This window comes from Rhipicephalus microplus, chromosome 7 (assembly GCF_043290135.1).
Source record: "Rhipicephalus microplus isolate Deutch F79 chromosome 7, USDA_Rmic, whole genome shotgun sequence".
Taxonomy (NCBI): Eukaryota; Metazoa; Arthropoda; class Arachnida; order Ixodida; family Ixodidae; genus Rhipicephalus; species Rhipicephalus microplus.
The window spans coordinates 155077355-155360746 of NC_134706.1; the positions used below are offsets into that span (position 1 = coordinate 155077355).

Genomic DNA, 283392 nt, shown 5'->3' on the forward strand with positions numbered 1-283392 from the left:
CTCGTGCCTTGACTTTAGCCACTAATCAAATAACCTCCTTCTAGTTAAGTCTACTTGCTTAAAGTCTATTTGCCCTCCCGGTCCCTAAACCCCAGTGCTTTGAAAAACTCTGCGCTATCATCCTGAACTATAGGGTGAAGCCCTTTACAGAACATTATCTATTGTTCGGCAGTTTCTTCTTCCTCTCCACGCGCACTGCATACTGTGTCTACCCCTTCGTATTTGGCCCGATATGTCTTGGTTCACAGTACTCCCGTCCTTGCCTCAAACAGTAGAGAACTACCCCGAGTATTATCATAGATCCTTTTCTTGGCAATTTCCTGCTTTAAAGTTCGATAGATCTCTAGTGCGGACTTCTTAATCATGCCCATTTTCCACATGTCAGTCTCTGTTTCCTTTACTTTCTTCTTCACCGATAGTTCTTTTTGGTTTGGCCACCTGCTGTTTACGAAGTATTTACCAGTCCAATTCGTGGTTCGCTTCCTCCATTTTGTATCGACATTCTTCATGTACAAGTAGATGAAAACCTTCCTAGCCCAACGCTCCTCCTTCATTTCTCTCAATCGCTTCTCAAATTTTATCTTGCTGCTAGCTTCCTTGTTCTCAAATGATGTCCATCCCATATCGCCTTGTACTCCCTGATTCGGTGTATTCCCGTGAGCTCCTAAAGCAAGCCTACCTATTCCACGTTGCTTAATTTCTAATTTTGCTTGAACTTTTGATCTCATGCATAAGACTGCATTGCCGAACGTCAGCCGAGGAACCATGACTCCTTTCCATATTCCTCTCACAACATCATACCTATTGTAATTCCACAGTGCCCTATTTTTCATCACTGCTGCATTCTTGTTACCTTTAGTCGTCACGTATATTTCGTGTTCCCTCAGGTACTCGGTCCTATTGCTTATCCATACGCTTAGATATTTGTATTTATATGTTATCTCTAGCGTGACCTTCTGTATTCTAAGCACACCACCTTCGTTGTCATTAAAAATCATGACTGCTGATTTTCCCTTATTGAATCTAAAATCTAACTTATCTCCCTCATTACCGCAGATGTCCATCAATCTCTGCAAGTCTTTCTTGTTGTTGGTTTAATCTATGCCCCAGTGACGTGCGCGAATGACCAAATTGTAATTAATGATTGTCTTGATGATTTTCAAACATGGTGCGATAAATGGGAGATGAAAATAAATTATTCTAAGACAACATATACGCATATAACTACCAAGAAACACGTTTTACCATTTACGTACAGCATTGGACCTAAATATTGGATGAATGCCCCAATACCACCCCCTTTCTGCTGCCTTCTGTTCTATTACAATATTTCCACGCGTAGTCCGGATTGTTCGCAGGTTGTTCCATGTCCCTGAGATGTGTTTCTACAAAACCGTATACCATCGGCCTCTCTTCCCTTAGCTGTTTTTCTATCTCTTCCCACTTCAGCCTGTTCCTACCACCCCGCATGTTAATATAATACCCTATGTCTGAATGGGCTCGGCGCTCGTGGCTACGTCTATTTATGCCCCGGACTCTACCTATCTTACACATTGGTGCCACTTTGGAATCGTATCTGTCCATAACACCTGTCGAAGAGTCTCTCTGGTTGTTTTCCTCGTTACTAGCTATCCTGCACCCTGAAGGGCTCGCTTGCCCCCCAAAAAAGCTACTGCGCGTCCTGCAAGTCTCCAACCCACCTCATGACCTAGCCGCCCATCGAAGTGAATTCTGTCTCGTTGAAAACCACCCCACCTATGCACCTCTCTGTTTTTTTCACCACCTCAAAGCCTTTCTCTCGACTCATCCGCCATATCTCTTGGTTTGCGTTGACAACCGCTCTTTGCAGGTTGCTATCACGCACCGGTACCTCCTTTTATCGTGCATATCACTACTAGTACCTTAGGAGAAGTGGCGCGCATGTCATCGACGCCTTTCGCCAGTGTGGCTGCTAGTCCTGCTGTATCTTCATTTAAGACATCGTTTAAACCACCTGAAATTATCACGAGGTTTCGTCTATCAGCTGTAGTTTTGAGTTTTGCGCTCGCTTGCCTCATGACTGCTTCAAGCTTGCGTCCTGGGAACGCCCCTACTGCAACCCTCTTGTCACCTCTTACCCTCTCTTTCATGGCTTCTGTGCATCGATTTAAATTCGAGTCCCCGGCGATTATCACATGCTGTGACTTTTCAGCTGGAGCGTCCTGCACCTGGGGGCTACTTGCACCTGTGACGCCGGCTGCTTTGTCCCCTCCCAGCCCCACCACTACCTCGCTGAAGCTGGGCCTTGCGACAGTTGAACCGGCTAAACCTGTTTTTTCCAAACTTGCTTGCTCTTCCTTCTCCACCGTTCTGGTTGCCGGTTCTCATCTGTTCTCTCCGTAGGCCGCTTCTTTGTTCAGCTTCGCTAGTGCTTCCTCGGTGGACTTCAGTCTTTCTCCCATTGCCCTCGTTTTCTCTTGCTCTGTCGCCAACGCAGTCTCGAGCTCATCGATTCTCACCAGCAGTTCACTTTGGGCAATCATTATTTTCTCCATTTTTCCTCGACTTCACATTGCCTACACTTCGCGTCAGCCTCTTCTGCATCCGCTTCTACGCTTGGGTCCATTTTCAAACCCACTCCACATCCTGAACACTTTACAGTCTTTTTAACCATGTCTTTCTGACACCAATTGTCCCTATACTCGATAATTACTAAACTGGAGCCGTGCACTACGAAAAAAAACGAAAGTCTAAGCTCTTTTACAAAACTTTTTGCGTCCTAAATGTACGCGCACCTCCCCCACGGGGTGGCAAAAGAAAACAACAAATAAAATTCAAACACACACACCCGCACTAACTAATAAATACCTGGTGACTGGCACCCGAAAAAGCCGTACCATAAAATAAGTGCTACGAAGATTTCAACCGCTGCCTTATAATTATAAAGACAAGCTCAAAACATGCAAAAACACTTATCTGCGCAGTCGATTCGGAGCGCTCGAAAAACACGTCCATCTACCGTGACAGCCTGATCAGGAATCTGGATGGATGGATGGATGGATGGATGTGGCTGTACCCTTTAGATCGGGCGGCGGCTAACGCCACCTAGCCGTAATACTTAGTGAACTAACCATTACATTTATCTTTTTTTCCTTTAAATAATGAAGTTGAGGATTCGTACTTCGCAGTGAAGGGTTTAATTTTCACTCGTGCCTTGACTTTAGCCACCAATCAGATAACCTCCTTCTAGTTAAGTCTACCCGCTTAAAGTCTATTTTGCCCTCGCTGTCCCTAAATCCCAGTGCTTTGAAAAACTCTGCGCCATCATCCTGAACTATAGGGTGAAGCCCTTTACAGAACATTATCAAGTGTTTGGCAGTTTCTTCTTCCTCTCCACACGCACTGCATACTGTGTCGACCCCTTCGTATTTGGCCCGATATGTCTTGGTTCGCAGTACTCCCGTCCTGGCCTCAAACAGTAGAGAACTACCCCGAGTATTATCATAGATCCTTTCCTTGGCAATTTCCTGCTTAAAAGTTCGATAGATCTCTAGTGCGGACTTCTTAATCATGCCCATTCTCCACATGTCAGTCTCCGTTTCCTTCACTTTTTTCTTAACCGATAGTTCTTTTTGGTTTGGCCACCTGCTGTTTTCTAAGTATTTACCAGTCAACTTCCTGGTTCGCTTCCTCCATTTTGTATCGACATTCTTCATGTACAAGTAGCTGAAAACCTTCCTAGCCCAACGCTCTTCCCCCATTTCTCTCAATCGCTTCTCAAATTTTATCTTGCTGCTAGCTTCCCTGCCCTCAAATGATGTCCATCCCATATCACCTTGTACTCCCTGATTTGGTGTATTCCCGTGAGCTCCTAAAGCAAGCCTACCTATTCCACGTTGCTTAATTTCTAATCTTGCTTGAACTTCTGATCTCATGCACAAGACCGCATTGCTGAACGTCAGCCCAGGAACCATGACCCCTTTCCATATTCCTCTCACAACATCATACCTATTGTAATTCCACAGTGCCCTATTTTTCATGACTGCTGCATTCCTGTTACCTTTAGTCGTCACGTATATTTCGTGTTCCCTCAGATACTCGGCCCCATTGCTTATCCATACGCCCAGATATTTGTATTTATCTGTTATCTCTAGCGTGACCTCCTGTATTCTAAGCTCACTACCTTCGTTGTCATTGAAAATCATGAATGCTGATTTTTCCCTACTGAATCTAAAATCTAACCTATCTCCCTCATTACCGCAGATGTCCATCAATCTCTGCAAATCTTCCTTGTTGTTGGCCATTAGCACTATATCATCTGCGTACATTAATGCTGGTAGTGCCTGATAAATAAGTTTTCCTTGTTTGACTAAAGAGAGGTTGAAGCCCAGTCCACTTCCCTCTAATTTTGCCTCTAATCCTTGTAGGTACATCATGAATAATAAGGGTGACAGGGGGCACCCCTGCCTAAGCCCCCGTTTTACCTCTGCCCGCTTGGATACCTGTTTTTCCCACTTTATAACTACCTTGTTACCTTTATAGACACCCTTTAAAAGATTAGTGACTACATGTTCCACGCCTAGTGTGTCCAGTATTCCCCACAATTCCTCTTGAACCACGCTATCGTACGCTCCCTTGATATCCAAAAATGCTAGCCACAGGGGCCTGTGTTCTTTTTCTGCTATTTCGATGCACTGCGTCAGTGAGAACAGATTGTCTTCCAACCTCCTGTGTTTCCGAAACCCATTCTGCAGTTCCCCCAGCACCACCTCATCCTCTATCCACGCCTGCAGTCTTTCCTTTATAATCTGCATCGCCAGCCTCTAGATCACTGATGTCACTGTTATAGGACGGTAGTTGTTTATGTCAGCTTTGTCCCCCTTTCCTTTATAGATCATGCTCATCCTGCTAAGTTTCCATGCATCGGGAACTTCACCATCGATTATTATTGTACTCACTGCCTCTCTCAAAGCCTGCTTAGACTTCGGACCTAATGTTTTTATCAGCCTAATTGGAATGCCATCTGGGCCTGTTGATGTACTACTAGGAACCCTTTTCTCAGCCCTTTCCCACTCTTGTTGTGAAAATGGAGCCATTGCACCACTTCATTCGTCTTTGTCTATTGTGGTGCATAAAGTACTTCTTTGTTGAAATTTTTCTGTCACCCTTGTTCTTATATATTCAATAGCTTCGTCCCCTTCTAGCCTAGCACCTTGGGCTGTAGTTATAAAGTTCTGCTCTAGGCTCGTCTCATTTCTTAGGGAGTTTAGATGGTTCCAAAATTTCGCAGCTGCCTTTCTATCTTTTTTATGTACTTCTGCCAGCCACTGAGCTCCCTTCCTTCCAATCTTTTCATTGATCAGAAGGGATGCATCCCTTCTACAGCTTAGAAAGGTTGCCCATTTTCTTTCCACATCATCTGTCGGTTCACCCCGCTGCTTAGCATGTCTGTGTTCCCTAGAGGCTTCCTGACGTTTTGCTATGGCTCTCTTAACTTCCTCATCCCACCAACTTTTGGGTTTGTGTCCTTTTTTCCAAGGTGACTTGTCACGCGTCTTAGCAAGCTCTATCTCAAAGAGTCTAATTAGATTCGTGTATGTCCACACTGTCTTATTATCCTCCGTGATTACTTTCTCAATTTGTTTAGTGGCTATTTCAATTTGCCTTTCTGGATAAAAATTTTCCTGTAGTTGCTCATCTTGTCTCCTTCCCACTTTCACTGCTCTTCCAAAACTTAGCTTGATACGTTTGTGATCGCTCCCCAGACTTTTGTAGCCACCTTCATCTATGTGCATTTCCCTGAGCTTATCATACATCCTATGTGACATCAGTGCATAATCTATCGTCGACTGAAGCCTCCCTACCTCCCACTCTGAGCAGAGTGGTGCAGCGACATCTGTCGGTACGTACACACTACACAGCCGAAAGACGGTTTTAGTGGTCACGTTTGCATTCTACGCGCTACGCCACGACGTGCCTCTTAGAGACTGCTCCCACCTGCTCCGTTAGCGCCCTCTGCAGGACAGCTTGCGGCGGATAGCTATTCCGCAGCGTTATTCGTTCCAGGAATACACAACGCGAGCGAAACAGATTTGGATAAAAGAGATACGTTGGTCTATTGTATATGTCTTTGGGAATAATTTTGCAAAAGTTAGTTTTTAATTTCGCTTTTATGTAGGCCAGAGTAGACCAACCTCCTTCGTTTTGTAGTTTCGGTAAGCAACGTTACAATTTTACTTTTTGCGATGGTGAGACCATATGCTCTGGAGAGCGTAAAAAACATCAGGAAGTGAAAAACTGAGCGCCCCTAATTACCCGTATGTAGAAGTTCTGGAATAATACATGCGCGCTACAGTAGCGTTTCGATTCTTTTATTGAACTATGCCAATCATGGAATGTTTTTCAGCATGTACCTTCTGTTTCCATTGGTTATTCTTTTGATTCCGGTGTTCTTGTGTTTCTTGTTCGTATCCGCCAACGCCACTAAACTTTTTTTTTCCGAAGCAAGTGCCTTGTCACTATTTTTAAGTCAGGTGGCGGTAACATTGTGAGGCAGAGGGTTGATCGGTTTGAAATCGAGAGGAGAAGGGGTGGGGAGGTATACGCATATAAAGGACAATTTCCAACAAATATAGCCATTGTACAAAAGTGGCTAAGTTTTTGGCTAAAATTTCAAGAAACAATAGCTCACGGTAAAGATGTGGGACAAGCTCTACTGGCGTGACAAGGAAGTCACAAGGGCACGAATTTGATGTGGTGCTGGGGACCACCTAATCCTGCCCCATGATTGCGTACGGCCAGCGAATGCTTGGAGATCAAAGCCACTACCAGTGTAATGCAAATGACTTTTGTTTTTTACAGCGGCCGTAAGCTTGCATATAGGGACACCGAGTTTTTCGCTTCTTGCTGTATTATGAACTAGGAACCGTGTGACATTCCACGCGGGAGCACACAGAACAAGTGGCACAGAAAAGTGGCGACTTTCAACGAACTTTTATTAATTATGAAAGTAAATATTATACTAAATATTTAGCAAAAAGTGTAATTCATGACATTTTATGGCATCCTCTCACGTCATCTTTTCAAACAAAAATAATTTGTCTGTGACCGAAACATACAGATGCCTTACTAGTGCACGAAGAACCATCTTCCGCTATATGAGTGGTTGAAATATTTTGTGAGTGCAGTCCTTCTGATGTTTGCTGATGATTGTAGCTCCTTCGAACACAGGGTGCATCCACAAAGATTTCAGAGAATAGCAAAAAAAAAATATCTTCAGAACGGCATACAAAATTATTGTCGCAATGTAGGCCAGAGCTTCCTGTCTGGCCTGTATTTTCTGCATGAAAGTGAGATTCGATGAAAGACATTGCCAGAACATTCTACGTATTGTTTACTATGGTTGAAGGTACACTTTCGCTTCGTTTTCTTCACGAGACAGGTGGAACGTGACAATAATAAAGTTATGAGGCACCGAAAAAAAAAACAACTTGAACACCACAATGCTGTCCTGTTTTTTCGAGACGGTGTGATATCCTACGAGTGTATGGAATGACCGAAACCCTGTTTTGCCGACAAGCTTCAGCTTACGCCTGACTGTTCTTGCTGCACTTTTGCTTTTTCCTCTGCAATGTTCCCGATACTGGCGTGCGCAGGTCTAGCAGGTAACTTGCTGCTTCAACCCCCGTATCTGAGCGTTGAAGCTTTCAGTGACAGCATGTCTTTTAAAATTATGTGCTTGTATTTGAACAAAGCTTCCCTTAATTAACATTGGGTGTGACGACGTATATGGCTTTTTCGGTCACCGCAAAATGTTCACATGTAGCGTGATGAATTTGGCTGGCTTTCATTTTGTGTATGGTGTGAGATCATAAATTATTAGCGCAACGTTGCACAACTTTGCACCGAGGCAGAGTCACTGCAAAGTCGTTGCGCACGTTACTGTTTCTATTGTAAATGATCTTTACAAGACGCTTGGGCGGTCATTGGGCACGTGCCCTTTCATAAAGATAACTTTCAATGTACGACACACATCAATCCTCGTGCCCCACCGAGGTGGTCTAGTGACTGAGGTACTCTTGTATACTGACTCGAGGGTCGCGTGATCGAATCCCAGCTGTGGCGGCTGCATTTCTAATGAAGACGTAAATGCTGTAGGCGCTTGTGCTCAGATTTGGGTGCACGTCAAAGAACCCCAGGTGGTCGAACTTTCCGGAATCCTCCACTACGGCCTCTCTCATAATCATATGGTGGTTTTGGGACATTAGACCCCACATATCAATCAATCAATCAATCAATCAACACATCAAGCCTCAACTTTGAGAGCACTGCTGTAAAATTTCTGTAGCTCATGTGTGTCACAGAAGTTTACAATTCTCACTACAGTTCAGGTTCTTTCTAGAACAATGCAAGGAATGCTGGGGGGTGACTGGTCGCGTGCCGCGATTTATGAGGCTGATAATGTTTTGTCTACGACAAATGCCAAAGCTCGACCTTAAGCTGTTAAAAGAATACGTGTCACTGCTCTACATAGGAAGGCTACTTTCGTCGTCGACATGGCACCTGTAATTAAAAGCAGAAACTGTTTGATTCGCTTGTGTGCCGGTGACTGTATACATTACAGATGGCGAAGTGTGAGAGGCGTGTTCGGGTATGTTATGAATGTTATGAATGTTCGGGTATGTTATACACTATATTTTCCGAAGCGTCAGGGCGTCACATTTGCGGACACAGCCGCCGAAACAAGCTTCCCGGAAAGAATAACTGCAGACGTCGGTGATGACAGCGACGTCAACGAACACGAATACAATGTTTCATGCGTGATTTTGACATAATTATCAAGCTCTAATTTGTACGTTCATCTTTATATTCTCTCAGGTAAGCAACCTCGCGATCTGATTGATGCCGCCAATGGTGTCTGTTTATTTTGCGCAGAGCGAAGTAAATTTATCACTAGTTTTGTTTTTGTTTTGTTTTTCGAAAAGGACAGCCGTGTTTTGATACCTTCATGCGGAAGGTCTGATTTAAGGGATGCCAGCCTAAAGCATGCTGATGCTTCGTGTTATCATGGCACTGAAGTTTTCTCCGAAAATTCAAACAAACTGTCAACTAGAGTTAATTCACAGGCTACGTCATTTTTACACTCAATTCACAAAGTATAAAAAAAATATTGATATCTGTGGTTCAATGTCCCACACCACATGAATATGAGAGACGCTGTAGTGGAAGGTTCTGGAAGTTCCGACTTCCCGGGGTTTTTTAACGTGAATCTAAATCTAAAAACACCAGCCTACAGCATTTCCGCCTTCATCGAAAATGCAGCTGCCACAGCCAGCATTTGCTCCCGCGAACTGCGGGTCAGCAGCTGAGAACCTTAGCCACTAGACCACCTTGGTGGGGCTAGAAGAAAATAAAGCTGAACGACAGGGTTGTCTATTGAAAAGCAGAATGAATGCCTTTACGTTAGCCATGGTACATACATTTTTTTTTATAAATTGCCAATCTCTAATGAAACGATCGTCAGTACGGATTAGATAAGAAGCCCGAGAGGAGCCGACTAGACCTCGATGACTGGATTTGACTAGAACTCTCACTGTGACAAGGTTGTTCGTGAGGTATGCACACTTCTCTCTGCACGATTACGAATTTTCATCGTACTCCTGAATTTCCGCTTTAGAAAACGCTTGCGACTGCCTTTTCTAAATAAAGACTTTTCTCAACTGAATTACGAATACGCATTGAAGAAGTGCATGAGGTTGTCTCAACAAGTGCGTGGAAGCTTATTTCAGGATCATTCACAAAAAACAAACCACCTACAAATGCATTAAATTACGACAAAAAACAATTACACTACAATTTTTTCGAACGCTTCACCTGTGATGACTGATCCGTCCGTAAAACCACCGCTACATTCACGTTTTCTACAATGCCAGCCAAACGTTTACAATGCCACATTGTTGCACTCACTACAACACAACTTAAGGATACTCAGGGAAATGAAATGGCAAAGAAGCAAAACAAGAGAAAGACAGAGACAAGAGAAAGGGAGGGAGGTTAACAAGGTTGTGCCATGTTTGCTAGCCTATGCTTGGGCGAAGGGAGAGGGGAGCAAAAGGAAAACAAATAGAGGAAGAGAAAGCAAGAAGGAGAGAGAGAACAATTTAAAACATGGACAGTACTAGCAATAAACATAGGTGGGTTCCCGTTCAGGGGGGCGGGGCGAAAGTTCGTCGCAGCGCTTCCTTTTCTATTATGTCGATGTATGAGACTAACGTTGCGCCCCCTTATATTACCAGGGGGGTGCACCATCCTCCTGCCTCCTTCGTGCACACGCCTGAACAGATTCAAGAAGCACCTAAGTGAAAAAACTCGCATTCCCCATGTAGCCTCCCAAACAAACAAATACAGGAGATTCGGCTTCGTGTGCCTGCAAAAAAGACGGCGAACAAAAAGCAACAGCTGAATTTCTCACCTCAAAAAGAGTCGAATGAGCTTCCTCATAATAGGCTTTTAAGCTCCTGATTTGACAGCTAGCTTGATGTACACTGTTAGAATGGCAAACACTGAAACGAAAAGCAAAGAAAAAATCTTTTTAGTGCACCTAATAGAACGCCACAGGATATACACACACTCTTGTTTCCTTTACCGAGGCTCGAAGGGGCAGTGATTCTCTGCCTCTTCATTATTGACTCAGAGCGCCATGCACGCCGACAATATGGCTAGAGTGGCGGGGTGCTCAGAACCAGAGGGCGCCCCCACCATGAGCGAGCCCCGTCTGGTACTCGCGCTCCCTACACAGCTGTTTGGTTAATCACGTCTGCACACACAAATGCGCTGGCTGGCGATGCGTTTTTCCCCCCTGTACTGGAGTCAAGCTGCGCAAAAAAGAATGATTTTTGTGAGTGCATTCAATGTCACAGCAAACATCCCGCTGTGAACAAGAAGTGCGAGTGAAATCGAACACACTAGTGGCTAATTGACTTCTCAGTATCGAAGCCGCGTACCTCGCTCTTGACGCGCTAAAACCCCATGGGCGTTTTCATAGACGATAGTGTTTCTTGGGGACCTTCAACGAAAAAACTTTGCTCTGTCTGTCTGTCTGTCTGTCTGTCTGTCTGTCTGTCTGTCTGTCTGTCTGTCTGTCTATCTGTCTGTCTGTCTGTCTACTCCTAACGGTACCGGGTACTGTGAACAGCACCAGCCGATACCCCAAACGGCCGACCCCATCCGCAGCGCCCACCAATGTTGCTCAAGGTTGAGAGTTCATACTTGTGCAATAGTCAAATAAAAATCAATTATTGCGCATATCTCAGGCACCATAACAACACTTATATATTCTGTATGTGCGTCTTCTACTGGAAAAGGCCTACATAGGTAATTGTAAAGACCATAGCGTTTATCACGCTTCGCTGACCATGACGCACTTGCACGAAAAGGTGATTGTTTCCAACGCTTTGCTAAGACGACATGGTGGTGGCACCTACGCGTCACCTTGCGTTCTACACTTTAACGCCTCTGAGACGGGCATGCACGCACATCTCCGAGCCACTCGCTTCGTTTTCCAAGTAAGCTGCCAGATATATCTCATGTCTCATGTGTGACGTTACTTGATGCGCTCGTTCGCCTTCGCTGCACGCTCGAAGCACTCTAACGCAGCGCCTTCAGAATACCATTCACCAATTTCTTGCGCAGAACATCAAATAAATGTTTTGTTCATTCTCTCCGGACGCAAAACTACCGTCTTTCGGCGACATGTGCAGATTATATACAGATACGAGACTAACTTTTCTTATACCGTCTTTTTCATGGCTGCGCTCGGGTTAGCATAGAAGTGTAATCAGCACAAGTTTTGATGGCAGTGATTGAGTGTCCCTTCGGGTTGCTATTGTTAGACACTCTGACTTGTATAAATAACATTATTCGCTCTTTATCGAGTTGTGTGCGTATTGCGAGCTCTTCTGACTTTAGTACCACAAAACCCTGAGGCAACGAGATTCTAGATGGCTTCTTTGAGGGCATAATTTACATTTATGCGAGGTTCGTTCATATTTAGTGCTTTTTAGGCATGACACACTGTTCAGTTTAAATTCACCAAAGCCAGGCATAATTTCGCTTAGCACTATGTTCTGCATATGATATGAATGATTGCGAAGTATTGAAAAGCATAGGAGTAAGCAGGATGTACGGCAACAGATTATTGTTGTGTAAAGCATGTGTACGCTCATATAGGTGCCAAATGGGTTGTTCGCTCCAACTCGTTGGCTTTTTTTGTTTAGTTAAAACCAAAGGATGAAAAAAAAACGCCAGGCCTGCATGGAACGCGCAACATGCAAGGTGACAGCGAAAGCTGCAAAAGCACCCTCTCAGAACCTTCTTTAAACACTCTTTGGGTAACTACTACAAACACACTTGCAGAGTTCCCAATACACCATTATCCGTCATATATTTGTGCAGCAGAGAGGCATTGTGCCACTACTGCGCACAAGGGAGGAAAAAAAAGGAAGAGCCTGGAAACTGTGGAACGCACCAACGCTGGAATTTTCTTGCTTGCTTGATATTTTCATATGTGGCTCTCGCCCACTAAGGTGGATTGGTAAAGAAACCGGTGGTTAATGCGAGTCAATACCTTTAGGTTATCCAGACAAGAGGAATAGTATTACTTTGTTTTGACTTTGTAGGATCACTTTGGCACAATGTTAAAAAAAGGAAAGAGAAATAATAGAATTTGTTGAATGTCTGAGGTGTAATAATTATATCGAAATCTTCTGAACGCTATATCATTAAAGTGTAATAGCTAAATAATAAATGTTAGATTGGATAGTGGTGCAGTATGCCACCCTTCATAATTCTTCTTAAAAGTGTGGTACCCGCTACACATTTGCAATGAATTTTGTGAAGTAGGCTGACGAGAAGGAAGAATTATGCCTGAAGGTTCTTTAACTGGTTGTTGCACAGATGCATCGCAATATGACGAAAAGTGAGGGGTTGGTATTTTCAGCCTGATTTTAGACTAGATTTATTGCCTTAGACTACCCGATTTTATACCCGTTCTTGTGGCTGAATATCTGGCAATAGTGCTCGCCTTACGCAAGTTAGATACAGCAGTTACATCAGCTGCCACAATAACAGGTTCCCTATCTCTCTGTGCGGCACTTTCTGTTGGTGCTGACAATCATGTAACAAAAGTGTTTTGTGCACTAGTGCCTGCGCATTTGAGAAAAGTTCGATAATTTTGGGTGCCTGGACATAAAGACTGATTTCTAAATGAAACAGCCGACTCCTTAGCTAAGTCGTCAATCAGGAACTGATTCTACCACACTGTCCATCATCCGCTTATGTGACTGCTGCTCCATTTCGCAGACGTACGCTTATAGAAGTCTTGAGAGGTATAGTACTAACAAACTCTTCAGAATATCGCCATTTATTATATCTCTGGTGAAGAGACTTTTGCCGCACTCGTAAACAAGACGTAGCTATCACGAGGCTTCGTTGCCGGGTAACAAATCTAAATTTCTATAAACACAGGTCTGCTCAGGCACCTTCGCCACTGTGCGCATTCTGTGACGAACTGGAAAGGATAGATCATTTCTTTTTAACCTGCAGGCGGTTTAACACAATACGAGAAACTCTTTTAGAAATACCTTTACGTGGTATTGCTATGGACTTATCTGTGCCTGTCATTTTCTCTTTTGGAGCTTCCGTTTCTGGGTTCTCTAATGTGACAGTATGCGCGGCCGTCCAGGACTATATTGATGAAACTAATAGGTTGACAAATTAACCTGTTTCATTATCCTAACATGTCAAGAAAAATATATATGTATTAAAATCAGATTATTGCTCTATACTGAGAATAAATTCGTTTTTTAAATAATTGTATGCATTGCATTAAGCACCACACTTTCCTAGGCTATTGGTAATCTTTCTATTATACCGAAATTATTCCAAATCTGAACAGTATTTTTAAAACCACTCGATTCTTGGCCAATCCCCCATAGTGGGTATGCGCCACGATAAATAGGTGAAAAACAACAACAACAATTGGACGGAACGCTCCTTACGCAATTCGCGTTGTGTGACACCCGCTAGTTCATTTGCTGTTCTAGAGCACTTTATCACTCATATTACAGCGATTACTTTCCCGGCATGAAGCCGGTCTAAAGCCAGTTTGCAACGGACTTTCAAGCACTGACGTCGCTCAGTGGTGGAATACTGGGCTGGCACGCTGGGGGCCTGGGTTGGAATGTTTGCTAGATACAGGTTACGAACACCGACGATGTCGGCGGAGAACTACGGCGCACGCGATCGTTGTTGTGATCCCATAAGAGCTTTCACTGTAAAATAAGCACGGCAAGCTCTAAGAAAAACTGATGCCTCTTCACTATAACTGCTTAAGCAGCAATGTTTTATATCATTTTCTTGAAGCTGGAAAGCTGTAATTTTAGCCATGTGATTTTTTTAAATTCAAATTAAAAGCACATATCAGTATTAAAAAAGAAATGGGTTCATGAAAATTAAACCGGCAAAATAAAATAAAAACATCTAATACAAGTACGCTATACTTGCAAAAAAAAAAGAGCAATCCAGTGAGCTGGTGGAAGTTCACAAAACATCCCTGTCAAATAATTGAATGATGCGTAATGGCGACGGCCTCTGCTGCACTTCTATCTTACCAAACGATCACAACACAATCATGGCGCGCATATGCTAGATCACCTTTTTTTCCACTTGGGGCTGTTTTTGTCGACAGCGTCTGGCATTACTACTTAGCACTTGGGTGGCGAAGTGCGGAGGTCAGCTGCTTACTTTGAATGAGATGTTGGCGTGGGCATTCACTCTCCACAAGAAAGAAAGTAAAAAATCCATTTTATAATACCGACAACAACAATGCACTTCGGTGTTTCGTAAAGTGCGTACATGAGAAGTTATGAAACAGAGGTTCTCAAAAAAGTCAGGGTACCTATTTCTGTTATGTGGCCAGCGCCAAAGAAGAACGTCTGGACATGTGCCTGAGAATAAGTTCTAGATGTGTACAGTGCCATAAGCTGTTTGCCTGGAGTATAAGTTCACGTACAACTAAAACACTGAAGTGCAATTCACGATGACGTGTATTTAAAAAACAAGCTAGACCACTGCTAGAATACAAAATAAAAAGCAAACAAATATCAGAAGCACTGCATGCAATATGCGACTGACGACAAACGAAACGAAAGCCATCAATTTGCCCCAAGCAGTAGAAAGTAAAGACTAAAAACAAATGCTATACCAACAATTTAATTATCAAACTTGAGAAAATGTACTCTTTAAAGGGTCATTCACCACCCCGCGTTTAAAGACGACGGGGTGATTTTCTCCTCTTTTTTCATGCACATGATGCATTCTGCTTGCCCCTTAGTTCTTGTATGCACGTGAACAATATCAGCACTAAGAGGTAGAGCTTATAAGGATTTCGCGCTTCTCGACTGCGCGCTCTTATCGCTGCTTCCGCAGTTGTGAACACACAAAATGAAGTTTCATCGGCTGATTGGACATGATTCCAATGCGAGACAAAAAAGAACGTATGGGTGGCTGCAAGGCAAAGCAGTGCAGAAGACAAATCACATGTGATATTTCGCGTATATCAACGAATCGAGAGCATGTACGCTGTGGACGTCACAGGAACTACTGTCTATACGTCACAGTAGTGCGCCATAAAAGACGAAAAATATCAGGGCAGAATATTGCGCCCTTTTTCTTTGTATATTGGGAGCCTGGTGAGTGGCCCTTTAAAATAGAACGAAAATATGTTATAGTGTGGAATGTTAATGCACGGACCTTTTCAATTTGAATACTGAAAAATCAGATCCAACTCAGTGTTTTCTATAGAAAGGAAGGTATTTCTCGTTCAAATAGCATTACTGTCTCTCATACCAAATAGATTGAACGGAAGAAAAGCGAAAACGATGCTTTTAAGTCTTTGATAAGTTGATTAGGCGCTGTATACACAAGACAATTCAGAGGTTCTGCCCGATAATTTATTTGCATATCAGGTAAAAACTAGTAACTCTGCACGTTAGCACCTATTAGGTATTGAGGAGAACACGTAAAACGTTTAAATTACGCTGTAGAATGTTGACGTGTCTTCTGCGGATGGCAACTGGTGGTATAATTGCTGAAACATCTATAATATAGATCGGTTCCTGAGTATATCATTGAGAAGTTTATGCTCTCGCTTCAGAAGTAGTACGTGAGCTTGGACGCTTTCTTTTGTATTGACTTTCTCGCCTCACTTGGGTGGGAACAGCTGGATTTTGTGTATATGGGAGATAATCGTTGGCAGAGCAGATGGCTGCCAGTCCTCGTCTACGAACCTGGTACGAGTAACCGAGGTCCCACGCTCACGTTTATGGTTTGAACGAAAACTTGTGCTGATCGCTGCCTGGGCGTGAGAGAGAATTAAAATGAGTTGAAATGGCGCTCTTGAATATGGACGGGCGTTCTACGTGCGGGAATGAACTTGCTCTGCGCAAGTAGCCCAATTTACAGGCGTGATACCGACCACGGGAATGAATAATTTATAAATTTCACCGGAGCCTTTTAGTATAATAATAATAATATAGTAATAATATCAATAATAATAATAATAATGTATTAGCATATTAACAGTTACTATAATAATAGGCTTCGGTAAATTACGTGCAAAACTACGATAAGATTAGGAGCACGGCAGTGGCGGATAACTTTAGCTTTGAATTATTTACACTGTTTGGATTTTTTCAACGTACAGCCAATTCGAAGATCACTGTTGTTCTTGATTATCGCTTTCAAAAAAAAAAAAGGCGCTTTCTTGGCCAATTCTCGTTGTGGGTTTGAGCCAAGAGTCCAGAAAAACAAACAAACAAACTTCAGATTCTTTTTCAAAAAGATTTGAGCACACGTAGTGGCGTGATGAAGGATAGTGTCATCAAGGAAACGCAGTTTTAATGTTGGCTCTGATACTGCTCGTGAATGTAGGGAAAAAAAAACGCCAGACGTACGCGAAGGCGCAGCACAGTCTTAGCGAAATCTAGGAGAGCGGCGTTTCAGCGCCTATCAAAACATTGGCCAACTGCTGCAAGTATAATTGTTTGATGCCCTCTACGGCATTATTATTAAGAGCTTTAGGGTAGTAGGCCGGAATTCCCTATGCTATTTTTCGCCATTCTTCTGAGAAGCGTTGTATCCGCTAAACTATTGCGACTAACTTTGTGCCATTAGTTCAAGCAGTGCTTGATGGCGATGAGCAATGATGCCTGAACTGGGTATGCGCCACAGTTAATTGCTGAAAAAAAAAACAAGCTTTTGTGAAAGGTAGGAGCATTGGACAACCATTCGTTACGCCATTCGCATTGTGCAAAGACTACCTGTTCTTTCGATGTTTTAAAGTGCTTTATAAGTCGTAGTTACGCGATTGATTTCACAACAGCAAGCCTGCCTAAGGCAAGTTTGCCAACGTGTCCCAAGCACTGGCATTGCTCAGCGGTAGAATACTGGATTGGAAACCAGCGGACGCCAGCTCGAGCCTGACCGTATCATTGGTATTACTCTTTTTTTTCCTGATTTCACGCGATGTGGTTACGAACACCGGTGGCGGCGGCGGCGGTGGATAATTACGGCGCTGCGCGAGACTCGAGTTGGGATCTCATAACAGCTTTCGCTGTAAAACAACAGAGTAAATAAGTATTGCTGTGTTCTACATCGTGATGAGTCATAATAAGCCGTAATAAACTTCCACAGTAGTGAAAGAAAGGTGGCCAGTAGTATGGGAACGAAAATGGGATGGAAGTAATTAGAAAGAATTTGTGCCTGTAATACGTTACCCACTCAGCAGTGCACAATAGGCGTCTATCCGGATGTCAATCTTGACTCTAAACCACGTTTTTTTATTATTTTTGTTTTATTGTTTTTATTTCCATAGCTGGGTCATAGAATAAAAACTATCGTAACATCAGCCACTATTTACGTTTTAAACCGAATAGCTGTGCCTCAGAATGAATGCTTGTGCTGGAATAAATTCGAGGGTGTTTTCGCGTTTTCCACGTCACGGCTCATTTCATCTCCTATCTTGTGCTTACAACTAAAATAAAACGAGAATTTGAACCGGTAAATTAGTTTCTGGACCCATGTGGGCGCACTGGTTCATTTTTGGAGAGAAATATTAAACTCGGAACTGAAATAGGTAATTATGCGGTGCGTATTAGTGTGGCTCTTGTTTTACCACCAAGTAATTGGCAGCTTATAGCTGAAAAGGTCGACTTGAATGCATTGTTTGCGTTCCTTCAACTCAATCTTCAGTTCTTCAAAAATGTGGCAGCTGACAAACAATAGGTAAAAGTAGAAGCAATAAAGTTTTACATCATACAGCACAAACTGATCAAGCTATTTTCTAAACGGCGAGTATCAAGAAATGAAAAACTTCATAAATATATTACCGTGCCTTAGTCCTTGGCCCCTCATACCTTGGCAACATCATGCCCAATAGTGCGGCTAGAGAGTGAGGTAACATACTGTAGGTAATGGCGTTTGTGAAAGTGAGCCTAGTCATTGTGCAAATTCGTTCGCAGTCAAAGTGTAGAATACGCTCTCTTATAATATTATAGGTACTACTTTACTCAGTATGCTACAGTCTAGCGTTGTTTAGGATCCCAGGAAGTATTCAGCGTACGGTGCCTATGATACCAGCATCAGTGCACAACAACGTCAATGCTGTTTGATACAACTCCCGGCCGTTCTCTAACATGACAGCAAACAGGACGTGGCATCAAGAGATAGGCTTCAGATGTCACATTGAAATCGACATGAATGAAAATTTGATGTTATGTAAACAACTCAATTCACATAAATATTCCAATCCACTTCATAACACTTGACTCAAACAAAAGGAATACCGAACTAACACCGCACTTGCCTCAAACACAAGGCTGCCCGACGACTACTTCGCATGACATCGATTCCAACCATGCATGAGATACCATGTAACTTCTCATACCATGTAAATAATGTGAGTTGGCTAAATATTTCAATGCCGCGACGTCCAAGTTCAAAACATATGCTCTGAAAGAAAAAAGAAACGCCAGTCTTTTGCAACGGAAGGCGCAGCACAGTCATAGCGAATGCTAGAAGCGTGGCCTTTCAGAGCTTTTCTAATCACTCATTGGGTAACTACTGCAAGCACATTTGCTTGATATCCACTTGGGCATTATTAATTATTTTTTTGTGTGTAGTAGGCTGGAATCTACTAAGATATTTTTGTCATTCTTCTGAGAAGCATCGTATCCTCTAAATACTTGCAAGGAAATTTGCATCAATTGTTCATGCAGTGGCTGACCATGATAAGGAATTATGGCTGAATGGGTATGCGTCACAGTTGATAGGGAAACAAGAACAAGCTGTTCTAATAGATTGGAGCGTTTGACAACCCACTCGTTACGCTATTCGCATTGTGCGACGACTGGTTGTTCTTTCGCTGTTTTAAAAGGCTTAACAGGTCGTTATAACGCGTTTGCTTGCCTGACGTCAAGCCTGCCTAAGGCAAGTTGGCCAACAAGTCCCAAGCACGGGTGTGGCTCAGTGGAAGAATACTGGGCTTGCTCCCAGTTTACCTGGGTTCAAGCCACACTGTGTCATTGGTGATAGTTTTTTTTTAAATTTAGCGTGATTTGGTTACGGACACCAGCGGCGGCAGCGGACAACTGCGTGTGACCCAAGTTGGGAACTCATAACAGCTTTCGCTGTAAATGAATAAAGAACAACTGTTACTTTTCTTGGTTGAGTCCTTACTTTGAATTAGAATCTCTCTTTCAAGATGTGTTACAGCGGTCCTTGGAGGTTCGTGCGTATGGCAAATCCCGAAGCCGTGTGTGATTAAAGCTTTTGCGAAACGCTTTTAGCCGCTCATTTCACTCTTCCATGACCGTTACGACGCGAGGCACAAGGGATGGGATGTGAAATAAATACTGGGGCAAACTGAAGCTTAATGTGTGCGTAATCTCATTAAGAAGCTTGAAAATGTAACCACTAATCGTCAAAGCCTTCAGTACAGCGTCGGGTTGAACTGGGTTGAACCAACTACTAAACGCTAAGGTCGAACGCTTCGGCTTTCACTGGCTAACCATTTGTACGGATTGCTTGAGCAGTGATTTTTAAAATCACTTGGTAGTTCACTTCGGCCCACATTCAACCAAAAGGTGTGGTAGAATCAGACAACACAAAAAAACTGCAATGCGAGCAAAATAATCAAAATAAATAACATGACGTTAATTAACAATCATTACTGCTGTCTTTGAGAGATGCACGTAGTCGCAGTATGAGAGTTGACCGGTTCAATACTGTAACGACGGCCGCTTCCGGAGCCAGGTTAGTATCTAATACCGGGTCTGGAAACTGAAATAAACAACACACAAACGCGCAGTTCACCTTCTACAACTTGCGTGTTATGTACATGTGCGTTTCTGCTTTCATTCACAGTGACTGCATCTACTTCCATGTTCCCGCTTTTAGCAAGCTGCCAACGATGACCTAGTGCGCGAGTGTGCGTGCCATAACAAATCGCACACTTGCACTCGGTTACGGGGACACGTTTACGAAACTGCTAAGCACTGCTAAGTAGTATTCAGACAAACGCTGACATACACACCCCTGAGCTACATTGGTCCACACGAACTATCCTGCTCTTTCGCTGAGATCAAACGTACACTAATCACACCGCCAACCACCACTCTTTGAACTCGACTAACGATCACTGATCGCACCTTAAGGAAAAAAAAACAAAAGAACCATGATATACTCTGTGAAAAGACAGTTGTGGAGCTTTTCTAAAGCTGAAAGAGAGAGAGGGAGGAGCTTGTGAATGGACACGTGCAAACGAAGTGTACGCAGGCGTTTCCGAAAGCGCGGTCTGATGATTGCTTTTCAATGTGTTCCTCTTTGAGGGCAGTACTTATATACTTCTCTGCTTCTCTGCTGCCATGGTGGCGTGAGGAACACCACCTTGTGGGTGATGAAGACGTCACGCGGGCTTAATTGAAACGAGAGCGCGAAACTTGGTGTGCGTGCCTGCGCAAAGGGAGGGCCCGTAAAGCACGAGGTCCTGTCACGTAAACATCCATCACGTGACTCGTGAAGGCACACGAACACGCCTCCATTGGTCACGTGAAAGAAAAAATCGCGGGAATCGCTTTCCTCACCTGCATTCAACCACCAGATGGGGTTGTTTTATTGTTTGTTTGGTCATATGCAGCCAAGCAGGCACGCTAACGTCTGTAGAGTCCCGACCCTGTTCGTATAGAAGAAACAGACATGAGGAAACAATACAACGCCACACGTAGCGGTTACGGTGCTCGGCTGGCAAACCGAAGGTCGTGGGTTCGATCCTGAGCGCGGCGGTCGCATTTTGATGGAGGCAATATAGTAGCTCTCTGTACTGTAGGAAGTCAGACCACCTTGAAGAATACTAGATGAACCTTTTGTTGGGCCGTTCCTGGGAGACGCTGACGGGTTCCGGAAAAAATATAGAAAACACCCTGACAATGCCCTCTAAAACAAAGTTTCAAGGAAGGCCTTACCAGACTTTTCCAGGGTGAATCTGAATGCTTACGTATTGCCTTGGCCACTCCTAATATTGACACACCGTGGATCTCTTTTTTTTTTGTTATCCACCTTCTGAATACAAAAAGGATTCACTCACATTCAATGTGTTTCACAGTCTTACTGCAGCGGCGTGATCACAAGCTTCCAAGGTTGCGGAAGAACTATCGTTTGTTATCATAAGTGCAGCGGCGTGATAACAAGCTTCCAAGGTTGCGGAAGAACTATCGTTTGTTATCATAAGTGCCACGCGTAATAGTAAAATCTACTTCTTCAATAAAGCTTGTTCATGCAAGTCCCGATCCAGAACATCTGTATTTCTTACTTATAGTTCCCTCTAAATTATGTTCACTCGACATTAAGATATATGTTTATGTGCGTTTGTGTCGTAGTCGATAGCAAAGCTCCAAGATAGCAAAGCTCCAAAACGTGCTTTGTGGCGACATAAGCATGTCGCACCACATGTTGTGACGTCACAGTGACATTATAAAAATGTCACGACTGCTCAAAAATTTTTGTTAGTGTGACATCGTATGGTGACTGAAAGAAGCGTAAGTTTAAGAGCTCGTTGTCTCTGTTAGACACAGTATTGTATCTGTCAATAATATTCTTTCACAACTTCATGTCATGAAGTAATGATGTTTTTTTCATCACTCGCGTTGGCACGTACGGCCCTCGATGCCGACGTCCCTGACAGGAGACGTTCACCAATCATCACGTTTTATAAGGAATGTCAGGTATTTGTGTTGAAAAGGCTATGCTTGATATAAGATACTAATTATTTGCGTGATTTCTTAAAAATGGTGCTTATCATTCACAATTATTCACAATGATTCTATGGACAAAATATGATATTTAGTTCACGAAAATGACTCTTCAATGGATGCGCAAAACAATTAATCTTGGTACGTAGGGATATGAGTAATAAAAAAAGGGTTACAATACAGCTACCTTTAGCTTGCCGGCGAAGCTTTACGAAACACACAGCGAGAGAATGCAAGCAGTCCATGTTCTTTTTCTGTGTCCTGGTTGTATTCTTGCATAGTGTGTTGCATAACAAAATGATTAGTGTGAATTCTGTTCGCACCTTCACTGTACATGTTAAAATGCCTGACGCGGCTGCAAGGAACTACTACAACTATGGTGTGGCTCTCATATCCGAATTTCGCTTGATGGAAAAAATATCAAACAATCTCTAAAAATTATGGAAACATTCATAACATATTAATAATAACTGTTGTATTACGTCCGAAAACTTTTATATGATTATGAGAGACGCCGAAGTGGAGGGCTCCGGAAATTTGGCCATCTGGTGTTCTTTACCCTTCGCTGACATCGCACAGAACACGGACCTCTACCACTTCACCTCCTTTGAAAATTCGACCACCACAGACCAGGATCGAACCCGCAATCATTGCGTCAGCAGCCGAGCGCCCTAAGCACCACTGCACCACGTCGGGCAAAACATTCATAACATTAACATGACACTTAGTGTACATACAGTGTTCTGTGTTTTAATGTCCCGGAAGAATAATAATAATTCTTGCGAGGATAAGAATGCAATGGCAAAAAACTGATTGTTGCTTTATTAATTGTGGAATAAAAGATTTTTTCATATTTTGCAATCGTCTCCCTGGAGTATATGGAGGAATATCAGAGGTCTTTGTAGGTAAACTGAATTACGACAAAGCCAAAAACTGTCGCTAACATTTTGTCCACACCGGCAGTTTTCCTCCCCGGTGCTGTACCCGTGCACCCATGAGATATCAGTGGGCCGCTCCATACGAAGGCGATGCCCTTGCTGGTGCCTGCAACGAGCCACGCGCGAGGATTTCATAAAGGGCACGTGATGCTCCCAAGCTCTTTTCACGCCCTTCCATGTGCAATCACCCGACAGCGCGCACCCCTCTACTTCGATGTTGCTTACACTTCTCGCAGCTTCCCTCCATACCACCGACCACCCTCCATTCAAAGTTAACGGGCGTTACATTGGGGCAGCGGGGCAGGGGAGAGGTATTAGTGGAGCCGCGCCGCGTCAGAGAGGGACTGGTGCAGTCGACAGGCTGGAGGTTGAATACGCCACATGTAAGATAAAGAGGGATTGGCAGGATCAGGATGGCAACAGGGAAAGAATACAAAAGCAAAATAGAATGTGAAGGATGATAACGCATACGTTACAAATAGAGTGAGGTGCGAAAAAAGAAGTGTGCTAGGGGGGAGCGCAAGAGCTTAGAGGGCCGCAGGACAAGAAAAGCGCTCCGTGATATGATGCAGAGTGCATGCGCTTTCGATGGCAGTTGAGAGAAGAAGTTTCAGGAGACTGTGACAGAACCAGTGCAGGGTGGGAGGGAAGACTGGGACGATGTTTTAAGAAAGCAGGAACATCGCGTTGACGCTGCGGCAGAGAAGAAGCACGAAGTGTAAGCTTTGACTGCTAAACTGTGTGTATTGCTTTGTTTTTTTTGTTTGTGTGGAGACGGAGGTTTCGCGGGACATAGGAAATCAGTTTAAGCTGCACACGCGCTCTTCCCACTAGCAAGTGATGGCTTAAGCCTGAAGGGCCACAGACGACAGCATTAGAGCTGGTATTGGGGCGATTTTGCAGACGGACTCTAAGTACGATAGTTTTGTGAAGTGTTACTTCCTTTGCAAACAGAGCTCGTGGAGTAGGGGCATGCATGTTCGATGTGAAGTTGGCGGTGCGAGACAACGCGTCCTTTTTGACAGTAAGGGGTAGAACGGAGGGGTGGTATTCCATTGGTTTCCGGTGGCTGGGGGAATCTATAAGTACAGAAAGGACGTCGAGAACCACACTGGGGATATAAACGTGGACAGATTCCCGTTCCTAATTAGTATATAGTAAATCCGGTTTCCTCGATGATGATTTGATTAGGATTAGTGGTAGTAGAGTCAAGCCCCATCGTTCCTACTGGGCGTCGAGCTAAGTATATATCGGTTTTGAGATTGGGATATCGTGGTACTGGTTCCGGGAGGTCTCCGGGTGTTGTTTCCAGTACATATGTTTTGTTTAGATTGAAACCTGCATAGGAGGCAGTAAACATTTCTGTTTCACATTTGTGCATCATAAAGGGCTGCTAAGGAAATGAGAAGGGCGACTAAGATAATGTTTATAATTCTCACGCTGACACAAACTTTAATCGCCTCGTATTCGTTGTTGTAGCCTAAGCTAAAGATTTGCTCTGCCCACAGCCTCCAAAGCTACCGCCAAAGCTTCCTCCAAAATTCTTATTCTTTAGAGAGTTGTTTTGAAGAAGCAACGACTCAGACAGGCCATGGGAGAATAGTTTGCAGTTTCCTATGTAATTTTTTTGAGCTTCTTTGGAAAAACGCGTTTCAAAGTGTGAGGAAAGTTCAAGTTAATAATTTTCTAACGTTCTGATTTGATGATTTATTTGTGGTGTTGAACGTCCCAAAACCTCTATTTGATTATGAGGGACGCCGTAGTGGAGGGCTCCGGAAATTTTGATCACCTGGGGTTCTTTAACGTGCACCAATATCTGAGTACACGGGGCTACAACACTTCCGCCTCCATCGGAAATGCAGCCGCCACAACCGCGATGTGATCCCGCAACCTGCGGGTCAGCAGCCGAGTACCTTAGCCACCAGAGCACCGTGGCGGGGCAATTTTATAACGTTCTAGAGAGGTGAGAAGCTTTCAAGTAAAATGTTTAGGAGGCCCTACGCAACCCGGCAACAAGGTGAAAGCGAAGCTTTGTGTCGGCATGCCCGACGTACTGATTTCCTTTTTTTTGCGATACAAATAGTTTTTGAATTCGAGGCGCGATTTCGCCATGGTTGTCACCGTCATAATCATTCTTAGTTAATCGCAGCTGTTTGCTGCTGGATTCTCGGGCCTAATAAAAGGTCATCCAAACCAAGACCTCATATGTGTTGAACGGTGGTCTTCGATCCCTCGTCGTCATTTCGACCTCTCTATCTCCTGGTAATACGTTCAGGTCGGCGCTTGGGCCAGGTGTCTCGCAATATGTCACAGCAGGATGAGGTCTATGATGCAGCCGTTCCCACTCCGCCACTGCGTGCCGCGCCTTCTCATGTTATTAACAGCCACCGGCGTGAGCCCCATCCCTTCGCTGGTATGTGCAGGGAAGATGTTGAGGACTGGCTGGATGATTTCGAACATGTCGGTTCTGCTAATCAGTGGGATAACACCTACAAACTTGCTCACGCCTTCTTTTATCTTACGGGTGTCGCGAAGACGTGGTTTTTCAGCATTTTGATCGACATCCCCGACTGGGCTGCCTTCAAAGACCAGCTTCGCCAAGTATTTGGTAAACTGGCTGCTCGTTCGACTCTCGCAAAGAAACCTTTCGAGGCCTGGAAACAACATATCGGTGAGTCACATACATCCTACATCGAGGATTGCATTGCACTTTGCCGCCGGGCCGATTCATCATTGTAGAGTCGGACAGGGTACGCCGCTTTCATAAGGGGAGTGCACCTGTCGCATTCAATGTTCTTGCCATCGAAAATCCGCCTACTGTTACTGTCGTTGTTACGACATGTCAGCGCGATGAACTTGAGTCTGTTCGCCTCGAACCGGACAATGACCTAACATGTTCTGAAGCGGTCCCAGACCTACCTGGCATGATAAGATCACTCATACACGAGAAATCGCAATCGATATCATACTCACTACATTCTGTGAGTCCTAGCAAGCCTTCTGCAGCGGCCTTGTGCGATGTCATCAGAGAGGAGCTGACGTCCGTTATTCACATGGCGCACCTGCATCCTGCAGCCTCTCGCCCTCTACCAACATTCGCGCAAGTTGCTGCCGCGCCTTCAGACCCTATCAACTCGACGTTGCCACCGGCATACGCGTCGGTTGCTTCAACGAACCCCACGAACTTTCCACCACCACTGCCTGAGCCCTCGTCGGTCCATCTGACGGCGCTCTCTGCTGGAGAACCTACCACTAGCTACAACCCTTCTTGGTGATCTACTCGCCCTACGAGATACTACTTTGGCTATCGTGGTCACATCTCCCAGTTTTGCCGTACGCGTCAGCAGGATGAGCTTCGAAGGTACATGAGCGAACGTGATTTCTCTGGAGAATTTTCCACCAAGGATACCAGTATTTTCCATCTCCCCGTCGAAACGATTCGTTGATGGTACGAGATGAGCGAGCGCGGCTGTCCCGGCGGTGACTTTCACCGAGGCAGCCATAGTTAATGTACTTCGTAGGCACAAAACTCCTGCGAGGCATCGCTCTCTTTCATGCGGTTCTTTGGTCGGCGTTAATCGGAAACCGATAGCCGCGCGCTTAAGGTCCATGAGCATAGTTAGAGTTGCACCCCGGTGAAAAGCAGCATCCGGACATATTGTGTATATAGTTTACCCAATCATGCTCACAGAGCACTATAGAAAGAAAAAAAAAACAGCGTCAGCGGTAACAAAATGCCATTAGCCTACAACCAAAACTGCCAGCAGAGCGAGCGAGCATGTAAGATCAATGTGGCCATGCGCAGTGTCATGCCCTGCCAACTTCGCTCAGCTGTGTACGAAAATGGTTAAAGCGGTGAATAAATCATGTTAGTGAGCACATCATTTCAAAAATAAAATGATGCAAAGCTCTTCTTGTTATATAGTAGGTAATGATTTCTTTCAGTTTGCCTTGTGAAATATTGTTTCGAAGCAAAATATATTGCCTGTTTATTTGATGAGCAAAAGCCGCAATCCATTCCTACCCCACCAAGTTGAGCGTTGCTTTCTCACAGATTTCACAGCAGTGACATCAAACTCTCAACAAGGAGGTTTGCCGAGGCCCTGAAAAAAGTCTAGGTGGTGTTGGTATTACCCATAATATCGGCTCAAGTGCCGTGCGCTGCAGCTCCCACGGATACCAGCGCAAGAGTTTCCTTTTGTGTTCTTAGAGGAAATTTTATAGCAACGACATAAGTGCATTGGAGTTTCGCAAGGGTAGCATGCACTGTGTGACCTTCTTAGAGGAAATTTTATAGCAACGACATAAGTGCATTGGAGTTTCGCAAGGGTAGCATGCACTGTGTGACCTTGTGACCGAAAATAGTCGCAGTGTGCTATTGCCTAATGCTGCGCAAGCCCGATCGTTTGTGGGATGCTTTATGGTATTGTTGATGCATTTATTGTCAAAGTTAAAACAGTAATGAATTTAAATTTTCTTCGTTCCGACAGCTCTGACTAAGCTAACTTGCACGTTGTTGTAACTTGTTACTTTTTATTTTTCCGAATACATGCGACAGTAATGTTACGAAAGGGGCAATTCATTGATGTTCAGATTGCATCACCATAGCATCCTTCGCTTGCGAAAGATTTTGCTGTTTGGGTGGCAGTGATAAGTTATAACTTACACAGAAAATAAAGATGGCTACAACACTGCGCAATGAAGTAGAGTTATAACAACCAGGATATCACAAGTAGAATAAAAAATGTTATGAAGTTATGAAGCCAATAAATCGAAGAAATTAGAAAGATTACAAATTATTTTGCAACCATCATTCTCAGAATACAATACTCATTTTTCTACTCCTTCTTCGCCTAACATGGTTTCGTACTGCCTCCATGATTCCTCCCAGGCGAAAAAGATTCGCCGTCAACCGCCATGGTGGTGTAGTAACTAAGGCACTCGGATGCCGACCCTCAGATTGCCGGATCGTATCCTGGCTGCGGCGGCCGCACTTTCGATGGAGGCGAAAATGCTAGAAGGCCATGCGCTTTGATCTAGACGCACGGGAAACAACTCTTGGTGGTCGAAATTTCCGAAGCCCTCCACTACGGCCATTCTCATAATCATGTGGTAGTATTGAGACGTTAAACCTGAACAATTATGACGTTAATATAAGATTCGACATCATTTAACGACTTCGTATTAATATAACCCCAAGTTATGTGACGTCGTTGGCACGTCACAGTGACCTGATCACGTGATGCAGCAGCAGTGATGCTACTGATCACGTCAGTAGCATCACTGCTACTGACTTGGATGCTGTGGAATGCTAACAACGGATATGAATTTTCGCGTTTGATGCATCTAAATTTCGACATAAATCACGCCAACATGCTGAAGTGAGCCCGTTCAGTGTGGGCTTCAGTGAGGCTGCACTCACTTTTCTTCATAGGGGTACTCACTATTGCTGATGCTGCTTCGTCCAGTCACATTTTCGTTCTCACTCTTACCTAATGCCTTTTGAATATACGCAGAATTAGCACAAGCAAACACATTTAATAATTCCCAATTTAGATTCTTGCCCCCGAAATCACTAATTTTAAAGCTAATATGCAAAGTTCTTGATCAAATAGTAAAATAAAAAAAACTGGGCAAGCAGAAACACAGAACATTCCTTGTCTGTTACTTTACCATGTGCTTTGGTTTTTAAATGTGAGTAGCATTTGTTTCATTACTTCCGACATTGAGCGTTTTTATCTATCTATCTATCTATCTATCTATCTATCTATCTATCTATCTATCTATCTGTCTGTCTGTCTGTCTGTCTGTCTGTCTGTCCGTCTGTCTGTCTGTCCAGCCACCTACCTCTTGGTTATCTTGTGATCCCTTTTTTTTAACTTTGGGTAAACCAAGCTAATTATGAGAGGGTAAGAAGATTTTATGGTTTCATATCTCGTCTCGATAAAATATTGAGGAAATCCCATCTCGTGCGGTGTCAAACTCTCTTCTCCAGACATATTGTTGTGACCTTCATCCGAGGGCGCAATGCTGGTCATGAGAAGCAGAGTCGAGTGGCGTTCCCACGTCCGGAAGCCCCAAAGCTCTTCTCTCAAAAGCAGCCACTAGTGGCGGGAAGCAACAAAAAGATTACAATGTGGCAACTTCCGTAAGTTCGTGAGTCAACATCCTTACGGCATTTACTTCTGATGGTTTGTTCGGCGAGACGGCGAGGCAAGCCGATCGCTGATGTCGTGTCTAAGTGATTAAAGTCTCAACTTCTTCGCTGCCCTTCTAGGGAAAGACAACAGCAGCAACCCAACCGCCAACTTTTTCCGGGAAGGAACCCATTTTATCTCTACACAGTGAAACTCGCACCGGATGAGCATGGCTTCAGGAGATGCGACCCCTATTCGGTGACCGTGTGTTAATGACTGATGCCCCGGAAGGCAGTGTCTGGTGAGTGATTGGTGTTTCAATTGAGGAGGAGGAGCCCGACAGGGCTTAAAACGACGCTGCAAAGTGCTGGACGTTGCTCTGAATCATGGTTTTGCGGTTAATCCACCATGCTCGTGGTATGCCGAACTCTTGGCTTCTATGCTAGAAATAGATGTAAATAGTGCCAGTAAACCTGTTTCCTTTTCGTTTCCCTATCTTGTCAGCATCGTTTCCTCTACCCGAAGTTGCGCCACGCTACCACAGAAATCCGGCTGACGTAACTCTGACTTCTCGGTAACCCCCATCCGTGGGGACGTGTCGGGTAGACCCCGGTTCGCAACAATATCCGTTTACCATGGGGCATTGGTGGGGGGGTATGTGCCACAGGCGTTTAAAAGTTTATATATACCGAGAAGGAGAAGGAAAGGTAAAGGCAGTGAGAACAGAAATTGGTAATTTAAATATGAGGGCATTAAGCAACCTACATCGGCAGTGTTGACCCGACCGATGCAAATAACACTTGTTAAGATGCCAGCAATCTTCAAACCCAAGCATTTTGCAAGGAAGTCAAATATTCTACCAAACAGCCACACGAGGTCTTGAAACTTCAGAACAAAAAGACCACAGGCGTAATGTTGGTGAAACGTCCCTTGTGCTTGCATTGCAGCACATATTATTTCATGAATGATGCACATGGATTACAATGATACAGGTGTCACCCTATAGGGTTAACGTCAGTTGAAGTTAATATCCGTTCAATAAAGTTTGTCTAACACTATTCAGGGCTACACTTTTCGCAAGCACGGGCCCTATATTTCAGCTCATCGCTTCTGGTGTTAGCAATACCCATCAATGCGCAATTGTAAGCAACTGGTTTTATAAATCATGCGCAACTGTTCGATATTCATGTCTGCGCGCATAATCTCTTCACTTTTGTGTAGCGTCGTTTGGTAACGTTCCACTCGACAAAACAATTACTTCACAGTCACCTTCTCTCCAGCTGCTTTGCATGACATTGATTCCACTAGTACGTGGGATCTGTCGCATTTTCTCGGTCTCTCTTTTTTCGTACGACACACAGTTAAGATGTTGAACAAGTGCCAGATCGCATGTCAGTCGGTATTAATTCTTATCTATTTTCCACGTAAAAGCACGTTGTTCTTCCCGGACATCATAAAGTAACTGTTGCTGGTCAACTTATCTCGAGCGGCAATGATTCGCTTACATGTGCGTAGAGAGGTATACATATAATGCCTATTGAATGAACACATCGCTGTCGATAGCTAGTCCAGCCTCGAAGAGATTTATACCTCGGGAACTATCGTATGTGTACGCCTAACGGAGAACAATTTCCAAGGAATGCGCTCAGTGTCCCTGCACCGCACACCATGTTTTTATGACATTCTTTAGGGCAGTTAGCCATGCCATTGGCTGATGTACCCCCATGCATTGAACCGCGCCATCCCAATATTCCCGTTCGAAGATAGATTTCTTGACAGGACCTATAGCTACCAATATATGTGGGAAGCACACGAGCACGATTGTAGAATAAATCTCGAGTTACAGGGACGCACATCATAGTAGTTCACGTGCTCAGGGACGTGGCGTGTTTAATGGGCTACTATACCATGGTACCTGTACTTCGAACAGAGCAAATTAAGCTATGCCTCGTTTTGAAGACTTCAAGGCGTCAAACTAAAAATAGTGCACAGTGAGCAAGTTCATTTTCCTCAATACCCCGTTTGTGTTAAAAAGTTTTTGTAATATATTCACTCCAACAAACGCGCCAATCAACCCGTCCACCAGTTTATTGTGTTTAGTAACGCACAGTATCCACCTGTGCTATGTAATCTGGGGTGCTATCTTAGGTCCTGTTTAGCAACCTTATATCTGTATGGCGATGCTTTCAAACCGTGTACCTGTATCTGTATTATTGGCACATCGCATACTGTGTTGTGTATTTTAAAGTTCAAGATGCACATTTGGCATAGGGCATGGAGGCCCTAAAACACTTGCGGGTGGTTCCTGTTAAGAATAGTGGTACACCCTTAAAATAAAAAAAAATTTTAACAGGCGTTGTGTTGAGCTAAACTTCCAACACAACCTATTTTTTACATTGCAAGCCGCCATCTTCCTCATCCTAGTGTTTTTGGACACTCCAACCATGAATCTTTTAATTATTTAATAATACTGTCAACCCTCCAAGAGGGTCATAACAGAGAGGACAATACAATTACATACATAAAAAATGTACAAGGTACATAAAGTTGCGTAACACTCGGCACTTCACAATGAAAACTGGTATTTCATTAATAACAATTCAGAATTCAAAATAACAATTCAAAATTCACTGACATATTCCAAAATAATGGACATGAGGTCGCTTACATCAAACTCAACAATCTCGTAAGTGTGCCTCTACAGCATTTTCGAAGTCGGTGACATTGTTTAAAACAACAATTGCGTTTGGTAGTTTGTTCCACATTTCTACGACATCCGGGAAGAAAGAATATCGAAACATGTCAGTATTTGTTTGGTATGGTTTTATGACGCAATCGTGGTTAGTTCGGGGATTTATTTTGCCTGGGGGGTGTAAATATTTGAACTTATCAATCTTAAGTTGATCGTGAATTATTTGGAAGAATACCTTCAGCCTATATTTTTTTCTCCGCAGTTCAAGAGTATCTAAGTTGCATCTCTGTAACATCAGCGTGACCGATTCCTTTCTTCGGTATGTTGAACAAATAAAACGCGCCGCCAGTCTTTGTATTCTTTCCAGCTTCTTCTTAAGGGTCGCTTGATGGGGACTCCAAACAACGGCTGAGTATTCTAGTATCGTCCTAATGAAGGTGGTGTATGCAATATGTTTTACGTCACGCGATGCATGTTCCAGTTTTTTCCTCAATATGTACAACTTTTGATAGGCTATCGTGCAAACGTTATCTATATGTTCAGTCCATGACAATTTTCGTGTAATTGTTACCCCGAGATACTTGAACTGTTGCGCATGTACCAACAAGTGTCCACCAATGCTGTACGGAAAGGAATGGATAGTTTTCCTTTTACTGATGTGTGTATATGTAGATTTAGAATAATTTATTGACATTTTCCATTTCCTACACCAATTATCTAACTTTTTCAAACAATTCTGAACTTTCAATTGGTCATCTAACTTGGTAATTGTGGCGTAGATTAGGCAGTCGTCTGCAAAAAGTTTAACTTGGACACCCTCTTCTGCCGCCACACTACTGATGTCATTGATATAGAGGAGAAACAATAGTGGTCCCAATACTGAGCCCTGGGGCACCCCTGAAAGTACAGCTAAAGGATCCGATACATGGCCATCCAGTTTTACTACCTGCGTACGGTTTGTTAAATATGCTTCAATCCATTTTATTACGAGCTCATTTATTCCTGCATTACGTAATTTGAAGATTAATTGGACATGGGGTACTTTATCGAACGCCTTCGCAAAATCCACGCAAACCACATCAACCTGTTGTCTTATATCTACAGCTTAAACACTAAGTACTATAAGAGATATCTAGGGATAATAGCAACAGTGTGTATGAAGTACAACTAATATTTTGGTTTCATAGTTGTTCGTTATATGATACCAGTAATTTTTGTGAGCGTGCCTTCTAAAGCGTTCTCAAGCTTCCAAAATACATTTGAACGAGCTGTCTGATGTTAAACACGGGCGGCTCTATTAATAGAGGCTCCTATTTCACACTTCCTATTTCTCTTGGGCAATGATGCATCCTTACTGAATTATGGGTTGCTGAGAAGGACAATGGCTGAAGCTTTTTCTGTTGTTTTTGTTCTTCTGCACTGTTGATGTATAAAAATCTGCCACTTTGGGGGACCAATGTAATGAGATTCGAGGGAGGCACGCGCTTTCGTTCTTCTTTTTAATCATGCAGGCTTTTCGAGATAGCTACAGGCACCTACGCATTTTGAGGCGTTTATCCTTCCCAACATTTTTCTTTGAAGTTTTCGATTCCTATCGGTATATACATGATCACATTTTATATATACCCACCTCTGGCTGTCTATCACATGCGCTTGTCTAGTCCGGTCTCCGCTAAAAAGTCTGTCAGGAAGATTATTGCCTTTTTCTGGAGATCCATCTCAGGCCATGATCCCAGTAGTTTCTTTATTGTGAGGGGCTGTCTGTACAAACTTGCTAATTTGTTCTTTAATTTTTCTCTTTCATTCGCGTATTTAACGCACTTCCAAAGAATATGGCGAACATTTTCTTCTGCATGATCACAATGGCATTCCGGTGAGTTGGATCTACGTATCTTGGGCAGGAAGCTGTATGTAAGTGCTACTTCCAATCGAAGTCGGTTGATTAATGTCTCTAGGTGTCGTGGGAGGTCGGTCGCTATGGAAAATTTTCTGTGTGAATCAACTTCATAAAGTACCGTTTCCTTTGATTTAAGGCTCTCAAACCACTTCTCCATCAAACAATGGTTAGCTTCTTGCGTTATAAAATGTCGAATATTCGCCCCAGACATAAGGATTGCGCAATACCGTCCTTCCTTCAATGCTTTCTTCTTGAGGCTATGAGCCTCTTCATTTCCCTTTATGCCAATGTGGCTGGGTATCCAATGGAATACGATGTTGTGACCCTGCCATGAGGCATATTCCACAGTTTCTGCAATACATTGTGCTATTTCACCATTTTTGTAAGGTGATCTCACAATCCTGATTAGCTGAAGAACAGGTTTGCTATCAGTGCATATCACCCACTTTCATGGCTCAGGATTCTCGCAGATAAGCTTAACTGCTTCAAAGATAGCCCGCAATTCTGCTGTCGTAGATGAAGATTTGCACGATAATTTGTTCTTTCAGACATTATTACTGTCATTGTAACCTCTATCTAAGGGGAAAATAAAAAATACAGAAATGGAATTGACGTAACGGCCATGTAACATATATAATAGGTTACTTGCCACTGTAAAGTGTAGTAAACGTTACCGTAAAAAAAGTGTAATTACAGTACATTCAAGACGGTGCGTGGCTGACAGAGACGTTGTGCACATGCGAAATTGAGAAGTTCGCCATTTACCACCGCTGTGACAGCACCTGAGCAGGTGACTTTTGGAACCACATGAAGAGACAATCACAAATGTATGCAGTTTCCGGGCTCTTAGGCCATGCCTTAGGCGACGTGAGACCTTTCATGAAACTGGAGCCGCCATTACACCGTCGCCAGGTAATGGGGTGCTTCTCAATGTTTAGTACATGATGTGCGTGCCAAACCTTCTTGTTGATAGTGTAGCATTATTCTACGGTGGGAACGCTTGTTTATGTTTGATAATTTCATGTGTGTGCGCGTATAATTGTAACTTTGTACGGGTGTGTTACACGCATGCTTCATTGTGTATATCACGTGACACCGCTTGAGAAAGAAGAGATTAGATGCCTAGACGCACAGAGGCTGTTGGGCATTACAGCACCCCTCCTTATTCACAGGCATCAACTTCTTGCCACCTCGTTTCAAGCATGCATTTGAGAAGGGCGCGCACGTATACGGTAGGTGTCGCTGAAGCATACGCACCATTAATGCGCTCGGGTAAAGATGGAGGGGCTGATGCGCCAGGCACATTTGTAAATGCGAGAGAAAACACGGGCACATCCTACAATAAAACAGTACCCGCTGCTTAGGAGCATCTAGTTTGTCAGCGGCTCTTTAGCAACCTTATTTTGCTGCTTTGCCATTGTGCTGTCACAGCGAGCCTCATTAAAATCATTAACTGTGGCTGTTAAGAACGCACAAGACGTCGACTTGCCTCGTTTTTAACTTTGTGCATTCATGTTCGCTTTGTTGAAAATAAGGTATATGAGGTCTTCCTTGATCTTAGGCTAGTAAGTGTGCGTAGGGAACAGGGAAACCGAACCAGTTCCTGTGGCTTCTATATTGTTGTTTGTAGGTAGCGACACAACGCCGCCCAGCAGGTGGCGTTGCGTCGACGTTTATTCTATGGGGTTAGCGTCTCAACGCAGCCCGCACTATGAGAGACGTAATAGTAGAGGTATTCGAATTATTTCGACATACACGCGTGCCTATTTATTGTAGCATAATATGACACATTACAAGGGCCGCTATCATTTCACCTCGACAGAAATGCGACTGCCGTGGCTGTGAACGGGCCAGTGTCTTTTGGGTCAGCAACCGAGCACTAATACTACTGGGACACCACAGTGGTGGTAGGCTTTGTATCTTGCTATAGCTGATGGGGTCAGCGATGGAAACAGATCGAAAGTTCATTGCGTTCTCATTTCAGCATCATCACGACAACTATTACCTGACGCCTCGATTTCCTTGCAGAACCACTGTTTCGTTACGAAGGTGGACGTTGAAGAGACGCTATAGAATATTTTTTACGGCTTCGGATGTTTAACGGGCACGTTATCCGTATGCAGCGCGACCGCATTTAGATTGACCACCAGTAGGTAGCATTTGCTCCGTAAATATTTCGATAATAATTTTGCGGCAGTATTGAACATACTCGCAGCATGCTTATTATGTGAGCATCATTACGCGAAGAAATTCTCACTAGCAATGTGCTTGAGAACAGTCAGCAAACCCAGAAACTAACCCCTTAACTGCTTTGAACGAGCAGAGCTCGTCCAGCCCAAATTGTCAGCAAACTGCTTTGGACGAGCAGAACTCCTCCTGTAGCGGAATAGGTACTCCCCTATAGCGTTCAGGTGAAGAAGCACGCATTTACGGGTTAAATCACGTGACATGCACTAGATAAAAGCATTTTCTCGAGGATTGGGTTTTCTCCTATGGCGGGAGCACGGTATTTGTATGAAATGACGGCGTAAAATAGCGGTGACCAATTCATAGCTGACCCGTGAACACCAAAAAGAGGCTATTTGTTTTCGTCATCTTGTTTGAGTGATGATGTTTCAAATAATATTATATATCTTGTGTCTGGAAATGAAGAAAGCGATGACGGGGAATGAGTAGCTACTCCGGTGATGAAGACAGCTCGGACGTGAATATGCGACCACCCGCCACTGAAGCCGCCTTGCGATATTCTACCTTTTTTGAAATTTTTCGCACAGCGCCATAGCTTCCCGAGTAAAATGTCTCAAGGGTGTTTAGCCTACAGAATTGAAGAAAAATGTGGTGTCTGTAACTGCCTTGTTAAGAAGGTTTTATTATTATTAGCAGCAGGCAGCTCGCTTTCTTTGCAATATTCAAAAATATTCTTTATTTTGTTGATTTGACTAAGTATGTGGTCAGAAGATTTTTTCAACATCGACTAGCAACTTTTTGAAGAACCAGACTTGCAATCTGCAATAAAAATAGGCACTTTTTAACCGGAACTTCTCGAAAAAATTACCAGTAAAGGTGTAAAAATTTTGCTTTTTGAACTTGCAATCGCCAATTTTGATCACCTTCTATCGCCTTCCAATATATTGTCAGTCAGAGAAAGTTCAAGGTTGTCACATACTAACGGCATGGACTGATTACAAAATGTGTGATTACTGATAAATTTGGAACATGCACTTGGACTCGTTCATCATGCAACAGCGTCTATGCGCACCTGGCTGTTTTGAAATTCATCGATAATCGTACCAGCGTGTTCCATATACACGGTGTCCCACGTACCTTGAGCCAAGAATTTGAAAATGAAAGACACTTCAGTGGTTAATTAAACCAAACGCGTACTACTCGCACTAGCCTGTAGGTACTCAGGCGATTTTTCATTTCACCCCTAAAATAAATATTATTCTTAATTACCTACTATTTAATTATGAGATTGAAGCCCATTATATGAACACAGAGATGTAGAGTACTTTCAGATACCACCGACTGAATTGTTTCCTGTACGATACATCTCGCGCTTTATTTTTTCCACGTTGTAAATTTTTTCCACGTTTTTCCACGTTGTATTTTTTCCACGACGTAAATAACTTCAGGCCTATATCTCTTACTTGCACTTGCAGCAAACTTCTTGAACATATTATCTTAAAACATATCAATATATATCTTGAAAACGAACGCATCCTGTCGCCTTCTCAACACGGTTTCCGTAGGGGACTTTCTACAGTCACGCAACTAACAGAACTAACCCATGATTTATCCTTAAGTTTGGACAACCAAAAACAGGTCGACCTTATCCTATTGGACTTTGCAAAAGCCTTTGATAAGGTTTCGCATAAAAAACTAGTACAAAAGCTAGAATGTACCTTAGGCAATGGCTCCGTTACGAAATAGATAAAAAACTATCTTACCGGTCGCACACAATTTGTTGATTTCAATGGACAAGTATCCACAACAGTCCCCGTCAAATCCGGTGTTCCCCAGGGTTGTGTTCTTGCTCCGACCTTATTCCTAATTTTTATCAATGACCTACCCTGTCAAATTCCCGTCCACGTCAGACTTTTCGCGGATGATTGTATAATTTATCATGAAATAAACTCTGCAGAAGATCATCTTGCCTTAAACAAAGCCCTCGAAATAGTATCAAACTGGTGTTCAGATTGGCAAATGATACTTAATGTTAAAAAATCAGCTATAATGACAGTAACAAGAAAAAGGGAATGGTCAGAGTTCTCATATACCATCAATAGTATCCCACTTCCTAGAACAAGTCATCATAAGTACCTTGGCCTCACCTTTACTAGCGATCTGAGATGGGATGCCCACGTTTCTAACGTTACAGCTACCGCACTGAAACGACTTTTTTTTCTGAGACGATGCCTTCGACTAGCACCTTCTGAAATTAAACTGTTAGCCTACAACACGTACGTGAGATCTGTTCTTGAATATGCGAACATTGTTTGGTTCCCGTACACAAAAAAACATATTGCGAAGCTAGAAGGCGTGCAAAGAAAAGCTGTTCGATTTATCTTTAACAAGTTTAGGCAAACAGACTCACCAACTGAAATGCTCGAAGAAGCGGGCATGCTAACGCTGCAAAAACGAGCAAGACTAGCACGCCTACGATTCATGTACCAGCTACGCCATAAGCAAACCAACATCGATGCCTCCAGGTACATTACACTTCAACAATCACGACCCACCCGTAAGAAGCACCCCGAAATGCTACAAGAATACGCATTCCGTACGGAATGTTTCAAACACTCATTCTTCCCAGCATCAATAAGGGAATGGAACAGCTTAGCAGCTATGATTACTAGCAGCAATTCTTTAAATATTTTTTCACGTCTTGTTGAAGAACATTTGCGCTTGGAACCCTAATATTGCGCTATTGTGGTCATCTTTGCAAAGTCCATTGTTTTAGACTGTGTTATTTTGACTCTTCCACACTGTAATCATTTGGATATAGTACAATTACTGTTAGAACTTTGTTGTTAGAATTTGGTTAGAATTTGTTTGAATTTGATTGTTAGAAATTGTGAGAACTTGGTAGCATCAATGTAACGCGTATCCTAAACGATGTATAACTTACGGATGTTTTTATTGTGTGCTTTTATTGTGTGTTTTCCCGATGTCCTTTCTGCGAAAATCCCGACAAGGGATTGGCAGTATTTTTAAATAAATAAATAAATAAATAAATAAATAAATAAAGGCTATGAAATTGTAAAAGCCGTGTGACGGATCGCGAGCGCAGCTGTTATAGTGCTGCTATAGGCTTTCTTCACCACACAGAAAAAAATAATAGCGCTAGACGTATCGAGTGTCGTATTGAAGGGCTGTGGTAATGTCGACCACCTAGGGTTCTTTACCAGGCACATAAATCAAAGTACACGGGTCTCAAGCACTGCAACGTCTACACAAATGCAGCTGCTTGCATTTTATCCCAACACCGTCGGGTCAGACGTCGAGTGCCACAACCAACAGACCACCGAGGCAAGGATCCTCTGTCCTAGGTAGAGTTTGATTAGTTGGATTCCTATTTTGTGCCCGTTAAGTGCTCACATATGAAGTGCGCAAATAAAGATCCTCCGAAGCGCGGCGTTGCGCGTTTATTCTTGTTAAGCATGCTTGTGCGTTTTCTTGCTGTAAAGTCAGTGTAAGCGAAGCACCTGTTTTGTCTTTGTGTTGTCTCGTGTGTATATTTCGCAAGGTAAAAATGTTTTCCTTTTCTTACGTGTCGCTTTCCCTACAAGACCACTGATTCATTACGAAGTTCGCTGCCTCAACTTCACGAACACAAATGGAGCGACATCTTACTCTTTCTTGGGGGTTCTTCTGACTGCTGGGGTTGGAGAAGTACGCCAACAGCCGCTGCCTATTTATCCCGCAGCCATCCTTCACAGCTTGAATTAAAGTTGATGATGCAGGTGACACTGGAAAGTTGACAAGCCACTGTACGACTGGATGCCAAGAACATATGCCTTCCAATCCTCGTGAGGATCACGTTTGGTTACGTCAATAAGGAACCATCATCAATTAACATTCTCTGGTTATCACACAGAAATGCTCTACCTTAAGATGCATTTGACCTCTATAGGGGTGGTCGCTTGCTGTGTTTGATGTTTATTCTCATTAAAGGTCTGTGAGCATAATTGCGTAAAAATTACCACTCTACTTGTATGACCCCACTTGTCCCTGCATTTACGGGCAAAGGCATGTACGTTCATGTTCCAGCAACATCGGCCGCTACCCTTCTACACTTAGCATAAATCAATCAGGAAGCAAACAAATAAAAATAAAGGAAGAAGGAAAGAAAGAAGGAAGGAAAGAAACGAAGAAAGCAAAAAAAGAAACCTCCAGAGAAATAATTTTCTCCTGGCATTGTCTCTCAATAACACGACAGTCGTCTAGCTTGGTAATTGGCGCAAGAGCCAAATGCCTTAGCTTTTTCGCATCGTCTAGTTATTAAATCATCTTTCGTTATGGCTAAGCGAACAATGATTACCCCACTGAAATGGCAGGTAATAGAGAGTAAATTGATTTCATCGTCAGAAAGACGCAAATCGGAGTTTCGTGTAAGATAAGCGGGTTTCACGCTGCAGTCAGGAAGATGCATCGAATGAGTTGCTTGCAAATTAGTATGGACTCCACGTAAAAGAAAGTGATGCTCTCACAGAAGCAAAAAAAAAAGTAATTGCACCAACGTACAACTCACATATTCTATTTTAGGGAGGCACGCCCTGTGTAACAAAAAACTGTGAACGTTCATTTTTAAGATATTAAAAACAATTTACAGAATATAGTTTGCTCTAATTACGCTGTTTACATTTACATTTGTTTACTAAAAATAACTTCTAAAAAGAACTATACTAAAAATAACTATCTTTTCACGATCTGTTTATTTAAAGAACCGAAATTTGTTTTTGTGAGCATATATATTTAAAGCATAACGTTGCGTCTACTACCCCTCTAAAAAGCTCTGGCATGCAATGATTACTTAGGTTTTTTGTTTTAAACATGGACATGCTTGGCGCCTTTCCTTGTTATTGCTGGAAGATCAGATTGCTGTTCAGCATTGCTGGTAGTATTTCATATCTAATTGCGTCATCCACTGCTACGCTGCGAGCAAATACACAATTTCATCACTGCATTTAACGGGTGTGCCCATTTACAGCGATAGTGTTTTGGGACTATCGTTTGCACGATATAGGTGTATTAAGGTGCATGTAAACTGGTAGCGCAACCGCCGTAGAAGCCCATGAATTCAGTAGTTGATGGCTCGTTGCCACCATCACCATGTACGTATGTAGGGGACACGTAAGAGCTAGCAAAAAATAAAACAAAAGAATGACGTAGAGTTGGAAGTGGTAGCAACGATGTGCATTTGACCTACATTAAATAAAGTTCTTCCTAATTACTGACCTTTTACGCGCCGTTATAAAAAAGCAATTTTATGTCACCTTGCAGTTCTCTATTGCGTGTGCGAGAGAAAAGAAAGACCGACAAGAAAGATTAAGGGAGCATTAAGTTGTTTTATTAGCCGAGTGGCGTACTTGCAATATACGCCAAAAACTTCGCAATTGAAACTGGACACAACTATTTGCAAGCACAATAGCATAAATGCATTGAAAACTCACTTTGCCCAGTCACGGAAAATGACTGCAGCGAGGCAGCAGCTTTGAGAATATCGCTTTGGCAACCATAGAGTACAGCGTATTGTTGTTTAGCGCGTGGCATGCGTCAAGAAAGGCGAGGACACGCCCGCCGTGCACCAGCGAAGGCGGTCGGGCGTTATAAGGGCGGCTTTATACACATTCTTTAGGCTAGTTCAGCTCTGAATTGTCATGCCAGTAAACAGCACAGAAGCAAGTAAAAGAACGCATGAAACCACGACGCAAAATTGAGCGATGCCTCGTTGACCCGGCAATGTGCAGAACTAAACACAAGCTCCAGTAGCTGACTGCCTAGATACTTCCCCCCCCCCCCCCCCATTTTCTGTACTCGATCGAAAATGAGAAAATTAGCTATTTAGCTAAGCGTAAGAAAAACTGTAAAGTAAACTTATCGTTCATTTTGACATATGTAAGGTTACGAGTATTTGAAAAAGAAAGTATTGAGTTTTTAGCTTTTGTTTCAACTTTTACGACGCATATAATTTGACCATGGGTGTTTGCTCGAGCACATATTGCAGGTCTGAGTGGGCAAAACAAAAAAAGAAAAACACGGACGAAGTGAGGTTATGATAGTCGGTACATGGACGTTAAAGTAGCCGGCACAAGCTTCAACTGTAATACTAGCCGCTCAACCAGGATGGACATCAACCCGCCACGTGCCTTTAAAACTAAAAGAAGTGGAAAAAAAACACCACATCAAAAGACTGCAGTGCAAACGACAAAGCACAAACAGTTTACGATAGTGATTTGAAGAGAAACAATTATCGGCAGTGGCGTGCGAAGAGACTTCTAACTTATCAATACGCACTGTCTAACATGACCACCAAGTGTGTTTACACAAAGTGATCAAAAAATTGCAGCGCCTTAGGAAGCAAAGTGGGGTGTATGCATTTCTTTAGTTTTTTGTATTATTCAATTATCGCACGTGTGCACTAGTTGCGGAAATTTTAATGAGGCAGTAATAATAAAACATTATTCAATGCTTCAGTTTTACCACAGAGCTACGCAACGCCTTTGCTTTACTAATATTCTGTAGAGAAAAAAGTTTTATCATTCCACTACTTTTCAGATTATAATCTTCTTAAGCACTGACAAGAAGACAAGAAGTCCTATCACCGCTGAACTAACAAAAACGTTGCTAGAATCTACAGTGTACTATTTACGTTGGCTTTATTCTTCACATGGTCCACTTGTTTGCATATACAAAAGCAATACACCATAAACTACTTATACAGAATAAAATTGCTTGATTGATAGGTGGGGTTTAACGTCCCTAAACTACAATAAGGTCATGACAGACACTGTACTGGAGGGCTCCAAAGATTTCGACCACCTGGTGTTCTTCAACGTGCTCATGTCTCAACACGCGAACCTACAGCTTTTTCGCCTCCATCGAAATGGCAGCCGCCGCAGCCGGCATTCTATTCCGTGACCTGCTGGTCAGTATACCTGAGTACCTCAGCCACTAGACTACCGCGTTGGGGCTATACACAATAAAAAAACACTTCACGTTTCAAAAGTTTATATATTGTAGACAACCAGGTCTGTGCGTAAATTTAACATACTGAACATTGCTGTGGGAAAATTTTGCAACAATATACCTGCGAAAGGTAGCTGAATAATTGAGTCGTACGTCGCTGTCATGTCATCGCTTTGTCTCCTCACAGATATCGACAAAGAAAAATTTTAATGTATCACCAAATATTATCCTAATAAGATTCTAAACCACAATGAGAACCACGTAACGCGGAGCAATGCAAATGTTCACTGCAATGAAGGAGGTGCTACCTAAAGGGTGAAATCACGGTGACTGTTGACTAAACAGCACGTGTATATGCACGTATTTCTAATTATTTAATTTACGTGACGTGATTTTGTCATCCAGCTTAGGCACGGCCAGGTTAACTTGTATAATTTCATTAAGGAAAATGACCGGACCAGTCGGATGTAATATGCGCTAAGCTTTGCCTTTCTTCTGACTGGCTCAAAAGTGCTTACTGTAATTCAATGAGATATCACGTTTCTTGAAAGCGCCATCAATTGCAGAAAAAGGCGTTAATGTTCACCTAGCAGACGCTGTCGAACAGTTGACGTCTGCCTGCTCACCCTTGTTATGACGTTTCGTTCAAAGCACGTCGGCTTTAGCTTGCTGAAAACAGCAAAGTGAAAACAGGTACACCGAGAAAGAAAAGAAATGTACATACAAAGAACGAAAAAGCAATGAAAAACTTTGTTGTGATGTAACACACATGTCTGCGTATCAAGGGTACAGAGGTGCACATCCAGTGCCGTAGCAACAAATGACAACCGAAAGAATTGTTCTCTCTCGTCGGTAAGCGGGCATAGTTGCAGAGAGGCACCGCCCGATGGTGGTGCCACATAGGAGACTGCTGCTTGCGACGCTCAGCGGTGCGAGACCGCAAGTCATTTCACACTGTCGGTGTGTCGAAGTAACAGAGGACAATGACTACACAGGCTTAAGTTTATAACGAACATTACTGTATAACGAACATTACTGGCAGGTGGTACCATGAGAATCATAGAATGCGTGTCATTCACAACGCCATTTACATGTAACACTAATGGTGCACTTGTGCCAAGATCGCTGTTATCATATACACATGCTGTGAAGCGATCACAAACTTCTTAGTCAAAACCCACGCAGTCACAGACACATCAGTGTGTACGTGTACTGCATCATCCCATCGCGTTTCAAGTATGCCAAGTTGGGTAGCTGAAGACCCAATTACACGTGATTTCTTAGAAATGCCAAGTATTTGAAGGAATAATCTATTAAAAACCTTGGGTTGGAGGATACTATAATCATTGTTGCATATGGTGGAAAGAATATTAGATATAGTGGATGTAATAGTGAAAACGCTGGAACTGTAGTGGTCATAAATTTAATGGCTGATGATTGCGAGAGTGGAAAAAATGGTTGCAGATGGCAGTAGCGGTGGCGAGGCAATAGTGCGGACAGTGTAAAATGCCAGCTGATGGGGTGGATGTCAAACGCTTTGAGTGGATGGCTTGGTGAACCAGCTGGATGGCGGTGGCGTGATGGAAGCTTGGTGGATAATGGTGACTGATGGAAAATGCGCCGAGAAAAGTGTTCATCGTCGACAGAAGCCAACGCTGGCCATGACGCTTTCTAACACGTTTTTTTTTCATTCGTCCTGTGTCAATGCCTCAATTTTTGTGGAGCACAGAACCCGACCATAAATTTTTACATCTCGTGCACGTACGTACTTACATCAGTTTGACAGGCTCGGTGTGCTGCTTTGCGTTGATGTACACAAAACTATAGGTGTCGCAGTGAGCAGTGAAAGTAAGTGTGATATTTCTCCGCGCAGTTGTCGAGAAATAAATGAGCTCTGATACGCAATTGCCCCATCCAACGGTAAACCAGAATACAGCCACCACTTGACCTCGCCACGTTAGAAATACAACTCTGGTAATTAATGCACACTCAATTACCTGAGTCACATTTTAAGTCAACAGTCACAGTGTGTGCGACGCTAACATGTGCAAAAAATTACCCTTGACAGTCGTCGAGACGAGCCCCAGCAAGTGCTACTTTCACCATTCTACTCTACCTTCATGATTTTCAACAAAGGTTACGCCTGCCGACCGAGCTCGTCTAAGTAGCTAAGCTGCTTCTTGGTTAGAGAATATACGATTCCGACGAGTCCTAATGAAAATACAGTATGGCAGTTGCATCAGTTAAGCTACATGAAGCGTTTTTTATTGTGAACACTTTCTGCGCAAGAAGCGACAAACATCGATGCGACGTGGTTCCAGCACTTCCAGCAAACGCACGCCTCCGCTTACCGACAGCCGTCAGTCGCACTCGCTGGCCCTCCCTGAGTTTTATGTGAGAGTACAGACAAGTGAATTCATGTGCTCACTAAACCAACGAGATGGAGTAATTTTTCTGGTGCACTGCATTCGTTTGACCTAGCCGTTATGTAGTTGTTGCTAACCATTGCTCTACACATGAGAGTGTTGGCAAGACTGCGCTGAACGTTCCACGATGATCATTAAACTACTCAATCAATTGTGCGCGCGTACTAATGTAATCAACCTAGAAGTGCCATTAAGCCTTTGTCGATGTCGCCTTTCGGAACGAGCGAAAAACGGATAATAAGCTTGGCAGTAACCGCTGTTAATCTGTACCTGCTTTTCAGTCCACTTGATTTTTTTTGTTGTGGTGAATTGTAACTAAAAATTGTGCTGTTGTCGTTATTGCAGTGGCAATTGTTGCCGACAGGAGTTGTTTCTGTCTAATAAATGTGCACATTTTACTAGAAGGTGCAAATCCAGTTTGTATAGAATATGCGACATAAAAAACTGAAGCTGAACGGTCAGTTAGTAAGTAGACTACTCATTCACAGGACGAAAATAAACAGGTCAGCATGGCACAGCGGTTAGTTTGTTCGGTTAGAGATCCGAAATGTGTGCGTTTGATTCCTGGTTGTCGCACTTTTAGATGCTGAGCAGCAATTTGACTAGCCTGTGTAATGCTATAACTCCATACACCCTTGCCCATGCTCGCGTCTCGTGCTTACCCGGGAACACACCTGAAAAACTGTCCCTCCACTACCACTCTCTCACCTCGCAAGACCTACGCAGGCAGCAACGCCTAGTAAAAAACCGACTGCTCGCGCTGCAGAACCATTCACTGCCCACCACGTATATGTAGGCACTAGATCGTGCTTTCGGAATTCAGTCAAGGCTGTCTTTACTTGTCTTTCGCTAGGTGAGCGCCAGCGTCAATGTCGCCACCAGAGGACGCGTTACCGCCCGCTGCTTCGCATCTACAAAGGGTTCCCTTTAGCAGGAGATGGTCCAAATTTTGGATGTGGAGCAGCTATTTGACTAGTCTGTGAAATACTGTCCCTCCAAATGAATGCACCGCGCACCACAGGTGTTGGCGTGGGGCCAAGTAGGTCCCGTCGCTGCTGCAATTTGACGTCACGCTACTCCGCAGTGCGTACGGACGTCACTCTCTTCTTCGCTTGCTGCGCTCTCGCCGCGGCGCCCGCAGCTGTCATGCCACCTCATTCATTCACTCGCAACACGTGCCGCGACCACCACTAGCTACATTGCCGACTCGTTGGTTCACGCGCAATAGACCTGACGTGCGATCAACGTATGTGTGGAAACATTTCTGTACGTGTCACCTACAAGACATACGCCAGCCATCGCAGCAAACAAATATTCCAGCACTCACCGCAGCACCCACGTTACCGTCGTTCAACCCGTGGTGCCACCCATGCGCAACGCTGCTGCTTCGCATCCCATCAACATTTTCTTCGGAGAGATGGTACAAGTTTTTTTAAATGCGAAGCATTTCTTAGCGAAGTTTAGTGAGTTTAATTCTTTCTATCTATCTATCTATCTATCTATCTATCTATCTATCTACCTATCTATCTATATATCTATCTATATATCTATATATCTATCTATATATGTATCTATCTATTTATATATCTACCTGTATATCTATATATATATATATATATCTATTTATATATCTATATATCTATCTATCTATCTAGACACCTATTACATTTAGCTCTCATGGCAGTTCGGACAATGGGATCTCTACGAAAATTGGCGTGGCATAGCAATACTGCATGAGAAGCATAGGTGACTAGTCAAAACATAAAAATTATGACTTGAATGTCATGATTGCCATGATTAACATGTCATGGTCTTGGTGCTCCTGCGGTAGTTTCGTTCGCATGACATAATGCAAAACTGGTATGGTATGACATGACTGCATGTCCAACATAAGTGAGAGGCCATCATGAGGGAATCATGACATGCACGTTATGTAAGAACATGACTACATGCCATGCTCATGATGTGCTGGAGGCCGTTTTGCTAGCTTCAAGTACACCCAAGTTGGTATACATGACGTGAATCAATGGCAAAGGTACATGACTGGTGCAAACATGATAATCTTGACATGCGTGTCATGTAAGAACCTGACTACATGCCACGGTCAGATGCACTCGCGGTTGTATTGCCAGTTTCACATAAACCAAATTTGGTATTATGTGACGTGGATGGACGTCCAGCACAACTCATAGGCGCAAACATGATACTCTATAAAGGGAAGTCAAGTACGGCATAATTTACATCTACCTCTTGACGTTCTTCCGATTTTAATGTGACAATTCAACCTTCCTCATTCGTACTTCGCACATAATCAATTCCTACTGTAAATGGGATCGGAAAATTTTTAACTTTTATATTTACAGACGCTTTTTGCATTGCCTTCTGTTCACTCACTTCTTTAATTATTTTGTGGCAGCTCGTCACGGTGGTTCTGGTGCTAAATAGCCATTTTGCGCTTCAGCATCACCGGTACTCCCACACCTCCAGCATTCATTGTACGCCGACAATACCATGTGCCACAAATATTCGAGCACCACAATCCACACTAATGGTGAATGGTGGAACCCACCAATATTATGGTGAACATATTTTCAATAGGGCACCAGTGGTTTCGCAGTGCCCACTGCGACACTTCTGGAATGGTTGTTGGTGAGAATGCTAAAGGAATATGTGTGTTGTGACCTGATTGCTTTAAGACCTGAGAAGACACGGTTTGGTCGGCTTGTCAGAAGTAAGACAAGGCGTGGGGCCATGTCGATAGTCAAAACTATACTCGTAGAGCCACGTGAGGCATTGAAAAATCCATAAAGCAGATTCGTGACTACTATATAACAACTCATGTTGCACTTCAGGAGAGGTCGGGGCATGTTCTGTGCGCCTATGCTTAATCATTTTCTACAGCGCTACGAAACAAACTAGTCAATCTTGTGGACGTGTTAATGTTGGAGCTGGGCTGTAATGGCGCCCCTCTGAAAAAAACTCTTCGGTAGTTATACGAGGCATTGTTTGTGGGGTACCTACGCTACAGCTCACCTGTGCCTGCAGGTCTGTGTAAGTTGAACCGCCTCTTGAGATGGTTCAACTTGCGCGCAACTAAATTGTAACTGCGGATCCCAAGTGGCTCGAAAGTAGGGTGCATTTCAGCTGTAATTGCTCGAATCTTGAGAGAGGCGCTCGCAGTGCCCACCACAATAAACCAGCATCGATCACGTACACGCAGCGCGTTGGTTCCACTTCACATTTCCCGGTGCCCTTTTTCGTTATCCACTTATTTAAGATTGACTGTTGCTTGTTATACTCTGTGTTTTCTTCACTCTTTGTGTTTTTGTAACACGTAAGCTATTCATAAAAGATTCATTTTGGTTCTTCTGCCGATTTCTTCCTTTTCTACATTCATCGATGTTTTTCTCCTCTTGAATCGCAAAATGCCAGTCACGCATGCTTTGCGCGTATAATTTTACACAATTTTGACGAAACGCCACCGTGTTCCATGTTACCGTTATTTAGGCACTGGCAGTGGCTTGCGGAGACCCCTTAGAAAGAATGCTGTAGGTCTTTTTCTCTTATTTTTGTGTCCTAAGAGCCCTCTTGTTGCTGAAATGCAACAAACTTGTCTTTTACTACCAGCTCTTAAGAGTCCATGATGCAGCCCATTGCCAGATGACACAGAAAATTGTAAGTGTTTGTATGTATATTGTCCTGGCCAAGAAAGACGTGGTGGCTTCGGGCAAGCGGAGAGTTTGGGCGAGGTAGAGAAAGACGACTACAGAATAGAACTGCTTGCCCCAGAAAAGGTGAAACAATTGGCACATAGGTACTTAAATGACCAGTTAGCCGATTATCTATCTCACCTAGAGATAAGCAATATCATTGCGACTGATGCATCCTTGTCAAAAGAAAAGGCTGGAGTTGGTATCTTCTATCCTTCTATGGACTGGTCCGTTTCGATTTGACTTCCAGAATATACCCCTGTATTCATTGCAGAAAAATTGGCTATTGTTTTTGCCCTACACAAATTGCCCTCAAGCCAATCATCAGCAGTTACCATTACAGGTTTTTTATCAGAAAGTAATGCACTTTCTGTGGCAGCAAATGCAGAGCTGATGAATACGTTTCGGCATTTATTACCGAAAAACGTAAAAAACTGCATTTGCTAAGGGTACCAGGCCACCGCGGAATATATATGAACGAAATGGCGGACTCTTTAGCAGCAGTATCCCTGAGTGGGCCCATCATCAGTCATATCTGGCATCCCAGTTTTGCCAGATACGGCTTACGTGACAGCGCTAAGGTTCCAAAATGCTTGTTTGCGATGGGGAATAGGTAATTTGGATAAATTCAGAGATTTCAAGCATTTAATGTATTGCCGGCTTAAACGGTGGTGTTTATCTCGCCATTTAGATGTCCCTTATACCAGTTTGGGCTGTGTAGTTCCACAACTAAATTATTACCTTAACAAAGCTTGACTCAAGGCGTCACCGTTGTGCATTTTTTTCAACAAAGTTGAAACAATTGAACATTTCTTTTTATTCTGTCGTCGTTACTCTTAGCAGAGAAAAAGGTTTTTTGTAGCCCCATTACAAAAGCTTGGAATACAAATAAATGTACCAGTACCTTTATCACTTGGCGGCACTGAATTTGGTTACTGCAACAAGGATATATGCTCCACTGTGTTTGACTACATCAATGCAACTAAAAGATTACCGTGCTAGTGAACCCTAACCTTTTCAGATCTTTAGTTTATAATTCGTAGCGATGTCTGTCAGGAACAAGAGATCATTTGACCGCTTGCTCAGCAAACATCTTTGTTTAGTGGAAGTATTATCTCTAAACTAATTTTCCAGATTAGCTTTATTTCATTTTAGTTTCCTTTAAGCATCCTGCCGCCCGGTTCTAGGCCCATACCCCTCTGTGGGTGAGCGCCATTCGTCTGAGGTCATCAGCATCAGCATCGGGTGTTGTGTGTGTGTCGCTCATTGCAATGGCGCAGTTCGACTACTGCATGTTGCGGTCACTGAAGGCACCTGTCCCTGTCCTTGCGGGTCGTCAGCAGTGCGGGCTTCTCCATCCAAGAAAGCCGCCCACGCTTCCTTTAGCGATGCAGTCACCAACCCGACTGCTGCTTCCCTTTGGACCAGCAGTTGACGGCGCCCACGCCTCCCCTGCGAAGCCAGGGCACTACCTAATGAACAGCATGCTACCTTTCACGGTAGGAATTGCACCGGCTTCTGTTCTTTGATAATGCCGTCCACGCTTTCTATGGCCTGCGTTCAGTACGCGATGCTCGGGTCACACAAACGAACCAAAAAGGAACAACGTCCAGGCGTCCTTGCTCATGGATCTGGACAAAGTGAGTGCGTGAATCACTGCATATTCAGTGTCCGTGTTGTCTGCCTCTTCGGGCTTCACACCCGACAGCGCCGTGGACCTGCGGCAAATCATCACGTGACTCTGCTTTACGGTCAAGGCCATGACAGCGACAAGGTCTGCGCTGTTCCCTGGCATTCTGCCGGCCCTGAGCGCAAGCAATGTCATGTTGGATTCAGTCGCCTCACAATACCTTAAAGCCTGCTTATCTGCGCGACGCAAAGAGCTGAGGTGCGCCTTTCTGCGCCTCATAGACCAGCTCGGCTGGTTCACCTGTGTGCTTTCGGCAGTCTCACGTACCGCTTCGCCAGCACCGGCCATCGGTGAACTGCGGGAATTCGACGGCTTTAGCAACGACGCCGACAGCTGGGTGGCAACCGTCAGCACGCTAGCAGTGTTTGAGGCCTGGATGGAGCCTCAGAAATGGTGCGTGGCCATAAAGAGAGAGAGAAATAGCATTTATTTATACATCTGGCGTGTAGGAAGTCCTCGGCGTCGCAGGGCGCGGATGTTCCCTATCTTAAGATTACGGCTAATAGAGTCCGTTAATCTCAGAGCCTAGACCTCGAGGATGTTGTGCTCCGACTAGGCGACAGTTGCCCAGGTGCCTCCGCGCCCGTTAGACGGGTCGCCGGCTCCTTTTCTCTGTTGCTTCGCCAAAGCCTCCTCAAGCTGCTCTGTGGCCCTTCGTTGCGTCTTCAGTTCTTCGACCGCCTTCAGGCACTGGTATGAAGGCGTGAAGCAGCTGTGCTGGGCGGACTGGAAGTGAAAGCTCATAGCTGCTTTTAGTAGTGTACCTGACCACACCTACACCTCCACCCCGTCTAATAAGACCACAACCGAGGGTGGAACTTAAGATAGGTTCCATATCCAGGCTACAGCTCACTGCTGTTCTCTTCTTCAGGCCTCAGAGTCGGTGCAGAGTTTTGACATATATCTACCATACACAGAACTCCCGCCTCCGCTGGTTCTTGACGCACCATCATACCAGGAATACGACCTGGTCATGGATAGAAGACAGATGTATTTTGCCTCGTCGGAGCAACATACTGGACCTACTACGGAACACTGTGTCATACAAGAACACTGAGCTGGTAGGCGTGATAAAGGTAAAAGACTTGCCCCTACAGCTGAAGTCTGACTCCAATCCCATGGTAGCTGAGAAAGATGGCTTTTTCGTGCGCATCCATCTGTCGGCGTATACCGGTTCAAACCCCACATATATGTCTAAGACAAAAGATACACTTCGTCCCAAAGGTCGCAAACCAAAGCTGAGGCTCGCCCTGTCGCCGTGGTTCACCTATCGACCAGAATTCTTCACCACGTATTCCATGCCATCAGTGCTCCGAGGAAGATGATGCTCAAACGCATAAGTGGAACACGTCGTTGCATCATAACATTCCTCTTGTCACTCATCAGACCATCTCGCTGCTGTCGGAGGCCTTTAGTGTGCCTGCCTGTCTTGTCACCTTATAAGAACAGCTGATTTCGAGCAGTCTTCAATGAATGCAGAGATGAAGTTTCAGCCTAAGCTCCAGTGTGGCCAAGACTGGCCATAGCTATTGAATGAGTGTCGCCCACCAGAGGCACTTCAGGAAGGCCTCCATGACCGACCACTCTTATGCAGCCAACATCGCCCGCCTGATACATCGTTGGCACGTTTTCAGAAGACCTCGCAATGGGAAAAGACCAACCACAATGACAGAGTCAATTCCGACCTCCAGAAAACATAAATGCCACTTGGGTCCGCCAAGCAGTGCTTCAGGCAAAGACGCAGCGTGGCCGGGAGCGACCACCGCGATTCAGCCAGTGCCGGCAACCAGAAGCATTAACGGCTGCTGCGCAGCGCACGCCTCAGAGTCATGGCCGAGGGTCATTAGCAAGAAAGAGGTTGAGTCTTGGGGCGCGTGGAGTGCTTAGGCGAGGTAGAGAAAGATAATGACAGAATAGATTAGCCTGCTGTATGTATGTATGTATGTATGTATGTATGTATGTATGTATGTATGTATGTGCGTGTGTATGTATGTATGTGCGTGTGTATGTATGTATGTATGTATGTATGTATGTATGTATGTATGTATGTATGTATGTATGTATGTATGTATGTATGTATGTATGTATGTAACAACTTGGCAAAGAGGCTGTTCAGTTGCCTTACCTAGGTAAGGCTATAAATCGATAGGATGAGATGTTTTTTTTTATTCTGGCCCTTTAAAGTTTTTTAACTCATGGGCAAAGATTGACCAGATGATTTATTTATTGTGAATTGATTGACTGATTGGTTTTAATTTGTCACCTTGTATTCGCTGTACAATGGGCCAGAGGATAACTAAAGAATCATTGCATCTCCACGGAATGAAAGATAATGAGTGGAGGGAAGCGTCCAAGCATCCGTCCCTGCGTGCATCCGTTTTTCCGTGCGTTCGCCCATTCTTTTCTCTGTCCGTTCATTCGTCAGTCCGTCCGTTCGTCCGTTCGTCTGTCTGTCTATATGGTGACGAGCACAAGGCACCGCGGCCCTTCACGCCCACCACTCCACTTCGTCTATGCCCCACCAACGATCCGACACGTAGGCGATCATCTAGGATACTGAGTGAGGCACTCGTTCCCCACGCTCCGAGGCACAGCCCACGCATCATACAATCGGAGAGTTATGGTACAGCAACATCCAGAATATCCTCAGTGAACGACAGTTTTTATATACATATATGAGTCAGCGCTATCTATTATACTGTTCAAAGGATACTGCTAGTGACGCCTGACGTGGGACAAGGTCAGACTAAGAGGGGCTTCGCTATTAAAAAGAGGAATCGTGACACATGGTATTTGTAAAAATAACGTTCAAGGACACCTTCAGCTTTAGCAAATCCTTTTCTTGGGTTATTTCTTGAAATGGTATTCAACAATGGTGCACTTCAAGTATGGTCATGTAATACTCATGGTCAAGTAGTATTAGAAATTATCCTATTCAAGGTACTACGTACTACCTACTAAGCGACCGCAGATGCCCGATAAGCCACTATTCAGCCATGCCTACAAAATCTTGCTTACAGGCATACTGATTATACATACGCCTTCTCTCATACTTCTCCCGCTGCTGTACATGCAATATTTGTTGTGTCAGATGCTCGAACCACAGTGTACACACAAAGAACGCATGATAATTGCACGGTTGGAGGCACTCATTTCAAAAGCAGGCTTAAGGCGAAATTTGTTTCCCAAACAAAAAAATCTTGGATGAGGGTGGTCACTCTGGCTATTAGTATTTTTCCCGCTCCTGCGGTATTCTCGTTGTCCAAGAGGAGGCAGCTGGCTGTGGGGTATCCCTGTGATTGGAGGTAAATAATGACTGAGGATTAGTGACACAGGCAACACGCAGTACGACCTATTATAAAGGCATGTATTTTCGTGTTATACGCTGAATTATACAGTAATCTCTGTAGTCAATTAGGAACAAGGTACAGAGATTATGGTTCCCCCTAAGTATTTAAATCAATATGTTTCAATTTGACGATGTTTCGTTGGCTAGTTTGCTCTCTTGCGTTTTGAATAGTGGATCTTACGTATCTTGTACCTTGCAGTGACGCCAAAACGACGCAGAAATATGAACTGAGCAAAAAAGCGAGATTCGTCTGTACAGAGAGTTATGCTTCGACCATGGCGTTTATTGACGTGACAGATCAGCGGGAACTCTTCGACTATACTGCTGTGATTCTAGCACGTTGCACATGAAGTTCTGGCAACCCGCATCCTCCACCTTGCCGTTGCCATTCTCGTTCTTAATCTTTCGTAGCCTCACGCTTTCGTTCATACTCCTCACTTTCTCTATCACGCTGGTTGTCTGCTGTTGGAGTGCATTGCCTCGTTGGCGCAATGCTTTACGGAAACTCTTAAGCTTTTCGGTGTCAATTTCGAACTATTGCAAAAGAACATAGTGACTCTATGAAAAGATGTTGCAAGAACTTAGTCCTGTCAAGGACGCCAGAGGTCCAGACGGTGATGTTTGCACCATCCAATAATTCCCGTGCGATGAAGAAAGAAGACGTGGAGAGTGAGACTGGTAAACATAGTTCACAAAGATAAAAACCTTCAAACACAATACAGGCATAGCAGAAAGCTCTCATACGAGACTCTAAGCAAGAACTTCCGTAGACAGGAAACGTCCTAAATTTATGAACTTACGATTGTGCATGTCTGCCTTATGACTTCGTAGACGTCCGTAGCAGAGGTCTCAATTCAACAACTTGATGGAGTCTATGGTGAGCAGCATGCTGGGTGGAGGCGGCGAAACGTTTACTGCAGACAGAAACTCATGCAGCCGAAGACCGGCGAGGTACTGCATGTGAGCAGGGCCTGGTCCCCCTGGTCACTCGATAAAGCTGGAGCGTGACCCGCAAAGAGGCTGCCCAGGTGTTGTCGCTGGTAGCACTCTAGAACGTGCTGTCTCAGAGGCCGAGAAGCTAGTTTTATGGTTGGCAGATGAGTTGGTTGGTCCTTACGAACCTCGCACACCCCACTGTGGGGGATTGGTCATTAAAACTCGGCTGGAAGTACGGCCATCAGATAACACCCGTAATCAGGTGACATGTTACGTCACGCATCTCTTTATATAGCACTAACCCAACTGCAATAATGTTGTTGTTCACCCGACTGACGGCCTCACTACATGGTGGCAGCGGAACCCACCTGACGCATCAATGGCGTCAGCGTTATTACCACCCCCGAAGCCCATGGAGGCGTCACAGAACCCTTGGATTCCCTCGAAAACTTGAAAAAAATGAGTTTCTGTGGTATTCCACTGCTACGAAGTTGAACACACAGCCGAAGAATGTTCAAACAGCCACTTTGTTAGTTACCATAGGTGAAGAAGATCGAAAGGTCTACAGTACCTTCAAAATCGAGGAAGCGGAAGACAGAAATGATGTGGAAGTCTTGATTGAGAAATTTGAAGAGCACTACAGGCCCGCGACCAACTTGACATTTCAAGAATTTCTTTTCGGTTCAAGAAACCAAAAAACAGGTGAACCATTTAACGAGTGGCTAACAGAACTGCGTGTGTTAGCGAAGAACTGTGAATTCGGTCGTCTCGAAGAACGCATGTTGCGCAGCCGAATCATTCTGGGCACAACGGATAATAGCCTCCGGCAAAAATTGATAGCGGAAAACCCGACGTACGAAAAGACCGTCGACATGTGTCGTGCGCAGGAACAAAGCAAAGAGCACTTCAGCAAAATAAGCGGAGCCACAGGATCAGGTGAAGACACTCTAGTAAATGCAGTCGCAATAGGAAAAAAGTGTTGCAAACAAATGTGGGGGTCAAATGCAGCGCAGTGACATGTGTCCTGCGAGAGGGAAAACATGCGGAAAGTGCGGAAGGTTAAACCATTTCGCTAGAGTATGCAAGTCATCCAAGTACCCGCAAAACGTCAGCCAACAAATACGAGATCTGCGAGCAGAAGACAACGGTTTTTTTCTACAAACGTTGACTGTCGGCGCGATCGCCAGTGATGACTGGAGCACTACTGTGTCAATCGAGGGCTATCCCATCACATGCAAGCTAGATACCGGTGCAAACTGTTGTGTAATTTCAAGATGCGATGTTTCAAAATTGTCATATAAACCTCAGCAAGCTTGCAACGTTAAGCTCACAGCATTTTTTTGGGCACACAACAGCCGCGCACGCCCAAGTTCAGTTGATGCTTTCAGCAAATTACAGAACCAAAGAACAAACATTTTTCATTGTCAATCAAGACATCCCTGCCACTCTGAGTGGTGCAGCAGCTGAAAGTCTTGGCTTCATCTACCGTATGCGAGACCTACAGCATGAACTGTACCCACCAGTACAATTGTTCGCAGACGTCTTTGAAGGACTCGGGCCGCTGAAAGACATCGAGTATGACATGAAGCTCAAGCCAGACGCAGTGGGAGTCATCGTTCCAGTGAGAAGAGTTCCCGTAGCTCTTCAGTACAAAGTCAAGGCTGAGCTACAGCGCAAGGAAGCCCAGGGCGTCATCGCAAAGGTAACCGAGCCAACCGAGTCGTCTAGCCATATGGTAACAGTTGTGAAGAAGGACAACGTTAGAGTTTGCCTGGATCCTACAGCGCTTAACAAAGTGCTGCTGCGGGAGCATTATCCAATGCCAACCTTAGAAGATGCAGCCTCGCAACTATCCGGTGCCAAGTACTTCTCAACGCTTGATGCGGCGTCAGGGTTATGGCAAATTAAGCTAACCGAATCAAGCTCAAAATTCTGTACCATGAGCATGCCGTATGGGCGTTATCGGTTTCTTCGAATGCCCTTCGGCTTCGTGTCTGCCCCAGAAATATTTCAAGCAGCTATGCATTGCATGCTGGAAGGCTTGCCGTGCGTAGCCGTGATAATGGATGACGTATTGCTTTGGGGCGGCACAAAATAGGAGCACGACAACAACCTGTCACTTTTGTTCTTACGCTGTAGTGAAATAACCTCAAGCTTAACTTAAAGAAATGCACTTTTTTTTGCAGCCTGAAATTCCGCTACGTCGGGCATATTCTTAGCACTAAAGGCCTCCGCCACGACCCAGGTCGAGTGAAAGACATACTGGAAATGGAAAAGCCAAGGAATTGAAAGCAACTTCAAGACTTTTTAGGCAGGATGAATTATGTACAGCGCTTCATTCCTAACATGTCCGACGTGACAGCCCCGCTAAGAACATTGCTGCACAAAAACATTGCATGGGTTTGGAAAGACTCTCAGCAGCGAAGTTATGAAATGTTGCGTGATAGCTTGGCAAATGTACCAGTACTTACTTTCTGCAACGCAAATAAGCCAGTAACCCTCTCGGTTGACCCCAGTCAAAAGGGAGTTAGTGCTGTACTTTTTCAATGCGGCCGTCCTGTCGCATTCTCGTCGCGTTCACTAGCAGAGGCGCAGCAACGCTACGCTCAAACTTAAAAGGAAACATTGGCAATTGTACATGGTTGCGTCAAGTTTCCCCATTTCGTCTTCAGCCAAGAAACTGTGAACGTTGAGACCGATCAAAGCCCTTTGGTGCCAATATTCAGCATCCGCTTTATCAATGTCCGCTTTGCTTACAGCACATGCGTTTGACTTTGCAACGATATCCTATTACATTGATATACAAGCCAGGGAAAGAGCTCTTTCTATCTGAGGCCTTATCTAGGTTTCCCAGCGAACAGCTCATGCAAGATGAAACAGAGCAACTTCAAGTGAATGTGCTTGAGTACATTTCAGCTTCGCAGCAGCACCTGAGGGATCTTCGTGCTGCAGCGAATGAAGATCCGGCCCTGTTCAAACTTCGAGGTTACGCCGAAACAAGCTGGCCTGAAAAGAGCGAGGTGCCCGAAAGTGTTCGTCAGTACTGGTCCTACAAGGAGGAGCTACACACACAGGATGGTCTTGTTTTTCGCAGCAACGAGGTAATTATACCAACCTCACAGAAACAAGAAATTAAGTTGGTGCTTCACGCTGCGCACCTGGGAGTTGAAAAGATGAAGGCGCGGGCAAGAGACATAATGAATTTGCGAAATATGTCGCGGGAAATAGAGCAGTTTTGCAAAAACTGCAAGGTTTGTCAAAAATATTAACCGCGGAATGCCAGAATGCCTCTTCACAGCCACGACATCCGAAAGCTGCCGTGGGAATGTTTCGGCATGGAGCTATTTTTCCTTGAAGGCCGTGAATTTGCCATATTAGTGGACTTGTATTCTTTCTTTTTTGAAATCAGTGAACTCCAGCAGAGCTCTGCTAGCGCTCTGACAGTATGGTGCACAGAGCCCCGCCACGGTGGTCTAGTGGCTAAGCTACTCGGCTGCTGACCCGCAGGTCACCGGATCAAATCCCGGCTGCGGTGGCTGCATTTCCGATGGAGGCGGAAATGTTGTAGGCCCGTGTGCTCAGATTTGGGTGCACGTTAAAAAACCCTAGGTGGTCGAAATTTCGTGAGCCCTCCACTACGGCGTCTCTCATAATCATATGGTGGTTTTGGGACATTAAACCCCACATATCAATCAATCAGTATGGTGCACAGAATTATTCGCCACACATGGCTTACTGTTGCAGCTCTGCAGTAATAATGGCCCGCAATTCAACAGCCACCTATTCAAAGAGTTCTTGTGACAGCTAGCCGTTACCCATAATACGACAAGCCCTTATCACCCTCGCGCCAATTGTATGACGAAAAGAGCCGTACAGGAAGCTAAAAAGCTCCTAAAAATGTGCCCGCAACCGCGTTGATTTTCATATGGCGTTGCTAGAATGGCGCAATACCCCCAGAGATGATGTGCTAAAGTCCCCTGTGCAGAGACTCATGGGACGGCAAACCAGGACCCTCCTGCCTATGTCTATCAGTCACCTGGAACCAGATGCAGTACCTAGCAAAGCTGTTCACAACAGGCTCCGTGAGATCCGTCAACGCCAGAAGGTCTATTACAACCGCGGAACGATCGTTCTGCCGGCCCTGTCTCCAGGCCAGCCAGTGTCCGCATTCGACACCCTCCAGTGAACATGGTTGCCGGTGGTTTTTCTGAGACCAGCCAGCACGCCCCGGTCAGCGATCCTTAAAACAGAAGAGGGTCAAGAATTCAGGCGCACAAGAGAGCACCTGCGGGACAGGTCAACCCACAGCGAAGAGGGCCCCAGAGAAGACAAATCCCCTCGAGAGCTTCGCCGAAGCACAAGAGCTCGACGCCAGCCCGGTCGGTACCCACTGCCGGAAAGGCATAATTAATTCGCGCTACAATAAAAGGAAGATGCAACCAGGCTGGACGTGCAGCCATTAAATAACACCCGTAATCGCGTGACAGGTTACATCACGTATCTGTTTATATAGCACTAACCCAACTGCAATAAAGTTGTTGTTCACCCGACTGGCGGCCTCGCTGCAGTCATGAAAGGGACGGTGCCATACTTTAGAGACAAATTGTTAGCAAGCCGGGTACGTGAACAAATGGGTGGCTAAAAATGAACACATTGTAAAAGAGAGAATAAAGATATAACAAATAAAAGAGAGGAAAAAATGCAAAACCCAACAAGCTAGTAAGCATTCAAATGAAGTGAATTTGTCCTTAAGCCTAACATTCTATTCGTTTGGTTTCTTATAGGGAATCGCATACACCTTCGTAAACGTTCCCATGGCTAAAGCCCATTTCAGTAGCTCCGAAGAAGAACCACCGGAAAGAATAACTTTAAACGCATTCAACACAATTGTTTATTTACCAAACTTTTTGTTGGATTTGTTAGCAATCTGCATGCCAAAAGGAAATAATACTGACCATCACTCTCGTTACATTGGAGTCATAAGGGCGACTGTACCTGACCGAAATTGTACAGATGGTAGAAAGGAAGAAGATTATGTGCCGCAGTGGGTCACGCCTTCAGCGAGTGGAGCCGAGCGCGAGCGGTTGCCCTGAGCGCTGTCATTCCTGTGTCGGTTACTGCCGCCCGCTTTCCGTATCAATCGACCTGCTGTGCAAGTACTACTTATGCCAATAAACCCCGTTTCAGAGGAGTGGAGGTGTGGGGTAACTTAACCTGGAACTCCGCAACAGGAAACTACCTGCCATCGCCGAAGTGGTTGAAGAAAGCACCCAGCAATGTACGACCCAGCCTACAATGGTCACCGTGCCCACTGCGCTACGCGTGCGCGATCCACCTTTTTTCGACGGTACCGATGAGCAAGACGTAGAAGATTGGCTGTTGACATTTGAAAAGGTTGGCGCAAGCAACAATTGAGACGACCCTTTGACGCTGCAATATGTACCCTTCTACCTAAAAGGAATAGCGAGTCTTTTGTTTAACAACCACCACTCGCAATTCGCCACTTGGTGTGTTTTTAAGCTACGCATTACCGATGTGTTCGGTTGCCCCGAGGTACGCAAGCTTCGTGCCAAACAGCGCCTAGGGGACGCGCACAGCTTCAGGGGCAGTTTTGCAACAATTTTGCTAACAATTTTGCTAACAATTTTGCCAACAGTTTTGCTAACAATTTGTCTCTAAAGTATGGCACCGTCCCTTTCATGACTGCAGCGAGGCCGCCAGTCGGGGAAGGCTTCACAAGCTACATAGAGGATGTGCTCGACTTGTGCAAGTGCCTTGACCCTGCAATGATAGAAGCTGGCAAGATCAAACATAACTTGAAGAAGATAGACGACGACGCCTTCCGGATACTGCTGGCCAAAGGCCCGCGTACCGTATTCGAACTCGCCACTCTTTGCAAAAGCTTCGAGGAGTTGCGCAAACAACGGGTCATGACACGGTGGCCAGGGGCTACCGACGAAACTCTCATGGGATTGACCCTCGGTGGAGACCGCAACACAATAATGTCAGAAATCAAACGATATGTGCACGAGGACATGGCCCGACAACTTTCGTGCCTGTCGTATCTACCAGCAACAGAACCCTATTCTGATCGTCTCGCGCCAGCCATCAGGCAGGTAGTATAGGCACAGGTCTGTGATGCAGTGCCGTCCGTCTTTCAGACAACACCTGTCACTGCACCCTTGACTTACGCTGCTGTTGCCGCTACTCCGCCACGACCTCCACTTGGGCCGACCCCCCCAGCCTGTACGAGTACCAATGACGCCATTTTCAGCAACCCAGCAGCGCTATAACGGAAACCCTTGGTGCACAGTTGACAATCGCCCTATCTGTGGCGCATGCGGATATCCAGGTCACGTGGCGTGCTTCTGTCACCGGCGCTTCGCAATGGGCCTGGATGCAGCTTCGAGGTACTCTGGCTACTCTTTCCTGGCCCCGTACAATGCGCAACGAGAACTGCCCCCTCAATGCGACCGACAATCAGTGGAACACGACCCGTCACCAACCGAGCTAGACCACCACCCTGCTGCCGACTACCAACCATTCGGTCCCAGTCGCTCATCCTCTCCACACCGCTACCATTCCCCGTCCCTCTGCGTCGCCGACGGAACCCCGTAGAGACGGAAAACTGACTGCCGCCGCTCCGAAGGCATGAGCTGGGAAACCGTCCCGATGTAGAAGTCCTCGCCCGTCCCCCACAAACGTTCTGGAGTTGTTTGTTTAAGGTCTACAAATTCTTGCGCTTGTTGACACTGGTGCCGCCGTATCTGTAATGAGTCAAAAAAATGTCCCCGCGTCTGCATGTAATCTGCAAATGTCGTCGAAAAACGGTAGTAGTGCGTGTGGAGAGACTGAACAAAACATTTATTTGGTGTTCTGTGCAAGAAAATTGGTTAATGTTATTGTGGAGGCGCTGCGCTAGAGTGCCTCGAGCGTGTAGTGGAGGCGAACGAGCGCATCAAGTCACGTCATACGTGAGACATGAGCGCCATCTGGCAGTTTTCTTGGAAAACAAAGTGTGTGGCTTTGATACGAGTGTGCGTGCCCGTCTCAGAGGTAATAAGGTGTACAACGCAAGGCAAAGGGTAGGAGCCACCACCGTCTCGTCTTAGCAAAGCGTTGGAAACACTCGCCTTTTAATGCAAGCATTGCATGGTCAGCGCAGCGTGATACGTGCTATGGTTCTTAAAATTACTTATGCATGTTTTTTCTAGCGAAAGACGCACGTGTAGAATATATACGTGTTGTTGTTGTGCCCCAGACATACGCAATAATTGCTTTTAATTGACAATTGTACAAGTATGAACGCTGAGTCTCGAGTAGCATTGGTGGGCGCTGGGAATGGGGTTAGCTATTTCAAGTACCCATTGCAATTAAGAGAGGACAGACAGACAGACAGACAGACAGACAGACAGACAGACAGACAGCGAAATTTTTGCGTCGAAGGTCACCAAACAAGACTATCGTCTTTAAAACTCTGCCGTTCGATAAGAAAAGTAACGACGACGCCTTCTGACGTTTTGCTGAATACCGTGAGCGTGCAACCAATTTGACCAGTCGGAGCATGTACGGCGAGAATAATCATTCAAGACGTCCTGTACCACATCGAGGTTCTCGTTTTGACCACTTGTTTCCTGACGTGATACTTGGATGGGATTTTTTGTCGCGCCACCACGCCGTAATTGACTGCGCTCGCACTCAGGTGAAACTTTTCGTGTTTTCTGATGGGCCATCTACCGACAATGAGCGCACTCACCTTGGTAAGCTTCTTGGTGCTTCTGACATTTATGTTCCTCCTCTTAGTGCCGTCGTTGTCCGTCAATGGCACTGAATTGCCCGGCTCTACCATCGTGTTCTCCCCATCTGACGTTGTCAGTCGCCGCCACGACACGTCTCTGCCATACGCCGTTCCGTCATCTCCCCAAGATACTTCCGAAATTGTCGTTTGCAATCCCAGCTCATGCCCTCTCACCTTAAGAGCTCACGAAATCCTGGGCTATGTTCTTCCTGTTGATGACAACGTTATTGTGCCTATTGTCCCACGACTCTGGCCAGCAACTCCAACTGGACGCTGTTACTCCTCTTTTTACGTGGGATGACTACTTCTCGGATATCTTCAATCACTCCATCGACAGCAAGCTTTCTTCGGATCGACGGGACCGGCTAATAACCGTTCTGCATGAATTCCGGAATTCCGGGATTCAAACTAACACCATCTCTCACACAATCTACACTAAAATGCACCTTCCTTTGTGTCAACGTCTCTACCGCGTATCACCCAAGGAAAGAAGTGTAATTGCAGAGCAGGTGGACAATATGCTTCAGCGCAGTGGCATCGAGCCATCGTCTGGCCCCTGGTCTTCACCTTTTGTGCTAGTGAAGAAAACAAATGGTTCGATTGAATTTTGTATCGACGACCGGCGACTGAACAAAATTACTCGAAAAGATGTATACCCTCTTCTCCGCATCGACGATGCTTTCGATTGCCTACAAGGTGCTCAATTCTTTGGTCACTGGACTTACGTTCAGGTTACTGGCAGGTTCCGATGGCACAGTGTGACTCTCCCAAAACAGCATTCGTTACACCCGATGGCCTATCCGAATCCACGGTTATGCCACTAAGTCTGTGCAATACACCTACAACGTTTGAACGAATGGTGAAAAGTATTTTACGTGGCCTTAAATGGCATATATGCTTATGTTACCTTCATGATGTGATTGTATTCTCTTCTGGTTTCTCAATAAACACCGCCAATAAACCCCGTTTCAAGGTGAAAGTTCAGTGAAGAAACTCAGCATCGTAGTCTGGTAATTATCACTTCCGCCCATCTGCGCGCTAAGTTCTGGCTTTTTTTCTCTTTTCTCTTTTTCGCCGTCACCCTACACGCTTCTTTTTGCCCAAAATGCGCTGTTTTCGGTGCTCCTGTGCTTCTCTTCTTTTGTCTTTCACCAATGGGAGTATATATTTTATGAAACATACGTCTTTATGAGGTAAAGCTTTTCGTGTCCTGTCCGAGTAGCACATTTTCCTAATACGATAAAATATATTGGGCAATAAAAATGCTTCCGAATTCGCAAACCATTCTCTGAGGATGAAAAACACTAATCACTCTAACTTTAAGTAAGGAATCAGAGGAGGAAATCTTAGCGCTGCCTTTTCTGCGTTAAACTGACATATATTGAGTGATATGGTAGGAAACATCATTAGGAAACGGTTTAAATTATAGCGAAGCAACAAGAGATGAACCCCCAAGGAAATTCGCAGGTGATACTTTTTCATCAAAAATTGTTTGGACGGATTCATGATAAAAGAACGTAGGTTGGAGGCACCGACGCAAGAAAAACGATCCAGGCGCCCAAAACGGGTAACTGAATTCCCTCTTGTCTCCGCACTCTTAACTCTATTTATGATCAACCTAAACGCCTTCGCTCTCACATTGTCCAACGGCGAACTCATAAACCCACTGGCACCACTGGTAATCAAGCCCACCTCCAGAATTTTCCTTCCGAACCTGCTCTTTTTTGGGCTTGTGACCAGTGATTCTTCGACAAACACATTCCCTTTATTTCCATCGCTGCTTAGGGCCTTCAACGACGTCGAATGCTCTCTGAGGCTGTTGTTGACAAGTCGGCCCTTTTGGTAAATGTATGGGAGAAATCTCGTAGACTATTTCAATGGCACAGAGGCAAAAGCCTTTTTGTGATTTTTTGGCGTATCACCTTTACTATCTACGATTGCTAGCAAGGGCACACAACGGCGAATGTTTAGGAATCATACCAACATGCTGACGAAGCCGTCGGTGCTTTGACTTGATGCTCCTCAGATTGTGGTAAATGTTGTGAATGAATGGGATCACATCGTGCTTTGTAAAGCTATCTGTCATGGCAATATATTCGATAAAACATCAAGCTTCTGAACAAGAAAAAAACGCCACAGTGCCAAGAAAATCGGGAAAGAATGCCGAAGCTATAAGTCGTCAAAGCCGATAATATAAATGTGTAACATGGTGAGTGCATCGATTACGCATGACTAAGGCTTCAATTGAACAGCGAGTAAACATTTTCCTGTCTTGCTCGTTTTTTTTTTGAAGCAGTTCTGATTTCCTCTTTGCAAAAAGTGTGTTGGCTAAAAAAGAAAACTTGAACTTCGACATTGCTTCAAACTTCTTGTATTGATGCAATGGTGGCGAACGATAGTTTTAAAGGGAAAACGTTTTTGAGATAACAACAAGGGTGCCGCAGTTGTCCGCTGCGCGCTCGCATAAAAACACTGTAATCGTCGTCTCTCTTTAGCACATTCACCATATAAAACGATGTAATCTTTTTTATGCGCCTGGAAAGGAGTGCTTCAACAAAATGGTTCACAATAAGTTCTATCTATTGTGACAAACTGGCTATTCGTGGATTCTGTTTGTGTGATTTATCTTTTTTCCCTTTCTGCCTCTTCAAGACCTTTTATTTGTGACTGCCTGTCGGGCCATTTGCCATTAGATGACACGTCACAATATAATTCTGACTGCTTGTTGAATTTTCTTTCATTTCGTGGACAGCTCACCATTTGAATTGGTTTTCATTGAGATCCTGCAGGAGTCAGTTCAGGAATTTCCCAAGATAGCATCCTTGGCCCTCAATTCTTCCGAATTTTCATCTATGATCTGCCGACTAACATTTCATCTTGCATACGCCTTTTCGGAAATGACGGCGTCAGTTATCAATCTATAACTTCTTCCACAGATCATGTCACACTTCAGAATGGCCTAGAGCTCGTTAGCAGTTGATGTTCTAAGTGGTTATTGAGCTTGAATACAACAAAATGTAAAATATTGTCTGTTTCAAGAAAACACTCGATTTCAACGGATTCATAAAAAATTACCCACTGTGAAGTCTCTCAAACCACTTAATACAAATATTTAGCGTTTATTATTGACTCCATGCTTTCATGGCCCTCCCACTTACTTTCCATTTACTCTAAGTCATCCAAAACATTAGGTTACTTGCGTCGAAATCTTCATAACTCCGTATTGAGCATCTGCAAAGTAGCTTAACATCTGTACGTCCACAGTGAGAATATGCCTCACCAGTTTGGTCTCCCATAAACTCTATTTAACACAGATGATCGAAGTAATTCAAAACAGAGCAGCCGGCTTCATCACTCATAACTACCAACGTCATATACGTATTTCTTAAATAAAACAAGATATTGTTTTACAGTCATTAGAAATTCTCTGTAAGAGAGCCCTTCTTACGATGTTTCACCAGTACATTTAATGTATGAAGGCATCTTCTTTCCATATGCACACACCAGATTGCAGGTCAGCGCGTACGCAAAATAAGCACAGTTTTATGCGTCTGTTTGGCAGAACACACACATTTAACATATCCGCTTTGCCACAGGCAATTTCACTGTGGATTGAGCTTCCTGATGTGATAGTTCCAGTATATATCAGCTAAGCGTTCCGAGAGCAACTGCTCTCATTACGCCTAGCCTCATTTGATCGCCACCTACATTTCCATTTGTTTAAAACTTTCTGCGTAATCAATGCCTTAGTTATCAGTGCCGTTGTTAAGCTGTATCCAATTTGTATGGTTCAAGTGTATAGGTTCTCCTTGTTCTTTTTTTTGTTTTACTGCATATTCCCTCCAACTCTATTGCATATGCCCCCTTTGCCATACCTTACAGGCTCTAACAAGAGCCTGTAAGGTATGGTAAATAAATAAGGAAACATGAAATAAGTAATTCACGAATTTGGTCACCAGAATTTCACATCGTGCACTAGTTTGAAAGTACACAGTGAAACAAAAAGCTTCAAACATCCACACACTATATATAGCCCAATGCATCCTCCTTTGTGCCAATATTCAGTAGTGATTAGGCACATAGGCCGCAACAGGACGCGTAAAATTTAGTGAAAACAAAAAGACTAGTTGTGGGAACTACACATCTGCGTCTTGACCACCAACTGTCTCTATTGCTGTATATGTCCTTTTGATTATCAAGTGACTTCTCGAAGTAAGAGTGAAGTGTTTGGTATTGTACAAAAAAAATAGCAACACAAGGCAAACTATCTCTTTGCTTTATGTAGTGCTTACCAAAAACCTCGGTCGCTCTCTACATTCGTATGTTGTTTCAACGATCGTGTTTATCGATCGCTTGCTACGGTCGCAACAAACGTCTCGTTCAAGAGGACATGAGCGTGCACGGAGCGCATTCTGCTCTTGGAAACCACCAGGAAGTGTCACGCCCACAACTGAATTGAGCTTAAAACGTGCCACTCGGGAGCCTGCAACAGCGTTTCGACTTAGCCGTAAGGCGGCATGTTTCATTAATTTTGGAGGAATCCACGTATGTAACAGAAGCTCTTCATACATCATTCTTTTCCCGGTTGAAATCGAATTAAGAAACCTCAGCGCATAGAGCGCACTCGTACAACGAACCAGATTGCCGAGATTAGCTTGCTTTTGCCCGTCCTGAGTGAGTTGTCGACGCGCATCGCAGAGAACTGTAGCGCGATAATTATCTCCAGTCACGTGATTTGAAACTGCGCATGGGCCTTACTGGTGGCATTTGCGGCAGACGTAGCTCATCGCTTAGTATAAATCGAGTGCATTTCGCTTCTGTTACTTGTTATTCGTTTCTTTACTTTGGAGTTTTGCAGTCTCTGGCTATTTACGGACGAGGAAGCTCGATATTTGTTCCCGAAAAATCGATGTTACTGGCGATGAATATCAAACCATAGAGCAAAACTTATCACGAGGGGCATTGAGTCTCAGAAAGAAATGAGAAATGACGAGATCATCAGAACGAGAACACTGAAGTGGAAAAGTCCTTTTACAACAGCTACATCTTCAAAGAATCGCTGAAAAAGATTGCTGATTGCACGGCTAGTTTTTAGAAGGGATCAATTGAACTATCACGGTGAAACAAAACATTCTGCGTAATGCGATAGTGCAATTAGTAATAAGAGTAGATTTTTAACCATTTCTGTCTATCTATCTATCTATCTATCTATCATCTATCTATCCATATATCTATCTATCTATCTACGTCACTAAGTCTGGCAACCTACGTTCGACCCTTCGTGGTCATCTCTATAGCTTTGTATAGACCATGGGTGCTATTCTGGACATTGTCGAATTCCGCCATGTTGTCAGATTCCGCCATTGATCGATGCTAATTGGCTATGTTAGGGGCTACGACCTCTCTGATTGGCTTAAAATACCGCCATTACGGAATTTGACAATTCGGCGGAATTAAACCGTGTCCAGAATAGCACCCCATGGCTAACAGAAGATGATATAAGAGTGCGACGAATGCTATATACAGGTCCTACGTTCAAGCCCTCGTTAAAAGGCTCGAGCCTTTGTTGGAGTTTCAGCCCTCGTCACGGTATTTATTCCATTATTAACATCGCTTCTCTGTCGCATACAATATGAAACCCTTTGTACGAGTCACGTGTAGAACATATCCGCATAAAACTTGGCCCGTGGTATGCAGGTATGCGCCAGAGGTGGTTTAACCTTCATATTAGTTAACCCCGGTACAGGGAGATTAAACTGTATACCCTGAAGCGAACTAGAGACGCTGAAGCGGACCGGAGAAAATTGCTGCCGATTGGTAGTAGGGGCTCCGAAGAACACGCGAGCAAAATACTATAGCACAGCAGGTGGCCTGGAGTTTCAAATAAATTGCTGTAGTCAGTTAAAGCTCGCCTTCTTTTCTCTCGACAAATGACGCTACTTGCTCAAAAGCCACTGCTTCATAGGTTATGTATCAGCCATTCATGTATCAGCATGTCGTTCGTGGTAGTTAGTAAAACTGCCGTAAAAGGCAGCGAAATGTCCGCGCGGCAACGCGTGTTCTCACTTGAAAGCCCATTTCTGATGGAGGCGGAAATGTTGTAGGCCCTTGTGCTCAGGTTTGAGAGCACGTTAAAGAACCCCAGGTGGTCAAAACTTCCGGAGCCTCCACTACGGCGTCTCTCATAATCATATAGTGGTTTTGGGACGCTAAACCCCACATATCAATCAAATCACTTAAAAGCCGCACATTCGAATACAAAAAAAGAAGGAAAAAAGTGCTACAGGTCACGAGGTGCTCAAGACGTATTTTATTTTTTATGCCATCTCTCCCTGCTTAGCTTCCAGCGCTTTCGTGGGGGAAAGAAGAGCGATAATGTAAGTGCAGAGCGCGACAAACCTTTGTAAGTCCGCTCGTTGAACAGACTTTGAACATTTTCGAGGCGGTGAATTCCTGTCATTAGGCTTCTTTAGTGATGCCATTCTATGGCTACTAAGAAAAGTGTTGCAGGACCTCTTTAACGGGTACATTTTAAGGGCATGTGTGTCAGTACTTCCGGCGCTGGCATTGGCAACATTGACCAAGAGCGAAAAATCCCATTGTGCACAAAGGATACATATCAAAGTATGAGCCGGAATCATACCTTCTGCGCGACAGTAAAGTATTTGTCATCGTTGAGCAAAATGTAAAAAATAGCGACTACACAAGGAATAGTGAAGCGCCGCTCCAGTATGTCGACTACCATAACTACTGAGTTCACATAAACACGTCGATTGAACACGTAACCCTTGGTTTCAAGCAAGAAATATCGAACAGGCTGCTACTCGCGGACTCTTTCGCATGAAGTTGATTCCCACGATGTGCAGGAGCCGCACAATTTTCGCTTTTGCTATTTAAAAAAGAACATAAGACACATGCTGTCTGCAATACAGAGGCTTGAGCCAATGCGCCATCCTTTACCAGGATATGCCCGTGGAGCTTACCTTCGCACAACAGAACCCATCTAAACAGTAGCTGCTTTTGAGCCGTTGACTCCAGTTATATTCGCTGTTTAAGGAGGCATCACTATGTAAAATGTTAGCAAATTGGGTTTTAAATAAACGCTGCATTTGAAAGAAAATAAAAACAAAGCGTGCCTAAAAGCGACAATAATGCTTGAATAATGGCGTGGTTGATCGGCTGAGTATCTTGTGTACTAAAATATTCATTTACTTATCCATATGTTCAATCTCTTGGTATCATATCGAAATGAAAGCGCTAGCTGATGAGCGGCCATAGCTCAGAACTTCAGTTGAACATCAACATCAGCTTTGTGAGTGAACACCCGACATCGGCAATGTCACTCCCATTTTTTGGGCGCGTCGGTAAACGGAACTTAACGACATATTGAGTGCTAAGAGACAAGGACTTGAGAAAGAGCGCATCATGTTGTCCTCTCTCGCGCTCGTGTATCTTAGCGCTCAATATGTCTTCAAGGCAATGTCATTACGAGGGACACGCTACTGGCCTCGGGAACATAGCGTGGTGACACCTATGTTATGACGTCTCTCTTAGGATGCCGGGTTATGTCTTCTAGAGCACCGCTTTTTCTGCGCTTTTGCCACCACGCGTTTATCTTGTGGACGACGTGCGTATTTTTACTTGGCATGAAGCTCATCACTGAAAGAAATGGTGTGACCTGTTAATCCGGGCAAGCAAACGGAAAATCGGTGCTTCATATGGTATCCTCATGTCTAATTGGCACTTTAAAATCCTGCATGACCAAAAGCCGGTACAGCTGACGCCCCTATGGCGTCAGCTGTGGTGTACCAAATTCCAAGCTTTTAATATATCAGGGGGTACTTTATCCGTAATATAGATGACACCTTGTATAAAACAGACGAATGTACTAGCAGTTAAGAGGAAAACAGGCCACTGAACAGTTACACTCACCATATAAATGTGGTGCGCGTACACTGTTGTCAACGAACACGTGGGAATGGCGAGCGGAGGCAATAACCACGCATGCGCAGAAGCGCTGGCGTCATCTTTAAAGGGTTTACTGACGATCCACTGCTCCTGTTTAGTTGTGTTCCGATATTATTGACAATGATCGCCAGATTGTGATTTTCTTTTTACAACACTAATAAGTTTAGTTTTCGCTTTGGTTTACACATACCGGCACCAAATCGATGTTTGTTTTCTGTGTCGTTCATGCTAGTAAAAATGTGACGAAATGCGTGTTTCATAAGCAGCAATTTCCCATTCACTCTCTATAGTTGTTATCGGATCTTAGTGACGATCATGGGCGTATCGATTGCTTTTTTTTTGCTACTCATACTTCTACGTTTCGTCTCGGCTTACAATTGTCGGCAACGTATCGACGTTATTTTTCCCCGTAAGAGATATTCAAAGCGCGGGCGCTTTTATTTGAAGCCAAACTATTTGTTTACAACAGGGCTGGGTTTCAATTTTGCCTGTGCTAGCTGGCCACACTAGCCCCGCGAGAGTCGGGACAGTCAATAAACTGAAGTGCGGAGGCAGGAGAGGTGAGAGGAGGGTGAAGGAGGGGAGGGCAACTTGAACTAGATGCTAGCTAATGCTGTCATAATAAAGTCTTTTCAATTATCTCATCTATGAAGGGGATTTGGTGTCAGGCTGCATGAAACATATCGCTACCGATTTCCAAAATTACTAAAATTTGTGCGTTGATTCTGAAATGCAAGCAGTTTTCGTTCTACGGCTATTTTTCATCGCATGGTGTGCCTAGCAGAATATATGCATGGGACTATTTATGCCTGAGCTGCTTCTAAACATACCTAATATAAATAAAAGATGAAGAAATCATCAGACTAAGACCGTAAAGTGTGGGCAACGGGCGACGTGTTCAAGAACCTTGATATGCAGTGAGACTGTCCTTCTCCAGCATCAATAATATAACCAAGAAAAGCCGTCTTTAGGCTGCCGAAAGCACACGTGAGAGCACGTCAGCTGTTACGGAACGTCTTAGCTTCAGCGCTATTCATTAAATTCTCGTCACAAAATGGCTCGCTGCTTAGCTGCGAGGTAGAGTTGACCTTTTTTTCACATTTTAGGCTTTATCAGCCAACTGCCTCACGTTTTTTTTTTGCACTTTCACTGTGGTAATAAATAAACCTTACAGCAGGATCTGTCGCATAAGCGTCTGACACTGTGGTATTGAATAGTACACCAAGCTGAACCTGCTTGCGTGCAACTAGGCAGTCGTTTTAGGCCGATGATATCACGAAATGTTGGAGAGTAGGCGAGTTAGTTCGTCGTACATGAACTCGCATAGCGCATTATGTGATAGGAAAACAAATTGGCCCGCATCTGCAAGTTAATCTGCAGATGTCGTCGGAAGACGATAGTCTTGCGTCTGGAGAGATTGAAGAAAGTGTCTATTTGATGTTCTGCGCAAGAAAATCGGTGAATGGTATTCTGGAGGCGCTGCATTAGAGTGCCTCGAGCGTGCAGTGGAGGCGAACAAGTGAACGAAGTCAAGTCACACGGGAGACACGAGCGCTATCTGGCAGTTATCTTGGAAAACGAAACACGTGGCTCTGAGACAGGCATGCGCGCCCGTCTCAGAGGTGATAAGGTGTATAACGTAAGGCGACGGGTAGATGCCACAACCATGTCGTCTTTGGAAACACCTCTCTTTTCGTGCAAGCGTTGCATGGTCAGCACCACGTGATGAACACTACGGTCCTTAGAACAACTTATGTATGCCTTTTCTAAGACGCACATACACAGATACGTGTTGTTATGGTGCCTAAGATATGCGCAGTAATTGTTTTTTAAATTGACAATCGCAGAAATGTGAACGCTGAATTTGAGCAACATTGGTGGGCGCTGCGGACGGGGTCCGCTCTTTGTAATATCCGCTAGTGCCGTTTAAAATGCCCGGTACTGTTAAGCGTGGACAAACAGGCAAATGGACAGACAGATAGACAGAGACACAGGCCAAAGTTTTCTCGTCGAAGGTCGCCAAGTAAGATTGTTGTCTTTTAAAATGGCGGCACAGACCGACACAAGAGGAGTGCCATTGTGGACAGAGCCAATGCCACATTGATAATTTCAGCCTCCGCACTTTTCCTGCCGCTGGCTCTGACGTCACTCCGTTTAGATCAGGGTGTTTCCCTACAGAGACGTGCCAAGGTCATTCTAAATAGGTCGCGAAAGTCGGAACGAAGAGTGGTTTGAAACCTAATGCGACAGATAACAACCACTTGACGATTGAAGCGCAACTAGGAGAGGGGAGGACAAAGAGCGAAAACAAAAAGTTTTTTAAATGTTCATTTTCAATAGTTTTAATTTTGTCTGTTACAAAAAAAGTAGTAGTTCCCTTCAATAAAGCTTCGGTATTTAGTATGTGGTTGAGCACCCATTTCTTTTAAGACGATAGTCTTTCTTGGGGGACCTTTGACGCAAAAATTTGGTCTGCCTGTCTGTACTATTGTCTGTTTTTCCACTCTTAAAGGCACCGGGTACTTGAAACAGCCAACCCAATCCGCAGCGCCCACCAGCGTTGCTTATGATTTAGCGTTCATACTTGTGCAATTGTTCAATAATAAGCAAATATGGAGCAAGTCTGCAGCACCATAACAACACGTATGCATTTTGTATGTACATATCTTACTAGAAAATGCATACATAGGTATCTTTAAGGACCTTAGATCTTAGCACGCTGCACTGACCATGCAACGCTCGCACGAAAAGGTGAGCGTTTCCAACGCTTTGCTAAGACGCGATGGTGGTGGCACCTACCTGTCGCCTTGCGTTCCTCACCTTATCACCTCTGAGACGGGCACGCACACCAACCTCGGAGCCCCGCACTTCGTATTGCAAGAATACTGCCAGGTGGTGCTCATGCCTCACGTGTGACGTGACTTGATGCGCCCATTCGCCTCCGCTGCACGCTCAAGGCAACCTAACGCAGCGCCTCCAAAATACCATTCACTGATTTTCTTGCGCAGAACATCAAATAATTGTTCACTCTCTCCACACGCAAGACTATCGTCTTTCGACGACATTTGCAGATTACATGCAGATACGAGGCCATTTTTTTTCGTTTGATTTCAAAAACAGCGGGCACATGCAGGCAATCTTGTAGAATAGGCCAACGGATATGGGGGTGTATCCAGGCAATGTGCTATCAGAGCTTGTGTTTTGTTCGGTGTGTTTTTGGGTTTGGTGCATTACCAGGTCCACGAGGCATATCTCACTTTTCTGTGGTGGTGTCGTGCGTAGCTTAAGAGGTTTGCTTATTGTTACTGTGCTTTTCATTGTTCAACTAGCTCACAGAATGTGTACATAGCCGCTCCTGTGACTGCCGACTGCTTTCGCTGGCGTACAGCCAGCATGCTCTCGCCTTTGCTGACTGTGAACGCGACAGGGTAAGGCGCTGTACTCTACGACTGCCAAAGCTATATTTTCAAAGCTGTGTCTCAATTTCAGTGGTTTTCAAGGTTTGGACAATGCGAGTTTTCGAGCTACTATGCTATTGTGCTCGTGAACAGTTTACTCACAATTACCTCTGCGAAGTTTCTTGTGCATATTGCAAGTTCGTCATTTGGCTAATGAAACAACTTTGCTTCCCCAATCTTTGTTATTTTTCTTTGTTTTCTCTTGCAATGCAATTGCTGAGACACAATTAGGGCGCGATAAAATCGCGTTATAATAAATTCGCGTAGCAAGTCAGCAATGAACACAATTTCAATTTCGAGCCATGTAGAGCAAATGCGCAACGTCGCTACCATTTCCAGTTATGATGTCATATTTTATTTTTTTTATTTTTTCGCGGTTAGTTGTCCCCTCCTCACGTAGATGGCGATGGTGGAAGTGAGCCGCCGAATACTGGGTGCATAGGTTTCTATGAAAGTTACGCTACGAGTTTACATAGACCTTGGACATGCCTACGCTTCCTCTAGTCGCTCAACAGACAGATTGCATTGCTGAGCCTCACGAAAGTATTTGTGGTGTGCTGGTGTGCTTGTTGGCAACACGAGAAGACCGTGTTTTTTTTTTGTGTGTCCGTGAACATCAGCATAGATTTTGATTCTCTTTGTGCACTGGATGTTCGCATTCTAAGACATTTTAATGGCAACATCTCCACGATAGTCTGTTCTGGCTTTAGAATAAAGGTGTCCTGTGTGCTTCTGACATGTTAGCGTATACCCTGGAATTAAAATTATAAAAGCTAGCGGCAGTAAGTTATCAGAACGGGCGTTTTCCTTTCATGGTCGGTAGCGAGTTTTCTATTGGGGATTAGTGAAGCGGACTTCTTGTAGTACCTGTGTTTAATTGGTTGCAACAAATGGAAGGAATGCTTTTGGATTTCTTACTGCATACGTTTCGTACATAGTGTTTAGTTGCTGGTGTTCCTACCACTTTATTGCGGTTTTATAATTTTGCGCCAGTCTCGACAACACCTTAGCCTAAAATGTTTTCTTGAAATTTAGATGCGTGTAGACACTTACAGCAAAGCGCTTTCCTGAATGGCTTTTAGCTCTGCGGGCTCTACTTCAAGCTATAATATTTAAGAACCACTACTCAATATACCGATTCAAGAGGTGGCAGTTCAGTGGAAGCGCCACAGGGGGGCTTTATTCTAGAACCAGTGGTAACGTTTTTACCAGGCCCTAACTTATATAAGTGACCACGCACCACTGTTGGAAGAGCCAGATGAAAAGAGGAGGCTCCACTTCTCGTGTCGGTCACAAGAGATTTTCGTGAAACAAAATACTTTGTTTTGTTTTGCAATATTCGTCATCCTGATCTTGTGCTGAATAATATGCCTGTCGCAACAGCACACCTTCTCCTACATAACTTCATGTCTATGAGGACAGATGTTCGAAAGAGTACACATAAAACCGCTGAAACTTAACGAATAAGTAGGAACAGTTACATGTGTTCTAGATAGCGTGTGCGTGCGCGTGCGTGCGTGAATAGATAAAAATAAATAGAATAACCTTTTTGATTTCGTCATTTTCTTGTTCTTCTTCTCCTCTTCTCATGGCTCATACCCATCAGGGTATTGGAAAAGTGTTAGGTTAATTTTATTCTTCGCAATGTTTCTGCGCAATACTTTTCGTATAGGCTAGGAATAGGTATTACAACAAACCTAATTGCAGAATATTAGTATTGTAATGTTTAAAATGATGTAGAATTTAGCTCGACATATTTTGAAACTGACTAATAATTTCCTCTCACATGTTGTGAACAGTCCTGTGAGTTTAGCCAGAGTAGAGGCGCCAAAAAAAAGAACAACTTATTCGCCACTATGTTGCTCAATCAAACTTTGCTCTTACACCCCGCCGTAGTGATCTAGGTACTCGGCTGCTGACCCGCATGTGGCCGGGCCGACTCCTGGCTGCGGTGGCTGCATTTTCGATAGAGGCGAAAATGCTGTAGGCCCGTGTGCTCAGATTTGGGTGCACATTACAGAACCCCAGGTGGTCGAACTTTGCGAGTACTCCAATACGGCGTCTCATATTCTTATGATGGTTTTGGGACCTTAAACTCCACATATAAATAAAAAAAACTTTGCTCCTATAGATCGATCACACATTTGATAGCGTACAGTCTTTGACTTTTTCAAGGTAGAGATGGCCTATAGATGAACCTCGAAACGCTCTAAAGCATAGTACATTATATACACCAGCACCTCTTTTGACGCGAAATCTACAATAAAGCTGTTAAGCATGTATATCTCGCCACGAAAGCTTTATCTTTTAACGGGAGATGATGGAGGCATTACATTTACAGCCTGTCGTACGCGCGCTCACTCGGACAAAACGATTGACGTCACGATGGCAGTGAGCAGAATTCTTCTAGGTGGCACTGTTGGTCGACTCAGCCATTTCTTACTTCCTGTAATACCCTATGCCGCTTGAAGTACATTGATGTCTCCAGCTGGCAAAATGTAGCTTCACGCGTTGATAATTAAACGTTGCATACCACGATTTCACCCGAACGTCGATTTAGAAAACTACGAAGCAAAGCGAGCAGGCGCATACTATATATGGCGTGCATACAATCGCAGCGCTGGCTTTTCCAGTGGAGGTCCTCGCGGTCAATATTCAAACTCTCAGGAACCGTTCATGGGCATATTTTTCTGATTGCGCCAAGAACCGAAGTGAGGAGGAGGCAAAACACAAGCAAATGTTTTGGTGAATTTCTGATAGTGCTAACCAAATCCGGTCAAGGATATGAAGTACCCGTCCACAATTTATTCTGGAGCAAAGCTAAAACAGACAGACAAACTGCTTTATTTTGGTTCTGAGAGGCGAGGTAGTAGACCAATTAGTTAAACCCTACCCAGCCGTCAGCTAGTCCCATGTCGGAACAGAGAGGCTATGCCTCTCCACACGCTCATTGGCCCCCTAAACAGTCGGAAGCTGGACGCCTTGTATGGGCTCTGTAATTGTCATTGTCCAGTCTGCTTCACGGTTAAGATCGTGTAACGCAGGGACCTGCCAGGGAATGTGACTCATAGAGCAATATTCACTAACCACAATCATAAAAAAATGGATTACCTTCTGGATGAAGCATGCTGAGAAAGCTCCATGACAGGTAAGTACCTGTCTGGAGCATGCGGAGTGAGCTTGCTTGTTGGTTGGTTGGTCGTTCCTCAGAGTCCTGGCGAAACCCACCACGGGGGATCGGCCATGAAACGGACGGTGCCTCATTTGTGAGGTGGAGTTGTTTTGCCACCCTGATTATTTAGATAACGATGTTTACACAAAGAACCAATAGGGAAACGATAGATCAGAAATAAAACATAATAAATAGTAAAGAGAACGAACAGGCTAATATAATTTGAAATAAAGTGAATTTATGCCTCAGCTTATCATTCTAATCGTTTTGTTGCCTACGCATACGGCCTCGCAAGCATTCCTGTGGCTAAATCCCTTTTCAATTGCTCCAAAGGAGAGGACCAATGGAAGGGATAAATTTAGAGCCAACCTACGGAGAGGTTCTTCTAACAGTCTCCTCCGTTGGTTTGTGTATAACCTGCATGTTAAGAGGAAATGGTGAAGGTATTGACTCTCGTTGCAGTGGAGGCATAGGGGAGACTGTGCCAGACCAGACCTGTGTAGATAAAAGTTCTGGGGGGGGGGGGGGGGACTCGGCATCTTGGTCTCGTAATTTATATGTCTGCCGTTCTAGAGGAGCACCATCGATTTTCCAAAGGGTACTTAAGATGGGAAAAATCCGATGTCGCCAATCGAAAATTTTCGAACTGATCTGACATGACAAATTTTTCAAAGCGTGCGACGGCGATAAATGCCAGTGTCGGTAATATAGAAATTATGGGATAATTATGTGAGGCCACTGTGAGTGCATCTGCGTATTCATTGAGGGTTAAACCTTTATGCCCTGGTATCCACACTAAGCGAATGAGTCGTACATGTCTTGGGGCAAGGTTGTAAAATACTTTTAAAGCATTCGACATATTAGGCGCAGCTAATGAACTACACACAGACAAGTAGTCTGAAAGAATAATAGCATCTGTTATTGCTTGAGGTAATTTTCGTAACGCTAAGAGAATCGCCAGTAATTCCGCTTGATAAATAGTTGTAAAATCGGGTATACGAATCGAAAAAGACAAATCCAACACTGAAGATGCAATTCCGACTGCTGCCTTCTCTTGGCGAACTGAAGCATCCGTTGCTATTACAATCTTTATGTCTTATCTTGCCAGGTGGTCTTTCAAAATGGCATCTAGATATCTACTGGGAAGAGTTTTGTAATTATTAGGGAAAATATATTCGAATTCTATCTTCATTGTTTGAATAGGTGTCTTTAGTACCCGTACTTCACGAAGGTTAACTTGTAATGTTTCCAAGAGCTTCTGTACGACGATGACTTGTGGACATTTTAATCTAGACTACTGATGGTTAAAAATGACGTCGGCTCATTAATGAAAACATATTGTGACCTCCTATGTGGGGATGCGTATATTTTTAGGAAGGTACGGACTGCTAGTATTTGGAACCTAGCACGAAAAGAAGGCAGGCGCGCTTCCTTATATAAAATAATAATTGCGACATATTTTGGGAGCCCAAGACATAACCGTAGCGCTTCGCGTTCTAGTAGTACCAGTGGTCTAATATTGTAGGCGGGTGCTCCAGAAAACAAGACACAGCCAAACTCTAATATTGGGCGAATATACATACTCTATATCATTACTAGCACATCACGACGTAAACCAGAACGTTTATTGCTGAGTGTACGTAGCATTCCAAGCGCCTGTGCTCCTTTAGCTGCCATATTTTTTATGTGTGGACTCCAATTTAGGTTTTCAGCATAAGTCACTCCTACGTATTTAATCGATGTCACCTGCGGGATGAAGTCCCGTCTGTAAAGAACGGAAATCTGCACTGGAACACTTATAGAAAAAACTACGACTGCACTTTTCCTGATGTTTATTGATAGATTTTTGTCGTCTAACCATGTGTCCAGAGCGTTCATATAAAACGTTAGCATCTGATATAATGTATGTATATCTGTTGCTGTGGCAAAAAATGCTATGTCGTCAGCATACACATACACCTGTACACCCTGTTGTACTGGAATTGTGCGCAATAAAATATTAAATAATATTGGTGAAAGAACCGATCCTTGAGAGAGACCTCTAGTTTGTTTATAATTTGAAGACGACATGCCAGATTGAGAGCTATAGAATTCTCTATCTTTTAGAAAGGAGTAAACCCATGCCACGAAGTAATTTGGTAACCCGATATGCGTTAGCGAATTTATTAGTTTAATGTGTTCCACACTGTCGTAAGCCTTTGCAATATCTAAAGTTACTAAGGCGGAAACCTGTTTCTTAGAATGAGCTAGTTGTATACTGCTTTCCAGATCAACATGGGCACACCAAATGAAGCAGCTACGCCTGAATACAATTTGGCATGGGCTTAAAATTGCATTTTCGTCCAACCAGTTGTCTATTTTATTGTGTAGAAGTCTTTCAATTAGTTTTACCCGATTAGATGTCAGTGAAGTAGGCATAATGTTATCCAAGGTAAACCCAGCTCCATGTTTCTTTAATAAAGGAATTATTTTCGCGATTCTCCACTCAGGCGGAATCCACGAATGTCTAATGGAGTGGTTAACTATTGCAAGTAAATCTTGAGGTGATGCTTTATGGATTATTTTTATTACCGATGCAGGTATTCCATCGGAACCTGGAGCAGAATTGGGTAATATTTCACTACTTGAGCTATTTCCTACGCTGTAACCTCTTCAAAGTCATCGCTGTTAACAGGGCACGGCGAGTGGTAAAAGTTCGTAGCCGTGAAGGGGCTTTTCAGTCCTTGAGCAATATTTTCCAGAAAAGTAGGCAACTCACGTGGCGTTGAAACTATCAATTCGAGGTTTGTTGATGGTGGAATTACTTTTTTCAGTTGAAAAGTGATTTCCTGTGGCCAGGTTTTGAAAGAAACTCGGAACGTTGGCTATCATAATTATCCTTCGGAGCGGCAACTGTTCGCTTAAAAATTGCAGCCGCGTATTTGTATTCGCTCTAGTTTCTAGGGCACTGATTATAGAGCAGTTTTCTCCACGCTGCTTTTCTTAGCCTGTAATGACGTGAACAATCACAGTTCCACGAATGATTGAAAGGGCGTTGTTTGGAGACCTGAACTGTGAATTTTGCTTTATTTAAAGATTGTTTTATAACATCCTTAAAGTTGATAACATTTCGCTCTTTATTTACCTCGGTTCGTTTTGGCAAAGCCACACATAGTGTCTGTTCAAATGTTTTAAAATTGATGTGAGAAGTGGGCTGTCTGATGACTGAAGTCACGGGACATACAAGTTCAAACAATATAGGAAAATGATTGCTATTTGCACCCGAGTTTACAGTAGACCAAGTAGAAATACAGAGGCTAGGACTACAGAAAGTGAGATCAATCGCGGAATGAGACTGGTTGCATACAAGCGTGAGGGTTCGCTGGTTAATGCATGTTAAATTATTTTTAGCAACAATATCCCACAAGCGCTTTCGACTTACATCTATTCTGAATCCCCACTAAGTGTGATGAGAATTGAAGTCTCCTACGATTTTTATGTCTTTTCTGCAAGATGAAATTACGGTATCTAAAACACTAGAATTTTGAACACCTGACGGAAAATAAGCGTTTACTAACGAAAAGGGAATGTGTCCTGGAAGAGCGATATCTAATGTTAAAATTTCACTTTATAAATTCATTATTTGACCTGTAACTTTCGCCCGATGTGCAATTTTTGAAGAGATAAACACTGCTAAACCACCTCCTCGAGAGGGGCGGTCTAAGCGAAATGTTCGGTAGTTTTTAAGGCGAAAGGTTTGTTCTTTAGAAAGCCAAGTTTCTTGCAACCTTAGAACATCTGGGGAATGCTGATTACAAAGGCAAAATAAATCAGTAGTTGCGGAAAAAATTGACCGGCAATTCCATTGCAAGATTCTTAATCCACCTATGTTGAGGATATGCCGGAAGCATTCACTGCCTTTCGCAATAGCTTATGTTTCAAAAACTCCTCTTTTGATGCTATTTCTTTGTGATATTTTTTTTTTACTTTTCCCTTTAGGATTCACTGGAGATGTATTTTTTCGTGGCGACGCCCGCCGTTTCATTTTCTTTGTGTCAAATTGTATTTGTGAGTCTTGCTAACCTGAATCAGAGCTCCAATGCAGATGTTCAATTGTAATTATTTTACGGCCGCAGTTCAATGGACCAGCTCTTGATGAATATAACTCTTCAACAGATGTTGTTATCGGTTGACTAGGTTTAGAAGGCCCTGTTTCTACAGATCCTGCATTCACCTCTTTAGCTGAAGAAAGCATAGAAGCTGCAGGTGGATGATTAACATTCATGAGGACTTGAGCGATTTGTGCATTTACTATTTGGGCAAATGACTCTGTCAGCGTCACAAAAAGGTTCTCCAATAGCTTCGTCATTGTTTGCTCAACGGTCGAGGCTATCACGTCTGAGAGTGACGAGTCCATGACATGGTTATTACGGATCGCAGCTACTGCGTACCCTGGAGAGCGCTCTGCGATAGCGATTCGAGCTTCGCGTCTTGAACAACGTTTTTGCTCAATTATTTCCATGAATCTCCTGAGCTTCCGCAGGGCATGTGCCATCATCAGACGGGTGAGGGCCACCGCAGAGACAGCAAGACCTTTCCTGAGTTGTGCATTCTTTAGAGTTGTGTTGTCCTGCACACATTTGACACCGCTCTACTGATCGGCAACCCTTTATGCTATGCACAAAACGCCAGCATCTATGGCACTGCAGTGGACGCAGAGTTAGCATTTCGACCCGATATATCAGTGGCCACGCTTTGATCTCTGTTGGTCTAGTAGTTCCAGCATAGGTAACTATCACCGACTCTGTCGGGATCTTATTTTTGTCAGCGCTACGTGAACAGCGAAAAACTGCCACCGCGCCTGCAGCAGAAAACATCTCTAGAATTTCGGACGGAGACAGGCTCAAGTCTACCCCACGAACCAAACCTTTCACACAGGCCAAGTGAGGAGGAACAAAAGGGCTCACCGGGAGAGAGGCAAACGATGTGCATTTTAGCAGATCTGATACGCAGGCCTGATCCGGGGAAGAGCACAGAATGCCTCCACGACCAAACTGTCGCACCTCGGTGATGAGTTGAAATCTGTGGAGCTCATAATCAGAAAAGGAAAAAGTCTGTCTCTCTCCTCAGTAAGGAGATGCCATCTCGTGAAATGTAAAATGGAGGATCGCTGTGGACAAACTCTCCCACACTCATGCGAGAGACCAGCATATGAATCTCCAAACGCATGAGTGTGTCCACTTTATCCCCCTCTGTCTTAGTCTTATGGAGCGCTGAAATTACGAAAACGGTATGGCTCAAGAGGAAAGTGTGGTGAGCCGCAAGGAGGATATCATCGCCTATGCCGCCCTTCTTGTTGAACACCCACATAGTAAATCTTAGAATGTTCTCCGCTTTTATCGTGAGATGAGCTATAATGCTTGCGTATAGCCCTTATAATATATTAAGGCCCCAGAAAATAGTATATACAAATGCGCTTTTTTTATACTAGAGGCGTTCAAATTGCAACTCGTATCGAGACGTAACAATTATGAGAATGTTTCATCAGTTTTTTGTAGCTGGAGAGCTAGCTACCTGAGCCAGCCTCAGCTTTCCGATGATGGGAGATGACGCACTGTGTTAGGTGTAATACAATTTTACCATACGTAATGAAGTACAGAAGCATTCAATTAAAAAAACTTCCAAGCATTTCCCCGAGGGTGAACGTGGTTAGATGCGAATGCACAGGGTGATGCTATGAGGGGGGTAAAGTCAAAATCCATTGGCATTCGCCAGTGAGTTAACGTAAACTCCCCCGTGAAATCACACTGCGATTCCCAGGAACCATTAGACCCTCTCGGAAAATCGTTGTGAGTTTAGGCGTATATGTGAGAGTAAATTCGCACTATAATGATGTTTATGTCCGCGGCCCGCTTCGCCCACTAGCGCTCGCCCACTTGCTATATCGCAATAATAGTCTGATCCAATAGGGACCACAATTTATTTGTCTTCTACCCCTTGTAAAGAGAGAGCGTATCCGAATGCATCTTGTTCATTTCTCTTATAACGTTTCCTTCTAGTACAGGAATGCATTCAGTGCAAATCTTGTCCACCACTAGCGCCTCTATTTAAATCAAAAACTTCTGGTTTGCAGGAAGAATCGATACACGTACTTGTTTCGTGGTTTTCCGTGTGTTATCGCCCCCAAACACACCGACGGTCAGCGTTTCCTCTTCTATTAGTTTGCACACAAGTCTTCCATGAGGTTTGGTTGTAATGAAGCTGCGCTGACATCCGCCATCAAAAGGGACTCGGAGGCGACCAGAGGATTTAGTGCGCAATACGGTGGCTGTCAGATTCTGCAGCATTACGACTGACCTTGCCTGCTTGGACACTAGATTGACCGATGCAGATATCACCTTCTTGTCGTTTTCGATGTCGTCGGATGTGCAAACTGATGTTGCGTGCCTTCTTGCGCACTTCACACATTTCAACCAGCTTCTGCAATCTTTTGCCATGTGCAATGCTTTAGGCAACGAGAGCATCGTCTCGCTTTCATGAGCATCTCCTTTTTTCTTTGAGAAGTCGATATCCTTCGTATCACAGATTTCGACAAAATGCTTTTCAGAGTGGCAGAGAATACTTTCTGTTGAGCTTTGTAGAGCAGCTGTCGTGGAAATGTCACGTGGATGACTGGGTTTTAGTCCTCCTTTATCTGGGGCGCGACGGGTTTTCGTTACGCCTTGTTCAGCAACAGCTTCAGGACAAGCGAGTTGAACGTCGATGAATTCCAGAAGCATTCGAAGATTGTTATCTTCTGGAACCGTTACGTGGTTTTAATTTCCTTGCGTATTCGAAGAGGATGAAGCCGCTGAGGATACCTTTTGCATCTCGTCGAAACGCAATACCATGTCCGTTGGTAGAACTCTTAGCAGGATATACCGAAGCATGGAACAATAAGTTGTCGAGATCATGCGAAGCGCCTTCAGGTTTCAAATATGAACATGTACCTTGTCGTAAGGTTGCCTCAGCTGACGTTCTTCAGCAGACGTAAAGTTGCCTCAGCCGCATGCTTTAGCTCCAGCAAACCTTGCAAATGGTGCTGCACAATTATCTGTTCATCTTCAAAATGATTCTTTATAATTTCATTAGTGTCTTTATAGCACTCTTCGGTAGCTTGTAATCCCGATATGGCCGATGCGGCCGCTCCGGTAACCCAACTTCTCAAGTAGTTGAACTTGTCAGCTGTACTTAACTCGCTGTTGTGGTGGACTGCTGATGTAAACTGCGTCCGAAATCTCGGCCATAGTCGGCAGTTGCCATCAAATTTTACGAGTGCTAATTGGGGAAGCTTCCTGTTGCTGGATGAAGATAATAGTGGGTGGGTGTTCATAAGGCGTGGAGCTGGAGGCGCCAGACATTCATTCAGCTTGAATCGTAAATTCGCTGTGAGAGTAACAACCTTGTCACGGTATTCTCCGGCGTCTAACGTCTCGCTGTCCAACAGGTCTCTTCAAAAATTGCCTCATCCACTTTCTCTATCCGACCATAAAATGAGCTTATTTGGTCGAGGAATACACTTAATGCTGCTGCCGTGACGGCTTGATTTCCTCGCAAGTCGTCTTCTACCTCAGACAAAGGACATCCAGTTGGGACCGCAGGCTGTGGCGACGTCTAAGATATCGTTCTGTTCTGCCACCCGCAGTCGATGAATCTCGTCAAGGTCACAGGCGCCATCTTCTGAGGTGTTGCGGCTTCTATAATGTCTATGATGTTGGCGTCATGAAAGATCCGGGTTTTCGGTACCTTTTGCTGGATCTCTGAGCCTTACTGCTGCGGCGCGTCTCACATCGAGCAAAAGCACGCCTTGCAAAATAAAAGGTTCTAGTAAAACTGAAAAAAAAAGAGTAGGTGAGCCCGCGCTGCCACGAGGCCAAGCGTCAGCTCGTGAGGAGTCTCAATAATGATGATGGCTGCTCTTCTGCTGAGAGGAATGAATAAAAGGAAGTCACAACACCTAGCACGGTCCAAAATAACGGCTTAGCATTTTTTCAAATACGCCTTGTCGCCGGACAGATATCCACAGATTCCACACCCACTCTCGATCGCCAGGGTGGAAGGCGACGTTTCGACGGCGGAGGTTGTAACGCCGCACGTCTGCATCTTGTTGGTGACTGGTGTTTATGCTGGCTAGCTGAGGAGCTTCTTCGGCGTACTGAGTGTATTGCTCAGCGTCCGGAGCAAGTTCATTGCTTTGGTCGCACGGAAGCATAGCATTGAGTTGGTTCGCATGTTGCGTCCGTAAACAAGGTGGGAAGGCGGAAATCGCGTTGTCTTTTGCGTTGCTCTATTGCACGCAAACGCGATGTTTGAAAGAATTTCGTCCTAGATTTTGTGTTGTACGTCCACGTACAATGACACCATGTCTGCTATGGTCTTGTCAAGCCTCTTTGTCAGTTCATTGGATTTGGGGGAATAAATCCCCATTTTTTGATGACTTCTGCAGCTCAACATAAAATGTCCTCCATCATTTCTGCTGTAAACAACGTTACTCTGTCCGTAACCACGCATGACAGAGCACCATGCTGTAGGACGATTTGGTGCATGAATCACGAGTTCAGAGGCAGTGGCGTGGGGTAACGCTTTTGTTTCAGCATAACGAGTATGATAATATGTCACAACTATAATTCATTTGTTCCCGGAGGACGACAAAAGAAACGGCCCGCGTGGTCAAACGGTGTGCACCGTGCTGTGATCAGCTGGAGCAGACCCACGGGTCTCACAGGCGGAGTCTTGCCGCGCTGGCACTCGCGGCAGCCTTTCACATTGCGATGTACACTAGTTGATAGTCACGGCCTGTAATACTGTTGACGTACTCTGGCGAGAGTTCGCGAATAGCCCAAATGTCCTAACATGGGATCGTCGTGGCACGTAAAGAGGATCTCGTCAAGCATGTCGGTAGGAAGAACGAGTAGGAAGGACCACGAGCGTTTTTTCTTGTAAAGAATGTCTCTTCTCAGACAAAAGGAGGACAGCTCATGAGCAATGTGTTGAAGGACCTGAGCGTTCCGGCCTTCTAGGGAACCAATAACTGCGCGTAATTCTTCATCTGTCCGCTGTCTTGACATGAATTCAGAATCACTCACTGCTCCAAGAAAGCCATCTTCATCCTAGGAGCCCATGACAGCGTGTCCCACAGGCACTCGAGAAAGTGCGTCAACATCCTCGTGCTTGCGCCTTGACCTGTACACAATCGTAACGTCGAACTCCTGCAAGCGCAAACTCCAGCGAGCGAGACAGCCAGATGGATCTCTAACATTGACCAGCCAGCAAAGCGAGTGGTGGTCAGTCACAATTTTGAAGGGACGACCGTAGAGGTAAGGCCGAACTGGGGTGGTCACCCACACGACTGCGAGGCATTCTTTTTCTGATGTAGAATTGTTGATCGCTGCTCGAGAAAGGGTACGACTGGCGAAAGCTAGTTACATGCTCAAAGCCACCATGTCGTTGTACAAGGAAAGCGCCAAGGCCGACGTTGCTGGCATCAGTGTGCATTTCTGTAGCAGCGTCTTCATCAAAATAGGCATGAACAGGGGTTGTTTGCATTCTCTTCCATAGCTCTGTGAACGATGTATCTTGTTCTGCGCTCCAAGCAAAGGGCACGTCATTTTGAGTGCGTCGCGTAAGAAGTTCAACTATCTTCGAGAAGTTTGCGATAAATCGACGATAATGCGCGCACAGGCTGAGGAAACGGCGTAATGCTCTTTTATCTGATGGAACTGGGGAGGCGGCGACGGCAGCAGTTTTGTCTGGATCAGGCCACCCTCCATCCGCACTAACGACATGTGCCAGTTAAAGCTAGAATTGCATTTTTGGGGGGTTTCATCGTGCGTTCAGCTGTGCTAATGGCTTCCAGAACCTTTCTCATGCGCTTCAGATGTTCTTCGAAGCTCTCGGAGAAGATGACCACATCATCAAGGTAGGCAAGTGTCACACAGGGTCCCGTTAATTAGGGAGGCGATCGCCGGGCTAACTCCAAGAGCCGAAGTATCGGCCCCCCGAACCGCACCACGAAAGCATGGACAATTGAAGTGGTCCTTTTTGGCGCGCCAGCGGACGCCGGCTGTGGCCCAAAGAACAAGTCAGAGCCGAGAGTTGATAAACAAAACAGAAATATATTCCCAATAATGGCAGATCAAAAACAATACACAAGTATGCACACTCCACAATAGTTGAATACAATATGTCTCCCACCAAACAACGTACTACACAGTACAATCAGCCACACTCGGAACAACGGACACAGACAACAATACGCACTACAATGCAGTCACATGCATTGAACAACCAAGACACTTAAAGACTAAAGAGATAGAAAACCTATTCAGTCCAAAGTTCTTGGAACAAAAGTCTAGATGATACTCTTCCGAGAATCACTCACTCAAAGTCCAGCGTTGTTGTCGTTCCGCGGCCCCCGAAGTTTCTCTTCCAGGAAACCTCACGTCTTCAATAGGCCACTCTCCAAGCTTCAAACTTCTTCGCCGGAAACACGTCAGCTTCACACACGCAGCTGTTGCCACGCGTCTTCGCTCGATAGCGGTAAACACACACTCTTGCCTGTAGCTCAAGTCGTCACCCCTCAGGTGGAAATCCTCTTCTTCTTCTGCTTTGTCTCTACGTACAAAACCTTCGCTGACTACACGGCGAAATCCCTCCGCGCTCTGGCGCTAACTTCCGTCTTCTCCTGATCTCTCGTCTCGGCTGCTCGATCAAATACCTTCCACGCGAGATTCCAGAAGTTTCTCATCGTTTCGTCGGCGCGACGCGCAGTGAAGGCTGGGGGAAAGGTCGAGACGATACGAGGGCCGTCCGCGACGGATGACTCAACCCGGCGTCTCCACGCCCCTTTCCATCTAGAAATTTCGAGTGCTTGCTCGGCCGCCGATGTGGGGTGAGGAGGTTCGTCAGGGAACCTACACTTCCGAGGGGAGAGGGAGCGTGCCCGGGGAGCTTGTTTTCTTTTTTTCTTTTTCTTTTGACCTCGCGGCGTCACTCCGGCGTTTCGTCGCGGGAATTTGGCGGCGCGCCCTTTTTGAGCGCTCGTTCTGTAACAACAAGGCAGCTTTTCCACTTCAAGCCAACGAGAACACTATCCATAATTCTCTGAAAAGTGGATGGGGCAGAACAGAGACCAAAAGGAAGAATTTGGAATTCGTAAAGGCCGTCTGGAGTCACAAACGAGTTTTTTGCCTCGTTCATCCACTTCAATGTGCCAATAGTTTATATTGATATAAGAAAATACTTCGCGGGTCGTAAGCGGGTAGACGACTTTTTTTCGTGACGCTATTGAGCTTACGGTAGTCAATACGTAATCGCAGCGTTCCGTCTTTTTTCTTTAGTAGAACGACTGGCCAGGACCAAGGGCTGCTGGATGGTTGAATAATTCCGCTCTCGAGCATCTCTTTCACTTTGTGGGAATAGTAGCATCGTGTTCCTTGGCAGAAACGCGATAAGGCTGCTGCTTGGTGGGGAGGACGTCATCGTCGGTATAATTCGATGCTTAGTGAGGTGTGTTTGAGGAACATTGGAAGAAGAGGTGAAGCAAGATTAAAACTCTCTTAAATGGTCATGAAGTGCAGCCGTCCTCTCGTCTGACATTTTCGAATTAATGTCAATGTGGTCTAGAAATTTCTCGTTCTCATGCGTTTCCTCGTACGTGAAGCACTCCGTGACGTCGGCAACAGGGTCTTCTTAGGCTACGGTGGTTTCGCGAAAAAAGATGTCGGTGTTCGTAGTTGAAGTTTGTGAGTAGTATCTGTGACTGTCCGTCGCGGACACTCACAACAGTTCGGACGGTGCATACACCTTCGAAAAGCAAAAGTCATAGGATGCTTTCGGCCACTACGTCACCATCTCGGAGGTCATCACAAGTGACTTCAATGAGTACAGTCGCTCGAGGCGGCAGCGTCACACTGTGATCAGCAACACGCAGCGCAGGTCTACGCCAGTTATCAGCGTCTCGACCTGTCGCACCTTCAGTCGAGAAGGTCGCGATGTGCTCACGGAGATTTATGATGGCACCGTATACCCGAAGGAAGTCCATGCCGATAATCAGCTGACGGGAACAGTCGCGAAGAACGAGGCAGGTGGCTAGAAAAGTTGACACACAAATTTTCACTCCTGTTGTACAGCGACCCAGTGGTGTTACAACGTGTCCTCCAGCTGTTCGAATTCGCGTTCCGTTCCACGGCACAATCACATTCCTGAGATCTTTTGCTAGCATCCCGCTGATAATCGAATGGTCTGCACCTGTGTCCACCAAGGAATTGACCTGAAAACCGTCAATCAGCACAGGTATGTCGAGTGACACGTGGTCACTGTGTTCAGATGTGAATGTCGGCGTTTCTTCGGTACTGCACTCAATCTCAGACGAAATGCCTTCAGCGTTGCGTTCAAGCATCGGTGGGGGGCATTCCACACTCTCAGTCTCGGTGACCTTGCCCGCGAATGCCACCGCCTTCAGTTTTCCCGACGGGCTTAGGGAGTGTCCCCGTGCCATCACCTCGAAATGTGGCCCAGTGGCTGCGGGTCTCCTCGGAGATGGTGACCGCGATTGCCGTAGTGTGAAGGATGCCCGCTGTTGCGCGAGATATTCCTCGGTATCTTTTGGCCTTTGACCAATCTGGGGACGAGGTGAATTGGCGGAAAACCCGCGCAGTGTAAGTTGCCGGTATGAATATTCGCGGTTAATGTCACCAGCCTCACCCCAAGTATAACACAGGGGCCGTCTGTCCGACGTACGGCAGAGGTCAGACTTGCGCGTCGGTGCACGGTGAACATCCAAGTCCAAACCAGCGTGCGCTGACTGAATTGCGACTACCGGTTCCTGCGCAACGACTTAGGAGACCTCAGGGCAGAGTAAGCTTCACCACTAGGTTGACGCGTCACAGCCCCTCGAAGCCCACTTGTACCTTGTTTAGCTACTGGTGGGTGGCCGGCCAGCACTGGGGATTGAACTCCGCACCTCCCATAGCTGAAGCGGACGCGTACGTTCGATTCCACAGCTACAGTAACTGAATCACAACTGCTGTCATCATTGTCTGGATCGGGACGTGCGGCATTGGCTGGATTGGGACGTGTGACATTGTCTGGGTCAGGACTCCTTGACAAGGAGGCGTAGCTGATCGCAAGGCTTCCGCGTACGTACAACGAGACTGTCAGTAGACGCAGGAGCCGTTTCCGAATGAGCCGACATCGGCGGAAATGGATGGGTGTGCAGCACCTGCTGGAACTCGTCATGGATGACACTGGTGATAGAACCGACATCGATTTGCCGTGTCCCGTACATCTTTTCTATTTCTTCTTAGACTACAGTGTGGGTGACCTCACGAATACATTTGGGGCTCTTGCTCTCAGGGGTGGTGAAAAATTCGGAAGTTGAGGCACCATTCACTGGACGGTAAAATGGGGCAGACCATTGGTGCAGTACTTGCTCCATTGTTGCCGCTTCAGTAAGGAACTCAGCAACACTCTTGGGAGGACTACGCACCAAACCAGAAAGAACTTATTCCCTCACACCACGCATTAGTTGGCGCAACTTTTTTTCTTCTGCCATAGTAGGATCCACTCGCTTGGAAAGGCGTGTCAGGTCCTCGACGTACATCGAGACGTTATCCTTTGGCATCTGGATGCGTGATTGTAGTGAACGCTCTACCCGTTTGCGGCGGTCAGAACTCTTGTAGGTCTCCAGAAGACGACGCTGGAACTCACACCATGTCAGAACACCATCCCTGTTGAGAAGCCACGTTTTGGCACTGTCCTTTAGGCAAGTGTACACGTTCTTGAGATTCATGGCATCATCCCAGTAATTGATCGCTGCGACACGTTTAAACTCACCCAGCCAGTCGTCAACATCTTCCTGCTGCTCTCCAGGAAAGGCTCTACGCATTAGCGGGTTTTGGACATTGCAGAATTGGCGTAAAAGGTGGAGGAGCTTGCACGGCATCTTGTGTCAAAGCCATAGTCGCTGCGTCAGTAGTCGGTGTCTCAGGCTGTAGGCCTCGTTGGCGGTGGCTTGCTCTGTGAAAAAAAAAGTCTCCACAGGTGCAGGGCTGGTGTTGCGGCTGCTGGGCGGGGTCTTGTGCATCAGGTGGAGCGTGAGTAGCTGTACACAGCTTCTCAACCAGTGTTTTCACGTTTTTGACGACAAACTTGATTTATTGGCTGGTTGAGTCGACTAGCGAAGCAGAAGCTTAGTGGATAGATCTTCTCTGTCTTCTTCCACTCATGGATCTCACCCACGGAGAAATATGTGCGCGGAGAAATATGTGCTCCAGTCTCAAAAGTGATTAGGTGTAGAACGCAAAGCGACGGGCAGGTGCCACCACCGTGTTGTCGTAGCGAAGCGTTGGAAACACTTACCTTTTTGACCATCGCGTTGCACTGTCAGCGCAGCGCGATAAACGCTACAGTCCTTAGAGTTACTTGTTCGTGCCTCTTCTAATATAAAGGCACACGTACAAAGCATCGACGTGTTGTTGTGGCGCCTCAAATATGCGCAATAATTGCTTTTTAATTGACAATCGCACAACTATGAACGCTGAATTTTGAGCAATATTGGTGGGGGCTGCGGATGGGGCCGGCTGTTTGGTGCAGATTGAGCTATCGTTAAGGGTAGACAACAGACAAATGTACAGACAGACAGACAGACAGACAGACAGACAGACAGACAGGCGGGCAGACAGGTGGGCAGACAAACAGACAGACAGACCAAAATTTTCCGTCGAAGGGCCCCGAGAAACACTATTGTCTTTAAAAGGAGAAAATTCGAAACATTCTAAAGCGGGAATTCCAACTGACAACCTCCGTCACGATTGCTTCCCCAACTGCGCGTCAAGCCACTACGCCACCAGAACTGCTAGACGGTGGCGTCTAAAACGACTACAAATTTACGTCAACAGGTCCCTTGATCTTTATTAGTAAACTACGGTGACGAGCCCCTTCACCATAGTACGTCATTGCTTTAAAATGACGGGGCCATTTCTACAGCTGCATCGCTGTTATGGCGGGCCTCGTCACTGTTACAATTTTACTATGGTGACGAGCCTCCTCACTTTACCGAGCACTGCACGGGCGGGCCCCGTCACCACAGTCACTGCGGGGCTAGTCAACGCAGTAGCGTTGACTAGCCCCGTCACCATAGTGACTGCCAACTTCATTATGCATGTTCCCCACGAGCGAATTGTAGTGTGTCAGATTTGGCTCGAACCAATCCCAGCTGGCTGGACGTCAGGTGCAGTACACTCATAGAGATACCATGGCAATGTTGTGAAAAAAAGCAATAAAAAGTGCAATATTTGTGCATATTGTGTTCATGCGATGTAAATACAATGAGATCTTCATTCTCATCCAGAACTTCATCTGGAAGTTCTGGATGAGAACTTCCAGATGAAAATGTGCAGATAGCCGCTCCTGTGACTGCCGTCTGCTTTCGCTGGCACATAGCCAGCATGTCCTCGCCTTTGGTGTCTGTGAGCGCCACAGGCTAAGCAACAAGACGCTGTAGTCTACAGCTGCAAAAGCTGTATTTTCAAAACTGCTGTCTTGCTGCATTGGTTTTATACAACTGGGCAAAGTGAGTTTTTGAACTATTAGGCTAGTGTGCTCGTGAACGGTTGTCTCAAAATTGCTTCTGCGAAGTCTCTTGTGCATATTGCAAGTACGTCATTTGGCTAATAAAACAACTTTGCTTTCTCAGGTTTGGTTATTTGTGTTTCTTTTCTTTTTCGCATGCCATTAGCGAGACACAATTAGGGGCAATAAAATTGCGTAAGAATAAAGCCACGTAGCTGGTCGGCAATTAAGAACAATTTCAATTTCACCCCATGTAGGGAAAATACGTGACGACACTACCGCTTCCGGTTGTGACGTCAATTTTGTTTATTTATTTATTTATTTTTTGCTGCTACTTGTACCCTCCTCACATAGATGGCGATGGTGGCAACGAGCCGCCGACTACTGAATCTATCGGCTTCCATGCATGTTACACTTCCACTTTACACATACCTTGGCAGAAATATGTTCTGAAAAAAAATTCACGCATCTCCACGAAGTACGTCGTGACGAGTGGGCGAAGCTCTAGTTATTGCATGGTTGAGTAACGCTACATTGCCCGAGTTTTGCCTCGTATAATGTAAATTAGGTTCTATGAAGTCACATAGAGGGTCGATGGCAAAACTAGGTCCTAGTGTCCATGATGTCTACGTTGAACTCGTCGCCTAGCTTAGAAGGTTTGTGCTTGTAGGTGTAATATAATGTTTCGTTACTATTATGAGTGATGTTAGCCTGGCGGAAAACCTTTTCTTGTCATGGTTTTATTGATGGGTGCCCAAATATTATTCTTTTTACAGAGTCGTGGTTTTTGTTTTGTTCTTGCCAGCCTTTTTCACAGTGTTGTGCCACAGACACCGTTGATAAAAATTCTTCAGCACTAAGGCGCTTCCCCTGTAAAAAAATGACACTTTGAGTTCGCACATGTAGCTGGTGCTGTTAGTAAAGGCTCAGTGACAGGAAGGAAACATATTTGATAGCTACGTGCCATTTAGTTTGAACTCAGTACGTATTAGCCTCATATTTGCTGAAACACGAACCTCCTATAGTAATAAAGAACGACAAAGATTGGGCAATGGACATACATAAATGTTTAGTACAAACACGTAGCAGTGGTATGAGGTGTGAGGAGCCTTCTTCAGTAGGAAATGTTGGGTAGGTGGGCCTAATGGGTCCGCTGAACGTTTCTTTCTTTCTTGGTGTCGCTTGCTGTTTGTAGTCTCCTCTACACAGCGGCACCTTCCAGGCTTCGTCTTATAGATCTTATTTTTTATTTGTGTCTAATCATATTTGTTTGCTATATTTGTGGCGTTTACTTCTCTCTCGTGTTGCCGTAATAAGATTGCTCCCCTGACTTTGGCCATGCCTATATTATTTCATCTTTCTAGCCACCTCAACATCACGTACCTTACGCGGTGCCCCTTTTGAATGCGTTGGATCGTCGGATCGTTGAAATAATGAGCCAGATAATTGCTCCAGTGACGTCTGTAACGACCGTGACCAGATAAGCTTCTTTCGTCTTAACAAGGCTCCACAGTGGCTAAAGTACGCACCCTCCCCCCTTTTATCTCGTCTCAATTTCCACAGTTTTTACCATTCTCTTTCCAACCGCCTCTGCTTCAGCCACCCTCGATCCTTCTATTTGGCTTGACTTCACCCTCGTCTTTGCCAACGAACTGTCGACGCGCTATACTTAGCGAGGAACAAAATGCTTCGAGCAAGGTTGTTGTTACTACAGCTACGTTTGCAGCATGGTGGTAAGTATTGCCATTGCTCCGTCATCGCTTATTCTTCGAGGGTTTTGCCTTTATTGCCTCTCAGCACGGGCTTCCACTGAGCGAGAGCGGTTCGCTGTACTAAGTAGTTCACGCCCATTACCTGGAAGCAAAACAAAACAAGGTGCCACAAGTACCTCTGTTTTTTTTTGCTATTGCATACGCGTCTCTTCGTTCCGCTTGCAGCGTAACTTTTTATTGTTGCTTTTGTTGCATTACGCGTCTTTTTCGCCGCCATTTTTTTCACTCGCTGGTGTATGTTCGCGCACTTCAATAGGCTCGCTGCTCACCGCCGCTTGCGCTGTGGTAGCGGCTGCCCAAATTGCAGATGACAAGGAAACGTGATGTCACACTTGTCGTCCGCTCCTCGAGAACGGCGAGCACTGTCATCTACATTTGGTGGAGGGCTGTGGTCTTGAAACATAGTGCACTGCCCCCAATTATATGGTCTCCTGTACCAGCGGCATGGCTTGCTGCAATTTCATTGTCGCCTTTTTCAATAAGCAAAAAAACCTAGTAGCGATTCCTCTCCGTGGGCGTGGCTCTTGCGACACCCGTGTGTACCCTGAAGGACAGTCGGCCTACAACATATATAATTCTCGTGCCAATGGTATTTCGCTTGCACGCAAACGCCCCTTCCCCTGTTTAAGCTTCTCTCGTGTTGTCTTATAGATGTTGTGATGAGTGTGCATTCTGCTTCACGCGGGTGGTCCCGCGAGTTAGGGGGCTATTATAAGAGTAAGGCCGAATGATTGTAAATGGCAACAGCGCCTCCTTCCAATACACCTATATATTCTCGCTTTGTTGGAAATGGACACTCGGCAATGTGTACCCTTTAATTATGAGCGTTATCGTGAGACCCAGATTACACTATGTTCTGAGCGGTATTTCCATTCTTGAGCTTCTGGGGCCCAACGTGGTTAATAAGCTGCAAGCTCGGACGGTGGTAGCACCTGGAAACTTTGTCTGTTAAGGCTAATTATTCATCGACTACAACGCTACTGCTTAAAGTGGCAATTTTTTTTCATTTTTATAGTGATGTGCTTGTAAACGCATGAGAAGAACACTTACATGCCTGGTGGTCGTGCTATGACAAGCAAGGGCTTATTTTACGTGATTGGAAAGATTAAAGTCTTTTGCGAGCCATACTATAATACTGGTATATATTGGTAAAGCTTGCTGGTATTTGATCAAATCCAGATCAATCTATGTTTTGGTCCTAATTTGTACTAAACAATAAGCCATTGTCTAGAGAAGCCTTCATGGTAACTATTTTTCTCATATGTAGAATGCAGTTTTTGTTCTGTTGTGTATATTGCACTGGCTGCAGAAAGCACATATGATTTACGACATCATATTTGAAGCTGTTCTCGCGAATATATTTGGAGCTCTTGCCCGCATATTGTAAAAAAGAGAAAGACATTGCCTTCGTCAAATATGCGTATCACTTCCATGTGCAACATAACGCGCATTGCGCTTTACGCGCAACATTGCGCGCTGGCAATGTTTTGATTTACGTGCTTATGCTAGCACAGATCAAGGAGCTTCACTAGGCGCCGTCCGCGTGTGTCGCGTAGGGAAACACAATTAGAAATACTCGCATGCTTTTCAGTTGCAGTATAAGTAGTCATCACAGAATGATGAGCCGCCTTCTTGCCGTAGGCAAAGTATGAATTTGACGGCCAAATCTACCTGACAGAAACCGAAAAGTTTCGAAAGGTCTACTAGCCAACACTTGGCTGAGCATTCCCGGTAGTTGCGGATGAAATTGGGCGTTGATATGACAGCGCACGCAAAAGCACAGTGTCCGTTTTTCGTTTTAAGGACTTCGTTCTAGGTAATATTGTTTTCTTTGCACCTTCGAAGGCGAGAGAAAAGGGCGTCCGTGATTAGCAGTTTGCGGATCATGCTTTGTTTCATGTCTTAGGCCAGTCCTCTGAAAGGGAAACATCGTTGATGCTTCCTGGTCACAAAACATCAGGCACGTGCGTTCGATACTTTGAGGCGATGCCCTGACTCCTGTGAGAAATTGAGAATAGTGATTAGGTTGGTTACGCACTCTTCATAGGTACACATATTCTGGGCGTGGCACCCAGGCTAAGCAGTTCTCAAGCCATTGTGGTAGCCAATTTAGCTCGAAGTGACTGGTGGAAGTGACCTTCAGTGCAATGATATAGTGAATAATTGGTTCATTGTGTTCTACAGACTTATTGCGTTCACATTTTCATGGCGAAGCACCAAGTTAGCGTGCTGTAGAAACCCCTTGCCGTGAATATTCAAGGCGGTATGAAGATATGTGCCGGGTTTTACAGTTGTTTATTTGCATGGCCACAACTGATGCTTTCTGGGTGCAGGCACAGGGTTGCCATGGTGTTCGTAGAAGTGCAAAACTATAGCTCCTGGCCGTCTCACGAACAGTTGTTCGAATACCTTTTATAAGGATTAAGAGTTCAAGCTTATGAACAGTTCTGTTTCGTCGAAACCACCGATGCCTCCACACCGATATTGCTGTCTATTGTTAAAATATAACAGGAACCAAAATACAGTTCAGAATTGTCAGAAGTACCAGCTGTCGTACTGGGGTTTCGTTGACAATCCCACAAGTTCACATGATTGTGTTCCCAAGAAATATTATCCTAGCATGTATGCAAGATTATAGACGTAAAAAAAACATAGTATTGCTCTATTTTAAGAATAAATTTGTTTTTTTATTTGAATAATTATATGCATTTGATCAAGCAACACATTTTTCTAGGTCATCAGCAATCTTTCTATCATATCTTCATCATTCAAAATCTGTACAATATTTCTTTATCACTCAATTCTTGGCCAATCCCCCACAGATGGTATGCGCCTCAGACAATAGGTGAACAAGAACAAGTCACATGTTTTCACGATTGGTTCACGAGAATGTGAACTAGGTTCAAGTATGGCAGCCGGAACGTCTGCTATTATCAAAGTAATTTTTTTTTCTGGCGTCCTCTTTTTAACATTTGAGCATCAATATTTCTGACCTGACCAACTTTTGATTTCAACGTTTTCTTTCCCTGCATGCAATGAATCGACGTGTTAAGCACATACCATTTTTGTTCTGATCCAGTGTGACCATTCGGCTTATAAACGGTACTTGGGGCGTTTACCTTTTCTGATGTTAGTATAGGGAGACTCAACTTGAACAGCGAAACTGCGCATAGCTAGGCAAAACCGAAATTCGCGCGTCCTATAACAGTCCCCCAATACCTTTATTAGCTATTCAGGATTCTTCACGTGAAAACTGCCATCCCATTGCTAGTGCGCAATAGAAGTTTAGCAAGCCTACTATGCTTTCTTTCTTCAATGCTTGGCAGTAATTTCATCAAGTATTGTCATGTATTCCTACGAAATTCATACTTTCACAACAATGCTGACATACACAGATAGCCAAATACAATTTCACGCCGTCGCACTGATCTTCAAAAGTTTGGTAAACAAACACAAGAGTCGAAAAGTCTAACCCACACCAGAACGGAGTCGAAAGTCTCCACAGCACTTTGCTCATTAGCTGCTCTTTTCGAAAAACAGACCTGGTCGAGCGATGCGGCCCACAAAATCTGTCAATCCTGGGGCTCCTCTATGATAAAAAAGGACCCAATACCATAAATATATCCCACGGGGCATTATTGTTACCCTCTTTTTGGATGGCGGGAACGTATCATTAGCGTGTGCAGTAATTGGCGATTTTCATAAATCTCTTACGAATGTCCCAGGAAGGCCTACATCGCGGCAATAAATTAAACTTTACTCAATTGTTTCAGGCGCGTAGCATATCCTGCATTATGCAGAAGGAGGCACGTGTATACCTTTTTCATGAAGTCACGTCTTCACAGGGACTCTCTTTACTGGCTCTGACCGAATGGAGAAGGGCAGGTATGAATGCGAAGGTAGTTATAAAATAATAAAACGGGAAAGAGAGCAACATCATCGGTGGCGTCTTCGTGGACATTTCTCTCTTTTTTGCAGCCTGGAAATGCAGCAACACCAATCAATCAGGAGACTAATGAAGACAGCGCTTTTGTTGTGTGGTCCCTTCTGTGACCTGGTAATTCGCTGTTTGAAGCAAGGATGTGCACGTATAAACAGGCTTCATAGCCACCTTTTTAGTGTACTTTAACGAACATTCAGGATTGACGCATTGGATCCGTAGGCTTCAGCTTTGCTGGATCACCAGCTGTGTCTTGGGCGGTTGCTTTTGCAACCACTGATAGGCAAATTCTTCTGTGCTTGCTGATGTTAGTATGCGCCAACATGATCAAAGTATCGGAATTGTTATAACTGTCTCAATAGCGTAAGGTGCTAAGGTAGAATTGGAGTCAAGACCACCAAATAGATCAGGTTAGGAAGTATTTGTATAAAGTTGTGGACATTTTCGGACTCGCCTATCACTGCTCGTACACAATGTTAAGCCTAGATGAAGAGCAAAGAAAGGGCTATGGTGCAGCACGGAGTGTGCCTCGTTGCAAAGCATTGTCATCAGCGTGCCCTACAGGCGCTTGTTATTTCGTTAGATGACACGCGACTGCATTGGTTCAAAAAAATAATAAGAGTGTGGCGTGAGTGGCGGCCATCTCGTCACGCCATGGGCTCGAGGCTCAGCCGAGGTACAAAGACGACCACGCCACCTGATGGCTTCATGACTTTACGCACCACGCCTCTGTCACAGAACGAGCGCTAAAAAAGAGCGCGCCGCCAAATCCTTGCGACAACGGACGGCAGAAACGCCGCGAGGTAAAAAGAAAAAAAAAAGAAAGCAAACATCCAGGGCTCCCGGGCGCGCGCTCTCCCCGCAGAAGCACGGCTTCGCAGACGATCCTCCTCACCCCACATCGGCGGCCCAGCAAGGCCGCGATTTTTCTAGAACGAAGGAGGCGGGGTCAGACCGAGTGAATCATCCTCCGGAGAGGGCAGTCGAACCGTCTCGCACCTCTCCCCAGCTTTCGCTGCGTATCGCGCCGACGAAATGACGAGAAGCGTCTGGAATGTCGCGCGCAAGGTATTTAATCGAGCGGCCGAGACGAGAAAGCAGGAGAAGACGAAAAGTTAGCGCCGGAGCGCGTAGGGATTCCGCCGTGGAGTCGGCGAAGGTGCTGTCCGTAGTGACAGAACAGGAGATGAAGAGGAGTTCCACCTGTGGGTGAAGGCTCGAGCTACAGGCAAGAGCGTGTGTTTACCGCTATCGAGCGAAGACGCGGGCAACAGCTGCGTGTGTGAAGCCGACGGATTTCCGGCGAAGAAGTTGAAGTTTGAAGAGTGGCCAATTGAAGACGGGAGGTTTCCTGGAAGAGAAACTTCGAGGGCTGCGGAACGACAACAACGCTGGACTTTGAGTGAGTGATTCTCGGACGAGTATCATTCAGACTTTTGTTCCAAGAACTTTGGACTGGATAGGTTTTCTATCTCTTTAGTCCTTAAGTGTCTTGGTTCTTCAATGCATGCGACTGCATTGTAGTGCGTATTGTTGTCTGAGTCCGTTGTTTTGAGTGTGGTTGATTGTACTGTGTAGTACGTTGTCTGGTTGGTGACGTATTGTATGTAACTATTGTGGAGTGTGCATTCTTGTGTATTGTTTTCTATCTGCCATTTTTGAGAATATAATATTTGTTTGTTTATCAACTCTCGGCTCTGACTTGTTCTTTGGGCCACAGCCGGCGTCCGCTGGCGCGCCAAAAAGGCCCACTTCTAAATTGTCCACGCTTTCGTGGTGCGGTTCAGGGGGCCGATACATCGGCTCTTGGAATTAGCCCGGCGATTGCCTCCCTAATTAACGGGACCGGTGTGACAATTAATCTGGCGTCCGCGATACAGGACCTTTTGGTGCACAGTGTGTCCAAAGTAGTAAGAAAGAGCCTCGAGTTGGTGATACTGCTATCGGAACGATTTTGTGTGTTGTTCAGTGTTCTCGTTAACGAGTGCAGGGGAGTGCTCCGATAGACTGATTTAGGCAGATACTTTTTGCACGCGGCAAGGTTTTATTCGCGAGACACCATGGATCTCGAAAAGTTAGTTGCTCTTGGTGAAAAGATGGGTCTTTCTGGCGCCGAACTACGGAAGTGGGTCACCCAGAGGGAAAAAGAAGAAAAAGCAGCCGAGCTGGAAAAAGAGAGGTTGGCGGTCGAAAGAACCAAAGCGGAAAAAGAAGCTGAGTTGGAGAGAGAAAAGCTGGCAGCTGAAAGGGCGAGAGAAGAAAGAGAGGCAAGGGAGCGACAGCTGAAAGAAGAAAGAAAGCAGCAATTGAAGTTGGAGCTGGAGAGAGAGAGGTTGGCAGCTGAAAGGGCGAAAGAAGAAAGAGAAGCGGAGATGGCTGAAAGGGAGCGGCAGCGGCAGCACGAGATGGAACTCGAGCGGCTCCGTTTGCAACAGCGAAGTGAAACTCCCGTCCAAGCTAGAGTTGAAAGCAGCGAACGGGAAGATCACGGCTTCCGCTTGAACCCAAGCAAGCTGCTCGTAGCGTTTGATGAAAGGAAGGACGACCTTGACGCGTACCTTCACCGATTTGAGACGATTGCGAAGAGCCAGAATTGGCCGGAACATCAATGGGCAACTGCTTTGAGTACTTGCTTGAGTGGTGAAGCGCTCAGTGTGTACGGTAGGCTGACGCCGACCGATGCAGCCAACTATGCAAAGGTGAAAGTTGCTTTGCTGAAGCGATTTAGATTTACCGTGGAAGGATTCCGGGACAGATTTAGGACAGGAAAGCCAGCTGATGGGGAGACGGCTACGCAGTATGCCGCCCGACTTTGTCATTATTTCGACAGATGGATTGAACTTTCAGGGACAGCGCAGGAGTACGATGAGCTTAGAGAGCTGCTAATTAGAGAACAATTTCTTACTAGTTGCCACCCAAGCCTGTCACTGTACTTAAAAGAGAGGAAGGCTGACTCACTTGAAGGAATGCTTGAATTGGCTGATCAATTCTTGGAAGCGCAAGGTGGCACTAATTTGGCCAAAATCAAGAAGGAGTGTCCCGACGATTCGAAGAAATTGGCTCCCGAAGAAAAGAAGCGTGCACCAGAGAACATTCAGCGATGTTTTCTGTGTAACCGAGTGGGTCATCGCGCGAAAAACTGTCGGACGATCTTTACGAGCCCTACGGTAGTGAAATGTTTTAAGTGTGGTCAGACTGGGCACAAAGCAGATGCATGTCGGAACGGAGTGAGTCAAACTCACCAGGTATCCTGTGTGCAAGCAGCACCGAAATCTGATAATAATGCCGTCACCGATGGATTCGTAGAGTTGAAGAATGGGGAGAAAATTCCTATTGTCGGTGCTGTAATGTCAAAACAGCCAACCGGGGTTACGAAAGGAATGCCAACGCTGCCTGGAAAAGTTGCGGACAAAAAGATTACGGTGTTAAGAGATACCGGCAGTTCCGCTGTTATCGTGCGGAGAAATTTGGTACGGGAAAGTGAGATAACAGGCAAAATGAAACCGGTTTGCCTAATTGACCGTACGGTTCGGATGCTTCCCGAAGCAGAAATTGTGGTTGAAACCCCGTACTTGAGCGGGAAGGTTACTGCTTTATGCATGACGACCCCCCTGTATGACCTTGTCATCGGAAACATCGACGGGGCGCGAGGGCCAAGTGATCCAGAATGTTTGGGAGAAGACCCGAAGATAGAGCCCTCGCCAACACAGCGACCGCGAGATACAAGGGTGGAGCAGCCCGTGACGGATCTCACTAGAGCCCAAGGTGAAGCCGCGGCCCAAGAGACAGCGAATGAGAAGACGATCGTGTCGAATAAGTTCACGGGCCGAGCAACTGGACTTACGTCGGCACGACCTCAACCGACCGACAGTGTAAAGGAGACGGAGTTGGCCAGCCGGGCAAAATGTAGAGGCATTATCAAGCGGGTAAATAAACAGACAGGACCCGTCGAATGTAATGACGCGTTAACGGTGTCGGAAGAGACAACGATGGCTGAGACGACGCCTCAGATAACGTCGTTGGAAAGGGCTCGCCGAAAAAGAACGTGGAAGCACAAGAAGAGATCGAGCGAGCACCGAAAAAAGGGGCGCAAGCGCTGTTCGAAGTACTCAAGATGGGTGCTGAGGTGGAATCAGATTGTGTTTGGCAGGGCTGAGTGACATATGTTGTGTTAATGTTCTTGTTATCCTTTGTCTCAAGTGTATGTCGAGTGAGTCAGTGCTTTGTGCGATGGTGTGATGTATAGTGTTGTATAATTGTTGTATAGACAGAACTTTGTACGTTTGTATTGTTTAGAATGTGTGATGAAGTGTTGTAGGCATGTACCTGTGGCTATATTTCATGTGTTGTGGAATTGAACTACAATGTACGTTTGTATTGAGTGATATATTGTGAATGTGAAGTGTCATGAGCGACGGATTGTGTTACAGTCTGTGAGAATGTGTGGTGACTGTTCGCGCTCGTTTGTGTGGTTTTGAATATTATGAGATAATATTCTTAAAGTGGGGGGCAGTGTCACAGAACGAGCGCTAAAAAAGAGCGCGCCGCCAAAGCCTTGCGACAACGGACGGCAGAAACGCCGCGAGGTAAAAAGAAAAAAAAAGAAAGCAAACATCCAGGGCTCCCGGGCGCGTGCTCTCCCCGCAGAAGCACGGCTTCGCAGACGATCCTCCTCACCCCACATCGGCGGCCCAGCAAGGCCGCGATTTTTCTAGAACGAAGGAGGCGGGGTCAGACCGAGTGAATCATCCTCCGGAGAGGGCAGTCGAACCGTCTCGCACCTCTCCCCAGCTTTCGCTGCGTATCGCGCCGACGAAATGACGAGAAGCGTCTGGAATGTCGCGCGCAAGGTATTTAATCGAGCGGCCGAGACGAGAAAGCAGGAGAAGACGGAAAGTTAGCGCCGGAGCGCGTAGGGATTCCGCCGTGGAGTCGGCGAAGGTGCTGTCCGTAGTGACAGAACAGGAGATGAAGAGGAGTTCCACCTGTGGGTGAAGGCTCGAGCTACAGGCAAGAGCGTGTGTTTACCGCTATCGAGCGAAGACGCGGGCAACAGCTGCGTGTGTGAAGCCGACGGATTTCCGGCGAAGAAGTTGAAGTTTGAAGAGTGGCCAATTGAAGACGGGAGGTTTCCTGGAAGATAAACTTCGAGGGCTGCGGAACGACAACAACGCTGGACTTTGAGTGAGTGATTCTCGGACGAGTATCATTCAGACTTTTGTTCCAAGAACTTTGGACTGGATAGGTTTTCTATCTCTTTAGTCCTTAAGTGTCTTGGTTGTTCAATGCATGCGACTGCATTGTAGTGCGTATTGTTGTCTGAGTCCGTTGTTTTGAGTGTGGTTGATTGTACTGTGTAGTACGTTGTCTGGTTGGTGACGTATTGTATGTAACTATTGTGGAGTGTGCATTCTTGTGTATTGTTTTCGATCTGCCATTTTTGAGAATATAATATTTGTTTGTTTATCAACTCTCGGCTCTGACTTGTTCTTTGGGCCACAGCCGGCGTCCGCTGGCGCGCCAAAAAGGCCCACTTCTAAATTGTCCACGCTTTCGTGGTGCGGTTCGGGGGGCCGATACATCGGCTCTTGGAATTAGCCCGGCGATTGCCTCCCTAATTAACGGGACATGTGTGACAGCCTCCGTTGTTTGCGTTTGCGAATGACCGCGCCGCCAGGCAGCTTATTCTTTATCTTGGCCAGATTACTTTCGGTCATGTCGTTATTTCTCGCCATCTCAGACATTTAGAAAGCACGCATCGGATTTATCCATTTCTGTAGGGCCCATTGTTGCCGTTCCTTACGTCGTCTTGCATCAGTATTCACTGCAGTGTCTGCGTGGTGTATACGAGATTGCGTGACATGGTTCCAAGAAGGTGTTATGTTAAGCGTATGCAGAACACTCGCTTTCAAAAAGTGTGCAAGAGTTGCCGATTTGGAAAATTTCGAGAGAGCTGGGTTATTGGTGATTCTTAGGCAATGGCGACTGATATTGTAGCTAATCAATTAGCCTAATTGGTGTTTTACCAACATGTACTTAACGACATGGGCTGCCACACGTACGAAGCATTTCGCAGTTCACTAGGTTATAGCCTTGTGAACTGCCAAACTCTCCTCGTCCAGGAGCTTTTTGCCAGCTGGGTTCTTCCTTTCTGGGAAATCCATGTGCACTGCCTTTTGTTACTCATTGCTATAAATGTGTGTGTTTCTGTTTTCACAGCAAAGCTCCCTGTGACTACGTGAAACGTAAGTTCATCTGTCGTATGCACAAGAAATCCTGTACCGTGTATTTGCTACTGAAATTAGGCAAGTCACACGAATCAACTCCCTTCCGCTGAAACAAAAGATGGAACACACTCGCGGATAATACGAAATAATATATCAAAAAAGATGTAACCAATAATTGATACAAGCTTTAATGGACCCTCTGGAATAACTCAGTGTTAAATACTTGAACTGAAAGTTTTCAGCTTCGTTGTTTTACTACCTTCAAGAAGTGCATTAGCTGTTATCTGATGCAGGAAGCGTGGCAGTGCAAATGATCTCTAATATCCTTTTTTCTTTTCTAAACTTCTTTATTGTTCGGACAATTGTTTACCTGATAATATAGTGTACATTCTGCCAGCGGTAGTTTTCCGCTAGAAACAGACTTAAAATGATATGAAGACCATTGATGCACGAACTGCACACATGCCTTCAGATTATAACACTTTCAAACAACTTGAACATTATACGTGTCTCTCATGTAGCTCTGAATTCGCGCTTCGCTGCTACTTGCATCTTGCGGACAGCTCTTGTATTTTATTTTAAGTTTGAACAGTAGTATAAAAGTTGTAAAGTGATTGATTGATATGTGGGGCTTAACGTCGCAAAACCACCATATTATTATGAGAGCCACCGTAGTGGAGGGCTCCGGAAATTTTGACCACCTGGGGTTTCTTAACGTGCACCCAAATCTGAGCACACGGGCCTACAACACTTTCGCCTCCATCGGAAATACAGCCGCCGCAGCCAGGGTTTGATCCGCGACCTGCCGGTCAGCAGCCGAGTACCTTAGCCACTAGACCATGGCGGCGGGGCAAAAGATGTAAAGTGTTTGCTGATAATTTCTAATAGGCTCAGTGACCAATTTATGGATGGTGTATGGGCTATTTCTTAAATGTATTCTGAAAACCACCACAGCAATGTTATGCTCCTTTATATCTAACCCGGCCACGTCCAGCGGATTATCATAAGGTACTGGACTCACGTCAGCAATCATATAGCTTCATCTGTACCGGTCTTTCAAAGTAACTGTGTGCTCCTATTTTACACAGGGCTTATGATCTTTCGCGAAAATAGCTAACAAGTGCAAGCTTCAGTGCGGTAGAATGCGCGAGAGAGTGTGAGTTCCGTCATATAGAGCTCCGCGGCTCCGCCGTACATTTGTAGCACGCTCATCCTAGTGAGCATCACGAGAAATGGGATGAGAACTTGCTGTGCATAAGGAGGCAATGGTTTGTACACACCTTCAAACTGATTATATTCCCAGGTGGCTGCTGAAATATTCTGGCACACATGTTCAACTCGTATGCACTAAATTTTGAACCAGGTGAAGAACGCTATTAAGCCACAAATGCACGTTTTGTGTTGGCAAATATGTTGATCTGGTGCGGCGAGAGAAACAACAATATGGTCGCTCGTTCATTTACTCGTACCTCAAATGTCCAAAAGAACTTACATGAGCGGTGCGCATGAAAAAAAGTCAAATGTGTAAGAAACATAAACCTAAATTTGAAACAGGCGGAACAACAAGAAGAGCAAAAGAACAACAGTATTAGTACCTGTCCAAAATAACGATGAATCCCTCTTCAAGGCAGATTTAAATTTAGCAAAACTAGCTGATACGGGGATGTGTGTGGGAAGGTCGTTTCACTGTTGCGTTGTCGGATGAAATAACGATTTCCGGTAGCACTTCGTTCGGGTGAGTGCGGGATAGTTGGCATTCAGATAATAATGGAGCGATTATAGAGCAAGCCCGATGAATGCCTTATCTGTTTAAAATGAATGAGAGAACTCTTAGTATAGACACAGGCGTGAAAGTACACGGGGAGAGTAACGATGAGGAAAATTCAGCTGGGGTTTTACTGCTGACTCACATATGTTGGTCAAGTAATTCAAGATAATGAATCTGAAGGCACGGTTCTGGATGGATTCAACAATATTAGTTAGGTCCGCTTGATAGGGGCCAAAATGGTATTAGCATAGTTAAGTTTCGGTCTTGGAAGTGTTTTATAAGCTATCTGTTCAGTAAAAGTAGCTGACGAGGGAACCTTGTGACGAAGATAACAAAAGACACCATTTGCTGAATTAGTCATATAATAATGTCTATCGACTTTGTTATATAACTGAAAATTTGAACGCCTAAATTTTTATTGTTTTTAGAAACAGCCACCGGGTACTTTTACCGAGTTTAAGCGTCAGTGATGTAGTGTTTACGTCGGTGATCAATCAATAAAAAAGTCTTCCTAATAATCTGTGATATTTTACAGTTTTAACACCTCTCCTGTACAATGTTAAGATTTCTTTGCATAACCGAAGAATGTAAAGCATTAGATTCTTGGTGATATAGCACGCAGTCATGGGAGAACAGTGTAATAATATAGCTGTTACGTGACAAGTTGTGAATATAGATTGAATATAATTGGTGTTGACATCAAATTTTCAGCCTTTTGTTCTCTGAAACATTCGAAGTGTTTTGAAGTTACTCTTAGAAAAAATGAACGCCCTCTGTAAAGTGTACACCACTTACAGATCCTTAAGGCTGAAGCAAATGTAGTCGAGAAACTCTCATTTCCTCCCAATCCTTTGAGATTTCTCGCTAGTTGAAAGCCAAAGACCACGCAAATGTGTCCTGCCAATCTGTAGGGGCTGATCAATCCGCAAAGGGCATGAACAGGCCTTTTCTAACAGCTTGACCAGACCTTCTATGACGGAGCAGCAGCTCAACAACTACCTTGGCCGCTCGACCTAGCGCTTGCCATTGTGGTCCTGGGCTCAGAATGTGTAATGTAACACCGGTCCTGATTGTTAACGATGCTTCAATTAAAAAGTTCGATGGGCGTTCACGCGTACGCACGCTCTGTCCGTGCACGGTGCGCGTGTTTCTGCAAGCGTCCTTTGTTGCGGCAGGGGCTACGAGAGGGTGTTGCTGTCGGCAATAGGAATTTTGTAAACATGATTCTGGTGACGTGGACAACATACATGTTGTGCGCACGTGTTCTGCGTGCTCGCTGCTGCTCTCGATGTACCGCTATCTCCTTCTAAGCCAGAGCATAGAGAAAATGCAGTTATAGCGACAACTTCTGAGCAGTCCCTGGGAGCGAAAAGTGCTCTCAACCATGCCAGTGCAATCCTATGCAGCTGGCGTTGGCAGTGAGCAAGTGATTGTAATTACAGGTTTGCACAGCGAGGGCTCTACTGGCGTTCAACATGTGGCGTCCCCTTGAGCTTTACGAGCTGTAGACAATCAAGGCATGGCTGCTCGTTCTTTCTCTCTTCTTTTTTTTTTCTTTCACGTGCTCCACTGCCAAACTCTCTCTTTCCATCTCTCACGATGCCCTTTTTAGTTATAGAGGCTATACCTTTCCAGCTCTCATTTCAATCATGTTCCATCCTAACTCCACCGCATCTCCTTCCTGTAACCGCCATATGGGCCTCCCTGAGACTTTTTCACGCACACTTTCTGCTGTTTTAACATGTCCCAAAACACCCCTGACACTCGATGATTCTTAGTTCGTCTTCCTGTTGCTATAATAGCTCGATGTGCTAAATTGTAGCGTGTATGCATTACGCATTCAGATTCTCCACAGAGGTGAAGTCAGCGGCATAAAATGTCCCTGAATGATTCGGAATTTCTTGAACAACTGGTGTAGCTCTTTAACCTGCATTCCCAGAGGTGGCGTAAACCAGCAAATAGATAACAAGTTTTTCTTTCCTAATATTAACAATATTTGGTTGTTCTCTATGTAAACTTTATTATACTGTATCTTTACTTTTAAAAACTGCGTTTTTTAGAGATCTCTTTATTTATGACCCACTGTTATTTACGCAATCCACAAGTCTGATTTTCTCTTTTTTTCTGGGCTTTAGTTTCATGAAAATTTCAGGCGTACCTTGCTTGCATGCATGGTTAACATTTACTGCTTACCAACACTCGTAACCTAGAATACTCTGAAAAATTTACATACTCTGCAGTTCTAATTCAATGAATATCCTGACAATTATTTCAGCGTGTGGGCTGTACGGGTTCTACACTTTCGTTTTACAGTCTACAGCAATTTCTTTCAAGGTGTATTTTTCCTACGAGGCTGAACTTGATCCCGGTGTCGTGATCATCGTTCTGGGTGAACAAAACCCGTGGTTAACGCTCGAACCTTCTTCTTAGTGAAGTAGTAGGTTTGAACCGAAGGTCGTTTTATTTGCGACGCAACCTGGTGGCCAAAGCTATTATTGTCAATTCTCTGTTTTGTTTTTATAGGATGCTTCTTAGCTAACATTGTTCCGTCTCAGCGGTATAGAGGGTGTGCCCTTGGACCGTGGCGAATACTCTTTGGGATAATTAACAGACGACTCCCTCGGAAACTTTATGGCTGTGCCATAATTTGTATTATATGCGGGATGATCGCATACCGTGTGAGCGTGGCGCCCAGTATCATCCGCGTCAGCTAGTATGGAGAAAAGGGTCTCAGGGTTTTGGGGTGCGAAAAAAATGTGACGCTCAATGAGTTATACGGAACAAAATAAAGAACGACGTAGAACATTTAGAGCACGGGGCAGCATGCAACGGTGCGCCTTCAGGAGAGGTCTAACGCGGAATTTATGCATATGGTAGGGCTTTTATACGTATGTGCACCTGTAGTCTGCCTACTTTTCGTAGGGTTGAAACGGCGCTGAAGTCCGGGAAATTGGATTAATATTGGCGCTATTTTACTCGTTTGTTGCTTGTTTCTTCTTTTTTTTATTTTACGACGCTGCTTTCCTCTAGACTTGGTTGCATATTCTGGTTTCCCTTGCATAGAGCTTTTTTCGTCAATTAGTTTTGTTGGAGATTGTATCTGGATTTACGTCTGCGAGTCTATACCCCTCTGGAAGAAAAAGTTTTGTCGCGAGGTGATTTCTTCAAGCATTTCTTCTGCGTGTCTGTGTATGTACTACCTCTCAGTCCTTAGTGATTATGAATTATTATCATACTAGCAATCAGGAACCATATTGACTGCACGTGATCGCTGGCGTGCTATGACCGAACCAAACGGCAGCCGCCTCTATAAACACACATATATCGTCATTAGTGACTACTATAAAATGTTCTCCGGGAGACGCACTGCACACGCTGAGTCTGTAAAGTGGAACTTATTCACCGGCGATTTTACCGCTACCCATAACTGTCACGACATGTCTTACAGTAAATTGCATCGGGAGCTCACGAATTTATGCAGTCCTATTCTGATGAGAGAAGGGTTCTAGTTGGCAAGCTATACTTTAATTAGCGTTCTATAAACGCTTTCACATGCGCGAGCACGTGAAGTGAAAACACTGTTTCGTTTCGATACTTTTCACAAACAGGCAAAGACGCAATGTTAACTCAACCTAAACAAAAAATTTGTGTATGCATCATATATAATATTGCCCTCTGGGAGATTGGGGCTAATTGGTGTATGATTAATGCAGGAATGGCTATTTCAATTACATAAGCTATATAAGTGATGGTACAACTGTAGTGTCATCACTGCAGGCTACTCACCACCTCCACCAAATCTGACGGTTTTTAATCTGAGCGAAAGGGGAATCAATTTCAGCAATGGGAACCTAGAATTGCATCCTCGTCTTCCTCGTATGAGAAGTGGCATGGCCACAGATCCACTTGTGCACCTTTCGCCATTGCAATGGTGTTAGCAGGTTGTGTCATACACTTCACTGATTATAAGTGGGCGTGTGTCGTCACTGAACATTGAAACTTGTGTCTGAGCAATGATAGAAAATTTCACCCGACGTCCGGCCCCTGCGCATTGCTTTGTAGTGTCAGACAACGTCTCTTCTTTGCAACTGTGTTGCTCTTACCGTGCCATATTGCCGTAATGTAATATTGCACATATCCATGTGCTGCTCCATGTACCACTGGAGAAAATGATAACCTCAGCATTTCTTATTGCGGACTCGGGCAGTGGATCCTATAAAAATCTAATGAGGTTCTTTTTGATGTTGCAGTATGATGTACTTGATTGGAAACGGAGCCAAACGACATCCGACCGTGTCATCTCCCGTATATGCTGATGCCAATAAGGCATTATTTTAATCACTTATTTTCGACAGCGAAGCGCTGTGTTTCTTCTCGCTATGGCTAAATCTCTTCTCATTTTTTGTTGTTTATTTTCTGCGGTCCCAAGAACATTGCCGGTGCCTACCCGAAATAATTACTGCCCCGCCTTGAAACGTTATTAGAGGAGCCTACAAAAACAACTGATCGCAGCGCCTTCTATCGGATGCTCCAACAATAGAATAACCAAAGCGTTGTATTCACATCACCAGAAACAAGATTGAAAGAACCATATTTACATGCACCCTGAAGCATGAGAGGGCGGATGTGCCGCGAAAAAATATAGGGCAATCATGGGGGACCTAAGGAGGTATTGCTCAAATAAGTGATAAAAAGAGAGGCTGAATAAAACTCACATCATCCATGTTGAAGTTCGGCTTAAATTGGCTGTGATCTAGAGTTTGCAGCTACCGCATGAGCTACATCAACAGAGGGTTCACCGACTGTGGTGGCGCTCGCAACAGATGCTACAGTTTGGTTACAAGCGATAGGTGTAGCGAAACACAGGCGAACTTTTCCTAGCTGTCTTGCTACACTCGTCGTTCCTGACGGCCACAAGAAAGTGGTGCCGTGCGTCTCAGAACATGTGCATGCATGAAATCACGCATCACGTGGAGGGGTCATACTTCGTTGCGTTCTGTACACACTTGCTCGATACTACAAAAGGTGGGAAGGAGAAATGGTTTTATCTTCCTGCCTCACCTATCTGTTTTTTTATAGAGTATGCGTGAAAAGAGGAAGACGCCCGAAAGTAGCAGCTATTGGGCGTCTGTGGACGAAGTTTATTTCGAGCGGAATAACATGTGGAGTGAAGCAGACGGCGCCACGGTGACTGTTATTTCGCTATTTCCCATTGCTTTTCTTCCGTTAATTTGGGCAATTTCACTAATCTGCTTAGAGGCCTTGCCACAGATCACATGCAAATGGCCTCCGTACACCTCTCTCTTTTTTACGTCGGTGAATCCACGTCTCGAATTGTTTTAGCTACCTTTTTCCAGGCTCACCACCAGACATCAAAAAGTGGGGGATCATAATTGGCGCCACATCCGGGAGCTTTTCGCACCCTGGCGGTCATTTTCTGTTCCTCGCCACTCGTTGGGTGCAAGAGCCGTGATCCACCTTCTACCCCTAGCATTGTCACGGTCGTACGTAGAAATTGTTTTTACATTTTTCACGGCCAAAAGTCCTTGTATGCATTACTTATGCTTGCTCGGGGCCATGTTTAGTCTACAGTTTACCGGGCCACCCAGACGACACCGACGCGCAAAGTAACATTCGGGATAAGGCTTGCGTCCGGTAGCAGGCCTGTCTGTTATTAAAAATAAACCTTTCCGGTAGTATTTCTCGAATTATCTTGACAGATAGGCTTATACGGATGCATCAAAGGAAGGGATGCAAGAATGCAACACTTGTCACAGATAAGCGATTAGTAGCATGGCATGTCTCATGGTCCTGTTAAGCGTCAGCAAGAGATTGAAGATTTCTCGATGACTTTGGCTCACGCACTTTAAAAGCATGTAACAAAGTATCTGTTAGAATAGGCACTGTGATAAATTTTCTTAAGCGTCACTTTAAGGAAGCTTCAGTAAGGTTGTGTATTATTCAGACGGTGTCTTCACGGACGTGATCAACACTGCGATGTTTTAGTACTGCCAGGCGAGAAAGGTTAGATGCTCAGCTTGTTCACAATATTTTTATGTCCAAAGTTGAAGCGAGAGCTGAAAATGGAGCTATAAAATTCAGCATTACAAACCGAATAATCACGAATTCTGTTTCATGAATTTCTTTTCTATTCATTTTGCATTTCGGCGTTCGTTTTGAAGTTAACAGTGGTAGTTTTGAAAAAGAGAAAAAAATATTTGGCTAGAACTCTCACAAACACCTAATGAATACACGACTAACTCAAATTGCTTTAAATATTCATATTTCTTGCAAACCATAACAGAATGGAACCAAATGAGCCCTACTATTACAGACACCTCATGTTTACATGTTTTCTTGGAAATGGTAGAAGCAACTGTACATGCTGTGCAGTTTCTGTGAACCTAATTATTGTTTTTTTTGCTGTCTTTCTGTCTCCCTATGACTTGTAATATGTATGCCCTCCCAACAATGGTCACCTTGCGAGATTGGCAGTATTGGTAAATAAACATAGCACGTGAGGCACATTTGGGCGTCTTGTCCCCCTGCAATCTTCCCTTCTAAAAAAACAGCAAAGGATCAACAACTTATGGTTCTCTGTCATGATAAACAAGCAAATGAATATACTCTGCCACAGAAAATGGTCCCGAAGTGAAAGCCTTAAGACAGTGCTCTTACTCTCAAGAAGATTCATATACTGGTCAGCTCGAAGGCGCAGAAATGAAATGCTAATATGAAATGTCTGTCTGTCTGTCTGTCTGTCTGTCTGTCTATCTATATATCTATCTATCTATTTATTTATCTATCTATCTATCTATCTATCTATCTATCTATCTATCTATCTATCTTTTTGTTTAGAAAATGCGGAATCGTTTTCATTGCATGTGAAATTGTTGAGAGCTTTCGGAAGTGGAGCTCACAGCGAAGGGCCTTGGTTTGGAAAGATTGTCTAAGAAAGCAGGAACGATGCAAGTAGGAATGTGAAATAAGAAGATGCGCTCATTGTACGGGCATTATGATGAGAGACAGCGGCTCTGTGCTGTCCTCACGACGCTTTGAGATAAAGTGCTTTTGTCCACAGACGCAGCACGCCTCACCGTCCCCGTTCGTGCAGCAAATGTGCCAAGATTTGAAGCAAACAAAGCCAGAAAAGCAACTCGAAGCTGAGGGTCCACCACATAGACACAACGACGAAGCCAACTACCCGCCATTTTGCGTCCCGTGAAGGCGTTCGAGAAGGCGTTGTCGCTGAGAAGTACGTATACGCAAATACGTGGGCAGTATGGTCTGTTCCAGTTTTTCTCGTATTTGAGCGGTCGACAGTAGAGTCAGTATCCGATGCGCAGCACAAAAACCACCGCAGCCAAGAAACAAAAAGGCGCTGCAGTCATTTCAACAGCCTCTACATATACTTGTGGCATCTATCTGGCACGTGCTCAAATTGCCATCTGCGGGAGTCAAAAAGCGATCTGAGCGTGCTCGTATTATTTGCTGATTAAGTAGACAAACGAAAGTCAAGCATCAAAATAATTGCTACAAGAGCGTGCCGCAAAAGGTGCTTTTATAAGGTTCTTGAATGATCCTTCAGCGTAGCGTAAAAAAACGACAGCTAGAAAAACGATCGAAGTTTTGGCCACTCCCACATCCTCAAAAGAACTTCCTACGGGCAGTCAACGTCTTTGTTTCTCCTATTCTGTCGATGATGGAGTTGCGAGCACTTTAGGAGGTGCAGTTTTTCCACCAGCGTTTGACTTTCTTTTATCGGCTTTACCTTCTGAAGACAGGTGGCGCTGCGAGAGAGCCATCTCGCTCTGTTGTCTATACTTTGCCACAACGCTCGACCGCATTGCCTGCCTCATTGCTGCCTACGAATACACAACTAGAGGATGTTTAAGCGTATTTCTACAGTAAGTTATAAAATGAGACATGTCTGTTTTCGCGTATAACTTAAAGCATCTGCGATGGCCCACACTTGTGTGATATAAGTCATAAGCTAAGCGCAATGGCACATGTAGCTGTCGCTGTAAACCTACATGCAAATAAACGCATACGACGTACAAGAAACTAAGAATTATGTAATGTACCCTAGCCACAAAATAACTATTTTAAGTCTATTTCTCAAGCCCTTCCGCATTTACATCCAGAACATATTGACCCGTTTTGTCAGTCAGTGATGACACCACATTTTTTTTATCGAAAGTGGTCAATTGAAATACATTTTATAAATTTATATTCTTGTTTAACTGTGAACAGCATAGTATTCAATTAGGGCAGCGTGGGATAGAATACGCCAATAATAGGAAACAGTAAATATTTATTTCTAGTTCAATTCTCTCAATAAATATCAATGCATAAACTTTCTTTTTAGCATGACGCATGTGCTACATAAATATTGCCATGTTTTCACTATTCAAATTGTTTCGTTCAAGTTAAAATTGCTGTATAGATGTCTTTTTTTGCTCAAACTTGTGGGGCAAAAGAAGACCAAGCGTGGCGCAAAACGAGACTGCGTGAAAAAAATCATGCTTTCAGTTTTTGCTGCAGAAAGAATTAAAGTTCACTCTGTGGGCCCTTACACAGTTTTAAGGAGCCCAGTCTCTGGACTCCATGTATTAAATTTAGACAGAACCCGGTGTTGCGTTGTCACAAAACTGCTTGCAGATCAAACACCACCAGTCTTTCTTTGTGCCAATGTTGTTGTTTGTTGAACGCATGCACCTCATTTAAGTATTCAACAATTGGGGACTCTAAATGTTGTAGTTTCTTCACCTCTTTTTGACGTTTTAAAGCAGAACTTCTCATGTGTTTCTGAGAATTCAATTTGCTTGATTCAGATTTTGTAGCAATTGTTCTTTTTTCAGTTAGTGTATTGGAGAAATTCGTTAAATCTTGATCTAAAGCCGTATTTTTTAACGACCTGACTTGAAGATGTCACCATTTTTATGCCCCTTTTCAGAGCGTTCTTGGGAACACAAAAAAACCTCGGTGCAATCCGAATGATTGGAGTCATGTTCTGAACGATGATCAATGTTTTTTCAGGTCAGTTTCCCTCCATGAGGCTCTATATTATATCCTCTCGTACGCCCAAACCCTCTTGTTCAATGAAATACGATATATAGTAGATGTAAAGCAATGCTTAAAATAATCAGACAGTCTAGAACTCCTTTTTTCGCGTTTTAACCTTCTCACAAGCCAAAAATTAAAAAAAAATCATCTTTGTCCTCGAGCAGCAAATGACCAAAAAATTTGGTGTTATTTAGCCCGAAGTCTAAAGTAAGAAAACAAATATTGACGTTGCTGTACTGACGCAAAAGGAGTTCCGTGCATGGATCTCAAAATGTTGGCGAGCAGAATTTTAAACCTTTTTGGACGGGTCGCTAACACACTGACAGTAGCGGCGTAATTTTTCCCGCTCAAACACTGCCAGCAATCATCAACTTTTACACATAAAAAGGTTAGACAAGGACGAGCACTCATTGCTTGAAAAGGGAAACAAAGTAAAGTAGTTTTTCTTCAGCTGCAGAGGCCGGGAAATTTAAAATTTCGCTTTCTGCTCCGTGTCGAATTTTCGCCACCCTCTCCTATACTATCTTCTGTAATGCTAGTGTGGTATAAAGTTTTGATTTTTACTTTGTTTTTACGTTATTCTTATAGCTTCGCTTTATAATTGGGTTAGAGAAGATTTTGTGATCTTGTTTTCTGTGATGCAATGTCTCCTTCAATGAATTCTGAAAAGAATATCGTACACTACACGCTATGCACAATATATTCATCACGTATCCACCTTCCTGCTGCCCCATGCTAACAAAAAAGGCACCAGGGGCCACTGTGAAGCCGTAATTGTGGATTTTCGTCTCGCTTCCTCCTCTATCAAAGAAAAAGAAATGAAGGGTGACTCATTTATTGCTTGATTGATTGAATATATCATTCAATTTATCGATATCACCGCCATGTACGTACGCCAATTAATGACGATGATGAGCCTAGTATTCATGAAAAGACACCGGCAATGAATAGGAACAGATAATGATGGATGATGAAGTACCGAGTTTACATTAAGATGACGCAGGGGCGCTGAGAGCTCACCGCCTTGTCGTACTATAAGTGTGTACATTGTGCGATTGATCCATCTTTGCAAACAAGGTGTGTTGGCGATATGCGAAAGTGTTGAGATGTGAAGAGCTGACATTGATGATAATAGCACAAGAGGTTTCACTGCTCAAAGACAACCTGTGGCCGAAAAGAGCCAAGCAACGTTGCTATTGCTACAAAGTAAGTGCTCACTAGCAATTCACTGTTCACCTGCGAAGCCACTGTGAGAAGCTGTTAAGAAAGAAATCTAGAGAAAAGGCACAACAGTTCAGTAGAGAAAATCTCCCCTTTGCTAACCTCTACTTTAAAAGGGTAAAGAAGGGTGTAAAGAAGATCAAAGAGAATAAGAGGTCTGTAGTCGTATAACATTCTTTACCGGGAAACACAAATGGTATGCTTTTGCACACCAGAAGGTAGACGACGATTTCGTACTGCGGCAAAAGTAAATCTGTAGGTATGCCCACATAAAGACTGCTCGGTCAGTTTAGAATTGCAAGTAAAGTACCTACACTTGTTAAAGACAGCAGGACCTTCTGCACATCTTGTGCAGTTTCTGTCTTGAATGCTTTAAACGATGGCTACAGAACAGAAACACTGAGTTTAATCTATCTTGCAAGCGTAACGGGTTTGGGACACTGGTATCTTCATATTGATGCCTATGACGGCATTGTATAGGCAGAGGAAGACGCAAAGAATTAGCAGAAATTAGCAAATAGAGGTTGAAACGAGAACACACCTTTAGGCCACAATCTTAGCTTAGAGAAGTACACAATCTTGATTTTCAGTTAAAAGACCACTACTGCTGTGACATCGACCGATGCCCGCTTCTTTTCATTTTGTTTTATTTGGTTTTCGCCCCCAAAGCCTGTCAGGAATGGTTAGTGCAAATGACGCCTGATTGTTCGAGAAGGTTCGCTATCCTTGTAGATAGTTCTGGTAAAATTGCGCGCAAGACGTGAACACTCGAGATTATTCCAGAGCTCGTGCGATGACCAGTAAAAAGGCTGCAATATTCGGTGGCACCTGTGTAAATTCCGACAAGCTTCGGCACTTGTCAGTTGATCGACGGCCGAAGCTCGGTTCACCGCTATCGGAGCCAGCGTCTTGCTGACTTAAATTATACATGGCCACAAGTTTGCTTCGATAAACAGTTTATCCTGAAAACCAGGTTTGCTCCCTTCGTCCACGCCATGACCCTGAGACAATACAAAGCCATTCCCAGAGTGAAGCAATAAAAGTACATGGGAATAGTCTTCAACAAATGAAATACCCATGTAAGCTTTGAGAAAATAAGGAGAAAATGCCAGCAAGCTCAAAATTATCAATAAATGAATCAATAGTTTGAAATCTTGAATGCATAATTGGGGGTGCGCGCAATATCAATACAATTCTTAATGTTAACTCTGATAACGTCTGCCAATAGAGTTCTGTGATCAAAATTGACACTCTGGTCAGAGTTTCATTGAGTGTTAGTGTTAGTGAAATAACGGTGGACTTATTGGAATAGGTGGCCCACGAAAGAACCACTGGACTGTCGTTGTAACACTATATATATATATATATATATATATATATATATATATATATATATATATATATATATATAATTGTACGAGAACACTGGCCAACTGATCGGATCAGAACCTCGTCTTTTTCTCTCGCTGCGAGTGCTCTTTGTCGTTCTCTTGGTGCTGCATATTCAATGCTGCGTTTGCCCCCTCCAGGGAGCAGCGTCCTGATGCTCTTCTACAAAAGCCGATGCAGTAGATGTATGGTGCAAATAAGTACGAAAAATAGGGCTTCATTCGCACAAGGTGCACAATTTCTGGCCTTTGCTGGCGAGTTGTCGAGAAGCTGTCAGAAACGACCACGTAATTAACGTCACTCAGTTGATGTAAAACTGTGTAGGGGCCAAAATCATCATCATCATCATAAGCCTGACTACGTCCACTGCAGGACAAAGGCCTCTCCCAGGTTCCGCCAGTTAACCCGGTCCTGTGCTTGCTGCTGCCAATTTATACCCGCAAACTTCTTAATCTCGTCTGCCCACCTAACCTTCTGTCTCCCCCTAACCCGCTTCCCTTCTCTGGGAATCCAGTTAGTTACCCTTAATGACCAGCGGTTATCCTGTCTACGCGCTACATGCCCGGCCCATGTCCATTTCCTCTTCTTTATTTCAACTATGATATCCTTAACCGCCGTTTGTCCCCTAATCCACTCTGCTCTCTTCTTGTCTCTTAAGGTTACACCTACCATTTTTCTTTCCATTGCTCGTTGCGTCGTCCTCAATTTAAGCTGAACCCTCTTTGTAAGTCTCCAGGTTTCTGCTCCGTAGCTAAGTACCGGCAAGATACAGCTGTTCTATACCTTCCTCTTGAGGGATAGTGGCAATCTACCTGTCATAATTTGAGAGTGCTTGCCGAATGTACTCCACCCCATTCTTATTCTTCTAGGTACTTCAATCTCGTGGTTAGGCTCTGCGGTTATTACCTGCCCTAAGTAGACATAGTCTTTTACAACTTCAAGTGCACTATTACCTATCTCGAAGCGCTGCTCCTTTCCGAGGTTGTTGTACATTACTTTCGTTTTCTGCAGATTAATTTTAAGACCCACCTTTCTGCTCTCCTTGTCTAACTCCGTAATCATGAGTTGCAATTCGTCCCCTGAGTTACTCAGCAATGCAATGTCATCGGCGAAGCGCAGGTTACTAAGGTATTCTCCATTAACTCTTATCCCTAACTGTTCGCATTCCAGGCTTCTGAAAACCTCCTGTAAGCAAGCGGTAAATAACATTGGGGAGATTGTGTCCCCCTGCCTTACACCCTTCTTGATTGGTATTCTGTTGCTTTCTTTATGAAGCACTATGGTAGCAGTTGATCCCCTGTACATTTCTTCCAGAATGTTTATATATACTTCATCTACGCCCTGATTCCGCAGTGTCTGCATGACGGCTGATATTTCTACTGAATCAAACGCCTTCTCGTAATCTATGAAGGCTATGTATAGTGGTTGGTTATACTCTGAGAATTTCTCTATTACCTGATTGATAGTATGAATGTGGTCAATTGTTGAGTAGCCTGTTCAAAATCCTGCTTGTTCCTTTGATTGATTGAATTCTATTGTTTTCTTTACTCTGTTAGCAATTACCTTTGTAAATAGCTTGTATACTACAGAGAGCAAGCTGATCGGCCTGTAATTCTTCAAGTCCTTGTCATCTCCTTTCTGATGTATTAAGATGATGTTAGCGTACTTCCAAGACTCTGTTACCCTTCTCGTCAGGAGACACCTCGTAAACAGGGTGGCTAGTTTTTCTAACACAATCTGTCCTCCATCTTTCAGCAGATCTGATGTTAACTGATCCTCACCAGCAGCTTTGCCTCTTTGCATGCTCTCCATAGCTTTTCTGACTTCTTCTATTATTACTGGAACGGTGTCATCTGGGTTACTGCTAGTTCTTATAGTATTAAGGTCGTGGTTGTCTCGGCTACTGTACAGATTTCTGTAAAACTCCTCCGCTATTTTAACTATCCTATCCATATTGGTAGTTATTTTGCCTTCTTTGTCCCTTAGCGCATACATCCGACTTTTGCCTATCCCAAGTTTCCTCTTCACTGCTTTGACGCTTCCTCCGTTTTTCAGAGCGTGTTCAATTCTCTCCATGTTATACCTTCTTACATCGCATACTTTACACCTATTAATCAACTTCGAAAGCTCTGCCAGTTCTATTTTGTCTGTTGTACTTGACACTTTCATGCTTTGACGCTTCTTAATTAGATTCTTCATTTCCTGGGAAAGCTTGCCAGTGTCCTGTCTAACTACCCTGCCTCCAACTTCCACTGCACACTCCGTAATGGTACTCGTTAGATTATCATTCATTTAACTACGCTAAGGTTGGTTTCCTCACTAAGAGCCGAGTACCTGTTCTGCAGCGACACTCTGAATTCCTGTACTTTCCCTCTCAGTGATAGCTCATTGATTGGCTTCTTGCGTATCAGTTTCTGTCGTTCCTTCTTCAAGTCTAGGCGAATTCGAGACCGTACCATTCTATGGTCACTGCATCGTACCTTGCCAACCACTTCCACATCCTGCACGATTCCTGGGTGTGCAGTCAGGGGCCAAAATACCTCTTCATCAATTTTTCAGACAGTCCAAGGCGGCGGATAGGACACCATACCCGGACTTTTTCACCGGGCCGATAGACGACATATCGCTGTCGCAGATTACAACGTTGGGCGTCGCAATGTTGCTGCTGGTTGATTTGGACGCGTGCAAGCTGCCTCACCTCTGCTCGTTCAGTAAAAGATGCAACGTCTATATCGATGTTTTTGCAGTCGTGGAGTAACATGGCGTCAAGCATCGTCGTCACTTCATGGCCATGGAGACTGAATGGCGCTCTTCGTGTAATTTCATGCTGCGCTGCATTATAGGCAAACGTGATGTACGGTAGAAAGTCGTCCCAGTTCTTGTGATCCATGTCAACGTACATACTCAACATGTCGGCAATAGTCTTGTTGAGGCGTTCTGTTAAGCCGTTGGTTTGTGGATGATAGGAAGTGGTTTTCCGATGGGATGTTCCACTGAGCGCAAGTACTGTCTTCAGGAGTGCGGCCGTGAAAGCGGTACCTCGGTCCGTTATTATAATTCTCGGAGAACCGTGCCTCAGGATGATTTTTTCTATGAAAAATCGTGCGGTTTCAACGGCGGTGCCACTTGACAAAGCCCTTGTTTCCGGGTAGCGCGTAAAATAATCAGTAGCGAATATTATCCACTTGTTGCCAGCGGGGAAGTCGGATATGGTCCGAGGAGATCCATTCCAATTTGGGCAAAGGTACCATAGACACTTGAATCGGTTGTAATAGTCCAGCTGGTTTTAACGGTGGTGACTTTGGTCGTTGGAAATTGAGGCACGTGCGCACGTAGTGGTTCACAATAGCTGGAAGTCTTAGCCAGTAGTATTTCTGTTGGATTCGGACCAATGTGCGTGTGTATTCGAGATGATCGGACGTTGGCTGATCGTGGCAAGCACTTGGTATCTTCTCACGGATTGACGTCGGAACGACAAGTAGGTGGGTGATTCCTCTGGGAGAAAAGTTCTTCTTATAGAGAGCACCACTACGTAAGCAGAATGACAGCAGGCTCCCTGCAAATCTTCTAGGAACGGTCGTTGTCTGGCCATTCAAAAATTCAATAAGGGAAAGCAACTCGCTGTCTTCTTTCTGCTTGCAGGAAATCGTAGTGGTGTCGACGACTCCTACAAATGCTATGTTGTCATCTTCTATGTTATCGTCACGCTTTATCGGTGACCTTGATAAGAAATCGGTGTCGGCGTGCTGCGTCCAGACTTATACACGACCCTAATATCAAACTCTTGAAGACTTAAGCTCTACCATGCGAGCTGACCAGACGGTTCTTTCAAGTTGGTCAGCCAGCAGAGGGAATGATGGTCGCTGATTACGTGAAAAAAACGACCATAGAGGTACGGACGAAACTTCATAAACGCCCATACGACAGGACAGCAAGACCCTCTTTTTTCGTTGTGAAGTAGTTAGACTCGGTGCGGGAAGGCGTCCTACTAGCATATGCGATCATACGCTCGGCTGGGTCTTGCCACTGGACGAGTACAGCGCCGAAACCCACGTTGCTGGCATCTGTGTGAACCATGATAGGAGCATCCTCATCAAAGTGAGCAAGCACAGGCGGAGTCTGCAGGCGTTGTCAGAGATCGTCAAATGCCGCTTGTTGATCGCCGCCCCATGTGAACGAAACGTCTTCTCTTGTGAGTCGTGTTAACGGCGAGGCTATGTGGGAGAAATAGGCAATAAACCTTCGGTAGTATGCACATAGGCCAAGGAAACGCCTGAATGCTTTCTTATCTGTTGGCACCGGAAATTTTCTGACGGCCGCAATCTTATCGAGATCAGGTCGACCACCTTCATGGCTCCCCACATGGCCTAAAACTGGAGCTCCTTGAAACTGAAATTACACTTCTCGGGTTTCAGTGTCAGGCCGGCAGACTTCATTGCCCTGAATACCGATAGCAGCCTGCTCAGGTGTTCCTCAAATATTTTTGAAAAAACAATGACGTCGTCCAGATAGACCAGACATGTCTGCCACTCAAGGTTTGACAGAACAATATCCATTAGTCTCTGAGAGGTTGTGAGGGCTGAGCACAATCCGAATGGCAAGACTTTATTTCATAAAGCCCGTCAGGCGTTACAAAAGCCGTTTTTTCTTTATCTCGCTCGTCGACCTCATTTTGCCAATACCCCCTTCTTAGGTCCATTGACGAGAATTAGCGTGCATATCTCAGCCTGTCGAGTGAATCATCGATGTGCGGTAATGGGTACACGTCTTTCTTTGTCATCTGGTTCAGCTTGCGATAGTCAACGAAAAACTCTCAAGCTTCCGTCTTTCTTTTTAACCAGCACTACCAGCGATACCCAAGGGCTTCTTGACGGCTGGATGACGTCATCATCGAGAATTTTGTTCACTTTCCTGGATTACTCCACGCTCTTTCGGTGCTACGCATGCAGTGTGGGTTCTGTCGTATTGGCCTTGCCGTCTCCTCCGTTATTATACGGTGCTTCGTCAGTGGCGCTTGACTGATTTGATTGATTTGTGGGGTTTAACGTCCCAAAAGCGCTTGACTGACCCTCGAGGTCGATGAAAAACAGTCTTTGAACTGGTGAAGATGATCTACTAGACGCTGTCTCTGCACTGGTGATAAATCCGCGCTTACGTCAATAGGTGGTGGGGCTGACGTGGCTTGCGGCTTGTCCTGTTGCACTACACAGCACTCACGGATTTTGGTGATCTCGTCGAAGTGCGCATCTGTAGTGCCTTGTGTAATGTGTCGTCGCTCGTTGGTAAAATACGCCAACAGAACCTCCGCTTCACCGCACACAACATCGACGTTACTTCTGGCAATTGCAACACCGCGAGAGAGTAGAAGCGTCAATACTTCTTCAGCGATTCCTTCTCCAGTATGCTGCGCGTTGCACGTGACCGAAGCAAGGCGGCACGATAATGGAGGTACGGTCACATCGTCAATGACTCGCAGGAATTTTAGTTGTAGCGCTGTGCTTTGATCCGCTGAAAAGGTCAGTACACCATCCGGTATATTGAGGATGGCACCATATTCACGCAAGAAATCCATCCCTAGAATTGCCTCTTTTCAACACTCGGAAAGAATAACAAAAATAGCGACGAAGGATGCATCCCCTATCTTCATTCTTGCGGTGCACTTTCCGGTAGGTGTGAGTAGCTGCCCTCCAGCTCCTCTAATCTGTGGTCCTGTCCATTCCATTCTAACCTTCCTGAGCTTGTCTGCCAGACTGTCACTCATTATTGAGAAGTGAGCGCCAGTGTCGACCTATGCCAAGACGTCATGTCTGTCAATCGTAATTGAACATCGGCAGTAAACACCACATCTTGCATCGATTTATTGAGAATGTGTCTCTCTTCGCTCGGCAGTATTGGGGGATTTCCAGCACTTCGACGATTCACAACCTTCCCCGCCTGAGGCCGCTTCTTTTAGTTTCCCCGGCGTGGAAAAGGAGATCTCCCTCTTGGCATGTCAGTGGTGCTCAGTCTAGATGATGGAGAATAACGCCCAGGAGAGGGTGAGCGCGACCGAAACCCAGGAGGAACATCCCGCGGGGTCATGACACTCGTGTCGACGTCAGGTATTTCGTTGAAATGGCGCCGAGGTATAGTGGAAGGAAACACTTGGTACCCTGCGGCACGATACGGTCAATACCGAACGATGTGGGCTGCTCCCGACTATGAAAGCACAGGGGCCTATGGTCAGGGGTGCGCCAGATGTCAGTTTTGCGAAGTGGTGGCCGCCTCGAGGTCAAAGTTTCACTGTAGTACCAAGGCGCTGTCGTAGAATGTTGCTGGTGGTACTGATGTGGTGTCGGCACGTTCGCTGGCTGTCCGCGCACTATGTCTGCGTAGCTTGCCCGGGGGGGGGGGGGGGGGGCTCATGCTTGGCTCAGGAAGCGAGAGCGCTTGCCTGATCTCCTGGCGCACCACTTCTGTTACTGAGGCAATTCCGCAGTCATTCGGTTTGATGACGAGCTTCTTGACCTCTTCTTGTACGATTTCTCGTATCAGTTGGCGCAAAGAACCTCTGTCGGTTGTCGTTGCTGTGGTCGTGGCTGCCACGCTGATCGGCGCACTGTGGGTTGGGCGGTCATACGGCCGGTAGCGTATGTGCAGTGCGCTTTCAATGACCGCCGCCTCCTTGAAGAATTCATCCACACTTGTAGGCGGATTTCGTACGAGACCAGTGAACAGATGCTCCTTAACGCACCACATGAGGTGGCTAACCCTTTTGGCTTCGGGCATATTGGTATCTGCTCGATGAAACAGCCGCGCCATGTCCTCAACAAACATCGTAAAGGATTCATCTGGTTTCTGAATCCGTGACTCGAGGAGACGCTGTGCGATTTCTCGTCTTTCGGTGCTCGCGAACGTATCGAGAAACTTATGCCGGTACTCGTCCCGAGACGACCACACGCGATTCGTAAACCATGTTCGGGCTCCATCTTGAAGCGGAAAATACACATAGCCCTTCTGTGTGGTGTTCTGCTCGTTAACATTCGCTGTGTGCTCGAATTCCTCAAGCCAGACATGTGCGTCCTCATATGTGTTTCCGTGAAAGCCGACCGGAAGAGGAGGGTTCAAAACAGTCACCTGTGTCGATGCGTGGAGGTCTTTCTGGACTAAATGCGGAGCTGTTGTCAGGCGTGCCGAACATGTACCCAGCGCCTCCACCAGTGTCACAATGCAGAAACATCAGCAGGTGAATACCGGACAACTAGCTTTATTTGTACCAGAACACTGGCCAACTGATCAGATCAGAACCTCGCGCTGCGCGTGCTCTTTGTCGTTCTCTTGGTGCTGCATATTCAATGCGGCAATATATATATATATATATATATATATATATATATATATATATTTATTTATTTATATATATATATATATATATATATATATACCAAAAAGAAAAGGGATGCTGGGTCCTGGTAAGATTATCTGTAGTGAAGAAGACGCACGTGCGAAGGGAGTTTATTGACGTCTCGGCCGCCGGTCCCGCCTTCATCAGAATACAGTTTATGGCACGAGTGCTGTTTATATACATGTGCATATCAGTATGATGAAAATACGAAAACTGGCATGAAAGGCGATATATGGGCATATATAAGTGCAAGCCGAAAAATTTGAAGGGCACCTGATACACGAGTAAAAAGATAACGTTTCCATTCGCGAGCACGTTGTTTACAAATAAAAAATAAAACGCATAAAAGACAAAGAACATAACCTAAAGACTAGTCCGATCGGTAATATCAAGGGGAAAAACAAGAAAAAACTAATAAAATAATATTTAAAAACACAAAAAGCTATATAAAAGACGTTACAAAGCTGCTACGTGATCAACCGATACAGACAATGTAGTGCGACTTGCTGAGCAAGGTAGAAAAGAGAACGACAGGGTGATACAGGTTACGCAGATAGGCAACTAAGTTTTCCTACGCTTTCATTTAGCCAGATGCGACGGCATCGAACTTATAGATGAGGAATGATTCACGGGCTTCTGTATCATAATTTGTGCGGAAAGCAGATTCGAGTAATGTCACCTGTAGATTTTTAAAAGACTGGTCAGGGAGGTGCACTGGTCTTGAAATGAGCAAGTGGGGCAAGGCGTCAGCATGAAATTTATGATTATTAAAACGCAGTCTAAAAGGCTCTTCTGTTTGACCAATGTACTGTATTTCACATAGCGCACATTCTATCATATATATCACGTTCTTAGGATCGCAGTAAGGAATGCCTTTGATTTTTAAAGAGTTGGAACCAGTTCTGGCGACTTGTTGGCATGTGCACATGTACGGGCATACTTTGCATCGTGGTTTACGGGAAGGATGGCACCCGATCGTGTCAGGACTGTCTGCTTTCGGCGATGATGACGATGAGAGTATGTCTCGAATATTTTTAGCTTTGCGATACACTGCTTTAGGTAATTCGGTGAAAATGGTTCTCAAGCGTTCACTTTGCATAAGAATATTGTGGTGCTTTCTCAGCACATTCGAAACACGCGGAACTGACGGAGAATGGGTGAAGACTAAGTTTGTCTGTGGTGAGGGAGTCGAATTTTTAGCAGCGCACAACAGCGTTCTACGATTATGCATGCCGGCACGTTTTATTGCGTCATCAATTAATTGTGGCGGATATTTTCATTGGACTAGAGCATCCTTTAGTGTTCTGCATTTTTTGAAACTCTGATTGCTCTGAGCAGATTCTTTTAAAGCGTAAGGCCTGACTGTAAGGAATGCTAGTTGTGCAATGTTTCACGTAGCTACTGTCAAAGTGCAAATACTGTTGTCGGTCTGTAGGCTTCCTGTATAGAGCAGTGGATAGCTTATCATTTACAACCGAAATGCTTACAACAAGAAAACTAAGCGTTGATGTGCAATAGGTGTGAGAAATTGATATTGATGGATGGGCATCATTAATGTCATATGAAGGAAAGCAACTCCTGTTCACCATGCGGCCAAATAAGGAAAATGTCATCGATGTAACGTTTATAATAAAAAGTTTTCAGCGCGCGGTTTCGCAAAAATTCACTTTCAAGCTAGCCCATGAATATATTGGCGTAATTGGGTCTGATACGCGTACCCATTGACGTGCCGCTAACTTGGACATAGTGTTGCCCTTCAAATTGGAAGTTATTTAGCTCTAAAATGAGCCTGCGCAATACTGCTAATGCATTTCTGTCGATAAATTTACCCGGTGATGCTGCTTCATAGGACCTGGCGACTGCCGCTATTCCGTCTAAATGCGGAATATTGGTGTATGAAGACGCTACGTCAAGCGCGACCAAAAAATAACCTTGAGGAATAATCAGATCAATTATACCAGCAACAAAGTCGGTAGTGTCCCTTACGTAAGACGGAAGTGATGCTGGGATACTACTGATCAGAGAATCGACATAGCTGGACAATTTTTTTGTGACGGTACCTATACCTGAAATATTGGGACGGTCGGGGTTTTTTATCTTGTGTATTTTAGGCGAAAGCTAAAAACGACGGGGAACAGGACTTCGGGGAATAAAAGAATGAATCGCATTGTCAGACACCTTCTTGTTTTCCAAAAGCTCTAGCCAAGTGCTCTGGACAAGAGATTTAAATTGTTCAGTGAGGTTGTGATCCAGACGCTTGTCAAAACTCGTGTCTGTGAGCTGTCTTTGGGCCTCTGCTTCGTAATCAGACTTGTTCATTACGGCAACAGCCTCACCTTTGTCCGCAGGCTTGATGACGATGTCATTGCGAGAGGACAAGACATTTAGTGCTTTCATTTCACTGGTGCACAGGTTACGGCGAAATGGCGTTTGCTTTCGATACGACTGTAGTACGTCTCATTGTACAGCTTTTATATACGTATCTAAGCATCTGTCTCGTTGTGAAGGAGATACCCAACGTGTTTCAGAAGGTAATGCGGTTGTGGAACCATGTGCATTTTGCCAGTCATGAAAAAACTCGTGCTAGCGTAAGTTGCAGGCAAAATTATCCAAGTCTTTCAGTAATTGAAATTCACTGTGTCCGCCTGTGGCAGGACAGAAATTGAGACCGAGGCACAGAACAATACGCTTTTCAGTAGTTAATACAATGTCCGAAATATTTACTATATTGTTCTCTTCCTTGACAATATGTTTGTAAATGGAAGGTGACAAAGAAGTATCGGGGTAAGCTTGTACTGGATTCATTTGCAAAGGCACGTAATTGCATACATTGTTTTGTCTAGGGCCCCAAACACCGTCAGGCGAGAATTTCTTGACTTTCAATGCGTAGATTTCACGATGCTTTTTAGATGCGAATGCCTCTAGTGCAGCGGATTCATTAGACGACAGGCTTAAATTTGCTGAAATTTGATTTTGTTGGTGCAAGATTTTCCTTGCTTGAAGAACGATAATGATCAAGGGTAACTCGGGTGAGTTGTAGTGAAGCACTTCTTAATATGTTGTCCCACCTATCTATATTTTGCTGAGACATGTTAGATAGGGCTGATTTCACAATGATACGTAGACCCTTAGGTGCAACAGACGCGGTTAAGTAGGTGTTCAAAGTATCTACATGTAGGTCGTTGTGAACACGTTTTTCGACAACCTTCCTTAACCTTAAAAGTTCCTTTGAACAAAGGCAAGAAGTGTTTTTATCGGGTGACAAAGTCTTTAGTCAATCGGCAGGTCTCTGTCGCACGGCTTGGGTATGGCTGCGAAGCTCGTAGCGGTGACCACTGGCTGAGGAACCTGTAGGGTCCTTAGCTGAACGCGAAGGTCCAATTGACGAATCTCTTGTAGCGGAGTATGTCAGGCAACTTTTCGAAGCAACCTTGTTGTGATAGTCCTGCGTCACTCGCTCGTGGGGTGATGGTGGCTTCTGAGGGGAAGCACAACTTCTAGTTTGGCCAGTCGCCAGTGCTGCGTCAGGCAACTCGCGCACAACGGTAGGCCTTCTTGCGTGATGCTGAGGTGGATCGTTGGGCACACGGTCCAACCAGGAGTGGGAAAATGCGCTGGATGGCTTGTAACAAGCGTGCCGAATATGGCTCGCCATGAGCGAGACCCCTTCAAGTTAGGATGCAAGCCATCAGCGGCCAGTACGCGGTGCGAACCGAACCACCGAAAGCAGTGTATCGCAAAGCTAAAAATATTCGAGACATACTCTCATCGTCATCATCGTCGAAAGCAGACAGTCCTGACACGATCGGGTGCCATCCTCACCGAAAGCTGCGATGCAAAGTATGCCCGTAAATGCGCACGTGCCAACAAGTCAACAGTACTGGTTCCAACTTCTCCTTAAATATCAAAGGCAATCTTGATTGCAATTCTAAGAACTTGATATACATAATAAAATGTGCGCTATGTGAAATACAGTACATTGGTCAAACAGAAAGGCCCTTTAGACTGCGTTTTAACAACCATAAATCTCATGCTATTACCTTGCCCCACTTGCCCATTTCAAGACACGTGCACCACCCTAATCAGTCTTTTGAAAATCTACAGGTGACATTACTCAAATCTGGTTTCCGCACAAATTATGATAGAAAAGCCCGTGAATCATTCCTCATCTATAAGTTCGACGCCGATGCATCTGTTTTAAATGAAAACGTAGGAAAACTTAGTTGCCTATCTGCGTAACCTGTATCACCCTGTGTTCTGTTCTCTACCTTGCTCAGCAACTCGCACTACATTGTCTGTATCGGTTGATCACGTAGCAGCTTTGTAACATCTTTTATATAGCTTTTTGTAATTTTTTATTATTATTTCATTAGTTTTTTCTTGTTTTTCCCCTTGCTATTACCGGTCAGACTACTCTTCATGTTATGTGCTTTATCTTTTATGCGTTTTATCTTTTATTTGTAAACAACATGCTCGCGCATGGAAACGTTATCTTTTTACTCGTGTATCAGGTGCCCTTCAACTTTTTCGACTTGCACTTATATATGCCAAAATATCGCCTTTCATGCCGGTTTTCATATTTTTATTTTATTGATATGCACATTTATATAAAACAGCACTCGTGCCATAAACTGTATTCTGATGAAGGCCGGACCCGTGGCCGAAACGTCAATAAAGTCACATCATACGTGCGTCTTTTTACTAAGGATATATATATATATATATATATATATATAAGATCTAACTGACAATACTGCCAAGGAATGTATAGTAGAAGTTATTAGACCCAATTGTCATGTAAATGTGAAGAAAGAAAAGTTGGTGAAAAGATAACATGCCGCTAATAACACACTCGATGTTCAACCACTGAGCTACCACGGCGGCCGTCCTCCCTGCCACTTTATTTGGTTTATATGTGAATTTAAATGCGGGAGTGTCGATCAGCGGCACCTTTAGCCATGACGGCAAGTGTGACACACTATTTATGAGCCTGTTTGGCGTCACGTACCATTTGAACGTATTACGAGCTGGCAGCTGACCAATAGTCACTTGTATACAACCTAATGGCACCAACATATGGCAGCAACCTACGACCAACCTGACTGACTCGGATATCTAATACAGAAACAATTTGGTTATCTATTAAGCGCGGGGAGCTCTACTGATAAACAGACTGCTTCTGCCATACTCTCCATCCTGCAAGTATCCCAACTATATGTTAGTAGAATATTAAATGACTTTGTGTCACTCAACACTATTGTTGTTACGCTCGCAAGCATGAATCTATATAAAGGAAAGAGGCAGATATTTTTAATGCTCAGTGATGCAATTAAGCGTCTATAAATGAGCAATATCAAGGTGTGCTTCCTAGATAGAATTTTGGATTACCTGCTAGAAAACAAGAGTTGAATGTAAATGGAGAAAATATAACAGATCCCACGAACTGTGAGAAACGATGATATGTGAAGCGCGAATGAGGAAGTTTGATATGTCACTTCAAAATCAGGGCAGCTTTACGAGGATTACGTAAATTATGAAGAACATGAATGGTATGCCATGATAATTATGTTAGGATGTGCCACTTATCTTCATCGTGTATTCACGTCACGTGATACCTACAAAATTCAGTATCACGTGACAAGATATGTGGAGCTAGCGAAACAGCCACGAGCATACTATTAGCGTATCATGTAGTCATGTTTTACATCACATGCATATATTTATTATCATGAGCATAGTAACGTTTTGTCATGTTTACATCACACACACATCAATATTATCATGTTTGGACGTTTTATTTACCTTCGCCATTCATACTCGTCACGTAATGCCAAATTAGGTATATGTGAAGCTAGCTAAACGGCCACGAGCACGCTATGAGCGTAGCATGAAGTCACGTTTTACAAGACATGAATGCCACGATTATCATGCTTAGACAAGTGATTTACCTTCGTCGTCCATTGCCGTCACGTGGCACCAAATATAGTATAATTGAAGCTAGCGAAACGGACGCGGGCTCATCACGACTCTGGATTGTAGTCATGTTTTTGTATGACACGCATGTTATGATTATTATGTTTGCACAGTCATGTATCTTCGTCATTAATTCACGTCTCATATTGTCAAATTTGGTATATGTGAAGCTAGCGAAATGACCGCGAGCGCACCATGAGCGTGGCGTTGTGTCATAAGACAAGCCGTAAGATGAAAATCATTACATGCGTGTCTTGATTTTTAAGTTAGGATCTGTAATTTGTGTTCGCAAAGCAGTCATTTCATATGATTTCAGTTTTGCAAAATGTCATGTGAACGAAACTACCACAAGAGCAGAAAGACCATGATATGTAAGTCATGATAATACTGACGTACATATCATGATTTTTATGTTACGACTAGTCTAATATGCTAGTCATACAGTCATGTTATGTCATACCAGTTTCGGTAATAATATCAATATTGAGACGGCCAGGAGAGCTAAAATTCACAGGCAGCTAGATAGATAGATAGATAGATAGATAGATAGATAGATATATAGATAGATAGATAGATAGATAGATAGATAGATAGATAGATAGATAGATAGATAGATAGATAGATAGATAGATAGATAGATAGATAGATAGACGGACGGGCGGGCGGGCGGACGGACGGACGGACGGACGGATGGACGGACGGACGGACGGATGGATGGAGCGATAGATGGATGGATGGATGGATGGATGGATGGATGGATGGATGGATGGATGGATGGATGGGTGGATGGATAGATGGATAGATAGATGGTTAGATAGATGGATACGCTAAAGGTGACCAAAACTCGCTATGAAATGCTTCGCATTTAAAAATAGGAAAAAAAAGAGAGGATATCTTAGAGTACCCGTACCTTCACAGCATTTTCTCTCTTATTGAGGGCTGAGCCGTCAGAGAACGTCACACCAAAGCGTGTTTGTATGCTTAGTGGCCTGCTCTTCGCGTTCATTCAAGTTTCGGTATACGCTGCGTTAATGCATTAAACCATTCAGCGCGAGTTAAAGTTATGGAGCATGATTTGTTTTTATAAATTTGCATATATCTGTTCAGTTCGTGCTCGCTCTCATTTGTGTTATTCACTCTCTACATTAGAACCATCTTGAAAGTGTAGTAAAATTGTGTTATTTTTGTGCTCAATCAATACGCTATATGTCATTTTCCACAGCGATATTATCAAGTACATACATAGTGCCAAATTCTGATCGTTCAGGTGTACATAAAGTAGGAGTTAAGCCTGTTTTTTACAGTAAAACACCAATCTAAGTACACCATCGATGATTCGATTAACCATGCGTTGTAGGCAACCTTTTGTCATGTATTATACAAACACGTGAAACGAAATGCAAGAGTTTTACAATAAATGCGACAATTATTTGGGCCCCAAAAGCAAGAAGAACAGATTTTTTGTCTGCTGAGCACTCCAGAAGCATTTAATTTGTTCTCATCACAAATTAGAACTGACGGCACGCACCTTGCGGAAGTGGAAACGTAGTTTGCTCTCAATGGTTGCTCGCGTGTTTTCAGTCTGTCAAAGAAACGGCTAGCGTAAGGTCAATCAACCCCACCAACTAACGGGTTATACACGCAGGGTCGCCTATAAAACCGTATACGATTAAATATTTTATGGTTCACAGTTCACCGCAAGCGCCTTTTATCGTGGTTTTCCAATAATGAACGTCAAATAGAGTAGCTGTTCTAGTAAGGACCATTAGAAAGACAGCATACAAAAAGCAGCCACCCCAAATTTGAAAGGCAAATGCGCTTTCGGAAGTCAAGCCCTGATACACACTAATTATATGCGCGAATCGAACCTTCATGTTTCTTATGTGTGATACGAGCCGTATTGCCGTGATGAATAAATATTTATTAGTGACCGACCTAAAAAGACAGACCTGAAATGAACGCCTTTTTTTTTGTTGGAAAATAAAAATTGCTGCTTCATCGTTATGATCTGTTTTTATTGCTTCTTTTTTGTGATGTGGTATTGGTACAGTCAAAATATTGCGCATGGCAGACATTTGCAATCGTCGTTGTCTCATTTCGGCTTCGCACGTGTATAATTAAAGCTTTTTTGAAGTTTAGACACTCGAAACACTTTTTCTTCTTTACTTCGCCGTTGATTTTACTTTTAAGACATTCCAAATCAACAGATAACCCACAAACCTTTCCCTGGTCTCGTAATGGAATTCAGTTGGCTCAATCACCTATCCAAATAAAAGGTCCTTAACGCCTTGATTTTGTCCTTAGTGTCGCAATTTTGAGCTTTATTTACTCTCTGTAACTGACTTCTATAGTTTTTTATGCTTTTTTGCATACTTTACCGCAAGCAATTAGCATTTTAAAAGGACGTCTCTTTTTTCAGACTAGCAAAACACACAGTTTTTGCGGTTCGCAAGTGTCTTTTTTTTTCCTTTTCTTCTCTGCCCTTCATCACTGCAGCTTCCCGTTCGCCATTTGTTTGTATTTTCTGGAGAACAGAAACATTTCGTATACAATATGCCTTACTGGTGAGAACAAACGTGGGGACCCTGATTACCGATGCCCAATGTAGGATTCTGAATTAGAGTTTTTATTATTTTTATGCTGAGGGAGGTATGATTTCCTCTCACCTACGAGTGCTTGAAAAGCGCAACTACTGCGAACTTTGCTTTCGTTCTCAAAGATGTATAGCAGAACATCGGCTCACCGATTATCGCAGGCGAAAAATTTACGCCTATCTTTGATGTAATAGGAAATTGAATTTTGTTAACCGAGCTGCTGTTGTGTTACCTAACGTTTTCAGGTCAGTATGTATTATCATTATGGAGTACATGTCAAGCGGAGACTTTGTTAATAAACTAAACATCAATTTCTTCAGTATAAATGTTAAAAAATAGGTACGTAGAATTCGTAGAGTAAGCGACGTCATGTCTTTGCGAATCTCTTTGCCGAATGTGGCATTTTCTTCAACGTAGTGTTATTCTAAAATTATGGCGATATGGGAAAAACAATATAGTGAACACGAATGGACGTTTACTAATAACTTACCATTTTTCAATCTGTCAGAGCTGTATACGAGGCCGAGAGAACACGATACGTTCCTGCTCAAGATCCGCGGAGAAGGAGGGGGAGGAGGACAAGAATAACAAGAGAAAAAACAGGGAGGTTAAACACGCACGTGCTCGGTTTGCTACCCTACGCAGGAGGATTGAGAAGGGGGCATGAAGAAGAGAGCGAGAGAAGGCAAAAAAGAGAGAGAAAAAAAAGGATTGTAAGTCAATAGGCTGAGGCGTATGCAGCGGTGGCACTACGCAAAAGTTAAAGGTGTTCACATAGTCCTGTAGTCCTCAGAAAGCGCAAGACGGCTTTGACTGCTTTTTGAGCCGACAAAAGGCGAGGGCGGTGTTCCAGTAGCATCTGCATAGAGAGTGGCCGACCGTCTAATTGTCGCAATGCGTCCTAAAGCTTCTGTCTTTCACAGGCACATCGAGGGCAATGGCATATCAAATGATCGATGTCTTCTTCGGTGCAGCAGACGTCGCATTCCACATTGTCGGTCAATCCGATGAGGGTTTTATATGTTTTTGTGCGAAAGGCGACAAAGAAGCGAATCTTCACATCGACGAAGTCCGGATGTAGGTCGAAGTTCCAGTCGAGGGTTTATTTGGTAGAGTCTCGTAGGTCTTATGCTAGGGGTGTTCCACTCCAGCAGACACAGACTACGTGCCAGGTGACGAAGTTGCTTTGCAGCGTCTGTCCTTGACAAAGGAATTGGAATGGTGTGCTCTTCTTGGTGTGATGTGCGAGCCGCGTTGTCTGCGGAATCATTGCCACTGATCCTACAACGGCCAGGTAGCCACGGAAAGTTGACCTCGTGGCCTGTTTCTGTGACGTGGTGAAGAAGCTTGATAACCTCGTAAGTTAAAAGTTCATGGCAACCTCGTCGAAGAACTTACTGGATGCTCTGTAGGGCCGGTTTCGAGTCGGAAAAGACAGCCCATTTGCTCAGTCTCTGTGATGTGATGTACTCTAGGGTGCCAGGCAAAGCCGCAAGTTCTGCCGCCGTAGAAGTAGTGACGTGTGACAGCTTGATTCGCAGCGTGATTCTTCTAGCTGGAACCACCACCGCACCGCCAGAACCAGACACTGTGGTTGTACCATCAGTGTACATGTGCACGTGATAATTGTACATTTCATGCAGAAGGAGCAAGCTCAATTGTTTTAGGGCTGACAAAGGCAAATTAGTTTTTTTCTGTATTCCTGATATTGAAAGACGTACTTGCGGAAGTGTCAGGTACCACGGAGGATACACCAGTTTCTCAGCAGGCGTAAAGCCTGACGTAAACGACGTACGATGTGCACAGACAATTGCACTAAATTACGTGCAGGGCCTCTCAGTAGCGAGGGTTGCCAAGCGGTGGGAAGGATTCTTTGCATGTTGCCTGAGGTACGTACGCATCGTTTCAATGGTGATGGGCGTCAAGATCGAGTAGTCCGGTGAATGGCAATCGTTTTAGCTGTCGATGCGGGCGGGGTAAACCAAGGCATATTACCAAGCAGCTGGGCTTGAATATTTTGGACTGTGCGCACGTTCGTTTTGTACGTGTTAGATATAACAGGTAGGCTGCACCGCAGGAATCCAATAAATAATATATTGTACCGCTGTAACATAGACTCGACAGACACTCCCCAGCTTTTGCCGGCAAGAAACCTAAACAAGTGACAAATGGCGGTCAGCCGCTTTTTCACGTAGTTTACGTGTGGGGTCCAAGGCAGGTTTCGGTCGATGATGACTCCCAAGAACCTGTGACTCCAGCTGCCTGACATCAACTGCCCGTTTATTGATATGCCGTAAGCGGGCATTGGCTTTCTGGTGAAAGCCACGACTGCACACTTTCCATTTGCGATTTCGAGCCCTTGTTTGCCTAGGTGGTGCGATGTCACTGATGTTGCCTTCTGAAGACGAGCGCGAAGTTGAAGTCGAGTCACACCTGATGTCCACACACAGATGTCATCATCAGCATAAATGGAAAGTCGTACACTGATTGGTTGCTTGCCAATTAATCCAATGAGTGTTAGGTTAAACAGCGTCGGGCTTAGCACTCCCCCTTGCGGGACTCCTCGGCTACAGTAATACTTGGGTGTCGGGCCATTCTGTCTGCACGTGAAATGATTTATTCTGTAGGTAGCTCTGAACCCATATATATATATATATATATATATATATATATATATATATATATATATATATATATATATATATATATATATATATATATATATATCTTGCGACTAAGTCCAACTCCTTCCAATGCGCTGAGAATGCCTTCGTTGGTGGCATTGTCGTATGCCCCTTTAACGTCAAGAATCAGAGCAGGAGATAACCGTTTGCAGGCCTTCTGGTGCTCTACATATGTCACCAAGTCAACTACTTTGTCAATTGATGAGCGGCCTCGTCTGAACCCGGACATGGCATCTGGATATATTTTTGGGGAACTTTAGGTACCATTCCAGACGGGTTAAAATTATTCTTTCCATAGCTTTTCCTACACAGCTCGTCAGGGAAATCAGGCGGTAAGAGGAAATGTCCAAAGGTGACTTGCCGGCTTTGAGAAGTGGAATCAGGCGACTTGACTTTAATTCCTTTAGAACCATGCCATTTTGCCAAGAGTCATTCTATAGCACCAAGAGTGCCTGCCGAGCTTAATCTCCTAGGTGACTCAGAGCCAGTAAGTGATGCCGTCAGGTACTGGCGCTGAAGAACGTCTACACTAAGAAAGCGCAGCCTTTAGTTCTTTCATTGAAAATGAACACTCCATTCGGGGATCACGTGAGCATACAGAAAAGTCGGGCGTCTTCGTCCCAGTTGAATTAGCCCCGCAGGCAATCCTTCGACAGAAAGAATCTGCGACCTCAATTTCTTCACAGCGTAAGTGAAGTGCCAGAGATATAAATGGGTAGCGCTGAGTAATTGTTGTGCGAAGACCCCGGACAGTTCTCCAAAGTAGCGACAGAGGCTTTCTGGGATCCAAAGACTCCCAAAAATGTCCATCATTGCTTATCAACCTAGTCCATGTGACGCTGTATTTTTTTTGTGTGCGTCTGGCCCCTCCCAAATCATCAAATGACTTGGTGTGTCTATAACGTCGTTCTAAACGACGAGGAATCGCTCGAAGTTTCTCGAGATCAATGTCTATATTACTGCGAGATTATCTCACCGGAAGCGAACGCGTGATGAACTCTATGGCACTCGTTATAGCGTCCTCTAGGTTGAAGGGTGAGCCACCAACACAGTCTTCCATGATGAACTTGCATTTTTGCCAATTGGTGCACCGGGTGGTTCTGGAGGACTTGAAACTTGGAAAGCCATCACTCTTCAGGTATGTTGGGGTGGTGGTCAGTATCCCTTGTTTCCATATTCGAAAACCAGTGCATTCTCCTGGCGAACGAGCGTGAGACGAAAGCGAGATCCAGGCAACTACTATAGGCCGATCCACGCAGATAAGTAGGGCTGCCATCATTCACGAGGATAAGTTCACTTTCAGAAGCAAAAGACACTAACTGTCTACCTCTAGTGTTGACCCTGGAGCTTCCCCATAAGTAGCCGTGGGCGTTCAAGTCGCCAGTTATCACCCATGGCTGGAGAGTTGAATTCGAAATTCCGCGCAAACGCTCACGGTCTAGACGACTTGATGGAGGTAAGTTGGCTCCGATGATTGTGAATGTAGTCTTCTTTTTTTTACTGTTAGACAAACGTACTGGTTTTCTTCATCAGGCGGTACAGCGTGATGAACATAAGTAAAGTCACTCCTTCTGAACACAACTTTGCTGCGCTCTCTGTGGGTAGAAGACATAAAGCACTCATATCCAGACAGTATCATGTGAGCTGACAGGTTCGGGTCACAAATCACAATTATGGAGAACTGGTTCGTGAATACATATTGCCCGAACTCGGGCATACGCGCCCTAAACCCTCTGGCATTCCCTTAGGGACACATGCGTTCTTGACCTCCTCTCGGAAGAGTAACATGTCGTGTGCCACAGTTTTACCTTAGAGCTGCAAGCACCGGACTCAGTTTCCTGCATCTGGAGTGTGCTCTGCGCTGACGGGGTGTTCATGTTGCTTCGGAACATGCGCATTGCGTTCATAAGGGTCTGCAACAAGTTAATGACCAGGCGATCCTCAGTTGTCTTTGCATCAGTGGTTCGTGAGGGCATTGAGGTTTGTAGAATTCGATGCACCTCTAAATCAGGCTGTGTTCGTGGGACGGATGACCACTCTTCACGAGGTGGGAGTGTTGACCCTGCTTTTGTTTTCAGTGTATCCGTCCTCGCAGAGCTTGATGAGGGGGGGGGGGGGCTAGTTGTTTTTGCTTGAGATGACGTGTGTCTATCGGCAGATGCCACGTTTCGTGACAATCTTTTGTGGTGACGCCGACGTCGCCTGACAGTAGCAGCGGCTTCTCTGTGCGTTGAATTGACGCGCACTATGCGTTTCAGAACCGCGCGTTCATTTCGCACTCGCGGGTAATATTTACACGACGCTTTATGAGTGCCGTGGCAGTTGGAGCATTTGAATGCAGTTGCGTGGCATGTGTCTTCTGAATGAGGTTCGGCACACCACGGGCACACAACATTGCTGGTACATACTTCTTTTACATGTCCCATCTTGAAACATCGGTAGCATTGTAGGGACTTCGGTATGTATGGACCGACCTGGTGGCGTACGTGGCCAACTTCGACGTGTGGTGGAAGACTGTCTCCCTCAAAAACAATGTTCAGGCAACGTGAATAACCGAACTTTGCGATGTGCTTGATTTGGATGTCGCCTGTAGTTGGCTTTATCAAGATTGGAAAATCGTCAGAGGGAATGAAAATGTCCACGTCATAAATGACACCAACACTGCCCTTACAGAGAAGTGAGGATCACTGATTTAACTGTGACTCTGTCGATTTCCGAGATGTTCTGTAGGCTTTGCAGCGCACTACGGTGTAGAAGGTGAACTGCAAGAACATGCTTCCGTGAGTTGACACTCACGGCTTTATTCTCATTTGGAGCAAGTCCTTCGAGGTATGCAGAGAGGACTTACCTGTTGCGCCACCGTAGATTGGCTGAAGGGTCCACAGCCATGAAGAGGACAGTGTGTGGCCAACGCTGCGCGGTAGCCTGCACGGTGGATAAACTTGCCATCGATGATGTTCGTAGCAGTCTCCTTTTTGCATTGCGGCTCATGACGACTGTGCGGTCGTCATCCGATGACTCGAAGCCGTCGGAGTAGAGCTCCGTTGCCTCACTGTCTGTGCCGCTTGAGGTGGTCCCACATTTTTCAGCCGCTGCCGGACGTAGCGGTTGTCCACCTTGAAAAACCTGAGAGGCATCTTCATCCATTCTCGCAAGGAGGGAGCAGTAGCTCCCAGAGTTTGCGGGAAAACAAATAGAAAACTTGAGACAAGCTGATGATGCTGATGCTGATGACCTGAGTTGGATGGCACTCACTTACAGAGGGGAATGTGCCAAGATTCGGGCGGAAGGATACTTAAATGAAACTAAAATGAAATTAAATCCAATCTCAAAATTTACTTTAGAGATAATAATACCAATAAACAAAACAGTTTGCTGAACAAGCGATCAAACCAGCTCTTGTTTTTGACAGACATCGCTACGAATTTTAAACTAAAGATCTGAAAAGGTTATGGTTCACTAGCACGGTAATCTTTTAGTTGCGTTGATGTAATCAAACACAGTGGAGCATATATCCCTGTGACAGTAACAAAAAGAAGAGCCGCCAAGTGATAAAAGTACTGGTAGATATACTTGTGTTCCTAGCTTTTGCAATGGGGCTACTAAAAATATTTTTCTCCAATAAAAGCAACAATGACAGAATAAAAAGAAATGTTCAATCGTTTCAATGTTGTTGCAAAAAATGCACAGCGGTGACGCCTTGAGTCGAACTTTGTTAAGGTAAGAATTTAGTTGTGAAACTGCGCAGCGCAATCTGGTATAAGTGACCTCTAAATGGCGCGATACACACCACTGTTTATTCCAGCTACCTCCAATGCTTGAAATCTTTAAATTTATTCAAATTACTCATTCCCCTTTGTAGACAAGAATTTCGAAACCTTAGCGCTGTCACGTATGCCGTACCTGGCAAAACTGGGATGGTGGGCCCACTTAGGGATACTGCTGCTAAAGAGTCCGCCATTTCTCTTGATTACAAACCGCGGTGGCCCGGTACCCATAGAAAATGCAGTTTTTTTACGTTCTTCGGTACTAAATGCCGAAACTTATTCATCAGCTCAGCATTTGCTGCCGCAGAAAGTGCATTACATACTGATAACGAGTCTGTAATGACAACTGCTAATGATTCGCTTGAGGGCAATTCGGTAGGGCAAGAAAAATAGCCAATAATTCTGCGATGAATACAGGGGTATAATCTGGGAGGCGAATTGAAAATGACCAGTCTAAAGAAGGAGAGAAAACGCCAATCTCAGGCTTTTCTTTTGACATAAATGAATCAGTCGCAATGATAATGCTTATCTTTAGGTGAGCTAGATAATCTGCTAACTGGTCATTTAAGTACCTATGTGCAAATTGTTTCACGTTATAAGAAAAAATATCATCAAATTGTATGCTAAGCATTGAATTTAGGTTTTGTATTGGATTAATATGTTTATTTTTCCATTCAATTGCTGCAGTAGCGCTTGTGCAAACAATACTTGCGGGCTGTGTAGTCGTGACCAAAGTGTTTCGAAAAATAAAGCCGGTTCTTGAATGAAAACGTAAAATGGGAGTCTTTGGTGTGAACTGTATATCTTTAAGAATGCTTGCACAGTAAGAATTTTAAACCTATTTAGCAGAGAAGGTAGGTGAGCTTCCATATACAACTCGTTATTTTGGTAGACAAATTTTGGTAGACCCAGACACAAACGCAACGCTTCTCTTTCCAGCAGTATTAGGGGTCTCATTTTATAAGGTGCACTGCCAGAAAATAGTAGACATCCGAGTTCAATGATTGGCCGCACATGAAGTTTATATATCATTAGTAGCACATCTCTTCTTAAACCCGATTTACGGTTTGCGAGCTTCCGTAGCCACCCCATGGCCCGTCTTACCTTGGAGTACACATCATCCATGTGTCTTCTCCAATTTCATGTGTCATTATAAAGGGTGCCCCAATATTTAAGGGAAGTCGCCTGCGGAATGAGCTCATTATTGTATATTAACGAGATATTGATAGGCTTCAGAAAAGAGAATGCAAGAAGCGCACTTTTCTTTACGTTCAGGGTCATATGAATATTTTTTATCTATCTTTCTATCATATTGAGATTATTTTGTAGACTCTGGTATAGGGATTGAAGGTCGGTATTACTTGCAAAGAAAAGCAATATCGTCCGCGTACAGATATAACCGAATATCCTTAGTTGATGCAATGGAGCTTAAGAAGATGATAAATAAAACTGGCCACAGGACGGCCCCCTGTGGTACGCCACGTGTCTGCTTATATCTATTTGACGAGTACCCACCTTTAAAGCAGTAATATTCTCTCCCTCCTGAAAACTCAGACACCCACGCAGTGCTGTAGTTGGGAAAGTGGTGATATTCCATCTGTTTTGATAAAATTAAATGCTCAACCCTATCGTACGTTTTAGCCGAATCTAGAGTAACTAATGCACAATATTGGCGCCGACGCCGAGCCAGTTGTATTCGGCTCTCTAAATCAACATGCACACACCATATCGAGCAACGAGATCCAAAACCAATTTGACTGGGGTTTATTATTGCGTTATTATCAATATATTTCATTACCCCAAATTCAGAACTCTTTCAATTAGCTTAACCAGATTTGACGTGAGTGATATAGGCCTTACATTGTCTAAGGCAAGCTCTTTTTCTTGCTTTTTAAGAAGTGGAATCACTTTAAACAGCGTTCAAGCTTTCTATGAAAAAGACACTTCGTCGTCGCCCTCTCCTTCGCGGAGATTATTTCACGAAGAAGATATAAGCAGACATCTTAACGTTCGTTAGAAGCTTCTTATAAATGAAAGAGGGGATACAAACAAAGATGATTTCACGGAGAAGATATAGGCAGACATCTTAATGTTCGTTAGAAGCTTTTCATAGATCAAACAAAGAATACTACGACAGTTAGCTGTAATGAATATTGCTGAACAGTTTTTGGATGAATTTTAGTCTAGCAACAAGTATAGATAAGTAAGAGTATTAGCTTGAAGAAGCATATTTATGTTCAGAGCAGTGGTAAAGTAACGACTTATGACCTTGCTGTTAGCATCAACAACAACAGTTGAACCATCACCGTAACGTTTGCATGCACTCCACAAGGAATGGCTATTCTAATTATGTCAATATTCAGAGAACCCAGGTGCAGTATATGCGCGTATTTGATAAATTTGCAGAGAGAAAGGTGATATTGATTCGGTCTGTGACAGAGCTTACCTTGCCTCGACACCCACTGTATGACACTAACATGACCAATGCTTCTTCGCATCTGCGTCTGTAAAACTGCTACAGAGGTGCCTAGAGATCACCGTGTTAAACTTATTGCCACAAGGCAGTAGTGGGATTAGGGCATAAAGCGGTAGAGCGTCTCTGCTTGGAAGAAAAGATTACGAAGTGGATAAAGACTGGTCCCAGCCCGCCAGTAAGCAAGCAAGCCCGCCAGTGTGCCAGCCATTGCCATCGCAAGTAAACATCGTAAATATCCGCAAGTACACGTTTCTTTGAAAGAATATTGGTGAAGGTGCTGGGTAGGTTTACCTGGCTCTCCCGGCAAACCAACACGGAACTTCGGAGTGGTCGCCACCTTCATTTTCCTGCAATAGCTCGACAGGCCTACCCGCAAGAGCAACAACAGCCGCAGCAACAGCAGTCAAAGCAGCAGCAGCAGCTGCCTCCTCTGATACTCCTGCCTCCACAAGACCCCGAAACCTTCTCGGGCACAGGCAAGGACAAAATGAATGTCAAAGATTGGGTCGCATTGTACGAGCGCGTGAGCGAATACTGTAGGTGGGAGCCCACGTTGATGCTGGCCGACGTTGTATTTTATTTGCGGGATACCGCACTCACGTGGTATGAGACGCATGAGTTGGAAATGACCAGCTGGGACATTTGCAAACTGAAGCTTGTCGAGTTGTTCAGCAGGCCATTTGGGCGACAGCAGGCCGCGAGGAAAGACCTGGAATGTCGCGTGCAGACATCGACGGAATTGTATGTCTCTTATATACAGGACGTATTGAGCCTTTGTCGAAAGGTGGACGAGTACATGAGCGAAACTGACAAAATCGCCCACACAATAAAAGGAATTGCCGACGACGCCTTTAACCTGTTGATTATTAAAGATTGCGCCACTGTCGACGCGGTGGTGATGGAATGTCAGCGCTTCGAGTACGCCAAGAACCGTCGTGTAACCCACCAGTTTGTGCGCCTGCCTAATACAGCAGCCACTTCGACCTACGAAGACTGCCCTAGGTTCACGCAAGCTACATCATCCGAAAATGTCACCCGGACCGTTCGCCGCGAACTCGAAGCAATGGCTCCTGCAGCCATCGCTTCCAACGGTCCTCAAGATACCACATCCACCGTCTATCTCATCCAAGCCGTCGTTCGCCAAGAAATAGCAAATTTCGGCATCGCACCTCTTTGCGCTGTTCGCACTACCGAGAGTTCAGCTTCGGTCAACGAGATCCCGGTGTACCCTCCACGCTACTCTTCTCGCTACCAAAACCCTGCTGAATGAAGGACGCCGGATGATCGACTGATCTGCTTTCACTGCTCTTGCGCCGGACACATTGCGCGCTACTGTCGCAATCGTTGGATGACCAATTCATCCGGAAACACTGGGACATGGCGCCGCTTTGAAGACAACTCTCGTCGGTTTTCAACTCGGTACGATCCCCAGCATACTGCTACTAACGTCCAGGGCCGAAGGTTCAGCCGGTCACCATCACCCCAAGGCCACCGATTTCTCTCACCGATGATTCCTCGATCCAGGTCCCCTGCCCGACCTCGGCCCTCCACCTCGGGAAACTAGACCATGCAGCTCCCGGAGGTGACGCTGCATTAACGACCCGGTCTGCAAATCTTCTGTTGACGATTCCTACAGGCCGCAATATTTTGGACCTTTCGGTGGATGACGTACTCATAGACACTGGCGCACAAGTTTCAGTCATGAGTGCTGCTCTCTTTACGAAACTGCGAAAAGTGATCACGCCTCCTCTTAAGTGTGCAGTAATGCTTGCCGATGGGAGCACATCTACTGTTCTCGGCATGTGCACCTCTCGCGTGTGTATTTCTGGACGTCAGACCGTCGTATTATTCACCGTGCTTGAGCAGTGACCACATGACGTGATTCTCGGTCTCGACTTTCTCTCTGCACACTCCGCTCTTATCGACTGCTCGACGGGCCTTCTTCAGTTGGAACTGCCTTTTGGCGCCACTGTTGCCTGTGATGCTCAAAGTCGCCTTTGTGCCACCGAGTTCCTGCATCTTCCGCCACAAGTGGCGACTTACGTGCAGCTCGTGTGTGATTCGCCTGTGCGCCAGGGTGAATATGTCGTTTCACCCATTACCGACATTGTTCTAAAGCATTCCATTGCTGTCCCACACACTGTCGTGAGAGTATGCCACAACCAGACCTGTTTGTCAGTTTAAAACTTTGGTTTCTCCGCGCACGTGCTGCCGGCTGGTACTCAACTAAGCGTCGTGTCGTGGTTGAATAAGTGTGATATCTCTGAACTGTCAGCGGAGCAACCTACTCCTCACGTCAACTTGCTCACTGCGCCTAACCTCTCAAGCATTGACATTGCCAAAATATAGCGACAGATCTTTCGCCCTCCGAAGAAGAAGACCTCCACCGTCTTTTGACATCCTATGCGGACATATTTGATCTAGGCAACTGCCCTTTAGGCCAGACATCAGCTGTGACCCATCACATCAACACTGGTGATGCCAACCCATTACATCGCCGCCCTTACCGTATCTCCGCTGCCGAACGCTCTGTCATCCAGAAAGAGGTCGAGGAAATGCTCGCCAAAGGAGTCGTCGAACAGTCATCTAGTCCGTGGGCATCCCCGGTCGCGCTTGTCAAGAAGAAGGACAACACATGGCGGTTTCGCGTCGATTATAGACATCCCAAGAAGGTCACTAAAAAGGACGTTTACCCCTTGCCATGAATAGATGACGCCCTTGACTGCCTTCATGGCGCAAAGTTTTTCTCGTCCATTGACCTTCGATCTAGGTATTGGCAGATCGCTGCGGACCCACGAGACCGGGATAAAAGCACAGTTGTAACCCTCGATGGGTAATATCAATTTAAAGTAATGCCGTGTGGGTTTTGCAATGCGCTAGCCACCTTTGAGCGCATGATGGATTCCCTTCTGCGCGGCTTCAAATGGTCTACTTGCTTGTGCTACTTGGATGGTATCATTGTTTTTTCACCAAAGTTCGCGAGCCATCTTGAGCGACTGTCCAGTATTCTCCAAGTATTCCGCAACGCTGGTTTCCAGCTGAACTCTTCCAAATGCCGTTTCGGCCTTCGCGAAATAGCTGTAATTAGTCACCTCGTTATCGCATCTGGGGTACAGCCCGACCCGGACAAAATTCGCGCAGTGACTCACTTTCCCGTACCCTCTTCTGCTAAAGATGTCCGGAGCTTCCTTGGTTTGTGCTCATATTTCCGCCGCTTCATCCAAAATTTTGCCGATATTGCGCGGCCTCTCACCGAGCTTCTTAAAAAAGACGTCCCATTTACTCGGAATTTTCCTCAACGTGCTGTATTTTTTGGCACTCATTGCAGCACTCACAGCTACGCCAATATTAGCCCACTTTGATCAGACCGCACCGACAGAAGTTCGTACTGAGGCTATTGGCCACGGAATTGGTGCTGTTTTAGCTCAGCGTCAGCATGGACGTGACTGCATCATCGCCTACGCCAGCCGCATTTTGTCCCCTGCCGAAAAGAACTACTCCATCACCGAAAGAGAGTGTCTTGCTCTTGTTTTGGCTGTCACTAAATTTAGCCCGTACCTGTTCGGCCGCAGTTTTAGTGTTGTAACTGATCATCATGCGCTCTGCTGGCTTTGTCGCTTAAAGATCCCCCGGGACGTCTCGGTCGTTGATCTCTCCACCTCCAAGAATACACCTTCTCGGTCGTGTATTAATCTGGTCACCTCCATCAGGACTTTTGAAAGAAATTTATGTAGCGCGAAGCAAAAACACGGACGGAATGGACTGAGACAACAGAGCGTGTTGAATGTGTTTTGTGATGGTCTTAAGCCCCTTGAAGTGACAGTAGAATGGCCTAGCGACGGACGAATAAGGTTTTTAGATTTAAGTGTTCATTGTTCTGACAACCAGCTATGCTGGTGCTATGATCCGCGTGCTCAGAAAGCTTTACTCCCATTTCATTACGGTCATTACAAACTAACCAAGAGAGCCATCGTGACGACTTGCCTAAAAACGCATTGAAAAAGTGATGTGCGCACCTTATAAAGCAGAGCTTCCATAATCACATCACACGTTTGCAAGAATTGGGCTATCCGGATCATGTTTTGGTTTCAGTTGCGGAAAAAGAGTTGAAAAGGATTCGTGCAAGTTCAAGCCAATCTAATTTTCATGTCGATTCACCGGCACAATCAAGACGCACGGCCATAATTCCATATGTTCACCAGCTGTCACATAACCAAAAGAAAGTGGCACTTCGGGACAATAGTAGGGTGCTATTTTCAGTACGTGGTAAACTTGGGGAATTGTGTGTGCTGACGAATCCGTCACGGGGGGAAAGAGTGTTGTGCACAAAAAGACATACACAGAAATTTGTGGAGTGCATTTCGTTCTTCATTTATCTTATTCTGTTCACATGTGGGAAAAAACATGTCGGCCAAACCAGTAGGTGTGTAAATGAGCGATTTAGAGAACACAATTACAAGGCGGATAAACTGCCGCCAGAAGGTTTTCTCGCTCTTCACATTCACGCGTGTGGGTGCCGGCCTTTGTTCCAGAGTACAATCATTGTTGGTCGGCATAAGGATGAGATGACTCGGTTTATCATAGAAGCTGACCTTATTGATGCTCTTGGAGATGTATGTATCAGCAAGCCTTCAATTGCCTTGTCACCCAAGGAACTGGTGTTCCTGCGTACGCAGTGATACGTGATTTTATCTGTGAGGTTTTTTGTTGTCCTATTTATCGTTTTTTCTCGTAGGTAGATGACATTGTTGTGCATTTATCTGAATACACGTGTTTATCTGCTTGCTCACCTGACGATTAGGGCTTAAAAGCGGCTTGGAGGTCGAAAATAAACATGTTGTGAGCGCTCTGTCCTCTCAGTCTATTCCTTCCGTGTTTTCGCCTCGCACTACATAAAATTCTTTCAAATGTTTCACCAACAAGCCCACATCGCCACTCTTGTCCATCAGGACGCCGAGTGCCTGTCACGGTATCCAGTGGATCCGCCAGGTGCCACAGAGAGAGTTACTGAGGCTTGCGTCTTATCAAAGCCAGACTTTTTTGATGTCGCTTCTGAGCAACGCCGTGACCCGGATTTACTTCCCATCATAGAAGGCCTGAGTTCCGCTACTCCGCCCACTTCTCTGAACTTGTATTTCCTTCATGAAGGGGCACTCTACCGCCACAACATGCGCCCTAACGGTCTTGATCGCCTTCTCGTCGTGCCTTCCCATTTGCGTGTAGATTTTCTCCGACAGCTTCACGATGAACCTGCCACTGGTCACCTGGGAGTCACCCGCACTTATGATCGCGTCCGGCACCGTTTTTTCTAGCCGCGTCTATATCGCTCTGTGCAAAAGTATGTCGCCAGCTGTGACCTTTGTGAACGTCGAAAACGACCAACATCGTTTCCAGCTGGCGTCCTTCACCCTACTAAGATCCCTGCTGAACCATTCTACCACGTGGGGCTCGACCTTCTCGGGCCATTTCCTACTTCTGCATCCGGGAACAAATGGGTTGCCGTGGTGACCTACTACGCCACACGTTACGCGATCACCCGCGCTCTCCCAACCAACCAGCTGCGCTACCGATGTCACGACTTTCTACTGCACGACATCATTTTGCATCACGGTGCTCCTCGACAGCTCGTTACTGACCAAGTCCAATACTTTTTATCTCGCATTGTCCAGGATCTTGTACGTTCCTGTACCACGAACCACTAGTTCAATATGGCATACCATCCACAAACTAATGAACTTACAGAGCGCCTGAATCACACTATCACCGACATGTTGTCGTTGTATGTTTCTCCAGAACATCGTGACTGGGACGCAACGTTACCCTACGTCAACTTTGCTTACAACTCCGCCAGACATGACACCCCAGGCTATTCCCCGGTTTACCTCCTTTATGGACGCGAACCCTCTCTGCCTCTCGACACACTTTTTCCCGCTGGTTCAAGCTCCCCTGTCACATACGTCCGCGATGCCATAGAACGAGCCGACGCAGCACGACAGATTGCCCGAGAACGACTCACACTTTCGCAAGCCTCTCAGAAAGATCGGTACGATCGTCACCACCGTTAAGTTTCGTATGCACCCGGTTCATTAGGGTTCTTGTGGACCCCCTGTCGTCAAATCGGCCTCTCAGCAAAGCTCTTATTAGATGCGGAGCATCTTATACTCGCGCCTTGTAGTGCGCCGTCCGCGCCGTCCGCACCGCTTCTCGAACATTCGACAGCTGACGCGCGCGCATGCGCCGTCGCGCCGTCGCCCACTCTTCCACCATCTGTGCATCCCTTCCTCCTCTACACACCGCGCGCGCTTCACTCCTCCACCATCTGTGCACCCTTCCTCCTCTACACACCGCGTTCGACATCTACAATTCTCCTGATTCTCCAGTGGACGCGCATGTGGCGTCGCGCTTCGAGAACATTCAACAGCTGACAGTGCATGCGCTGTCGTGCTGTATATATACTCAAGGTCGGCGCTCGCTCGCTCAGTTGCCGCTCGTCGGTTGGTTTGTACGGCGCGTCGACGTCCAAGGTCGCGGTGAAATGAATTCCAACGAATCCACAAACACAATGATCGACGTCCCTTCGACCAGCGCCGCCCTTTCGCATACGTGTGTACGTGTTCACTCATTTAACACCCCCTCCTACAACCACGTTAACCAATTTAGCCATCGACCCAAGTAAGTCGCAATTTAACACCCCATTTCACAACCACGTTAACCAATTTAGCCATCGACCCAAGTAAGTCGCACTTTAACACCCCGTTAACCAATTATATGGTCCGCATCCTCCTCAGTGTTCCCCCGAGGGAAGCTGCGGGCAATTTTTTTCGCTATGACGGACCATACAAAGTCCTACGCAAGGTCGCTAACCTCACCTACGAGATACAGCGAGTTCTGAATGAAGCGCACTCAACACCACCACCATTTACTGGTGTGCGCGTCGTAAGACTGAAGTCTTATATGTCGCCCAACACTCCGTTTTCGTGACAAGCGCCGGGTCGGCGCTTTAACGCCGCGGTGTAGTGCCACAAGGCCATAGTGGGATTGGGGCATAAAGCGGTAGAGGGTCTCTGCTTGGAAGAAAAGACTACGAAGTGGATAAAGACTGGTTAAAACTCCTCAAATTAGTGTTGGTCCCAGGTCACTGCGGATTACACTTAAATGAATTAGCAGATGCTTTGGCACGAGCATCACTCGATGGAACAGTAATTTCAGTAATTCCCGAGTTAGAATACCTATTAGAGGTTAGATATAGGAAATTCGCTATTTTTACAGACAGTTTAGAAAATATAACACAATGGACAGATTATCAGCACCTCAAATTTCTATGGAAAGCCCAGTGGAGTCCGTCAAAAAAAACTTGAAATTAAAATCTCAAGATTCCGGTGCCGTGTCCCCCCATTAAATTTTTATTTACACAGAGCTAGTCTGACACTTTCCCCCTTTGTCCATTTTGTGAAGAATCAGAAACTATTGAACATTATTTTGGATCATGTCGTAACTATGCATTAATTAAGAAAGGACTTTTAAATATTCCATTTGCAAAGCTAGGTTTAAATTTAACCACAGAAAATGTTCTAAGTTTTGGTGCCTCTGTTTTGGGAAATTGCCACAGAGATGCATTCGATACAGTGTGTAATTTTATTCAAGACTCTAAACGTTTTTCAACATAAAGCCCATGTTAACAGGTACTCAAAAAAACCGCGTCGAGGAAGTAATTTTTCAAATCTGGATAAATCCGTCACATAACCATTTAATCAGGTTTGGCAAAACCAGCTGCCTGGTCGGCTCCCAAAATCAAGGTATGGCTATTAGTGTCAACTTTCTTGTTGATTCTTTTTTCTCACTATCTAAATCTTTGGTTTCTTTCTTTTTTTTAACATACTGTCTTCACTATACAACTCCCCCCCCCCCTTTTTTTTTGGTTGTAAGCAATAATGCAGTTATCGTCTGTATGAGACTATATGTTCTCTTGGCCAATCCCCCAGTGTGGGTATGAGCCATGAATTAGAGGCTAAAAACAAACAAACAAACAAACTGGTTTCAGCCCACCAGTGTGTCAGCCATTGCCATCGCAAGTAAACATCGTAAATATCCGCAATAATACGTTTCCTTGTAAGAATATTGAGAACCCTGATATACCATCAGACCATAATGTGAAGGATTGTATAAGGAGCGTTGTTTGTACGAATTGTCAACTATACTCGAAAAAAATTGTGCACAAAAAATTACTTGCCGTGGGCAGGAACCGAACCTGCTACCTTAAAATAACGTGTCCTGTGCTCTACCAACTAAGCTACTGCTGCGGCTAACCCCTGTCCACATTATGGGGTGTAAATTCAAAGGTGGGAGCGTCAGTCAGTGCCACCAGAAGCCTTGACGGCGAGTATAACAAAGAGAAAAGAGCCCTTAAAATTTCCACTTTCTTCCGTGCTCAATATAGTGCATCTTGGAAATATTTTTGGTGGCTTCACCTAATCGCAGTAAGAGTGTCCTGAACAAAGAATCTGAAAGCGATACTGAAGTAAATGTAAAATTCTGCTAATATGCTGAAGATTTAAGGTCAATGTGCGAGAGCAACAAGAAAAAGTCGTTTGTGGGAATTTTTTGCGTGGCGGACTTGTTAGCTCGAATGGCAGTAAAGGCCCAATACTTTGTGTGCTTCCGGTGCTGTCCAGTATAACGACGATACGATATTGAAAATTTGCACTCAGGGCTGATACCATAGAAGCAGTAACACCATGCACTGAAGTTAGACATTCGAAATATCGATGGAAATCCGAGTCGTGTCATACTAGACAACTGGAAGTCATGCTAACAAGATTGCGATGTCGTGTGCCCCCTTTAAATCTATATTCTCACAGGGCTGGTCTTGGAATATCTCCCCTATGAAGCTTTTGTACAGATTTGGAATCAATAGACCGGTATTTATTGTCATGTCACCGTTACAGTCTATTAACAAAACGTCCCCTTGTCATCCCATTTGCTAACCTTGGGCTGCCCTTCACCACTGAGAATATACTCTCCTTTAGTGCTTCGGTTCTGGGCTTCCGCCACTGGAATGCCTTTGATGCCGTTTGCAGTTATCTTCATTAAACAAAACAAATGCCCCTCTAAGCTCTAATTTGTGTATTTGTTATTGTTATATTATTAAGCAAATGTAAACATCGATTTTAAACGTGTTTGAAATTACTGCAATTTTATTTCAAGATATATATTGTTCTGTCTGGTCGAAATGGCAAAAGAAAATATTTTACTTTTTCTGTATTTACGTGTGCTTTATCCTCCTGTTAGGATTAGACATCCTTCGAAAAGCCTTAAATTTCATATGCTCAATTCTACGCCAATCCCCTGAGTAGGCAAGAGCCATAGTGGAAGCATCATCATCGTTATCATTATCATCATCACCATCATCTGCGCGGGTTCTCATGTTTTAGGTTTCTTAACCTGCATCAAGCCGCTCGGCCAACGTGAGTTGGAGGCTGTGACGTTACGACTACCTCATACGACAGCCGGCCGCCGTTTTTGGAAGCGCGCTGACAGTCCCATAGCTGAACAGTGTACAGTACCGTCCATTGGTAAATTGTCAACACAACACAAAGTACAGTGATTCAATGTTTTCATACAATGGCAATGGTCAACACAAAACAAAATGTAAATCAGAATAAAAAGTGAAAAAGATGCAGGGACAGGAATTGAAAGCTGCTGAAAAGCAGCTTGACGGGATTTCTGACCGAGGGCAGATTGGCCGCAGAGTCGTGGTGATGTAAAAAAGGAAATAAAATATAAGCAAGTAAAACAGAAAAAGTACAAGAACGCATAACACAAGCAAGTAAAATATCAACAAATTTAGTAGCAAACTGACGAATGCGGCATAATAGGGGAGAACAAAGTGAGACGGAATGCAAAAGAACATAATTTATATATATAAGAAACACTACCTTGAAACAGTATGCATAACGAAAACACAAATACATGAAACAGTTCATGTTTGTACATGTGCATATGAAAAGGCAAAAGTGCACTTCTATTCAAACGAATTATCAAATTGAATATGATACTATAAAATAATACATAGTGAAAATGAACTCGAGATTAATTGATCACATTCCCAGACTCTCTGGGGTTGCTAATTAAATATCCTTTCCACTGCTTTTTTGTCAGCGCATCAGGCGTAATGCCTTTGTTGTTTAGGTGATTCAAAAAGTTTGGCATGATATGCTTAAGACTTTTAAAAAAGTATTTCGTTCGCGAAAACGGTATTTACCATGTGCCTCTTTTCCTTATGTTGTAAGGTGTTGCGGGTGACTCTTTGAGCTGACAATGTGTCAGAAAATTGGTTTTACTTCTCGGACCATGTTTGTATTTAGCAAAGAGATTGAAATTGTACAGTTGTTTTGGAGCACGTTACATGTTGTAAATAATGTTGATGTATGAGCGTCGTACGGAACACCTGCAATATGTCGTATTGCCTTCTTCTGTAGCCTGAACAATTATAATTTGTTCTCTTGTATGGTGTCTCCCCAAACGAGAGTACAGTAATTGATGTGCGAGTGAAATAAAGCATTATAAATGACGAGTTTAACTTTTGGAGAAACTATATCTCGGAATTTTGAAAGCACTCCACATGCCTTGGCAAGCTTTTTGGCAACATCATACACATGTGAATCCCAGTTCAAGTCTTCACTGAAAGTGACCCCCAATATTTTAACGTCTTGTGCAATCTCAATCTCTTTGTCACTAATGTGTAAGTCTAAGCTAAAATATATTTTTGATTAGTTGGTTTGAATAGATCAGCCTTTGTTTTAGCAGCATTTATAACAAGAGAAGTCACTTCACTCCATTTTTGTAGCTTTTCTGGCGCGTCGTGAGCTAGTATACTAAGATTAAATACGTCGTCGGATTGGAGGAACAAGCTTGTGTCATCGGCGTAAACTGAAAATTCGACGTTCTCGCTAACTCTTATAACGCACTTCCCTGCGGAACACCAGTGTTTATGTCTAATAGCGAAGAACTATAATCTTTAATGCTTACACATTGCTTTCTATTCCATAGATAAGATTTGACGAGATTTAGGGCTACACCTCGGAAACCATAATGTTCTAGTTTAGTAAACTGAGTTTTGTAGTGTATTCTCTCAAACGCCTTAGAAAAAGCAATATTAGTACCCAGTGTTAGCTTCTTTTCCTCAAATCCTTTTAAGATGATTTATTTTTGCGCTAGCAAAGCGTGCTCACCTGATAAACCTTGACGAAAACCGAATTTTTCTGACGCAATCGAAAAATGCTTATCGCAGAAAGATATAATTCGCTTACAGATAACTTTTTCTAGCCCTTTGGAAATAACAGGCAACATTGCGATTAGACGGTAATTTCAGAAGTTATTCTTATTTCCCGATTTGTACAACACGCTAACTTTAGCGTGCTGCATTTTCTCGGGGAAAACTTCTGTGGCTAGACACAATTTGAACAGAGAGGTAAGTGGAGGCACTAGAAGGTCAAGTACGTGTTTAATTGGGCCAATTCGAATGTCATCAATATCGCGCGCTTTACTATTCTTGAGGCCTATAAAAGTGGAGTGTACTTCCTGTTCCGTTACTGGTTCTAAGAACACAGATATCACATTTGATGTGCCCATAAATTGCAAAATAGAGCGTTTGTCCACACATGACGTGCTATTTGAGACCTGAGTCGTGAAATATTTGTTAAAATTATTTGCCTGTTTTTCACCGCTAAGTATATCATTATGCACTACGAGCTCCAGTTCCTTAATTGGCGAGTGCCAGAGTGAATCAGACGATTTGTTTCCTGCCATAAAACATCACTACGAGAACTTGCCCTCTCAAATAGCTTTAGAAAATAAGCATTCTTTTTGTTATGTGAAGTTTTGTTTAACGTGTTTTTAAATTTCTTGAATTCGGCCAGATGACTGCTGTCTCTACTTTTGATAAATCTATAATATAAAGCATTTCTTTACGAATAATTTCATGGCATTCACTTGTTAATCACGGCTTTCGAATTTTCCTTAAGGCTCTCAAAGTCTTCTGTTTAAAGCAATAGTGATATGCATTTTTAAAAGATGCATCGAAGTATTGTAAGCCTCATCAGCATTTTTGCAGGTATACAAGGCACTGAAGTTTAACTTTTCAATATGGTGTCTAAATTGCTCCAAAGTTGTTGAATTGATTTGCTATATTTGATAGGGTTCCAAAGGACTTGGTTTTAGGAGTCTAGAAAGCTTGTTTTTTTTTATATATTATATATCCAGGGAAGTGATCGCTCACATCCGATATAACAGAAACTGATGTCACGCAGTCGTTTCCATTATTCGTGATAAATATGTCTAGAAGACTTTCAGGGCGAATACTGACACGAGTTGGTTCGTTTAATGTGACTGTGCATGCATAAGAATCAAGCAACAGCTGGAATGAGCGTGACGTTGCATTACTTTGTAAAGGTTGATGTTACTGTCACCACCTTTTACGACACAGCTTATTTGTGCCTACAAAAGTTAGTAGCCTTTCAAGGAAGACATAAAACTTTTCCACACACCCATCAGGTGGGCGATAAAGAACAACATAATCATGGTTATTCTGGATTAGTGCTGAAGCTTCATAATCCGGCGTGATTGTTGTAAATTCAGTGAGTAAGCTACAAGATATCTTTTCCAAGATTAACTGCAGTACTTTTCCCTCTAGGCGGGAAGGTGTATTCAAGTAAAAGCTATTATAGCCTGGTAATCCAAACACTTCCTCGTCGCATGTGTACCAGGTTTCCGTAACCATAATAATGTCAAACCTAAAGAAAAATTCATCTAGGAAGGTGGTGAGCCCATCGTACTTATTTCGAGCCGATCGTGCATTGCAGTGTAAAAATGCCAGGTGAGCACCATCATTCTGATGTGCGATATCTTTTGGTGACGCCACGTTAAAGAAAAAAAGTAAAGCAGAAAACTAAAAATATGTGACGAGGTAGTCACTACTTTACGAAGTGAGACCACCTTCGCGCATCTTATCCAGGTCTGCTTCACTGGTTATCTGGATAGCACGAGATGTGTCTGTTTTTCAAGCGAACACCTTGCCATCCCTGGTCCATGCAAATTGCCAGTTCAGATCTCGTTTTCGTGCAATCATTAGCCCAAGCAGCTTCTTTAGTTGTGGGCACAAATGTTCGGTAATCAACGCCGGTTGCTTTGTGGCAAAGCCAAGGTCTTCCGTGTTTATCCGAGTTCGTTTTGCCTTAGCCATTAGGGCATCACGTTTTACTCGGCGGTTGAAAGACACGACAATATTTGAGTTTACAGAGCTGTCTTGGTTGCCGGAAGCATTCGAACGAGCCTTTGCACTTCGGGCCGGAACACGATGGCAAGCCTCAATGTCATGTTCAGTAATAGTTTCGCCTAGTGCATACCCTATTTTAGTAAGCACTTGTGCAAGGTTTTCATTGACTGCTTGCGGGATACCTTTAATCTCGACGTTCTTGTTCCGCGAATATTGATCTTGTGCGGAGATGCGCATTGCGTTTTCTTGCGTCGTCTTTTTGAGGCACTCATGCTCTTGCAAAATAGTTTCTTGAGTTGCCTTTAATGCTGTGTTTTCTCTCTTGATGTCTGAGCATTCATTCTTAAGGGACTCATATTCCTTGCTTATGAAGTCTAAGCTGCTCTTTAGGTCCCTGATTTCTTTCCGAAATTTTCGCTGCAAACTCTCTATATCACTTCCCATTTTGGGGCACAGTTCAAAAAGACGAATTCACACAATTTAGAACTACACTATTGGCAGCAGAGGCAACAGAAAGAAGAGGGTAAAAGGTTAGAAATACTCAAAGCTCTGAGATAAAGGTAGACGATAAGCTTGTGCGCTGTCTGCCGCCTCCACTGCCGAAATGCCGTGAAGCCGGCCTTGCGCTCCTTTATAGCTGCGTAGCAATGTCCACGCAGGCGCTGGAGGGGTACAGTAAAGTCACGTAGGCGTTGAGTAATCTTCACTCTGACGTGGCTAGGTGACAACGCTACCAGCTTAGCTTGGCTTGAGTTCTGCAGTCCCTTGACCTATGTCGTGCTCTACCACCGCAGCTGTGCCGGTATCGCCTGTGAGACACAAGTATAGACGATGAGCTTGTGCGCTGTCTGCCGCCTCCGCTGCCAAAAAATGTCGAATGCACGCCATCAATATTGCTGGCCCTCTATAAAAGCGAGTGGTTATGAAAAACACTTTGCGCGCACATCACAAGTCGGTCAAGAGGAGTGAGAGCTTTGAGCCACCAGTAGCAATATGCATGTCTAAGCTACTATGCTTCCGTAAAATAGCGAAATTTAATTATGCTGTGCACCTATGTGCTCCCTTTAACAAGGGACGTGTCTGTACATTCATTTCGTGGTCTCACTAACCACCACAAGTTCACCTCCAATAATGCAGAACTTCTGAAAAAATTATGCTTACCAGCCCGCCTGTGCCTAGCTATGAAGAGGAGCTGGAGGCCGCGAATGTCATGAAGTATATAGCGCAGGCCAGCAATACGCTCTAACGTGCAGCAGAAGCAGTTGATAAGTTCTGCTGATCCGTGTGTCCTGGGTTCAATGCCGTCATGACAATCACTTTTCAATGAAGGCACAATGGAAGACGCTTGTGTACTGTGGAATGTCAGTGCACGTGAAAAACACTAAATGATCAATATTTTCGGGGCTCTTCACTACGGCATTTCCTCATTATTATGTCATGGTTTTGGAACGCAATAGCCCAGGTAAAAGTAATATTATTGTTAATAATAACATTATTTCATGATTATTACTAATAAATACACTAATGTTGTGGAGTATGTAAAATTTATTGTTTTGTCACAGTCGTTGATGCAGAAAGATGGTGATTGCGGATGAATCGAGTCATATTGTTCGTCGCCTACCGTTTCCTCCGGGTGCTCACGCACACCGACCAGGTAGACACACTCGAACGGAGCGATGCCTGCGACGTCTTCGAGTGAGTCTCCACTCTTCTCCTCTCAACGAGGCCGTTGTAGAGTTCAGCGTCTACATTGATCGCACAGTATTGTGATCCTTTTCTCTTTTTCTTTTGGTTCTTTCGGGCAGGTACGAGATGCCACCTTCGTCGGACAACTTCAAGTTGTTCCTGCCCGTCTACATGCGGGAAAAAAACGTAAGCAGTGCCTCTTAAGCGATTTTGTTACTTTGTCTCATCTCTTTGATGTTCAGATGCGTTTTTTTATTGTCATGAGGAGCATTATCTAGTAATAAGCAGCTGTTTTCTATATAAACCAAAAATGGCTCTGAAGGAGCGTATTAGAAAAAACGGTTGCAAATAACGAAATCAGAAAACTTGGGGTAAGCAACTTCGTAGATGTAACCCAACAGGGGCAAATTTAATGTGGGTTGTGTCATGAAGCTAATCCATTCAAATCTCACTTTCTGGGACACTGCTGAAGCAGTTTTAAGATTGTAAATAATTTTTTGAATTTTTGAGAACTTGGGTCACAGTGCAGGTGACGCGGGCAACATTTATAATCTGGGCAGTAGCTGCTTTTCTGCAGGTGCTGTAAAGAATATGGTAGACGTAGGATATAGATGTGAACTTATAAAAGGATGCACTCCTCTAACATGGGGCCCCATTTCTGCACTGCAGCATCTCGTGCAGGTAGGAATTAGGTGTGTGTGTGTGTGGCTGGCATTTGATCACTGCACAGTTTTATATTTGCCCGGCGAGGAACGGCATATGTCGAACATTTCAGCCTTTTCACAGCTCTGCGAAAAAGACAGCCATTGTCGCATCCGCAATACCACAGCCTCCCCAGATTCAATTTATCTAGATCGGTTGACTTCATCGGTGTTGAGAGCACGGAATATTTTTTTTTTCTTTCAGATGGAGCCAATGAAGTAAGATTTTAAAATCTTGCCAAATTTCTCGGGAAGGTTCAAGAGCGTGTATTGAAAGTATTTGGCGCTTTTATGTCTAGAAAACACACGCAACGGTGTGTCGTAACCTTTGCACCGTAGTGGCAACCGACAATATTGTGATGATAGCCTTCCTCCCAGCAGTAGTTTGGCTTTTTTTTTCACTACCACACAATTTTATAAACCAATGAGCGACCACGGTAAGGCTGGGCCATGCAAAGAGATCAATTTTTTTAGCGTTTACTGCCTACTACAATTTCAAGCGAGCGGCGCCGACAGCAAGAAGTGCCACCGCGGCCGTCCCAGCTACTGCGGTCGCGCACGTTCGAGGTGTCTTGACGTATTGCAGCTTCTACCGGGAGCCGCTAGGGCGTGAGGCACAGCTGATTGTTGCTGGGGAAGAATACTTCTCTTCTTTTTTTTTAATCTCTTTGCTGACTTTATACTTTGCAGCAGTAAAACTCATTTGACACTAAATAGCACCCGCAAAGTTCACTACGTTTTTAAACATGCACTAAAGGAAAACAATAATCTGGAAACAGTAAACAATAAACCTAACTACTGTATTTATGTACTCAAACACTGAATATGCAGACGGGCATTTGCTGAATTGTACATTATTGAGGGGCTGGAAAATTGTATTTCTTTTCTTTTTCTGAAATGAATACATATACATCGATGTTGAAAAGCACTTATACTTTTCTTGCTGCTTATCTGGCCCTCAATACTGTTTTGAAGATTACTTGTTATATTTGAATAATAAAGTGTTTTCTGAGTTCTCATAAAAACAAGGCATACAGGGTGAGCTGAAGGCAAACTGCTCGAACCTCACGTTACGGTACAAAGGATCGGGTAGTAGCTTTCCCGCACACGAAGTTCGTTTTGTGGCAGCTTCTGGCTGCGGTAGCACGGTCATTCAAATCCAACGCCGGTCTCTCATGCACAAAAGAGATGTCCCCTCGAATGAATAGAGATAAACTTCCGGTGTCTGCACTGAGTTATTCTGGCAATTTCCATTGCAACGAGCCATTTTTTTCATGGGGCGGGGAGGGCATAATTTGATTTGCATAAAATTTGCATCTGGCTTGGGTCGCTGGTAAACGATCCTTCGCCGTGATAGGGGAGCGAAGCTTTCCAGAGTCATGCACGCTATATGCACACGCATACATACCCGAGAATATGCAGACTTTCATTCTTAATATAACGAGAGATCGTTTTAGCAAAAAATTAATGCCAATAGTGGAATCGAGGTATCAGGAATGAACACTCAGCTACAGATTCAAAGTGTGCCACGTAACCATCATGCTGCAGCCTCCTGCAATGTCCTGTTTCAATGCCCACCTAGCAGAGATTATATTCCCTAAAAAAAAGTTGCGAAGGACAATTTGAGACGAAAGCAGACGACATCGTCAGCACAAGTCCACATTCTCGGATGCTTGCACCTTTTGCTCGACAATTTGTTGGATCCGTGTGGAAAAGTTGGGTTGGGAACAGGGGGGCGGTGACAACGGTTTTTTTTTGAAGGGGTAGGGCTTTTGACGAACGATGTAAACACCGCCTAAGGGACGATTAGATGTGCGCGCAGTGCTGAAGGGACGGGCTGCATTTAGGAAGCTCGTGGGAAGGCGGGAAGCGTTGCTTCTCGCATGATTCGGGACAACGCGAGATTTCCGCCGCGATTTACTGCCTCTTTGTCACGCTCTTCTCATGTTTCATCGCGGGAGAAGTTAGTTCGGTCACGATAGTTCAAAGCAGTGAGCCTATTCAATAGGCCACTACCAAGCAAAAATTTCAATAAGGCCTTCTCTGGCAGGTTATAGAAATAGCTTGCATGATATTTTCCTTATATTTTCTTTGTGACGTTTTCGCACATGACAGCATCTGCCCTGACCTTCCCCACTACATCGATGTGATTTCCACCTCATATTCTCTCATTGGAGAAATAATATTTGTGTTTAAAAATAGCGCACAACTTTCTGTATTGCATTTGTATAACCGCCCCTTATGTTACAATTTCAAAAGGGTCTTAGAAGTTTAGTTTCGAATACTCAGTGTGTCTCTTATGAAAAGAAGACTCGAAATCCAGAGTGATTCTTGGCGGATAATTTACAGTTCACTTTAAGTGACGCGTACGCCGCTTTTTATTTTGTTTGGTCTCGCCAACAGCGCAGAGACGAAACGTCCGCACAGTTGACGCCTCGGCGAATGCGCTGGTGTCCCCATTGAAAATTTAGTGAAATGTGGATCTCTTGCAACAAGGCTATTTGAATTTGCGCTGCCTTCTAATGTGCAGTTTTTTCAGTGCACAATGATGTAGTTTGAAGTATTATTTTTTTCCTTGAAATAAATTATATCGTTTTATTTACTTTTGTCCTTTAGTCCTTCATTGTGTGCATACCGTTTGTATTAGCAGAATTTATTTTTAACGACTGTGTTGCAGTACATTCTTTTTGTCTGGAGAGCTCGCTCTGCATTATGAACTCTTATAATATTACTAGACATTTGATATAACATACAACAACGCACCCACTGTAAAGCCCAGTATTTGGAGGCTGGAAATGACACAAGGCACATTTTTTATTGCATACAAGTACTTACTATACTGGGAATGAATTACTGGCTTACTAAAAGTTATTTGTTTGGGTTGTGTCTAATTGCGTACGTTTGCGGAATTTAGGCTCACATGTAGAGCACCCCTTATTTTCTCTATTTAAGCTGTGAAACTGCAACATTCGAAAAGAATAGTGCTTTGTGTACCTCACTCTTTCTTACTGATTCGTCAAAAAGGTGCACCTAAATGTTCGTCGTTGGTGCCCAGAAAACATTTCTTATTGCTTCAAATAAATCGTTTTATTCATTGAACAGTTCTTGAGTGAATCACATGACTACAAAGCCAGGGTTATTATGTTGCTTTTGCTGAGTAGCAAAAAAAAATATATATATATACACATGGCAGACATTCGTCTTTTTTTTAATTCATCCGGAAGTGTGGCACTATTACAGCTTTATGTTAGGTTATTTGATAAATGTTGCGTGCCCGTTTATTGAACAAGCGTTACTAAGCAACTTCAACTCGAAACTTTCAATTAGCAAGAAGCTTTTGCTATATACCGCTTCCCATTCGCCCTGAACAAAGCTTCCTGATTGCCACTATGGTCTGTTGCCCAGTAGCATCAACAAAAAACATCGACGCTTGATGCAGAATGAAACAATACAAACACTTGGCAAACAACTCGCAGGTCATGCCATTGCCCGAGGCCAACTCGTCCACAACAGGTGGCTTTCGACACGAAATGGAGGGAACAGGAGACGAACATTTAGGCATGCTAGTGGGGCTAACTAAATGGCAGGGCAGAAACCAGGCGCAAGCAGTGGTCGCCCCGATGTTCTCGCAAGGAAAAGAGGCAATCTGCGATGGAAGAATGCTAGAATAAGCAGAAGAGAAAAGTAAAAGCTTGGGGCGAAACTTCGACAGGCGCCGTTGCGGATGCCGCGTAAAGGCGCCTTCTGCCGGCGACGAAACCCCGCCACCACTTAACCGCGCGTATCACGACAGCGGAAGAGTCGACCGTCTTCGTGTCTTAAGCAACACTTATGCGCGAGTGCTCACACTCGCCGTTGTGGTCTATCGATTACTCGCCTGTCACTGACGCGCTACACATTTTGGGCCCTTCCCGAAAACCGAAGTTAATTTGGCCAATCATTCTGTCTTCGCTAGTCTAGCTCACTCGATCGCTGCACAAACCCAGGTCTGCTGTGCCTACGGAGACTACTCAGGTACCCCTACGTGGCGTACATCCGTCAAGACGATCTACGTTTGAAACCCAAGCGGGCACTGTGTTTCCCTTGCTTCGTAGAGGACGCGAGCTTGAAAGTGAATGAATTAGAAACATTTGCAGTAAGTTTTTTTTTCTTTGCTCGGTTTCTTCCGTGTGTGGCCGTTGGCGCCTCTTTCGTGATCTGCTGTCATAAATGAGTTTCGCTAGTGTACCCAACATTGAAGTCTCTCTGCCAGATGTCACCGGACAAGCATTGGCCGGCTGTTGCTGGTAGTGCGTGTCGAAAGCTATAAAGTGTCGACTGTGTCTGCGCGTGCGAAATGTAGTGAGTTAATTGCAGATAATTTAACCTGCATGTTGGGGCGGTATATAATGCCGGCAAGTGGCGTATTCGGGTTGCTGTTTTGGAATAACAATTTTCTAAGTTTACGTCACTCCTGTGTGTATGGATCTTCTTTTCCCGCTTTTATTCTTGGGAGATAATCTGTCTCTTTTTACTTGTTTTTTCCTTCAAGAAGAGCTTTGGTTGCTTCGACAGATCTTCGCAATATGCATTGTTGTAATAAAATACACTGGGACGACAGGATGCTTATTTCTTCACAGTACTCAGCAGTCCTCTCACAATTGTCCGGTAGTAGATTGCGTTTGTTCACAAAAGAGTGTAAAGGCGATAATATAACGAAACTTCTTTTGTTTCTGAGCTTAGATATTCATGTTACAGGGCAGGTAGATTGGAGGTTTGTTTGAAATAAGAGACAACTGCCACATTGTTTGACTTGCGTGTGAGGCTAATGCATCAAAACGCGACATGATGAAATACTGTCTAATACCGCCAAAACTGTAGGGCCTACTTGTGTAGGTACCTTCCATACAGTTAAACCAACGGGTGATTTTAAATCACTGCTCAGATACGTTTATTCTCGCAATGAACGAAAATGAATGTGTATAAAAAAAAGATGACGATAGCCTTGATTGAGTTAAGCACTGCTTGATTAGATGCAACCGTATGCTTACACTTCTCATGCCATGTGGATAGGTCGCACACGCTGATTGATAGATATGTGAGGTTTAACGTTCCGAAACCACCATATCATTATGAGAGACGCCGTATAAGAGGACTCCAGAAATTTCGACCACCTGTGGTTCTTTAACGTGCACCAAAATGAGAGCACATGGGCCTACAGTAATTTCGCCTCCATCTAAAATGCAGCCGCTGCAGCGGAGATTCGCTCCCGTGACCTGCGGGTAAGCAGCTGAGTACCTTAGCCACTAGACCATCGCGGTGGGGGGAGGGGGGGACACGCCAGGTTCAGAATGTAAGTGGTGTTGTCAAGTAAACAAAAAACTGACTGACTGCGCTTATATCCATATGTGTCGCTAATGAAGGCTATTGTGTTCTCTTTCAGTACGCAAACGGATTTAGGTAGCAGATAACTACATGGGTGTTGCTATGCGCGGGCGTCTCAGTGGTGCTGCACCAAAATGACCACGCATTGCTACGCTGCCGAGCTATAATCCACTTAACCACTTTAAACGTTGTTAAATGCACCACCGCTCAGACAAACTTTTTGATTTCTTCGTGAGCTTTGTGGAAAAAATCGATCATTATTTTGGACATTGTGGTGCATTTCTCTAGTGCATGACTCGTGTCAAAAATAATACTGCTGCAAGCCTTAGTTTTGACCAGCCCATTTTATATGCTGCGGATCGGAGACAAGTCCAAACGATCTCAAGTGAGCTCTCAATGTCCGAGGTGATGCCTTTTTGTTCCCGAACGTTTTGTAATTTCAATAGAATTGCATTACTGTAAGCCATAATCAACTGCCCTTTTAACCACTTGGCGCTGCATTCCAACAACCCACGTCACCACTCTTCCCTTTTGACAAAAACGAGGATATCTGCTAACCTACCTGTCCTGTTTGATCAACACTGCCATTTTCTCGTCTCTTAATGTTACGCTGTAGCTATAGCCCCACCCTGGTGGTCTAGTGGCTAAGGTACTCGTCTGCTGAGCCGCAGGTCGCGGTATCAATTACGGCCGCGGCAGCTGCATTTTAGATTGAGGCAGAAATGCTCTAGGCCTGTGTGCTCAGATTTTGGTAAATGCTTAAAAACCCCAGGTGATCGAAACTTCCGTAGCCCTCCAATGTAGCGTTTTTCATATTGTAATGGTGGTTTACGGACGTTATACCCCGCATGTCAATGAACGCTTTAAACTTTAGGCCTGGAGGCGACACACCCACCACTGGTGGGCGAGCGATTGGCGAAGAGACGCGCGTTGAGCATACTACTAGTCACGAATCCTCCACTTGCGTACGCAAGAGGACGCCACACTTCCTTTGGTCCCACGTGAAGCTCGGACTCGAGTTTGAACGCACGCATGAATTTGGTGGCACCGCAGAGCTCTGCCAACATCTTGCTCCCAAATGCCTCGCGACTCAAATCAATGCATGTGCAATTGCGGGCCGCATTTCCCACTTTCTTGTGCGCTAGTGTTCCCGACGCAGCTTTTGAGTGGCCTCGTCATCTGATAAGCATTATATTATGCAGCCGACCCTTGCTACAGTGTGGAAACTCTCACGGTGAATTAGGCTGCGCAAGATGCAAAGGCATGCGAACTGCAGTTCCATTTATAGGGTTCAAAACCATAGTTACCGGCTTGAGGGTACATATTCAAAAGCCTATTCACACTACTTTTCTTTCTGTATTGCTATTTCTGAAGGGGAAGAATAGAGTACGAGATATCGCTTTTATATTGAGAAGACGGACTATATATTATCTGAGATGCAGAAGTTGGCCCACAGTTCTTGCAAGTGGCTGCTACACAGAAAAAATGTTCACAGTAAGCTCAGAAATTTATGGTAAATATAGCAATTTTCCGTGATTTGTATGTATGCATGCAAAGACACCTCCGAAACACCTTGATACGTTATTCAAGGTAGCTTTTTTCTGGAAAAAGGTTTCTGCAAATGGTGCAATAAAAGTAAACACAAAGACTAGTATGTCCGACAACTAGTAGTAAATTGTTTTTTTAAGGTAAGGTCCTAGGTTGCACGGTTTTGCAGTGACATCCTTCTTCTTATTATGAAAAAAATGAAAACAGTTGAAATTATAATTACTTCTTTCTGAAAAGTAACTGGTTTTTATTTTATATAAGTATGCTAAATATAACCATTCAAATTGAAATTTCTGTTTTCTCAAATGAACAGGTTACAATTAGGTCAGAGACATTAATGATTTCGTTGGTTAATTTTCACAAGACTTTTTTTTAAGGGAGCATGAAAAAATAGTATTTCGGAAATGTAGACACAGACACCGATGAAAAAACCAGAAGAGGTGGTGCGCAGTTAGAAATGGCTCTACTGAAGTGAAAAAAAAACGTATCTACCTATGCGATCATGAAGTATAGGCGTTCTCCCATTGTGTGCTCAACAAAATGTATACTATTTTCTCTTTAGGTAAGACAAAGGAAGGCATGCTGATACAACTATGGCCTAACTATCTTATTGCGGTTGCTTTATTTTTTTGGTCGAGCCTATTTCTCTGATCTGACCTCTAACAGGGCATGCGCCTATATTCGATTTACATGTGCAGTCCCTGCAGTGCGTAGCAAGATGATGTACATTTTTTTATTTTAGCTTTATTATTTTGTTTTCCAGACTTTCACACAGACAACTGCTTATTTGACGGACTTTACATTAAAAGTAGGACAATTTAAATCTACCGATAGACAATTCGCATTGAACGTAACCTTGATGGTGTGTAGTCATGTGGAAACTTCTGCCAGCATGGATCTGTGAGTCGTACGTACATCAGAATTGGTTCTACGGAAGTGTTTTTAAACCATGCCTCGCAAGATGTCGCTGCCATCGTTGAGACCCATATTATTCAATTAGTACACTTGCGGATGCAAGCTCAAATACTGTACACCGTGATACCAACTCCATATAATTACATGCTTTCTGTGAAAATTGAGCAGACGGCTCCTTCTGAGGCAGCCTTCACCCTCAGGAAATCTGTCACATTTAACGGTATTGATAGTGCAAAAGCAAGTGACACACAAAACGATGATGGCGGTAACGAGCGCCGGATGGGTTACAAAACCACCACAGCATCACGTGAGTGCAACACTAAAAAAATGTTCATGGAATGTAGATGCAAATATAGCGATACAGCTTTCCTTCTAAGAAGGAGTCATTTGAAGGAAGGTGAAACCTGCTAGGCAACGCACGCGATAGGATAGTTAGACGTGAGCTTGTTGCTATGGAAAGGCGACATTTATAGCATGAACCTTTCGATACTTCTTTGGCGTGGTAGCATTTAGGCTGCATATGCAAATGAAGGCTTTGCTGCTGTCCACCTGACGAGCTTTCGCCATTTGCTTGTAATGTCGACTTTTGTGCAGCTGGTAAACCATGTTATCCTCTTTTTTTTTTTGCGCTGACACTGTTTTCTTTGCCTATTCTCGCGATTTCTCGTTCGTAAAAAACTTTTAGGGACTGAATTCGAGGAGACTGTCATGTACAGATTCAGCGAATGCTCTCTGCTGTCCAGGTAACACCGCAGCAGCTTCAAGGCTGCATACAGCAATCATGCAATGAGGATCGCTTCGACAAGAGCCAAGAGGCTGCTCAAATTAGTGGCGATGAAAGTTGTGAGACTCCTTCTCGAATGAAGATTGAGTAAATATTTCTGACCAGCGTACATTCACTGCTACTCAAAGTATGAGTGAAAGCTGGCAGAATTCTTCTGGAATGTACGTTGAGCGAACAATGTCGACAAATAAATACGAACTGTGCCCCAAAGTAGGCATGACTGGTGGTGAAATACTGAGAGAATAGACGTGAAAGACTGTGCCTTCTCTTTTACCCACAATATATAATTCATGAAATTTCCTATTTCTGGTATTATAGCAGATCGGTCCCTGATACAGTGACGTCTCACTAAGCATGTCATTTAACTCACGCTACTTTGAGCACAAGAGGTGCTCCTCAGTAGAAAATTAGGACTCTTCGAGTTCTCTTTCCTGGCTACTCGCGGGCTGCAAGAGCCAGCCAGAGTGCACTCGTTTTTCTCGGGTTGCTCCGCCCCGGTGAACTTTTGTTTGACGTTCAGTTTTCTCGACTTGGTTGCCTCTGGCTACCCGTGAGGGGCCCGAGGGTCACCATAAGCGTCCAGGACTAATTTGTGGTGGAAGACTTTTGGAAGGTATTGGGCTAGCAGGTGCCAAAAAGATAGAATACGTGCTCTCCATCATTTTTATGAGGGCTCAACAGATTTCAATGATGGCACTTGCAGACTTGAGCGTGGCGTTATCACTTAAAAGGCCAACCAACAGGCTTAGACTTTTTTACAGCCGCCAAACAAGCTCGGCAATTCGCGTTTTCTAAACATTACGAAGCGGCGTTCCAAGCAGGGCTTCTATTTCGAAAAACAATTCCCGCACTCTTTTCCCACGCCTGACCAATGCTTGTTCCATACTCAGTGACGCTAACTCGGTGATCGGTGACGTATACAGTACATAGCTCTTTGATTGGTCTAAACAAAGTCTCCACAAACAGTAGTGAAGTCAATGACAGGTCCTGTTCCAACCCACAGCTACGACAGAGCTATTGAATCGTACGAGTTGCGGGTCTCACCATAGGCTCCATGTATTGAAATCCGGACACGCAACTGGCCCAGTTTTGGGGAGTGAGCTGATGGTCGTGCCACCTGTTGATGTGAACACCCACTATTACACGCAATATTTGTGTTTTATATTGCTGCTCCAGATGGCGCGACTGTCTGCGAAAAAATCATGCCAACTTCACGTCCAGGTTTTGGAACACAGTGGCTTAAAGTTGTTGTCGACTGCAAATCAGCTGACTGGGCTGCGGAGAAGCATCGGCACCGGGTAAACAGTAAACAACCAGGCATCGCAGCAAGTGGAAGTGTGTTGCGACTGAACAAGTTCACCGATGACGTCTATTGCTGACGTCTTTTCAGGTTGCCAAAATGGGCGAAGCCTCGACGACAAGATACGCCTTCCTTTTCCTCTGAAGAAGGGTCGTGAGGCTGCGCGAAAATTTGATGGTTGATAAGTTTGGTTTAACGTTCCGAAACCACCATATGATTATGAGACGCCGTAGTGGAGGACTCCCGAAATGTTGACCACCTGGGGTTTTTTAACGTACGCCAAATCTAAGCACGTGGGCCTACAGCATTTTCGCCTCCATCGAAAAGGCAGCCGCTGCAGCCGGGATACCATCCCGTGACCTGCGGGTCAGCAACCGAGTACCTTAGCCAGTAGACCACCGCGGCTGAGCCACGCGAAAATTTGAAGTCAGCTGAAAGTGATGTTCCATCCCCTGTAGCTTCCTTGACATAGCACGTATTCGAAAAATTCTTGCGGCAGCACGTTAAAGAAGTAAAAGTGCGCATATTTTTTATAATAATTTTTGGACCTTGAAGTTGTTTACTTGCCCTTTAAAGCCTGTCCGGCCTAGAGAGATGGAGCGTATACGAGTGGAGGCGAGAATTGGTAGAACTGTTTATCACTTTTGTTATGTTTCCCGTGAAGCTTCCTTCTGTGAGCAACGCGGTGATCTTGCCTGGTAACTGCGTCGTGCACTGCATCAAAAGTTATGTACGCGTTTGTGCGCACGCATGGAGGCGACTTTTGAGTTTGTTTTTTTTGCGTGGTAGTCGTTTGCGGTGCTGTGCGTGCTTTCTGTGCACTAAGTGAAACGATTGCGGTTAAACTAGTTCGCAATGTTTGCATGCATGAATCTCTTAAGAACTCGAATATTCCATCTTCGATGGTGATATGCCTTGAGTAAATCAGTATCTCCTCTATTTCAAAAATGCCATCCAGATGCACCTGATGCAACCGTTCACCACCTTCTCCTTTAGCTCATTCCCGCTTTCGCTCATCACCTAGCGTTCGTGTCTGTTTTGCTGACATTGTTGCGAAGCGCGGCTCCGACGACGTTACGAAGGGCGCCTCGAAATCTCACCGCTGCAACCACTGTTTCGAAAGACGGCGACGCCAACTTGGTCCCGAAGGCGCCACTGCTTTGAATTCCACCAGGAAGGTCACCAGCCGTTTGGTAGCGTAGGTTTCTCAGCTCGCGACTGCTTCTGCGCAGAGCTGATAGATGAGCGGACGAGACGACGGTGAGTTAAACAAGGTTTATGTACAGCATATATACAGAGGCGTTACAATTTCGGCACTGGGGCCGACAGAGACGCGAAGAGCCGAGCTCTTCTCTCTAACACATAGCTCTACTCTCAAATGGGTCTGCTGTCAAAAACGTCTGCTCTCGACGTGCCGCAGGGCTTCTTTTATATGCCCCGGGTCCAACCCAAATGTCCAATCAGAAGCACCGCTGGTCGCGAGGTCAGAATCCTCCCATGAGGTCGCCGCTGGGCCACGTCCTTCTTTCTCATCGAATCTGGAGAGGCTGCGCTGCAGTTGGCTGCACCCAAGGACGAGTGACGTCGCCGCGCATTGCGTCAGCCGCCAGACAGGAAGACGCCGGTTGTTTACTCAACGGGCTCGCGGCTGAAATGACTCACTGCACGTGCGCGCCAGAAAGGCGCCATGGTTGATGACGCCGTTGAGTTGTTGATCGCGTCAGGCGGCTCGCGGGCTGGCCTTGACACAGATTGCCTTTTTCAGAGGCATGGCCGTTCACTGTGGACTCGCAGGCATAACAACATGGAGAAGAGAATTCATCATAAAATACGTCACGACAAAAAAAAATTGCCCGCAGCTTCCCTCGGGGGAACACTGAAGAGGATGCGAACCATATAATTGGTTAACGGGGTGTTAAAGTGCGACTTACTTGGGTCGATGGCTAAATTGGTTAACGTGGTTGTGAAATGGGGTGTTAAATTGCGACTTACTTGGGTCGATGGCTAAATTGGTTAACGTGGTTGTAGGAGGGGGTGTTAAATGAGTGAACACGTACACACGTATGCGAAAGGGCGGCGCTGGTCGAAGGGACGTCGATCATTGTGTTTGTGGATTCGTTGGAATTCATTTCACCGCGACCTTGGACGTCGACGCGCCGTGCAAACCAACCGACGAGCGGCAACTGAGCGAGCGAGCGGCGACCTTGAGTATATATACAGCACGACGGCGCATGCACTGTCAGCTGTTGAATGTTCTCGAAGCGCGACGCCACATGCGCGTCCACTGGAGAATCAGGAGAATTGTAGATGTCGAACGCGGTGTGTAGAGGAGGAAGGGTGCACAGATGGTGGAGGAGTGAAGCGCGCGCGGTGTGTAGAGGAGGAAGGGATGCACAGATGGTGGAAGAGTGGGCGACGGCGCGACGGCGCATGCGCGCGCGTCAGCTGTCGAATGTTCGAGAAGCGGTGCGGACGGCGCACTACAAGGCGCGAGTATAAGATGCTCCGCATCTAATAATATCAGGCTATTATTATTTTCAGGTATCTACAGATCAATGGGACGGTGTCTTGAAGTCCTCGTGTTCACAATTTTGGTGGTCACGCTAGCTCTGTATAAGATACCATGTTTTAAGATAGCGTGTTGCCGTTCTTGGTGGCATGTGAACAACCAATGGTGAAGCGTCACTGTAACGCGACTGCAAGTGTGCTATGATGCAGTGGCAGCATCGCTTCGAGCCACAAAAAAGATGGACGAAGTAAGAAATCTGAAAGACGTATAAAATTAGAGTTGGAAACAAGTCTATGAAAAACTACAGATCAGTTTTGCGAAACCGTTTGGCTTTACTCCTTGAAAGCACAATGCTTCAGCAAATGAAGGTCGACACATGTGCGCTGCTTTTAACTTCACCAGCACACAAAGGCACTGAAGTGTACCATTTACACAAAGGCACTGTAGTGTAACAGTGTACCATTTTATAGCAAGAGTGTTAGACAATTCTCGTCATCAGCATTTTCAACTGCAGAAATGCATGCCCAAGTATTAACTGAAGTTGTGGCGCATCGATGTCTACCTGCAACAGTCTTTCTTCTAACGTTAAGCAATCTTCACCATTAGCTCTTTTTAAAAACACATTATTCACGTTTCTTCTAGATACCTTAGAATTCTAAGATGTGTAATATTATCTGCACCTGTTTACTATAAAATACTCTCTACTGTACCATAGCTACTCATAATTTTCTTGCTTTTTATTCTACTGTTGATATAGTAAACTTTTTGGGGTTTTTTGTCCATTTTTATATGTCCTAAGCAGTCTTTTTGTTGTACTTATGATAGGATTTAGCTTTTTTTATTCTCTATTCTGTTTATTTCTTTCACTTATTCCACGTTCTTGACAGAGTTGCATTTTGCTTGTACATAACATATTTTCTGAGAGGATGTCCCTCAGCCGAGTGATCTGGGACCTTCTTATTTATACTTATGTAAGCATGTACGATTTGTGTCAAAAGTAAATAAACTGAAACTGAACCATGTGAGCGATGCACATGAGCAGAGAGCTCCTGCATTTTTGCTTTGAAGGAAACCTGTTAACGTGTCGGTAGAACATTTTCTCCAACGTATACGTTTCTCTCATAAATGGCTCATTCCATGTGCTCTCGGTCACTTTGCAGAAACCAGGGCAGCAAGCGAATTGTAAGTCTGCCAGGAACTGGGGTGCAGGAACGGGGGTCAGGGGAGGTTGTTTCGATGATAGTTGTCTGTTTGAGCAAATGCCAATATAGTTTTGAATGAGAACAAATTCTTCCTGTCTGTAGCATAGAATATTCATGCTGTAAATGGCTGTCTAATAGCGCTGCTGAAATACGTGGTGCCATCTGTTGAAGTCAATCAGAACACAGAGATGGAACCATTGGTCAGCAATGCCAGTGGTAACATCTGAGCGTGCAACAGGGTATTGAGTGGACGCCATCCTCACAGGCAGGGTAGGTACACAGGAGCGCCAGTTTGAATGATCGCTATACATTAACCGCTCTGTTCTCTGAGTCTGTCACCACGTACTCGCCATCGCGACTTAATATGAGACACTGAGTGTTGTCGGGATGGGACATGGAGTGCAACCGGCGGTCACTGATAGTAAAGTTGCAGAGGTTTCCCAGGCCATAACAGACTACCACCATGCCTTCACGAGATGCGGCAGAAAGCTCTGGTAGGCCGAGGCAGTCAGGTGTATTGAGCTAGTTGATCGTGATCACGAGAACTGGGACGACGCGTTCTGCCATATTTTACGTTCGCCTACAACACTGCGGTTGAAGAGCTTACAGGCTTCACCCATTTTCGATTGCTTCACGACCGAGAAGTATTTACGATGCCGGATGCTATGCCTTTACCCGACAACAAAGATATTACTACTAAGGTGAGTGATTTCATCCGGCCCGCAGACATGGCCCACAATCTTGCAGTCGAGTGGATTTTTTTAAAAAAGAAGAACTCATCGATTTGCAAAGGTACAATTCTCGTCATCGCCATGTTATATAAAACCCGGTGAACAAGTGTGGCTGCGGATTCCCATTCGTCAAAGGGGCCACTCGGAAAAGTTACATCACCGCTACTTTGGCCCGTATAGAATCCTACGTCGCCTAAACGACCTCAAACATGAAATTAAGCCCAAAGAAACACCCCGTCAATGCCATCGTTCCCAGCAGTTGGACATTGTTCATGTATCGATAATGAAGCCACATTACCCTCGATCAACTTGACAAACCCAGTGCTAGTTTCGGTTTCAAAGAACCTATGCGCTCGTAGCGGTTGCCGGGCATCCTGAGATCCGGTTGATCGGCCTGAGGTTGATGTGAATGTTCGCATTGAATGGCTTTCACAAGTTTTTAAGAAATAAAATCGATACCACTGTACAGAATTTCTTTTTGTTTATATGTATTTTCTCACTACCCATTTTGTGAATTTTAAATCAGACAAAGCGCGGGAAGTGATTGAACTGCGTTTGTAGTGCTTGCCTACGCTACCTTTCGGCCCTCAATCAGCGACCTTAATAGAATTAGGACGACACTCAATTATCTCGCTTGGTTGGCGTGTCAACTATGGGAAACATGAAGACAGCAAGTTGTGGCGGGAAGAGAGCGGAAGCCGCAGTGAGCTACATGAAAGAAGTAAGCAGTTTTCCTCATTCTTTTCCCAAATGTGACCTAGTGGCGCCTTCTGGTGGCTTCAGGAAAGACTACTCGCGAGATGGCGACAGTAGAACCGCCACCTTTCCGCGACGGTTTTTTAGCCTTTCCTAAAGGCAACTGGTGAGGACAAGTATTTGGATCCATTATTTGTGAAGATATTGATTTGGCTGGAGTGTATGAGTAAGGCCAGTTCTCTGCACTTGAGCTTAATTGCCCTGACAAAAGCGCAGTGTCGCCAGACACTGATAAGTCAAGACGGCACCCAAGCTACTGTCGGCAAAATTAGTTTAAGGAAAGGCTTGAATTTGTTTTGGCTAGGCTACATAGGTTTTTTTTACAGCGAAAACTGTTACGAACTCTCAACTAGGGTGTCGCGCAGTGCCGTAGTTGGCAACCGCCGCCGCTGCCGGTGTCCGTAACCACATCGCGAAATTAGAAAAAAAAAATGCTTGTACCAATGACACAGTGGGGCTCGAACTCGATGCGCTGAGTGCCAGTCCAGTATTATACCACTGAGCCATGCCGCTGCTTGTGACTCTGTGGCTAACTTGCCTTGGGCAGGCTTAATGTCAAAAAAGCAATCGCATTATTACGAAATATAAAGCCTTTTAAAACAGCGAAAAAACAACCAGTCGTCGCACAAAGCGAATAGCGCAACTAGTGGGTCGTCTAATGCTCCAACCTATTTGAAAAGCTTGTTTTTGTTCAGCGAATAACTGTGGCGCATACCCACTTCAGACTTAATTCCTCATCATCAGCCACTGCATGAACAATTAGAACAAAATTCCTCGCAATAGTTTAGCGGATACAATGCTTCTGAAAAGAACAACGAAAATAGCACAGCGAATGCCAGCCTACAGCCTTGAAATTTGTATTAATAATGTCGTAGTAGGCATCAAGCAAGTGTGCTTGCAGCAATTATCCAATTAGTGTTAAGAAAAGGCTCTGAAAGGCCGCTCTTTAGCGTTCACTGTGACTCGGTGGTGCCGTCCACACAGGCCTGACGTGTTTTTTTTTTCTACTTTTGGCATATAGTTAAAAGGATGTCACGTAATTATAATCACCTAACTGAGCAAGAACAGGGCTATAAATAGCCCGGTTCTCGCTCAAAATGTTTTTGTAGCCGCGGTTCGAATTGTTTATACTCTTTGCTTCTCATAGTGTCACTCTAGTACAATATGCTTCTAAGAATTAGTACAGAGAATGTCGATGGAGCCAACATTTTCACAAGTGAACTTTTCTTCATCAAGGCAACGCCGTTGCTCTGACGAAGACAAGTCAACTTGCTGAAACACTGTTTGCAGCGACGTTATTTCTCGAAAAACTTCAGATAGCTTCAAGCCTCTCCCTGCCTATGAACTTTAGCCTCGTTTCGTACTCATTTTCTGTATAAAAATTATGCGCGTCCTCTAAACAAACGTGATTGATTCAAATACGACGTGTCCTACTCGCAATTTTTGATAATTTTACCATTGGTTCGGATATTCCCACGTTTGCTCATTATGTCAGTATGTCACTTGTAAGCTGAAGCTGCTTTTATAGATCGAGATTTTTACACTTCGTGTATATCTGTTCTCTTTACACAAAACATGCAGCAGAAAAGTTCACTTTATATTGCCGATCGCGTTCCTTCTTATTGAAAAATCAGGCAGCCTAAATTTCGCCTTTTCAGAGAGCAAGAGCTAATTTAGAAAAATATATTACAACAAAACTTTACGAATGGCTGCATTGCCCAAGTGGCCAGCGGACCCGAAAGAAGGCGCGAGCGCATTCCGCTTGCATGTGAATCGGGAAAGGAGGGCTTCCGTGGCAAACCACCTCCTCTCAATTTTCCTCCTTTCTTTCTATTTCGGGACGTCAATGCGAAGTCATGAAACAAGTTTTTTGTTTGTGATTTATTTAAAGTATAATGCCCATCAACCACCAGGGTAAAAGCGGGGCTGCCGCTGCCGAGAGCGAATACATGGGAGGTATAGGAAGATTCCGCCGCCTAGCTGCACCATACCTGTTTGTGCGAGTGCGTGGCTATTTTCTGTTTGAATGCACATTGATCATCACGATGGTGAATTATCATATCTTAACAAGGGGGGAAATGCCACGAGAATGAAACGAGATTGGGCTATGGCACTATTGTTGAATACCAAAGGCAGGTTCAGACCAACTTTTAAATGCGAAGCATTTCTTAGCGAATTTCGGCGACTTTGAGCGTATCTATCTATCTATCTATCTATCTATCTATCTATCTATCTATCTATCTATCTATCTATCTATCTATCTGTCTGTCTGTATGTCTGTCTGTCTGTCTATCTATCTGTCTATCTATCTGTCTATCTATCTATCTATCTATCTATCTATCTATCTATCTATCTATCTATCTATCTATCTATCTATCTAGCTATCTATCTGTCTATCTATCTGTCTATCTGTCTATCTGTCTATCTATCTATCTATCTATCTATCTATCTATCTGTCTGTCTGTCTGTCTGTCTGTCTGTCTGTCTATCTATCTATCTATCGATCTATCTATCTATCTATCTATCTATCTATCTATCTATCTAGCCACCTACGACGTTTAGCTCTCCTGGTCGGTTGGATAATGGTATCAATACGAACCTTGGTATGGCATCTAATTACTGTATGAGGAGCATATTTTACTAGTTATAACATGAAAATATTGATAAGTACGTGATTAATGTCACAATTTACATTTCATGGTTATGCTGCTCATGCAGTGGTTTCGTTTACATCACATGTTGCAAAACTGGTATGCTATGGCATGATTGCATGGTGAACACAAGCGACAGACCCTAATATGAAAATTATGACATGTCTTTCATGTATCAACATGACTGCTTGCCACGCTCATGATGCGCTAGCGGCCATTTCGCTAGCGTCACATATACCAAATTTGGTACTACAGTACGTGAATGGATGGCGAAGGTGTGTGACTGGTCCAAACATGATAATCATGAGATGCGTGTCATGTAACAACCTAACGACATGTCACGCTCAAGATACGCTTGGGCCGTTTTTCTAGCTTCACTTATACCAAATTTGGTATTACGGGACGTGAGTGGAAGACGAAAGTACGATAGTGGTACAAACATGATAAACATGAGTTGCGTGTCATGTTACAACATGAGTACATGCTACGCTCATGATGCGCTCGCTGCCATTTTGCTAGCTTCACATGTACCAAACTCAGTATTAAGAGACGCCAATGGACGACATAGATAAAGGATACATACAAACTTGATCATCACGACATGCATGCCATGTAACAACATGACTACAAGCCACGCTGATGATGCGCTTGCAGCGGTTTCTCTAGCTCTCCATATGACAAATTTGGTATTACGTGACACCAATGGATGACGAAGGTATGCTCCTAAAGAGTGTGCCACATTTGCCGCCATGGTCTTACTGGTGCAAACATGATGATCATGAGATGCGTGTGATGTGAGAACACGACTACATGCCATAGTCAAGGCGCCAATACACTTCGACGTGACGCGGTGCACGTGCTCGCCGGCGTTCATTTAGTTGCGTCACGCCGGAGATGCCACGCCAGGCACTGGTCTTGCCCTATATATACTCGCAGGCACGCGCCGCACTGCGTTGCTTTGACGCATGCGCGTTTCAGCGCGTCCGGCATCTCTCCGTCACGAAAATTGGGAGATGCAGTCTTGTCTGGGTTGCCCTCGGGCCGCGCCGACGGACGCTGGTCGCGCCTGGCGTCAGACTATAGAGTGCTCTTGTTTCGCTAATGTTGCGTTGCTGTGCCCAGCGTGCACGCGCGTCAACGCTGCATTGGAGTATATTGGGCCTTCATGATGCGCTCGCAGCTGTTTTGCTAGCTTCACATTAACCAAATTGGGTGTTACGTGACGTCGTTGGATGAATAAATATATGACTAGTGCAAACATAATAATCCTGGCACACCGGTCATGTAGGAAGATGACAACATACCACGCACATAGCATGCTCGCGGCCGTTTCGCTATCTCCACGTATAGTAAATTTGTTATCCCGTGACGTGAATAGATGACGAAAGTAAACGACACATCCAAACATGATAATCATGAGGCGGAAGACATGTACGGCATAAGTTACATCCACCTCGTAACGTTGTTCTGATGTCAAAGTGAGATATCATCCTTTCTCATGCGTGCTTCGCATATCATCGATACCCACGGTACATGGGATCTGCCAATTTTTTTGCTCTGAGTAGAGCAATCACATTCCCATGCCAGATTGGGAGCATGAATTGTGTGTTTCAATGGCAGATAGGGAGCAACCACAGATCACGGATTGCTCCGTGGAGAAAGAATTCTTGCTTCTCAGCGGATTTGATCAGAAGTTAAAGTGGCGTTTTCTGTGCGCCCGCCTTTTATCCAATCACTGATATATATGTCCGGAAAACGCTTTGCACTCCCTTGCACCCTCTCGTGCTCCCTAGCTAGATTTCCGCTTACCAAGAGCTCCCGTCAAGACGCGCGCGTTCCAATCGCTGATTTGGTGAGAGCAATCCTTGGTTCTGTGGGCTCCATACGCAATCCGGCCCAGCGCTCGCTATCTGCCATTGCAATTCAACATATTTGTTTATGCCTTTTCACATGAAAAAAAAACACCACCATAATGGGCTGTGCGCGGGAGTACAAAAGCTAAGGGCGCAGCCTTATCAGTGCATTTTTTAGGGGTCGCGTCAACTTGCGCAGCCAAAAAAGGAGTATGGCGGCACACAGGGAGGCGTTTTTGGAAAGGTCTATATGCCTTAGTGTGAAATAAGAGAGGACAAAAAAGAAGCCTCGACGATGAGCTCATGTCTCTGGTGATTGGTTCGGCTCAACGTTCAGTGCTCTTGTGGACAGACGCTGTGTTTTTATTTGTAATCCCGCCACAATACAGTACACACATGTTGTCACGTCTTTCTATGATCAAGTGGCCAATGCACGACAGTTAATGATCGGCTTGAGCATCGCCCACTCGTAGTCATTCACTTCGCCGATATGTTGCCGTTTTTTCGCCTTGGTTTTCTTTGTCATCCATCCTCACGAACGACCAACGTCGCTCGTATGAGGAAAACGATGTCATTTAGGCTTTGTGACGTCACAAATGTTGTGACGCCATGAGGTTTGTTGCGAAGATTATTCACGTCATAATGACGTCACAAATATTCGCTACCGGTCAGCCACTTCTCAATTCGTAAGCAACCACTCAAAAAAGTAGTCGTCACGCGGTGACAATTTTTTCCCCGCCTTCATGTTGAAGCCGCCGACACCGACAGTTAATTTTCGTGTTTATTGAGGAGTTCAAACTTTCTTCCTTTGCAAAGCTAGGAACAGCAATGAGCTGATGGTGCCGCATACAAGCAGACGACTGCTAAGCCGTCTCGGCTGCTACACCCGCGAAGCGGGGCTATCGTGATGGAGATCGATGGCTGCATTTGAAAAGACGCTTGTAAACGGGAGCAATGAACACGCATCCCACGAGATTTCAGCCCCGCGCTTTGCGCCATGGGATCTCCTCTCACCCCTTTTTTCGTGGGAATTACTTCTTTCTGTACGTCAACCGCATTGAGAGCGGCAAAGCAAGGCTCTATCGCGGAATGCTGGCGCACCATCCCCTGATATTCCCTTCAGAACTTCTTTTCTGCCTTATTTCTTTTATTTTCAATGTATTGCTGGACGTTCCCTTTTCTTAATAACACAATTCGAATACAACCGCCTACATCTTCCCAGCCTCTATATTACGCTGAAACTGTGGTGATTTTTCATCTTACACCCTCTTGCTGGCTTTTTTTTTTGTGTTTGCTTCACTGTGTTCTCATGATCACGACCACTATGGCAGGGAAATTCATTTTTCTGCTTCTTTGTACCAGATTAATGAAAGAAAATGAATAGGTAAAGAGAAAATAGAAGAATCGCTATATTGTGTGAGAAGTCTAAAAGCAAAACAGAAATCACAAATCGGCTAGTAGTGCTCATCAAAAAGGGAAGCCTGAATGACTGTGATGCCACGGACGTGGCATGGCATTCTTATGTCATTCTGAGTGAGGAACAAGCATGCGCAAAATAAGTTTCTTGGACAATTTCGGCAGTAAAAGAATAACACAGTGAAGTGACTCGTTAGTCTGTGGAAGAATAAGGCACCAGAGCTAACCACGTTGCATTGAGATGAACAAAGAGAACATTTGTAACTCGAAGAAAGTAAATAGGAGCCCTATTACACACCAAATATTTTATCAGGGTTCATGAGGCTTCTCAATAATTCTCAATAAGAATTTCACTGACACCAAAATATACTCTTTAGTGCAGCGTTTGATGCAAGTAAGGTTACCACCAATACTAACTAAACTCGCGCATGCTGTCCTTCAGTTAGTCGACGAAAGATAAAGCAGCGCTAAAAATGGGATGAGAAGAAGACTTATTGAGGGCGCATATTAGCAACGAAGATTGATTGCAAAACGCCTGCAACATAAAGGAATCACTTATCAGCACAGAACTATGAAACATAACCAGAAAAGCACATGCGCGTGATAAAGGCTGTATATAGCGAAGATTATCGAGAAAATGTCGCATGAGCGAACACCACATATATAATTTCGCAGCAATGAAGTGAAAATGAGGGTGCGATAACACGAGAAACGCCAAGCTGCTGAATGAAAAAGGCTACGTTAATGTCAAGTTTGCGCTTGCAGAGAGTAAGAGGGACGTCCTCAGCTGTTCAGCTTCTCATCTTGTCCCGTCTTCAGCGTTGTTTTATTCGCCGTCTACCAGGCAACACCAGCCAGCTTAATCAAGTACACAGTTAAAGTTTGTTGATCTCCTTCAAATAATTGGAATAGTGTGCTTTTGAAGCGAAACATTTGGTTGTGGTGGAAAAATAAGGCCAATCAATTCACCTCTTGGCTAGTATACTTCTTGAGTCGACGTTTGTGTTTGGACCACTACAGTACCACGATCGCATATAATCAAATATTCATCTACTTCAGACAATTGCCTGCCTCATGTCGAGAGTTCTGAAGTTTGAACAGTGTGTCGTCATCATTTGCTCCCATCAAGAGCATATAAAAGCAAAAAAAAAAAAAACTAGCGTCTTGTCTTGTTTATATATAGGAACGAAGCGGTGAGGTGAATTCGAAAGGCTCGAAGAGTGAATGTCCACGATCGTGGCAAGAGCTAGCAGAGCGCGCAGTACGAAGGCACAAAGAAAAAGACCTCAACGATGAATCAAGCTCAAACTCATCAGTATGACCTGCTTCGTTGCCTGACGATTTCCTGATGCGTTCGTTCTCTGGTTGAGCCAGTGCATACTTTAACATTGACTTATTCCAGCATTGTTTTCGTTGCTAGCAGGTGACGTTACGCAAAGTACGTATTGCTCCGTTCATGCATCTATATGCCCATTTATCTTTCGTAGTTTGAAACGAGACAGACAGATTACACCCACAGTGGTGGCATTGTTTGTATAGGGTGTCACGCTTGGAAGTTGGGTGATGCAGGCTCAGTTGCTTGTTGCAGGCCACATTTTCATGGGAGGAAAATGCGACCGCCTTTTAACTATTGTGTGCTGTCCATACCAGCGTGACTTGATTGGCTGACAAATCCACGCTGGTTGGCAGGCTCCAATCAACATTACCAATTCAGGGGGCTCTATCCTATCCACACATGCTGACGATGATGATGATGTTTTTGTTGTTGATGATGATGATAAAATTAAGACCTTTTAACAAACGCAGGGTAATATAAGGGCTCGTTTTTATTTTTGGACACAAGTCCACGACAACCAACAAAAAGTCAGGGCCTAGGAAATTACCAGGACATCATTTGTAGTAAATAGAGTGTAACTGTCAAAAGTCAAAAAGTCAGCAAAAATTCAACCTAATGCCGGCAGGCACCGAACCGGTCACCATCACTGATGCTCTACAAGATCTGCTATAGTGGCGTTCATCCATCCGTGCACGTTTTCGGCTATATCTGTGCATTTATATTTGAAAGTGCTCGTCAGTGCTAATCATAGACATGACGGTGAGTAGTGACAGTGTAAGCATGACTCCAAATATTGTATTAATTATTTCTATTAGAGAGCATATGCTGGTTCATTTATTGTAACAATGGTAGCATTACGAGCTCATTTACGTAAAAACGTCATGCAGAGAAATGTAAATAGAAAATTTCCGTGGCTAGCACTATTCATCAGTGCTGCAACTACACGTCAATAAATGATTTCTTTGCAAGTGTGCCAGTAATAGCGGGCTATGTTGTAGTCTAGTTTTCCGATATTATATGCCACCACGAGATGATATATGTGTAAAGTATGATTCAAAACGTCATCAAATGTGAAACATTTTCTGCTCAGATGGAGTGTTCACGCGTATCTAAAACATGTTGGCGTGCTGGTACTCTGTTTCTTGCCATATGTTGTCTGTGGTATTGCATGAATTTTTATGAGGCTGTTCCATGTTTGAAGACGCGTCAAAATCACACTTTTATTTCAAACGATTCTTGCGAGTTGTATAAACCTGCGAAAGGAGCAGTCTAAAACAAACGAAGCAAGCCTTCTCAAGCTATTCGTTTCAACTTCATAAACTCAATATATGCTGGTTTAGAATTTGCATATAAATTTACCCTTTAGCGCTCACAAATCCGAACCCCTAGCGCCCATTCCTGAATGGATCCCCTTCAACTTTAGACGTTTCCATCTCACTTCAGATACTTTTGAAAACTCTTTTTTTGTTTTCCTGTTTTTTTTCTTATTGAAAGAAGCGTCTTAGCAAACTACAGGCCACATTCGCTTGCTCGTATTTAGTTGCTTGATGTCATCCGCACGTAATATGCAAAAATAAATTGGACAAAAGATTGTGAAAGAGTGGGGTGGGGCTTTGCAGGCAGCGCTTTCTCATTTTCTTTTGGTTTATGAGTGCTAGAAGAACTGCCTTTATATTCTGTGGTTGCATGCGCGGCATCTGTGCACATTTGCACAAATCGTGGCATACAGAAAAGGGCAGTTTAGCTCTTACAATAAAGATGTGGTTCGAGGGTTTCAAGTTATGCTGCTCTATTACACGAAGACGGCTCTGTTTACATACTGCAGACATAGATTTTAATGTCAATCGTCCAAAACATCAACGTCTGTCTAAACAAAAAAACATGGTGGATTTTCCGCCATATGAATTGGTAATATCTCCTTACAGAAGTATTTGAATATTTACTGTACACTGACGTAAGAGAGCTTGTACATTGTTTATTGGTGTTCAACAACTGTACCATTGAAAGTGGCTGCAGCCACATTGAAGCACATCTATTTCGTCTATAATACGGTGACTAACATTCGTGATCAATGATTGAACAAATCGTTTTGGCAGCTTTAGTATTTTTTTGGGGGAGCGTAATCAGGAAAAGTGGTGGAACATCCGAAAAGACGTCCCTCTTGATTTAGGAACTTAAGCTTAAGTCACCTTGTGTGTGCGTCTGTGTGAAAAAAAAAAAAAAAGAAGTGTTCTACCCCCCCCCCCGGAGACGAAGTTTGGGCGTGGACGCTCGTTCGCCGCCATGGCCTTACCCTCACAGCCCCAAGAGAGTGCTGGCAACTCTCTTTGCGGGAGTAGAGGCTTGTCCTATATTTCAATCTCCCTTTTTTTCGGGAATGCTGGGAACTCTCTGCTGCACAGAGTATACACACTCTCTCGACAGAGCGCTGCTACCCTTGCTGAACGAAAGCGAACAAGCTCCCTCGGCAGAGTATATAGCCACACTTCTGAAGTAGAGTTCATGCGAAAGGAGAGTTCGTGCACTCTCCTTTCGCGCGAACGTCGAGGTTTGGGGTGAAATCATTGGAGTCCCAATCTGTGGTAATAGCAGGAATGATACAAGTGACCCGCTTGGCCGCAGTGAAACCAGAGTAGTTGATTGTCAGACGCACGCCACAATTTTTACTTTTCCAGGCTCTAGTGGGGCTCATGGACTCGTACGCACAGGCGTATGCGGGGGGTGTCTGGAACTGTTGCAGCGGTAATTAGCCGCGTCCTTGTTTTTCTTACTTCCTAAACACCAATACATTTTATATTTCAAGGTGTAGTAAACTTTGAACTGCTTCTGTAAAGACAATTTTTTTTCGTTTGTTATAGCAATTCCTATATCAGAGAGATCATCTACATCTTTCTTATTTCTCCACAGTCGCAGGGCTGTTTTTGGGTATAAATAAATGCTATGAGCGAGGATGACGCAGCAGGTAAGGTTGCTATTTGCCCACGCGTTAGTGGGCCAACAATTTCATTTCTCTTTGAAGCGCACTCACACACGACGGCGAAAAATGCACCGATACTGGGGCCGGGCTCGTCTCACCGACATGATTAAATTCAGTTTTACGTCCTTCCTCATATGCAGCGGGCAAACACTTGCACCCTCACAACCTCTAATTTGACTCCTGCGTTCGATTTACAGCTCTTACAATTTCGGAACGCTTGCCGTAAGCTTGGATAGCACAGAAAACTTGATAAGCTGAATGGTAAACTTCGCGGGCGTATCGAGGCGGTGGAATACTGTGCGCAGCTCTCCAATTCGAATTGTACGGACACCTGCGGGGAGGTGGCGAACCAGATAAGCTCTAAGAGAACCTGGTGGCTATCTCGTCACCTTCTTGATATCTCCACTACCCGGGCAGAAACGCTATTTCAGCTCTGCCATGTTTTGTATGCCTGTCAGATCACTACAGTTAAACTCACGTGAGAATTGTGTGACCGATACTTATGCCGCACAATGGACCTCATAGGCCGAAAAAAATTCAGAATATACGTATTCTGGCACTCCTGACGCTGAGCTCGACATTCTATACACGCTTTCTGAACTTATGGGCTCAACTGACGAAAATTCGACGGGGTATGGCCCCTCGGCGGGATGGCATCACAGTGTCGCTCATGGCTAACGTTCCCGACAAGGCACATTTCTCGCTACTTCAGCTGATAAATTTGATATGGGACGGCACCCAGCTCTAATAGGACTGGACGACATCACTCGTTACATTATTGTCTTAGTCGTAGTCAGGCAAACCGGTCAGCATCGAGGCATTAGGACTCATCTCACTAACCTCCTGCGCTGCGAGAAAGCTCATGGAAACCATGGTACGCGAATGCCTTTCCGTCTGCCTGGAGGCCATGGGGGCGTTTGCCGGCATAGTGCTCGGCTGTTGACCGGATCTGTTGGCGCAGAACATCCTGATCCGGCTTCAACACGACATTATAGAACCGACCACTGTGTGCCGTAACTATAAAGCCGCGCTCGCTCTCCATCTTAGAGGAGCATTTCATAATGTGAAACACAGTAACATTATATCCAGCCTCCCTACCACAAACTATGGACTGAAAGTTTTCAATTACATTCGAGCCTTTATACCTCATAGCGTTGCTTTCATCCACCTGGTTCTATCAAACATGGCCCGTAGTTATTAAGCACAAGGAGTACACCCCAATGGGCAGTCCTGGCAGCCTATACTCTTCAACCTGGTCATGAAGAAACTTCCCTCCCTTCGGCGCGAGGTCGAAAGAATGCACCATGCACTATACGCTGACGATATTAAAACTTAAACTAACACTGGCTCCTCAGTGCATGTCGAAAAGCGGCAACCAAAGGCTGCTCTTCTGGTGAACACCATTGCTGCTTCGTGCGGCCTTGAGTGCTCTCCAGCTAAATCGGTTATTCTCTCGGTATCCTACTCACCTCCACCCCAGGTTTTGCTTCCGTCTGGACCCACTCCATAAGTAGATAATAGTAAGTTTCTTGAGTTTCACATCAAATTAACTTTAGGTCCCAAGGGCGCTATAGCAATGTGCGACGCACCAGCGATAAGGTGAGCCGTAAGATACGGCGGGTATCTACCAAGCGCGGCGGCCTCCGCGGGATCAAGTCCATTCGGTTGACCCATGCGTTTGTGACCAGTCATGTCCTGATTTCAGACCAAAACACTCCGACGCCTTTACTGAACTCCGGCGTCGAAAACTATGTGTAGAACCACTACCCGCAACATGAACCCTGAGCTACATCCTAACCCTTGACTAGCAGGTTCCTTGGTCCTTAAGGCGAAACACCCTGATCGCCTTGGCATTTTCTACTTGGATGTCTCGAACCCCTCTTCCTCGCGTCACTTTAAGGCCGCCGTGATCACAGGCAAAAAACTGGTCGACGACCTGCCCTTTAGAGCTAACACTGTGACGCAAACCGAGAAGGTTGTCATTGCTTTGGCCGTCTCACATCCCACCTCACGCACCATCATGACCAACTCGTGATCGGCCTGTTCCTAATGCCTTAAGGGTTCCATCACCCTACTGCAGGCTGACCTAAAATGGGCCGCATCTTGGCGCTTACACCCTCACCCGGTTAGCAAAGTGTGGACACCAGGCTACTCGGGCCTGCTAGGCAACGAGGCGGCGAACGCCGCTGCCCGTGCTTCTCTGAGTGTAGCTGTTGCTTCTACATGTCCCACGCCGAAATCTAGAAATACGAACCTGACGCGCTTCCGCAAAATTATGGCCTATTAACGGGCTTCGCGCCGCTTCTAGCCGTACCCCCAGGGGGCCTGGAGAAAGTGGAGGAGAAAACACTACGCCACCTCCAGACGTACACCTATTTCAGTTTGGTGAGCGCCCGGCATTTTCGGACAGAAGTAAGTGGCACCTGCTTGACCGGCCAGGTCCTGGCCGACACCTACCACAACGTCACTTCGTGCCCAACCAACCTCCTTTCTTTGTCAACCCCTTTCCCTATGACAACTAGAGAGGCTCGGGAGGAGTACCTGCTCAGCTGCTCCCCCTTGGTTGGCCAACGCTCCTTGGTGAGGCACGCTAGTGGAGCGGCCAAATGCATAGGGTCTTGCCACTCAAGCATGCGATATTCCGCCACTCTCTGGTATATTTTCTGTAATAAAATATTGTGTACAACCTATCGCTATGTTAGAGTGATTGAACGCCACTGCCTGATTAGAGGGAAATGCAACATGTGTTCTGTCTTCCTTCTTGGCCAATCACAATTTTTCGCGCGAGGAGCGTTAGTGTGGAATTCGGAGTTACATCAAGGCAAAGCAACTGCATTGCTCTATGTGTTGCAGAACTATTGCTGGTATGGATGGATGCTATGAGCCACACAGACGCTTTGGGTAAGGTCGCCACCTGGCAATGTGTTACGATGTTGACAAAGCTGCGCTACTAAGGAAAGCCATCGAATACAATGGACACGTAGAAATGACGCTAGAAGCAACTAATCGTGGATTGTGTGGTCATGGTGCATTATCATCATTTACCGAAAGAAGTGAGAAAAGACAGTGCTTCTTTTAAACGGCGTGTTTTTAAGAGCTGCAACACACGTGACCGTGGTTCCGTGGATAGCGTGGCCGGCAGCTATTACCGCTGAACAAAAGATTCTGCGTTCAACTCCTGTTGACGGAACTTCTTTTTTTGCCTTCAGGAAGTTATTTTAGACGTGATTTCTGGGACGCAGGTACGCCACTGAACTCTTTGTGGACCCGGCGTAAAACCCTTTCGTGTTAAAAAAAAGGAATCGTGGATTCTACGTTCATGATTCCTTTCATCCCGATAGTTATAGCGTGAGAACTGAACGACGACACAGAAACAAGAAGGACACGAAGGGCATGAGCACTCGCGTCCTTCTTTTCTCTGTGTCGTCGTTCTGTTCTCATGGTATAACTATCATCATGTCATACCAACTAGCCAAGGCTGCCACACTTCTTACATTACTTTAGCAAATAGGACAGTATAGGATGCGCGTTTGTCAAGGTCGCAAAGTATGTCACCATAGTGCAGGTAAAAAATTCTTCCCGTGAACACCCTTTGACATACAATTTCTTCCCTATGATGAAACAGAGGGCGTTCATAGTGATATGATTATGCTGTTATCTATGCATCCACAGCGTGGGCTCACATCGCGGTACGACATGACGATTGTGACACGTGCTCAGCGCGATAGCGCTTTATTAAAAGTGTGATATATATGAAAGGCGTGTTGAAACATGCAGGCGACATGCTTGATTGAACAATAGTGTTGAATGAATGCACTTCACTCAAGCCTTTTAAACCTACATCCTACTTCAGACTGGCTGTTGCATTTCACCCTTTTTGTCTCTCACTGCGGCCCACTGTTTTCTAAATAAAAGGTAATAACGAAGACAAAATACCACGGTGCAGTGGATAGCTTTCCCGGCATCGCTTTTCCGTGGACCGAGAGGTCGGAAGTTCGACATCATTTGACGCAACACTTTTCTTTTTTTTTATTTTCTGTTTTTTCGACGTCATTTCCGCGATGAAAACTCGTCACTGAAATCTTGGTGTAGCCCGGTATAAAACGATTTTGAGCTAAAAACAAGCGCCGTAACTGTTACACTTGTTTACTCAACATATTATCGTACGTTTCTACTTGAGCGTAGTTTTCAGGCTGCTTTTTCTCCACAACATGTTGCACTTTATATTCAACACAATTCTAATCAGTATTTACGTACATAGGTAAGCATGCTCTAATAGGCATGTTTGTGTTACGCACGCGCATTCTACCCCGCCAATTAAAGTTTTTGTGTCAATGAGAATAGCATTTATTCTGATATGTGTAATAGAATCGGCATTTGGGCTGGTTGGTAGAGATGCAAGGTATAGTAGCTGTTGTTGAGGTTCACTTAAAGAACTACAAAGGAACGCCGGAGAAGCGCTTCCCAGCATATATATATATATATATATATATATATATATTGAAAATAGAAACATAAATGCAGCAAATGAACAAGAACCAATGCGTGCCAAGGCATACGGACATGGACATTCATGGAATAAGGAGAACGGTCAGTTAACAAAGGCAAAAGAGTTTACTTTCATATATAATGCTTGCTGATATTATTTCTGCCTTCTAACTGCTATTCTTGAGCAGCAAACTAATGAACGTGACATCTTTTGCTACTCGTTGTCAGCCTTACAAACACTACGACTTACCTTACGGAACAAATACACTTACAAACATTATATCAGATGAGCCACGACTACTGCCAAGTGCTCGAGGAAAGTCATTATATTGTATTTCAATAGTTGGCGAGTCATTGCGGATTAGTCGGCAATGGCCGCACAGATGAAGCTGCTCGGTCGGCTCATGACGATGACGTGCGGAGGCCCATACTACTCTTCACAGAGGACGCTCTGCGGAGACCACAATCACTTACATCTGTATCACGCTTCTACAATAGAATACGGAAGGTTTCTCAAACGCGCACCTCCATTCAACTGACCCGAACTTTCAACTTCCTTTACCATCCGTGTCACGGTATTTACGAATGCGCATTCAGGTCTCATTAGAAAGACCAGCAGTGAGCATGCAAGGTTTGCGCCTTTGAGAAGGCGCTTAAGCACATTCTATGCCACTGCCCAACCTACCAATCTCAACGAAGTGCTATGGAAGCCAAGCTCCGTCACCTATATTCATGGTCACTTACGGAGATCATGGAATCTCCCGATAGTCTTGCATGGGTACAAAGCCACGAAGGTTGACTTGTGCTTCGTAAGAACAACCGAACTTCAGTAGGACTTTTGAAATAACGTGACAATATGCTGCGTAGTGTCGAGCTACTTGTCAATCTCTTCGTTATTCTTCTTTTTTCTTTGTCTCTTTCCCTTCTATTATTCCCGTTTCCCCCGCCTCTTATGTAGGGTAGTCAACCACGCAAATATTGGTTACTTAACCTCCCTGCCTTTCCTCGCCAGTTTCCTCTCTCTCTCTTTCTGCCCGACAACATCATCAGACAACCCTGTGAAATGAAGCCATGCTAAAGCATTTCTATAAAAGTACTGGGCCTTTGGAACACCGCCTTAATGGCCTCCATATTTTCGGCCATAGAGCAATGAAGAGCCAAAAGATAAATGAGCTTTCTCGCCTTGGAAGTAGTTTTCAATACAGAAATTGAACAATCTGTTCTTAGTTTCGTTTTTTTTTGTCCGACAGAGTAGTCGAGCTTCGTTTCTCCCCTCCTTCGCCCTGCCAACTAAAGAAAAAAAATATTTTCTGAATGCGTTTTGAAAATTTGACCCCCGTCGTGACGGGTGTGTTGAAAGTGTTTCAGAAGTGTCAGAATAAATGAACGTTTTGGAACGAAGCAAAATCAGTGGTATAACCAGATGTTGACGCCTGCTATCTGTGTATGTACACCGTCTGTCTGCGTCCATCGGCTGACCGTAATGAATTTTTTATCTACTTCCTCGCACATTTTGACGCGACACGCGCGTGCATGCACCGTGTATTGTTGCTAAACAAAACTCGTTCGTGAAAGCGTTGTGTTTTTTTTTTCATTTGTTTGCTGGCAACTGTTCATACGACGGCTTTCAAGATGCCGCAACATGTTGGTGTGTGGTAATACGGAAGCAAATTGATTATCGCCCTTGCTGACTTAATCTTGCATGGTCATTCTCCGTATTGTTGGAGACTCCTTTTTTGTTTTTGTAATGGTTGTCGTATAACGAAGTGTCATTGGCGTATCATGCACGCTGGACTATATATGTGTGTTTTGTGTATCATTGTTTGTTTTCGACCGTGCACCTCCGTATGTCTAGCGTATAACATGTACATTTTGGTTATGTGTGTGAGCTTTGCCGCACGACACAAAGTTTGTTCTGCTTCCTTAAGAAACGTATGTGAGATCAACAATTCCCTTGATATTCAATGGTAAGCTGTCACTACTTAGACGAATTGCCCCTGTTCGCCATTTACAATACTGTAGATGCTTAAGTGCGACGGTACTTTCAGTAAGTGGAAAGTACGTCGCATGGAGATGTGCTCGCTGTGTAGCGCATGTTGTTGTGGTGACACTCTAAAATGAGCACTCAGTGAGAGGCTATTGCTGCCCACCCGCCCTTCATGTTGCCCGCCTGCCATCGCATACCACTATGTTTTCTGCTTGATTATTCCTTAGAGCAACTTCAGATTTGAACGGCGTGCCCTATGACATCGTCAACATTGCCTCATCATCTGCTTTTCAGGAACACCTCACTGAACATCTGCAATGGTAATTGAATAATAACTGTTAGATTTTTTTCTTTTCTTGTATTCCGACCCTTCATGTTACACCTCCTGAATGGGGCCCTTAAGAAAATAAAACTAAATTGAACTGCGATATTAGTGTCGAAGCTCCTACAGCCGTGGTTCTGTTCATGCATGTCTTTTGTGACCAGTTCGTAATTGAAACACTCAGCAGGTGGTGCTAGTGTGAGTCATAGACAGACAGACAGACAGACAGACAGACAGAAAGACAGAAAGACATACAAGACAGACAGACAGACAGACAGACAGACAGACAGACAGACAGACAGACAGACAGACAGAAGAATGGACGGATGGACATGAAAAGAGACAGACAGCAGGCGAATGGACAGACAGAAAGGCAGACAGATGGACGAACGCATAGATGAAGGCATGGACGTACGCGCAAAGTATGAATGGGTAGGTGAACGGGCACGCGGATGGACGTACGGGCAGATGCATGGACGGATAGGCTTCGTTTTTAATGACTGAATTGTACAGCTTATGCTTACAAAATATGCACTCAGATGTACCCATATGCAACCTCCCATGATCCGAGGAACGTGCATGCACTTACTGGGCTGCATGCACTGCTGCCCAGCACAGCAACCTTTCTTGCTCCATTTAATTGACTATACAATCGTAATAATGAAGGGACCTCGCAATCAAGCTGCCAAAGCAACGAAGAAATGAAAAGAACAAACGAAAAAAAAACGAAATAACAAACGAATAGTACTGAATAAGAGTTCATTTGTAAAATATACGCACAGTCTTACGTCTTTCAGTGAGGTAATGGGCTAACGTTTCCCGCGAGAGAAGCGATTTAACAATAATCTCCCCCTCTTGAGCTACGCCCACTTATCATCATACGTTCCAAAGATATGGCGTGATTGTTTTCTCTTCGATGAGTTGTCCTCGTTTCAAGTGTGTCAAGTCTATGTGCCATTTTTCCAGCATATATGCATATATAGCCGTAAGATAACTTCCGCCAAGATGACACGAATGAATACTACAATATCCTGGGCCTACAAATGTTAAATATACATTTGATCATGGAAGACTGTGTTGGCAGGCCACTCTTCGACTTAGATGACGCAATAAAAAGCGCGTGAAGTCCACCACGATTTCGCTTTCGGTAAGTTCCGCACGCATAGATTTTACATTGAATTCGAGAAATTTCAAGCAATTCGTTGTCGTGCAGAACGACTATAGACGCACGAAGTCCATCGATGCTACAGATTCGTTCGACGTCCACAAACTAAGATACAGCACCACATGGAGAAGCTGCGAAACGACGATGGGTATTTTTTTGCGAATCCTTGGATGAAAGAAAACCTTTGTCACTTATCAAGAATACTGTTCGTGGTCTCTTTACAAACTTTGGTCAGCGCTACTCATTGAAATTTCTAGCACTGCGATTACGCTGTAAAAAAATTGGACGTCGCTAAATCTTTGTGCAAAACGAGTGCCTGTGACGAGCACCCCTCACTGGTAATTTTCCTCACCGGTTTCCCGAATAGAGTGCCCGTTGTCAGTGAAAGAACTGAAAGCTGCGCTTGATTAGTGTAAACGGTATTCAAGACCAGTACATGACAGCATCACTTGCCACTCTCTGTCACCTGGGATGTCAAGTTCGGAAGGTACTTATGCTGCTTTACAACGATTCGTGGCGAAGTAGCGCGGTTCCACGGGAATGGAAGTCACATCGCTTGATTCCACGTCTGAAAGCTGGCATGTTACTTTTATAATGTTTTCCTATTGTCCAATCGGCCTCATGAGCTGTGTGAGAAAATCATCGAGACAATGATCGTAACGCACCTTGATTAGTACTTGAAATTTTACGTAATATGCCCAGAAGTCAAGTCCGGTTAAGATGAGGCCACTGCTCAATAGACAATGATGTGGACTTGGTGGCATATGTCGAGCAACAGAAGGTTGGTATGCGAATATTCGCTGCTATGTTTCTTGATGTTAAAGGGGCTCACGACGATATCACCCACAATATCATCCTCAGCACAATATCACCAGTAGGGCTTGGCATCAAGATCTATATGCGGTTTACAGCTACTTAGAGAATAGATCATTTCACGTGCAGACAGAGAATGACCCATCATCCGAGTATTATGGTAGCCGTGCAGGGCCCAAAGGTGGAGGGCTAAGTCCGATTTTGTTCAACCTAAGACTCATTTGACTAGTCTACAAGCAGCCAAGCAACATACCACTTTCACTTTATGCTGACATTTGTGTATTGACGTCACGTGTGACTCAATTACAACTTCGCGCACGGCTTCACAAGGCCGTTTATGTGACATCACACTATTCACGTAAACAGAGATTCTAGATCGCAAATGGAAAGAATGATGTCGTGGCATATACCAGAAAGCCATTGTTCGCTCATGGCATACCAATTGACGGGCAGTAGGTGCAATGCAGCTGAAAGCACAGGTCCATGGCGGCCATAATCAACTGAGACGTGTTTTGGACCCGACACGTTAACTACGTAAATATTCAACTTACTGCCATCTGTCACTTTTTCAGATTCTTTGCCAGACGTATCCGTGCAGTCTATCACAGCTGCATTGGATTCCTGCGGTACAGCCACCTTTTATATCTAATACGTGCCGAAGTAAACTGAGTATTCTCCAGAATATTCAAGCCCAGTCTCTCAAGATACGTCTTGCTTTAACCCGCTGCGCATCGACGCCAGAAACCGTTGCAACTGCACAGGACCACCTGACCATGAAGCACATCAAGGTTACAATGATGCGTATTTACCTGAGGCAATGAGCTAGAAATCCTTGTAATCACTTCGTGCGCCTTGCTTCTGAAAGGCCCTGAACTGAATTTAGTGCGATTGTCTCAGGGAAGTCATAGTGGTAGAACAGAAGCGAGAAATTCGAACTCGGTGGGACTCGACCCGACGTATGTAGAAGGTATTCGTTTATAGAGTTTAGCGTTGCACGCACTTTGTTAGCATAAAAGTACGGATCAAGTAATCGGGTCTGCAAAATTTGCCTGAGTTGTGTTTCTAGCGTGGTGGCTTTAGGTTACCGCTGTATTGTGGTCATCGAAAGGGGTCAAACGAAACTGGAGTTAATTTATTTATCGACAACTCCACAGCGATGTAACACATTTACTGTCACTGTCCACAGCGACACCTCAATTTTTCTAAACATCGGAACAACGCACCACATCGGGCATGTCAAAGTGATGTATAGGTGTACGAAATGTAAACATTGACGGCCATATGCTACGCTCCACAAAATTGAAGCGTTGTTAACACCACAGAAAAAAAAAGAAAAAAGAACCTGCTAGAAAGGGTAATGAGCACTTTGGTTTCTTTTTTGACCGTAAACGTATATCTCTGCACATTCCAGAGTGAAGGGTTACTAATAATTAGGTGATTTCAAATATTGCCATCTGCTTTTTCATCATGCCACAATCATCTACCAATCTTCCATCATGCCACCATCATCTAGCTTGTTAACCATGCCATCCACCAAACACGTTTCGAATCGCCACCATCAGCCGGCATTTTCCACTTTTGCCACCATTGGCTCGCCACCATCACCACCATCTGGCAACATTTTTTCCCACTTTCGCCATCAACAGCCGGCATTTTGTCATTTTCTGCTGACACCACCAGTGGTTCGCCACTACCACCACCACCACCGTCTGCCACCATTTTTGTCCACTCTCCCCGTCATCAGCCACTATGACCACTACAGCTTCCACCATTCCACATTCATTTTCACCATATCCAGTATTATTTCCACCATATTCACCAAAGATACCAGCATCCACCAACCTAGGATTGTTAATAGGGGTGGATGAACTTTCAAGGTGTACGTAGTCGACATCTATATACTGCCTTGCCCTTCGACGTTCAGGCCATCGTCATGAAGGAAGAGTGAGGACGGAGCCGAAGTAGACTCCCTTCATGTCAGCCTCCAGAAGATTCCTGCAGTCGCGTGGCTGCACCATTAAGATGCACGTAGCCGACTTCCATCGACTGCCTTGCGAATAAAGGGCCGTCGTTGTGAAGGGTGAGTCATGACGGAGCCGTGGTAGACTTGAGGACTCTCATCTCGTGAACCTCCATACGATGCCTGCACTCACGTCAGTCCGTGGGGGCTCCTAGTGGTCTTAGTTCCAGTCGGATGCGTGCTCCCAGGTCAAGGTGGTGGTTAGGCCTCGTTCTCAAGCTTGGCATGTCGGCAGCTTTACAAAATCCTCCAGCCTGTAGAGGAGGTCGAGAAGTCAGGAAATCTGCTCTGTCTTATCGCTGAAGGCCCTTTTTCCCGGGCTTCACGACACCAAAATGTTGGGGAGGAAACTGTAAGCCGCTGTCTTTATTGCGAGGCCCAACCGTTCACCTCTTCTTTTTGCTATCAGTGATCTATAAACCCGATAATGAAAGCGTCGCTCCTCGTGTTTTACACAATTTTCACCAGTCACAATCGTGAAATGGGCATCAGCCTCGTGTGCTACCGACGGCGGCGCTGTCAGTGTCTGAGTGGTTGTGGAAAGGCAAAACTCTCATCGTCTAGTAGCCTCCGACATTCACAGTGGTATCTTTATTATACTATGCTTGCGCAACCCACCACTACTCGACCACAAGAGGTATTTATTCAACATAGAACCGACCTTTGTTTGGTGCGTGGCGCGCCTACCCTTATGTGCATGTGACAACTCTCCCCCGTCCCCTGGCACTCCCGCAAGGAGGTGGGAGAGAGCTGGCACTTTCGAAGTGGGAGAGCGGACGGTTGCCCAGGGCCCGCTCCTGACGTGTGGAGGGGGGAGGATGGGGTGAAGGAGATGGCTGAGTGCTGCATCCACTTTGTTTCTCCTCTTCCGTTATTCTCTGCGTCACAGCTGTGTGCTCCTATATATAGCTGCGCACGCTCGCACCGTTGCACTCTCCTAGCTCAGCTGGGTGTTCACTTTGTGGCACGCGCTTTGTAATACACACATAGGTGATTAACACAACTCCGCGCACAAGAGAAACATAGATGGGGACATGCGAATTAAAACACAAGTGCTCCGCCATGGCTAAGTTACTCGGCCGCTGACCCGAAGGTTGTGGGATCAAATCCCTACTGCGGCAGATGCATTTCGATGAAGGCGAAAATGCTGTAGGCCCATGTGCTCAGATTTGAGCGCCAATTAAAGAGCCCCAGGTGGTTGTAAATTCCGGAATCCTCCACTAGGGCGTCTCTCATAATTATATGGTAGTTTTGGGACGTTAAACCCTACATACCAATCCATCATCAATGGAAACACAAGCCAACACCGGCGCTGCTTCGCATACCCACAAGGTTCTCTTTAGTGTCAGATGGTGTAATTTTTCTCTTGGCCACCGTCACAGCTTTAAACAAGACAACAGCCTGTATACTGTTAGCCTTTATTGGTTCTCCCACGTCCTAATAACGCGATAAAATAAAAGAGCTCGTTCCGCAAAAAAACCCTGCGTCGTAGTGGGCGTCGTTGGTTGTGTGCAAAAAATCATCATCTTATGCGTGACCGAAAAATCGAGAACAATGCAAATAAAATAAATCATAAAAAGTCTGGAGCGGAATGCGGCCCAAACACAGATTATTTTGTTCAGAGTGTGCATCAAACCCAGGTCGTCTGAGTGTATGTTCTACCACACAGCCACAACTCTGCTTATAAAAACAGTGAGAAGAACTTGCTTGGCTTAGAAACGCAGTGATAGTAGCTTTCGTGCTTCATAAACACACGCGTCTAGTACACATGCTTTACAATCCAATATGAAATATTGCAGTAATAGTGCCTGGTACAAGCGTCCATTGCCAACGGGCGTCAGGAAAAAAAACGATAGGGAGGTTAACCAGTCTACAGGCAGCCGGTTTGCTACCCTGCGCCTAGAAGGGGGATGGGGGAAAGGAAAAATAGAGAGGAGAGAGAAAAGGACACAGTACAACAGGCAGCACATGTGGGCGTCAGATTGTGTGACTATCATAATGCCGCCGTGGTGAAAGCTGGTACCCCACTACAAAAGGCAAACACGCTACGGCGCCTATTTCCTTAAGGCTACGTAGTGGGTGCAAAGTGATTTCGAAAAGGTTTCGCGCACTGAGTGTTTGAAGTGCGCACTAGGAACAAGATATTGCGGTGGAGACTCGTAAAGGCGAAGCTTTAGGGACCCCTAATTTTTGTACTTTCTGCTCGCGGTGTCCGAAACTCATTATGTGATTACTCAAGTTATTTCGTTGAAGTGCAATCAATGCTGGCTTTTTTCATGGAATCTGCATTTCTTACCCCGCAGCAGTGGAACTGTAGTGTAGTTCACAGAACCACTAAATCTACGAACTGCATGAATGATCTCATAAATCTCAGTGTGAGGGCGATACTCGCACTCATCACATTACTTGGCTTACGTGACTTGCTTCATTTCTTGGAATATAGGCTCAAGACGGACCTTATACAATGGTCCTTTTTTAAAATCGCCTTTCGCACCACCTCAACTTCAAATCCTTCGAATTCTACTCTTAGTGATTGAGAGCCTCCATACGATGCCTCCATACGATGCCTGCACTCGCGTCTCTATTGAAACAATGATCACCATAGGGATGGTGGATTCCACCATTCACCATTTTGGTGGATTTGGGGGCTGAAAATATTGGTGGCACATGGTGTAAACTTGTGAATGGTTGATCCTAGAGTGCCGGCAATGCTGAAGCGTGAAACAGCGTCAGAACCACCGTGACGAGCTGCCAATAAAAAATAAAAAGAAAAGAAACTTGGGATAGAAAACGATGCATAAAGCCCCAGTAGAAAAACGTGGTGACGAGTATTTGAGCGTACAACCTTCGGAGCTTTAACTGACCATGCTAACCACTGCGCCATACCGACTTGTATGAGTTAGCAGTTAATTCGCCAGTGAACACTCGAACTGACTATTCAGCTTTAGTTTTGTTTGTTGCACACACCAGTCAGGCGGGATCTGCACCTGCTACTAAAACTGGCACATTCATTAAACACAAAGAACTGCTGCGTCGAACGATTTCAATTGTGATAATGGCAAGAGCGCTATGTATGTCTTGCGATTCACAACCGCGAGAAAAAAATCCAAGTGGACTGAGGAGCAGGTATAGTTTACTGGCAGTTACTGTCAAGTTTAACCCCGCCGCGGTAAACTAGTGGCTAAGGTACTCGGCTGCTGACCCGCAGGTCGCGGGATCGAATCTCGGCTGCAGCGGCTGCATTTCCGATGAAGGCGGAAATGTTGTAGGCCCGGGTGCTCAGATTTAGGTGCATGTTAATGAACCGCAAGTGGTCGAAATTTCCGGAGACCTCCACTGCGGCGTCTCTCATATACATAAGGTGGTCTTGGGACGTTAAACACCACATATCGATCAATCATTACTGTCAAATTTATTACCCATTTCTTTCTCGACCTAAAGGGCGAAATCTGCTGAGGCTTTACGACTCCTATAGGCTCATTTGATAGATACGTCCACACAAGTGATTGAGTAATGCGATTTTTTTCGCGCAACGTACAATGCAGTGACGCCAGCGCACTGCTGTAGCTCTAATGTTAGCAACAACTACATAACAGCTTCGTCAAAACGAATGTAGTGCACAGGAAACAATATGCATTCATATTGGTTCAGTAAGGATACGAATGAACAAGTCTGTGTTCTCGCATAAAAGCCAGAGAAGTACCAGAGAGTGCGACCAGTGGTTGCCGATGACGGGAGGCGTAAGTTTGCAGGAAGTGTTGACACCACGTCACATCGTTGTTTGTCGCTTTATGCGCAGGCACTGTAAACTATAAAAATGCTTTATTTAGAATAAATTAGGCCACGGTGGTGCTCTATTGTAGTTCTTACTCGTCGAAATTGTGTATTCTCAAACCCAGAAGTGCCGATAACACATGTACGTGCATGGTCGGTAAGCCTAACCTATGTTGGAAGTCATGGTGGTAGAACAGAAGGGAGATAGTCGAACTCTGTTGGACTCGACCCGGCGTATGTAGAAGGTATCCGTTTATACATTTTAGCGTTGCACGCACTTTGTTAGCATAAAAGTACGGATCAAGTAATCGGGTCTGCAAAAATTGCCTGAGTAGTGTTTCTAGCGTGGTGACTTTAGGTTACCGCTGTATTCTGGTCATCGAAAGGGGTCAAACGAAACTGGAGGTAATTTATTTATCGACAACTCCACAGCGATGTGACACATTTACTGTCGCTGTTCACAGCGACACCTCAATTCTTCTAAACATCAGAACAACGCACCACATCGGGCATGTCAAAGTGATGTATAGATGTACGAAATGTAAACATTGACGGCCATATGCTACGCTCGACAAAATTGAAGCGTTGTTAACACCACAGAAAAAAAAAGAAAAAAGAACCTGCTAGAAAGGGTAATGAGCACTTTGGTTTCTTTTGACCGTAAACGTATATCTCTGCACATTCCAGAGTGAAGGGCTACTAATAATTAGGTGATTTCAAATAATGCCATCTGCTTTTTCATCATGCCACAATCATATACCAATCTTCCATCATGCCACCATCATCTAGCTTGTTAACCATGCCATCCACCAAACACGTTTCGAATTGCCACCATCAGCCAGCATTTTCCACTGTTGCCACCAATGACTCGCCACCATCACCACCATCTGGCACCATTTTTGCCCACTTTCGCCATCAACAGCCGGCATTTTGTCATTTTCTGCTGACACCACCAGTTGTTCGCCACTACCACCACCACCACCACCACCGTCCGCCACCATTTTCGTCCACTCTCCCCGTCATCAGCCACTATGACCACTACAGCTTCCACCATTCCACATTCATTTTCACCATATCCAGTATTATTTCCACCATATTCACCAAAGATACCAGCATACACCAATCTAGGATTTTTAATAGGGGTGGATGAACTTTCAAGGTGTACGTACTCGACATCTATATACTGCCTTGCCCTTCGACCTTCAGGCCATCGTCATGAAGGAAGAGTGAGGACGCAGCCGAAGTAGACTCCCTTCATGTTAGCCTCCAGAAGATTCCTGCAGTCACGTGGCTGCACCATTAAGATGTACGTAGCGGACTTCCATCGACTGCCTTGCGAATAAAGGGCCGTCGTTGTGAAGGGTGGGTCATGACGGAGCCGTGGTAGACTTGAGGACTCTCATCTCGTGAACCTCCATACGATGCCTGCACTCACGTCAGTACGTGGGGGCTCCTAGTGGTCTTAGTTCCAGTCGGAAGCGTGCTCCCAGGTCAAGGTGGTGGTTAGGCCTCGTTCTCAAGCTTGGCGTGACGTCAGCTTTAAAATCCTCCAGGCTATAGATGAGGTCGAGGAGTCAGGAAATCTGCTCTGTCTCATCGCTAAAGGCCCTTTCTCCCAGGCATCACGACAACAAAATGTTGGGGAGAAAACTGCAAGCCGCTGTCCTTATGGCGAGGACCAACCGTTCAACTCTTCTTTTTGCTAACCGTGATCTAATTACCCGATAATTAAAGCGTCGCTCCTCGTGTTCTACACAATTTTCAACAGTCACAATCCTAAAATGGGCATCAGCCCGTGTGCTACCGACGGCGGCGCTGCCAGAGTCCGAGTGGTTGTGGTAACAAAAATCGAGAACAATGCAAATAAAATAAATGATAAATAGTCTGGAGCGGAATGCGGCCCAAACGCAGATTATTTTGTTCAAAGTGTGCATCGAACCCAGGTCGTCTGAGTGTAAGTTCTACCACACAGCCACAACTCTGCTTATAGAAAGTGTGAGAAGAACTTGCTTGGCTTAGAAACGCAGTGATAGTAGCTTTCGTGCTTCATAAACACACGCGTCTAGTACACATGCTTTACAATCCAATATGAAATATTGCAGTAATAGTGCCTGGTACAAGCGTTCATTGCCAACGGGCGTCAGGAAAAAAAAACGACAGGGACGTTAACCAGTCTACAGGCAGCCGGTTTGCTACGCTGCGCCTAGAAGGGGATGGGGGAGATGAAAAATAGAAAGGAGAGAGAGATAGACACAGTACATTAGGCAGCACACGTGGCGTCAGAATGTGTGATTATCATAATGCCTCCATGGGGAAAGCCAGTACCTCACTACAAAAGGCAAACACCCTACGGCGCCTATTTCTTTAGGGCCACGCAGTGGGTGCACAGCTATTTTGAAAAGGTTTCGCGCACTGAGTGTTTGAAGTGCGCACTAGGAACAGGATATTGCGGTGGAGTTGCACTCCTAAAGGCGAAGCCTCAGGGACCCCTAATTTTTGTACTTTCTGTTCGTGTTGTCCGAAACTCAATATGTGATTACTCAAGTTATTTCGTTGTAATGTAATCAATGTTGGCTTTTTTCATTGAATCTGTATTCCTTACCTCGCAGCAGTGGAACTGTAGTGTAGTTCACAGAACCACTAAATTCACAAACTGCATGAATGATCTCATAGATCTCAATGTGAGGGCGATACTCGCACTCATCACATTACTTGCCTTACGTGACTTGCTTCATTTCTTGAAATATAGGTTCAAGACGGAGCTTATACAATGGTCCTTTTTCAAATTCGTCTTTCGCACCACCTCAACTTCAATGCCTTCGAATTCTACTCTTAGTGATTGAGAGGCATGTTTCTGGAGGAACCAAGTCTGTTTACAGCCTCGGTGTTAGCATCGTTAGGCTTAGACACTTCGATCATGCAATGCACCGGATCGGCTAACTTCTATCAGATTTATATCCACTTGAATACGGCACTTGACTCGGGAATGAAGCGTTTCCATGTTAACTTGTTAATGCCTAATTGCGAACCTTGCAAGTACGCTACTAACGCTGGCACATTTCCGGGGGGTTGACTATTTTTTATTCAAGTATAGTAACAACTGTTTACAGCAAAAAAACAGGAAGTCGTGCTTCTTCCAGGAAAGCGATGTTAATGGTGTATCTAATCAATAGAGTCTTATAGACTTCTTGGTAATTTATTGGGTGACAATCTATCTATCTATCTATCTATCTATCTATCTATCTATCTATCTATCTATCTATCTATCTATCTATCTATCTATCTATCTATCTATCTGTCTATCTATCTAGCCACCTACGACTTCTAGCTCTACTGGCCATTTCTATCATGTTATCAATACCAAACTTGGTATGGCATAACATGTCTGTATGAAGTGCATATTTGTCTAATCGTAACATGAAACTCATGATATGTATGTGATGAATGTCATGATTTGCATTTCTGGACCTGCAGCTTTTGCGGTGGTTTTGTTCATATGGCATGTTGAAAAACTTCTATAGCATGTCATGATTGTATGGTGAACACAAGTGACCGACCTAACATGAAAATCATGAAATGAGTGTCATGTAACGCCATGACTATATGCCACGCTCATGCCGTGCTCGCGGCCGTTTCGAAAGCGTCACATTTGCCAAATTCGTTATTACAGTACGTGAATGGATGACGAAGGTATGTGACTAGTGCAAACATGATAACCATGCGATCCGTGTCATATAAAAACATTACTACACGCCACGCTCATGATGCGGTGGCGGCCGTTTCACTAGCGTCATTTAAACCAAATTTGGTATTACGAGACGTGAATGGATTACGAAAATATCCGTGTTGAAAATCCTGGGTTGATGGATGCAGGAATTGTCGGTGGATACGGTGGAATAAGTAGTGGATATGGTGGAAGTATTAGTGGATATGGTGGAAACTGTAGTGGTTATAATGGCCGATGACGGCGAAAGTGGAAAAAATGATGGTAAGATGGTGGTGGTGGTGGCGAGCCAATGGGGTTTACGGTGGAAAATGCCGGCTGATGACGGCTAGACTGGAAAAAATGGTGGCAGATGGTGGTGGCGGTGGCGAGCCAATAGTGGTGACGATGGAAAATGCCGGTTCATGGTTGCGAGGCAAAACGTGTTTGGTGGAAGGCTTGGTGAGCAAGGTGGATGACAGTGGCATGGTGGAAGCTTGGTGGATGATGGTGGCATCATGAAAACTACAGAATCGTATGCGAAATCACTTATTCGTTGTGTTTTTTTCTTGAATGCGCAAAAATCTATGTTTACGGTCAAAAGAAACCAACGCTGCTCATTACGCTTTCGAGTACGTTTGTTTTTTTATTCTTGTGGTGCCTACAACGCTTCATTTTTTGTCGTGCATAGATTATGCGGCCGGGAATATGTTTACATTTCGCGCACGTACTTACAACAGTACAACATCCGCGATGTGTTTCTTTGCTGTGACGTTTAGAAGACTAGAATTGTCACTTTGAACTTGACATTAAATGTTTTACATCGGCGCGCAGTTGTCGACGAATAAATGGGTTCCAGTTCGCAATCGCCCTTTTCAATGTTAGAGCAGAACACAGCGGTTCCTCGATGTCGCCACGCTAGAAACGCAACTCTATTAATTATTGCACACTATATTGCTTGAGCCGTACCTTTAGGTAACAAAGAACGTGCGAATATGCATAAACTTTCACTTTCGACATGCGTCGAGATGAGCCCCAGCGAATTAGATTTTTACCCCTCTGTTCTACCACCATGATTGCTACCAAGTTTCTACCGAGCGAGCCCGTACAAGTGTTTTTGGCGCTTCTGCGTTTGAGAATACACAATTTTGACCAGTAAAAATGACTATACAGCACAGCTGCGGCATCATTTAACCTAAATGAAGCCTTTTTTATCGTGGACGATGTCCGCTCAAGAAGCGACAAACAGCAATGCGACGCGCTTGCGGCACTTCCACAAAAGGTACGCCTCCCCTCACCGATAGCCACCGGTCGCACTCGCCGGCACTTCACTGGCTCTCATGCGAGAACATAGACACGTCAATTTGTATGCTTACTGAACTAATATGATAGAATATTATTTCTGGCGCACTGCAATCGTTTTGGCCAAGCCGTTATGTAGTTGTTTCCAACGACAGAGCAACAGCGGTGCGCTGGCACGACTGCGCTCTGCGTTGCGCGAAAAACTTCAGAATCAATTGTGTGGGCGTATCTATCGAATGAGCATAGACGAATCATGAAGACTGAACTGATATCGCTCTTTGTAAGGAGTGAGAAATTGATAATTAACTTGGCAGTAACCGCCGATAAATTGTACCTGCTCCTTAGTCCACTGAGTTGTTGTTTTTTTCCTTGCGGTTGTAAATTCTAACAAAAACATAGCGCTGCTGCCAGTATCGCAGTGGCAATCGTTACAGGCAGCAGTTGTTCGTGTTTATCAAATGTGCAAATTTTAGCAGATACAGGTCCCGTCCCTCCCGACTAAACAACAAACAGAACTTAAGTTGAACAGTGAATTGCTGAGTTAACTACCGCTTTAACTTCCACGTTGTCCTGTCGGCGTGGCGCAGCGGTTAGTGTGCTCAGTTCAGAATTCGAAGGTGGCTGGTTTTTTCCCCGCTGTTAAACGCTTGTATTATACGCTTGTGTTTTAAAGACGATAGTCTTTCTTGGGGACCTTCGACGCAAAATTTCTGCTCTCTCTGTCTGTAAATTTGTCTGTTTATCCACTCTTAACGGCATCGGATGCTTGAAACGGCCGACCCCATCCGCAGCGCCAACCTATGTTGCTCAAGGTTGAACGTTCATGCTTGTGCAGTTGTTAATTAAAAAGCAATTATTGCGGATGTCTTGGGCACCATAACAACGCGTATATATTCTGCATGTTCCGCTGTCACTAGAAAAGGCATACATAAGTAACTTTTAGGACCGTAATGCTTATCACACTGCGCTGAATATGCAACGCTTGCACAGAACGGGGAGTGTTTTCAACGCTTTGCTAAGACTAGACGGGGGCGGCACCTATCATCCCCTTGCGTTCTACACCTTATCACCTCTGAGATAGGCGTGCACAACCATCTCAGAAACACGCACTTTGTTTCCTAGGACAACTGCCAGATGGCGCTTATGGCTCACGTGTGACGTGACTTGATGCGCTCTTTCGCCTCCGCTGCACGCTCGAGGTGCTCTAACGCAGCGCCTTCAGAATATAATTCACCGATTTTCTTGCGCAGAACATCAAATAAATGTCTTGTTCATGATCTCCACTCGCAAGACTATAGTTTTTCGATGACATTTGGAGAACATGAAGGTACGGGGCCAATTTTTTTCTTTAATCTTATGAAGAACTGTAATCCATCTTTAATCTTATGAAGAACAGTATGAAGAACTGCGGAGTGAACCCACATGGAGTGCACCCTAACTGACTGTCTGGAGTGCATTCAGCGGTGGTCCGCTCGAATACCCGGAAAGGTGGCTTGAGGGGTTCCACCGAGTCGCTGTCTTCAACACCTAGACCGATTACAACGAGCTTCAGCTTGTCTTTTTTACTTTAAAAGACGCTGCTCGAACTTGGTTCGAGAATCAAGAGCGACACCTGACAACGTGGGAGGTTTTTCGGGCCAGGTTCATTGCCACTTTTGCGAGTATGGTCCGCAAAAAGACGGCTGAAGCCCTCCTCGAAACCCGCATGCAGCTGCTAATTGAAAATGTGGCGCTCTTCACGGAAGAGGCAACCAAACTCTTCCGTCCAGACGACCCCGAAATACCCGAGGACAAGAAAGCTCGCCTCTTCATGCGAGGACTTAAGCAGGAACTTTTTGCGAAACTAATGGGGAACTCTCTGACAGCGTCCAAGAATTTGTCTCAGAAGTGACGACTATCGAGAACACCCCTGAAGTGTGAACATGTCGATTCAATCGCCGCTCGACGCCAGGCTCTGCAGAGATGTAGCCACGCTGCTCCGACGTTCTACGTAAAACCGTTTGAGCCGTAGTGCGCGAAAAACGTTGCTGAATGTTTTCATCATGCCAGCGTCAAGTTTAGTCAATCGTAGACGTCATCAGAGAAGAAATTCAGCAATCGCTGCCCATGGCGGAGTCAACGCCGCCGCAACCCCAAGCCATGAACTAGGCGGCTGCAGCCAGACGCTAGGCTTCTCCCCCACGTACACGTCAAGAGGCCGCACAATCGTAGTTTTGTCGACAGACACCGCTGCCACCACCACCAACGACATACCACCCACCTGCCTTCCAGCGCTACGCACCGAAGAAGACCGACGTTTGGTGCACTCCTGCGAACCGCCTACTCTACTACCACTGCGGAGAAGCTCACCACACATACCGCCACTGCCAGTACTGCCAAATAGGCATACGAGGCTTCACCGTCAAAGCACCGCCCGCGCAGTGTGGCGAACGACCACGAGACATCGCTGGCTACCTGACCACCACAGAATGGTCACCTCGACGTTACTCCCGTTCACCATCACCGGGACCTTGCAAGTCTCCTCACCAATGACAGCAGCACAGCAGCCCCAACAGGGGTGGTTCAGTGAGCCCATAATCGGAAAACTAAGGGCAGCAACCGATGGAGTTACGGCTGCTGAACGACAAATTACTGAAGGCCCTCTGCCGCCGCCGATGACACCACGAAACGTTAACACGCCACAAGCCGAACAGATCCCTGAAGTTGAAACTTCCCAGTCCGAAGAAGACCTGATGACGCCGCATGGAAGCAGTGGAGCAGGGGTCGACACTGGGGCGGACTATTCCATCGTCAGTGGGCCTTTCGCGATAAAGTTTATTTATTCATGTACCCTAAAGGCCCGAGGCCATTACATAGGGGGTAATAGTGTACATACATAAAAATTAACACGAACAATAAAGTATTAAAAGGTATGAAAAAGTAAATAACAATAACGTGTAAATATTGTACAAAATTGCAGAAAAGTAATTATAAAGGCAAAACTACACCTAAAAGGAAGGCCTAACACAAGAACAAGCGAGGTTACACATTTATATGCTAAACAATGCTGATCATATTCAAGTAAGCGAGCCATACAGCGTGCTCGAAAAAAAATTCAGTATATAAGCACATGTACATATGGGTCGGTTATACTAGGTCATTCACAAACACCCAGATGAAGCTTAAATCTGTGAGTAAATTCATCGTGGTTGTCTATACAGACAATATCGTTGGGAACGTTGGGAAGTTGATTCCATTGATTAACAGCAAGAAGTATTAGTGAATGGAAAAACAGGTTTGTTCGGGTAAGTAAAGGTTCTAAGTTCAATTCATGGTCAATACGAGCAAATATTTTATGATCAGGCTCAATAAGCGCAGACAGTTGCCAATGGTTATGGTAGAGATTATGGAAAAGAGACAGAAGGGGGAACAGTCAGCGTGATTGCAGAGACGACAACTTTATAGGCTTTTTAATTACATTTATGTTAGATGTTCGAGCGTATTTCTTTGTTATGAACCGGGCACTTCTGTTTTGAAGAGACTCTCTTTTATTTATAAGGTAAGCCTGGTGAGCGTTCCATATTTGGGAAGCATAGTCAAGCTTAGAGCAGACCAGTGTATTGTAAGCTAAAAGTTTAGTATCAGAATTGGCGAAATGTAAGTTATGTCTGATGAATTCATGTGTCTTAAAAGCGTTTCTAGTGACAGTGTCAAGGTGTAGGTTCCATGATTGGTCACTCGTTATGTTAACTCCCAAATACTTAAAATTGAATACATCTTCAACTTGTTTCTCATTTAATGTGTAGTGATTAGCTATTGGTGTCTGTTTTGTAGTAAATGAAAGGGTCTTTGTATTGCTCGCGTTGACTTCCATCTGCCAGTCCTGGCACCACTTACCTAAATGTTAAGATAATTCTGCAAACTATTAGCATCTTTACTGTTAGTCACCTTTCTATATTTATTTATTTATTGATTGGAAGATACTGCTAGCCTCACATCTGAGGCTGTTGCAGGAAAGGGGTATCTTCAAGTAGGCGTGTACGTAGGTAAGGTTGAATCAGACAATGCATATGTTCTCTACATTAACTATACAAAGGCTACTAAATGATGACAGTAATAGACAGAATATTAGAATGGAGATACATTTTCTAAAGAACACAGTTTAAGTAGGCACTAACATATGTTAGGTTCAACTAGACAGTGCCATTCAAGTAGACAGTACATATGCACTAGGCAACAAATTATACAATCGCTACAAAAATGACAAACGATAAAAAAGGGCACAAGTACAGCATATTTCATGAGTAGCGCAATTTCCCGGCAGTAAAAAAGATACTGAAAAATTAAACATATTATTATTGCGTAACGCAAAAAATCTTGCTTGGAGATAATAACTATAAAGCATCGCCTCATATCTTAGAGATAAAAGCATCGAGTGATGTACACTTGATAGCATCGTTTGTTAGGCCATTCCAATCTGGAATTGCTTGCGGGAAAAAAGAATACCTGAAAATGTTGTTGTGAAACCTGTACTCAACTAAGTGCTCGGTATGTTTAGTTCGGGAACTAGTTGTATCCTAGTGTAGTAAATAGTTGTTCGCATTGATCTTCATGCTGCCATTAAGAAGAAGGAAAAGAAACTTAAGGCGAAGCAGTCTGGCTTGACCTTGTATAGTGGATAATGCGGCTTGCTTTGATAGTTCAGTCGGAGAGTCGTGATGGCGATACTTATTAAAGATAAACCTAAATACCTTTCTTTGTACACCCTCCAACGTTCCTATGTAATGTTTAGGGAAGGGAAACCAACATATTATTGCATATTCCAGTGTTGACCGAACAAGAGACAAGTATGCTTGGCGTTTAGTATCTACGGATGCGCATCTAAGCGACCGTTTCAATGAATACAAAACGGTCAGTGCTTTGTTAACAAGGTATGTTACTTGCTTGTCCTATTTGAGATCTGACGAGATTATGACGCCTAAATATTTATATTTTTCTACTTTCCTCAACATCTGTCCTTCTAAATATTAGTGGAAGTTCATGGGCGTTCTTTTATTTTTCACTGTCATACAAACTGTTTCATCTGCGTTAGGCATCATCTGCCACGTCTGACACCACTGTGTTATATGTGCAAGGGCTCTGTTTAGAATCATCTGATCTTCGTGGCAATTGATTGGCTTATAGATTATGCAGTCATCTACAAACATTCTCACTGTTGCGTTACAATTGATGTGCAAATCGTTAATGAAAAGAAGAAAAAGCATAGGAGCTAGAACGGCACCTTGTGGAACACCAAAGAGCACATAGCCTTAATACGAAAAGTGGTCTTTGTAGTGAACATACTGGCTCCTTCCTGTAAGATAACTTTTAATCCCCTTGTTGATGTTGTTATCTTCGAGGTATTGCGTAAGTTTCTGAAACAACTTAGGATGGGAAACGCGGTCAAACGCTTTGAATAGATCTAAAATATATCCGTTTGGCCACATTTTTCCATTGTAAGTGCTAAGTCGTGGATTGTTTCAACCAGTTGAGTAGTTGTGGACAGTCCTTTCCGAAAGCCATGCTGATTCGTGACAATTAAGTTGTTTTTTTCTACGAATGATACAATGTGTTTCAGAATTAGATGTTCAAGAATTTTTCCGGCCGTACAAGTAAGCGAGATTGGCCAGTAGTTTGATGTGCTCATAAGGTCACCAGATTTGTTGATAGGAATAATGTTGGCTATTTTCCTTTTCTCCAGGATCACACAAGTTTTGAATGCTTTGTTATATATGATCAGTGAGAACTTTGACATCCATTCTGCGTAGTCGTCACGCAGTCGTCGGCGAATAACCTTACCGTGTAAGTCATAGAAGTAGCTATATCATCATTGTAATTTAGTAACAGAATTGGCCCTAGAACAGATCCTTGAGGCACTCCCGATTTGACTTGCGCCAAGGGGAGTGTTTGTCGCTGACTACAACAGATTGGTACCGGTTAGTTACGAATTTTTATATCCAATTAAGAACATGAGTGTTTAAGTTAAGGACGGTAAGCTTTTTCATTAGTCTGGCGTGAGTGACTTTAGAGAATGCTTTTTTTTAATCTAGAAAAACGGCATCGATCTGGCATCGGTCATGCAAAGCAATATGAATGTCTGTAATTAACTCAAATAGTTGTGTCTCGCCAGATCGACCACGCAGGAAGCCATGTTGGTTCTCAAAAAGGCAATTGTCTTCCGCCAAGTAATTCATGACTGCCGATGAAACGATGTGCTCAAGCACTTTGCTGCCGATACTAGATGGGGAGCTTGGCCTGTAGTTAGTTGGGCTGAAACGGTCTCCAGATTTAAATATAGGGATTACGTGGGCTAGCTTACAGTCGTCGGGTACAGAGCCAGTATCGAGGGACTGTTGGAAAACGGCACTTAACAAAGGACATATTTCTAACTTTACCATCGTAAGCATTTTCGGGCATATCTCTTCAGGACCTCGTGCAGAATTAGCAGGAAGGCGGTCATGGCTGCTGCGATGCATCGCGGAGTGATTAGGGCATCTTGCATGCAGGAAGTTAAAGCAATAGCAGGTAAGTTAGGTGTCAATGAACTTTCATCCGTAAACACTGAGCTAAATATATTACCGAATTCTGTCGCGGCGTCTGCCGTAGAAAGGGGTTTTCCGTCATTCGCTATTTATATTATAGCCTTGGAGTCGTAACTTGGACTCACAACCTTCAAAAACATTTTACTGTTGCCTTTTAACATGTTTGAGATAGCATAGTTGTAAAGTTTGTCTTTTGCTGTTTCGATTTCCGTTCTACATGTCTGCGCGTGTTCACGGTAATGCTTCCAGTCGTCCTTAAATGATGTCGGTTTCGCTCGAGAGTACAACCGTTTCTTTTTGTTAATGCAAGTTGAAGAAAGTGAAGACTTCTTGGCAAGGCCCTAAAATCCAGGCCGTGGGGGTCCTCTAATAACACCAGCCAGCGTTTGCACAGCAAGAGTCACCATCAATAACCAGACTTATCACACCAGCTATCAAATTTACAGCACTGCTCCAGAGATGTGATACTTGGGATGGACTTCATAAGTCAACACAGCGCCGGCATCAACCTGAAGTCTTAGGCAATAACGCTATCCACAGAAAAAAAATGGCCCCGTATCTCAATGTAATCTGCAAATGTCGTCAAAAGACGATAATCTTGCGTGTGGAGAGAGCGAACAAAACATTTATTTGAAGATCTGCGGAAAAAAATCGGTGAATGGTATTCCGCAGGCGCTGCGTTAGAGTGCCTCGAGCGTGCAACGGAAGGGAACGAGCGCATCGAGTCACGTCACACGTGTGACATAAGCGCCATCTGGCAGTTTTTTTTAGAAAACAAAGCGCGTGGCCCTGAGACAGGCGTGCGCGCCCGTCTCAGAGGGGATAAGGTATACAACGCAAGGTGACAGGTAGGTGCCACCACCATGCCGTCTTAGCAAAGCGTTTAAAACACTCGCTTCTTCTCGCAAGCGTTGCATGGTCAGCGCAGCGTGATAAGCGCCACGGTCCTTAGAATTACTTATGTATGCCTTTTATAGTAAAAAACGCACATGCGGAATATATACGTGTTGTTGTGGTGCCTCAGATATGTGCGATAATTGCTTTTCATTTGACAATCGCACACGTATGAACGCTAATCCTTCAGCAACCTTGGTGGGCGTTGCGGAAAGGTTCGGCCGTTCAGGGTGTCGGCTGGTGCTGTTTAAAGTACCCGGTTTGCGGTCTTGGTGCACAAACAGACAAATGTACAGACAGACAGACAGAGACAGACAGACCGACAGATCAAAGTTTTTGCGTCGAAGGTTCCCAAGAAAGACTATCGTCTTTGAAAGTGCTGCCGCCACACACGCTGTCGAGAAGAGAGAGAGAGAATAAACTTTTATTATTAACAAATGCACACTCAGCTTTCTTTGGTTGGGGCCCTCAGTCACGGGCTTCATTGCCTTGCGCGACCCTGCGAGCCCGCTGGACCAGCTGCTGCTGTTCCTGCCGGCGTAAGTTCAGTACTGCAGACTCCCAAGAGGAAGGGATGGGGTTGGGAATGGGAGGAATAACCTGTGGGCAAAGCATTCCCACGTGGAGTGGTAAACCGTCGGTACGGAACCACAGAAGTGGCAGTAGGAGGGGTAGAGAGTCGGATGAAAGCGATTTCCCTACTGAAACGTTCCGTATGAAATCTTACGGAAAATATATGGACTCCGTAACATTTCCTTATGCTACATACGGAAAAAATATGGAGTTTTATGGAAATATACGGAAGTTGTATGGCATTTACGGAAAGCTTCTTATGGAGTATAAGGAAGGATAAGGAAATTGTATGGCGTATACGGAAAGCTTTTTATGGAGTATACGGAAAGATAAGAAAAATGTATGGCATATATGGAAAGCTTTTTATGGAGTATATGGAAGGATAAGGAAAGATAAGGAAACTTATGGAGCATACGGAGAGTTCATGATGGAAGATATGGAAGGATAAGGAAAGTGTATGGAGTGTACAGAAGCTTTCATAAGGGAAATGCAGAATGTAAGGTCTTACGGAAATATACAGATTTTGTAAGGTGCTTACGAAAATGTGCAATAGTGTATGAAAGGCATGTGGATTGTTGCAAAAATGTGGAAACTCTACAGTTGTTGTCACATTTTAAGCAGGAAATCCGAGCTCTATAAAGTTATAAATGAATGCACAGTGACATATATAGTACAAAAGAATAACGCAGGCTAGTCTGTGTTGTCAGTCACCGCTGTTCGCCCTTTTCCAGAATGAATACAACTTCTGCAGATGACCAGGTGCTAAAGTCTGTCACACGGAAAATGTGTCATTCACAAGGAATGACAATAACTGTCATTTTACTTGCATGCTGTCACACGAAAACAAATCAAGCAAAAAAAGCATAACTTCAAGGGCTCGTTTTTTGGTAGAAACAATAATAATGAGAACTAAATTCAATGTGAATGAACTTGTCAATATTAATGAAATTGTTCTCATTACACAGGCAAAGAGAAATGTCATTTTAAAATATCGACCATGAGCTTAGTTCTCCTGAGCACCGACAAAAGAAATGAAAATCTATGAAAACTAATTGCAAGTAGCCTAAAATAATTTTTTATTGATAGTATATGTGCTCCTACAATATAAATACAGCTATACACAACTTGCCACAGCTTCACGACAACAACGAGGTAGGGGCAGAGGGAGTGGTCAGAAAAATAATTAAGTATGAAAGCACAACTGATATGTACAAACACATAATGGTGCTTATCACTGATGCACGGATGGTCGTGTATAGAGCTGGGTCGTTTGGAGATTTTCAAAAGCATTGTTTCAGACCACCATGCAGATTACGCTTCCATTGTAGTGCTACATAAGACACAACTTATGGGCCAGCTTTAATGAATAAGAAAATTATAGGTTAAACAAATGCTTTAAAATATATCATATCATGGCTGCATGGACGCATAAAAGCTATGTAAAGCGCAATAAAGTGAGGACGCATAAGCTTCTCTTGATGCTTCAGTTCTACAGAGATGCTTCAACTGTGCTGCAAAGAAATTTAACCAATGTCTGTGTGTGCAACATTGTCCATTTTAAACTATCTATATGTATATATAAAATTGCTACTGCGAGTTAAGCTAGGTAGCACTCCATAACTCTTCCTTTTATTAAGGGCAATTTTTCAAACAATCAACATTATTCATTTTCTGTCTGATGACTTCGTGCCCGCAATTCTTGGTTCGGCTCGATCACAATTGTGCAGCCCTTATTTTGGAGGAATCAAAAAACGTCAACCAAATTATATTTTCGAACTGCTTCTCAGTGATATTGCCTTCCCTCAACTGCCACAGCTTGAGATGAGTCATATAGCAAGTCTCGCGCATACCTAGGGCCTACCCTTGAAAAAACTGGTCCGGCTGTGAAATGCTCAGTTTTTTCACAAATAAATTTTTTGGTTTGAGTTTTCTCACTTCTCGAGTCCCTTCACAATCAAGCAGACCCATTGTTCCCCTTAGTCCTTAATTTTGTTATATTATGAAATGAATAAAAAAATTAATAATGAAAATAAAAATACTAATAACTGTTGCGCAAAAAACACAGTCCCACATACGTACTTGATCGCAATATTTCTTTTATTTTGTTTTAGAACCTAAGGCATTAGAAAAGATAGCAGTACAATAAAAACGTTGAAAAAAAACAAAAAAAAATTAAACTTGGCGGGACTCGAACCTGCGCCACTTAGTTGTGCTCGCGTACGTCAACTGAGTGCGTTAGCTTGCTAAGCTATTCGCACTGAAGGTAGCACGTGAGTTTAAGTTATGTATATAAATTTGCTTTTTACACGCTATGTGCTGGCATATTTATGTACGATATGCGATCGTATTTATTGTTGTGTGCATATGTTTTGGGATTGTATATACGTCACATGCTTTTCGCATGTCTTTCAACTATAGATTGCTGCCCCGCCGCGGATGAAAACAAGTATTTTTACACCCACACACAAGCTTGAGCAGTTGAAGGTTGTTTTCCGGGGCTCTCTTGCGATTGAGTCGGCCACCACAGGGAATTAGAGTGATACGCCATTAATCCTTGCATCTAGCTGTATTCCACTTAGTAGCTCTATCGCTTGATGACAAATCGAGCGCGGGGCGCGACGCTATTGCGCACGACCATGCCTCGCGTAGTGGCGACATCAGCTGATTGCGCTGGCCCGCTTGCTTCGATTTGCTTCAGAGCAAAGAAATGTCATACCTTGAAAGATTGCGTACTGCACGATGTCAAAATGTTACTGCTTTGTAGCCATCCTATGATTCATTGAGAATTGATAACTCTGATATCACTACTGTAGAGCTTTGCGTCGGCGACACGCACCGAACGTGAAACCGCACTACGTCTGTCGTAGAAGCAGTAGGAGGCTGTCGTCTGCTAGAACAAAAACAAAACAAAAACCTGCTAAAATATTCATAAGTTGTAACTTGTTTTTTGAATAACCGCTTATCACTTTTAAAGTTATTTCGCTAGATAACATACATTTTTTTTTCAGTTTATAGCAGCGAAAGTTGTTTTTTTTCCTCACACAGATATCCAAGCCAAATCCATTCACATCTAAAGCCACATGTTGTTTGTCTTTGTCTCCGTGGGTAGCTCTCTCCTGTGTTCGCGCTGCTACACACGAGAGCACAAAATGTTAAATTTACGCAAGGAAGCGCCGTTCCTCCTTCGTGTGATGTGCTAAGATTGCGCCCTATTCCCGCGGTTTTCCGAGTGCGGATCAAGTGCGAGTCGTCCAAGGAATCGGCGGGTTGGGCGGGCGCTCGAAGGACTCCGAGGTGACGGCTGACGCCTGTGGTCGCTTCCCTCAGGACAGTGTGAAAGAAACTAAAGGTAAGGGGGACACTTTTTTATGTAGACCAAGTATGCCACTCAGTGCAAGTGTGTGTTGCTGCACTCGAACAAGGCGTCGTGAAACGGCAACCTTACGCGCCTTTGCGAGTGTGGTTGCCCATTCGCTTTGACAACGCTAACGCCAGCAGAGCCATGGCGCATTGGCGCGGCCTTACTGGAGCTAATTCGAGACAACTGCAGCAACATGCATGTGTATGGTGATCGATTTTTTCATATGTGCAATGTAGTGAGGAAGACGCACACGGCGCTTGCTACGTTGTTGATTAAACGAAGCCTGCAGTGCCATTTGATGCAAAGCAGCATTTTGTATACGTTCGCGGGCGATACAATTTGTAACTTGGCTCGATTCACCTAGCCAACCGCCTAAGTGGGTTGATTAGCATACGTTCACGGTAGAGCGTTATTATGCCCCTAAACAGTGGCGTGTGCTTGTTGAAAGATATAATGTGTGTGCCTAGTGTAGAGAGAGAGAGAGGTGTTCGTGCAATCTACATGTGTACCTGCAAGACGCCTCTGCTTGTAACTAATAATGTACCGGCCAGCACCTACATTGTACGCCTGACTTTGAAGAAAACTTGCATGCACAATGTGAGATTTTGTAATCTGCCAGAGTTGCTTTTTATAAAATAATACACTGCCAGCATGTTCAAAATATGTTTCGCTGCTGTGTGGCAGGGGTGTGGTTATCACGCTGTTGTGTAGTTGCTGATGCAAGCACTTATAGTTTCGATGCGTTAATATTTCTCATCTAACTCATCAGGTGTTTGGCTGTTTCAGCACAAACAAGGGAAAGAGAGAAGGAAGACGGGTAATGACAGGACCAGTGCCGACTTTTGTTTGCAGGAGAATACCCATGTTGGTGTATTTATTGTGACAGCCTTTCTGTGTTGCTTTTTTGCCCAATTTATGCAACAACACAGTTGTCAGCAATATGAGAGAGAACACTGAAATTAGCTTTTAAAGATCATGGTGACTAATTGCCTAGTAACTCACAGCACAAAGTAACAACAAAAGACATCAGTATGATCAATGTCGATGAGTACAGTCTTGCATCTAAAAAATATATTGTGCAAAATGTTGCCTAAGTAAGAAACCTCTCTATGTTTGCAAATTAGTGTGACGTCACTTCGAGCACCGTGCCAGCCATTCCCTCCCTCTGTTCAAGGGCTGGTTGGCAAGGAAGTTGTTTGTGACGTTCCTGATAGACCACTGAGATGTATGCGATTCTAAACCTGTAGCCTAATATATACGTATTCTTTTGTGCAGTTACATCGCTGCATCTGACACCTACAACTTATTTGCATATTTACATTGCTCCCTTAGGACCTAACACACAAACTTGTTGTTTGCATTGTCTCTTCATGAATATCGAGCGGTAAAGGTACTGAGTATATGTGAAACAAGAATCTCTGCTTCTCTGCTTATTACATGAAGAAATATGAGGCCTTCGATAAAACGAGTTATACCTTTATTGAGCTTGCGTACTCGTCGGGGCGATTCATACATGCAGCTTCAGCAAATGGTATCTTCCAGCCCGGTGACCTTGCATTTTTTTCTGCACACAGCACAAACACCGAGATGTACCCACTCGCAGATGGTCACGTCAAGTTCATATTTACCTTGACTAAAATGTCGAATCTAGTTTTTTCATCGACCGGTCCCTGCCATGAGTGCTAGTCTTCGCAAACAAGACACATTGTTATTGACACTGCACACACCACACTCAGTATTCTCAGTTGAACCGATATTATCAATACCTTTCAATGCACACTACATGCCGCAATCAACAGTGCACATTTTTGAAGACTATGCCGCTGTAACTCGCACAGGCCACCACGTGTGTTCACTTCTTCAAGATAAACAGACAGCGTGGCAAATATTTTACCACACAGTTTACCACACAGCTGGATGTTTGCTGACACATACTACAGCTAATGTCGACATTGTAACGTGAAGTGTAAGCTTTGAAAAATTAAAACTTGCCCCAAACACCGCACGACTGTACCGGGCTGAGCCACCAGCGGGAGTGTTTTTCCAGCCACACCTTTTACATGTGCCAGTGACATCATGCTGTGACGTACCTCGGTAGGGGCCTATCGCTGCATACTTTATGTGAATGAGGGTCCTGTTAGTGAAAGCAGGCATTGTTGATTTCGTAACTTGTTCATGCCCAACTGGACCTTCATTTGCACAAGTTGTCTGACTGATATTCAGGCGAACTTTTGTGTAATAAATTATACAGTTGGCAGTCTGTGCTTGCCCCATACTGTTGTTACTGGTGTTTTTTGTTGTTACTTTGCACTGCTCATTACTACTCACCTACACAAACAAGCCTATCTTGCCGCTGTTTTGGACAAGATGCAGCAGGCAAGTGCGATAGTGTTCATAACTCTAAATTCTCGAGCAAAATTTATCGTTTCATATTCAGTTAGTTGCATTCATATCAGTACATTATAAGAAATCATTGATTAAACATGAATCCGTGTTCCTTTACATAATGCTCACAACTTTTATATCAAATTGAATGGTGTTTATAAAAAACATGGGTTTTAGCTAAACTTCATGCTCTTTTCTCGAAGAGCTGACAAAACGCTATTGCATGCTTACTTGCCATGAATTGGACTGTGTTCTAAATACATTGCAATTCTTCACCGGACTGCCAGTACACTTCACATTGGGGGAACATTTAATAACCATCGATTGATTAATTAAGAACGGAAAGAAAGAAGCGGCAGGCCGGGATACTTGATATTGGCATCCGTTTTGCTACCCAGCACATTATCATGCAAACTTTCTATAGAGTGGTTATGCGTCTTGCATGTGTGTCTGTAAACCAAGAACTTTGGGTAGAACTATATTTATCTTACAAATGGTTGCAGGACTGTGGTGGCTGTAGGGCTGCTTAGGAATGGTGGAATCCCTGGACATGCGTTCAACCTTGCTGCATCAGCTCCTTGGTGTTTTCACGGAATCTTTACAGATGTGTTGGGTGAACAAAGCAAGCAGGTTTCAACACAAGGAAAAGTATAATATGGCAGCACCTCTTGTGCGTGCCTTACATCTCAAGTATATCAAATATTTATCTTGCCTTGTGGCCTGTAATTTTTAAAGAGACACTTCTTTTTGCTTTATATTTGAGTCTTGATGCTTTGACAGCAATGTATTTGTGTTTGACAGCAAGTGTTCTTGAACAAATAACTGATCTCAATAATGACAAAACACCCTTCATACTTGGTCCTTAGCATAAGCTAGCACTTATCTGTAGCAGATTCAATTATTCATTTTTTGCTGGGATGATAATGGGCAAGTAGCAAAGGCAAGTTCAGATTGGAGTGGTCGGTGACGTCTGTTTAGGCTCTGCCATATTGCTTTGCAACCAGAGTTACTTGTGGCCACATATACAATGAAGCCACATGACGTGCATTCTAAATGAGATTACCATATCACATTTCACTGCATCTTAGTATTTGCCAAACAAATGCAGATATCATTAGCTTGCCACTATAAAGGGATCCTAAACCAACACAAGGTTGAAATTTAGTCGTGGTGTTGCAGCTGTGTATGACTCTACAATGGATACATAGCCGTGATAATTTGTCTATATGTTGTCGCAATAGTAATGTTACACACATTGTACGATACAAAAGAGGTCCTCGCTTATTTCGCTTTTTTTCGCTATGCTTCTTTCTTGTCTCTTCTTGCCATGTGCTCCTCCTCACTGTACAAGGAGCAAGAGCAGTGGGCATACAAACGCGTACTTAAAAAAAATGTTGTAAGGTGAGCACTGAGAAGCTGAACACTTCCAAAAGGCTCAAAGAGGTAAAGGTATTGTTTCTAGCTACTTTTTGGGCACCCATAGCTCGTTGTGTAGCTGCAGTTAAAAAATAAGTTAAATGTTAAAAATTAATTGGAGATGGTTTGGCACCCATAATTGCAGTTACATACAGAACTAGGTTTCAATGCGTAAGCAAAATCTGTTTACTCTAAATCAATCCTTGTGATATCTGAAATTCAGGAAATATTCACAGAAGAGCTCAGGAAAAGGCTAAGTGGTTGCCCCTTGAATGTGAAGGAGATACCTTTCTTCTAAAAGGTCAATAGACAGTCTAGTAGTCTCGATATTACATGCACTATAAAATATTCTGGTGTGGTGCTTTTCATGCATGTTATAATGAGAGGGGTTTTTAATAGAACTGTTGTCACTTTGCCCTGCATTGCTGAAATTGTTCACATAGTTATAATACATGAATCACTTTATGCCTTTTGATTTTATGCAAATGGTTTGCTTACCCAGTCGGTTTAACTTGATTTGGATAAAATCATAAATGCTCTAAAATTTTTTTTACTATACAGCAGGTTTATTTTTAAAATACGCAACCATTGATGTGAACGCAGTTGGTGGCGTGCTTGATTAATCCTTCACTATCGCCACTCTAACTACACCTGCTACAGTGCATAGTGTGACAAAAGTAATGGTACTTAACATTACTGGCAGCATACACTTTTATGACTCAAAATAGGTTAAAAAGCCTGGTAAAATTGTGTGTACGTTTTTTTTCGCTCCAACTAAATATTCTGGTCTACTCAAAGTAGCTTCCACTCTTTTAAGTTCCTCAAACTTTTAGGTGTTCAAAAGAAGTATCAATGCCATATACTTTCTTTGTCAGCCTACTCACCACTCTAATAATGAGAATTACCCGACAACATTACCCAGTAACATAAAAGGTTGTTATAAAAAGTGATGTCAATGCAATTGTCAAAAAACGTTGCCAAGTTACGTTTTTGTTCACTTTTCTTTTCACAATTTTGTTAAAGTTACTTTTGATAACATCCCCTATAGTTTGTTTGGCATCATTTTCTGCTAGTTCTCATTATAATGTGTTCAACAAAGACAACCAACCCTTAAATTTAAAGTTCTTTCCTTTACTCATGAATCTGAAACAGTGAATCTCAGTAATCTTAGCGGTGTGTGACTTGTTTTTTTTTTGATCAGTTGTGCATGTGTTCAAGTACATGCATTTAGGTGGGAGGGCGAACTATTGCCTCCTCCTGTGACTAGCAGATTTTCTGAGAACCGACAGATGCATAATGCTCCCAAAGAAGTATAGGGATATTGGAAGTAATCGTAACGTAATTGCAATCGTAATGTAATTGCCAGTAGGCAAAAAAAAAAGGTGTCCCACACTCGCCATAGTGGTAACAGGCAGCGCTGACTGACTCTTTCTTGTATAAATGCACATATATACCGTACAAAATGGAAGAGGGATAGCCGCCATGGTAGTTTAGTTGATAGAGCATCGGACATGTTATTCGAAGTTCGCAGGCTCGGTCCCTGTACAGGGCAGGTTATCTTTTTTTTTCCTGCCCTGCCACGGTGGTCTAGTGGCTAAGGTACTCGGCTGCTGACCCGCAGGTCACGGATTCGAATCCCGGCTGTGGCGGCTGCATTTCCGATGGAGGCGGAAATGTTGTAGGCCCGTGTACTCAGATTTGGGTGCACGTTAAAGAACCCCAGGTGGTCAAAATTTCCGGAGCCCTCCACTACGGCGTCTCTCATAATCATATGGTGGTTTTGGGACGTTAAACCCCACAAATTAATCAATATCTTTTTTTCCTTCTACTTTTCTTTCTTCACAATTACAACACTTCTATTCTTCTTGAAGATTTTCTGGTGTAAAAAAGGTACCTTATAATCTGAAGAGGCAAACAGAATGTGCCAGTGTACGAGTTAGCTCGTGTAGTGGTTACAAGTAAGATATGTTTTGAAGAATAAATTATTCTGCCACTTGCCTAAAGAAAGGCTAGAGGACATGGCGCTGGATGCACTTTGTTATTTTTGAATCAAGCTATCTTGTATTCTATTTTTATAAATTACATGGGATACACATGACGGTATCACACACTTTAACGCCACAAAGAATATGCAGCGAACAATGTTATAAATGCGAAATTGCATAAGGATAAGGTGAAAACTGCACCCTCAACGAGAATGTACAGAAAGCACAGGGTGCAGGCCTTTCCATCTGCCCGTGCTTTTCAAGTGCGAGCTGTTTTCACCGCGTTCTGACCAACTAACTAGATTGAGATGTGTTGTTATAGTGCAAGAGGATGCTCCACGGGAAACTAGGTTTGTCTCAAAGTCTGTGTGTGTCTTTCAACCTATATGGTGCCTTTTTCAAGAGTTCATGCAGACCAGATGGTGTAAAACAGGACCGTGTAAAGTGGACCGTGTAAATAAAATAAAATGGACCATGTAAATAAACAGGATCGTGTAAAATGTCGTTTTCGTGTGCAACTGTAGTTGTGGTTGTGCTGAATGACCTTTCTTTATATACACTACATAACAAACTTGCTTCTTTAGAGTCGAGTGCATCTTCGGATCGATTGTAAATGTTTGCATATGTGAGGCCTCAAGTTTTATAAGAAATTCCTCAGTGTGCCACGAGGAAATGTGTGTTCAGCGAAAATTTGTATATCATTATATACATCTCTTAAAGCCTCGTCTACAACTTTATGCAGGTTGACCTTGAGCAGAAAACGAGGAGCGGCAGCAGCCCCCAGAAAAGAGCAAGCACCCTCCAAGCTCCCGAAGCTCTCTTCGACAGGAACAGCAAGGTCACTGTGTGGCATTGAAAACCATTGCAAGGAGTGCCTTATCAGTACACTGTGCTGCTCTTTCATCGCAGAAGACGAAGTTGACCACTCCAGAGGAACTTCACGCTGTGTATTGTGAGTGCTTCAGTGGTTTTGTTTTTGTCCAGCCAGCAGTTAAGAAATCTTGTGTCAGATTCAGCCAGGATGGCTAGAGGGAGTCGGGCAGGCATGTTTGGACATTTGTCTAGCCATGTAGTGCCAATTTTCGCACTGGTCCTGTAGGAGTTACTGCCACAATCACAGAAGCTACGTCACCTCTCTAAATGTACAGATGTGTCGGGTAAGATTAGCTGCATTAGGTTTTTCTATAACTGATAGCTGCCAACATTCTTCATTATACAGGAGTTTTGTTCCTCACTTATGGGTCTAAAGCCCTCTACAGAAAAAATGCAACACGTCTACTTCCAGAAGACTCCAAGGCCCTTCCTGTAGGTTTTTTCGGCTTGTATCATAAGCACCTCGTTTGGGGTACATGAACATTTTATAAACATGTACAGCGAAAATTTTGGGTGGCTGGTCGTTTTGTCGTTATCTTGTTCATCGCAGTATTCTAAGCATGTTGTGCGTTACGTTGTAAATCTGGTTCATGTGCATAGAAGACATTACGAAGTTTCAGGCTACAGTATAAAAAGCCTGGAAGCAAGCTATCAATAATTTTTTAACAGAGTTGCTTAATCTGATACATGATACATCACTAAACTTTCGTGCGTATTCATCAATGTAAGCTCGTCTTAGTGTTATCCAAAATGAAGATGTGAGTCGACAGATAGAAACATTTAGTGGGGTAATCAGGGTGAACAGTAGAAGTGCTTCAGACAGGCTGGCCGATGTTGCGATAGGAGGACCTATTTTTTAGAAGTCACCTTGTCATCCCTGGCGTGTTAGTTTAAATGGGGTAAGTAATGACATCATCTTTTGGTATAGGCGTGTGTGCCTGTTGGAAATGTTTGTCTGAAAAAAAAACCTATAACGCAGAAGAGTGCAGCCCTTGCTTCTTTTCAAGTTAGGTTGCGCTGATACAGAGTGTTCTCCTGTCGGAGGTTGGGGGTAAGGGAAGCAAAAAAAAAAGATAAATGATAGAAAAGAAGAAAAAAGAAGAAAGAAAAGGGGAATGCAAAGTAAAGTAGTGCTACACTGCTCCTACTTTGCATCCCCCTTTTCTTCTTTTTTTTCCCTTGTTTTCTTTTTTCACCTTTTTTGTTACATTTGCATTGTCCCATCTAGTGCATGAATCAATGACACATGGCTTTGCTATAGCAAAGATGCCTATGTGGTGTTGGATTGAACAGTGCATTGTACTTCCTTTAGTTAATTACAGACTGATCAGTCTTGCAATAAGTGCTTCCTGTCTATCACCACACATGTTCAATTGAAAAGTTTGTGCTTGGCTCTTAGTATGCTGGTATATAGTTGTGTCTTGGACTACTCAAAATGAATGTTATTTTGCTGCTGTTTATGGTAATGAATTTATCCAACATGAAAATATCTTGCCTTGTGAACTTTGTCGGACCTGCCTTTCTTTTTCTTTCCTATGCAAGCATTGTATGTGAGGGAGGCAGTAACAGAGAGGTGATAGCTTGAGCTTCGGAAGAATAAATGCTGGCAGTGAGGCAATTACGCATCAAACATCCCAGCCATTTTGCCAACGGTCCTAAATGTGTTTTGAAAAAAAAATATTGTGCTCGTTTACTGTATTTTTCTGAAAACAGCAAAATGCTAAAGTATATCGCAGAGAACAAAATATTAGGCCACGTTGGTGCTTTCTGGACTTCCCAGGATGTTGTCTGGGTGTTGTTTGTAAAAAGTAAAGTGTTTCAAAAATACTGCCTCTTCCACACCAAATTCGGTCTTGGTATTAAGTAAAGGTGATTGTGTGTGGTGCACGAAGCTCAGTAATATTAGTGCAATTTTTTCGCCACATCAAAAGCAAGGAAGCAGTTCTCTTTATATGGTAAGTTATCTAATTACACTTTCTCTTAAAGTAGAAATGAATTTTTGAAGTTTTCTTATGATGGCTGTTTTCTGCATTTGATGTACGACAGCTTCCGTTCCGAAGTTCCCCATGGCCCTCAATAGGAGACTTCAAAAATCATTTTTCTCATTTAAACAAAAATTGTAATGTTAACACTTGTCATGTAAGAAGAACTGTTTATTTGCTTTCAACTTACATATAAAAGTAATTTTCAATTAGACAAACACACAGCTCAAATTGCATCCCAATGTGGACAAAAACGATTATATAATGATATTTGTAATCTGGACCTAACATTATTTTTTTCGTAAAATATAACTTCTGTGCAGTGAGTATTTGTGGCTCAAATATTCATACAAAATGCAGTATTGCCATACAAGAAATGCAAACGATAAACAGTTTGGCTGAATTCTTCAAAGCCTATGTACCAGAAAAATTGCACTAATGTTACTTGACTTCAAATACTTTAAGAAGCATCTTTACTTAATATGTAGATCAAATTTGATATGGCAAGAAAAAGCGGTACTTTGAAATTTTTCTCACAAATAGCACCCGCACGACATTCCGCGAAATTCTGAAGGTACCCACGTGACCACTACTCTTTTCTCTTCAAAACATTTCTGCAAATAACTATTTTCAGAAGAGTAAATTACCATCATTTTTTAAACGATACATCTGTGATGGTCGCCAGGCAGTATGGTTTGTATGTTTCGTGTAGAATAGCCCAGTGCGAAAAACAACAAATGGCTGAGCATCCTTTGACGCTCGGGCAATTTCAAAAGCATTTGTTTGTTCGCAGCAATTCAGTTAAGCCCTTGTCTTTATGCTTAGGCCCAGAAACAAAACACAAGTAACTAAAGTAGTCCTAAGAGTCATGTAGTCTCACTGTTCCAAGGCTTGTGGAGCCTAATTTAGTGCAAGCTTCACCATTTTTTAGAAATTCAGATTCAACCAACAGGTTTCGGAGGCACAGTGCATTTTCAGCTAACTTGTTTCACACCAGTTACTTAGATAAAAAGCGGAAAGTAGAGGTAAAAATACCATTTTAAAGGCATTGTAGGTAATAACAAAAAGGACTGCTTTCTTTTTTTGTGTGGTGCTTTGCCGGAACGCTGTGCTTTTTGTGGTATAGTTCATTGTCTAGTGAACATAGGCCTTAAAAACTAACATTAGCCATGTTGAGGTCGATTTCTTGGTTATAGTCATAGTAGCCATATAAATAATTATGACTTCAAACTTTATTGTTCTTTTGAAGATTTTTTTCTTGCATAATGATATTTGATAGTCTTAGTCAATTTGTTATAAGAAAACGTGATTTCATAATAGGGTCACTTTTTGTAGAGTCGTTCAGTTCTACCTTACCTTTTACATTCCTAATAGAGCAGTTATTTTCAATATCGGTATTAAAAATGGAATGAGCATGCTGTATGTAGTAAGGTGTAAGCACGTACAGATAGCACATGCACCCAACTTTTCTGTTGGCAGTTTATTTCTGTTATTCTTGATTTATATGTGGGGTTTCACGTCCGAAAACCACTATATGATTATGAGAGACGCCGTAGTGGAGGGCACTGGAAACTTCGACCACTTGGGGTTCTTTAACGTACACCCAAATCTGAGCACACGTGCCTACAGCATTTCTGCCTCCATCGGAAATGGAGCCGCGGTTTGATACCGCGACATGCGGGTCAGCAGCCGAATTTCTGTTACTCTTGCTCCCCTATATGTTGGCACTTCGGTTATAGTTATCTGGCTTGCACAGATTTTTAATGGCACCTGCCTGGTCCTGCTTGCTTTCATGGTGATTTGAACCTTCATAAGTTGCATAGGTTTAACTCTCAAAATTGTTCAAGATGCCAATTTTGTGCACAAACTGTATAGTATAAAGGCAGCAGATGTACATGCACACACTATTAAATGAACATTGAGAGCTTTCACTTGCAGTTCCTAAAGTTTTACTGTGCAGGAAGCGTTTAAATCATAATTTCATAAGTACATATTAATCGATTATCTCTACCATTGAAAATCGTGACAACCTAGTTATTTTCACTGTGATAAGCATGCTGTTTTTTTGATGTGGCAGAACTAATTTATACACTCATTCCTTCTATTATTCACATATGCATAACATGAAGGATTGTGTGCCTTAAATTTTCAGTTTCATTCTGGGTGTTATATTTCTTGTGCATGTAAACTATTGTGCTAACATGTGTCTCTGACATTATTTGTGCCAATTATTTTCATTTCCAGGTGCCTATGATGGACACATAAGTTCTATTGCAGGGACCTTCGAAATTTACAGTGGTGCCGGAGACTCAAGCAGCATTTCGCCGATCTCCACAAGGCATTCATGAGATAAACACAGCACCACACTTTCACAGTGCTATGAATATTATTTATGTTTAAACATTTCGTTCTAAAATTGCTGTTACATTGTGCCACCATCCTGTGGCTTAGATAGAGCTCGTGAAATTGCGGTGCAGTCACCTCATTTGTGTACGATCAACACTGCAATGTCACTATTCACAGCTGGAGCATACAGACAAATAAAAAAACATATTGATTGTAGCAGGGCTGATGTGTATATTAATGCTTCTCTATTGATAATAATAACTTTATAAGTTCTTTAAGTCTTGCATAGAACACTGCATTAATGTGTTGCAATGTAACCACCATTTATGATCGCTAGCATGTTTAGTAGTTTTGTAATGTATTTTATTTAAAAGGTAATTTTGCTTCCGCATCACGACAATTAGTAAGATGCCGATGATTCAATCCCTCATCATGCACATTTAAGAAATATTGTGATTTGTACACAGTATTGCATGTACTCAAGATGTGGACGTCTATTCAATTTACACATTATATTGCTTTGCACTAGATTCAGACGTAACATGCACACATTTCAGTAATTTCCGCATGATACGTCTTTCCATAAGATGCGGAGTCTGCATCATACGTCTTATGCGGAGTCCGCATCATACGTCTTCCATATTCAAATAATTCCGTATGTGAGGTCTCCGCATCTTACGGAACGTTTCAGTAGGGTTAGCATATAAAGACAAGGAAATGAATTGGTCTTTAGTTGCCGCCAAGTGACAGCATCTGCTCTGTTAATTGAAGGATGAGGGGGAGGATACGTATAACGGCCCTGTCGGTAGTACTCCAGCATAGCGTTGTAGTTTAGTGGTTCTGTCGATGCGTCGTCTGGATTGGACAGCTCTTCCAATGGAGACCGGCCGGTCAGCTCTCGGGCAACCGCATGAACGCGTTCATTACCATGGAGAGAGGCGTGTCCAGGAGTCCAGACAATACGCACAGGACGGAATGCGGACGGTGAGACAGAAGAGAGGATATTTTGTGTATGTGCGAGCAAAGTCCTTGAGCGAAAGCACGGTAAGCAGCTTGTGAATCTGTTAAAATAGTGACAAAGGAGTCATGTGACAAAGTCTTGGCGTGAAGAATTGCCAGAGCAAGAGCTCCCTCCTCTGCCAGACCACTGTCTGTAAGGCGAAGTGTGGCAGACGCCGCAAGGGCGTCTGTGTCATCTGTCACGGCTAAACACATGGCTGACTTCTCTGGGTAGTCTGAGGTACCATCAGCGAAGACGCGTGTCATAGCCTGAACTCAGGCACGTCAACGACCGGCGTGGCGGGAGGGATTCATATTGCGTGGAATCGGAGGCACTTTGATGAGTGCGCGGACAGTAGAAGCAAGTTTATGTCGCGGTACTTGTGCGGGATTTGAGGGAATCGGGTAGCCAAGATGGGACAGGATGGCGCAGCCCTGACGGGTCTGCCTGAGCCGTTGGAGCTGAGTGTTGTGCTGGGCCTCGATGAGTTCGGTTACAGTGTTGTGGACTCCTAGTTGAAGGAGGCGTTGTGTAGATGCGTGTGGAGGCAAGCCGAGAGCCGCCTTCACAGCTGTCCGTGGAAGGAGGTTCATCTTTTTATTTGAGCTAGCGTGAGATTGTGAAAAGGAGGATGCTAGGTGAGCCGACTAACTATGAGTGCTTGTACTAAGCGGAGGACATCCTTCTGACAGAGGCCTCTCCGGCGATTGGTGATGCGTTGGATCATGTGTGTAATTTGAGTGATCTGCTGAGCCAGAAGGTGTGTAGTGTACGAGGCCTTGCCGTTGGACTGAAGGTAGAGGCCTAAAATGCGAATTCGTGGTACCAGAGGGATAGGATGGCCATCAAGAAACAGCGAAATGTCAGGAGAATTAGCGGTTTTGCGGCGCCGCTTGTATACCAATAACAACTTCGACTTATCCACTGGGCACGTAAGGCTGCCGGCAGAAGCATAGTCTTGTACCACAGACACAGCTTCCTGTAGGGCGTCCTGAATGGTTCCGTCTGATCCTTTGGTTGCCCAAGTTGTAATGTCATCTGCATAGATGGCATGCTGGATGTTCGGAACCTGTTTTAATAGGGAAGAAAGTTTAGCCATAGCCACGTTGAATAATGTGGGCGAGAGAACCGAGCCCTGTGGTGTTGCTCTGCCTGCGAGACGAATGACGTCCGAACGGAGGTCTCCAAGCCCAATAGTGGCCGTGCGGTCAGAAAAAAGAACCTGACGTAATTGTAGATATGGGAGCTACACTGAGATGAAGTGAGATTGTGAAAAATAAGGTCGTGGGAGACGTGGTCGAAAGCACCCTTGAGATCTAGGGCCAGAACAGCTCGGACCTGGTTTGATGTGGGGCTATCCAACACGTCCTGCTTAAGGTGTAATAATACGTCCTGTGTAGAGATACCAGGACGGTAGCCGAATAGTGTATCAGGAAAAAAGTGATTGTCTTCGAGAAATGGTTGTAGTCGAGAGAGGACAACGCGTTCAAAGAGGTTAGCTACACATGAAGTTAAGGATACAGGGCGAAGATTCTGGAGGAATAGTGGCTTCCAGGCTTTGTAATAAGTATGACTTCTGCGTGTCGCCACTCCTGTGGTAGCGTGCCGTTGTTCCAATGTTCGTTGTAAAAAGCGGTTAAATATTCGATGGACTGGTCATCTAAATTACACAGAAGTGTGTACATAATCCCGTCTGTGCCGGGTTCTGAGTAACGCTTAATGCTTTGCATAGCTGCCCTAACCTCTGCTTTTGTAATGTCCTCATCTAGAGGCGTATCGTGTACGTGTGGATAATCACGGTAGGCGGGACGGGGTCCGTGGATACATAGTGTTGCTTTAAGGTGTGCAGTAGAGTGGTGTAGTCGAGCCATGATTTGTGGAGAATGGTGCGGATTGCATTAGCAGTGTGTGATTTTGTCTGCGTGGGATTTAAGAGAGCACGGAGCATACGCCACGTTTGAGGTGTACTTATTGAGCCATTGAGTCGATCGCAGAAGTTATGCCACTTGTTGCTAGTGAGGATGTTCGCATAGTCATGTGCCTCAGTAGCTAGTTCGATGATTTGGCGACGAAGATTTCGGTTATGTTTCTCTCGCCGCCACCGCCGTGTGAAGTCTCTGTGGGCATCCCAGAGATGCAGCAGATGCCGGTCCACATCCGTCGTTTCTGTCGTCGCAGCGATGAGTTGATTAGCTCTTTGAAAATCGGACTGAAGTTGTGATATCCAAGTCTGTAGGGAAGGAGAGTCCTGATGGGTAGTTGTACGATTACGCCTAAATGCATCCCATTTTGCTAGTTTTATGATGTGCTCTGGAGCACGTGTGACTGCTACCTGGGGCTGTGTATTTAGTATATGGTGATCACTGCATAGACTCACCATGAGGTTGCACCAGGAACGGTGACTAACCCCTTTGACTATCGTGAGGTCGGGGCATGAGTCTCTGCTCACACTATTACCTAGGCGAGTGGGTTGATCAGGTTCTGTCAGCAGGGTCATGCGATGAAACGCGAAAACCCGTGCGAGTCGTCGGCCTTTAGGCCTTTCTGTTGCGTAGCCCCAAGCCGGATGGGGGAAATGAAATCTCCTACAATTTCTATGCGTTTACCCAACTTGCATAGTTGTGCAAATAGATGACCGAAGTCATCGTTCCTGGCTTTAGGTGCACGGTAAACGTTAAGCACGTACAGGCTGCTACTAAAACGAGAGAACGGGACTAATTCGAGAAGTACGTGTGAGATGGAGGTGCTTTGAAGGATGTGTTCTATGACAGTGACATGCTTAGAAACTAATGTAGCTGTGCAATTTAATGTATATTCGTTATGTCCGTGTATGTGGTGTAACCCGGAAGTGTAGGGGTACATTGTACTTTTTGTAACGCTATGACATCGGGAGTAATCCGCTGCGTCGCAATTAATTGCATTAGAGCTCCGCGTTACCTACGATACCCCCTGCAATTCCACTGCCACACACGTAGGAGTTGAGGGGCGTCACGCGATGACCTACGGTTTCTCGCCATGATCTTGCAATAGCGGGGCCTCGGTAGTACACGGAGGCATTTCAGACTGTGCTAAATCTTGGTGAAGGGTGGTGGGAAGCGGAATCTGCAGCAGCTGCGGCTGTTGGGACGGTTTTTCGGGATGGTGATAGGAAACGGGAGGGGCGTATGTAAGGATGCGGTCGCTGCGTTTCACGTGTCGGAGACTTGATGCGTTGTGATGCAGATGGCGCAAAATTAAGTTGGCCGAATGCAGCCGATATCTGCTGTTTAACATCCGTTACGATCTTTTGGACAGCAGGTTTCAGGGCCTGCTGGACCAATTGTTGGAGTGCAGCTGTTAGTTCAGCCATAATGCTATCCTTCATTTTCTGCATTTCTACCTGCATCATAGCTGCGAATTCGTTCCTTAAAGAAGTAGTCATTTCGTTCAGCGCCTCTCATGTGCAATAGTCAGATTGTGCCGTAATTGACGGCATGTCAGGGTGAAGCTGAGTGTCCACTGGCATGGGTTGTGGTGTTCTTTGCTACTTTGATGTTTGTGTGGGGGAGTGGGACTGGTGTGAAGCGGGAGGGAGAGGAGCGAACTGCCCTGCCCAGCTTATCCTTTGTGCTTTCTTGTGGGAACCGCTTTGCTGGCCATAATGATGCGTTGTCCCGTCCGTGTGCCAGCCTTGAGATCCTTGCTGGCCAGCGAAACTGCTCCGCGATGACGAGTTTCCTCGCTTGGGCCCCGACTTATCCCTGGAACGGCTCCTTCGCCTGGCTGCACTCCCGGACGCACTGCTCTGCCGTCCGGGGCTGGGAGATGGTGACTGGGCCTTCTTGGTGGGAGTAGCTGACCGGGGTGGTTTGCGTCGGTTGACTGGTGGCAAAAACCGCTTTGGGCATAGTTTGGCAGCCGTCGGGTGGTCGCCACCACAAAGCATGCAAGAAGGGCGGCACTCGTGGTTGTTGGGTGATAGTGAATCCCCGCACACTCGACATTTCGGTGTGTCAGGAGGCTGTGGGCACACATCCTCGTGGTGTCCTGTTTTGTTGCACTTTCTACAGCGGAGAATAGTCCGTTTGTAGAGGTAGCAGCAAAGAGCCTCTCCGTACGCGTTAACGAAGAAAAAAACACGCTTGTCACAAAATGTGAGCACCACTGCTCCGGAGTTGCCGAGGTATCTGACCGTAAGGACCTCTTAGCCCGCTACTTCAACTTTTGTCAGAAAGTCGTCTGATGTTATTTCATGGCCTATTCCGTTCACCACACCTTTGCACGAATTATCAGGCGCAATACCATAAGAGGTGATGTCGTAGGTTGCTGCGTGCACTGTAATTTTGGTGATTTGTCCAAGTGCAGTGGCGATGTGTTCAGATGAGGTGCTTATTGTTAGCACATTTTGATTTTCGTCAACACGCAGCTCGATATCAGGCTTCTAACTGCGTATATTTGCTGCATGAGCTACGGCGAGAAGTAATGTCTTGGGGCTAACCTTGCTCAGATTTAATCCACCATGGGGACGGATCGCTAGCTTGTAGTCCTTGGCAGGGAGCGGTGGGAGTCTTGGTAGACGCGTGTTAGGCCGGTTCTGGCTTAGAGCGGGCTACGACGGCGTGCTGGGCAGCTGTTGAGTCGGTACGGTATGGGGTTGCAGCTGTCGGCGTTTGTTCGCTCTCTTGGTAACAGTGATCCATGGATGTGCGTTGTGCTCATTGCTCGCCAGCGTATCGGCGTCTTGACTGGTCTGCATATCCATCATGTGGGCCGCGGAGCGAGAGGGCAATGAGTGCTTCTCGTCGGCTTCGACGCTCCCAGAGACGCTCGCCATCCGCTGTATAGCGGGGCGGCGTTCTGTCCAAGTCGCGTCTCCGGCTTGTTAGCGTTAGCGAGGTGGATCTCGCCAAAGAACTTTTGAAAGCGTTAAGGCGTTTAAAAGTGCACTCACAGGTTGAAGTCCGGTATAGGCTTGACAGTGGTGATGCTAGGAACAAGTTGCTATCATTGCAACAGGTCGCCAGGAAGAAATTCTTCTTGAAAATGAACCTGAGCCACAGCCGATGTGATTCGCGTTTGTCGCATGCTCTCAACATCAGCGCCCCTCAGACTATAGCACGCCGTCGAGAAGGCACGCCTTGAACGTGCTTGAAGATCAAGTCACCCTTACTCCTCGCTCCAGCGTCCGCATTTTTATTGGCTCTCAAGAATCAACCGACATGCAAGGCGTCGTTAAAGGTGACCAGAACCTATTGATCAACCACGAAATTTGCGTCGCTTGAGGAATGCTTGAGCTGCAGAAAAGTAACGCAAGAGTGCTGAAGCAATAAGTACAACCACGTGAGCAATGATACGATGGTTGCCTACATCGATGATATACGGGAAGCCAGCAACGCTTTCGCCATCATCAATTCTGCCGAATGCACTCCGACAACTCCAGCGTTTCAATCGGCTTTCGACGTTAATACGAGCCTTTCAACGCATAAACAAGAGCAGCTCATGAACCTGTTCCTGAAATACAAGAACCGCTATTCGTCGTCAACGAGAATTAGGCAGACCCCTGTCGCGAAGCGTAGAATTGTAATAGAAGGAAATTCCAGGCCACTCCTTCGGATTCCGTACAGAGTTCAGACGCGACAACGCGAGGTCATAAGAAACAAGTCAACGAATTGCTTCGCGACGACATCATCCAGCCTTTAAAGTACCCATGGGCGTCACCGTTGGTATTAGTAACGAAAAAGGAATGGAACACGTCTTGACGTTGTTGGCCACCTAGCACCAACCTTCTCCACCGATCCTGCTTACGCACTCTGTTGTCTACGCCAACGCGTGAAGAGCAGTTACAGCAAAGAGTACACAGACCGTCGCAGGACCGCGAAGAAGACAACAGTGTCAGTCGGTAATTTCGTGCGAGTTTACAAACCCGGAATATCCGCTAAGGGCGACCTCAAGTTTAGCCACCCACAGAAAGTTGTCCACAAACAAGGCCAATCCACGTTCTGGCTTGATGATGGACGAACTTGGAACGCTTCAAAGTTATCGAAGGTACCTGCTCCATCAGCCACGTGGAATCCGTATCAAAGCACGGCCTCCGAACTTGCAGCTCCGCCTTCGGCACCTGAGCGATCCAAGAACTGCTGCTCAATAGCGCAGTCAGAATCTTCACTAGATATGCCAAAGCTACAAGCAACAGCGCCAGTTGCATCGAAGCACCCGGTACTACAACATCGGGTCTAGCCACCGAGAAACAGAAGAACTCCGGATTGATACGGGGACAGAGTGTAGCTGGTGTTTGCGTGTAGACTGGTGCAGTCACAATTTGAGTGCTACGTGGACTTTGTGCAGACGTTTCAGTTGTTCTGCAAGCGTTTTTGTTTTTGGTTCCTCAATTGAGTTGTTATGTAGCAGTCGACAAATGTATGCTGCTCAGTTATATATCAGACATTATTGTGAAGTGCACATGCCATGTGTAGTTGTAAATATTTGTAAATATTTTGTATTTTCGTACTAATAGTAATCCACTAACAATTACTAACACTGTTCGTTCTAAGGAGGGGGAATATGTAGTGTTTTCAGTTTCGGTTTCTATTTAGTTTTTGTTGTTTTTACTTACCACCAGGTGACTTCTGTATATATATGCACACCTCTGAAGAAAACGGGAGTTCTGGTTTGTGATCGTCGACGACAGTGGTCGCTTCGTCGTTCTTGCTCCGCCGCGATACAACAACCCACACTAACGCAAACAGTGTAGGGCTCGGAGCCGTCCTGGTGCAGAAGGTTGATGGACCTGAAAGGGTCATCAGTTATGGGAGCCGGTCGCCATCTAAGGCGGAAGTCAACTATTTCAAAACAGAAAAGGAGTGTCTTGCCATCATTTGGGCTACCTGCAAATTTCGCCCTTACCTCTACGGCAGGCCTTTCTAAGTTGTGAGTGACCACCAAGCCCCTTTTTGGCTAACTACCTTGAAGTACGCTTCAGGTCACCTCGCACGGTGAAATCTGCGACTTTAATAATTCGACATCAGCGTCGTTTACAAGTGGGGGTGAAGGCACTCTGACGCCAACTGCCTGTCTCGCGCCCCCGTCTACCCACCGCCGCAGGACATAGAGGACGGCAACTGCATCCTAGGAACCTGAAGCGTTGACGGTTTTGCAGAACGACGGCGTGCTAACCCTGACATCAAGGGCTTTGTGGAATTCCTAGAGGGCAAGACTGCCGGTGTTCCGAAGGTATTCAAGCGAGTACTGGCGTCGTCTTTCTTGCGTAACGGCATCCTCGTCAAAAAAAACTTTTCACCACATTGGGCCAAATACCTCATCGTAGTACCTTCATCCTTACATCCAGAAGTTTTGGATGCTCTACATAACAACCCGACTGCTGGACTCCTCGGCGTTTCACGTACACTCGCGAGAATGCAGGAGAAGTATTACTGGCCACGGCTTAGCGCCGACGTCCTTCGTTACGTCACGACATGTTAATACTTTCAACGACGAAAGACACCGCAGACTAGGCAAGCCGGGATTCTCAAGCCTATCGAGACGTCTAGAGGGCTGTTTCAGCAAATCGGCATGAACTTACTGGGGCTGTTCCCAACGTCGAATTCCGCAAACAAATTAATCATCGTAGTTACTGACTACCCCACCCGCTACGCCAAAACAAAGGCTCTGCCCAAAGGCAATGCCACCGAGAGGCTTCGCGAAGTTTTTTGTCGAGAACATCGTCTTGCGTCACGGAGCTCCAGAATTCTTCATCACAGGTAGAGGTACGGCCTTTACGTTGGACCTAAATCAGGGAATCCTAAGGTAGAGCCAGACAAGTCACCGTCAAACCACTGCCTACCACCCACAGACCAATGGCCTCACCAAGCGTCTCAACAAGGCCAACGCCGATATGCTGGCCATGTATGCCGACGTCGAGCACAAAACGTGGGATGCAATTCTTCCGTACGTGACTTTCACGTACAACACTGCCGCCCAAGAAATGACGCAGATGACGTCGTACAAGTTGGTCTACGGAAGCAAACCGACAACGACGCTCGACGCCATTATGCCAAACGTCCCTGATGAAGAAAACCTCGACGTCACCATCTACCTTCAGTGCGCGGAAGAAGCTCGTCAACTCGCCCGCCTGCGCATCAAGAATCAGCAGGCGGCCGACAGCCGCAGTTACAAACTTCGACGAAGCTTCGTGGAGTACCAGCCCAGTGACCGTGTCTGGGTATGGACACCGATACGCCGACGTGGACTCATCGAAAAACTTCTACGACGGTACTTCGGACCGTACAAAGTAGTTTTACGTCTAGGCCCACTCGATAAGGAGGTTGTTCCTGACGGCATTATGAACTCTCAACGGTGCAGTGCTCGACCCGAAGTCGTCCGTGTCGTGTGTCTCAAGCTATTTCATGCGCGAACCTGAGGACTCTCTATTGTTGTCGTTAATGTGCATTATTGCTTGTACTTATTATTTATTGTCTTTATTACTGTGCCTTCGTGTTTTCATAAAGCATCGGGACGATGTCTTTTTGATAGGGGGGCAATGTCACATTCCTTTCATAAAATTTTGTTATCACCCCGATATACTACGCACAGCGCAAACCACGCCTGCGATGTTCGAAAAGCTTAGAGGCTGTAATATATCGTTTTTACTTATATATTTATTTACTAGTGTTACCTCAAACACCCCGGTTTAGGGGTTTTACATAAGGCGTGGTAAAAAATCACATAACAAATATTTGACAACTTCTTTTTGGAAAAGTACCAAGCTGAAGTAGTTCACGGTACCGGCCGGCATAACAATACAGTCTTTGCGCGTCGGCACTAAAAAAGACGATAAGTGAGTTACGGTCCGAGCATGACGCGGGTGAATGGCGTTGGTTTGGTTGAGTCTGATAGAATGGCGATGAGCCGGATTGATCACAGATATAAGAGGAGTAGCATGAAAAAATGTATGAAAAAGACAAAGGCGGACGATTTTGTGTTTAACAGCAAGATTCGTAAGGATAATACATGACTGTTGCTCTGTAATACTGCTGTTATATAAGTAATTGAAGAGGATAAACCTGGTCGCACAATTCTGAAAATATTTTAGTGTTTTAATCAGGTTACATTGATGGTGATCCCATATGGCCCATGCATTTTGTAACTTTGGTCGCAGTAGAGTGTTATATGATAATAGTTTTACGGAAGATGAGGCTGAGTGCAAGTTCCAGCGTGAGTAGCCAAGTACACGGTTAGCTTTGTTAGTTATATTGGTGACGTTGGGCATTAAAGAGAGATCAGCGGTGAGTTTAATGTTGAGGTATGTATAGGAAGTAACAGATTGAATAGGGGAGTTACAAAAAAGGTATTGAGGTGCATGATACTCTTTCCTGCGGTGAAAAGAGAGAAAAGATGTCTTATTGACGTTTAGGCACATATGCCAGTTCGAGCACTAGTTACTTACGTAGTATAGGTCAGAACAAAGCGCTAGGATGTCGTTATTGTTTGTGAATTGGTCGATAGATGACGCAGTCTTCCGCGAATAATCTGATGTTAGATGCAATGTTAGTAGGTAGGTCGTTGATATATATCAGAAAGAGTAGAGGGCCAAGTACGGACCCCTGAGAAACCATTGACCGAACATGAGATGACAGAGAAGAATGAGTGTTTACAAAGACAAATTGTTTTCTGTTAGTGAAAAAAACTTATCCAATTTAGTACAAGTTGGTGAAGGTTCAGGCGTGACCGCTTAAAAATGTCTTTTATGTGAAACCTTGTCAAAGGCCTCTGAAAATCCAGAAATAAAGCACCTACAGGTACGTCGACATCTATGGCGAAACCAATGTCAATAATGAATAATGCAAACTGCGTTTCAAAAGAAAGTCCTTTTTAGAAACGAAGGTAGTTTTTCATGGAAATAATCAACAGAAAGAAGAAACTTAGCTACATGTGAGTAATTGATGTGCTCCGTTAATTTGCCGCAAATGCACGTCAATTATAATAGCAGATAGCAGCTAGGGGAAGAAGAAATACCTTTTTTGGGGCAGGATTGGTCTTTCCTACTTTCCCGTTCCGTGGCACCACGCCAGTTGACAATGACTTCTAAAAAAGGCTCTGAAGGATGACACTACATACTTGTTTCGTACTTTTGAGTATTTTCGATCTTATGGTATCAACTCCTGCAGATGAAGATAATTTAGGAGACTCAACAGCCTATTTAATTCTTTCAGAACTAACATTGAGTTTTGACATGGGCAGATGATCATCAAATGAAATATGAGGCAGAATGTAGTCAAGCTCTTCAGTGAAAACAGAAGGAAATGCAGCGTTCAAAACATCTGGAGCCGGATTCACAAAACTCACTTACGAAAAATGCTTGCGCAAGAGAAATGTTGTTGCGTAAGTCGATTCACGAAACAAAAAAACATCGTAGGATGCTATTGTTGTCACATCACCCGCTGCAACAAAGCGCACTGCGACTGCCCGGGAACATGTCAGCGATGGCGATGCAGTTGCTGTATTTGCTTACGTCACCGAAAAGTGCTGGTAAGTGATTCACGGAGCAAAATTTTGCGTAAGAACAGCCTGGCTACAAAAAAAACCCAAAAGTGGTCTCGAACACTCTTACGAACAATATGGCTGCTTAGAAAGTGCAGCCATGGCGGAATACATAGGTGCCGTGGCTGATTTTGAGTTTATTGATTGCCATGTAAGGCTGCCAGATGATTGCTCGCGCGTTTTGGTTTATTTCGGTGCTTTGAGTTCATTTGTTGCTTCCTTCGGATCCAATGGACAGTATTGGCAATCACGATCATCTAATAAGGTTGGCGCCACGGTAATTAAAGAATTCTGGTGGGCGTCAGGAGCGTAAAATGATATATGCAAAGACATGTGATTGGATTAAAATCAAAGTGCAGTTTGAATGGTTGGTGAACTCGAAAGCAGCACGGTATATGGTCGAAATGTTTTGTTATGTTGTGTTGGTGCGTTCCACATCTTCCAAAAAATGTACAACTTGTGATTTCTTCCCCATTGGTCGAGATTACTACAAGAGAGGTTAAGAAGACCACACCACCTTGATGCTATTGGATATTGGACGGAGAGGGACTTTTTTATTTAGCCGTTCATAAAGTCTATTCTGTGGTTGCCCTCTCGTATACTTCAATTGGATATAACTGTCCAATAAACAGGGCATGTGAAATGAACACAGCATGTGTACAGCTGTCGATGCACTTTTGAACGATCTGGAAGGGGTGCGTACTTAGAAAATGAAAGTGTATTAAGGGTGTTCGTGATTACGCTCAAAACTGTAAACCAATGAAGCTTTTCCGAATTCACCCTTCGAAACAGACGTTGGATGCGTATGTATGGCAAGCAGTCAGGACAAAACCACTCCAGTAATTTCAAATGAGACCAGAAATGAGCTAAGCCTCAAAATTCTCTAGCAAACCTTGGCTGAACTTGCCCCTTTGGCAATTTATTATCATTTAACTTGGCGTAATAATATCTGTAAAGTGTGGTGCCAGCCACTGATACTTCTTTTTTGCGAATCAGGGACAACTTGTGCTGGAAATCATTTTGTGACGGCGGTAAAACAGCCGAAACCATCAATGCGTGCTCCCATCCAAGCAGACGACAAACGGAAGCAGACTACAGCTTGGTCGTGAGGCGCAACTTGTTATTGGTTGACAACAGTACTCTCAACATAAGGCCAATTTATGACGTTGGCAAAACACTTCTTTCATCAGGCATTCCGGTCCTGTTCGTCATATTTTCCCCCTCCCATATAAGAGCATATTTTGGCTCGGTCGAAAAATTGCACAAGTGCTTTTTCTTAGTTATTTTAGCGCCTACCGCGGCAAGGTTCTGTTTTGCGTTGCATAAATCAGTTGCCAGACTTTGCAGTGGTTGTTGCCAGTGTGCCACCAAGTTTAGCAGAAAAATTCGCCCCTGCTGTTGTGCCTTCTCCGTGAATGTTTAGTGCATTCACGGTGCATTTCCCGAGTGCGTGACTTACGTTGGCCGTTTTAATTACCAAAATGAACGTAAAACGATCTTTCCAGATGTCTGGACACGTTCTCTTGCTGTTTGTGCTGCTGTGCAATTAGGAGATCGCGTCTCAGAGTTAGGGAATCAACGACGCATCATCCGCCTGCATTTTGAAAGTGCGATGAACTTTTTCGAGAAAGCGTGTGCGACGTAAATAACGCAATGAACCGCTCGTTACAGAAGTCGGGGCACGTTCTCTTGCTGTGTGCGCAGCTGTGCAAATAAGAGATTACGTCTCAGTATTAGATACGACGGGAAAAACTGAATAGAGTCGCAGCAGGAAGTGCGCTGCCCCCTCCCCCTTGTTGTTGTTTTTTTTACAGCTGATCGTGCCGCGTCGACCGCGTGCAACGACGGGGACGCTACGCTTCCTCCAGCTGTGTCAGCACAAGACATATCGTTCGTACTCGTGTATATGTGACGAATAAACGTCTCAAGGATGGCGGATATGCTACGTCTAAGCCTGCTTTATCGACGCAGTTGGAAGTAATTTAGCGGGACTCACACGTACGTGTAAAATGGACCCCACATTATCATTCATTATTTGGAATTTCGGTCGTTTGTGCTTATTGTGGGTGAGACTTTGCAAGCGACGGCGGCTCGTCGGCAGGGTCCTATTTACAGGTACGCGCGAGTTGCGTTTAATTCGCTACAACTGCGTTGATAAAGCAGCCTTGCAGGCGTATATAGCTGTATAATATCCGACGTAGACCGATTAGCAAGCCTTGGGACGTTTATTTGTCACATGTACACGAGTACGAACAATATGTCTTGTCACACAGCTAGGAGAAGCGTAGCGTCCCCGTCGTGGCACATTGTCGACGCGGCAACATCAGCTGTGAAAAAAATAGGGGTGGGGGGGGGCAGTACACCACCTTCTGCGGCTCTATTCAGTTTTCCCCGTCGCCCCTAATACTGAGCCGCGATCTCTTAATTGCACAGCTGCGCACACAGCAAGGGAACGCGCCCCGACTTCTGGAACGCGCTGTTAATTGGGTTAATTACATCGCACACACTCGCGGAGAAGTTCATCGCACTCGCGAAATCCACGGAGGACGACGCGTCGTTGATTCCGTATCTCTGAGACGCGATCTTTTAATTGCACAGCAGCACACAGAAAGAGAACGCGTCTCAACGTTGGCAACGCGGTTCATTCCGGTAATCAAAACGGCCAGCATCGCTCACGCACTCGCAAAATGCATCGCAGAGGAGTGAAAACCCTCACAGAGAAGCCACAACTACAGTGGCAAAATTTTCTGCCGAATTTGGCGAACATCTAGCAACACTGACCCTCCAAGTCTGGCAACAACTTATGCAACGTCAAACCAACGCCTCCTAGAATTTCTGGGAGGCGTTGACCAAACCAACGCTTCCTCTATTTAGATGCCTGCCGCATGAGAAGGAAAACGGCATCCACACCCTTTCTCTCCTTCATTTTGGAATGTTCTTGGTCGCTAGCGTCACCTGTGGCAGACGGTGCAACAAAGCACTTTGCATAGCCTCCAAAACAGGGGCGTACAGTTGCAGGTCTCGAACAACTCTTGACTGACGTGCCCCCATGGGCCGCAGATGAAAAACGCTTAGCTAGTACTGCCCACCACCGTGATGATGGATGGATGGATGGATATGGCTGTACCCTTTAGATCGGGTGGTGGCTAGCCCCACCAAGCCGTAAAGAGAAGGAAAGAGCTGCCGCACCCTTTCTCTGAAACAGCTGAAACAGCTGTTTTCCTTCTCATAGTGTCGGTCACGAGCGCCACCGCGTGGCGCTTGTTTAAAACTGAAGGCAGGCCAACTATGCTGGGAGCGCGAGCCATTTCTTAGGCATCTTTCTAGAGAAGGCGTTGGCCAAACAAAACCTTCCCCTACTAGAGTGTACTAGAAGTGTTGAGTGGCGTGACCACGCCTCGCCGCCTGATCTCTTCCGCGTTGTCTGCAGCGGTGGCGCTGCAGTCGAATAGTACTGAAAGAGCCACGCGCCGCGTGCAGAAAATACTATGCGCTTCGGCTCCTCCGTCGCGCTTTCTTGGTGCAGGTTTTTTTGTACCTGCCCATCATTGATGTCTAGCACATGATGCCATAGCCCTTGAAGTATGACACGCCAATCTGCTGAGTTTGAGCTTCACAGATGCCCTTGTGAGAGATTGAAAATCATTCAGAAAGAGTTGATTGATTGATATCTGGGGTTTAACGTACCAAAACCACTATATAATTATGAGAGACGCCGTAGTGGAGGGTTCCGGAAATCTCGACCACCTGGGGTTCTTTAACGTGCATCCAAATCTGAGCACACAAACCTACAACATTTCCGCCTCCATAAGAAATGCAGCCGACGCAGCCGAGATTACATCCGGCGACCTGCGGGTCAGCAGCCGAGTACCTTAGCGACTAGACCACTGCGGCTGGGCATCATTCAGAAAAGGTGTCTTATACTGATTTCTTCTCTCTCAACTCTTTCTGCGTTGGTTAGGCGTCTACAATGTTCAAAATGACTGAACCAATTTGTGTGAAGTTAGCTGTGCTCAGGAAGCTGTTAGATTAAAAAGAAATACTGTGTAACACGCACGCAGAACCAGAAAGTCGTAAGTAAAGAGGAGAGAGGAAGGAAATCTGAACACCATACAACGCGACATGTTTCCCTATTTTAACTTTTCAGGGTGTACTAAAACATTGGCACTTCATGGTCGTTGTTAATGCGTGTAAAAGTTAGGCGTTCGGCTCCACACCCCACCCCTTTAAAAAAAAAAGAAATCTGTCATGGGTAGCCCTGCGCCATTAACTTACAGTTGGAGAATCTGAATATAGCGTATATAAAAGTGCGCACTGTAGATTTCACCTTTTCGACAGTATGAGGTCTCAAAACTAGTTTAAGTCTAATAAAGTCGGACAAGAAATGCACCACCTAAAAATAGTAGCTCTGCTAAGGAGCAATACATGAATATATATATATATATATATATATATATATATATATATATATATATATATATATATATATATTTATATATATATATATATATATATGTATGATAAAGAAGGTGTCCTTGGATCCAGTGGAAAAATACCAAAAAGTGGAGGACGGGCAAAACAAAAACTTTTTGTTTTTCCCACGTTTCAGCCGAAGACCGGCCTTCATCAGAGAAAACACGATATAAAAAATGCTCTTTTCTTAAGTAGGCATGGTATATCAATGGCCTCTGACACGTCAACTATCGCTATCATACACTATCTACTGGGACGTGGCGAGTAATGAACAGCAGAGATTGTCAAAGCAATGTCAAAGAAAGATTATGAGAATGCATAAACGGTGTTTACATCAAGTAAATCACATGAATAGCAGTTTGAAAAGTACAGTAATATCTACAAACAAAACTATCAAACCCATACAGCAAATCACACGCACAAAAAAGACAAAACAAGATGTGTGACTAAGAATTTCATGGAGCACAAACAGTATTGATAACACAAAGTGAAGAAATTCACTGCACCGAAAAGGTGTAGTAAAAATCTGCGTGTACACTGATTATGAACAGACTGTGATGAACTAGAACTTAGTTCTGCGCCAAAAGAGACGTCAGTTTGCCTGGATCTTCATTTCTACCGGATAAGATCGCGTTGAACTTGTGTATCAGAAATTACTCGCGCAGTTCCCTATCATAGTGTGAAGGGAAACCTGATTCCAGTATAGTAGCTATTAGTTTATTGAATAAGTGACCAAGAATGTTAACGTGCTTAGACAAAGGTAAATTGAGTAGACTTGTGGCATGTGACTTATGGTTGTTAAAGCGCCGAATAAAAGGTGTTTCAGTATGTCCGGTGTATTGGAGTTTGCACACAGAGCATTCAAGAATGTATACAATGTTGCTTGTCTCGCAGTCAGAATCCCCTTTAATTTTTAGATGAAAGTTTGATGCTGTACTCTTAACCAAAGTGGTCGTCTTCATATGGTTACAAACTTTGCAGCGGGGTTTGTTGCATGGATAATAACGAGAAAAAGTGGGGGTGGTAATCCTTGATGAGATTAGTATGTCACGTAAGTTCTTTGATCTGCGATATACCACACGTGGGTGACCAGAAAAGATTGTTCTAAGGTGATCACTCTGTATTAGTATGTTGTGATGCTTCTGAAGAATGCTGTTGATGTTTGGTGCTGATGCGGAGTGGGTTAAAACCAGGCTCGTGCTTCAGGGTGCAGCCTGCTTCTTCCAAATAAAACGTTCCTTACGGTCAATGTCCTCAGCCCATTTAATAGATTCGTTAATGATTTGCGGTGGGTATTTTTGTTCCTGTAGGGTCTCCCGAAGTTCGGTGCAGTTGTCGGTAGAATCTGAATTGTTCGAACATATTTTTTTCAAACGCGGTGCTTGACCATACGGGATTGCCGTTTCGCACTGCTTTGGATGTGAACTATTGAAATGTAGGTATGACTGCCTAGCCGTAGGCTTTCTAAAGAGTGTAGTCGTCACTTTGTTAGCACATATAGTAACCATGACGTCAAGAAAATTTATTGCTGTGCTTGAGTATGATTCCGAAGAAGAGATGGTAGGATGAGCCTTGTTGCCGTCTGCAATGAACGACAGAAAATCTGTCTCTCCGTGCTGCCAGATCAGAAAGACGTCGTCATTATGACGCTTATAATAAAACGGTTTGAGACTGCATGCGTCTAAGAATTTATCTGCGAATTGGCCCATAAATATACTTGCATATCTTGGTCAAACTTTTGTACCTATAGAAGTGCCACTATCCTGAACATAATGCACACCGTCAAATTCGAAATTGTTTAATGTCAGGATTGGTTCTAGTAACCGCGCTAGTGTGTTGCTGTCCGCTGTTTTGTTGGAAACTTTTTCTTCATAAGCCTCCAATATTGCTTGAATGCCATCAATATGAGTGACGTTCGTATAGAGTGAGGCTACGTCTAGTGTCCTAAGCAATGAACCAAGTGGCACGTCAAGGTCAATGATGTCGAGCAAGAAATGGTTTGTATCTTTCAGGTATGAATTGAAAGTGGGTGGGATATTCCTAATTAAATTATCAGCGAATATACACATTGGTTCAGTGACGGTGCCAATAGCGGAAACAATAGGTCGGCCAGGATTATTTACTTTGTGTAATTTTGGCAGGACATAAAATCACCCCGGGATGGAGCTAAGGGGGATTAGGGAGCGTATAGCTCCCTCTCTGATTTTGTCTTCTTTGACAAGGTCTTTTATGGTATTGGAAACCATTTCCTTGAACTGCTCTGTCGGATTGTGATCAAGGCGCTTGCAGACATAGGTATCATTCAGCTGTCTTTGAATCTCAGTAGTATCATCAGACTCATTCATTATTACAACCGCGCCACCTTTATCAGCTGGTTTGATAACTATGTTTTCGTGATCTTGCAGCTTATGGAGGGATTTTTTCTCAGAAATGAACCGATTATGTTTAAAGGACGTGGGTTTCTTATAGGCCTCCAGAATGTCGCCTTGTACTGCTGAGATGTAGAGATCAAGAAATTTGTCAGGTTGTGTTGGAGGCGTTCAGTGCTCGCGGGATGGCATGCGCGAAGAAGATGGCCGTTCATGAAAGAATTCTCTTAAGCGTAGGTTTCGTGCAAAATTATTTAAATCCTTTGCCAGCTGGAAATCGTTAAAGCCACCAGTGGCAGGACAGAAGTTTAAACCCCGAGCAAGTACCGCTAATTCAAGTTCGGAAAGAATAACCTCAGAAATATTGACAATGTTGGTAGATTTATCTACTTCTGTATTATCAGAATCCGCTATTTCTTTTACAGCCGTCTCAGGAAGTATTTTGTCGTGGAGCAACTTCTTAGCCTTTTTTGAGTGGATTTCAGCGTATTCACTTTGTTCGTATTCGTTGAGGGCCCTGATCTCTAAAGTACTCATTGGATGAGAGGCGCGTAGATGTCGCTCAGTGTTATCTAATGCTTTGGAGGATTTTTTGTAATGGTCGATCACGACACGTGTTAGGTCTAAAGAAGCATTTGCTAAGATTGCATTCCATTGCCCCATGAATATTTTAGTTACGCTTCTTTTTCCATTTGAACGTTTTCTGCTGTACTTTTTTGTCTTTTTTGTGCGTGTAGTTTGCTGTATGCGTTTGATAGTTTTGTTTGTAGATATTACTCTACTTTTCAAACTGCTATTCATGTCATCTACTTGATGTAAACACCGTTCATGCATTCTTATAATATTTCTTTGACGTTGCTTTGACATTTTCTGCTGTTCGTTACTCGCCACGTCACAGTAGATAGTGTATGATAGTGATAGTTCACTTGTCAGGGGCCCTTGATATATCATGCCTACTTAAGAAAAGTGCATTTTTGTGTCGTGTTTTCCCTGATGAAGGCCGGTCCCCGGCTGAAACGTAGGAAAAATGAAAAGTTTTTGATTTGCCCGTCCTCCGCTTTTTGATATATATATATATATATATATATATATATATATATATATATATATTGTGTGTGTTTGTGTGTGATTATTGTGTACATATAAAAGGAAGGTAAATTTCTCAAAACAAGATGCACCACTGCCTGCCTACATCTTTGATAGTAATAATAGAACTACGCTTAAAATACAAAACATTGTTATAAATTTGCTCTCTTGCAATGGCGTTAGGCCAATAGAATATTTGGAAAGCAGCACAATTTAGGCTGTTGATACAAAATTAGAACTGGTTAGAATAAATTTACACAGATTAACAGACAAGCTATACACACAATTGGCACTTTTTAGTATTTGTGTGGGTTGCTTTATTGAGTTTAATATGTATTAGGGCTTTCTGAAAGCAGTAAATATTATCTTCCGCAAAACTGGCATGCTAAAACAGAGTAGTCACCGATTAATGTTGTGACAACGTTATTTACAGTCGGGTTTCTCGTGAAACAATCCAGCGCATGTAGGCCTATACGTAGAGCACTCTGCTCTGGATATCGTAGAGACTGTCGAAAAACAAGCGTATGATTTAATCATGGTTTTGATACTTCTCCTCTCTTTGTAGTTTGCCAGCAGCCATTTATGATGTATCATAGCTCAAAGCGCTCATTAAGTAAGAAGCTAGGCGGATCCATGCGAATTGCGATTGAGATATTTGTTTTTTTTTCAGTGTCGGCAGGCTTTTGAAACAGTGAATATCTCGACGCACTTCGGCAAGCCTGCATATTCCCTCGTGCACCATGGCGCGCAGCAGGTGTGTCCACTGATAAAGGCTCACAAACGCATTAAACGCGCTAAAAACAAGCAATTACACGCTTTCGCAGGCTCGGGCGCGCGCATTCTCAATGCAGACGCTTCTGAGATCTTCAGTACCATGCGACTACAGCGCCGCCGCTACTGTCACCCGCCGGAGAATTAGCTGAGATGCGGTGTGGCCGCCTCGTTCACTCCACTGCACCCTTCTAGTACACTGTACGCCTACCCCTGCTATGGTGGCTAGAAGGAGAGGTGTCAGCATCGACGCGCCGGAAAGCGAGCGGGAATTCATCCGGATACGGCAGCACTGCGCTCACTTTCGAGATGCCTCTCATCGCGCCCATGCGCGCGTATCAGTCGTTTCGATTTGCAAATATTTCACGCTACCCTGCAGATTATAACAAAGTCTACCTGTCACAAATTCGGCGTTGCGCTGCGTGTATTGGCACTGAAAACTAGTGTTTTCAATTCACTTAGTAGTATATCAGCTACGAAGCTCAGAAGATAGAGAATCAAGAGCCTTGCTATGAGCTTGACACCAAAACAAACTCCTTGCAGTTTTGAAATTTGATGCCACAGTCTTCTCCGTCAAGTCTCAATGCACTTGAAGGTATCGGCAACCGTTATTTTTATGACTTGCGCAATCAAGGTCTAGTTTTACAGACAAGACATTCATTTTCTCGAAAGCGAGAATCAATACGAAAAATTAACACAACACTTGCGTTAAGGTTGAAGAAAACCGCAAAACTCAGCTAAAGCAAGTGAATAAGGCAACCAAAGAGAACAGTAAATATACGATGATACAATGGGCATACACACACACATGGCTGAGATTTCAGTGGCAAACATAAATTTAGTCACAAACCAGTTCGCGAAAAATTGATTTCTGCATATGTGAAACACAGCGAGACAGTGACATCACAGTTGTTATTGGGAGATTTAAAACACTTTGAACAAGGTAATAGTCAAATTAAAAGAAACAACAGAGTGTAAGTAATGCACAATAACATAAAATAACACCTTGTTCGCTGAGTTAAAACTATGACAGTTAAGTCATGCATCTCAACTTCAAGAACTTTATTTTTTCTCCCTTTTTTAATTGGATGCACTTTCTCCAGCAACGAGAAAATGCCTTCTGGTAAGTGTAAAGAATCTAATTATCTGATATGTCACATAAAGTTTGTGGTTTAACAGCCAACCATATTTAACCTCTTCACAGACAGGCCCGAGATTAAGGTCTCTAATGCTGTCACCTTTCAACTTGTTGAAACTGAATAATAGGTGAATGCATCTTCCCTAGCTTTGACCAGGTCTATGAAGGACTCTGACGGGTACACAAGGCATGATTCTGCAAGAAGCAAGCTGGAATTCTGAGTGAAGCAACAACTTGCTATATTCATTGCACTTCGTCTTTATTACCATCTTCCGGACCACATAGCCACTGACGTAATAAGTGATCCGGGAGTCAATTTTGCGTCCAATGAGATCAGTGCGGTCAGGGAGGGCTTCACAAGCAATAGTGTTTTCATAAACCTCATTGAGGCGCCCGACATATAGCAGCTCATCCGGCTCATTTTGCAATTTTATTGAATTTTTGTGGATGGCCGGACATTGAAGTCTGCTCGGAACTCCAAAAGGTGTGTTTCCGCTGGAGTGTGACTGCACCAAACTGTAAAAACTGAGGCAATTCACAGAAATCAAAAATTGTGTTGGCGAAGAGTGATCATTCGAGCCAGACATTTCCTTCAGAATTCCAAAAAGATTTTAGTTGCGTCTTGACAGAGTCGAGACGTCATCAGGTATTTATCGCCCAGGGTTTTCGTGACATAGTGCCGGATGGAAAGGGTGCTGGTTAGAGTGTCGCGGAGGCTTTCAGCAGTTGATTCTATCAGGAACTCATCCTGCTTAGGTACAGCGTTCTCCCAATTTGCTAAGAAACCGTTAATAACATGCTTGTAGCTACTGACGATCAATCTTTTGTCGAAATGAGCTTCGCACACAACACAGTTCTTTTCCAGTGGTTTGTCAGCGTGATTATTCGTACGCTCCCAGGCTTTGCGCTGTTCATCGTCGGCGGGAGCAGAGAAGAGAGACACTTTCTTCCCTTGTTTTCGGGCCGAAGCATATCCCGCATTGCATTCAGGTGCAAAGCAGTGTCTTTGCTGTTTAATCATCAGTGTTTCATGGTCAAATTGGCACGTATTTATACCGGACAAGCCTGAAAGGGCAAAGCGCAGACGTTGCGACTTCCGAGCGCACGAGCAAGCCAGGTGTTCTTAGAGCAAGGTACTAAAAGTGCTGCGCTAGCGGCTTTTAACCACAGAACACCTAGCGCTCTCGACCAATCATGGTGGAAATTTGCGCGCCGCTCCAAGGCGAAATGAAATACCAGCACGCCTCCTTTCAAGGCGCGGCCGAGACGATGTTGGCACCTCTCCGTCTAGCCACCATACGCCTGCTACGCAGTATCTAAGAACAGCATGGCGACCTGGACAAGTGCGGGTGGTCATTCCCGTGGACAACAGTAGCTCTATTGGGTATTCCGTTGCCCTTGTGCAGGTCGTGCGCAAACCGACGGCAGTGTCTTTCAGTGAAACGGGAATTGTGTGCCTCGGTGTCTTTGTGGTGAGGAAGAAGGCGCCAGTACTTCATTGTAGCTGACTTCTTTACGGAGCCTTCAAAGATGCTTCAAAGTGTGTTTGAATACGGCTCACAGCTCGTTCGCATAGCCTTCTGGAGTAATTTTTTCATCTGTCGTCGAAATTCTTTGGTCCCGTCACTTGAGTTATCCTCAAGAGTTGCTGTAACTCCTAAGCGAGACTGTTTATTGGATTCTGGATTCAGCAATGCGCTTCTATTATCACTGTATTGTGGACTCCGTTGCTTATCCCTGTGTTGGGAATTCCGTTGCGCATTTGAGGCGTCCAAGTTGTGTGAAAACGAAAAGCAGTGTCTCTCGGTGAGCGGCGGAACGTGAAACGCCTGCTTTGGCTTGTTTATGGAGAGGAAATAGGCACCATCACATCATCGTAGCCGACTTCTTTACGGAGCCTTCAAGGTGTGTTTAAAGACCGCTGAGCGCTCGTACGCAACGCCTTCCAGGGTAATTTGTTCAGGTGCACTTTGATATGCCGCATCGAAATCGCTTGGGCAAGTTCCTTGACTGATCATGAAAAGTGGCTGTAAACCCTATGCGACGCTGTTTATTTGATTCTGGCTTCAGCATTGCGCTTCTGTTATTATTTTTTTACGGACGAAGCTCCTTATAGCGGCCCGAGTTCGTCACTTGTAGTCGTAGTAGTAGTGTGAACCAGTCTTACATTTTGACCTCCAAGGTGGTGCCGGTGGGAGGTTTCTTCTGTGTGTTGATGAACAATAAAAAGTTCGCAGCGTGCGCGTTAACTAAAAGCCGAATTCTCCAGTCTCCCATCCCCCTTTATCGGCCATGGGCATGTACATTGAGCACTATCTGACAAAAAAAGTTGCTACGTTATACTCGCTGGGCGTAACCTCCTTGGTTTTAGAAAGGTTTAGCGAGTGTTGGGCCGCAGTGCCATGGATACAGTGATTTATTATATACTATGAACTCGAGGTGGTTAAAGGTGGGAAGTAGACACGAAGCGCACGCCGTAAGAAAGTGTGCGTGTGTCTCCTCTTGTTCAGTCCTTGCAATGTGCGCTGGATGGCGGTGCTTCTATATGAGGAATATATGGTGAAAAGATGCGAGATGGTGGTACTTGGAGTGTTGAATAGGTGGATGAACGGACACACAGAAATATGCATAGATGGACGCACGGAAGGCTGCACGGACGGATGGACGCATGGACGGACGCAGGAGCAAATGCATGGAACAACGCAGGCGCGGACGCACAGATGGACGTGCGGACGCACGAACAGACGCACGCACGGACGGGCGGATGGACGCACGGGCGGCCACACAGACGCACGCATGAACGGACGGAATCAAGAACGAAAGGATGGACGGATGCTTCGCCCCACTCTCCATCATTCACTCCGTGGATATGCTGTCATTTTTTTTCACTCGTACTCAAAGAAAGCACTTTTTTCGATAGAGCAGCGAAGCTCAGTAGAACGGTGGCTCTGTACTAACACATCCAAGGCTTGTGCGGAGGCTGTGGTTGTGTGACACCAGGTCAATAGCTCAACGGTGTTTACGGCTGCGTGTCTTCAGACTAACGATTGCAGGTTTATAGTGCTACAAACTTGCCGAGATGCTTTTTGCGAACTACAAGGATTTGACGTACATTTTTGTGTCAACTCTTCGCTTCTCTGGTTGCTATGGTAATCCCAGCATCACGATGGGCGGAGCCGGAAGTTACAAACATATGTGTTCTGTCAACGCCTCCTCTAGAAAGATGCCTGAGGAACGGCTCGTGCTCCCAGCGGAGTTGGCCTGCCTTCAGTTTCAAACAAGCGCCACGTGGTGGCGCTGGCGACCGACACGGTTTAGTTCGGACTGGCACGGTGGACGGACGTGTTTTTTGAGCGCTCCCGATCGACTGCGCAGATAAGTGGTTCTCCATGTTTTGAGCTTGCCTCTACATATAATAAGGCAGCAGTTAAAATCTTTGTAGCACTTATTACATTTTACGGCTTTTCGGGGGGTCAGTCGCCAAGTATTTACTAGTTTTTGTGTGTGTGTTTGTTTTTTTTGTGTTTTTTCCTGCCACCTCACGAGGGAGGTGCACGTACATTGAACACGCAAATATTTGTAGTAGAGCTTAGACTTTCTTGTAGGGCAGGGATCGTGTTTTGTAATTATCGAGTGCGACAAGTCTCAAAGATAATTGGTGTCATAAAGACATAGTTAAAAAGGCTGTAAAGTGTTCAAGCTGCGGGGTGACTTCGAACATGGTCCCAAGTGCAGAAACAGATGGAGAGGAGGCTGACGCTAGTGTAGGCAATGTGAGGTCGAGGAAAAAATGGAGAAAACAATGGCTGCCCAGAGTGAACAGCGTTTGAGAATCACCGAGCAGGAGACTGCGTTGGCGGCAGAGCAAGAAAAAACGAGGCCAATGGGAGAAAGGCTGAAGCTTGCCGAGGAAGCAATAGCCAATGTGAACAAAGGAACAGCCGACGGAGATAACAGTAGGTCACCGACAACTAGAACGGCGGAGAAGAAAGAGCAAGCAAGTTTGGAAAAAAACAGATTCAGCCGGTACAATTGTCGCAAGGCCAAGCTTCAGCGAAGTAGTGGTGGGGCTGTAAGGGACAAAGCAGACGGCGTCAAAGGTGCATTAACGCCCAGGTACAGGACGCTCCAGCTGAAAAGTCACAGCTTTGATTAATCACCGGGGACTCGAATTTAAATCGATGCGCAGAAGCAATCAAAGAGAGGGTACGAGGGGACAAGAGCGTTGCAGTAGGGACGTTCCCAGGACGCAAGCTGGAAGCAGTGATGAGGCAAGCGAACGCAAAACTCAAAACTACCGCTGATAGATGACTCGTGATAATTCCAGGTGGTTTAAACGATGTCTTAAATGAAGATACAGCAGGGCTAGCGACCACACTGGCGTAAGCGGTCGATGAAATGCGCGCAACTTCTCTTTAGGTACAGGTAGTGATATGCACGATACCGGAGCTACCGGTGCGTCACGACAACCTACAAAGAGCGGTTGTCAACGTGGACTGAAAGATATGGTGGATGAGTCAAGAGAAAGGCTTTGAGGTGGTGGAAATAAACAGAGAGGTGCATAGGTGGGGTGGTTTTCAACGAGACAGAATTCACTTCGGTGGGTGGCTAGGTCATGAGGTGGGTTGGCGACTTGCAGGACGCGCAGTAACTTTTTGGGGGGCAAGCGAGCCCTGCGGGGTGCAGGATAGCTAGTAACGAGAAAAACAACCAGGGAGACTCTTCGACAGGTGGTATGGACAGATACGATTCCGAAGTGGCACCAGTATCTAAGATAGGTAGAAGCGGGGCAGAAATAAACATAGTCACGAGCGCCGAGCCAATTCAAACATAGGTTATATAACATGCAGGGTGGCAGAAACAGGCTGGAGTGGGAACAGATAGAAGAACAGCTAAGGAAGGAGAGGCTGATGGTATACGGTTTTGTAGAAACACATCTTAGAAGATGTAACAACCTCCTAACAATCCGGACTACGCGTGAGATTGTTGTATTAGAACAGAAGGCAGCAGAAAGAGGTGTGGTATTGGGGCATTCATTCATGAAAGTACAGACTGGCAAAGGGTCAAGCAGGAGCGCAAGGAACATTTATGGCTAAAAGCGAATGTGGCAGGGCAATGGACACTCCTTGGTTTGGTGTACTTGTGGACGGGAGCAAAGACCAGAGAGGAAAATCAGGCAATGGTAGAGTGTTTAACAAAGGCCAATGAGGAGTGGGAAGGAGAGTGCGATATGATTATACTAGGAGATATGAATGCGCACATAAAACATATAGATGAGTATTCGACCCAACAGGCAAAATGATCATTTATTTGTTTGAAGGGCATCATTCGATTATTTGCAACAGTACCGAGAAGTGTGAAGGGCAAATTACATGGGAGGTAGGAAGGCTGCAGTCGACGATAGATTACGCACTGATGTCACATAGGCTGTATCATAAGCTCTGGGGAATGCACATAGATGAAGGTGGCTCCAGAAGTCTGGGTAGTGATCGCAAACGTGTCAGGCTAAGTTTTGGAAAAGCAGGGAAAGTGAGAAGGAGACAACTTGAGCAACTGCACGACAATTTTTATTCAGAAAGGCAAATAGAAATAGCTACTGAACAAATTGAGAAAGTAATCACTGAAGATAATAAAACAGTGTGGACATACACGAATCTAATTAGACTGTTTGAGCTAGAGCTTGCAAAGGCACGTGACAAGTCACCCCGGAAAAGAAGACACAAACCCAAGAGTTGGTGGGATGAGGAAGTTTAGAGAGCCATAGCAAAACGCCAGGAAGTCTCCAAGGAACACAGACATGCTAAGCAGCGGGGTGAACCGACAGATGATGTTGAAAGCAAATGGGAAATCTTTCTAACTTGTAGAAGGAATGCATTCCTTCTGATCAATGAAAATATTAGAAGACAGGGAGCCCAGTGGCTGGCAGAAGTTTATGAAAAGATAGAAAGGCAGCTGCGCTATTTCGGAACCATATAAATTCCTTAAACAAGGAGATCAGCCTAGAGCAGGGGTTTATAACTACAGATCAAGGTGCTAGGCTAGAAGGGGACGAAGCTATTGAATATATGAAAACAAAGGTGACAGAAACATTTTAACAAAGAAATGCTTTATGCACCTCAATAGACAAGGATGAATCAAGTGGTGCTAAGGCTCCATTTTTATAACTAGAATGGGAAAGAGCTGAGAAGAGGGTTCCTAGTAGTACATCAACAGGTCCAGATGGCATTACAATTAGGCTGATAAAGTCATTAGGTCCGAAGTCTAAGCAGGCTTTGAGAGAGGCAGTGAGCAAAATAATAATCGATGGTGAAGTCCCCGATAGATGGAAACTTAGCAGGATGAGCATGATCATTAGGAAAGAGGGACAAGGCTGACGTAAACAACTACCGTCCTATAACAGTGACGTCAGTGGTTTACAGGCTGGCGATGCAGATTATAAAGGAAAGACTGCAGGCTTGAAGAGAGGATGAGGAGATGCTAGGGAAACTGCAGAATGGGTTTCGGAAACACAGGTGGTCGGAAGACAATCTGTTCTCTCTGACGCAGTGCATCGAAATAGCAGAAAAGGAACACAGCCGCTGGGGCTAGCATTTTTGGATTTCAAGGGAGCGTACGATAGCGTGGTTTAAGAGGACTTGTGGGAATACTGTACACACTAGGTGTGGAATATGGTGTCACTCATTTTTAAAGGATATCTACGAAGGTAACAAGGGAGTTATAAAGTGGAAAAAACAAGTATCCAAGCGTGCAGAGATAAAACGGGAGCTTAGGCAGGGGTGTCCTCTGTCACCCTTGTTATTTATGATGTACCTACAGGTTTAGAGGCCACATTAGCGGGAAGTGGACTAGGATTCAACCTCGTTTTCGTCACACAAGGAAGACTTATTGAACAGGCACTACCAATAATGATGTACGTAGATGATATAGTGCTAATGGCGGACAATGAGGAAGATTTGCAGAGATTGATGGACATCTGCAGTAATAAAGAGATAGTTAAATTTCAGATTGAGTAAGGAAAATCAGCAGTCATGGTTTTTAATAAAAATGAAGGTAATGAGCTTAGAATACAGAAGGTATCACTAGAGGTAACAGATAAATACAAATAGTTGGGCGTGTGAATAAGCAATGAGGCGAGTACCTAATGCAATACGAATATTACGTGACGACTAAAGGTAACAGGAGTGCAGCGGTGATAAAAAGCAGGGCACTGTGGAATTAATATAGGTGTGATGTTGTGAGAGGAATATAGAAAAGGGCTTATGGTTCCTGATCTGACGTTCGGAAATGCGGTCTTGTGTAAGAGATCAGACGTTCAAGCAAAATTAGAAATTAAGCATTGTGGAATATGTAGGCTTGCCTTAGAAGAACACGGGAATACACCAAGTCAAGGAGTACAAGGTGATAAGCGATAAACATCATTTGAGTGCAGGGAACTAGCAGCAAGGTAAAATATGAAAAGCGATTGAGAGAAATGGGGGAAGATTGTTGGGCTAGGAAAGTATTCAGCTACTTGTACATGAAGAATGTCGATGCAAAACGGAAAAACCGAACCAAGAAATATACTGGTAAATACTTGGAAAACAGCAGGGGGCCAAACCAAATAGAATTATCAGTTAAGAAGAAAGTGAAGGAAGCTGAGACCAATATGTGGAGAGTTGGCATGAGTAAGAATTCTGCACGATAGATCTATGAAACATTTGAGCAGGAAATCGCCAAGGAAAGGATCAATGATAATACTCGGGATAGTTATCTACTGTTTGAGGCCAGGACGGGAGTATTGCGAACCATGACATATCGAACCGAATACGAAGGGGTAGACACGGTATGCATTGCGTGTAGAGAGGAAGGGGAAACTGCTGAACACTTGGTAATGTTCTGTAAAGGGTTTCACCCTATCGTTCAGAAGGATGGCGCAGAGTTTTTCAAAGCAATGAAGTTTAGGGACCAGGAGGGATAAATAGACTTTAAGCGTGTAGAATTAACAAGAAAGAGGTTACCTGATTGGTGGCTAAAGTGAAGGCACAAGTGAAAAGTAAACCCTTCACAGTAAAGTACGAGTCCTCAACCTCACTATTTAAAGCGACAAATAAATGTAGTCTTTGGTTCGCGTAATACGGCTTGGTGGCGTGAGCCACCGCCCGATATAAAGGGTACAGCCATATCAATCCATTTATTTGTCCATCTTCACAAAGGTGGGTGGTACCAGTTAAGCGTTTTTTATCTGCGGACCATAGGGGCGCGTGAGTCGAGAGTTGTTCGAGACCTGCAACTGTACACCTTTGGTTCAGAGTCTACGCAAAGTGTTGAGTTGTTGCATCGTCCGCCACAGTTGACGCTAGCGACCAAGAACATTCTAAAATGAAGGATGGAAAGGGTGTGGCAGCTGTTTTCCATCTCATGCGGCAGGCATCTAAGTAGAGGAGGCGTTGGTTCTGCTCTAAATATGGGTGCATCGGCTGTGATTCATCATCATCATCAGCCTGACTACGTCCACTGCAGGACTAAAGCCTCTCCCATGTTCCGCCAGTCAACTCGGTGCTGTGCTTGCTGCTGCCAATTTATACCCGCAAGCTTATTAATCTCATCTGCCCACTTAACCTTCTGTCTCCCGCTAACCCACTTGCCTTCTCTAGGAATCCAGTTAGTTACCCTTCATGACCAGCGGTTATTCTGTCTACGTGCTACATGCCCGGCCCATGTCCATTTCCTCTTCTTGATTTCAACTATGATATTCTTAACCCCGGTTTGTTCCCTAATCCACTGTGCTCTCTCCTTGTCTCTGAAGGTTAAACCTGCCATTTTCCTTTCCATTTCTCGATGCGTGGTCCTCAATTTAAGCTGAACCTTCTTTGTAAGTCTCCAGGTTTCTGTTCTGTAGCTAATTACCGGCAAGATGCCGCTGTTATACACCTTCCTCTTGAGGGATAGTGGAAATCTTCCAGTCATGATTTGAGAGTGCTTACCAAGTATGCTCCACCCGGTCCTTCTTTTTCTAGTTACTTCAGTTTCGTGGTTCGGCTCCGTAGTTAATACGTGTCCTAAGTAGACATAGTCTTTTAAAACATCAAGTGCACTATTACCTTCTAGAAACGCTGTTCTCTTCCGAGGCTGCTGTACATTACTTTCGTTTTCTGCAGATTAATTTTAAGACCCAACATTCTGCTCTCCTTGACTAATTCCGTAATCATGAGTTGCAATACATCCCCAGATACTCAACAATGCAATGTCATCGGCGAAGCGCAGGTTACTAGTGTACCCTTTATTAACTGTAGTGCCTAACTCTTCATATTCTAGGCTTCTGAAAACCTCCTGTAACCACGCCGTAAATAAAAATGGGGAGATTGTAACCCTCTGCCTTACACCCTTCTTGATTAGTATTCCGTTGCTTTCTTTATGAAGCGTTATGGTAGCAGTTGTTCCCCTGTAGATTTATTCCAGGATGTTGACATATGCTTCGTCGACGCCCTGATTCCGCAGTGTCTTCATGACTGCTGATATTTCTATTGAATCCAATGCCTTCTCGTAATCTACGCAGGCTATGTATATTGGTTCGCTATATTCTGAGCATTTCTCTATTACCTGATTGATAGTATGAATGTGGTGGATTGTTGAGTAGCCTGTTCGAAATCGTGCTTGTTCTTTTTATTTATTTATTTATTTATTTACCCTCAGGGTCTACAGACATTACAGAGGGGAGGGGTAAAAACAAGTAAAAAGTTTGTAAGTACAAGAGGCAATGCAATGTTTTTGGTTATTAAACAGGAGATTAAAACAAAACAAAAGAAAGAAAGAAATGGGAAATATCAAAATGGCATATAAGAAAATAGAAATATACATTCTTGTAAGAAAGATAAACATAACGTTTCTAAGTATACAATGAGCATTGTTACGCTTCAGTGCAACAGGTACAACAAATACAACAGGTAACAGTGAAATCTTATTTTTAGAAAGGTATAAGGTGAAATACCAGGTGTTAAAAGAATTGGTTAATACAGTCACAAATGTGTCACGATCTGAAATTGTTACAAACGATTCGGAAAGGCAATTCTAATTGCGTGAGGTGCGTGGTATGTATGATTGTCGAAATAACTCTGTTTGAGACGATGGCATGCCAACTTCGTGAGCGTCATCTAAACGACGAGAAACGTAATGCGGCGGAAGGATTAGTAAACCACGGAAGTATGAGTGGTGATATACTTTATAGAAAAGGGTTAAGCGGATCGCAGTCCGACAAGACGCAAGTGAAGGTAATTTAAGGGTAGATTTCATTAGTGTGATGCTCGTGTTTCGATCGTTGATTGGTTGAATTTCGATCGTTGGTTGGTTGATTTTTAATGTTGTCTTAATTCTGTTAGCAATTACCTTTGTAAATAGCTTCCATACTATGGAGAGCAAGCTGATCGGCCTGTAATTCTTCAAGTCCTTGTCATCTTCTTTCTTACGCATTAGGATGATGTTAGCATTCTTTTAATACTCTGGTACACTTCTCGTCAGGAGACACTTCGTAAAGGGGTTAGCTAAATTTTCTAACAAAATCTGTTCTCCATCTTTCAGCAGATCTGGTGTTACCTGATCCTCTTCAGCAGCTTTGCCTCTTTGCATGCTCTCCAAGGCATTTCTGGCTTCTTCTATCATTACTGGTGGGGTGTAATCTAGACTACGGCTAGTTCTTATATTAAGGTCGTGGTTCTGCTGGCTACTGTACAGATCTCTGTAAAAATCCTCCGCTACTTTCACTATCTTATCCATATTGGTAGTTACTTTGCCTTCGTTGTCCCTTAGTGCATACACCTGGTTTTTGCCAATCTCAAGTTTTATCTTCACTGCTTTGACGCTTACTCCGTTCGTCAGAGTGTGTTAAATTCTCTCTATGTTATACCTCTTTACATCGTATACCTTACGCTAATTAATCAACGTAGAATGCTCCACCAACACAATTTTTCTGTTGTACTCGAGGCTTTCATGCTTTGAAGCTTCCTAATGAGATTCTTCGTTTCCTCCAATTTCCACTGCACACTCCGTAATGTGACTTTTCAGATTATCATTCATTGCGTCAATGCGAAGGCTGTTTTCCTCGATAAGAGCCGAGTACCTGTTCTCAAGCGAGACTCTCAATTCCTGTACTTAGCCTCTCAGTGCTAGCTCATTTATTGGGTTCTTGCGTATCAGTTTCTGTCGTTCCTTCTTCAAGTCTAGCTAAATTCTGGACCGTACCATTCTATGGTCACTGCATCGTACCTTGCAAGCACTTCCACAATCTGTACAATGCCTGGGTGTGCACTCAGTATAGGACTTATTTCGTTCTTATTTTCGCCATTGGGGCTCCATCTTGTCCACTTGCGGTTTCCTCGTTTTCGGTAGAAGGTATTCAAAATCCGTAAAACATTGCATTCGGCGAGTTCTACTACTTGCTCCCCTCTGGCATTTCTAGTGCCGATGCCATAATCTCCTACTGCCTGGTCTCCAGCCTGCTTCTTCCCTACGTTTGCATTAAAGTCTCCGATCAGTATACTATACTGTGTTTTTACCCTACTCATTGCTCATTCCACGTATTCATAGAAGCTTTCAACTAACACATCATCATGGCTAGACATAGGCGCATTAGCCTGTACCACATTCATCTTGTATCTCTTATTGAGTTCAATTACAACACCTGCCACCCTTTTATTAATTCTATAGTATTCCTCTATCTAGCCAGTTATGTTTCTGTGCATGAGAAACCCCTCTCCAGTTCTCGTCTGTCAGCCAAGCTCCGATATCAGAAGGCGTGCCTGTTCTGCTGCACGGTATAGGCCTCATCTGTCCTTATAACTTTAGTGAGCCCTATTACATTCAATTTAATGCCCTCTAGCTCCTCGAATAGTGCAGCTAGACTTGCCTCACTAGATAAGGTTCTAGTGGTAAACGTTTCCAAGTTCAGGTTCCAACGGCGGCCTCTCTGGATCCACAGAATCTTAGCACCCTCTGCTGCGTTGCAGATCTGACCGCCACCATAGTCAGTTGCTTCGCAGCCACTGGGGACTGAGGGCCGTGAGTTAATTGACGTATCCATATGGGAGGTAATGGCCAGATACTGAATAAAGGTGGCCAATCCTTCTCTGGTGACGGAGTGCGTTACCGGCGGTGGTCACCGGTGAGCCCGCACCCCAGGCCTCTTAATGCAGTTCCATCTCCACGTGGACTTTTTTAAAATCCGGTTGGAAAGCGCGAAGCACCGGGATCTGAACCACGGACATCTTGCATGCGAGGCTGATGTTCTAACCATGATGCCAGCGCTGCAATAAGTTATCAAAGTCAGTTGAAAATAGCTTTCTCTTCTGTCGACAAATCATAAAATAAGCCCAAAAATTTCTCGTAGTAAGCCCATCTATCAGCCATTGGCTCATTTGAACATGGCGCGCTCGGTTGTTACAGAGGTCGCTGCGAGAGGCTGTCATTTGTCCACAAGTGTACGCGCGATTGCACTAAAAAGCCAAGTATTCAAAGCGAAAAAAAGTACTCAAACGCATGAGGCGTGCGTAACGTTTTTTGTTTGCGTTTACCATCTCTCCCTGCCTAGCTTCCAGTGCTTTTGCCGGGACGAGAGAAGAAAAAGTGCGATTCCAGCATATAACAAATCCTTCTAACTCCGCTCGTACTGGAAGGATTCTTACATTTTTGCAGCGTTGATTATGTAAGGCAATATGCTTTCCAGTGAATTAATTCCATGGTTACTCAAAAAAAGTGTTTCAGGGCCCTTTTAAGGAGCTTTGCCCCTAAAAATCTATCCCCTGTGGCACATACCCGCTCTCAGATATGTGCCTCCGATGGTTACAAACAATAACTGGAGATCGGCTGCGAATACCCTTGACTTATGCTATCCAAACCATGGAGCAGCTCCTGGCAGCCATCGCTCGCCAGCGGCAACCTTCCCTCCGGAGATGGCGCGCCTTCCACCGACGCCTAGCCTTGGACGATGTTCCAGACCAGCACCTGCATTACTACAGGTTTCAGAGGGAACATATTCGGACCATTTGTACGACACTAGAGCCTCGACTACAGCGGCCTACGGCACGGTCTCGCGTCTCACCAATGGACGTGCAAGTGCTGCTCACTTCGCGCTTTTACGCAGCGGCAGTTTTTATTCTACGGTAGGGGACACGTTGGCGTGAGCCAATCGAGTGCGTCGCGCATTGTGGCACACGTAACAGACATCCTGTGCTCGCTGGCTGCGGAGCACACATGCTTCTCGGCTACACTGAGGGCTGCTAATGCTACGGACATTGATGAGTTTACCTTTGTCAACTAATGTTGTTGCATAACGTGTAGTGTCATAACGACTACAGTGTTTTGTTAGTGTGGCAGGTTTAATGTTATCCAGTGTAAATCTCTTGAAAGATACTACTAGGCTACCACGCATTTTGGTACCAGTGTAACTTGCACAATATCCTGGTACAAGAAGGAGAAATTTCTACAGCTTACATTACTGAGCAATCTTTTGTTGTTTGCAATTAGCGCAGTTTTCCCAGTTCAATGGGAAACTTTCTGTTCATTAGGAAGTGTCACAGTGTTAGAGAAAGTATTTTAGGTAGTTAACATTCCTGGACTCATGAAGTTGTGTTTACAAATTATCTTGATTTCAGGTCATTAGTTGCGTGCAACCTTATTCCTGTGGCTGCAACACTATGTCACCAAAATTCATGGATATACAGCCAAATTTTATTTTATTATCACGCACAGCTTTGCTCGCCATCTTCAGAACTTGATCAATTGTGAGATGTCTCAGCTCTCTTCTTCACGAAATATACCGACATGCACAGCTTGCGGGGTATTTCAAAGTGTTTCAAGGTACGCGAATATCTTAGGTGGCCTTCACCAAATGATGTCATTACCTTACTGACTAATATGTCTTAGTAGCACTTTCAATTGCTGTTCATTCATGTTCTTTTCAGCCTTTTCGCAGATAGCTGAGTTAACCAATGTCTTGGGATGCAATGATGACACTCAAGTGCAAATCAAGACTCATAAAGACGAGGAACACTTGTAGAGGAACTGAGAAGGCCTGTACACAATCAATGTACAAGCGATCTGCAATGGTGAGGGTGCCATTACCCAGCTGACATCGAGGTGGCCCTGTAGCACCCACGACAGCTTTATCTGGGCCGACTGTGACCTTCGAAGGTGCTTTCGAAGACGGGAGTCGCCTGACGGCTGGTTACTAGGTAATTTCTTTTGAAAGATATACTTGCAAAAAACAGGAAAGCATTTCCCGTGCTCGCCTTCTGAACGTTTTTTAAGTGTTTTAATAGCAGCTGATTGCAATATTCTCACACAAGGGTGTAAATTGTACTCCCGTTTTCAAGTATACCAGACAAGGAGAAATTTTTATGCAGTGATTGCTCCAGTTTAATTTATTATAAACAGGATTGGCAAGCTTTAGCTGTTGAAACTTTACGGTTCCTGTTGTTCTTCGCTGTCCTTGCAAGCCTTTCTTTCTCTCTCTCTCTCTCTCTCTCTATATATATATATATATATATTTAATATATATATATATATATATATATATTTGTATGGGATATGGCACAACGGGAGCGTTGTCAACAAGGATAAATATATTTATTTCCCAACAGTTTCGGGAGACGTCCTCCCTTCATCAGGGGATGAGTTATACTGACATGAATTTCCAAACTTCGTTGCTGCCGCGTCCCTCTCGCCTTGAAACATGTTTGCGAGAGTAAGAGGGAACTGAGAAAAAAAAGGGGGAGAGAAAAAAAAGAAAAAGAAAAAGAAAGAAAAGAAAAAAGTAAAAAAGAGGAAGAACCACTGTCAACACTGAGAACGAAATCAGCTGTCCGTGTACGTCCACATACGTTTCTTATCACGTGTTGTTCAGTACTCGACGTGTGTCGGGCCACCCAAGATTGTCGCCGCGGTGCCGGGAGGGTCCGTGACGGCGTGCGTAAAGAAAGGGTTTCCCCGTAATGGGTCGGTTGGCATGCGGCGTGCGTAAAGGAAGGGTCTCCCGTTAATGGGTCGGTCGGCTCTTTTTACCTTCAATCTTCGTCCGTTTCCCTTCAATGGTCGTCAAGTGGTAGGCGAACGAAAACACTTTGTATGTGCATGTGGAAAAAGGAAGCAAAGAAAAAAATGAATGAAGAAAAAACGAAAACAAGAATGGACATTGTACACGTACGAGTCAGTCAGAAAAAAGCATGGTCTCCAGCTATCAATCTTTGTCACCAATTTCCTCCTGGCTTACTTCTCGGAGGCAGTTGAGTTTACCAGGGTCCTCGTTGATGCCGGCTACTAATGTTCGAAATTTGAAAATAAAATATGCCTCAAGCTGTTCGCGCTCGCGTCTGTTTGAGAAACCGGACTGCAAAAGAGTTACGCTGATATTTTCAAAACTGCGCTTTGGCAGGCGCAGATGTCTAGATAAAGGTAGCTTCGGCAGTGAAGTGGCGTGGTACCGGTGATCATTGAACCGCAGCAAAATGGCGTGTCTGTTTGGCCGATATATTCTTGTCCGCAGATGTTGCAATGTAGCATGTATATTACGTTACTGGAGTCACAATTAAGGCTTTCAGTTATGCAGACTTTGAAATCCGAGAAGTTCGCTTTGGATTCACGTGTTGTGACCATCTGTGGGCATACCTTGCATCGAGCTTTTCCGCAGGGATGGCACCCTGGTTGAAATTTGGGGGTGGTTGTATTTGCTCTGACAAGAATGTCCTTCAGATTTTTATCCCGGCGGTACACCACGTGAGGTGGCTTCGCGAAGATAGAAGTTAGTCGTTTGCTTTGCCTGATTATGTTGAAATGGCGGGACAGTATGTTGTTGATTCGTGGCGCTGATGAGGAGTAAGTTAGTACAAGGTTCGTTTGGGAAGTCGTTTTAGATACTCTGTTTGGTCCCTTAATAATATCAATCCTGTTCACGTTGCGAGCACGTAGTATGGCATCGTCAATAATGTCTTCCGGATAATTTTGTTTCAATAAAGAATGCTTTAGGTGTTCCGCGTGTCTGTCAAATTCTCGCATATCGGTGCATATTCTTCGGTACCGGTGGGCCTGAGAATATGAAATACCCGTTTTGCAATGCTTTGGGTGGCTGCTGTTGAAATCTAGGTACTATTGACGGTCTGTAGGTTTTTTGTAAAGGTTTGTTGACAAGCGGTCATTTTCGACCGTGACAGTGACGTCCAAAAAGTTATTGCTAGTTTTGGAAATTTTGTGCGTGAATTTTATTGACGGGTGGCACTTGTTAAAATCCTCTATGAAGCGGAAAAGACTTCACTCATCATGGTTCCATATCATAAAAATATCGTCTAAGTATCTTCTGTAGTAGAAAGGTTTCAAGGTGCGTCCCTCAATGAGTGGGATTTCAAGTGAAGCCATAAAGGTGCTCGCGAAGTTTCGGGCCATTTTCGTGCCCATTGCAGTGCCACTGACCTGAAGGAAATGCTTGCCATTGAACTAAAAATGGTTATAATTTAGTACAAGTTCAAGAAGTGTAAACAGTACCTCGCCACTTACACTAGTTGATGAGTCAGATTTTACTTATTCAGAAACCATAGCCGCTATTCCGTCATGGTGGGGTATGTTGGTGTACAGTGAGCAGACGTCCATGGTCACCAGAAAACTGCCGCCTGAGATGTCGAGACTTGAAGTTTCGCAGATGAAGTGGTTTGTGTCCTTTAGGTAATAGGGAAAATTTGGGGGGATGTTTTAGGGGCGAAGCTCCTTAGGGCGTGGGCTGTGCGTCCCCTGTAGCCTGTATGTAGCCACCTCTAGTTTAGTTCTTGCAGTGTTCACTAGATGGCGGTACCGTCCCCTGTATGTAGCCACCTCTAGTTTAGTTCTCGCAGTGTTCACTAGATGGCGGTACCGTCTCCTGTATGTAGCCACCTCTCGTTTAGTTCTTGTAGTGTTTACTAGATGGTGGTACTTGTAGCTGATGATGAAAAGATGCAAGATGTTATAAACTAGAGAGCGGTACTTGTAGTTGATGAAAGACGCGAGATCTTATAAAATAGGAATGATGTCACATATGGCGCGTGTCATTGGTTGAAGGCGATCGTTCGATTTAGTGCGGCGACGTACGCTAGGGGGAGCGATGTAATAAAATCGAGTGGGCAAAATGTACAGAGGATTCATGGTTTACCAGGTTTACCTCCGGAGCTTCGCCCACTCATCATCGTTCACTTCGTGGATATGGCGGAATTTTTTTTATTAAGGAATTGATGAATTCTGATATATTTTCTGTTGATGTGCTGTTACTGGATACTATCGGACGTCCCGGATTACTTGCCTTGTGTATTTTGGGGAGCAAATAGAATCAACCGGGAACAGAATGGGCCGGTAACATTGCTTTTAACATTTTGCCGGTAATTTTCTCGTCCCGGCGGAGATTGTTTAGGGTTACTTTTATCTCCCTTTCAAATTCGGGAGTCGGGTCAGTTAAAAGTTCTTTGTAGAATTTTGTGTCTCATAGCTGTCGTTCCCCTTCCTTTAAGTAGTCCGACGTGTTTAGAATTACTATGCAGCCCCCTTTATCAGCCGGTTTGATAGTAATTTCAGTGTTTTTTCGTAGTTCATCGAGTGCCCTTCGTTCTGACTTTGATATGTTGTATCGAAATGGCCGAATTTTTTCATACGCTCTGATGATATCTTTTTGAACTGCTGATATATACATATCGAGGTGTTTGTCCCTCTGCTCACCCGGACACCATGATTTGTCAATCATGGTGTCCGGGTGAGTAAAAAATATCCCCCCGAATTTTCCCTAATACCTAAAAGACACAAACCACTTCATCTGCGAAACTTCAAGTCTCGACATCCCAGGCGGCAGTTTTCTGGTGACCATGGACGTCTGCTCACTGTACACCAACATACCCCACCACGACGGAATAGCGGCTAAGGTTTCTGAATATGTAAAATCTGACTCATCAACTAGTGTAAGTGGCGAGGTACTGTTTACACTTCTTGAACTTGTACTAAATTATAACCATTTTGAGTTCAATGGCAAGCATTTCCTTCAGGTCAGTGGCACCGCAATGGGCACGAAAATGGCCCCAAACTTCGCGAGCACCTTTATGGCTTCACTTGAAATCCCAAGCATTGAGGGACGCACCTTGAAACCTTTCTACTACAGAAGATACTTAGACGATAATTTTATGGTATGGAACCATAATGAGGGAAGTCTTTTCCGCTTCATAGAGGATTTTAACAAGTGCCACCCGTCAATAAAATTCACGCACAAAATTTTCAAAACTAGCATTAACTTTTTGGACGTCACTGTCACGGTCGAAAATGACCGCTTGTCAACAAACCTTTACAAAAAGCCTACAGACCGTCAAATGTACCTACATTTCAACAGCAGCCACCCAAAGCATTGCAAAACGGGTATTTGATATTCTCAGGCCTACCGGTACCGAAGAATATGCACCGATATGCGGGAATTTGACAGACACGCAGAACACCTAAAGCATTCTTTATTGAAACAAAATTATCCGGAAGACATTATTGACGATGCCATACTACGTGCTCGCAACGTGAACAGGAATGATATTATTAAGGGACCAAACAGAGTATCTAAAACGATTTCCCAAACGAACCTTGTACTAACTTACTCCTCATCAGCGCCACGAATCAACAACATACTGTCCCGCCATTTCAACATAATCAGGCAAAGCAAACGACTATCTTCTATCTTCGCGAAGCCATCTCACGTGGTGTACCGCCGGGATAAAAATCTGAAGGACATTCTTGTCAGAGCAAAAACAACCACCCCCAAATTTCAATCAGGGTGCCATCCCTGCGGAAAAGCTCGATGCAAGGTATGCCCACAGATGGTCACAACACGTGAATCGAAAGCCAACTTCTCGGATTGCAAAGTCTGCATAACTGAAAGTCTTCATTGTGACTCCAGTAACGTAATATACATGCTACATTGCAACATCTGCGGACAAGAATATGTCGGCCAAACAGACACGCCATTTCGGCTGCGGTTCAATAATCACCGATACCACGCCACTTCACTGCCGAAGCTACCTTTATCTAGACATCTGCGCCTGCCAAGCGACAGTTTTGAAAATATCAGCGGAACTCTTTTGCAGTCCGGTTTCTCAAACAGACGCGAGCGCGAACAGCGTGAGGTATATTTTATTTTCAAATTTCGAACATTAGTAGCCGGCATCAACGAGGACCCCGGTAAACTCAACTGCCTCCGAGAAGTAAGCCAGGAGGAAATTGGTGACAAAGATTGATAGCTGGAGACCATGCTTTTTTCTGACTGACTCGTACGTGTACACTGTCCATTCTTGTTTTCGTTTTTTCTTCATTCATTTTTTTCTTTTCTTCCTTTTTCCAAATGCACATACAAAGTGTTTTCGTTCGCCCACCACTTGATGACGATTGAAGGGAAACGGACGAAGATTAAAGGTAAAAAGAGCCGACCGACCCATTAACGGGAGACCCTTCCTTTACGCACGCCGCATGCCGACCGACCCATTACGGGGAAACCCTTTCTTTACGCACGCCGTCACGGACCCTCCCGGCACCGCGGCGACAATCTTGGGTGGCCCGACACACGTCGAGAACTGAACAGCGCGTGATAAGAAACGTATGAGGACGTACATGGACAGTTGGTGTCGTTCTCAGTGTTGACAGTGGTTCTTCTTCTTTTTTACTTTCTTTCTTTTCTTTCTTTTTCTTTTTCTTTTTTTCTCTCCCTCCTTTTTTTTCGCAGTTCCCTCTCACTCTCGCAAACATGTTTCAAGGCGAGAGGAACGCGGCAGCAACGAAGTTTGGAAATTCATGTCAGTATAACTCATCCCCTGATGAAGGGAGGACCCCTCCCGAAACTGTTGGGAAATAAATATATTTATCCTTGTTGACAACGCTCCCGTTGTGCCATATCCCACACCTTCACAAAGTCTAACTGGCCCATTGAATTATTACTCCCACTATATATATATATACACACACATATATATATAAATATATATATATATATATATATATATATATATATATATATATATATATATATAAGCATAGGTATGAATGTAGATGTGCTTTCATATAACAACTGTATATTCAGCCGACATTTCGACGGGAGCCCAGTCTTTTACTAGGCATAACCTTAAAAAAGACGCGGCTCCCGTCAAAACGTTGGCTGGATAAACAGTTATGTGAAAGCACATTTACTTTCATACTTGTAACCTTGCGGCAACCGAAGTTATGGAAGTTATTCTTCTCTCTCTCTCTCTCTCTATATATATATATATATATTTATATGTATATATATATATATATATATGCGTGTGTGTGTGTGTGTACGTTTGTATGGGTGTGTTTGGGGGGTGTGCACATACATACGTACATTTTACTGCTTGCAATTGGTTTGCAGACAGTTGCAATTTAAATCTCATGCCAATAAATGAAGTAATAATGCAATTCGCCTGTGTTCCATAGTTCTGCCAACTATTTCCTTTGACACTTTCACAACAAACATGTTTTCAGGCCATATGTCATATCTTTCGGTTTTGGTTTATTTGGACCCATCACCTGTGAAATGAGTACACCCTTGTTTTTCTGTTAAGGTGACTCTGGGTATGCCTTAGAGTCATGGCTGCTCACCCCCGTAGGGTCTTCGGTTGGCCTTCCAAGGAACAGTAGAACTCGGCCTACACGCGGATGAGGGAAGTCATTGAGAGAACCTTCAGGGTTCTCAAACGACGCTTCAGGTGCCTGCACCAGTCCGGGGGTGCTCTACTGTACAGTCCGCTGATGTGCACCTAAATTGTGGTGGCATGTGCCATGCTGCACAACATGCGTGCCTGGCATGGCACTGAATTCAACTTTGCAGATGGTTGGTAAGTGTTTGCTGTGACTGTAGTAGCTTATTAGCATGTTTTGCAGAACAACTGCTTGGTTGGAAGAAATATTGAGACAACAGCTGCTCAAGCACTTGTCAACTGCCGTGCTGTTGGAGAAAGTGATCTTGCTCAAGCTTTGAAGATGTGCACAGTAGATATTTCATTCCTTATAATGAAAAACTCACTGTTAGCGGAGTCAGCTCCTATTTCACAACTTGGTTCTTTCAGAAAACATCGAGCTTGCTCAAACCACTGGACGTGGTTTGCCAGTTCCTCTCTGTAAATGTTTAGAAGTTTGTAGATACCTGTACTCGTTAAAAAACATATACTTTGAGTAATACTACAATAGGATAGTGTTGTTTTGGAGAAGAATGGTTTCTGCACATGCATAGAAAGTTCAAATAAGAGTGTAGTAGTTAAAACGCGTAGCACAGGAACAGGGATTCCATGTATCATTGCTTTTTTATGCAAGATTCTTTAGCCTTGTCCGTACGTCAATGTTGCTCCAAGGGGGAGACAACTTGCCTCATTTTCCCTGTCCTGGTAGTCACATTTAGTGAGAGCCACATAGTAGAGGATCGTGATAATGTGACGTTGGTGCATTTTAACTGAATACTGGATGGTCAATTGATCTTGAGCGATGCACTATGGTGTGTCGTATGATGATATATCAGTTTTGAGATATAAAACCTTAAATATTATTATCATTAGAATATTATTATTTTATCTCATATTTATAAAAAGGCAAAACTACAGATTTCCTTGGAAACGTGATTCTATGAGCAGATTATTTTTCATATACTGTTTCCTGTGCAAATAATTGTGATTTTTCACCAAACTCAGGCACACCACTGTGAGTTCCACAATTTCTTAGCTTTGCTCATATTTTGCAGCTTGAGAGCTTTTGCAGTGGGGAAATCATTGTAATGTTTATTACGCTTAGCAAAATAGTGTCAGTGTGCTTAATCCATGCTGACAATCACTGCCATAACATAGTCTGTGAAGATTGCAATTGTAAACGCATCATTAAAGTATGGGCAGAAAACATGATCGTTTTTCTTAGCACAAAGCTTCTGGAACAGCTGAAAGCACGATATTAGGACACTGGTTAGAACACGATGTGCAAGGCTTTTCTTCACAAAAAACATGTGTAGCAGTTATGTAAAAAATTTGTTAATAGGAATTGTGTCGAGCCGACCAACAAACTTGCCTTCCTCGAAGTTCTGTTCTATCCTTGAAGAAGAGGAGTGAACTTCTGAAAACGTAGGTTTGACAGAAACCTTATCTACATTTTTTTTTCATTGAAAGTTCATATCATTCTCTTTCTGCCATTTTTCAGATGTTCTGGTAATGAAATGGACGCTGGAAAGTCTTCAGCCTATCATACCTGTACAAACTTTGTAGGTAGCAGTCTTTTAAAAACTGTTGTATGGTCGTTCGCAAAGCACTTTTTATACCAATCTGCTCTGTGGAGCAATACGCAAGTGAAATTTTGTACACAAATTATCAGGTTTGTATGAGTGCGCTAGTGTGGTTAACAAGAGAAAATCCTTCGCTAGCCCGTGTTTATTATTTAACGGTCAAGTCTGAAACACTGATTGGCTGTAAGCTGAACAATCATAAAGCATTCTCGTTTAGCAAATGTCATTTTGTGTATCATTATTTGCGACTAGAATGCTTAAAGATCATTTCCGCCTTGATTTGCATATGACGGAAAACAATCCATGCTGTGGTGTCTAAGACGATTTCCTTCTTTAAATATTGGACGAGCAAGACATTCAACATTTATTTTCTGCACTGTTACAATTTTTCAAAACATTCATACTTGGAGCAGTGAATTGGCACTGGGAATGCGGGTGTAAGTGGGGACCGTAAAATAGTATAGGTCGTATGTGCCCCACCTGCTTCTCCTTTTCAGCCATCCTCCAGGCGTTGCCATTGTACCTTTTGGGGTGAGTGGTCGGGGGGTCGGGACAGACGAAGACAAAGCGAAGGAACGACATTTGTGGAGTGCACAGGATGACCATTAAAGAAGCCCTTCAACCCTATTCAACCTCTTATGTTTATTCGTTTGTTGGGTACACTGAAGTACACACTAATGCAGAAAGTTATTCGACTTGGAAAATTAAAAATGCAAAACCCAGACTGTGGTCCCTCTACTCGATTTTCACAGAGTCACTTGACCGCATTTCAATTGCCCGTGTCTTCGGAGGGCTACCCCAACTAAATAAGCTGGAAGCGCCTACTCAAGGAAACTTCACACCTCACTGTTGTTCGTTTTTTTTTCTTTCTCAAAATAATGTTGACCTTGTTTCTACCATAATAAATGTCTGGCCTGACGACTGGCTTACCAGAGTGTGAGTGAGAGCTACTGTGTTGAAGCGAGGCACTTTCTGCTGTTATTTACAACATCCCAAGTCACTTCCTCTTATTCTGAGAAAGGCAATTGTGGGACCAGGACAGTAAAGTATTCTAGATCCTTCGCGTGGTGTTAGATGAGCCGCCCAACAAACAATGGTGCACTGCACCTCTTTTACAGTGCATGTGAAGAAACAGACAGCTCGTATACTCCAGAAAGCAAAAAGAGAGAAGAAAGCAGAAACAGACAGCTCGTATACTCCAGAAAGCAAGAGGAGAGAAGAAAGCAGAAACAGACACCTCATATACTCCAGAAAGCAAGAAGATGGAAGAAAAAAAAGACGTGTTTTGTATGGACACCCGAATCACGCAAGCTAAAGATCCAGTGCCGAAATGGCACTGGATCATGGTAAACGACGACAACGGGCTATTTTTCTAAGCAACGTTGTTTTCGGCTTCGTGTGACCAGATTGTCAGGTGCCATTGTCAGCGGGTATTTCGGCCGATCGTCTGCGTCGGAGTTGTGTCAGCGTTGGGTCGCTAATACAACTGTCTCAAGACCAGTGTGTGCAAGCACCATGTGTAATTTTAAACATAGGTATAGACCACAACGAACATCATGGTCTGCCTCAGCTTGTGAATGGAGATTCCATAGTGTGAGCAGTTGCGCTGTAAACTATTTAACATCTCTACCTTCTTGTTCAATTTTCTTTAATAAATCTCGCAAGGATTGAGCCAAGTGGTAGTTCGGAAACTTTTCAGGACATTGTTGTGGCAAGCTTCACCACCTACTACAACAAAAAATAAGCTTTTATCATAGCACGTGTATGGTTAGGTCGAAGCAAAATATGCACTTGCCAATTCAGCTATAAAGTAGAACTTTTCGTTTGCTTAGTGCTGAGCACAAGGGAAACTATTCGAAGCATTGCATATAGTTTACCCTGCCACACTACTGAGGACAACAATGTAGTTTCACTATGCAAAAAAGCTGTGGGTGTAACGAATGCTCCTTTTCGTGCACTCGGATTTTCTCTAGCTTTCAGTATCTTTGAATTGGCACTGAAATGCCATGGTGTGCTCAAGTGTACATGAAAAAGTTTCGTCAGCTAGTAGTGGCAAGTAGGTGATCTAGCGTAAACTTTAGAGCACCTGTGCAGCTGCTGTGAGAAATGAGGCTCTGATGATAGCTAGTGCATATACACCTATACTGGCAAACGTTCCCATTGTTCATGAGGCAGCATTTTATTATTGCGCATCTGTAGTCTATCTACCTTCTCTCGTCATAAATGCTACCATAAGCATGCCTCCGATATAATGTTTTAGTTGAACTGCATCAGTGACTTATTGTAAATAAAAAAAAATTCTGTTTTGTGCTTGCAACTTGCTTCTAGCACCGAATCGTTGTACACTCTCTATGATATTGCTGTTTTGCCACATGAAAATTATCGCCTCGCTTTCACAGACTTTCTTTTTCAATATATATTTGTTGAATGTGTTTCTCTATGGAAGTAAGTTCCTTTTTTATGCTCCTTCTTGAGATAGATAGATAGATAGATAGATAGATAGATAGATAGATAGATATAATGTGTGTGTTTACGCTTCCTCCCTAGATGACCCTTTCTTGGACGAGGGAGGGGATGACCCTCAACTCCCACGTCTGCAAGAAGGCACAGCAGCTGGGATTGCTGTGCGTCACCAGGCTAGTCAGGTCATGCATCCATTGGCTGTGAAGATGGTATGGCAGCTAAAGTTTTTGTTTTAATGTACGATATGTATACAAAAAGCTTAACCTCTTCATGTTGTCTTCATTTTGCAAGTAGCAGTTAAAGCCGTAACCTAGGCTGGAAAAGGCAACGTGGTCACAATAGTTTGCTATGTCGAAATATGATATATTGCTTTGCCTGGCACTTGTTTCACACTTGCTTATTCAGACTTCTGTCTCATCACCTTGTCCATGCTGTTTGTAGTCGGTAAGGAAAGGAAGCCGTTATAGACATTTCTTTCCTTCCTGCTTCTTTCCTTCTACAATGCATTGCTTAATTAAAGAGATAAGCTGTGTTAAGCCTCGTCAATATATTATTGAATAATGAAAAACAGATGTGCAATAAGTACCACCACAATATGGGGCTTTCGGATCCAAAATGGCTTGAGAGTAATATATTAAGATACTATTTCCCCATTTGCTGTTAGACAAGCTACCATGTGTAGCTACATTGTGCATATTGGGTACTTTTATAGGCCTGTAGAAGTACAAAAAAGTTTTGTGGCCTCATTTCCTCCTTTTTGGCTACTATTCGCCCCTAAACTAGAGCAAGAGTAAGACGATTTAGTGGTGATGCAGGCACTGCTATTTCAGTATATGATTCTAAAACATGGCAGTCAAAGTGTGCGTTGAACTCCGATTGTTCAATTTAGCTCTTTCATTAGAGTAATCAACTTTATCCAGAAGAATGTTGCAGTGACCTTATAAAATGTAAAAGTCAATGCCAGGTCATAGCACAAATATGAAGACTACAGGTTCATAATGCCAGCTAAGCACTCCTCTCTCTCTCTCTCTCCCACAGACACTCATACACGCTCACACAGACATACAGGGGTAATTGCTTTGAATGCCTTGTTCACACTTGCTGAGAACTGTTTGTTGCATGGGGGCTAATCTTGCATGTTACCCATTGCTGAATGTTAAATTGAAGAATAATTGCAAGCTAACACAGTTTCAAAACAATCTGCATTCGCGATGCTTGAAATTCATCGAGATGAGATATCAAATATCCAACACTTCAGGTGACAACTGAAAGACTAGTCTTCATAAGGGAAAGACAAGATAGCACAAGCACTCACTAACAGTTGTAGGGGTGCACTTCTGGTGCTACTTTTGCCGTCTGCCTACTGGTTGTTCATGCTCTCCTGAAAAAAATTGTACCAACTATTACCCTCTAATCAATTCTTCTTGGATATTTTATGAACTGCTTGTATAATTTCTTAGTCCTGGGTATGAACAGCAGCTCTAGATTCGTAATTATTCAAGAAATTCTTTGCGAAAGGGGCCTCAGGTTATGTGTTACTGCAGTAAATGAAAGTTTGAGCTCTCATTGTTATGATAGCAACCTTTAGTCACTTGAAGGAAAGTAAGAATGTAATGGAAGGCGAGTGAAGAAAGAGAAATATACAGCGTAGCACTATGTTGTTATGCATAACACGATTCTCAAACTCAAGAATTCAGGCTTCAGTCTCGAGAGTTACGATTTCATTTTGGTCATGCAGTACACATTTACATTTTGGCGAAAGACTGCTGTATTTATTGATTTAAATGTAAAAAAATAGAAGTGGTTTCTAGAGTTTTAGGTGGCAAGTCTGGGCCAATTTTAGTCCTGTAGTCTGCAATAGTGTTTTTTTTTCTAATGTTTTAGCTAGTTTGCTTGTTATACATGGCATGTTTGCTTCTTATGCTACATATCTATAGAAGAAATTGAATTGGAGTTACACAAGACTTTGCAAAAATAACGAATATGTTAGAAATAGATTTCTTAAACCTTTTCATGTGGTCATGGAGAACAGTTGCAGGTTCAAAAATTACACTGAAGATACCTGCCAATAAAGGTAGTTTGTTGCTTTTATTACAGTTAAAGCGTTTTATTGCAAGATGAGAATTTGCATTTACTGTGTGCACTTTAGCTTCAGGAATCAAGTTTATGATCTTGGTGAGAAATTGAAGACAGATGCTTGCACCTGCTCAAAGTAGGGCTGTTTACTGACGACGCAGTGCTGATAAATGCTTCAGAGATGTATTCGTTAAAAGTGTTCCATAGTGTATTACAGTTCAGAGGTGTATTGCAGAAACAACACAGGGATAGATGGTTCGCCCACTAAAACTTCACACGACAACACAAATATCTGCCCATGCAGAGCTGGTTTCAGTAATGTTACCTTATCTTTTGATCAGCTTATGAAATAAACTGCCAAAACACTCACTTTAAAAAAAGGTAATTGTTTTCATTGGAATTTGGCACCACTCTGTTCCCTTCAAAATGAATGCTGTACTTGTGCAGTTTAACTTGTAAAACTGTTTCAGAGCCCTTGCAGAGCGCGTTTCAGCTCTGAGATTTTTTTTCAAGTATCTGCAAGAAGACTTCTGGTTCTTCTGGAAATAGAAAAGAAAAGTTTTTACCACATAATTGTATCACCTCTCCACTTTCATGCATGCAATGGCCCTAAATACTATTTGTACTTTTCCCATGTTCCAGTAATGGCACTACATCTGGCACCCCATTGCCATGTGCTTTGTGGTTCTAGTAAAATTGACAAATTATGTGAGACTTTACGTCCCAAAACAACGATGTGATCACCAGAGACACCCAATTGGAGGATCATCTCATGTTTTTCAATGTGCACTGACATTGCACAGTACACGGACCTTTGCCATTTTGCCTCCATTCAAATGAGGCTGCCGCAACTGGGATCTCACCCGCGACCTTGGGATAAGCAGCCAGTTATTCTAGCGACCGATTTTCCAAGGGGGACAAAGTTGACAGATAAACAGCGACTATTAGTGATGAGGCCGGGTTGTTCAGTGTACTATTCAGATTGATACGTACATTGTAATAGCGGGAAGACTTTCATTTGTATGCTCACTACTGGTGTATACGCACGTCAAGATTTGTGCAGTACGTCTTGTTGTAGATCCTTTTCCTTGAAGATGGAAACGTGTATTCTTAATTGCATTTGAAAGCAATGTTCTCGAGTAGCCTTGCGTTTAACGCCCCAGAGCGGTTGTGGTCAGCCATCAAAACTTTCACGCATGTAGCTGCAACCCAGTAACTGCTAAGCCAGCACAGTGTAATTTTTTTCTTTTTAATTGGTCACGGGGAAAACAGAAGCACAGCAGAAATGACCTAGTGTAAACTCTGGACTGGGTACAAGAGTGATTTAAGAATCTTACTGTACCTTATGTGGAGATTTCTATGCTTTATCTCCTGTGTAATATTATGCCACTGCCTGCCAATCTTCTCTTAAAATGAACCTGAATGCACAAACTATGTATTTGTACGTACTGTTCACTCCACTAAGCCTTCTTTCTATGTAAATAGTTTCTCACTTGTGTAGCTGCGTGGTTGCTGCCGCCGCCGTGGATTGCTGCTGCTGAGTTGCTGTGGCTCACCTACACTTTGATAAATGACTTGTACCTACTGTTGCACAAAGGTCATATTCCATTTGGCAGTCACTGAATGCATGTTTGATACCTTTAGGATTACCAAATATTGTTCAAATGACAGTTACCGCAGTCGAATCTGCCTAGTGAAATCCACCTAGTGAAATGTGAAAATTTCTTATTTCCTTTTAACGCAGTGATCATGCATAACAGACAGTGTTGCGCCCTAACAATGATACATGACAGTCTTTGTGGCCCTCCACACAATGCATTTTCCAAAAAAGTGTTTGCGAATGTTTTAGCGCAAAGGGTATGATTTTCTCCTTTCAAGGTAATCTTATTTACTGCTTAGAAGCATTACACATTTCTGTTTAAGTTTATATGCCCTTTTCTATATCAACAGGTCATCAAATTACTATGCCCCAAATAGTGAAAAACAATGATGCTTTGAAATTATTGCGGTGCATATGAAAAATGCTGCCAACAGACGGCTGCCTGTGTTCTTCGATCACTGGGCCTCCATCTGGAGTTGCCCCATTTTGAAAGTTGCCAGGCCAGCATGCACAAGCTTAGGCTGTGGGCTGCATTAATTCCAAGTATCCAAGAGTATTCGCGAATACCGTTTATGTGCTTCTGTGTCTTTTTATTAGGTGAACTGCTGCTTTCACCTTCTTTCTGTCGCTCTGAAATATACAAAATTGTCATTTTTTTTCTCAGATTTGGATTCCTGACTGATATGTGGCGTTTAATGTCCCAAAACCACGATCTGCTTATGAGAAACGCCTTAGTGGAGGGCTCCAGAAATTTTGACCACCTGGGGTTCTTTGACGTGCACCCAATCTCCGCACACGGGCCTACAGTATTTTCACATCTATCGAAAATGCAGCTGCCGCAGCCGGGAATCCGTGACGGGAAATGCGGGTCAGCAGATGAGTACCTTAGCCACTAGGCCACCGCAGTAATGCTAGATTTGCATTCCTGCACATGTTAAATTTCTTCTGTACTTTTCTTGGTGCCGAAAAGTTACTTTACCTGTATGAATAAATTATGTGCATGATGACTAGATGATTCGTTTTACTCTTTGAAGTTGTAAACAAAAGTGTGCAAACTGTAAAAGTGAAAGATTTGTGCTAGCTTATCTGCTTATAAAACCGACAGACAGTCCACTGTTACAGGGAACTCTTGCGTGATCCATATGATTGGGTTTCACATTCTTGCAAGAGCATCGGGGCTTAGATTTGCATGATATCACAAGTGATTGTGATTTTAACTACTCTTGACAGCCTAGTGCCATGTATGATTATTTTTTTCGTCTTTCGCTTTTAAAAAGCCAACAATATGAACTGGGATCTTTGTTACTTTCTCTTACAAATGGACCGTAGTCTACATCGCTTTCGCGGAATAGGGAGGTATGGGAACCTAAAGCAGATGTTTTGATTGCAACAACCATGTACATGCCTCAAGCATAGAAAAGGCTTGTCGACAACAATTCTCGAAACTTTTGCTCAAGACTGCATGCACCTGTACATATGTTTTCTACTACTCTTTATTATTGTAATAAAGAGATACGGGTAGGGTCACATATGTTGTCAATCTGAATAAACAACTTTTCTAGCAACGTTTGGTTGTGGTACTTTGTGTGTTTTAAAAACGAAATAAAAATACGTGGTTTTGTGTGATTACCAGGTGCACTCTCCCTGTCTTGCTGGCTTCACCTCTACAGATGCAGAAAAACACATGATATACAGAGTACCACATTTTGAATTATTTGAGGCTTACCCGGCAATAAACGGAACATTTCTGACGACGTCACAGGTGCCTACAGTGCAAAATGCTAGAATCTCAAGAAAATGAAACGCTAGTAAACATTCAGTAAAGAACGGGTTCTTTAAATCTCGTGTATATCCATGCGAAAAGCCGAGGAATTTACTGCAGTATAAGTGGCTTCCTGTAATTTCGGCGAAAGATTTAGAAACTGATTGATTCTTCGATACCTTCATAGGAAGTGCTACAAATCGCAACATCATCAGCGTATTCGAGTAGTTTGATCTCTGAGGATTGTACTCTAAACCCATTATGATGTCATACTGCAATATCGACCGAGATAATGTTTCAATATAGATGCAAAACAATAGTGGACTAACGCGGCAACGTTAATGCACTGAGCGCTCAATTCTAATGACGGGGACCAATGTCTTGTTGATAATTTGCCTCGTAGTACCATTTCGATATGCCATGGCTACACCGTCAATCATCATATTACCAACATTAATGTGCTCCAATACTGCAAACAAATGAGCGTGGACAACGCAATCAAACGCTTTCTCCAGATCCTGCTGGAGTATGGCCACAGGAGCTTGACTGATGTCAACACATTCGAGCACGGACCGCATTTTATGAACATTTGTTACTATGAACCAACCTTTGATTCGACACGTTTGGTGTGGACCGATGATATCTTTTATTACTGACTGAAGTATAGCAGCCTAAGTTTTCATTATTATTTTGTAGCCTACGTTTGTCAGTGCGATTGGCCTGTACGCTGTGACGTGCCTCAGCTTTTCAACCTCGTCTGTTTTCGGAATCAGAACGGTACGTGATCCACCAAAGGATGGTGGTAATTTCTTTTCCTAATATGCCTCGTTAAAAACACCTGCAAGTATAGAAGACAATTCACTTGTAAAACATTTGTACCACTTGGCACAAAGCCCATCAGGTCCTCGCCGGGATTTAACTTATCAATCGCCCGTTCAAATTGAGATGGAGATATAGATAAGGCGAAAGCGCCTTTCACTTTCTCACTGACTTGTGGCATGCGTCCTAAATATTCTTTAAATCTTTCTAGGTTTACCTGTCTACACGCAAAATGGTTTTCAAAATGACCTGAAGATACGATAAAATGCTGTCAGTATCAGTTTCTTCGTGACCATCCGTCTTTATTTTTTTGATGTGATTCCGTCGAGCGTTCGTTTTTTCCACCCCTAACGCTCTTTTGGTTGGCGTCTCTCCAGCAGCTAAAGTCTCAGACCTTCCATAGACTAGTGAACCGCGGTAGCGTTCCTCGTCATGTAGTGCAAGTTTCTGCTTAATACTGTGTATGTCAATTTTATACTCTCCGGGTTGTTTGCACTCCAAGTCAATTAGTCTTTCCAAGTTCATTCGGAGTTCTTTTTTTTCTTTTTCTTTTCGTAACTCAATGCGCAAGAACGATCAATAGCTTTTATTTTTATTCGCTGCTTCAACTTTTCCCAGTGTTCTGCAAGTTTAGCTTCATCATTCATTTTTTATTTCGTTGATGCAGTTCATCACCTGCTCTAAAAATATTCGTCAGTGATAAAAGTGGAATTAATTTTCCACATCTCCCATGAAAAAGTTTCACCTTTTGTTTTCTCTGCCATATCATATTTAACTAAACAATGACCACTGAAGTGTATTGGGTAGACGGCATATCTCTTGCACTGGGCTATGAATTCAAGCGACCAGTAAATGCGATCAAGACGTGCATGGCTTTTCCCCTGAAAATGTGTGAAACGCGCTTCCCGCGTTCCCTCCATACAGCTGCCCACGTCTTCTAACTTGAATTCAGTAACTATATCTCCTAGCGCCTTACTACTTTTATCGTAAATGGCGCGTCCGTTTGATCGATCTCCCCCCTTGAGGACGCAAGTAAATCAGCACGTAATAGATATTTTCTTTCCAAAGTGAAGTGCTGTTTAGGACTTGAAAAAAAAGTGATCACTCCTCGAAAATGGTTGGTGCATAAATACACACTATACGCCAGTGACATTCATCAAATACAAATCACTGGAAATCAATCTACCAAAAAGAAAACATAAGGTATCTTGCACTGCCAGACCCGGTAACTTCTTAATGAACGAGACACAGCCTGCAGACGTGCCTATTGCTTGACTTACAATTGCGTAGTAACGCGCCGTCAACCTTAGCACCATGCCACGGGTCTCTTCCTCACCGTCTACTTTTGTTTCTTGTACAGCTAGTACATCCACATCATGATCCACGAGCAGCCTGTTGACTTGGCTTTGTTTTCGCTTGGCGGCAAGACGTCAAACATTTAACGTTGCCACTTTAAGTGTCGGTGCAAAAGCCATGTCTACAAAGTGAAGAATTTAGTCCGAAGCATGATGCTTACCTTCAGTGCCTAGCATAGAGCTAGACATCTTGGGAGTCTCCAGGTGGACCTGTGCCACTGGAGGACAAAGGTGGCCAGTGTTTGTCCAATATCGGGTGGGACGCGGCCTTCTGCTGCTGCGTCAAAACGAAGTCGCCTTCGTAGGTGGCCCCTCTTCACGCTTTTGACTGGACACCTCACGCCGTCCTGCAGAATGTTCGTGGGGTTTTTCGCTTGGCGCCGCACCACTGGTACACTTGGTCGACACTGGGAGTTTGATGAATTCCACCGGCTCAGGCTTCTTCGATGGGGTGTTTGTGAAGCCTTCCTCGGTTTGGCCAGCTGGCTCTTGAGTAACCTCCCCAGATGCTATGTCTGCTTATACTGTTGGCCCATCACCACCAGTCGGTGTGGCTGTAGCTTTTGAAGCTTCTGGGTTCACCACGTCATCTGCGCCTTTCGCTGCGTCTTCAGCCCCGGTCGCGTCCACCACCAACTCTGCTGTGTCTTCACCTTCAGCTGATCCGATAGCCGACGCGTACGTAAGCATGCACTCATCTTCGCTGTGGCCAAACCGCTGACAACTCGAGCATAGGGGTACATTACACTCTCTTCTAACATGGCTGGTACCTTCTCAACGGAGACACTGCATTGGCCGACCAGGCGCATCCAAACGTGCCAGTTCACCAGTCACACTGATTTGTTGCGGGAGATCTTCAACCTTCACGCCACTCTTGAGCTGAAGACGCACAGACCATGTGGTTGACCCCTTTTCGCTGACTCCTTGATTGCGCTAATGCTCCCAGTTGACATGTGCGACCTCCCCAAAAGCCGCCAACGCCGTTCGCCCGTCTTCATTGTTGACGCCATACAGCAGCCAATGAAGACGCAGCCGCACCTGCTGATCCTCGGGGTCTACGATGATGCAGCGTTGCCCTTTGACTTTCAGCTCCTTCACGTCCAGCAAGCGTTTCGTAGCGTCCGCGTTGTTCATGGTGACTGCCCAGACATGCACCTCCGGCAGCAGTCCTGTAGGACCAAGCTCGTCTCGGAAATCTTGTACTCGATATGGTCTGCCACGCACATCGCTGTGTAAAAATAGTGTTTTGCGCGACGCGTCCATCGGGCAGTGGTGGCCAAGTAATCTCGTATCCTGCGTCTCGGTCTTCGGTCATCTTGTTACAGCGGCTAGAATGTGCCACAAACGCCGCTCTACGGAGAAAATGATCCTTGCGTCCGACGCGCGTGAGTGCGGACGAAAAAATGACACTAAGCTACACACCGATACTTTCGCCGCGGGAATACATGTACAGCACATCTAAACCACATTAATGTGCCTTTTTGTGCAAAACGAATGCAGAGACACCTTCTGATCATACTTTGCTGTTTTCTGTTGTAAGGCATTAAAAGTCGTCAGCGGGACATGATGTAGAAGAGATAAGGCAAAATTGCGAAAATTACCAAAATTTCATTGCCAAAAATTGATGCCAAAATTGGGTATTCTTTGTACTCCTGATAAGGCTAATACATGTGCTAATAAAGAAATAAAAGCGAGGATGGGTACGCCACCTAGCGGTGGGTCAGACCCTTCTTTGCTGGGCCGCGAAAAGGCTCCAGGGGCCACTCCTTATATTCTATATTTCTATATGCATAAGCGCTGTAGAAGACGCCCGGAACTGATGGGTACGCCATCTAGCGGTGGGTCAGACCCTTCTTTGCTGGGCCGCGAAAAAGCTCTAGTGGCCATTCTTTATATACTATATTTCTCTATGCATAAGCGCTCTAGCAGACGCCCGGAAATCGAAGCTCAGTTGAAGTGAAAAGACATTGCCCATCGTATATTCTTGATGCTAGACGCTTTGTGGGCTGCCTTGTTATCATGTCGATGAACTTAATTCTTTTCTTGTCTTTTCATCGGCTATCGTGTGTCCTCCTCGTCCTCTTATTAGCCACATAATTGAAATTCGTTCCCGCGCGTTCATAATCTCTCGAGATAAGAGAATTCTTGGCTAAGAAAATGTGTAACCAAGTGGAAGCTTTGTGAATTCGGCCTTTGATATTTAAAAATACCTCTGCTACTTTAACCTTAGTGCACACATCTCGTTTTTGCCTATCCCAAGTTTTTCTCTTCACAGCTTTGGCGCTTCCTCCCTTCTTCAAACCAGGTTCATTTCTTTCCATGTTATACCTTCTTAATTCGGATACTTTACGCCTATTCATCAATTTCGAAAGCTCTGCCAGTTCCGCTTCGTTTGTTGTGCTTGAATATTCATATGCTTTGACGTTTTTTATTGAGGTTTTTTGTCTCCTGGGGCAGCTTGGTCGTGTCCTAACTACCATTTTTTCAACTTCTACTAAACACTTTGTAATGATCCTCATCAGATTATCATTCATTGTGTTACGCTAAGGCGCATTTTCTTGATAAGAGCCAAGTATATGTTCTGAAGTCAGACTCTGAATTCTCGTACTTTCCCTCTCAGTGCTAGCTCATCGATTGATTTTTTGCGTATCAGTTTCAGTCTTTCATTTTTCAAGTCTTGGCGAATTCGAGAACTCACCATTCTAAGGTTGCTGCACCATACCTTGCCAACCACCTCTACATTCTGCACGATGCCTAGGTGTGCACTCAGTGTAAAGCCTAATTCATTTTTACTTTTGCCAGTAGGGCTCCTTCATGTCTACTTACGGTTCACTCCTTCACAGAAGAAGGTATTCGAGATCCGCAAATTATTGCATTCTATAAATTTTACCAATAACTCCCCTCTGTTATTTCTAGTTTTGAGGCTGTCATCCCCTACTGCGTGGTGTCCAACATGCTTCTTTCGTACCTCAGCCTTGGAGTCGCCCCTCATTATAGTATACTGTGTTTTTACCTAACTCATTGCCGATTCCACGTCTTCATAAAAGCTTCCAACTAATACGTGATCTCGGCTGAATGTGGAGGCGTAGGTCTCTACCACCTTCATATTGTATATCTTATTGAGCTTCAGTAGGATACCAAGAACCCTTTCATTATTGCTACTACATTCTTCTA

At 44.3% G+C, this 283392-nt stretch overlaps 1 protein-coding gene and 1 long non-coding RNA gene across 9 annotated transcripts; both read left to right on the plus strand.

Annotated features, from left to right (window-relative positions):
* The first annotated feature begins 23621 nt into the window (after positions 1-23621).
* LOC142767679 (uncharacterized) lies at positions 23622-226725 on the plus strand. 8 transcript variants are annotated; one of them, XR_012885096.1, is made up of 8 exons: positions 23622-23999; positions 29277-29719; positions 114086-114259; positions 115961-116043; positions 158394-158526; positions 158637-158703; positions 222051-222260; positions 226408-226725. XR_012885096.1 is itself a non-coding variant. In XM_075869850.1 (7 exons), exons 4-6 carry the CDS (start codon positions 158423-158425, stop codon positions 222162-222164), a joined length of 285 nt encoding a protein of 94 aa, XP_075725965.1. In that variant the 5' UTR covers positions 23622-29719; positions 114086-114259; positions 115961-116043; positions 158394-158422; the 3' UTR covers positions 222165-222260; positions 226408-226725. The 8 variants fall into 8 exon arrangements, 7 of the variants coding, with proteins under 7 accessions (XP_075725965.1, XP_075725966.1, XP_075725969.1 ...); XM_075869850.1 differs by having other exon boundaries at positions 23622-29719; XM_075869851.1 differs by lacking the exons at positions 114086-114259; positions 115961-116043 and having other exon boundaries at positions 23622-29719.
* Positions 226726-269014: 42289 nt separating this feature from the next.
* LOC142767681 (uncharacterized) lies at positions 269015-278004 on the plus strand. Its single transcript, XR_012885097.1, has 3 exons — positions 269015-270122; positions 272691-272815; positions 276947-278004. It is a non-coding gene; the product is annotated as an uncharacterized LOC142767681 (long non-coding RNA).
* The last annotated feature ends 5388 nt before the right edge of the window (positions 278005-283392 follow it).

Bases quoted from the DNA above. Each gene is read 5' to 3' on its own strand.
- LOC142767679 (XM_075869849.1), top strand. From the start codon at position 218,440: ATGGTGGAATCCCTGGACATGCGTTCAACCTTGCTGCATCAGCTCCTT. The intron at 218,598-222,050 runs GTATATCAAATA...AACTTTATGCAG, and splicing joins GTGCGTGCCTTACATCTCAA to GTTGACCTTGAGCAGAAAAC.